At 39.0% G+C, this 244,196-nt stretch overlaps 2 protein-coding genes across 6 annotated transcripts; one reads left to right on the forward strand and one right to left on the reverse strand.

Moving 5' to 3' along the window:
- Positions 1-3,132: 3,132 nt before the first annotated feature.
- EGF (epidermal growth factor) lies at positions 3,133-93,743 on the forward strand. 2 transcript variants are annotated; one of them, XM_032461807.1, is made up of 23 exons: positions 3,133-3,719; positions 23,214-23,413; positions 25,489-25,670; positions 26,087-26,314; positions 27,700-27,902; positions 37,794-37,919; positions 39,070-39,192; positions 42,821-42,943; positions 43,872-43,997; positions 45,079-45,215; positions 47,454-47,602; positions 52,005-52,109; positions 53,887-54,110; positions 57,491-57,658; positions 58,375-58,524; positions 61,132-61,251; positions 65,048-65,164; positions 65,826-65,951; positions 73,008-73,152; positions 77,239-77,406; positions 79,864-79,981; positions 82,799-82,904; positions 84,804-93,743. In XM_032461807.1, exons 1-23 carry the CDS (start codon positions 3,593-3,595, stop codon positions 85,052-85,054), a joined length of 3,522 nt encoding a protein of 1,173 aa, XP_032317698.1. In that variant the 5' UTR covers positions 3,133-3,592; the 3' UTR covers positions 85,055-93,743. The 2 variants fall into 2 exon arrangements, with proteins under 2 accessions (XP_032317698.1, XP_032317700.1); XM_032461809.1 differs by lacking the exon at positions 77,239-77,406 and having other exon boundaries at positions 84,804-88,927.
- A 24,713-nt stretch (positions 93,744-118,456) lies between these two features.
- Positions 118,457-241,950, reverse strand: ELOVL6 (ELOVL fatty acid elongase 6). Of its 4 annotated transcripts, none has more exons than XM_014554067.2 (5): positions 241,854-241,950; positions 241,050-241,170; positions 165,296-165,427; positions 128,836-128,987; positions 118,457-122,817 (listed from the first exon to the last, which is right to left on the reverse strand). In XM_014554067.2, the coding sequence occupies exons 2-5, from the start codon at positions 241,136-241,138 to the stop codon at positions 122,393-122,395; spliced, it is 798 nt and encodes a 265-aa protein (XP_014409553.1). In that variant the 5' UTR covers positions 241,139-241,170; positions 241,854-241,950; the 3' UTR covers positions 118,457-122,392. The 4 variants fall into 4 exon arrangements, with proteins under 4 accessions (XP_014409553.1, XP_032317741.1, XP_032317733.1 ...); XM_032461850.1 differs by lacking the exon at positions 241,854-241,950 and adding an exon at positions 241,819-241,837; XM_032461842.1 differs by lacking the exon at positions 241,854-241,950 and adding an exon at positions 241,640-241,771.
- Between the last annotated feature and the right edge of the window lie 2,246 nt (positions 241,951-244,196).

A 244,196-nucleotide genomic window follows, 5' to 3' on the forward strand; every position in this document is an offset into this window, starting at 1 on the left:
TTATACCTGGTATTCATATCTTGATAAACTATAATTTGCCTTCATAGCTAATTCCTATGCCTGTGATCTTAATTTCATTTCCTTAATACTATTTCAATTTCTGCCACTTATGAATCACTAAGAATGTCAGACATATGTCAAAAACTTTCTGAAAATTAAGAAAATATTTTCAAATTTTGTAGGAACTGTCCTGATATAGTTGACATTTATTGATAGAGGTGGACCATGAAATGGCCTGTGTACTCTTTTCTGTGGGGTGGACATTTAATAATTACTCCTACCAAAATGCACTGCCTTGCCACTCCTGGTCCCCGCAATCATATCCACATGTGTAGTGTAAGTTTTGCTCTTTCTTTTGACAATGCTCTGGTCTGTTTATTCTGATCAACAACCACCATCTAATGAGGAGCAAAGAATGACTTCAGAGTTTATGTTCTCCATTAATGTGTGTGACATTGGGTAAAATTCTCAGCCTTTCTGGTTGTCAATGTCCTCATTTGTGAAATGGGGCAATAACATGCACCTTGCAAGGAGGTGTTAAGGATTGGAAGCCTTGTGAATAAAGCATCTGTACTTCCTATATGCCTGGCACACAGGAAGTAGTCTGTGGATGGTGTGGTGGTGGTGATGATTAGTAACAGTTGTGTGTTATAATATGTATTATATGTCTGCTATATATGTAATACAGCAAACCTATACGCCAGGTGAATTAAGTGCTTTGTGCTTCAGTAAGGAAATTTTATATGAAGAGTTAGAATGATGACCAGCACACATAAACATGTCTTCCAACTGCCTCCCTTCTCCTATTGCTGTCCACTCACATTCAAAAGCATTCAGAGCTGTCTCCTTGCCATGAGCATCTAACTCTCTTACGGACCTGCCAACAGGTCTCCTCCCACCCAGCTGTATTACCTCAGGACCTAAGGATCTAATAAATAAGCAATTATTTGCTTTGTCCTGTTCCACCTACGGTCAGCATGGCCTTCTTTTCCATGCCCATCTGAGGCTTCCTAACTACTCCAGGAAGCTTTGCTGTATGCTCTGGTCCACAGAGTTTGTCATAGTTCCCCTTCTTTCCTGACACCCCCAGAATACTTGGTTCCTGGCCATTCATTTGCTCGAACTCATAAACCCTTCTTTGTGGTGGTGGTCAGTCAACCTCAGCAAGCCCTTGAGCTTAGGGACCCTGCCTTCTGTTGCCTGTAATCCATGCAGGGCCCTATCACATATAACTCTCTAATTAGTCAATGAGTTCATTAATTTGACTCAATTCCAGAAGCTAAAATTTATCAGGCAGCTCAAACCTATAAAGCTACAGTAGATTTCTGGGCAACTTTCAAATAAGGAGGACGTTCATTTGTCCAGGAGAGGTTCAATTTTATTTAGAATTAAGAATATGGATTTACTAAATATCTCTGGATGTCCTTTCTAGGTGGGTAGCCCTGTCCTGTGTTTTTGCCATTTGGGCAACACTAGGCTGTCTGTGAATTAGGTGGGATTGATGTTTACCATGATTGTTCAGCATCGACCATACCTGTGTTGACTCCATCGTCTCCTAAGGGGCTTATACTCAACCTTAATGATAAATATTAGCCCAGGTGACATGTAATTCAGAAAGCAAGCCTTTTTACAACCAAAAGTGATATGAGAGATTCAAAATTCAAATAAAATATAGCTGTTGATTATTTCATATTTGTGTCCATATCATTCTCGTCTCTTTTCTCTAACACAGCTGGATGCTTGACTGTCCTCTAAGTTACTTCTACTGCTGTCACCTGGGACCCAGCTGTGTGTTTTTGCTGGAGGGGAAGCTCATTAACAAAGTTAGTAGCTCAGTGCAGGTTATTTGTAGGACATTCATTCTGAGGCTTGAGTCTGAGTGAGTCCAGAAAGCAATGGAATATTCCATGTATCCCCCCCACATGACTTCTGCTGCCCCCTAGGCTCTGTTTCTCCTATAAGGGGTCAGAGCTGTCTGGCAGAGGCCAGCTGAAATCAGAGGAATCCTGACTTTGGCTGTTTCAGTAAAGTGACCCAGTATTTGAGGAATGATGAGGACATAATTAAATATGAGCAAAAGGCTTGGAGTAATTCCTGTTCTCCATAAGGGGTGTTCATTAGTGTGACTGTTATTTTTGTGACTACTTTGCTTTATCAACATTTTGACTAGCACTTGGAATGCTACCTCTGGGCAACTTAAATGAAAACTTGTTTTCCAGGATGAAGTAAATTGGCAGAAATTTCCACTGTTCATCAAATCTGGTATAAATGGTTTGCCTGAGCTGGATATTTCTGGGTTCTGGGTCCTTGGTGCACTTCTGAAGAAATGACTGCTGTTTCTCCAAGTAAAATATGGATGAGGAGACAGCAAATCCACATTTCAAGCTTTTATTTTCTCTCACTGATACGTGAAAAGATAGCCTAAATTGTCAGAGAAGGATCAGTGTGCAGTTATGCCAGATTCCCAATGCTTCTCAGATTTTGTGCTATTAGCGTATTTTTTCCAACAGGCTCTATGATAACAATCCCTTCCTTTCCCTGCACTCCTGGCCCCTCCGATATTTAATTATGGTTCTGCTGAAAGAAAAGGTATCTGTGCATACTGCAGCTCTTCGTCTGGTGTCAGGGATTTCCCTTTGATTTGGAAAGAATAATCTTTCAAATTCCGCTATAAACTATACAGGGGGGAGAAAGATAGATTAAGCTCCAGGAATGTGTACTGGTGTTGACATTTTGTTCAAATAATGAGCTGGGGGTGAATTTTCTTTAGTTTCACTCAGGTGAATGATCAATTGCTCTAAGTCTGAATTATCAGCAGTGCTGTTCACCATTGATGTATATGACGTGGTTTAACCTTGTCTCCATCCTTCCATATATTAACACATAGCCAATATTCAACAGGTACCTCCAAGACACCAGGAGCAACTCCACAGCCCCCTCATTGCTCTCTCCCCGGTTCTGTCCGGAATGTTTATGGTGAACAGCCAGCTATCTCCTCCTTGGCAGGCATCCCTGCTTCCCTGTAACCTGGAATTGCCCACATTTGCCTTTGCAAACAGAGGCTCACTCAAGTGTCACTAAAGGAGAGGGGTGGAGCCACAAAGGCTTTAAAAAGGAAAGGCGAGTCATTCTATTTTTCAAAAAGAGAAACCGTGTTTGGGGAAGAATCGTATCTCTGTATTTCTCCTTTCCTCCTCATCGAGGGTCACAGTTGGAACTTTCCACCAATTCTTTCCTTTTTTTCCTCTCTCTAGCCTTGGCCCCACTGCTCTGCCTGTCACAGTGAAGTCAGCAGCAGGCCTCCAGGGCATGGCTGTTAACCTCTACGAAATTTGTCAGAAGGATGTTAGGTATTTCTTATCGGCTTCCCAAAAACTTAGATAAGGAAATATTTCCCTGGAGTGTCCCCTTCAGGCTGCATTTGGACGCTGTCTTGAGTTGAAAGAGGAGCTGGAGGACAACAGCAGAGAAGCAGAGAGAAAGATGCCCCAGGGCTGCAGGCCAACCCAGGCGGACAGGCTGGGCGGCAGTCATAACCACCTTGCGCGGACAACGCTTACTTTCTAGGGAGAGCTCCTGGCCCATCAACATTATGCTGCTTTTCCTTATCATTCTGTTGCCAGTAGTTTTTAAGTTTAGTTTTGTTAGCCCCTTAGCACTGCAGCGCTGGAACTGTCCTGAAGGCTTTCCCTCAGGAGATGGGAATTCTGATCGTGTGGGTAAGTAATCCCATAAAAAGGGGTTCTCCTCTTCCCCAAAACTGCCCTCAGATACCTGTTCATTCCGTCTTGTGTACTTGGGCATTTTTTTCTGATTTGTCTTTGGGCGTGTGTATTTGCTTCGTTTTTGTTTTCTAATGCATGCATATTTCCTTACCGGCTGTTAGAGCTAAACTGCTACCAACTATAAAAATTCACAGCTCTCAAACTGTTCTGTGTGTGAGTGAATAGGTCTCATTTTAAACTAGCTGAACACTTCACATAAGCCTCCGCCTTTATTCTGACATGAGAGACAAAATACTTAGCTGATTAGCTTTATGTGGGAAACTGGGGAAACAGATGGCACTTTGTTTTTTTTTTTGGTGAAACTATCCCTATTTAAACCATAAAGGAAAAAAATCATCCTTCAGATAATTTTGTATAAGAACTCAGAGGTTGCTAAAAATCAGTGAAAAATAGGAAGGGAGTTGGGAACAAATGTGATTCTATCATTGTGAAAATTAAGCCAAGTTTCAAGTTAAATGTCCTCCCCATTCTCCCCCTCCCGCTGCTTCTGAAGCTCTGAGGCAGCTCCAGTTTTTCAGTAACAGGTGCATTGTAACTTTGAGAACTGCCAAGAAATGATAATATACCACAATCCCTGCCATGTTAAATGGGTTTTTAATTGAGAGGAAGTGGGAATTCTACTGAATGCAAAATAGCAATCCTGAGTTTTTGCCTGAAAAGCACCTTTCTCTGTCTGACTATTGACTCATTTTATTTAATTCATTTTATTTAATCCTTATTTGGGTGGGTCTCCAACCTGCTGCTCAAACAAGACAGCCATTTCCATCCAACACAGGGCATGAACTGCCCTGATATTTCTTTCTTATCGTTTTGCCCTTTTGAGAAGGGATCTGGCTTCCAAAAAAGAGGCAGATTGAGTGAAACACAGTAATATTTCCAGAAGAGAAATCTCCGGAAGAGAGCACAAACTAGTGGGAATAAAGGGAACAGTTCTGAGCCAAACTGCTGATGCTGGGCTCCTGTCAGGCTCTCCCATAAAGGAAATTACCGATAAGGAAATCAGGTGCTCTTGCTCAGAATCTCGGGACTCTGTCACCAGGCAGCACTCAGAGGAACAAGTGGGCAGAACCCTAGGGTACTGGAAGGAAGGACTGAATTCTAATTACCTCTGTGTCCCCAGCACCTAGAGCATCTCTGCTTTCATAGTATATACTCAGTAAATTCTTGCTGAATGAAAAAGAAGTCTTTCCCTGATTGGCTGATCACAAAGTCCTAAAGAAGAGCAACAAAAAGGAAATAACAAAAGACAAAAATGACCCCATGAACCTGTTACTCAGCTGTTGGGAGGCAGAAGCTTCTGAACACAGTTCTGTCGAGTGCACTGGAGCCTCTCTGGGGTGGGAGCATCTTCCCCAGAGTAGTTGGCAAGTGACCAGAATCAGGCACTGCCCTCTGCCTGGCATGAGGGGAGATGGTGGGAGCCAGTGGAGAAGCAGAGCCTGAGAGAGCAAAAATAATATGGAAGTGAACTTTTACATGTGGCTTTAGAGTCCCAGGGAGCCAGGAGATTCCTGCTAGTGAGCGAGCCTGTGCCTCGTACTTCTTGCCACACTGCCTGTGGCCCAAAAGTGCCTTTACTGAGGCTGGCTGAAGAAATAAATAAATGATGGAAGAAAGAAAGAAACCTGAAGCCTAGGATAGAGACAACGAGATAGAGTCACAGAGTGGAAGGAACAGAGGTTTTAGAAGCAACACACCTCATTTCAAATCCACACGACCACTTAAATTATAGTGGAATATTGCTGAAAAATAATAATGCCCCCTCTCAGGATTGTTGTGGGGAATCACAAAGGGGTTAACATGGGCAATGCACCTACCACAGAGGCTAGTGGATTGTGCTTAATAAATGTCCTCTTGGCTCCATGTCTTGGCTAAATCTCTTTGATCAAATGGTATCACAAGATGCCTTATTTGAGCACTGCAGTGACGTGGCACAGACCTCATGGAGGGTGGAATGTCTGGATGCCACTCTGTGACTCTCTGCCTCTTGCTCCCTTGTTCCTTGCAAGTCGCAGGTTTAAACCCTCTACTTTTCACTCCATGTCTCATGTTAGCTGATAACTGCCTGGGTCACACCCTATGCTCCCTGCATTTCAGAGGATAGCATTCCTCATCTCTAAATAGATACGGTGCCATCATCTATTTTTCCCCCTAATAAAATTCTACTTGCTTTATTCCTTGCCCTTGGCATTGAGACCTGATCCAGCAGGAAGAGTGCTTTGTGGTCCGATTCAGGTAACTTTATGCAGGGTTGTCTTGCATGTGACTGCTGAGCCAGATAAACCAAGTGATAGCAACTCAGAATTGGGTTTTCTGCTCATTTTCCCCCTCTCCCACACCTCCTCCTCCTGCTGCCTCTTCTTTTTTTTAATCAACTGAGTATTCAGTTAGCTTCTGTTTGAGCTACAGGGAATGCGGAGAGCAAGGAGGAAAACTGCCAGCAAGTGGCTTCTGAACTTTCAAGTCTATTTGCCCTGGAGGAGAAATAGCAGTTGAAAAAGAACTGTTCCTGTTTGATGTCTCTACCTGCATTATTTATATGAACTTTCCTGGTAAATAGAGTGAGGAAGAAGTACAGGCCAAGCCTCAGAGAGCTGGCTGCAGGATGGCTCCTGGGGCACTAGTTAGCCAACTGGGGAGATCACTTTTAGCAGTCAACAGTGAAATCACTGATTTCAGCACCAGCCAAGGCTTGGTCAGCTTCCCAGTCATGTGCAAACCAGCGTAATTCCATGGTCAAAATCCTGTTTGTTTTTTCAGCCAGAGTTATGCAAAAGCTTTTTTTTTTTTTAATCTATCTGTAAAAAATTACAGGAATGATCTTTCATGCATACCACATGAATAAAACCATCCCCTAAGTACTCAGTGGTTGTTGGTCTTTGAGGGGTAGTAGAACTAGTGGTAAAGAACTTAAATTTTATTTTTTTTTTTGGCATTTTAATTTTTTAATTCAAGTATAGCTGATTTATAATGTTGTGTTAGCTTCTGGTGTACAGCATAGTGATCCAGTTTATATATATGTATAAATCTGAACATCATTTTCTGTTACTCTCCCTTGGTGATTCTAACAAGCATAATAGGCAGCCTGGGTTTAGCACCACTCAGCTAATACATGTAAAGTGCATAAGACAGAACTTGGTCTATAATAAGCACTCGCTAATCTCAGCTGCTACTAATCTTTTTATTGTGGTTAAATCATTTTATTGGTAGTAACAGAGGTGGTATTTTCTAAATATGGCTTGGTTTCTTCAATAATAATTGAATTTCTTTTACACATCATAACTTGTATTTTTGTGCTTAGAAGAAATGTTTATTAAACATACAAAATCATATCAAGCCGATTTGAGTGAGTGCCCTTGTGGAACTGCAGCTCCAATATTTGTCTTTCTGTGACATCAACTGATAAAAAATTCCACTGAGTGCAAAGTGAGTCTCCTTGTTAGATTTCTTACCAGTAATATTTTTAAGAACAGCAAAAATAAGCCACTTGAAAATGATTATTTAAATATCTTGTGTATTTTTCCTTATGTTTGGAAACAATTTCTTTAAGGTTTTTAAAGCTGTTGAGGCCATATAAGGGAATGATAAATCAGTTCTTTAAATAAATTTACAGTTTGGAGCTAGTTGGAGATTTGTCCATTTTATTTGACATTCAATTTAGAAGTTGGAAGGTGGGACTTATTCACTTATTTCAGAGTAGAGCAAGTAATTGATTATTTCCCATCAAAAGTAAATGGACTAATAATTTGGCTCAAATAAATTCAAAATCTTACTTTATCATCTATAAATTTGCCTTCATGAAAATCCATTTGAAATAATTCCTTGTGCAGTATGAGTAGTTGTTTTTTTTTTTTTAATATCAGTAGTCTCCCAATTCCCTTCCATCTGTAAAAAAGCTAAAATGTGGGCATATGCTCCCAGTACGCATTTATCAGTTACCTACATACTATATATAAACTAATATTGAGAACATTTACAACAGGTAACACTTCTAACATTTTCTTTTCACACAGTAATGAACCATCTTACAGTCTCTAAGTGATATACATCCTACTTGGGAGAAACTGTTTCAGAGAAGTAGTAAAATGATGGAATAAATGCTATATCCTTCTTCCTTATTAGCTCAGCTCTTTTCACTAAAGTATGAAGAGAAATGCAAAAGGATTGCTATTTTTTTTCCCCAGTAAAGCATAGTTATTTATAGTGAATGACTTTTCTCATAATGTGTAATGGTGGAAATAAAAATTGACCTCCCCAGTTGGCTAACTTAGCGCCCTAGGATCCCTCCTGAAGCTGGGTTGCGCTGAAATACTTCCATAATGGTCAGAAAAACAGACCACATCCCTAAAAATGGGTTGGGGGCTGGGCAAAAATTCTAAAGCTGTATGGCCTGCTGTGGTCACAGTAGCTTAGGGTTTTTAAATCTAAATGGGCTGTGCCTCCACCTCATGTTCCGGGGGAACCCAGTGTTTCCCTCCTACATCCTGGAGGATGGCTGGGCGTGAGGACAGAGACTGGAAGGAAAGGCTGTGTCCACTCCGGTCCTTCCACTCCTCTGTGCCTCGCGTCCCTCTCGCGTTGTCCCTTCCCCACACCCCGTCACCTCACGTCCCCGCACTCGGCCACCTCACATCCACGCCACCTTGTTTTACTTCTCAAAAGAGCCAGTGCTTGGGCTGTAACGGTACCAATTTTAACTGAAGGCTTGCGGGGGGAAAAAACCCTAGTCACATTCACATCCTGATCCCACACATCAAGCAACTAGAACAAAACATTTTTCATTCTTGTGCTTAAAGGTTAATTAACTGTTCTCGGTGGAAAAGACCCGCCGTCTCTCTTTCGAGCGCCAGCCTCCCGCCTCCTCTCGGTTACGTTGATCGACACCTGATTCTGTTTCCTTGGTCTCCTTCAGACACATCCTTACATAGAACAGTGTAGATTGCTTCCTCCTCCAGTTCTGTTTTCTTGATCATATCCTAGGCTTCTCATTGTAAATTAAAAAAAAAAAAAAAAACCTTAAAAAAATTACTAAATAGTACACTGAAGTGTCTTAGTAAACAAAACAGTTCTCAGAAAAGAAATTCTGCCAACAGGTTAAACCAATCTTTCTGCTTTGTTTTCCCCTCCACAGTGCGAGAATGTTAAGTTTGAGATCGAAAAGAAGACCTTGGGGGTAGGTCCCAGGTGGTGACTACCTGAAGAGACTTTTCTTGAACCATCAGGCTACGAAGGGGCTGCGAAATTCCAGGGCTGGGGGTGCCCTTTCGGCCTGGTGGTCACAGGTCAGAAGTGAGGCAGGGCTGCTTTTTTTAAAAATTTTTTTTAGGGGAAGAGGTGACTAGGTTTATTTGTCTACTTATTTCTTAAGTGAAGGTACTGGGGATTGAAACTACCAGCTGAGCTATCTCTTCCCCCGGCAGGGCACCGGTTTGAGAAGAGACCTTAGCAGGTCTGGTCTTCGCCAGTGATTGTAAGGTATTCTGTGGGTTGTTTTTCTCTTCTGTTACTAATAGTCTGTAAAGAAGGTCTTGTTAAAAGTTAAGAGATTGATCTCACCTGTGCTGAGGAAAATGTGAAAAAGGCCAGTCCTGCTTTTCTGGTGAAGTGGTACAGTGAGTGGCAGGTTGGAGGGACGTCTTCCACAAGCACCGTGACTTCATCGTGGTATGGCCAGGGTGGGAGGAGGAAAGATGACAGCCACCAATGCGTGAAGATGAGGGAGGCAGAATGTTCCCGAGTTGGTGGTCTAAAGTTAGGAGGGTCAAATAATTTGGATTATGAAGCAATTACTATGTCTCCTCTCTTCTTTTTGTTATTGACTGTAGATTTTCTTGTACTAATTTATTTAGATTAATTTATATGTTGTCTCTTAATCCAGACAGGGTTAAAAAATCAAACATTGACTGAAGATGAAAGGATAACAAAAATTCTTTACCTGGAAAATGTCGTCTAAAATCTGTTCAACATTCCTAACCTTCTAGTCACTTTGATTATGGTGGGGAAGAATAGGGACAGAAACTAGTAACTTACTAATATGTGTACAATGCCTGATCTGAGATATTTCAGCAGTTATTTTAAGAAGGTAGTTTTGTAAACTTGTTCCGGACAAAAAATTGAAAGGCTTAGTAATTAGCCTCAATAGCTAGAGAGCTTTTTCAGAATGTGCAGGTCAGTTTTAAACAACTGTACTTTCTTTCAACGAATTCTTAAATATTTTTCAAGAAACTCTCGAATTCCATAAAGCAGTTTAATGTTTAATTAAGCTTTAGTAGTAACTCGAAACTTGAGCAATCTTAGAGCTAGGGAACATAATGTTAGTTGCATTAAGTTATATATTTCTAATGTTAGAATTGGAATTAACTTTAAAGAACTCCTGGTTCTTTACCAGGAATAGAAACAATAGCAGCAGCAACAAAAACTTTGACCATTGGAGCCCAATTGTCCCCACTGTCTATTTACTTCTTGCCTACAGGTCAGTACTTTCATCCAGAATGCTAATACTACTCACCATGAAGGGAGTGGTAATATTAGGTGAACCAGGAATTCAGACTTGTTTAGTAGAGATTCTTCCTTAACAATAATGTTAATAAATAATGGCTTTGCATACCATCATTCCAGTTACATCCCCAGCTGTCCCATTTACTGAGACCCACAACAAGCAGATGACTGAGATCTGGGCTTGGAAGGATGAGTGATGTTTTTGTCAAGTGCCAAAGAAGAAAAAATTACATTAAACAGAAGGGACCTTTGTACTTCTTGAGAGAGTTTGATATATCTGAAAACATTTTATTTTATTTTAATTTTATTTTTACACAGCCAGTGTTACTAACCTCTGAGGACAGTTGTGGAATAATGCGTGTAAATATGTCTTTCTTGTGGAGTTCTTTTCCTTAACATTGTCGTTCAAAACTTTCCTTTGATGCTAGAATTTAGTTATGTATAGAAACTTCAGTCATTTTAGCCAAATACTAGGTGGGAACTTCTGCTCTCATAACCTCTTGACCTTCTTTCTAAGCCTGGAGTTTGAATTGGTGTGTGCATCTGTTTTCACTTATGACCTTGATTTTCGGATTCTCCCAAGCCTCGTCAACCATGCTAATGTCTCTCAGTCTGGGTTTCCCATGTATTTCCCAGGATACTTAGTACATTGGAGTTTGTGTGAGTATGACAGTGATTCATGGTGTGCACTGATTTATTTGCAACCCCCCTCCTAGTGATAGGATAGAAGAGGCCTTTCAGAGAAAAGCACTATCTTCTTCCTCCATTCAGCACCACCTCTCAGGGTGCTATGGACCAGCTTTGTGTGTAGTAAGTGGATTTCATTCAGGAGGTGGTTCTTTTTGTGGGTGGTTGGTTGCTAGGATACAGACAATCCTAACAACTTCATGGCAGCTGTCTTGTTCTTTAGCCTATGGTGTGTTGGTTGAGAAATAGTATTTTATTTTGTTCATGTCAATACTTTTCTGGTTAAAATTTCAGAAGCTTGAAGCATCTTTCTTCTTCCATAGACTATCCTTGTATAAACAGGTCAAAAGGTGAGAGATACATCCAGCTCAGCACTCATAGTACATGGCCGCTGACATGAATCCTCTGCATTTTTTTAAAATCCAAGTTTAGTTTTATAGCTGGCACTCTTTTTTTTGGTGGGGGAGGGGAGAGGTAATTAGATTTAGTATTTTTTTAGAGGAGGTACTGGGAATTGAACCCAGGACTTTGTGCATGCTAAGCATGCACTCCATCACTTGAACTATACCCTCCCCATTTTGAATTCTCTGCATTTTGAGTCCTTCCCTTATGAGGTTTAGAAACATACCCAGAGGCAGAAGCTACCAGGGATCTTCTGGTGTTTTTCTCCTTCCCTCTGAAGGACACGATTATTCTGTTTACCACTGGAGTTTCAACGCAAAGGAATTTCATCTTTCCCTGGTTTGCAGAGAAATTGTGAAGGTTATTATCATTAATGTTGATTTACCCAGTGTGTGGAAATGTGTATCTTTTAGATTGAAGCAACATTGTTGAGAATTTTAAAAACTCTAAGGGGATCAAAAATCTTACTATTTTGAAAAACATATTTGAAAGAATTTCTGAATCTTCTCTGTTTTTGGCTATTCTAATGGATCATGGCAAACATTTCACATAAAAGGGAAAAAATAAGGTATGTGAAGAAAAATTTCCGTTGTGAATCTCAACGCCTTTAAAAAGTACCCAGCAATGCCTCTGAGAGGACAGTAGGAGCTTGTCTTTCAATATTAATGTATTCTCTTCTGGAACAGAAAACTGAACTGACACACCCTCTGCATGGATATCCCTCTTTGATGTAGGCTGTGTTAACGCATAAGAAATGACCGGGTTTTATTACTTTCCATAGACAGGATAACATGCCGTTTTTCAAACAAAGAATACATTTTAGACAGAGCGAATTGTGATTGGTGCTTTACACAAGTGGACTGATCTCATCACAGGAAAAACTGGCATGGTTTGGGACAGGTGTGGTTCCAGTGTCCCGCTTGCTTGTGGCCTTGCCTTGCACAAAGGCACTCTCTCACTCCTAGTCAGTGCTCCGTACCCAGCAGGTACTGTTAAGCCTCAGCTTTTGAAATTGATAAGGTCCAATTCTGTAGCTGAAATGTGTTGCTAGTACTTACCTCACAGGATTGTTACAAAGACTAAATTCTTATAAGGTGCTTAGGATCTTGCCTGGTACATAGTGAGTTCCCTGTCAATATTAGCTGTTACTCTACCAAATACCATAACCTGAGGTGTATTAGAAACACCTTTGCTTAGTGCAATTTTTCTAATACCTATTTCTTCAAATTTTCAACAATTAGAGAAATCTGAAGTTGGTTTTTTGGCATGAGCCAAGTCCTAGCAATCATCTCACCCAGGGTATTCTCTGTGATTTGTTTCTATTTTGGGTGATAATGTATGGCACAGAATCCCCAATTAATTATCTTTTGTAAGTAATTATTCTTATGGCTTGTCACATATGCCTTTAACATTCCAAGGAAATTATATGAAGTATTTTTTTCCTCTGTATTTATATAGCAATAGACAGAGCTAAGGCCCAGAAATTAGCATTGGTCAGAGTGGGATTAATAAGAACAACAGAATTGGACTCAGGAAAAACCTGAATTCCAGTACTTCATTTACTTTTGTGTCTGTTTGTCTAAAACACTCAGAATGAGGTATCTATAGGCAAATATTTATTTGTTTAATAACAAAATTGCAATTTGAGGAACATTCTTGTAAAGGTAGTAAAAGGAGAAGATAATTGTGTTAGTTATAAATGAGACCAACACCAAATTTTGTACCATTAATACATTTTTACAGGTTTAATCAAGTGATTAATTTTGTAGACTTCTTTCAGAGAGTTGAGCTTTTGATGTCATTTGGGGGAGGTTGTTTGTTTTAGGTTACTGTTTTATTTCTGTAGCAGAGCTTATAATGACATAGTATTGATTTGGTATTTGAAGTTTAGAGAAGCAGGGAGAAAGAAACATTTCACAGAAAATCGGGGTTGAGATGAATAAGATCTGGGGGGAGGGGATAGCTCAAGTGGTAGAGTACATGCCTCGCATGCACGAGGTCCTGGGTTCAATTCCAGGTACCTCCTCTAAAAATAAATAACAAACCTAATTACCTCCCAGCCCCCCCCAAAATGAATAAGATCTGTTTATGGATTTATCACAAGCTTAGGCTTCTATACAAAAATGCTGCAAACAAGGAAACTACTGAATTGTGTAAGACAGGCAGGTTAAGAATTGAGCTGATAAATGTTAGATTAGAAAGGACCTTCAAAATCATCTAGCCAACTGCCTCATGTTACTGATGAGAGGCTGAAATCCAGAGAGATGAAGTGACTCATCAGGATCCTAACAGAACTAGAACTCGGGACCCTCAACTCCTATTCTACAAAACTTACCAAGTGTATGCTTCCTGCCACGATTGTTTGTTGAAAGCCTACCGATGTAATATTTCATTACTTCTTTCTATTGAAAAGTATTAATAATGTTAAGTTGGTTTAGGGAAAGTCTCCTACTAGCTCTCTATGTTGGAAGCACTTTGAATGTAGGACTAAGATTTTCTTTTATTAAGGCACCAATGACACCAATGAATTAATTCAGATCAATTCAACAAATATTTATTCAACATCATTTACGTGTTTAGACTGAGAGTGATGATGGGTGGGTCCAATCACCTAGGGTATCCTGAGGGGACAGGGAGGTTCCCAGCTTAGAGGGTGAGGTGTGCAGTTTACCTGATGACATATGGACCATATTAGTTGATTTTATCAAAACTAACTCCTACACAATTTAACAAGTGGCTTCAAAACCCTCTGCAAAGAAAGTAAAGATGGCAAACAATGCTAATAATGCAACCTCAAGAGGATAATGAGGGAACTGACCCTTTATTACTAGAATAAGTTCTCTGTTGGCTGAATAAAGGATAAAAACATTTAGATTTGACAAAAAAACAAGGCAAAAAAGAAATTAACAAGAAGATATCCTAAAAATGGATTTATGCTTATTATTAGTGATAAGCTTGCAACAAGTATAAGATTTGCCTCAAAACGATAGCTAATGGTAACATGAAGCCATCAGAACAAGCAATATATTTAAGAATGAATATCCAGAATGTGAAAATAACTTTTTATGATTTTCACAGTTGTGTTCAAAGTTATGATGTTTCAGACTACATTTACTAAGCTTACTGATAAAAAGTTAGAAGGCTCCCTTGAGATTTTTGACATCATAGCATCCTACTCCCCTGCCATGGTGAAACATGCTAAAATAATACACAGAAAACCACGTGACCACAGATTAATTGTGTTCTTTTTTTCAGCAAACACTACTGAAAACTTCACAGAAAGCATTACTAAAATTTTAAAGAAATAAGTATTAGAAAAATTATACAGTTTGAGTGAGAGTAGAAGGTGTTTCTGATATATCTCATCTTATGGTATTTCTGAGAAACTAATAGTGAACATTTACTGAGAACTCAGTATATGTCAGAGAAAAGTCTAGGGCCTTGGCATGAATTAATTTATTTAGTCTTCATAATAATTCTATTAAGTTAAGTCCTATTATCATCTCCATTTCCAAGATGAAGACACCTATGCACAGAGAGGTTGAGTAATGAGCTGAAGGTCAGACAGCTAATTAATGGTGGAGCCAATAAAGAGTCAACATGGATGTTCTGTCTTCAGTGCCAGTGATCCTAGCCACTCTTGTATTTGCCTCTCTATTTCAACAATGAAATGCACAAGGAACTGAGATACTTTTTCGGTAGCCAGTAAAGGAAAAATACACCAGAGAAGACATTTTCTTAATAGTTCATGGCTTCTTTCTATATTAACAAATCTATCATGAAAAAAAGTATACATGTACTCAGTGGCAGTGGAGCCACTATATTTCCTGGACCATCAACAAAAAGGATTCTTGGGTGAGATGACAGAGGGCCCTATAATACAGCTCACCACAGTCTCTCAGGGAAAAGACGCTGAAACTGATATTGCACAAAGTGCTGTGGGATGTCACTGGTGTCATCTCTCCTTGTTTTTATTACAAGACTAAACTAGATTCCTTGTAATACTTTGTATTGAATGAAGAGTAACCATGAACATATTTGTCACACCTGCTTCCTGCAGAGTATCTTATGAGAACAATCAAATGCTACATATTTTTTCTTTTTAAAAAGGGACAAGTGTTTCAGATTCTTTGATCTTTTCTGTGATGATAAATAGATGTCACTGGTATACTACTCAAAAAATAACTAAAACAACAGAATTTTATCCCTCTCAGTTAAAGGTGATATTCTAATAATGAGTGAGAAAGTGACTTGCTGGTGGTAGAAAATTTATGATGGAGAGAGCAGTTTGAAAACTGATGATGGTAATGTTTCTATTGCTATGTGATTTAGTTGTTGAGTCAATGTCAATGTATTACTTATTAAAAACTCTCATGTCTACGTTCTTAAAAAATTCCTATAAATAGAATTTTTCAAACTATTTTTTAAAAATTCTAAAGAAAGAATTTTTGTCTCTTCAGTTCCATTTGCTGAAAATATAAAATGCAACACCTTCTGGTTAGTTTGCATTTATTGATTAAAATACAAGAAGGAACATTATGCTGTGCCACAGAAATTGATGCAACATTGTAAGCTGACTATACTTGAATAAAATTTTTTTTAAATACAAGAAGGCAGAAATTTGCTAGGCTAGTTGAAAAACTAGTTGTGATTTTGCAAATATAGCCAATGAAGTATTTCTTGTATTTGATATAGATATAATTGTGAAATATCTTTTTTTTTTTTTGGTCTGTAATGGTTATCAAAGACTAAATATTAAAACATATTGAATTTTAGACCAAATTTTTAAATTCCTATATCAAATTCAATCTTCTCAATAAATGCAAATGAATCAGAAGGTGTTGTGTAAACTAATTTTTAACATGCAGAGGGACTTTTGGGGCTTGGGACATCTGCAACTGGAAATGCCCAGCAGAGAGTGGAGAATATAGGGACAAAACTCGGAGAACAGGTCAAGATAGTGATTTCTGAGTCTTGCCGTGTGTGTGAAACATCTGGAAAAACTTTTCTGATGCTTTAGTGTTGGGGAATGCATTTTAGTCTGGTAACATTAGTCTTTAAATAAAATTGAGTGTAATTTATGCTGAAAGCTGAGGGATATTTAAACATGCTTATTTAAGATGAAAGATTATCTACAGCACAGGAACCTTCCAACAGCATTCACTGTTCTGCAAAACTGCATTATTATGAGGGTTTTTTTTTTAAAGTTATACTGAGCTGTGGTATTAGCCAAGCAATAGACACATAAATTAATGAAACAGACTAGAAAGTCCAGAAATAGAGTTACATAAATGTGGTCATTTGATCTTTGACAAAGCAATTCAATAGAGAAAGGATAGTCTTTTCAACAAATGACATTGAATCAATTAGACATCTACGAATAAAATAATGAAACTCAACCTAAACCACACACCTTATACAAAAAGATTAACTCAAAATGATCATAGACTAAATTTAAGGTGTAAAAGTCTAAAACTTTCAGAAGAAAACATAGAAATCTTTGTGTCCTGGGGTTAAGAGTTCTTAAGAAATGGTACCAAAAGCAAGATAAACAAAAGAAAAAAATTGATAAATTGTACCTCATCAAAATTAAAACTTTTCTCTACCAAAGGCACTGTCAAGAGGATGAAAAGACATGCTGCTTGCTGGAAGAAAACATTTGCAAAGCACATGTCTGACAAAGGACTTGTATTGAACATATATTTTTTTCAAAACCTTTCAAATGCAACAATAAGAAGATAAATAACCTACTTTAAAAATGAGCAAAAGACTTAACAGATATAAGGTTGATAAATAAGTCCATGAAAGGTTATAAGGATGATAAATAAGTCCATGAAAAGATATTCAACATTATTAACTGTTTTAGGCTGAATATGGCCCCCCAATATATCTAAATCTTAATTCCTGGAACTTGTGACTTACTTGGCAAAAGGGAATTCACAAATGTGATCTTGAGGTGAGGTGATTAGCCTGAATTATCCAGGTGGATCCTAAATGTAATCACAAGCATCCTTATGAGAGGGAGGCCAGAATTTCTAAGGAGGAAGAAGCCTATGGAAGCAGCGAGACTTTTGAAGATGACACACTGCTGGCCTCGAAGATGGAGAAAGGGGCCATGAGTCAAGGAATGCAGGAGTACATTATATAGGATGCAATGTATTATAGAATTACATATAAATTATCCAGGTGATGGAATTATAGGAATCCATTGAAAGAGACCCACTTCCTAATTAGTTCCTGGAACATGGACAGATGCAGAGAATCCAGCCTTTTGGTGAGATGCCTAAAACAATGTTTCTTGAAGTGGGTTCCTTGACAGAGCTGAACTACAAGATGCTAAACAATAAGAGTTCCTGGTAAATTCATTTCGGAGTAAGCATGATGCTTAAAAGCTAGTATCTGTGATCAGAAAGACATAGCTTGAAATCCCCACCTGGTTAATTATTGGGCATGTGACTTGTGGCAAGTTAATAGCTCTAAACTTCAGTTTCTTCTTCTGTAAAATGAAGATGCCAGAGCACCTACCTCCTAATGTTACCCAGTTGAATGAAATAATGCATTTAATGTGCTATTCCAGAAAACACTCAAGATGTTGACTGTTACTATTCTGAAGATATTCACCACCTACCTTCTTGGAGAATCAAAATGCATAATAGCATGTCAAAGATTTTGAGCCCTTCTGATGAAAAGAACAAGTTTAATTTTGTAGAACTCGCCAGCATCAATTACTGTCCTGAGGACCTGGTAATAGATCCTCTTTAGCTTGCTAAGGAGAACGTGGTTGAGGGTCAGGAAGGGGCTATTTTCTGCTCTGGATGACACATGTCTACCACCACTCAGGGACTAGGGTGGCAACTCTCATTCACATTTTTCAGGAAGCAACACTGAGCCCCAGAGCTTTCCCTACAGATTAAGATTTTGTAACCAAGCAGGACCCCACGGGACCTCCCAGGGTTGAGGGTAGGGGGGTAGGGGGAAAAGACCCCTCCCCCATATCCTCTGCTTTAGCTCCTCTCTGAAGGAGGTAGATAGCAGTATCTGATGCACATTTCCTGAGTTGTTTCACAGTTCCTAAAACTCCCACCAAATGGAAGAAGTTAACTACTTGGTGACCATGAGCACGAAGCCCCCAGACCTACTGGCACCTAAGAATTGATCAGTGTTAACCCCTGTGACACTGCCCTGTTACCTCACCATCAACCAGAGAATTGTGCATGAGCTGATCACAGACCCGGGGACATCCTTCCCTCAACTTCCTTTAAAAAATGCTTTGCTGAAACCCATCTGGGAGTTCGGGCTTTTGAGCACTAGCTGTCCCAGAGTCCTTGTGCGGAGCCCTATGATAAATGCTGCACTTTCCTTCACCACAACCCAGTGTTAGTAGATTGGCTTTACTGCAAGTGGGTGAGTGGACCAAAGTTTGGTTCAGTAACAATTTAAGTTCCTATCTCCTGGCTCATCTTTCTGGATGTATTATTTCTGAATCACCTGGCTTCTCTCTCACCTACCCTGAATTTTACACTAGTGAGTCAACTGAGAAGAAAGCTGGAATTGCCCAGAAGGTAAATGTGTTGGCTTTTTAAGTCCTGTCATTGAAAAAAGGAGATGAGGATAGTCTTTTAGAGCAAAATAAAACTTTCTGCATGTAATAAAATCCAGATACCATTCAAGTCATCCCCCTTGGGAGGCAGGAATAGGTGGCCCCTATCAGGGGCCTGCGGTAGGAGCAGATGCGGAGGTGTCAGGCTTTCCTGTACTGGGCCCATCAGTTTGAGTCTATATTCCTTTCTCATGGTATCCTGAATTCAGAGGGTCCAGAGCTCCGTTTTCTCTCTCTTTGCCCTGTGAGCCTTCTTCAGTCTGTCTCCAGATTCAGAGCAGGGAACCCGAGGTGGTGAGGGCAGGTGGTAGTGAAGGCCTGAGAGAAGACTAAGATGTCTTGTTAATCTGGTTGCCAGTATCGTTTATGTGGTAACTAGATCCCAAGAGCTTTTGCCCCCAAGGCCCGAAGAAGACAATTTTTCTTCTCACTTACCTGTGTGGGGGTCACTCTCCCAGACTCAGAGCAGATGAGGAGATGCTGGTTGTGAAATATTCTGTTTCTGCCACCCCACCCGCCGCTTCAGTCAAAGCCTGCTTTTCATAATTGCCCTCTGTGCCACAGAGGCCTGGGTTCTTTGCAGTCACTAATAGGAACCTTCAATGTGCTCCAAACGTTCTGGGCTCCTTTCTAATTCCTCAAGATCCCCTGCGAATCCCCAGGTTGAGAAGTCAGAGGTTCCAGTTGATTTGCTTGACTTGTTTGCTGTCTTTGGGTCCGTACTCCTTAGAAGTGGTTTGATTTTCTGGGCACGTCCCTCTCACCGAACTGCACCCAAAACAAATGCTGTAGGTTTTGACATAGGAAAGTCTAGCTGTTCAAACATGCACACCCTGCTGACATTCAAATCCACTGATTGTACCACACACTGGTGTGTGTAGTCTTTGACAGGTCTGAAAAAACACTAACGTACTTACCATTTCTAGCGGTAGTACAGACTAATGACTTTCACCAGGCTTAATTCTCAGTCTTTCATTTTCTTTTATATCATATTATTGTTCATTTTCACATATACTTAGCCCAGCCCTGGTTTACACAAAGTGATGCTGACATTGTAGGAACAATGTTTTGATGGAAGTGGAGTTAAAATCAGTTATAGAAGTAAAATGAAGATTGTAAGGTCTTGACACATAACAACCCAGACCAAGGGAGAAAAGAGTAGTGAACTGGGAGGAGAGTATCTGGGTTCGAATTCCAACTCTACCACCAACTCTCGGTGGGACTTTGGAGCATCACTGAATTTCCTCATCTGAACTAGAGCTATTATTTCCAAATCCACCAAGATATAAGAATCACCTGGATTGTCTAGTCAAAAAACAGATTCATAGTCCTCAGCCCAGCCTTACTGAATTGGAATCTCCAGGGAAGGGATCTGTAAAAGATGCACAAACACACAGCACCCTGTGTGATTCTTTTGAACCAACGATTTTGGGAAAAACTGAACTAGGTAATGACTAGGGTATTCCAGTTTTAAGAGGCTATGATGAAACTCTGGATGCTACAACATGAGTGAGTGAGAAAATCTGAAGATAAAATGTATTAGTGATTCATACTTAATATTTCTATAAAGATTTGGTTTTTTTGAAAATCTATTGAAGTTAATGCTATGGTTTGTGTTTTATGGATCTAAGTATTTTTCAAATTTCTCTTCTCTTTGACTCATTGACTATAATATCTGGCCTATCTAGCCCATGGTATTATATTAAGGATAAATGAGATCAGGATGTGAAAGTTTGCTGTTATTATTATTGTTGTTGTTGTTGTTTAGTAAAATAACTGCCATAGGATAGATTCTGATTTTAGAATTTGATAGATCTGCTAGTGTCTGTGGCTTTGTTCTTATTGGTAAAGAGCCCAGGTGAATAAGCAAAATACAGTAATTTCTTCCTTCATTTATTAATTAATAAAATATTTGGGGTACTCATCATGTACAAAGCAATATGTTGTGTACTGTCTGAAATGTTTAGAGTGCCTTTCCTTTTCCCTTTTTTAACCTGGAAACTTCCCATTTAGTAATGATTTGGAATGAATCAAATATTTTATTGGTTTCATCAATGTATCAGTGCATTAGAAAATTAAATATGTGTTGAGCACATATATTCAATTTCTATAGAATGTATGATACCCATTTCAAAGAAAGGTCTCCTGGCAATAAATCCACAGGCCAGCAGCAATCTGTAGCCCACAAGTTAGTAGCTACCTGTTTAGGGTGTCTGTTCCTCTGCCTTCCTTTTCTCCCTGGTACACTGCTATAGGAGAAATGAGTTATAGCAACACTCTAGTCCATGGGTTCAAATCTGAATGTTGGCACAACCCCACACAGTGAGACCTTGGTTGTGGGAATAAGCAATGGTAAATTTTATTTGTGTTGTGCCTCACAAAGTACTTCCATACCTCTAATTTCATTTTCTTTCCCCAATAGTGCTCTGATACGGGCTGGGGAGGTCCTGTGAGATGTCCAAGAAACTAGTGGAGCCAAGACCGGAAACCAAGCCTCCTGGCTCTCTGTTTAATGCCTCTTCCATTTCTTCTATGACACCCCTGATTCTACAGTTAGAATGGCAATGGAGAATGGGCTGTCCTACATGCCTGTGCAGGGGGTCTTGGGTTGTGGAAAAGACACCGGAAGAGTGATTTGAGCTAATTCTCTTCTACATTTATGCTGGTGCCTATTTCATACTCTCACAGTCTTACATTTCCCCCTTCCTCTTCCATCTCTATTCCAGTAGATCCTCTGAAGTGGAGCTAATGTTTTCTGACTCTAGAACATAATCCCTGAGTAAGAGGATATTAGTCCATCGTCTTTTTAAATCCTTAGAAGAGTAAACACATTCAGTGTGTCACATTAAAATATTAAAGTTTAATGTTAAAACAGAATGGAGTAAGCCCAACAGGGCAGTGAGAATATGTAGGACTTCTCCGACCCCCCACTCATCCCAGTGGTTAACTGGAACAGTTATCGAAAGGCACAGTGGCAGAGGCCTCCTCACCCTCAGTCAGTAAAGACCAAGGAAACTAACCTGGCTGCAGGGATGAAACTGTCCACTGATATCGATCGTCTTAGAACATCAAAGGCAAGCTCTGTGTGGAGCTGGCCTGTGCTGAGGTTTCCAAAGAGAGATATCAGGTTCCCAAGCAGGTGTTGAGTACTTGGGAGTCAGAGTGGGTAGGTGGCCATCACCTGGAACAGGACAGGACCCCAGGTATAGGGTTAGGATACAGGGCAAGGCCCTGCAGGAATCAAGAAATTCAGTGAGGTCCGCCACTCAGATTTGGCAAATAAAAATACAGGGCACTTGACTACTTGAATTTTGAATTTCAGGTAAACAGTGAACAATATTTTAGTGTAAGGATGTCCCATGCAATACATATGCAATTCAGATTTAATCAGGAGTCCTATATTTTACGTGGCAATGCAAACAGGGACAAAATATTTCAGCGCTTTCATGGACAGCATTTCGATTTTTCCTGCTTCTACTTAAGACCTCTAGTTTTCACCATCTTCTGTCACTATGCTGGAGGCTCTGTTCATAAGGTAAGACTAGGGGAGGTGGAAATCCATTTCCAAAATGATAATATCTGTAATTTTACTTCTGATTTACATAGTTAAATTTTACATTCATACAGTCTCTCTCTGCAATAGGATACAGTAGGTGGTTTCTTTTTTTTTTTTAAATTGAATTATAGTCGGTTTACAATGTTGTGTTAATTTCTGGTGTACAGCACAGTGATTCATTTATATATACATATATACATCCCTTTCATATTCTTTTTCATTATACACCATTACAAGGTATTGAATATAGTTCTCTATGCTATACAGTAGAACCTTGCTGTTTATCTATTCTATATATAGTAGTTAGTATCTGCAAATCTCGATCTCCCAATTTATTCCTCCCTGTCCCGTTTTCCCTCGGTAACCATAAGTTTGTTTTCTTTTTGAACATGAAATAACACTTTATAGATAAGCTAGAAAGTGTCTTTCTCTTCAAATAGTTATTTTTTCATAATCTGGCATTGTTCATCTCCTACAATCAATTTGTGGAGAAAATGATTTACAAAATTAATTGTGAACCTCTACAGGAACTCTTTATTCTCTACACAATGTTATTTATTTAAAATGTAAAAGCAAGACTTAAAAATTAATTCTGCTTGTGCTGTTTGTCATAGGGAAGTGTTTTGTCTAAATCAGATAAAACATCACTGAAAATACACAGTTTGGTTTCTTTCTTCCCATGCAGGTCCTGCGCCCTTTTTAATTTTCTCTCATGGAAGCAGTGTCTTTCGGATTGACTTGGAAGGAACAAATCATAAGCAATTAGTGGCAGATGCTGGCATATCAGTGATCATGGATTTTCATTACAATGAAGAAAGAATCTATTGGGTCGATCTAGAAAGACAACTTTTGCAAAGAGTTTTGCTGAATGGGACAAGGCAAGAGGTAAAGTACCATTTCCCATGGTATTTGAGGGAGTTTTGAACAGGCTGTCAAATATGATACAGCAAATTCATGACATACAGTAAATGAAAATTACAATTCCAATGTGTGTCTGGCACATAGAAGTATTTATTTAATTTGCACCTGTGGTGTCATGTTACTGAACCAGCTCTTGAATATGGCATTGATATTCAGAAGCCTCCAAAAGGAGAAAGTCAGGATGTCAATGTAATTTTGAAAATATGCAAGTTTATTAATAAATAAGTGAGATCACCACGTTATGGTTAAAACAGATTACTTACATGATTATTTTCTACTCCTGTGGTTCTCAGCTGGGGGCAGTTTTGTCCCTCAGGGGGCACTTGGCAATGTCCAGGAACATTTTTGGTTGTCACAACTAGATTGGGGAGAACAGAGGATGTGCTACTAGCGTCTAGTGGGCAGAGGCCAGGGATGCTGTTAAACATCCTACAACTTGTAAGACAGTCCCTCACAACAAGGAATTATCTGGCCCAAAAGGTCAATCATGCAGAGATTGAGAAACCCTGTTTTATCTGTTTCAAATCTCTCATGGGTTTTCGTACCTGATATTTAGGAAGAAAAAAAAAAACTTTCCTTTTTCTTCTCAAGGTATTTGCACTCTGGAAAGGACTAGTAAAGCAGATGATAGATACAAAATACTTTGCTTCAAGCACATTCAAAAGATCTCTAATCTCTCTTTCTAATCAGTAGAACCCTTAAATGAGTCCCAGCAAAAATGTTCTCTCTATTCCAGGGAGATGGATTACAGAGAGCAGGTGACGAGAGAAACCTTAAGCATTTATTCTCAACACAGAGTGCCCACTGTTTGTTTTTTGTCTTGTTTTGTTTTTTTTAAACAAAGCCTTCTCCCTCCAGTTATTCTTAAAGCCGTCAATTAGGCGCTAATACTTGGCTAATTTCACTTTTAACAAAGATGGCTACTCATTCCTCTCCAGCCGTCTGTAGAACAGTTTTGAAATCTTGAGTTGAAGAATCTGGAGGGTTTCCTGTCAGGGAATAGGAAAAAAAACATTAAATAGCTGTGAATTTATGGCAAGTCATTAGGGAAGAATTGGCCTGAAGTCTAAAATCCACTGGTGTTAGTCCCTCCTTTGGGTTACAACATCGCTATGAAGGACAACCCTTAAAAGGCAGTTTACCTGGGTGAACTGATACATTAGCGATGGGTTAAATGGACTGGTTAGATCATGTCCTGTGCGGTGCAGGATAGCACAGAGTCCTGAGACTGTTCGAGCTCTGCCCAGCTCCACATTCGATGATGTCAGGCTGGTCGCTGAAAACCCGCTGATTGTGGGAGTACTTCCATCACGGAAATCTGCCATGATGCAGATCGGGGCTTCCCCTCATCTCACAGACCCCCCCCCCCCCCCCCGCCCACCGAGAGGACCGGTGTATCTGTACACTCCGGAGTTAGGAGATAACTAAGGTTTGGTTGCAATTGTAAACACTGCTCAGGAGGCATAAAAAACAGTCCTGCTATTGGAACCACAGGGTCATAGCCTGAGGACACTGAGGACTTGTAGAAAGTGGGGGTGGGGCTGGAGGGGGCGGAGCCAGAGAAAAGTGGGGTCCCTAGAGAGAAATCAATCTGCTTCAGGCCCCAATGCACAAACTCGAAGGGAGTCTTGCCAGAATTTGGCAAAGCTTGGAACTGGGTTCAGATAAGAATCTTGAAAATTCCTTTAGTAAATGGAATTGAAAAAACTGCCTTTAAGTTACCATTAACATTCCACTGTTACTATTATTGAAACTACTAATATATTATGGCTGATTGCTTAATTTCAATAAGTATAGAATAAATTTTCATTTCAAAGCTGTGATATAAATACATGCCCAGAAGTATTCACATGGGAGGGTGAGCACTGCTGCGTCCAAACAATAGCACTGTATCTGTGAGGAGTTTATCATTTAAATAATTTTGGGAATGCACAAAAATGACAAGTACTTAAAAGAATAGAACTTGAGACATAACAATAAAAACAATTTTGTTGTGAATAGGAAAATATTAATAATAATTTTAAAATTTGATTTTACAGAAAGTATGCCATATAGAGAAAAATGTTTCAGGACTGGCAATAAATTGGATCAATGAAGAACTTATTTGGTCAAATCAACAGGAAGGAATCATTACAGTAACAGATATGAAAGGAAACAATTCCCGTGTTCTCTTAAGCGCCTTAAAATATCCTGCAAATGTAGCAGTTGATCCAGTAGAAAGGTAAATTCTGCTGGTTTTGGACATCAACATATATTTCAAAACCTGATGAAAATTCATGGAATCGTAACATTTTGAACTCAAGAGGACCTCCTCATTGAGACCAAGGCCCTTATTTGTGGTACACAACACAGTTTTCAATAGGGTGGTTGCCTGGATTTGAACTCAGGCATGTTCCCCCTAACAATAGCACTCTTAACTACCATGGTTTCCTGCTATAAAAGCGTAATTCTCCTTCTAACTTGAAATCACATGAAATTGCCGTAACAGGGCAATAAATGTTTGTTGAATTGAATTTTCATTCAAAATAGTCAAACTCGTCCTGTACAGACATCCAGGGACTTGTTGAAACACGGAGGGTCAGCCATTTAATTGACCTCACATTCAGTTATGTGTCTAGTGTATCTGTTTGCCCTCAGGTTTATGTTTTGGTCCTCAGAGGTGGCTGGCAGCCTTCACAGAGCAGACCTCAGCGGTGTGGAAGTGAAGCTTCTGTTAGAGACGTCAGAGAAAATTGCAGCTGTGTCATTGGATGTGCTTGATAAACGGCTCTTTTGGATTCAGAACAATAGAGAAGGAAGTGATTCTCGTATTTGGTCCTGTGATTATGATGGGGGTTCTGTACATTTTAGCAAACATCTCACACAGTAAGTTTTGCTTTTGGTGTAAAATAAAACAATTGCTATCTGAAGTTTGTGGGATAAATTAATTTTACTTTTGTCGTCTAAACTGGTGTAGTGGTTTAGCACAGATTCTGGAGTCCAAAGGACTTGAGTTCAAGTCCCATATTTATTGTTTATTAGATGAGTGACTTGGGCAGGGTACCTGACTTCTCTCATCCTCAGTTTCCTTTAATGTGGATGTTGGAATGTTGGGGGAACGAAAAGTGCCCACCGATACTGAGAGGTATCTTGAGATGGAAAAACAAGGTAGGCGGCTCCACATAATCAATGGATCAGTTTATTACAGGGTAACTTATAGGGTGAGATCAGGCAGACAATGATCTGGAAGAACTCGCAGCTGCACTCGGCATAGCCGAGGGGTCACTGGGACAATTTTACCGTTAACCGAGGGTATGGGGGTAAGTGCATTCCTCAGTCTAGATTTTGTGAATGGGTAACTAGTCTTATGGGTGCTGGAAATACTTCAGTGAAGGTTTACATTATTGTTTGGGGACTACTGAGCACAGAGGTCACCATATCCTAATGATTGTTAAATAATATCTATTTACTACAAAGCCTTTGACGATTGAGAAGTGATTTACCACACAGTATAGTCCCAGGTAGGCTCAGTAGAAAGACAGCAGGAACTGAACGGGCCCAAGATGGCTTCAGTTAAGCCAACAGCCATACAATGGGGATAATAATAGTACCTACTTCTTGGGGTTATTGTGAAGATTTAGTAAAGAAATGCCAATAAAAATAATTAACAGAATATTTGGCATATAATAAAATTTTCACATGCTGGTTATAGTTATTCTTTTTGGATTTATTATATCATATGTTTTGTGAAGTGTCTGTCTTTCATTTGATTTGCTATCTTGCCAGCAACTGACTGTAGACTGGCAAGAGGCAGAAATTAGGCATATTAAATTGACAAAACCAGAAGTCTACTCTTATCCTGTTCTTATTTTCTTCCCTATTTTATTTTCATCACAAGTATGTGCTGAGTAGCAAAAGAATGAGGCAATGGATCTGGAGCTAGAAAATTATATCCTATTAATTCAGATTGTGGCTATATAAATAAAAATTTAAACTTAATATCTGTTTCTAACCCCAAATAAGAATCAGTTGAAAAGGTAGGTGATTAAGGGGAAGGTTACTAGCTCAGTAGTGGACTGCTTGCTTAGCATGCACGAGGGCCTGAGTTCACTCCCCAGTACCTCCATTGAAAAAAAAAAAAGAGAAAGAAAAAGAAAAAAAAGGCAGGTGATTAAAATTCAGACAATAAATTGATATGAAGTGAAACTTTAATAAGCCCAGGAAGACATGCTCTGCCATTCTTTATGTTTTTTTTCCCCTGTCGTTTTTAGGCACAATTTGTTTGCAATGTCCCTTTTTGGTGATCGTATCTTCTATTCATCATGGAAAAAGAAGGCAATTTGGATAGCTAACAAGCACACTGGCAAGGATATGGTTAAAATTAACCTCAATCTATCATTTGTACCACCTGGTGGAATTAAAGTAGTGCATCCACTCGTCCAGCCCCAGGCAAGAAGTGCTGCTTCGGCCTCTGGTGAGTCATCTCTGACCTCAAGTAGGGCCTGGCAGAGTCCCCTCCTGTCCACTTCCTCAAGATAGACACTTAGTGTCTTGATTCCTCCCACTGCCTCACACCTAATTTCCAACCTACCACCAAATCCTTTCCATTCTACCTCCTAAATACATCTCAGATGTCTGTTTCCCTCCTCTACTGCCACCACCATGGTCCAAACAGCCAGCATATCTTGTCTGGCTTATTGTAGCAGCCACTTAATTAATCTTTCTGTTTTCTCCTCTTGCCTTTAAATAGGAACTCCTGATCTATTAACTCCCCTGCTTAAAATCCTTCAAAAGCTTTTCTTTTGCATTTAGATTGAAATTTATCATTTTACCAGTCCTATCAATAACTGGCCAACTTGAGCTAGCATCCTTTCCTCCCCTCACTGACTCTAACCCAGGTTTTCCAAGAGTTCCTCAGACATGCCAGGCTTCTTCATGCCTTTGGGATTTTGCAGTCACTGTCTCTCTGCCAGACTTCCTCTTCAGTCCTGAGCTTAAATGTCACGTCCTTGGATAGGTCGTCTGAGTAAAGTAGGCTCCTTCACCCCGCATTTGCCTTCCAGTATACCCCTCATTGAACTCATCAAATGGATAGTTACATATTACTTTGCTTTCTTTTTGATTTTCTCTCTCACTTGATTATAAATGCCATGCAGGCAGGGATCATGTCTGATGGACTGACTGATTGAGTGAATGATGATTTAAACCACCCTCTATTCAATGGTTATGATTTATTTATAAAGAACTTTAGATAACATTAGTAAAATGAATGGATTAAATGAATCTAGTCATGGTCCTAAATTTCTACTTTCAAATGTAGTCTTCTCTGAATTCTGTTGGAGGATGGAGGAACCAAAAAGTACCCACTGAACTGAGGAGGCATTATAAGATGGAAAAATGAGGCAGGTGGCCCCACATAATCAATGGATCAGTTTATTACAGGATAACCTACTCACAGGGCGGGATCGGGCAGACAGTGATTCGGAAGCACTCACAGCTGTACTCCACACTGCCGAGGGGCCATTGGGACCACTTTGTAGTTAACCGAGGGTATAGGGGTAGGGGGTAGAAACAGGATTTATCAGTGGGTAACTGGCCTTGGGTGCTGGGAATGTTAGGGAAGATTTTCATCATTGGGAACTAACAAGCATAGAGGCTACCTGGTCCTCATGATTGTTAACTAGAAAGCCCCTGATGACAGAGAAGTGATTCACTGTACAGCACAGTACTGAGGAGGGTCAGTGGAAGGACAGGAGAAACTGTCAGGGCCCAAGATGGTGTCCGTTATGTGAACAGCCATACAAATTCCTTTGCGTGTAATTTTTTTTAGGTAGGCTGCTTCCATATGGCTTATATCCCACATAAATGATGTCACAGTAACATCTGCCTTTATATAAACATTTTATTTTAAGAAGGCTTTAAGACATATTTAATTTTATCTGCAACTAGACTTGTGAGTTTCCAAAGCAAAGATGAAATTGTTTGTTTTCTTTTCTTCCTCATTGTTAGATGCCACTAGGTTTTGGTAATAGTGTGGGACATGATGGGGACTATGAGTCCCTCCCACAATTAGTATATAAATGCGTTTGCATGTCACTCCTGACAAGAGCTGTGGAGACCAAACAGGAGAACTGGCTTGAGATTGTCAAAGCGAGGTTAGAATCTAGGGGCAATTGGTATTGTTATTTCTTATATCCTCAGGCAAGTAACTAATAGTATAAATGCTTTTTACCTGATTTCTTTAAAAACTTAGATAGAAACTATATTTTAACTTGTGTAGTGCCTACTTTCAATGCAAGAAATGAGAAACTGCCAAGAATAAAATAAATTCCAAGAGGTGAAGCATTTGTTCAGATAAGTTGTTTTTTAAAAATTAACTTATTTGAATTTATAAAGCAAGAACTGTGGGAAACAATTCAGTTGTGGCTTGCAGCACAACATTAAAGAGCAACAACTTCGTGGCAAGACTATAAAATAGATGGTGACCATATTCCACACATAAAGGCAGTGAAGCTGATATACTGCCAGATACCTTCCAGGGGAAATTTTGACTCAAGCTCAAATACAACTCATTGTGCAAGTGGTGATGACTCACAACAAAATCAGAACCAACAACTACTGTGAATAAAGATTATTGAGTCTCATTCATAATAGTTATAGATATCATCATCATCATCATCATCGTCTCTTACATTTATATCTATCCTCATAGTTTCCAAAGTATTTTCATGGGCCTTATCTTATTGTGTAGCACAGGGAACAATATTCAATTATTCAATATCTTGTAATATACCATAATGGAAAAGAAGATGGAAAGGAATATATATGTGTATATATATGTATAACTGAATCATTTTGCTGTACACCAGAAACTAACACAACAGTGTAAACCAACTATACTTCAAAAAAACAGTCCAGTCTCTTCATTTAATCAGTTCACAGGGCCCCCTTTTCATTTCTCAGCCTCCTCCCTCACCATTGTCTTTCCTCTTCTTTTTTTAAAAATGGTGGTACTGGGGATTGAACCCAGGACCTCATGCATGCTAAGTTCACACTCTACCACTGAGCTGTACCCTCACACCTCTCTCCTCACTTTCTGCTTCACAGTATGAGCTGCAGCCATCCTCAAAGCTTTGATTTCCTCCAAAGAGGCACACTTGCTCTCTCCCCCAGCCTCTTGGCATGCTCAGGAACACTCTTTCTCCTTCTCTGCACTGACTTGCTCTTTTCATCCTCTTATAAACGGCTCTGATGTCACCTCTTTCAGGAATACCTACCCTGACCTCCCTATGCTGAGCCTCAGTAGCTGTTCTCAGAGAACAGCAGACTTCCTCTGTCACAGGGCACTTACCATACCTTGCCGTAATTGTGTCTTCCTAAACTTCCGTAGTCCTATGAGGACAGAGAATATAACTCTCCATTGTAGTCCCAGTCCGGGGGAACATTTAATAAACAATAGTTGGAAAAAAAAAGAATTAAAAAACACACTTTGGCACCCTCTCCCCTAAGTAATACCATGAGGAAAAATTTCTAAGGATATTTAGTATCTGAGTACACATTGCCTGCCTTACATGTTATGAGCCCTACCCTTGTGCTTGGCCAAAATGCTCCCTTTTGTGTATTATGAGTACATCCCAATGTTTTAAATCAATTTTCTCTGCAGCAGGTCTTTGCAGCTTAACTCTCACTACGCTCCAGAGCCTTTTTCTTATTTCTTTCAATTAACTGGTCTAGGTTTCAGGAAAAAGGTCTGGGCTAGAAGTAATAGATTTGGCAGAGACATGGGCTGCTGCATGTGCTGCAGGTAAAATAGGAAAATAGCCCAGGTTGTATTGCTCTTAGAAAGAATAGTAATGCTCTGGGCTTTTCCTACATTGTCTCATTTGATCTTCATAACAACCCTACAAATTAAGTGTGGTTATTAGTACCATTTTATAGATTAAAAAGCTGAGGTTCAGAGATGTCACAATTGCTTGTTCAAGGTCACACTGGGGCAGACTTGGGATCTGAACCCAGGCAGACTGACACCTTGCTGCCTCCCAGCTACATTCTCACTATTGTCTATCATTTCATATCTTAGATTTGCCTTAATTGCTTTGGAAAAACTTGTAATTTGGCATCTTCTTGTCTATCCATGGCCTCCTGGTGATTAAAAGCTTCAGTTTGCACAGGTCATAGGCCAAAACTTTATTTCACTCTCTTCTAAAAAATGTTTTTCATTTCAGGAACTCAGAAAATCAACTTTTCCCTCTCCCCCCACCTCCGGCCCCCGCCCCGGCCACCCCCCCACGTTCCTCCCCTGGCTACCTGAAAAGAGACACAGACTTGATCTCACGTTTTTGTTGGCAGGATTAAACTTATTAGGCAGCAGTGCTCCCCTGGCTGCCCTGACGCCCATACTATTACTGTCGTCCTTCAGTATCTGTGGGGATATATTCTAGGACTCTTGCCCAGCTAAAATCTGAGGATGCTCAAGTCCCTTATATAAACTAGTATAGTATTTGAATATTACCTAACATTGTCCTTTATACTTTAAATTGTCTCTGTATTGCTTTAATACCTAACACAATGTAAATACTAAGTAAATAGTTGCTGACACAAGGTAAATTCAAATTTTGCTTCTTGGAACTTCCTGGGTATTTTTTTTAAAGCATATTTTCCATCCATGGTTGGTTGAATCTGTAGATGTGGAACTCATGGATACAAAAGGCAGACTGTATATGAATCTCACAGCCAGAGAGGGAACTTCTCTGCATACAATATTAATGACATTATTTCAAGCTCAACTTCTGGGGATTTTGCAACGAGTTTAACTGCTCACACAGATGTTCTTTTGTAAAAGGTGCAAATAATTTGCTTTCTTCTGTAATTCTTTAAAATGTAGATTCTGATTTTAAGCTTGTAAGAGACTTTCAAAAGCATATTCTTTGGAAAGTGAAGGACATTTATCATCAACACCATTTAAAATACATTGCATTCATTTCACGCACAAAAATATTGCTGAATTTCTTTAATTCTGAGAGTTCCTGAGGGAAAATTGGCTCCACCTAACAATGTACCTGCTCATGGAAGTGACTCGTGTAGTTAAAGCTGCCCATTTAAATACTTTTAAATACTTGGAATGGCTCTTTGTCATTTTTCTATCTTTCTTGCTGTCGTCTCTCGCTTCTTGCTGGTTTCCATATACCTGGCTGTAGCTTCTGTTTGTTTTCTGAGGCTTTTCCCTGCCATTTGTTTGTTGAGAAATCCAGATTGTTTGTCCCTTAGAATTTTCCACATTCTGGATTTTGCAGATTCTGTCCCTATGATTTCATTTAACATGATTCTGTGTTTCCTATAAACTAGTTGTTTCGGCCTGGAAGCCTGGTAAGATTCAGATTTTTTTGCAAGAGTGCTTTGCAGATGGTACTGCAGGTAGTACGATATGCTTCCTAGTAACCACACCAGAGGGCGTGTAGTGGCTGGTTCTCCGCTTTCTTTGTGGTGGTCAAGATTCATCAGTGGTTCAGATGTTGCCAGCCTGGTCCATCTATTGTTGAGGTTCCTATCAGCCTTTCACATAATGGCTTTATAAGCGATTAATTATCGTTGCCTAGAGCTGTTTTTTCATTAGAGGTTCAAAGTCATGACAGTCTAAGTCTATCATTGCTTATGCCTTCATTAGCTGAAGAACTTTTCCACATCAGCTATGTGATTTCCCTGAGAAGGATCTTTTATAGGAAAGATAGACTAAGTGCTTAATCTAATCTCTCCCTCAATTTATCTGTTTTCAGAATAAAGGGTTAGTGTATTCTCCAAAGGTGACTTTTAAAAGAAAATCTTTATAAATTCAAAGATGTAAAAATATTTGATATTTTTATTCATTGCAGTTACTATCATTTTCACACTCAAATTTTGCTGTCTTTCTCCAGGAGAGGCCCTGATGTAAGGCTTCTAGTCTTTGTGGGAAAGATGAACAGTAACTAGCCCTTTGGCGGTTTGGAATCCTGGGCTAAGGCTTTGTCTGGGCTCAGCAGGAAAGAACACTGGACTCATGTAGCCTCTCCTGCTATCAGGGAATGCAGTGGGGATGGGGATGCTGACAATGGGAATGGAGGCCTTGGGTTTCCATCTTTGTGCTGTGGGCACGAAGTAAGAAATGGGTGTGAAATAAGGAAAGACTGAGTGGGCCTGAGGGGCTCTTCTGAGAGTGAAAAGCATTTATTTTAACTGCTCAGAAGCTGTCAATCTGTTTCCTTTCTGATTCTTAGGGAGGTTTAGATGGATGAGGATACCAAGTAGCTGAATTCTGGCCAAGTAATTTGTTTTTACTTTAATTAGGAATTCCAATAGCACAAAATAACCATTCTTGTAGTTTCTTCCTTCTTATTTTCTATTAATGAAGAATAAGCTTCTATATTATACAGTTTGGGAATTTTTTTGAGGGAATCACCTCCCTCAAAAACTTCAGGGAACTCACTAATTGAAAAAGGCAATAAATAAAACAAAAATTAAGGGCATTTACAAAAAATATGTCATATATTTATACACAATTTTATATATAGATACAGTTATATATATATGTATCATGTATAATAAAATATATATTTTCTATAAAAACCCATAGTTATATATATGTAAGTATACATATATACACGAACACATACACACATATTTACATATATATATTAAAGAGATGGGGGTCTATCATTGAAGACTTGAGCTTGAGTCCCAGTCCTACCCCTTATTACCTAAATTTGAATCCTTAAGATACTACTTCCTAATCTGTAAAATGGAAGACAATAATTACTCTGCATAGCTCAAGGGCTTGTTATGAAAATTACATGCAATAATGTAAGTGCTTTATAAAATGTTATTCAAATTGTTTAACTATCAGGAGTGCTAAATATTTAGTTACAAGAATGATTAAAGTGAATGAGTTCAAATGGAAGAGGGTGAGAAAGGATTTGATGATGAGGTGAGTCTTACCCTGAATTTGAGGTAGGAAAAAAGGTATGATCCTTGGAAAGAAGCAGGCTAGGGAATCCCATGTGCATTGTTTCGGAACTGGGCTGGGATAAAATCTATAGTTTGCTTGGCTGTAGCAGAGCTCATGAGAGCTTGTGTATTGGGCAGTTATTGAGGGCACAGTTGGTGGTGGACATTAAACTCCATGATTAGGAGCTTTAATTTGACCTCAAAGGTAATTAAGCCCCACTGCTGGGCTCTGGGAAGGGGTGTTATCTGAGGTCAGCAGCAGCATTCTGAGTGCTGGCTTTAGCCTAATTTGAAGCTAAAGAACAGCAGAAGATTAAGGGGATTAAACGAAAATATAGCCCTCAATCCTCTATGTTTCACCACTTCCTAAAATGACCTTGTAAGTGTTTAGTGTTTGAATTCAGGTCACATTATCAGCATAACCACTCAGAGAATAGTGATTGCTTTCTTGCCTATGTTCATCATTGAACAGTAATGTATGTTGTTAATGAGTATTATTAAAACCATCAGCAGTGTGGTATAGTGGAAAGAGGACTGACCAACTGTTTGAGTCCTAACTCTGAGGTTGACTGGATTTTCAAGGAGAAACCAAATAAAGGTGTTAAATAGCAGGTTTCATGATGACAGGTCTTTGTGTGTGTATTCCAGATGTTTGTAGCACACCTGTGTTGTAAAAGGCACAATGTCTGGTGCTATTGGGACTAAAAGTGTGAATGGGATACAGGCCTTATTCTCAAAAGCTTATTGACTAGTGAGAAAGAGATACATATATATCTAATTGTGATGATGATGGTGATGGTGATGATAAGAACACACAAAAGAACAGGTACGAGGTAGTAGAAAAATACAAAAAAAAAAAAAAAAAAAAAAAGAGAGGGAGAGATAAGTAATACTGCATCTAGGTGAAGAGCAGAGCAATTCCTGTACCCTAGACACTACTTGCTGTCTTCATGAGTCAGTTTGAATCTCCATTAATTCAGGTTCAAAAATCTTTAGAGGTATGAACTTAGAGGAATTTACCAAACATCTGATTCTGTATAGAACCATCATCATCATCATCATCATCATCATCATCATCATCATCATCATCATTATTATTTTTGATGTGAGGGATCTCAGAGAATATCTACTTCGACCCTTTTATTTCATGAAAACTGAGGTCAAAGAGATAAAGTGATTTCATGTAAAAGGCAGACTCAAGACAGAACTCAGTTTCCCAATTTTCAATGCAGTGGTCAGTCATCTATCATTCTGGGTTTGGAAAGATTTTTAAAAGGGATACTTACAGCAAGCATAATCCCTCAATTTTTGGGTTACCTCAAGAAAGTGGTAGCACTTTGGTGCTATTAAAAGACCAAATCATATGGTAAAAAAGAATATGAAAATGAATATATGTATGTTCATGTGTGACTGAAGCATTATGCAGTACACTAGCAATTGACACAACATTGTAAACTGACAATACTTCAATTAAAAAAAAGACCAAATCAGATGTTTCTGAATTTTTGTTGTTCATTTGAAAACATTATAAAAATGACAGTTAAAACGATTATATGCTCTTTTGTTAGAAGTTTGCAGTAAGTGCATTTTGTCTCCAATACATTTTCAAGTTCCTACCTTTAGATACTTACTTTAAATATTTAAGGTCATCTCACTTTTAATTTTCTTAATTATAAAATTTTGATATGTGAAGCATGTAGGAACATGAGAAACAATGTAACTAAACATGTGCAATTGGCATAAAAACTGTGGACAAGAAACAAAACTTTTGGAATCAATATCCAAAAATTATCCAGTGCAAATCTTAACTGAGTTAGCAGGTAATACTGTGATGGTATTAAATAATTGGCAAGATTGACTGTGCATTAATTCTGTCAAGAGATCTGAATAAACAAGTTTAAAGTAACTAAGGAACTAATACAGACTAGCGAAAAGGAGGTATTCGTAACTGAGATGTAAGTGGGCTGTTCCTTTAGTACCTTAGGCCGATATTTCTCCAAGTGTGGTGGGAAGATTCCCAGTATCAGAATCATTCCAGATTCTGGTAAAAAATGAGCCTTTCCCTTGATTTATCAAATCAGAATCTCTAGAGGGTAAAATGCCCCCCAGGTGGTCTCGATGTATATTAGGAGGAACATTTTCAAGGGTGTAAGAATATGTTTCTACTGTGTGATGCTGTTATTGGTCAAGAAAAGAGTTTAATGACTTGAAATAGAAGGAAACGGGTAGAGTCAGAGTGGGGAGATAAACAGAGACCAGAGAAAGGAACCTACATGGAGAATGGTCTCAGCCTCTTGCACTGCTGTGCTCAGGCTCGTGCTGGCTTGTTTCTTGTGCCTTTCACAGCTCGGCCGTATTTCAGCAGTCCTTCTCCTAGGACTGTGGCTCTTCCCATGATACTCACAGGCTCTCACTGATCTCAGCTCTGCCAGGGCTCTGGGTCCTAGACCCCAGACTTCTTCCCTTGCTATCACCCATTACCGGAACTCTGGCCTGCATCTCCATGCATCTTGAGATCTGCCCTCAGACTCATGCTTATCTCTATTTCCCAGAGCATTTTACAACGTCATTGTTAAAATTGGCAAAAAATAAGAAGGAGCAAAATTTGAACAGGGATATACGTACTACTGGTTTAGCCCTTGACTCTGGCTCTGAAAATCAAAGGTACCAAGTTGGCCATTTGTTGTTCAATGTATTTGGCTAATTTAACCTCAGCACGTACCTTACCGAGCAGATCTTACTCTTCACCCTGGGCTAGTTTGTAAAACATGGAATGCTGGCAGCAATAAACTCAGAAATCTAGGGATAAGACCTATGGCAATGTTATATATTGTCTGAAGGATATTTGTTCTTTACATAAGACCCTAAAAACAGATACAGTTCTGACCTAAAATATTATACTTAATTCTGACCTAAAATATTATACTTAAAAGATGTTCCTAGTTTTGCAGCTTTTTAATTTTGCTTCTTAAATAGATATTTCATTTTCAGCATTTGTTTATGTGTCTTATCTATTCTTTAGATAAATACACACACATACATACATACATACTTTTAATAAAACTAGATCAAAAAGAAAAAGCTAGTAAGTTGTGCTTAGTATTTGTAGGATACTAATGCCATACCCAAGGAATGGTGTTTCTGGCTAATTAGGATGTCCTATCCTGAAAGATATTGTAGGAGAAATACAATTAGAGAAATAAATGGGCTTCAGAAAGCTGAGTAAGCTGGGCTAATGTTTGACCCTAGAGCAGTGCCACCACCGTGAGACAACACACCTGTGGATGTCACAGGGAGATTAGAGTTCTTAAGAATTATGAAAGAAACATGCATTGTCATTGTCAAAACACACCTCCACTCCAAATGAACAATTTTTTTTTTCTTTTAGATCAGGAACTCTGCAAACTGCAGAAAGGAAACTGTAGAGGCAGCATGTGTGGGCAAGAGCCTAAGTCCCGTTTGTGCACGTGTGCAGAGGGATACGCTTTAAGTCAAGATGGAAAGAACTGTGAAGGTAATGTGTGGTTGCTCTCTGAAGCAAGGACAGCCCACCTGAGCCCATGGTTGTTCTTCAGTGGGCCATCCAGAGCCTCAATGTAAAGCCAATGTCAAGTTTCTCCCTTTGGTTCCCCCAGAAAGGCAATTTTATTTTTCCCCAATTTTAAAGCCTTTGTAATACTTTCAGGTCTCCTTTTATTAAATTTTATGTTTTATTGAAGTATAGTCGATTTATAATGTTGTATTCAGGTCTCCTTTGTATCTTGTGTTCCTAGATCATATACTTTCTAAGGCTGCTCAGGGATTGATATAAGGAAGGAATTCCCTGAGTGGACTCCATGGACCTCTGTGGGTTTGACTGTGTGCAGAATGTCAGTATTTTCAAATTTTTTAGGGGAGTAGTTCCATAGCTCTCATAAGATCCTCAAAGAGTGTGTGACTCCTGCATCTCACTGCATAACCATCTGGTAGGAATCTTAAGAAACTGCACCAGGGCTGGTTATCTTGGGGTCCTCCTATTTGGAGACTCCAGGCCCAATGTAATGACCCAAGGAGAAATGCCATGTCCTTTCTCCTGGGAGGTCCAGTGAGTTACTCATGAACCTAATGGCTGCAGCATACATTCAGTGGAACTAGTTGGAGCAAGATTTCAGGTAAACCTGGCATCTGCCTGTTCATTGTAGTCCCTGCTTACATGGGACTAGTGGGCGAGAGCCATAGCTTAGAACAGTGACCTGGAAGGCTGGGGTTTAGTGAAAGTAAAACTACTGGGGAATGTCCCCACACTCAGGTGAAGGGCCCCTGTCAGCACTGAGAAGGCTGAAGAGCAGAGCAGGGGATGTCCCATTCCTGTCAAGAACTTCCTAGAGTCCTTGGCTTAAATGGCTGTATCTTTTCGGGGGAATTAGTACTTTTTTATCCCAAGGGTAATTCTAATATGAAAATCTGTATTTGAAAGTATAAACAGTGACAGTGTAAACCGAGGTTTTCATGATAATTGAACTGACCTCTTTCACCCATTGTTAGAGTAACAAAAACAGCCTTGCCAGTCAGTTACAGCAGATACAAGTGTGAGGTGCCCTAATTTTTGCTGATTTATTACTGATATTACAATTCATTTTCAAAAATAACATTTCAGAAAATGTTTTGCTGTTGTCATTGTGTAGATGTCAACGAGTGTGCCTTTTGGAATCACGGCTGTACTCTTGGATGTGAAAACATCCCTGGATCCTATCACTGTACATGCCCTGTAGGATTTGTTCTGCTTTCTGATGGGAAACGGTGTCACCGTAAGTCACAACAAGTATTTACTGCATGATTTCCTTCATTTTCACTGATGTTTCTAAGGTGGCCACAGTCTGGGTTGGTGGTCTTTGATCAACAGTATGCATCAAAATTACCTCAGGGTTTTATTTTATTTTGCTTTTTAAAACATGAATGACTGGGCTCTACCCTAGATCTGTTAAATCAAAACCTCCAAGGTTAGGAAATAAGCATGCATTTATATATTTTACTGTTTGTTTATCCATATTTTATTATATTTCATTATATATCTCTGAAAGATAAGCACGTAAGAAACACAACCGTGATACATTATTATATCTAAAAAACTAGCTGTAATTCCCTAGTACCATGTAATACCCAGCCAGTTTTCAGGTATAACCACAATACCATTATCAGAACTTAAAAAGTTAACAGTATTCCTAGTAACAGCAAACACTAGTCAGTATTCGAATTATTAAAAGAATATTTAACGGTTGATATGTTTGGCTAAGTATCCAAACAAGCTCCATGTGTTGTATTAGCTTGATACCTCTCTCTTTTATCCTATGGATTTACTCTCCTCTTTTTTTCCCCTTGCAACTTTTACAGAAGAAACCATATTTTTCCTGCAGTTTCTCACACTCTGGATTTAACACACCTAAATGTCCCTGTCCTTCTGCAAACTTGTAGTTAGATCTAAAGCCTTGATCAGATTCAGCTTTGAAATTTTGTCAATAATACTTAATAGGTGTGTTTATTCTTCCATCAGGAGACACATAACATCTGGTGGTTTCTCTTTCTGTCATCCGTTATAAAGTTCCCAATGGTCCTTCTTTTTCAAGACAGTTTTACTGAGGAAAAAATACGCATGATTTACTTTTCACCAGTCCTTTCTGGCATTCTTCTAACGATATTAGAATCACCTGGGTCAGTAATAGCCAGCGTGCATGTTACCGACCGTCCTGCATCCATCCCAGCAAGGGTCCTCCTGCCCGGCGTCCGTCGGGCCAATAGAAGGAGACCAAGTTCTGTGCAGAGGCAAAGGGAAGATATTTTTTGATTTAGGAATAAAGAAGCGCCAGCACATGCTCTCTCCGAAAGGCGCCAACAGGGCTGCCTTATACGGATCTCCTCAGCTCGGGAGGGTGCGGAGTTCTCGCGAGACCAGGCGCAGCTGCGCCTCTCAGCTCCAGATCACAGCGCAGGCAGAGCGTCTCCGCAAACGCCTGGTGCCGCCATCTTGGTTGGAGGTGTGCACAGCTGCTCCGCGCCCGGTACCGACGTGAGGTGTCTCTGCCGCCTCCAATCCGATGTCTTAGGCGGAAGACCTTTGCACACGGCACTCGCCACAGGCAAGTGAACCGAGACTAAGCCCAAAGAAGAGGTTGGGCCTTATCACGTAAATTCTGTCTTTTCCCGAGGACCCCAGTGGGCAGGGCCGGTGACTTGCATACCCTGTAGTATTTTCCACATGCTGTGCCAAATTCAGTATTATTGCCACTGCAAGGATGGGCGGCATGGTGTAGTACTCTGTTTCAGATTCCCTCAAGGCTGGGCATTTTTTGGCAAGGATGGACAGTTTCCCTTTGCCTTGTCTGAACATTTTCTTGTACCCACAATACTTACTTTCCACTTTTTATAAGGAGTCGGAACTTAGAGTTGATGATTCCAGGGACTTTTTTTGTTTTATGAGGGGGAGGTAATTAAGTTTATTTTTTATTTATATTTGGAGGAGGTGTTGGGGATTGAACCCAGGCCCTCGTGCATGCTAAGCATGCCCTCTACCACTTGAGCTATACCCTCCCCCTTCCAGGGGCTTTTTTTGTCTTTTTTTCTTCCGCAATTTTTCTGTCTTAGATGTGGGACCCGCCTCAACCAAGAGCAGGTGCCAAGACAGCTGGGAGCGAGAAACAGCCCAATGGTCTTTCAGGGGATGGTTGTAGCAGCCATAACACTCGTTTTCTAGATCCATTATTTAATCAAGAGTTTCGAATGGTGATATATAGTTCTAATATTTCTTTTAAATTATTAATTGTAATACCTTTATGAAGAGATCTTTTCTCATGAACTGTTTGATTACCCCAACATACAATTTTTACAGTTAAGGCAGGCTGAATGTTGAATTTTTTTTCTTTGTTTACTTATATTTAGAATAATGGGTTTGTTCCTTAACACCTTCTTATGGTGGCCAGTTTTTTTTTTTTTTAAGTATTATTATGAACGCCTAGATTTTTAAAAACATTTTTAATATGTTTCAATCCACTGCAGTTGTTATTCTTACTGATGAGCAAATTGTCTCCTCTTTGGCTGGTGGAGCCTCTTCAAATGGGTTCCTGACGCCAGTAGTCTTTGATAGTTTCCTCTTACCTGGTAGGACATATATTCCAGGCTCCTCTTGTACATTCTGTAATCTAGACCTAGAACCAACAATCTCTCAAGGCCACTGCTTCCTTTTGTTGAGAAATTGTATTTAGATAACGTAATTTGCTACAAATTTAGTCTTTGTTTCTGGGCCTTTTGGGGCATCAGAACTAGGAATACACTTTTAAAAAAGAGAAATACATTATGTGTTCATATGGACATTCTCAATTCAAATTTAGGATTACATATTCAGATACTTTCTTATAGATTTCTTATTGATTGTACCAACATAGCTAAGTAGAAATAAATGTTTAAAATCATGTATATTGTCTATCACTGATTCAGAGATGATGGGGAATGGGTTTGTCTGGGTCATTTGTGCTTGGGAAACAAGGCACAGAAAAATGTGATGGCTGGTAATGAATTTCTTGGAAATTGCCCACTACCTTTGTGACTGTCTATGGAACTTTCCCTTCATCTAATACAATGTGGTTTACCAATGGGCAGGTACACTCAAGTGCTTGATGTTAATGCGTTACAGAGTCCACCATATGCCAGGCAGGACACACATAATTTCACTTGACTGTCAAAACTTCAAGAACTTCTGTGGTATATATTTTATTTGGAATTTATTTTGATGTATGGTGTAGGGTAGGGATTTAAATTTTACCTCAAATCATTACTCAGTTATTTCTCTACCATTTACGGGATGATCTTTCACATTCACAATTATTTAAAATGCCTTTATCATATGCTGTATTCTTACATGTGCTTGAGTCTTTTCTAAAACAAGGTTTCTGTATAGTTCTATTATCCTCTTGGCCTATTCCTGCACTCATTACCCACTGTTGTAGTTCTTTGACCTTCATAATACATTTTAATATTTGTTTAGAGCCGCTCATTCTCTTTCTACACCTAACCACAGTCATACAATGTTTTTAGTTTTCTTACACATACAATTTGTTTTCCAGAGGAACTTGAGAATCATTTTCCCAAGTTCCATTTAAAATATTTTGGAATTTTGATGATAATAACTTTAAAAGTATTGTTTGACAGAAAAGAAGCTTTGAGAAAACTAGAGTAATTTGCCAGAATTAGAAATCTTTAATTTTTTTAGATTTGAAATTTTTTTCTTTATTTTTTTTATCTCCACTGCCACAGCAATTCATAAATGTTTGATCTTTATTTAACTTACTCACTTCAGGATATTATTTTTGAAATTAGCAATTGATTTTACTAAATTTCCACATATCTGATTTAACACTAATCTTGACCTTATTTTTCATTAATTAGAACTAATTTCCTGCCCAAACAATGTATCTGAATGCAGCCATGACTGTGTTCTGACATCAGATGGTCCCATATGTTTCTGTCCTGAAGGCTCAGTGCTTGAGACAGATGGAAAAACATGTACTGGTAAGTTTATTTATCTTTCACTAGTTTGAAAACACTCATTTTCTAAGTGACACCTAAAAATTGCATCTACTGATAAAGGAGAATAGATTTTCCAACATTACATGTTGAAAGATACTTGCCTAAAGTATTAACATATTGATTTAAATAGGATTTTGGGGGTTTTTTTTTTGTTTGTTTGTTAATTTTTAAGTAGTATAGTGATAATGAGCAAGAACTTCAAAGCTGGACAGCCCTGAGGTAGCATCACCAGTTACTGGCAGTGTTGTTTTGGAGTAGTTACTTGCCCTCTTTTGGTCTATTTCCTTGTCAGTAGAGATTAATGATACCTGCCTCCTGGACTTGGGGCCAGTATTAAACAAGATAGTGGATTTGGGATGCTTAGCCTGTTCCTTGCACTTGTAAATACCTCTCTACTTTTATCTTCATAGACACTTAAGCATATAGAGGGAAGGTTGTAACTCAGAATTAGTGGAAGAGTTATATGTGACTTTTTGTTTCTTTTTCATAAAAAAAGCAAAAGAAGTCAAGAGACCAAATATCTGAGAGAAAAAAAATATGCTAATCACTAGGAAAAGTTAGACCAGCTGCCAGACTCATCAAATGCATTTCTTATTCTAGCCAGGTGCCAGTATACTTGTTCACAAACTCAAAGATAGAGCAGGAAGACAAGGGCCATTGGGATATGAAGGGTTAACATTCAAGATGTCAGTTTAAATGAAGAGAAAAAAAATGTCAGGTTATAGGGAGGTTAGAGTATAGTGACATTTTCCTCCTAATCTCTGACAAATAAACTTGATTGCAGCAGTATGAATGATTGTGGAAATGGTTTTAGAAATCAACATATATTAGGTTCACTTCAGTCTTTTGATGAAAAATTGATACAGTTTTGCATGACATACCATCATTATCAAGTAATTGTTTTTGGTAGGCTGTTCATCACCTGATAATGGTGGATGTAGCCAGCTCTGCATCCCTCTCAGCCCAGTATCCTGGGAGTGTGGTTGCTTTCCTGGATATGACCTACAGCTGGACAAAAAGAGCTGTACAGCGTCAGGTTAGTGCTGTGAACGTTTGAAAGTGCATCTCTGCAAAAAGATTATGTGAAAATGTTTTATTTAGAAAGAGTATTAAATTACTTTTGGCTTCTGCATATAAAGTCTGATCTTTTACTTTTGGAAATGGAAAACAAAATACATTGTAAATATAAATAATAAATTATTATCATATAAATAATAATTGAGGAATATTTTGAAGTTAATTAGCATTGAGCAAAAATTTGGTACAACATCAAATATGACATTAATGTGTATATGAAAGTCATAACCGGAATAGTCTTAAAACATGTTATAATTGAGGCATTTGTTGATTGATTTGATTTTCATGTCCAGTGAATATAATAATAATCATAATACTTTGACAAGTTCGGTCCTTTTCATGACAAAATTCAATATGAATTGTGTGCCTCAACTATTTTTTTCATCTTGTGATACTACATCTCTTGTGTCCTTCAGTAGCCTTGGAAATCTGAGATCTATACAAAGTTAATTTAATCTCCCCTGGATTTCATTACACCTGTAATCTGGGATAACATAATGATGAGCCTGCAGAACTTGCCTTAGTCAGACCCCAGTACTCTTAACTTCTCAGGGCCTTAGTGAATGTAGCATAATTTGAGCTCTGAAAATTATCAGGGTTCTTGTTATTAACTCACATAATCATACTTCCATTTCAGAAGTGCCCAGGCCAGAGAAAGGTATTTATTTGGACATGAATTAATACTATCTGCTAATATTAATGTCTTAGTATCTCTGAATCAAAGAGATTACAGCACTAAGACTTGCATCATTTAGCTAAGATGTTTGTTATTTAATACTGGTTCTTTCTGTAAGTAGTTTGCATTTTAAAAGCGGGCACCTAGACAAGGTGGAAACCAGTGATGAAATTCTGGCCATATTTTACCTAATAGAAAAGAAGGTCTTCTTGCTTATCTTAACCTCCACCACGCTGGTGGGAAATTAAGAAAACAAGTCCACTAGAAATTAAGGAAGAGGGTGCAATGAATGAGAAGAGTCAGAAGTGCTTTTCGGATTCCAAGGCATATGTTAAATGCAGCCATATTTGAATTTGGTTACCAGGACCAGAGCCTTTTTTGCTTTTTGCCAATTCTCAAGATATTCGACACATGTGTTTCGATGGAACAGATTATGGAACCCTGCTCAGCCAGCAAATGGGAACGGTTTTTGCCCTAGATTATGACCCTGTGGAAAATAAGGTATGATTTTGCTGCTTGGATAGATGTGCTTGTGCTTTAAGGACAGAATAGAGGATTTTATCCTAACAGATGACCCGGGCTACTTGAGAAGCCTCTGCTAAGCTCAGAATGATTAGGAAAAGAAAAAATTTAATATAGATAATGAAACATCATTTCAGAAAACTTTGAGGATGTTTCTCTTACCATAACCCAGCCTTGGTCCTTGATGTGATTCAGCCATTTTATAGGGGATGACTGAGCAGGATCTGAAGTTTAGTTTCCTCTTTAGAGGTGACAGTGGAAAGCTAGCACAGTGCCATACACGTAGGAGGAGCTCCATAAATCGATTTTTATCTATTTGCTGTTAGTGGGGCAAGTGGGAGGTTGGGGTGCAGCATAGGAAGTAATTTGCATTTAGTACATGTCATCAAGGGAGGGAATTCAGTGACCTCCTAACCATGAAAATCAAGAAATGTCCCTAAGTTGTGTGGCTCATGGATGAATGGCAGTCTAACACAACGTTATTTACATAGTAATTTTACATGAATTTTTTTTTGAACATTAGAATTTCTGTTATCAACCCAGTCAGCTGACCATTTGGTCTTTAATTTCTTAGTTATATTTGCACTAGGTTAGAATGTGCTTGAAATGATATGTACTGTGTCTTCTGGAGATTAATCACCCAATAATTATAAATTTACAGTTATTAATCTCCATAATTACTTAGTTATTACTAAATACTACATTAATTCCTAGAATTTCAAACTTTGTGCTTTCGTTTCTTCTTGTCTTTGACGCATTCTGGTAAATACCTGGTAAATGGCCAAAATAGACAGAGTGAAGCAAATTGATTCTGTGTTTAATTGGTATGGATTCATAGCCAAATATAATTATTTTTGCAAATAGAAGTTTTATAATTAAACACTACTAGCAAACAGTTCTTCTTTCTTAAAGAGCTGAATCTATGTGACTCTATAGAATAATTATATTAACAGAAAAAATTAATAGAAACAATTCAAGATTCATTTATTACCACATTAGCTTTTTCGCACAGTCAATATTTTTTTTACAGCTAGGTGAATAAGGAGACCTAGAAGGAACTTCTAGTCTTGTGACTTATTCATGGTTTTGCATTTCTCTGCTCAGTGTTCTCATTTTCTTGCTGCTTAAACTGTGGTCCTGGGACCAACAGCACTAACATCATCAGCTGGAGCTTGTTAGAACTGCAGATTCTCAGGCTCCACCTCAACCACTGATTCAGAATCTGCATTTTAACAAGATTACCAGGTGTTTTGTATGCACATTTGAGTTTGAGAAACAGAGCACTAGAGGAGTGTTTTTTAATGTGAGAAGTGTCCATTTTTATATTATGAAATAGAACTTTTTCTATTTTATCCAGAAAAATAACTCATTATTTAATGAATTACTGTTTTGTAAATACTCTCATTATTGATGATAGGTTTATATACATATATGTACTCACAGTTAATATTCCACAAATGCTATCATTAAGTTGTCAGCTGACCCATAGTACTTTTTAGTCTTGTCCCTGTTTGATAGTCTGCATACTAGGCTGAAAAAGAACTTTGATCCTGCAAGGTATGTCCTATTGGATAAGATGGATTAATTAAAATAAAATTATGTATGGTTAGAGATGAAAGGAACTTTAGCAAATACCTAAGCTAATTTCATTTTTATGGCTGAGAAAATTGAGATTAAATGACTTAACCAAGGCCATCAAACAAATAAGTGCCAAAACTAGGAGAGCAAGCTGTGTCTCCTGACTTGTCGTGGAGCCCTGTGGATTGAGCAGAAGATAAAGCCCAGGTTGCAGCCCTCATTAAACTGTTCATCTTTGCTCCCTTTCAGGCTCTAGAAGCCATCAGCGTTCAAGTACAATGGCTTTGTTTTTGACCAATGATCAAAGATGGACAAATTACCTGTAGCAACAGAAATATGTGCCAGGCACAGGGCTAAGGAGTTAAACATTTAGACAGCTAATATGCTTGGTAGTATTATCCCCATTTTACCATTTTACCAGGAAACTGAGCCTCTGAAACAGTGAGTAACTTGTTTGAGTTTACACATACCTGGGAAGCAGCAGAGGTGGAGTTCAGTTCTCCACCTCTGTGTCTATCTCCAAAGCCAAGATCTTAATGATTACACTGTATGATATAAAGATTTACTAACCCTGTTTTATATATTTTATATTAATTTTTAAAACAAATCAGACAGAAATGCCTATGTTCTCTTTTGTAGGTGTACTTTGCCCATACAGCCCTGAAGTGGATAGAGAGAGCTAATATGGATGGTTCCCAGCGAGAAAGGCTTATTGAAGAAGCAATAGATACGCCAGAAGGTCTTGCTGTTGACTGGATTGGCCGTAAATTCTATTGGACAGACAGAAGGTATGTGTCCTCTTTTATTTTTAAGCCACATGGAATGGAAGTAATGGAACAGGTAATTACACTGCTGGCTTCATCCTTCACTTTGAACACAGGAAAATATTGCTGGGCACCTGACTGCGATTAAAGGAAAGATGCCCCCAGTGCTGTCCACAGTCCCTCCACCCTCTCCCCACCACCAAGCAGGGCAGCCCTCCTTTCATCAAGATTGTATCTTTCAAGGTCTGTATCCATGGGCAGATTCTGAGGAGCAAGAGAGTAGTGTGTGTTTTTGCACTTCAGGCTGTTGTAATCAGAGAAACTGTATGGATACAATCAAGAAGCATCCTCTGAGCATCTGCTGTGGATCAGGCTCTGTGCGAGGTAGCGTGGGAGATACAAAGGAGCACGAGGACTGGTCCATGTTTCCAGTCAACTCACAGTTTAGCTGCAGAAGTAAGGCAACAACATACCTAGGAGAAACTACTACAACTGCTTGATCTAAATCTCAGTACAAGGAGTGTCATAAGGCCATACATAAATAACTGCCATATGAAGGGTAGACACTCTCACAGGGAGCTCTGGGAGGGGCTTCCGTGATCAGCCTGCCCAACCTCCTCATTTTACATATGAGGAAACTAAGGCTCAGAAAGGCTAAGTGATTTATTTGAGGTTGCACAACATCCAAGTGACAAGTCTTGACTAGAACCTGCATATTGGCTCTTGGTTAAGTGAGCATGAAGGAGGGAGTGAGAGCTTCACATTGGAATTGTGAGGAAAGTCCTCATGAGGTAGGGAAGATGGTCTGCTTTCCCTTTGATGGAAAATAACAGAACCAGAGAGAAGTTGTACTGTGTCTGTCCTCTGGGCACACTGCTCTTGGGACTGCAAGAAGCACTGCTGTACCTGGGGGTGGGGGGTGTGTGTGTGTGGCCTGTGAACCCTAGGAATGCTGCAGGTGGGAGGAGGAGTGGGGAGGGAAGTGGCTGCATCCCTTCTGTGTGCTAGTGAGAGGAGAGCCCACTTCTTTGCTTCTGAGTAAGGAGGAGCTAACCACAGAGTACCTCACAGGAGAGGATTAGAGGTTCCATGCTCTGGGTTACTTTTACAGAGTAACTTAAAGCTGTGGAGTGACATGGTAGCAAACCTGAACATCTGGCACCTGTGCAACTATGTTAAAGTAAAAGAAGGGGAAGTCACTGGGGTTTTGCCTCTGAAATCAAATGTTGTCAACATAGAGGAAGAAGTCTTAGGGATTGGCTTTATATGCTTAGGGGTGGGCCTTCTATGTACCAGAAAATCTCTTTTGATCTGGATAACCCATGGGAAACAAATGGGCTTTTAAAAATGAGCCAGATGTATGCTGTGATACACAGTTATCAATACTATGGCATATCTGTATCCAGAGTGAGTACATTTTCATTCATTCATTCATTCATTCCTTTGGGTATTTATTCACTTGTTCAATAATTGAGATGTACCAGATAGTGCACTAAGAGCTTTATATCCATACTGACTCCCCAGAAGGTAAGTTTTTATATCCCCAACTAAAAGATAAAAAATTGAGAATCAAAGAGGTGAAATAACTTCCCCAAGGTAAAGCAGCCAGCAAGTACTGGATCTGGATTTCAAATGGAAGGATGACCATTTCTAAAGCTTATGTTTTTAATAATCATAGGTATGTATTGCCTCCAACAACTGGAGTTGATAAATATGCTTAACCCAGAGTCATATAACAAATGAAAATACAACTTCATATAACTTTAGTTGTAATAGTGATAAAAATCATAAAAACAGCCTTCTCTGTGTTGAACCTACTTAAAAAGACATTTAAAATGTTAGCCGTGCATAATAACAGAGTTTGTACACGACTGTTTTCAGAAACGTTGATTGGGACAGCAGATGTCAGCCGCTTTCAGCCCCTCTAAGGATGCTGGTCTCCTCATATTTCCCACGTTCGCATGGCACCTCTAATTTTAAGTGTTTAATTAATAGCACCATAGTACCTACTGCCGAAGCAATGCCTTCGGGAGATAGACCGGCATCATCGTATCCTGTAGGATCAGACCTCAGATTCTCTAGTTCATTGACTTGAGTAATAACAAGCCCTTCTCAAGTTCTCTTCCCTCCAAAGGCAGCTGCTAAGAGAAAACCTTTAATTTGTCTGGAAATGAGAGGTTTATAGTTGGAAAACCTTGATATTAGCTAGCAATTGGATTTAAATAACTGGGATTCCAAGCTTGTGATATTAGATTATATGGTAACTTTTAACCAAGTAAAAGAACCAGAATGGATGCTTACAGTTTATATTGGCTTAGGAAAAGACAGATTCAAATGAACATCTAACTGTAGGAAGGAAGCAAATTGACAATTCCACTGGCAATGCTTTTGTTTAGCATTAAGAAATCATGATTCCTAAAGTCAAATGCCTAGTGAAGAGAATCAAGAGGGAAACAATGTAAGATAGCTGTGTGCTCATCCTTTTGAGGTAACAAAAATTACCATGAGGTAAAAATCACTCTTCTATGGTTGTTGGATGGACAACTCTTGCCCTGGTACAGGATGGATTTAGAGAATCCCAGTGGCGTTGAGACCAATTAGATAATGAATAGAAAGAGCAAGACGCTCCACTAGATTAAGGACTCTGCTTCAACTCATGTGAACCCGCATGTCCGTCCTTGTCTTTGCTTTCTCATGACCAACACTGGAGTTTGAGATGTGCTTTTCGGCTGAATCAAATAGAAGTGTGTTATTGGGTGACCCCGTGGGGAGCTTTGAGAGGAAATTCCATTAGTCCTGCCTGAGAGAGCTCGAGTCAGGAGCTTGTGTCGGTCTCAGTTCTCATCACCTCACTCCTCAAAACAGTAAGAATTTGGAGATGATGTAGCAATGAGATCAGAACTGACAGTTTTATCTCCCCTGGTCACCAGCAAGTGGTCTCAGAATTCCTTCCCTCCACCAAGGGAGCAGTCACGGTGACAGTTGTGACTTAGTGAATTTGACTCATAGAGTTCAAAAGTACCTTCCACCCAGCAGTACCCTTCTGGTGACCACTCAAATTATCTTTTAAAAAGTGGCACTGGAGTATATAAATGGTTTCAAATTATCCACTGCCCTGAGCTGGTAGTTTGCAAAGCGTACTTGACCCAGCCCAGGTTCTGAGCCAGTTTTACCTTTTACCTCCCTCCTGCATATGGCCCATGAGGAAGAGGAGATCAAGCCGCTTCCCCACCACTGGCTAGAAGGGGCATTTGAATAGACACCCTGGGGATCTCCTTAGCGTTTTGCAGGACAGGGGAGAGGGAATTGTCCTGCCCTGTGTTTCGGGGCAGGCCTGTTGCTTGTACACATTGCTTACAAGAACAAGGGATAGGCCTTTCCAGATATTTGTTGAATAAATTAAAGATAGTTGTAGTTTCTAGTTTGCAAGCGGGGAACAGGGGAGCAGGCTGCATGTGGTGGAGAAGAGAGGTTCTTTTAATCCCCTCTGCTTATGGCCCTGCCTGCTTCAGAAAGCTGCTGGGGCTGGAAGCCCAGGAGAGCTCACAGTGCACTTCAGCAAGCCACCTGCCAGCCTGCTCGGAATCTGCCAGTTGCAATCTTTATCTTCTCTGTTTTGTAATTCCCTCTCCCTCTCTTCCTTCCCCTCTTGCCTTCCTCCCTCCCTCCCTCCCCTCCCCTTCCTGTCCCTACCTCTTGCTCTCCTGCTGATCTTTGTTTACTGTTGTGTCTCCAGTGCTTAGGCCAATCCCTGGCACACAATAGGTACTTAGTAAATGTTTATATGATAATACAGATTTGTTTGACAAATACATGGAAAAATTAGAAAACAAGAGTTTTCTTCCCTTCCAGATTCTAAAGGGTTATTACATTTTTTTTTTAATGTAAAGAGCAGCAAATATTTCAGTACTCCCATTTGTCTTAGAATCACATGGAAGAAAATTAAAAGTCAATATAACTGTCCCCCTACTGTCCTTGTGCTGACTGTCTTTGTGACCCTTACAGGTCTACTCTCTCTCCTCCCCATGGTCTGTGGCCAAGAGGCTGAGATTCCTCTGGCTTTTACTGGTTTCAGCAGGAGCTGGGAGGTGGTGAAGAGAAAGGAATGGTGGTATTTACACTTCTGGCTTTATCCCTGCCGGCCCACTGACACAGTCCCCTTCTTACTTTATCCTTTCACTGTGTATTTTAATTGCTGGGGATAAATATTGGGAAACTAATTAAAACACTGTGTTAAAAAAAAAACAATAGAATTTGTGGGCACGTTCTGACGTGTGTGAGAATGTGTGTGTGCACATGCACACGTGCAATTGGGGTAGTTTAGAATGTCTGTCATTGCTTTTCAGTAAGTAAGAGGGGAAAGGAGTATTTTTGTTTAAAAAGTAAAGTTGATGTAACAAGCCTTTTACAATCACATGCATTTTAGGAAATCTCTCATTCAAGGGAGTAATTTAAATGGAAAATACCGTGAAGTAATCATTAAAGAGGATATCTCTCAGCCACGAGGAATTGCTGTTCATCCAATGGCCAAGTAAGTATTTGTGAAAATAAAGACCTTTCTGCAGACGTCACGTGACAGTTCATGTTTGCTGTGCTAATGTACAAAATTTGTCGTTAAGACCTCATGTGGTCAGTGGAATCAGAAACCAAGAAAATACATGAGATTTGTTCAAATGTGCAGAAATGGTATGGCTGGCATGCCTTCCTCATCCTTTTAATGTCTTTTGATTTTCAGTTCTTTATTTTTATTTAAACTTTTTTTATTGAGTTAGTCATTTTACAATGTTGTGTCAAATTGACTTTCAATTCTTGATTTAAAATTTTATTGTTTAGCTATCCTTTCATTTTAAGTAAAATCAAGTTTTTTGAAAATCTTTTTGAAAAGAAGGAGCTGTAATTCAGTAACCAATGAGACATAAGCCCATTACCCTACCTACTTTGTTTTGAAATCTACATTGTTTCCTGAGAGAGGCTGATGTTTGGATTGCATGGCTTATGAATTTTATTTAGAAAAATCATAAGATGAGTTCAAGTGATAGGTCATTCCTAGATTTAGACAAGAGGAAAGAGAAATCTTGAAAGATTAGAAGGCTGTATGTTGTTTTTCATTGAAGTATAGTTGATTTACAATATTGTGTTAGTTTCAGCTGTACAGCAGAGTGATTCAGTTAAACATATATATGTATATATTCTTTTAAAATTCTGTTCCGTTATAGTTTATTACAAGATGTTGAATGTAGTTCCCTGTGCTATATGGTGAATCCTTGTTGTTTATTTTATATATGGTAGTGTGCATCTGCTAGTCCCCTACTCCCAATTTATCATTCCTCCCCTTTCCCCTTTGGTAACCATAAGTGTGTTTTCTATGTCTGTGAGTCTGTTTCTATTTTGTAAATAAGTTTATTTGTACTGTTTTCAAGATTCCACACATAAGGGATATCATTAATATTTGTCTTTCTCTGTCTGACTAGCTTCACTTAGTATGATAATCTGTTGGTCCATCCATGTTGCTGCAAATGGCATTATTTCATTCTTTTTTATGGCTGAGGAAAGGCTGTTGTTAATTGTGAATTAGTGACAAATGTTTGTTTAGGTTTAGAGATTAATTTAAGGAGATTCCTTCCTAGTTAAAAAATCAGGGATAAAAGCTAACAGTTTTATTTATGATGGAAATTTTATGATAGTCTATGAGAAATAATATACTGGTAGAAATAGATAATTAATTTGGAGCCAGCCACATAATTAAAACAGTGGGAATGTAACCATCTCTAAACAAGCCAGTGAAAAGATAATAAATCATAATGACTTCAAAAAATGTGCCTAAGCACCTGATTTATGGAACTGAAAACTGACCAAGTTAACTGAGTATATCATATAAAACTGGATAATAAATACACTCTTCCTTTTATATTGTAATTTTACATATATAGTGAGTTTAACATATGCATAGCAGAGGGACAGGCTAGCAAGAAGCTTCCATTGCCTTTTGCAGCATGAAACACTTAATTTAAGAATATGTACTCAAACACTTTCCATTAGTGATATACTATAGTTTTTAAACAAATGATTCCTTTTTTATCCAATGATCTGAGCTTAATTCAACATTTTCTGTCCAAATGTTCTACATAGAGAAGGTAATTTTTTGCTTTTGAAAATTATTTGTCCTACATACAGTGCTATACTTTCTATATTCGTTGGTGTACCACTTTAGTTTATCCTAAAGTGATTTACATTGATGTTTTTAATGAAAGAATAAAAGAATTTTTTTCCATGCAAATTTTGTTTGTTGTATGTTTTCTTGATTAAAGGAGATTATTCTGGACTGATATGGGGATTAATCCACGAATTGAAAGTTCTTCCCTTCAAGGCATTGGCCGACTGATTATAGTTAACTCAGATCTGATCTGGCCCAGTGGAATAACGATTGATTACCTAACTGACAAGTTGTACTGGTGTGATGCCAAGCAGTCTGTGATTGAAATGGCCAATCTAGATGGTTCAGAACGCCAAAGACTTGCCCAGAACGATGTAGGTGAGGCTTTGGAATGGATGTTTTCTTCAAGTTGGCTGAGTATTGAAGAGTATTAAATACAAAATATGTTTACACACATACACACACACACACACACTCTCTCTTTCTCTCTCTCTCTCTCTCACGCTCACTCACCGCCCCTGCCCCTCCTCCCCCAAACCCTTAAATATATGGTGAGAAAGACGTAGAGACAAATAGACTAACAGACTTCTCCGGGATTTATGAGCTATGAGAATTACTTTTAACACTGGAATATTGGATAAAAAATAGTGGTATATAATCATTTCTCTTTGCCAAGATTTCTTAAAATCAGAATGAAAATATTAAACATTAAAAAACTTATTTAGGTATAAATAAATGATTCAGCTGTTATCATTGTGTTTTATAAAATGTCTTTTTCACAAATGATAATATCACCTTTAGGCATTAATGAATATCCACATATCCACTCGTGCAAAGATTAATAAATATAGATTTCTGTCCTATTATATTTTCAGATTTTGCATAGGGTATCATGTATTTTCATAAATACCTTTGAAACCATAGTAGTCTATGCTGACTGTTAAAAGAGAAGTGCAAATGGTTGTGAGATTCTATAGCAGTGGGGGATTCATTTTGATTCAGGGAATCTGCAAAGACAATATTTGAACTGGGCCATGTGGTAAATAGAGTCGTAAAATGTTATCATTTGAAATACAGCTGCAAAAATTGGTCATTGTGTATTAGTACTGCCAGGATGTATTAACTAAACTTAATTCTGAATGTACTAGGGAGCCATTGCATGTTCTTGAGCAGGAAATGTATTTGGTAAGATTGGTACTTCAGGATAACCCCTTAGGTAACAGTATAAGGGTTGTATTGGAATTTGGAGAGAAAGAAATCAGTTTGGAGTTTATGACAACTGTTCAGTCAGCAGTTAATAAAGGCCTAAGCTAGAACATTGCCATTTAAAAGAGGAATGGAGGATTAGAGTATTACAAAAAAATCACTGTGATTGAAAACCTGAGAGAATATGGTAACAGATTGGATATCAAAATGAAGGTCGGGGGGATGTTAAAGGTGCTTTCAGAATTTAGAAACTGGTTGGTTGAGAAGATGGAAAAACATGGTCCCTCTCTTTTAGGAAGAAGCTCACAAACTAAAAATCTGTGTAAGATATTTTTTTTTTTTTGCCCACTCTCTTTGGTAATGAATTTCTAAATTTGTATTATACATTAAATTATCAAGACAAGTATAATTTAAAATTTTATGTATTTTGAAGCTTCTTTAAAAATTGACATATTTTACAGTAAATCATAAGCTTGTGTATAATCATAGATTTTATCATCCATGCACCTAACATATATTTATTGAATCATTATAAGAAGTAGAGATACGGTGGAGAGTAAAACAAATACGGTTCCTGTGAAGTCATGGGGTCTAGTAGGGGAGATGTACATTATTTAAAAATATGTCTCCCAAATAAATGTAAAATGATTGTTTTGATTTATCAAGATATAAAGGGATTTAAAAATTCCTAACTAGAATGTAAAGGATATTCTAAACCAAAAAGCATAGGAGATATTTTGTAAATAATTTTACTGCAGTAATCTATGACTAATACAACTTCCTATTAAAGGCCGTTATGAAATAATTAGGTATGAAAATATCTAAATAACCATTTCCATCATTATAGTGCCACCTACTGGCATATAGTGGTGGCAGCTCAACTGCCAGTTCAGAATTTTAATGTAAAGATTGAAGGAATTCATTTTTAATTTAAAACACAATTGTGCCTCTCCTGTAAACAAAACAATAGGGAAGATTATATCTAGTGTGGGGTTTTTGTTGAAAAACTATAGCTAATTCTGACACACACTACAACATAGATGAACCCGGAGGTCATTTTCCTAAGTGAAATAAGTGAGTCACAAAAGAGAAATATTGTATGATTCCACAGTTCTACTTAAGGTATCTAGAATAGTCACACTTAGACAAGAACAGAAAGTGGTGTAGTATTTGCTGGGGACTAGGGGAGGGGGAGACGGGAAGTTGTTTCACGGGCATAGATTTTCAGTTTTGCAAGAAAAAAAAATTTCTGGAAATTGCTTGCACAACAATGTGAAGGTATTTAACACTACTGAAACTGGGTTGTCTTAGGCTAATATGGTGAATTTTGTTTTATGCGTTTTCTGCCATAGTGAAAAAAAAAACCCACAATAGCTATATTAAAAAATTCCCTTCCTACATTTATGGCTTTAATTTGGGACAAAAGCTAGAGACCGAAATGAATCTTAATGGCAGCAGTCAATAATGATGGGTGGAGATCCATTTTCAACAGGACAGATCATTTGCATTTGCTGCCGCTAGAGGGAGACATTCACCCTAATCCACCAAATTCATTGCTTATTTGCAAAGTCTGGCCTGGGGAATGTGACGACGTGATAAAAACTTCCAAACTTGTGGCTCCTTAGGCTTAGCCACTAACCACTTGAGATAGTGTATTAAAACATTTCCCAGCTTACTAAATACTGGAATATCTTAGAGCAATTTCAGTGGCATGGAAAAGTGGGTTTAGTTGAAGAGGGATCAGAAGAGCCCACTTAGGGGTAGATTGGGGGCAGCAGATAATAAATGACTTTTGAAAAATTTGGCTGAGAAGGGAAGAGACAAAAAGAAGCTAGAGAGGTTCAAGGGGATGAGGGAATTAAGATAGGAGAGACCTGAGGCTATTAATCAACTAAGAGAAAGAAACTGGTAAAATGGAGAGAATGAATGTAAATGAAAAGAGTAACTGACAGAACAAGGTCCCAGAGAAGGCAGGAGGGATGACACCAGGAACACAATCAATGGATGAATTTTAGTTAAGAGGAGAGATAGAAAGGGATGTGGGGGTCCAATGCAGGAAAATGTGTTAGTGGAGAGGGGAATTTGAAGAGACTGTTAATTCAGTTACCTTAGATTTTTAAAAATCTTTACAACAACCTGTGAATTTAATCTACTACTTAATTACTGCCATTCAAAAGACAAGGAACCTAAGACAAAAAAGAGTAAAATAACTTACTCAGTTAAGTTGTTTATTCTATCAGTAGTGACAGAATCACTGAACATGGAGATCTTCCTGCCCTGGTCTCTCTCTTGTTGGTGTTATGTCAATTAGCCCACATTCTCCCACTCTCCATATTTTAGATGTCTTCATACCAGCAAGCTCCCATTCTGAGATGAGGTTCCCTCATCACGTTGGTTCTCCTTGACACAGATGTAGGTAGTGGCTCCTACTTTGCTTAGCAGCTGTATTAAAGCATTGATTTAGTGTAGGAGATGGGTGTATATTTCAAGCCTTGTCCTTTTAAAAATATGGCAAAGACAAGATGTATGTAATGAATTTGGGCTACTTCCAGGTCACCCATTTGCTGTGGCTGTGTTTGAGGATCATGTGTGGTTCTCCGATTGGACTATGCCATCGGTAATAAGGGTGAACAAGAGGACTGGCAAAAACAGGGTACGTCTCCGAGGCAGCATGCTGAAGCCCTCATCACTGGTTGTAGTTCATCCATTGGCAAAACCAGGTACGCTGGGCACAGTCGTTCTTTGACTGGAATCTGTGACTATTTTGATTGTTTGATGGCAGGGAGGAGGGGAAGATGTTGCAATCCTTACTAATTTGGGTATATGTTAAAATTCCCAGAGATTTGGATTTCCTTTTAACTAAGAATCTTGTTGTGAGTTTGGGCTTTATCCCTCCAACCTCATCTTTTCTTCTCCTGAGCAGCTTTTACTTATCTGCTCCTTTTCAAAGACTCGGGCTAAAGGCACTAAGGACCAGGGTGGGGATGGGTAGAGGGAGCAATTTAGAAACCTGCAGTGGAAGCTTCTCTCTACAATGGGCCTTCCCAGCCACAGCCTGAGAGTGTCACTGAGTGAGCATCAGCTAGGAGTAAGTAAGCAAATGGAAAAGTCACTAAATGTCCTACAGTCACTCTTTCTGAATTGTCCTTTGTCAGTTTGACTAGATTATGAGTCAGGAAATAGGAATCCCATCTTCCCAGATAGCTTCTTGAACAAAAGTACTGTCTAAACTCAATAAATACTCGTAAGGTAATAACATTCTGAGCTTATCTTAGAACCAGTGGCTCTTTATAGGAACTCTTCTGAAATACTCTTGATATAGGCTTCATTTAGATACAGAGTTTCTCTCCCCTAAAGCTGTGTGCTTGAGATCTGTATCAGTGGCACCCCTCTCATCTCCAAGCCCATCTGTGAATGCATCTCTTCTTCCTGATAGGAGCAGATCCCTGTTTGCATCAAAATGGAGGCTGTGAACATATTTGCAAAGAGAGGTTTGGAATTGCTCAGTGTTTGTGTCGTGAAGGTTTTGTGAAAGCCCCGGATGGAAAAGCATGTCTGGCTCTGAATGGCCATCAGATATTGGCAGGTAATATGATAAACTGGCTAAATTATCTTACCTTGGCTCAGGAATATTGTTCTACATTGATTCTATGCTTGTGCTGATTTTTAATATTTTATATTATTAAAAGCTTCCTTGCTTTTAAGGATGCCAAGCTGTCGTTTTTTTTTTTTCCCTCTGATAAGTTTGGTCTCCTTATTACAAACTAAATTTGATTGCTCTCCTCTGGCTGTAAAATTAATGAACAAAAGATAATATTCAAAGTCTGAAGTTCCATTGCTCCAGCCCCCCTATTTATGGTGGAGTAGCCTATCCTTGGAAATAAGTATCAGTATTTTACCAATTCAGGGAATATTCAAAGACATTTTGTTTAGAAGTTTTATGGCCTCAATTTTAGAGGTAGTCATATTACAACCCCCCTGCCGCATGACTGTCCCAGTAGTACTGATTTGCTTCCGTTGAATGTGCATCCAGACAGTTAAGGTGTATTTGGATTCATCTCTTGGTATCTTATACCAAAGAGAATTTAAATTTTATTTTAGATGTTTTAAAAAATTCATGTTTGTGTGATAGGCATGGTGTAAGTTAGGTGACAGATTGATAACAAATAAATGGATTAAGTTATCTATGGACCAGAATTGGGTATTTTGGATTTTCAGAACTTTCTATTAATTGTTGCCTTAGGATAACAGTTCTCAATCTTTTTGGTTTGAGAGTCTTTTTACATTCTTAAAAATGATTGAAAATCTTAAGGGTTTTTGTTTGTGTGGGTTATGTCTATCAAGATTTATATTAGAAATTAAAACTAAAAAATTAATATCTTTATTAAAATTACAGTAATAGTCTGTTATATGTGAACATATTTTTATGAAAATAAATAAAATAACTTTTTTCAAAACAAAAGTATGTAGTCAGAAGAATGGCATTATTTTACATTCATATGTTTAATGTCTGGCTTAATAGAGGGCAGCCCGATTCTGCCAGCTGTCTCTCTGTTAGGTCTGTTGCTGTGTTGTTTTGGTTGAAGTCTGTGAAGAAAATCTGGTCTCAGACAGACATAGAGTTGGAAGAGGGAGGATTGTTCAGTAGCCGTTTCAGATGCCTTTCTTGTATATCTTCTTTTGATACTATATCAGAACTAGACAGGTAATTGTTTCTTAAAGCTAGCTGCAGTGTTGAAACTGAAGCCGTATCAGTGGACTTTTTGCCGTCTGCTACATTAAAATCCAGTGGTCTATTTTGTGTCTGTTGAGTAGATTTTTTGCCATGTATGGTTTTGTAGCATCATGTTTTAGTTGTTTTAAAATGTTGATTGAATTATGCAGATCTTCCAAATGTCATATTAATATATATAAAATCATATTTGTTAATTTTTATCATCAAATTCATTAGAAAAGCCTTTGAATATCTGGATTTTGTCAAGCTCAAAGTGGTGGAAAATTTTCCAGAATTCTACTTTTCACTTGAAAGATCATATTTTATTATTGTCAACAAGCACTGTGAGTTATTTTCCTTGAAGTGAAAACATCCCTCCATTCGTTTTTTAGAAAATACTGAATCACCAAATGTTAATGACACAGTTTATCAGTCATTCTTTCAGGTAAAAATCATGTTCAATGAAAAAAAGAGTCTAGTTTTGGCTTGCAACTCTGAGAGTTCACAAGTGCTTTTCCTCCAAACAGCTATCATAACCTCAGTACATACACAGTGTTTTATGTGTGCGTCCCGTTTCATTATGCAGAATATTAAAGAGCCAAGTAGCTCATGGGTAAGATTTCTAAAAATCAATTTTACTCCCTCATCATGGGTTTTTTAAGTGAAACTGGAGCGTGTGTGTTTGCGCACGCGTGTGTGTGTATGTGGCAGTGAAGAACACGACCACTAGTAGACCGCAGCAGAGAACATGCCACTAGTAGCATGACTTGGTTTAAGCTAAGGCACCACACCTTCACCCATCACTGCTTTTGCCCCATTGGTACCAGTGTCAACACAGTGAAAATAATGATACAGTTATTTGCCTTTTATGAAAGTAGTTTTGACCTTATAGACTCTGGGCAGTGAGACCCAGGGATCCATGGACCATGCTTAGAGAATACGTGGTGTTTTAGGGGATCCATTTCTCCCATATTCTCGAAAATTGCATGGGTCCCATGGTTATGTTAAATTATGGTTGTTTAATGCCCTTCTGCATTTCTAAATACAAGTTAAATCAGGCTAAAATAAATGTTGAAAGCAGCCTAAAGGAGGAGGAGTGTATGTGAAAGGCAGCTTGGGGAGATCATCTCACTAAGTTGTCCTTAGTAATGATGGACTGTGATTATGAGTGGATTATGTTCATAAGGCTTTTGGTATTGTACCTTTATTGGTTTTTTGCCAGTACCTAAACGAGTCCTGTCTTCCTTCCCTCCTTGCTCCCCCAACCCTCAATCATCAAGTGCACAGAGTGAAGCTGAGAGGGTATAGTATAGCAGGGAAGGTTTTTCTGAGTCACCAAACCCTATCAGCTTCTTTGAGTCCTCCTACTGTAAGCATGAGTCTGAACTCACAACCAACAAACGGCCATAAATATAAATTAACTCAAACTTTTCTTGAATCACAGAAGGTAAATTAATTGTGTCTGTTGACCTTCAATAGGTAGTGGACCAGATCTGAGTAATCAAGTAACGCCATTGGACATCTTACCCAGGAGTAGGGAGTTTGAAGATAACAGTACAGGATCTCAACAGATGCTAGTGGCTGAAATCATGGTGTCAGGTATGAATAATAAGTTCTCCAATACAGCTTTGGTTCCAACAGTTTCCATCCTACTAATTAGAAATTCTGAATTATCTCTAACTTAATGTTGACTAAGTCTGCACAAACCTAGTGAGGCCAAACTTTGGACTCAAACTTTGGTCTTTCTCTTCTGAATAGTTTGCCTGAGAAAGATGGCTGCATATTAGACAGAACATGATCTTTACTCATTGAGAGTTTTTGGACTGAAACTTCCTTGAAGAAGTTGAACTTGAAAACAAAGAGGAAAAATAGGCCAGAATAGATTTGAGTGTATCCCCATCCACACCTAGTGTTTTTGGTATTTGGCCCATTTAGCTTTACTTCCATCAGTGTGACAAGCAGATGGTAATTGATAAACAAATATAGGTTGGTCACTTCAGCTGCTCCAGAAAGTCCACAAACAGCAAGTGTTAGAATTTTTTCTTCTTTATAGATCATTTATCACCAAAATGCTAAATAATTTATTCAGTATATAACAACTTTAGGGCACCTAATTCTTTTATATTCCGTATTCATTCATGAAACCAGTGGTCTTCAAACTGGGCTTAGCTCAGCCCTAGAGCGTCTGCAAACCCCACTCCTTCTTCACACTAGGTCTCTGCCTTTCAGTCAGTGCAGGTCTGCTTTTAAACACTTAATACTTATTTATATTCTGAGTAAGATTTAATTTTAACACTGTATATGGCTAAAAATAAGTTTGAGAACTCCACATCAGGACACTGTATACACTTAACAAAGTGCTCGTCCAGCTTTTGTGGTTGGCAGAGTACAAAACCCTGGGACCTCTTACCCCTCCTTACAGGAATTTATTGGTGTGATTTTTGATTAAATACAAAGAGGTGGATATTTGTAGTAATAATGATGTGTATGGAGCTTTAGAGTTTACCAGGTCCTTTAAATATATCCTCTAATTTGATCCTTATCATTTCACAGTTTTGAAAACTGAGACTAAGATATATTAAGTTAGTGACTTGACCAAAGGTTTTGAAAATTATAACCAAATAATTCAATTCAAGGAAAGAAGTACTGGAAACATTATCATGTAAAGAATGTTACTCATTTGGTGACTGTTTATCTGCCATAGTTTGTGCTAAGTTCTAGGGGGTGCCGTGATGAGCTGAATATAGCTCCAGTCTCCAAGGTCGCAGTCTGATGTGGAGACAAACAATGTGATAGAATACAATAATATACATAATAAATGTTAGCAGTATAGGGAACCTTTTCAAAGTCACTAGGCATCCTTAGAGGCTCATAGAGCATATTTTGAAAGACTAATGTTTGAGGGACTCCCAAGACCAAGATGAATGACAGATAGTAACTTAGGCCACATGGGTGGGATGGGGGAGTGATTGAATGGCCAAAGATTTGGGATACATATGTAATAGGCTGTGTTTGGCTTCGTACCTGGAGATTGTACTTTGCCTTGTGCAGAATAAATAAAACTGACTGCCTTGATGAAAATTACATCTTTCCCTCCCTGGATTGCGATCTATTTTGTCTTAGTCTGTAGAGTTTTAGTTCTGCCTGTGTTAGGCTAAGTTGGGGTCTTATTTATGTTTTGCAGTGAGATTTCATTCCAAACAAGCGTCTATGCTAATAAGTTTGAAAACTTTATATCAGATTTTAGGTCAATGTATTTTTATTCCCCAGAGATACACAGAGTGATATGTGGCAAGTAGATCTGTATACAACATAGCAAAGTGATTCAATCATAAAGTCTCATTGTCAAGTTTACTAAAATCATGAGTTTTTCTAAATTCATGAATAAAATGTAGAATTCTTAATGTAGCATGTTGAGCCCTGGAGAAACTAGCCTGACTCCAACTCACCGGCCTCCATTTGTGCCCTTCTGTCCCCAGCTTTCTGTGGCCTGATTTAACTACACTGGCCTTGCCTGTAACATGCTAGTGGTGTTTGCTCGGCCCACAGTGCCCTTTTTACCCGCTCCCCTCCAAGTCTTGTGTATCCTTCAGATCTCAGCTTAATGTGCACTTTCTCAGAAAGCTTTTCCTATCCTCCTGACCAGGTGAGGTGAGAGCTGTTTCAGTTCTCTAGGAACCCTGAACTGTTTCTTGCTTGTGCTTATTATACTTAAGTAATTAATCATGTAGAAAGCAGAGCCTTTGTATTTTCCACCACAATAATTTTGGCCCTCATTACGATCTGGCATATAATAGGTACCTCTGAATGAATTAATTTTACTAGTTTTACTAACAGACCCCAGAGTGTTCTAGTGGGATAAGGCTAATTCTGATTCAGGCTGTCACCTGAATACTCTTCTTTATCATCCTTATCTAAATATGTATAATAATTTATAATTCTCAAAAGACTTTTTTTAAGTCACTTTTTCTTCAAGTTCTTAAAGCAATCATGTGAAGTAGACTAGACAGAAACTGTCAACCTGTGTTTTAGGGAGGAGGCATGTGAAACAAGACATTCCTTCCTTCTGGAGCTGGTTTGTGGCAGAAAGAACTTTGACTATGGCCCATCCCTCCTGCAGATACACATCCATTGCTTTTCATTATGCAAAGCTGCCTTGGGGTTTGCAAGTTACCAAATAAATCCTGACTCATATTCTAATTTGAAATAATTCTGCAAGTGATTTAAAAGTCTTGGGTAACTGGATACTGTCCACCATACACTCTGAACAGCCTTGTGATTTGGGAGCTAGTCTTCCAAATAAATGCCACATCAAATGGATAACTGATTTAGTCTGAACTTATCCATCTCGAAGAGTCATGAGTGAAGGAGGTGATCAAGCAAGCATGAAGGGTATGTGTTCCCACAAGAGAAATCTTCTTGCTCTAAAAGCTAAGCAAATCAAATGCAATTACCGGATGTCTGCATTCACATGACACCTAGATACTACTTAGATCATTTAACTTTCTTTAATTTATGGGCAACTTTGGAGGGCTTCTTGACTTCTTCTGTACTCAGATGAGCAAACTTAGCAGTGGAAAGGCAGAAAATAGTTTATATCTTACTGTGGTATGTCAGATACTCCAACTCCAACAGGGAGGAGTCATTTGAAGAATGACTATATACTTAAGTAATTAAAGGAAAAAAAAAAAACTTGCTCATGTTAATGGCTCAATATGCAGCTCCATCCCCTGAGGCATATGCATTTCAGTGGGGTATGAAATGAAATGATCCATTTATAGCATTTAGTTTTTATGGTTCGTGACTCTGTAAAAGTGCCTTGAGGTTTGCAAGTCACTGCATAAGTCTTGATAATCATGAATTTTGACATACATTTTCTATTATATATGAAACATAACTTTAGTAAATTGATGATAAATCTTTTCATAATTAAATCTCTTTGCCATGTTGGTACACAGATCTACTTGCTCCATATTAGTTTGTGTGTCTTTGCGGGATAAAAATATATTGACCTCTTTCGTATGTCATGATGGTTGGGAATTTTCAAATAGGCAATAAAATTTTTGAAATTTGAGTTCATTTACTTTGAGAAATTTTGTATTTCAAATTTTCAAATTGTTTAAAAAATTATAAATAAGTTCACTTAGGGGTCTTTGAATACCACACACTTCTTTAAGACTAGATTTGTTGAGAGCATGTAAATAGAAACATATGGCTTGTGGATCCTTTAATACAGATATAGTTTACAGGTCAATAAAGTGTTTCTGTTTGGAGGTTAACCTGTTCCAGAACTTGGGAAAGGAAGTACTGGGATGTTCTGTAGAACCAAAACATTAAAATCCATGTTCCTCTCTGAGATCTGGAAATAATCTGGTGGGGTTCTCACTGTTTGCAGATGACGATGACTGTGGTGCCATGGGATGCAGTCCACAGGCTCAGTGTGTTTCAGAGGGAGAGGATGCCACGTGTCAGTGTTTGAAAGGATTTGCTGGAGATGGAAGACTATGTTCTGGTAATAACAAAGGCCAGATACACGTACTATCTGGAAACAGTGAATCAGAAACATTCTCTCAGATCTTGCTGATTCAGTATCTCCAGAAGGATTTATATAATCAGTAGGGTTGAATAAATTATTTGATATTATCTAAAAAGGTAATGGATGTATGTATAGAAAATATGAAACATATATTGTTATATTGAGTTTATATTAAAATTTCATAATATATGCAATTGACATTAAGGAGAATTTATAATTAGCTTCAGAAGCATGAATTTGAGTTCAAGTCAAATTTATAAACTCCCCAATTCCAATAAAAATACATTTTTCCCCCAAAAGCTTAGGTCGTAAGTTTTAGTTTATTAAATAGGTCTTGCTGGATGGGTTTCTATTTTGTATTGATAGCCATTACTGTAAAAATCTCAGTTCTTATGGTCTGAAACTCTGGCAACAAAGTGATTCATTTACACATACTTAACTAATCGAACACCAAGAAATCTGTAAAAATTAATTCATAAGGGAACTTTATGTCCAAGATGCAGGGTTTGCATTACATTTGCAAATTATACCTATAAATAGCTGAATGATCATATGTGAGATTACACTATTCTTTACTACAATTTCATTTATACCAGGATTCCCTGCATATTTCACTAGTTCACCATTTTGCCCACAGATATAGATGAATGTGAGATGGGTATCTCAGTTTGCCCTCCCCGCTCCTCCACGTGCATCAATACTGAAGGTGGCCACGTCTGCCGATGCTCAGAAGGCTACCAAGGAGATGGGATTCACTGTCTTGGTAAGAGAGCTGTGTGCTGAGGGAGATGGGTGAAGCAGGCCTTAGAGAATCAAAGAACATTGGGTGTGGTGGGCTGAGAAAAGACAGGATATAATTGGGGTGACACACATGTTCAGACTAAAAGAGGAGTTGTGTGATCTGTTCAAACTGATATATTGCAGTTCTTGGTAAATAGTCAAGTTCATGTCCTTTTGCTATGAGCACACTAGTCAGCTTCAGAACCCCTCAGAGGCTGTTTTCCCCTCCGCCTTTCTAATTCTTTCTCTGAGAGCTGAGTGACATCAGTGCTTCATCAGTACTCCATGCCTGGAGCCATCACGGGGGGAATTGGACAGCATTTACTTTTCACTGAATCTGGCAATTGAACTGTGGTGAACTGCAGAGCTGGTGTAGGTTTGTTGGAAGCCACTGCTGTGTGTGAAGGAAAGGAAGTATGGTTTTGTGAAAGGGCTCACCAGCTGGCTCTTGATAAGTTCAAGCCACTGGCATTTAGATATAAGCAAGGTATGATTAAGAGCTCTTTCATGATCACCATCCTCTGCCAAGGTCTGGGTGTGACTTGTTGGGTTGGGAGTTCACTGAGTGAATGTCATGTACCATTCCAGGTGTCAGTAGGACAGCGTCGCTATACAAGTGAAGACCTGCCTGAAGCCATCATGGCCCAGTGAAATAGTTATGTCAGGTTTTATAGGGCTTTAAAATGTCTCTTTCAGTATTTTCTTTTCCTTCTGAAAACAAAAATCTTTTCATGGTGAGGGGCAGGTGCCCTGATAAAAAACTAAAATGGCATTGCTTTCTACCACATGTTGAGGTTGAAGATGAAATATCAGTCATAACTAGCAATTCTCTGGATCTGATGGTTTAAATCAGGCCTTTATCAGATTAGTTTTGTGGAGTCCACAGAAATCTGTAAATGCTCCTTTAAGTACATATTTGGCTGTCAGTCAGGAAAATGTCACTGCTCTAATTAAGCAGGCTCATAGATAATTTAGACAAATAGGCTTTGTATTTCATTTACTTTGAAGAGAAAGGAAGGTGTACTTTCTTGGATGTTTAAACTGACCATACTCTGAATTCTCACTCTGTTACTAACGCACCTCCTTCCATGCAGCAAGGTATCGTGGCCCAGCCTGCCTGCCTGGCATGGAGTCCTCAGGCCACATGGAAGCACTGGACTTGTCCTTGTTCTCCATGCTGTCCCTCTGCTTCCAAGTATATATGTAGATACCGTGCTTTGACCCACGCCTGGCACATAATAAGTGCTGTTTAAAATTGTTATTGCTGTTCTTAAGAGTAGTTATATTTCTTGGCTGAGAGTACATCTTTGTTTTTGCTTCTTGGAAAAGCTCTCTCTCATTCTCAAGGTGATATTTCATAGAGATTACAATAGGATGTCGGTTAAAAAAAAAAGAATACTCCATTTGGGCTATTCCAGATAGTGATTCATTGTGACAAATATTTAACTGGCCCCTGTTAGTGCAAAGACGTAGTACTAGGATCTGTGAGGAATACCAAAATGATAAGGCTGTTCTTGCTTACAAGAATATGATGTAAAAGAAATGCAGCTGTATGATCATCTCAATAGATGCAGAAAAAGCATTTGATAAAATTCAACACCCATTTATGATAAAAACTCTCACCAAAGTGGATATAGAGGGAACATATCTCAACATAATAAAAGCTATATATGACAAACCTACAGCCAGCACAGTACTCAACGATGAAAAACTCAAAAGCTTCCCACTAAAATCTGGGCCAAGACAAGGATGCCCACTATCACCACTCCTATTCAACATAGTCTTGGGAGTCCTAGCCACAGCAATCAGGCAAGAGAGAAATAAAAGGGATCCAAATTGGAAAAGAAGAGATAACAGTGTCACTGTATGCAGATGATATGATACTATATATAGAAAACCCTAAAAGGTCCGCACAAAAACTATTAGAACTAATCGAAGAATTCATCAAGGTAGCAGGTTACAAGATTAACATTAATAAATCAGTTGCATTTCTTTACACTAACGATGAATCAACAGAAAAAGAAAGTAAATAAACAGTCCCCTTTAAAATAGCACCCAAAGTAATAAAATAGCTAGGAATAAATCTAACCAAGGAGGTGAAAGACATACACAGAAAACTATAAACCATTGATGAAGGAAATTAAAGAAGACTTAAAAAAAATGGAAAGATAACCCATGCTCCTGGATTGGAAGAATCAATATTGTTGAAATGGTCACACTGCCCAAGGCAATCTACAGATTTAATGCAATCCCTATCCAATTACCCAGGACATATTTCACAGAACTAGAACAAATCATAATAAAATTTATATGGAGCCACAAAAGACCTAGAATTGTCAAAGCATTACTGAAGAGAAAGAGGCTGGAGGAATAACTCTCCCAGACTTCAGACAATACTGTAGAGCTACAGTCATCAAGACAGCATGATATTCGTACAAAAACAGACATATAGACCAATGGAACAGAATAGAGAGCCCAGAAATGAACCCACAAACTTTTGGTCAACTAATCTTCGACAAAGGAGGCAAGAATATACAATGGAATAAAGACAGTCTCTTCAGCAAATGGTGTTGGGAAAACTGGACAGCAGCATGTAAATCAACGAAGCTAGAGCACTCCCTTACACCATACACAAAAATAAACTCAAAATGGATCAAAGACTTAAACATAAGAAAGATATAATAAACCTCCTAGAAGAAAATATAGGCAAAACATTATCTGACATACATCTCAAAAATGTTCTCCTAGGGCAGTTTACCCAAGCAATAGAAATAAAAGCAAGAATAAACAAATGGGACCTAATAATAAATAAAACTTACAAGCTTCTGCACAGCAAGGAAACCAAAAGTAAAACAAAACGACAACCTATGGAATGGGAGAAAATTTTTGCAAACGATGAAACTGACAAAGGCTTGATCTCCAGAATATATAAGCAGCTCATATGACTTAATAAGAAAAAAACAAACAGCCCAATCCAAAAATGGGCAGAATACCTAAACAGGCAATTCTCCAAGGAAGAAATACAAATGATCAACAAGCACATGAAAAAATGCTCAATATCACTAATTATCAGAGAAATGCAAATCAAAACTACAATGAGGTATCACCTCACACCAGTCAGAATGTCCGTCATTCGAAAGTCCATAAATGACAAATGCTGGAGAGGCTGTGGAGAAAAGGGAACCCTCCTATACTGCTGGTGGTAATGCAATTTGGTGCAGCAGTGTGGAAAACAGTATGGAGATTCCTCAAAAGACTAGGCATAGACTTACCATATGACCCTGTAATCCCACTCCTGGGCATATATCCAGAAGGAACCCTACTTCAAAAAGACACCTGCACCCAAATGTTCATAGCAGCACTATTTACAATAGCCAAGACATGGAAACAGCCTAACTGTCCATCAACAGATGACTGGATAAAGAAGAAGTGGTATACTTATACAATGGAATACTATTCAGCCATAAAAATGACAACATAACACCATTTGCAGCAACATGGATGTCCCTGGAGAATGTCATTGTAAGTGAAGTAAGCCAGAAAGAGAAAGAAAAATACCATATGAGATCACTCATATGTGGAATCTAAAAAAAAAAAAAAAACCATAAATACAAAACAAACAGACTCATAGACATAGAATACAAACTTGTGGTTGCCAAGGGGGCGGGGTATGGGAAAGGACAGAATGGGATTTCAAAATCTGTAGATACTGACAGGCATATGCAGAATAGATAGACAAGATTATACTGTATAGCACAGGGAAATATATACAAGATCTTGTGATAGCTCATAGCAAAAAAAATGTGACAATGAATATATGTATGTTCATGTATAACTGAAAACTTGTGCTCTACACTGGAATTTGAGACAACATTGTAAAATGACTAACTCAATACAAGAATGTTATAAAATAAAAGTAAAAATAAAAATAACTGCAGCTGTGATAATTGGTGAAGAAAAGTACGCATCATAAGAGTAGCGAAAATTAAATGGAAGTTCAGAACTGGTAGAAATGTCTGTTTGCAGTATTGGGAAAGACTTCGTGGAGGAAGTATCATTTTGCATAGACTTGGGGGCATGAGTACATTTTTATCAGGCAGAAATGTGAAGGAGTAGGGAGCATTTCAGCTATGAACACATCACAGGTGTTATTTGGGGGTAGAGAATAGCCTAATTGAGCACTGAGTGTAGATTGTGTGTGAGGGAGAACAGAAACTGAAGTTGGCAAGGCTGTGTTTAGTCTGCTCAGGCTGCCATATAAAATGCTGTGTAGAATGGGTGGTCTAAACAACTGTAATGTAACTTTTCAGAGTTCTGGAAGCTGGAAGTCCCAGGTTACTGATACTGGCAGATTTGGTTCCTGGTGAGGATCTGCCTGACTTGCAGATAGCCACCTTCTTGCTCCACAGTCATGTGGCCTTTGCTCTGTGATCCATGAGGAGAAAGAGAAAGAGATATCTCTGGTATTTCTTCCTCTTAAGGACATCAGTACTATTGGATTAGGGTCCCACTCTTCTGACTGCATCTAACCTTAATTGCTTCCTTATAGGTCCTATCTCCAAATACAGTCACATGGAGAGTCAGGGCTTTGATATATGAATTTGGGGGGAATACAATTCAATCCATAACAGATAGGTTGGGTTATGAATCTGAGGGTCAGTCATTGGGGTTTTACTTCTCTAGACCAGCACTGTCTAGTGGAAATCTAATGTCAGTCATATATGTGACTTAAAATTTTCTAGTAGCCACATTACAAAAAGTAAAAAGAGACAGGGGAAATTAATTTTAATAATATTTTATTTAACTCAGTATATCCAACATACTATTTTAATGTGCATAATAAATATAAAAATTATTGAGATATTTTACCTTCTTTCATATGTCAGTACTTCATCTTCAAAATCTGGCATGTTTTTGCACTTACAGCACATTTCAGTGTGGGCTAGCTGCAGTGCAGGTGCTCAGAACTCACATGTGGCGATGGCTGCCCTATCGGGCATTATGACTCTGGGCAACAAACACTAGCAGCATTTGAGTCAAGGGTGCAGTGATGGAAGATGTGGTTTAGGAAAATTAATCTGGCACTGGTGGTGAGGAGTAGAGTGGAGGAGAGGTAGGGTGTAGGGAATGTAGTAAGGCTGCTCTTAAAACCGTGGAAAACAGATGAGAGGGAGGATCTAAATGTTAGGGTGATGGTACCTGAGAAGAGAAAAGGTGAATAGTTGGTGAAGTAATGACTTTCTTTATATTTATTAAAAAAGGTACAAGTGCTATATTTGATATGATCTGAACTTCTAAATGTTTGCCTGGAGATAGTTTATCAATCTCCAACTTTCCCACTGAGGTACTTGTGCTGGGAAGTGTCCTTTCCTTCCAAGCAACAGGAGAACTTCCAGCCTTACGTCAGAAGTTTACTTGCATGGGTCTGAAGCTGAGGGACCCAGCTCATCTCTTTCTCCAACATTTATGATAGAATTTTTGGATTTAAAAATGTATAGAGCTCTGAGAGCATGTAGCATGAAAGAAGTTGAAAATGCTCCCCTTGCGGAATATTGGATTTTCCAGTGATGTGACCCTCTTTTCTCTTTTGCACCCCCTTTTCTCCTTCCTACTCCCTTTTCCTGGCAGATATCGATGACTGCCAACTAGGCGTGCACACCTGTGGGAAAAACACCACCTGTACAAATACGGAGGGAAACTATAGCTGCTTGTGTGCTGGCAGCCTGTCTGAACCTGGGTGGATTTGCCCTGGTGGGTTGGTGGGTGGTCTAGATCCTAGGAGAGGGAATTGATACCCAAGTGTATTTCCATTAGAACTTCTAGAAATCATTTGGTTCAGTCAGGCTGGTGGTGAGTTTACTTCCCTGATTAGATTGATACTGGGGTTGAGAATGTGAAATAATCCAAGTGTTCATAATTTAATAGCATCTGGAATAAATCCTTTTTAATTGCTCACAGTTCAATAAAGGTGGGAACACAGGTGATTCTCTTTAACTCTGCAGCTAATGTCCTGATTTGTAATGTTGATTTCTGGGGCTGCTGGAAAAACTCTGCAGGGCTAGACAGGTTGGGAGGATGTCTGGACTGTTAGCATTTTGAATCACTTTCTAGGATTTTAGAAAGTCAGTATTTCTCGATCTGAATTAGAAATTTTTCAAATGCTAATAATGGTCAATTCCTGCTTCCTGAACCCTATCCCCATAACAGCAGTGTCTGCTCACCATCAGCACCTGGGAAGGGGAGCTGGCTCTATAGACCCTGGAAGCCAGGATCAGGGGCTCTCTCCCTGTCACTGCCAGCTAGTTACCTGACTCAGCTCTGCAAGCAGAAAGCATCCTAAGGAAGGAAAGTTCTGCACTCGCTTGGGTCTCTGCTTTTTTAGCACATTATTTTCTAAAACAACTTGCTCTTCTTAAAGGCCTTGGAAGACTGCTAATACTTACATAGTCAGCTACACACCCTAATGTTTTCCTTTTAAAGAGCAGTGAACCATTCAATAAAAGGGATGTTACCATTTTGGCATTCCCCTCTGTTATTGTAACATTTCCTTTTTGTCAAAGTTGCTACTCTTGTCTTTGAGGGTTCCCCTGAAAGTTAAATCATTTTTAGAAGAAAGTATTGTGTAGGAGAAATTTTTGAGACTCCCAGGAAACTGGGGTAGTAGCCTCTGTAGTGGTGAGTGGTTTATACATAAGCCGTAAAAAGATACTGTGGTTCAGCAAGACCTTAAAGCTAACTTGTTTTACGTGGTGTGTGTTTATGGATGACAGATGTGCTTTTATAATAATACCAGTGACTTGGGATTCATACGATTTTAGGATTGACCATTCTCTCACTTGCCTCCAGTATGCTTTATGTCAGATAATACTGAACCTAAAGGAGGAATGGCTGGCTTCATGGTGATTGACATAAAGTCTGATTAGGAAAGTGAAACTATTGTTCTATCTCACAAATTGTTCACAGAAATTAGTGCCTGTTTTTGATATCTGAAAAACCCTAATCAGTTCAGAAAGTAACAGAAATGCCTTGATTCTCCTAGACTCTACTCCGGTGTCTTACCTCAGGGAGGATGGCCCCTATTCTGTGAGAAGTGTGTACCGCAAATGTCCGCCATCCTATCATGGGTACTGTCTCAACGGTGGTGTGTGTACTTATCTTGAACTAATCAACCACTCTGCCTGCACGTAAGTCAACCTGTTTTTCTGACAGCACAGAGATATATTGCAGCCATAACTTTTAGTGGATTTATAAAATTTATATTGAGATTTTTCTATAATTAGGTTTTTCCATATGCATTTACATATATAAATTGTGTGTGTGTGTACATACATGTGTTGCACCCTCCTTGCATATTACACCCACACACACACCAGGTGCCAGTGGTAAATATAAAATTTAAGGAATTGGTGATTTTCCCTGTTACTTAAATATCTTGATGTTACTACTGATACAGTCTGGGGATTAAACTGAGAAGATTTCTTAAAACTTTGATTTATTTTCTGCCAAACAGATGAAGAGCATCTATGCTGTGTTTCTGAATTTAAAAAGTGTCACACTAGACATCTTGCCTTCAATTCTCAAAACTATTTGTGTGTGTATATATATATATATTTTCCCCCCTTTTACTTCCTAATAGTTGGCATTTAGAGGTTTGTTTGTTTGGTAATAACTGCTGGATGCAGCCATGGCTGCCTTTTCCTCTGTTTTTGTCCCCGTTATGATTTCGGTGGGCAAAGTGTCGACCTGAAGAGAGGGTTCAAAGAAGCCCTGGAACTGTGAGGTGCTCCCACCACACTCACTTGGAAACCACCCCCCTCAGAGTCTTCAGTAAAACTACACTTACAAGATCTAGTTCTGGATCAAATCTTATTTTTAATTACTTTCATTTTTTGAAGGCAATATAAGGGAATCAAAAAATAAATAGGTCTCTTATGGCTAGACTCCTGACTCATGAATAATTTTCTACGTGGCTGAGGAAGGAGTGATAGAATATTCCAGTCCTCACAAATAGATGCTATAAGCTTAAAGGCTTTGATTATTTTATCAATAATACTCAGCAGAAACATAGTCTGAATTTATAGAAGAACAAGTTATATTCTGTGATAAAGTGTATGGCCTTGCATTATAAATCATGTCAGCCTGACAAAAATAGTGAAAATTGCTCATGAATATTAGCAAAAATAACACAGTTCTAGTAGAAATCTGCTTCCATATTCATATTTTATGCTGTGATTTTCTAACCTAAGGTAAAGTTTAGTACTTAACATTAATCATCCTTGATTTTGATAATAAGAATCAAATTGTTTTTACCTGTTTGTGGCTCCTTACTATTCCAAATAGTGAAATTCTGAAGACAAATGTGTTAGTCATGGTTTGCGTTTCTCTCTGATACTTGAACTCTGGGTTACAAAAGGCATTGTTATAGTATGAGGGTACTGCAGGGTTGCATATTGCAGTTAGCATATTAATTTCATTTGGACCGAATTCATTAAATGAATTGTGAACTCTTTAGCACACTGCTTTTTTGTCATTAAATCCTGATGAAAATATCATATTCCCCTGATAATGTTTTAAACACAAGCTGCACAAAATGACGATTAAACTGAAGTTAACACTTAATTTTAAGGACCTTTCATTGAAAGCAATATTTAAAATATCACCAGAGTTCCTATTAATCTGGATCATAACTTTGTTTTTGAATTCTGTATTTAATACAAACATGGTTTAATCAAACATTCAACCTTTCCCTCCTTCCCTGCCCTGATGACCTCACCTTGTATTTAATTCCATAATAAAATGTCTCTAGGGGGTGCTTCCCAGTCCAACTTTGATTTGAAACACTTCATAGGCATCATTCTGTACAGAGTGTTCTTAATGTTGTGAGAAGGTTGATAAAGGTTGCTTGGAGGCCGTGGAAGCTCCCCTCAGATACAGGGACCCCCTGGCTGCCCCAAGGACGCAGAGGATGTGAGAACTGAAAGTCTCCATGCCCAAAGTTGTCTTCACGGGTTCCCTGCTCGGGGGATTCTCAGAGGACTCCAAACCTCCTGACCACAGAAGAGGTCTTCATTTATTCTGGTTTGGATCCCTTCCAGGCAGATCTTCTTCCACCCAAGTTCCCCCAACATCAGTGCTGTGAAACATTTCATAAACAAAGAGTTGTGTGGCTAAATCAGTTAGAGAAATGCTGCATATGCTAGCCTTCAGTTCTTGATTCATTTTACACCACAACACATGAAAAAGTCTTACTGACCTTAGTTTAGTCCAGAATTTCTTGAAATTATTTGACCATGGAAACTGAAACTTACTTGGCCAGAGAATCTTGTGTTTGGTATAGGAGAAGAACTAACTGATAACCCAAAGAGGTAGTGGTGTGTGGCCCGCCTATGTGAAATTCTGGCTGGCTGCTCTGGGGCCTTACAAGGCTGAGAGGCTTTGATATTGCAGCCTGCCTTGGCTCCTCAGGTCTCTTGTCATGAGCTTGTTATATTCTTTGAGAGCCTAAAATCTCTGAGAGGATTAGAGATACGGCCTTCTAACATTCAGCAGTTTAAAAGTGGCTGCTAGGCATTGATAGTAAATGTCTACATGCAAAGACAGCTAGAATTAAAACAACATCCTGGACAGTCAGGGGGTAACTTGGTGGTCCTTTCTGCTACCTACACTCAGATCCTGCATTCTCTTACAGGGTTAGTTCTAGAAGAATAGTTTTTCAGAGGTGCATGGAGCTTAAAACCCTTTTTGAAAGTGACCCAATGTAGTAAAAAGAACACAGGCTTTGAAATCAGAGAACCATTTACACCAGACTTGCCATTCACTAGCTATGTGACCTGATACAAATGACTTAACCTCTTTGAGTCTCATCTTCCTCATCTGTAAACTGGGGATGTGCCATCAAGAATAAAATAAGTGAAAGTGCCTAGCACAGTATCAGAAACATAAGGTGCATAACAGATGTTAGTTCTTTTCCCTCCTGTCTCTGAAAGTGCCTCGCCAAAGCTCCAATGACCAACTCATGGGTTAGACTCGAGACCTTCACGGGCTTCATCCGTGCATTAGGTGCTTGCTTCATCCAGAGCTTTTCCCACACTGCCTCTTCCCACCGCAGGGACTGGTATCAACTCACTGTATATTCATTCCTTCACCTCCATTTGGAATAAAGTGGGGACATGGGCATAGAGACCGTGGATCCAGGGCCAAGGGGAAGAAATTCCTAACAAGTGAGCATCACAAAATTTTTAATAGAATTTTTCTGTGCTGCTTGTTTTATTTCTTTTTTAATCGAAGTATGGTTGTTTTACAATGTCGTGTTCGTTTCTGGTGTACAGCACAGTGATTCAGTTATACGTGTATATATCTTTTTCACAGGTTCTTTATCATAGGTTTTTGAATATAGTTCCTTGTGCTAAACAGTAGGCCCTTGTTATTTATTTTATATATAGTAGTTTGAATCTGAAAGTAATAGAATATTTTTAAAGTTTATGCTCTCGCAAAGAATAATAGAATATAGTTGTTGTATCCAAGATCCCGAGTTTCTGGAAGCATGCATTCCCAGTAGATGGCAGCATTGTTTCACCTACTTTCATCTGAAGGATCACAAACCTTCACATTTGTGTTGGTCTCTGGTAATTCCAGTCACAGCTTCACTAATGAAGCAGCAGTGAATGCTGATTTTCCTCCTTTAGGTTTTCCATCTTGAAGAAACTAGGCAAATGCTTGTGTGTCGCCACTGAGACCTCTTGGCCTGTAGTGATTAAAAAAAGAAAAAAGGGAGAGTGGTTTCCTCTGCAGTCTGTGCTTCCTCTTCAGAGACCACTCATATCCTTTTACAGCCTGGTCTCAAGTAAGACTCTGCCTTCAAATTCTTCCTTCCTTCGACCTGTACTCATTGCAGTCTGGCCAAACATTTGTTCCAAAACTTCTTTGGCTCATAAGGCAGAGTTGCTTTGTTGGTTTTCGAAAGAGTTCTTGATAGGATTTTAGCCTAACAGAGATTGGTCTTTAACCAATGTTCTGCAAAGCCTTATGGAGGTGCTATGCAAATAATCCCCTATTTATCCCAGGGCCAACAGACCAATGAGGGAAGTCCATGCTGCATTAACTTGTCAACTAGAGTGCTTTCAACACACCTTTGATGGATTTTCCATATGCTTCCAATAAAGAGCTGAGGCTGAAATGCAGAGGTTGAGAGACGGCTGGCTATTGAGTGTAAAAATATTAGCATGTATGGCCATGGCTCACTGCTGACCTCTGTTTGTGTGTTGTCACAGCTGTGTTGTTGGCTTCTTCGGGGAGCGATGTCAGTCTCAAGACTTTACATGGTGGGATCTGCGCCACGCTGACCACGGGCAGCAGCAGAGCATCACCGTGGTGGCTGTCTGTGTGGTGGCACTGGTCCTGCTGCTGCTCCTGGGGCTGTGGGGGGCTCACTACTACAGGTGACTTTTCTTCCATTGGCACTTTCAACCTCCTTCTAGCTCCCGGGAGCTCCTTGCAATGAGCTTCTTCTACACAGTTATTTCATTTAACAAGTAGAATAGCACTAAAAGAAAACAAAAAATGGTCCAGGATTTCACTGCTCTAAAATATCAGTGGTTTTATTGTTCCATTCTAGTCTTTGCGCATAGACCTGTGTAGTTTATGGGATTGTTATTTACCATAGTGCATTTTTATATTCCACTTTTTTCTTTTAGCATCACATGCTTTTCTCCCCACAGCCTGCATGTAACTATAATTTTTCATGGCTGCCTTCCACTGAGTTGATTTCCCACAAAGTATTAACTTTGGTTCAAGAAAATCAGTATCTTCCCTAACTTGGAAAGAAGCTTCTGGTTCTTGAAGCTTATGTTTTCAATAATTTCAAGTTAAAAGTTTAAAACTGTGGAATGATACTATTTACACAATTAAAAAAAAAACTACATAAGGGTGAAGAAATGGGCATTGCATTGTTTGCTCATTATTTACTATCTTAAAAAGTAGGATAGTATCTCCACTATCATCAATATTGAAAAGCATTATATGTACTATTGTAGTTTGGCATATAGGAATTAATAAATGCTTTCTGTTGTTATTGTTATGATTTTCCATGAACTGTAATCTTACCCAAGGAGTCACATATTCTGAACCCTTTTCTCTTTTGAGATGCAGGATTCTCAGGTACAAACTTGAAATTTTAATTCAGTGGTCCATCAGTAACCTTTGTACTTTTTAGGCTGGTATTCAATCAGTATCTTGGATGTTTGTAGGAAGAATATTGCATAATCTGTGGTTCATCCCATTGGACAGAACATCAAAAGACAAGTAGATGCTTGGCAAATAATGTAGAAAAAACAGAAGGAAGAAACTTAAGTACATATATACTATAATTATTAAGTATTTTTTCTTATTCTATGGGCTGTGACGTAGTAAGATTCTGCTAAGATCAAATTAAAACTGCCAGTCTAAACATTGCCATATTACTAATGAATACCACTAAATAGAGCTCTAGCATTGAGTTTTTAAGTTAGATATGTTAACGATTTTCTTTAAAGAGTTAAAATCAGTTGCTCCTCCTTTTGTATCAGATTGTGTAGATTGACTTTTCTATATCGACTGCTCAATACTGTTTGTCTTGTGTATCTCTGAAAAGATTAATGTTTGTGGAACTAAGTAATTTTAAAGTATTTAAGATATTATTACTTCATAAAACTTGATTTCTTGGAAGGACCCCTTTGTAAGGAAATCAACAGGAAAGTAATGACAGAAACTATAATTTGGAACTTTGAAACTGTTTCTATTAGCCACTTAATTTTTTTTCCTCATTGCCTTTGATTAAAAATAATAACCCACACCATTTCCTAGTACTATCTGTTACATGGAATTCATAGCTCTGGGACGGGCTTCCCCAGCAGCCCCTGCCTTCCTTATTGCCGTTCCTCAGAATGTGCAGGCAGGCCTGTCTGACCAAGCATTGTGCTCCTAGTGAAAATTAAGCTGCCATCTACCCCAAGATAGCAGTGCCATTTTGGAGTCTTGAGTCTGGCTGGTGGTCTTCCCCACCATCTTTCCTTCATTGCCTTCCCTTAAATGGGTGCTCAGTGTGTACCTGTCTCTCTCTCTCTCAAGGCTATGCTTTGAGGACAGGGATCCCACTGTAAGGCTCCATCTCCCTCCCTTCCTCCCCCCAGGGCATGACATCATGCCTTGAAAAGACTAGCACTTAATGTTTGTCAAATAAGTATTTTATAAAACTAGATTTGGAGGCAGGACACCTAGTCCATTCCCTGGCTTGGCAGCTACGAGACAGTCTTCTCTTGGGTGTTCCACTCCTTGTGTTCTTGCTCTGACGCCTTTGAAATTGCAGCAGGCCAAGGAAGGAACCTAGGCTTTGTGTCATTGTGACCCACCTCCTGGGCTGCCATTGGTAGCTGTGTGCCTTGAGTGCATCAATACTGTTGTCCAGCCCTGCTGGCTTCACTTGTAAAATGGAGCTAATAGAGGGTGTGTCACACAATTGCTGTGATAGTATTTCCATAGGCACTCCCTCCCCCACAAAATTCTAAGTCCATTTAGGTAGAGATTTTGTTGTTGTTTTTCCAGTCACTGGTACTAGGACAGAGCCTAGGATATAGTTTGTACTCAATCAATGTGTCCATGACTGCATGGCTCCCCTCTGCCTCACCCCACGCCCTCCACTCTCTTCTTACAGTACCTTGGAAAGAGTGAAGCATCATCTGGAAAGTAATGCAGGAAAGAATACCTTAAAATTCCAAAGTTATGCTTCTGGTATTCTTAATACTTCTCTCCCATGCATTTTAAGTACCTAATTTTCAGTAGCAAAAGTAGTTGTCCCTGCCCATCAGTGAGTGTGCTGTTGTTTTGTTTTGAGATTGTCTCACATTTTGGCTTTATTGCAGGACTCAGAAGCTGCTATCGAAAACTCCAAAGAATCCTTATGAAGAGTCCAGCAGAGGTGTGAGTGGTATCGGGCCTGCTGATGGCGAGACTGGGATGTCCTCTTGTCCCCAACCTTGGGTAATGTGACTAAAGTACTCAAAGCAAGAAATTGGTTTTAAATTAATCCTCGTTCATTTTTTCTCATTCTTCAATGAGTTCAAAGAGACTAGAACATGTTCTAGCTTCCACCTGGTGCTAATAATGCCCAGCACCCCAGTAACAGGGGAGGTCCTGGGTGGGCAGTGGGGGTGGGGACCTGTGTCCCAAATTAATCAGACAAGCTAAAGCAGTGCCATAACATAATGGCGCAGGACATTTATGGGTTTTTTTTCTATCATGTAGTTTTTTCCTGTAACAGCTTTTTATGTCTTTGTGAAAAGTCATTCCCAATTTTTAGGTGATCCCTTTCAGATGGATGCCTTAAAAAGCCAAGATTATCCTCCTAATTTTCTTAACATTTCTTTTCTCACACATATTTTAAGTTCCCTAAACTTCAGCAGCAAAACAGTTGCCATGTTTAGCAAACAAAAATAAAGGACACCTAGTTAAATTCATACTAATACTAAAAGCCCAAATTTAAATTCAAATTTAACTGGGTATTCTGTATTTTATCTGGCAACCCTATACATTTTCCAAACAGCATAGGGATGATTGGGAAGTTCAAAATGCTTCATAGATCATCCACTTGAGCAATTGACCCTCAACACTAGAGGGCAGACTTGGGACAGGCACTCTTGAAATTGTTGGAATTTCCATTTCCAGAATCCTGTCAGAGATAACTTGACTGGTTCAGTGTGTGTTGTTGGTATCATTTCTGGTATATATTGTGGAAGAGGCTGGACTATTGGCAGGTCCATTGGGGGAATGAAAACCTGGCAGCACCTAGGGAAAAGGTTATTAGGGAGAGGTTTTGGAGGGGCAAAGGCAACATTTGGGGTCTTTTCCATGTCATTTCTTCCACTCCCCAGCCTCTACCTCACTTGCATTTCCAGAGAATAGCTTTCCTGTGGCTGTGCTTTTGACTGACAAGTGATCATCTGTCCCTGCCTGTTATAGGCATTCAGTGCATACTTATTTTTTTGGTTGAACTTGAGTACAGAAATACAGTAAGAATTGTGAATTCTGGCTTTCCTCTCTCACCATTTGGCTAATTTTCAGCGAGTCACTTAACCACTGTTTCCTCATCAGGACTCCAAGGTATTTGGATTATATGAGCTCTAAGATCCTGTCTGTCTCTGGAGATTTTGTAGGTGTGTGAACCTCGGTGGACTTAACTATAGAATGTCCTCAGTTCTTTGAAGCTTCATGACTTTGCGGACTTCTCGATTACCCAGATTGTATGTGTCAGTCTCTATGGTACTTCCTTCAGTTTCGGATAGCAAGTTTAGTTCATCTTATTTAAATCATGGGAGAGAAGGAGAAACACAGTCTGTGTGTATCTAGCTTTTTAAAAAATCAAAAACACTTGCCACTGTCGTGAGCAGCTTGCTGGCTCAGGGCTGTGGTGGGAGGCCTGGGGATGCTGAGCTCAGTCTCCCAGCCATCAGAACTTGTCGTCGACACCAATGGTTGCTGCAGATATCTTTGCGGGTGGGAGAGAGCTGAGCACCCAAACTGAAGGAGAAGCAGCAGAAACAAATTTGTTTCCATTGGCTGCCTTCCCCAACCCAGCACAGAATTCTGGGACCTATTGACAGAGAGGCATGTGGTTGGAAAATCTGCAGTGCAGAGGGCTGGATTTTGGCTTGAGCCAGAAAATTGGGCATGTGCCCTTAAACAGTGGGTCATGTATCAGTTTTGCAGTATGTTACTGCAGAGATCACTGATGCGGAGGAGATGGTGAAGTGTGATTAGTGTTGTGGAAAACAAGAAAATGGAAACGTGTTCAGAGGACTTACCCTTCTCTTACTAACGTTTCTCTCCCTAATCAACTCCATTCATTATTCTTCCTACACTTTTCTCAAAGAGGAACATGACCAAGGAGATTCTTTTTTCTATTCCCTTTTCCTCATTGTATTTCTGCATTATGGGCTCATTATATAGAGGGCCCACTTCTGAATCCATAGGGCATAATCAACCAAAACCTTGGGGCATTCCCTCTGCTGTGTTCCTGATTGGCAAGGAAGGACTTCACCAAACTGCATCCTTCATCCTGGGTCGTGGGGTCACTTCTTTTCTTTCCTTTTATCATTAGTCTGCTTTAATCCCTGATCTATCTGGTGTGACTGTGAGCCTGTGAACTCTGCCCAGCCCGCACTGCAAGTGCCCAGTCAAATGTGGACAGTACAAACAATGATAAAAATAATCATTTTGTTGACCAAAGAGAAATGATGTTTTCTGGGCCTGACTTTTAGAATTCTGGTTCCCAAGCTGTTCAGGCATGAAAAGACATCTCATGCATCCCTGCAAAATAGCAGTTGCACTATTAGTTCTTATTCCCACTAGTGAGCCCAGATTACTCAGAACTTGGTAGCACGTTTAAGTGAATTTTATTAACTAAGCACACACACATATTTGAAAAGTTGGAGCGTGTACATGTATGAAATATTATTTGGCCAGTGGACAGTGCTCAGACCACTTGTGTATTCTTGGATTGCTTATAGTAAAAAGTAGCCCCCGGGGATCCATGACCCACAAGTTGGGATTCCAGAATTAGAAGAGTAATTCAGTAAAGGTATTGGCTGTACCTAGTGGCTTTAATAGGGAGTAACATAAGGTTTCTAACTGAAAACTGAATCTTTCATTAGCCAGAGGGATAAATTTGATCAGGGGCTTTCTTTCAGCTTCCACCCTCCGTAGGGTGAACATGACCAAGCCACAGACTTTTATTTAATGTATGTTGAGATAATTTATGAATTTTAACAATGTTCTGTCTCTCCCTTTTGTTCTCTGCAGTTTGTGGTTATAAAGGAACATCAAAACCTCAGGAATGGAAGTCAACCTCTAGCCCTCGAGGATGGCCTGGTAGCAGATGTTGGCCAGTTTTCTTCTCTGGAGCCTGGTGAATGATTATCTTTACCTGGATCTTGAGGGTTTCCGTGAACGTGAAGAGTCTCATCTATGCACAGAAACAATAGTTAAATTGTATAAGCTATAAATGACATAGAACTTCAGAGAAGTATATTTGGACTAGATTCTTATCTTCTGTGAGGTTACCATTTCACTCAAAACTCTGGTTGCACAGCAGTCTGCTAGATTCCTTTGAGCCAGCACAGAATGAGTGATTCTTTGTTTTTGAATTAGATTGGAATTTGAGGTCATTTTGGGGGCTTGGGGTCTATTTTGGCATCTGTAGGTATGGTTCCAGTGAAATTGCAAATGGCTCCAAGACCATGTGTTCCATGTCCTTGTAGGAAGGGTTTTTGTGAATTTAGGTTGATCTGAGGGGGTTCTCCTAGGGATGTGGGAGTATTTATGTTTTATCAGGGGCTAGTCCTCAGCCAGATGCCTGGCCATCTTGAAATCTAGCCAGACCACTGGGAGAGAGGCCATAAAATCCACCCACGTTCTCAGACTGTTATGGAACTCAGTCTGCTTCAGGTAGATGTGGAGTTAGATGTGATTTGATGTAATACTTTTGCCAAGAGTTGGATTATGATAAACTTGTTGGGCTTGGATGTAGTATTTCCTAACTCAGAGGACAAGGTTTGAACATGCTTTGTATCATAAGCCTTTAGAAAGTTTCAGAGAAACTTTGAGTCAACAAAAATAGTTCCTCTGCTAATGAGAGGTACTTCAGCCCCACTTATATTTTTTTGGTATTTGCCCTTCATAAATATGCTTATTACCATTCTCTCCTCCTTACATTTCCTTGTAGAGAGAACATAGACTTGTTGTTTTGAAAACTCACTCTAAATCCCCCTCTCATACCTATGTTGCCATGTAACCCAAATTCAGTATAACTTTATTTCCTAATTTGAGGAGGGTTCTGGATATTAAGGTATGCTTCCGCATTGAATATCAAAACTACAATGTAAAATGTATTTTAATATATATTGTTACTAGAGTTTCTACCTGGATAATGAAAATTTAGCATTTTACAAAAGTTCCTTGGGTTTTTGTCGTTATTAGTAGCATTTTTGAAAGTAGTGGAATATCTTGTAGTTTCATAGTACTTTTTATTGAGGGGCTAAAAGCAAATAATTCTTTTTTATGAAGGTAATCTCCTTTAGAGGTACATATAATGTAATTTTTGCAAGATAATTAGTAGTGCAATTTAAAGAGTATGGTTAAACTCAGAAAAGAACTAAGAACTGAGTACTCAGGATTAAATTAGAATCTCTTTTTCTTCATTCTGTTGCAGTTTAACCCATTCTTTATGAGCCACTTATATACTTGTCTCCCAGTATGAGTGATCATGTTCCCAGTTGTGTCCAGCCATCTCATAAATGTCTGTTTACGAAAGTGCATGTAGAGATTGGAGGTGGGGAGGTAGAGTGGAAAATGAGATAAATAAGACTGGCCCTGAGCCAGTTCTTTCTCTGTACTCCTGGAAAACCCATTAAACCACAGGCTATACCAGTGGTGGATCCATAGAACCATATTCATTGACCTTAGCTAACATCAACTAGGGCAGGTTAAGTGCAGAGTACCTTGCTAGGGGAGAGGTACTAGTACTAGGTACTTGAGAGCTCTGTTCTCAAGTCATATGGTCCAGATGGGGAGAGAGGAAGTACACAGGGAAAGCTAAAGAGCAGTGTCAGATAGCATAGTCTTTTGAATCATCTTAAGTAACCAAAAGTACTGTAATTCTTTAAAAACTGGGTCCAGAATGGTTTGAAAATGGGATCATTTTGTGCCTCATATTTCAGGCTTACTCTCCAGTCACTACTGTTTGGTTCTCTCTTGCTAGACATTGTGAGTGCTGTGAATACTGAAATGTCTTTTTTCTCTTATATAGGGCCACTGCAGTCACCACCGTGGAGGAAGGAGCCCCAGATGTATATGGGCGCAGAACAAGGATGCTGCATCCCTTCATCTGGTGACAAAGGCTCTGGTCTCCAGGGGATGAAGTGTAGCTTTCATCTACCCTCCTGTGGGGTACGACCCATTGCTGTGGGGCTTGAGAAGTCCCATTCTCTCCTGTCAGCTAACCCATTAAGGCAGCAAAGAGCCCCAGATCCACCACACCAAATGGAGGTGACTCAGTGAAAACTGGAATTGAAAGTAAGCTCAAGAAGAACAATTATTGATGGCCAGTAGTATTTCATTTCAAAAAGTAGAGGAAAAACAAATTTTTGTTCTACTGTCTCTATAGCTAATCACCTACTCAGCGTCAGAGACAAATACACATGGTGATTTTGTGTCTTCCTTCAAGTAGTCTCACTGCGGGTTTTCAAGTAAAAGTCACTGGGAGAATCACTGTATAACTCATTAGAAACCAAAAGGGGGACAGTAGTGCTTTGTAAACTGTGTTGTCTTCTATAATCAGTACACACAGATTTTTTTACCTGCAGCCCCAGAAGAAATCTGGGGTTAAAGCAATCAGTCATACAGTTACAATTTCTTTTATCTGGACAGAACATTTACCTTAATCTTATGAAATGGTTAGAATATTAAAATTATTATTACAATACATTATAGGCATTTAATTTTTCATTAGTGTGGTCCATGCTGGTAATTTTGCAGAATAAATTTTGATAAATTAATGGAAAATGTACTAACTTAGAACCTGATCTCTTAAGAATTAGATGGCTTTTTTTTTTCTGTTTTAAAATCTTTGAATGAAAACACTGAACTTTTAAAACATTACCCAAGAGACTTGTGTTTCTCAGTCATTACTGTCCTTTCTCCCACAGTTTTTTTTTTCTAATGAAAATGGTAAATTCCCCCTTTGTGTGTTTGCACAGAATTTTTACTTATTTTCAAAATATGAGATTATAAGCAAATTACCTGATTTATTTTCATTTTGGACAGCAATCAGTTTCTTCTAGTTATTTAAATAAAATCAGCATTAAACGAAAATTTTATTGTACACTTAGTTAATAAGTTATAGTTTAATTTTTATGTGTAATTTATAATTTATTTATAATTTAATTTTAATTAAGGAGATGTTAGAGTCAAGCCAAAATGATTTACAAGCTTGCTATTGTTACTTTAGAAAAAAAAGAATTTGAAATCTCTCTGATGTTATAAAGTAAAATTTCACAAGGTGTTCCAATTAAATATCATTCTTGCAGCCAAATCATTGTTACTATGAATTACACAACCTAATACAGTAACTGGATTGTTTTGGGCTTTGGATTATTCAGTTTATGCATTAACTATTCCCTTTGCTTATCTTTTCTTTCCTTTCTCTTGAACTCCTTGGACTTTGGTTATACCAGAAGTCAGCATGAAAAGGAGTTGAAGCACGTCTCAGGTAGATACTTCTAAGTTTTAGTAAAGATTTGGTGAGGGGAGGATAACTTTTATTAATCATTCAGCATGACCCTTTCCCTCAGTTAATTCAGATTTTTCTGTATTCAGTTTTGCTTTAATTGACAGTTGATAACCTGGAGGGTCAGAAGAGACCTGTCTTTTATTTCTAATGAGTGAATTGACCCCAGAAAAACAATAGTCATAATTCCCTTAATGATGGGGAAGTTACATTCCTAAGGGTAAATATTTTTCCTTCTTCCACAAGTGAGCATTTTTCTTTTAGCACGTGTTTCTTTTAGGATTCCAATGATAACCAAAGAGATAACATGAGACCACAGTGGCCCAAAACCTAGCATTAACTTTGAACCGTTATCTTCAAGTTGTTCAGTGACTTGATACCTCATAAACTGGGACCATGTGTTCTTGACCAGGCTCAACACCGTCTCCCTAGTCAGAGGAAAGAAAAACACACACTTTGTGTCCTTTAGTCAGCAAGTCACCCTGAAGTGATTTTCTTTTGTTGATGTTCCACGTCTCTACTAGAAATATCCTTCTTTAAAAACCTGTTTGTAAAAAAGGACATTTTTATCTGAGATATTTGATTTGCATTTTTTCCAGAGTGAATATTTTTGTTTCCTAAACCTCATGGTCTCATTGTGCACAATGCGTGACTGTGATTCTATTTGACTAAATGTCACCTACTACATATAGCATCAGCATTCTGCCTGCTTCTCCAGCACCTAATAGAAGGTTTAGCACACTCGATTCTTTTGAAACCATATGGTTCCAGGTCTACCTGTTAACCTTGATTTCCAACTTTTCATGTGAATAAATGATTATCGTGTGATAATTGAAAATATGTTAAAAGCACTAAATAAGAAAATATTAAAAAACATACATGCAAACCAACAAAAAGGCTGGGAGAAAGGAAATAGCTGGGTAATTCAAGCAGCTGTGACAGGCAAGATTTTGCTGTTTTGTTTTTACATTTTCTTCTTTTTTAAAGTCCTTAAATGAGAAGCTCTCTCCACATTGTTTCATGCTGAGTTCTTCAACTCCAGGTGTGCCTGAAGCAGAGTTCTTGCCCGTTTGGAACTTGTAGCCATATGCTTACTTGTAGCCATAACAACGTAGCTCAGTAGGAAAAAATGTGACGGATGCTGAATCTTAATCACTCATATATCTGAAACAGACGTTAGCAAGCACATAAATTACCTAGCTGGTGGTCATTTCCTTTTCTTGCCTCCTCTACAGTGAATAGTTGGCCTTCTGACATAGTTCAGTTTCCATTTCTGGTGGGCCAGAAGGAGCATTACGACATGCCATACTCAGCAAGTAAGCCTTTAGAGTGCATTCTAAACTTAAAGTGGTCAATCCCAGATTATTGCCTGAGTTACTTGGGTTCTTATTTTCCATTTATACCACTCATCTGCCCAAATGATAAAGTATAATAAAGTGTAGTAAAACTGTATCTTTATGGATTCCTTTTGGAGTCAGGCACTTGTGTCTTGGTTTCTTTAGCTCTAAATGAGGCCTCCTTTGTGTGAAACAACTTAAAGTAACAGCAGCACCCATACAAACTAAGGTGTTTCTACCACTGAGTTATTGAGGTACACAAAGCCTTTCTGCTATAAACACCAAATATTCTTTTTTTTTTTTTTCAAATTTAGGATAGTGCTCTTTCTCTACCACTGTATGAAGCATGTTGAGCATAATTACATGTTTTCTTGATGACCTAAGAACCTCGTTACATACCAGCCATAATAGCATGCTACAGTTTTGTGATGTCAGAGCTCCTTTACTGCATAGCAGAGGTCCTTAGAACTTGAGTCCAAATACTTTAACCTATTTATTTTTATTACTTCTATGGACTTTGAAGCTGTCAGCTCTCATGTCTCTATCAGTTACCTTCCGTAGGCAGTCCTCCTCACCTTCCTTGTTGCTTCTGTTTTGTAAACTTTGTGTTCATATAACCAAGCAAGTTGGCACTGTAAGTAAAGTAAGAATACATGTGTATTGAAGGAGAGACTAAGAACATTTCCTGTATAAAGTACTGATGTTTTAGCTCATAAACTTTTGGCAGGTTGCATCCTTTTATTTTGTCCTTAGTCTTTCTCAGCTGCATTCTTAGAATGCAGATACGTAGATTCCAGGTAGACGAGGTGGTGTCTGCGTATTTAATGGCAATACAGAATGTAGAGGTTAAGAAGATGGTCTCTGAAGTCAACAGATCTGGATTTGAATCCCGTTGTGTCACTTAGCTAGCTTTGTTACCTTGTTCAATCTACATAATCTCTCTCAACTTCAGTCTCCTCCTCTGTAGGTTGGAGAGAGTAACACTACTGCTGTCAGAGGATTGTTGTGATTTTAAATGAAATAATGCATGCCGAGTACTTAGCATAATGCTTACCACACAATCAAATGGTATTGTAATAGTTATTATTTTGCCCCTTCTTGAGGCCACTGTATTCCTAGCATTAGTTTACACTGTGGTAACCTTGTTTGTATTGTTTCTAGTCCAAGCAAATGGCACATGAAGACGGGGCAAAGAGCAGAGTCCTAAACTGCTGGGTCAAAATTTTAAGAGGCATAATGCATAAATATCAAGACAGATTAAGCATTTAATTTTATTTTTTACATTAAAATGACTACCTTAGACATACATGTTTGGGACTCAGTAATTTATTTATCAAGTTTCATGCATTAGGTAAAGAAAATTAATGACCATATTATTATGAGACAACACTGCCTTGATACAACTGGGAAAAGCATTTTTTGTTTTTATCTACTTTTTTTAAAGGCAGGAAACTTAGAAGAGGCTTCTACTGAAAATCTTAGTTCACCTTCATAATTCAGACAGTAGACAAATATGTCATGTTTTATGAGACTAACACCCCCCTTTTTCTCCCCTTTTTTTTATAGTGAGATATTTATGTAACATTTGTTGGCAGCTGTTAAGCCAGCTAGAAATACACTGTAGAATGTGGACATTAGTTTTAAATACTTATTAATTTGTTAGAGTTGGAGACAGCAGCACAAAAGACGCAGGTGGTAACTTCTAATGGTAGGTAAGAAAATACATAATTAGAGTTCTAGTACCACCTGATCTGTCAATAGCAACTTTCCAAAATTTTTCATTATCATCACCTGCTTTTATTAATATTTTCACCTGTTGCCTCAGTAATAAGGAAATACTATCTAAAAAACTGGAATGACTGGACTATGATTAAGCTTTTAAGCCATTTATACCCAAATCTCATTTAAACCTCCTTGTCCCATAGATGTGGGTATATATGATAGTTTGCAGTGAGGTCAAAAAGCCTTTGTATCTGTGGAATTAAAGTATTTTTCTCCAGAGTTCTTACATTTGCATTGTGCTTTTTAATTTACTAAAGATTTTTGTGTTTGTTATCTTATTTGACCTCATTAAGGAGAATTAATCCAAAGTATGATGTTAGTGGGGCAGATATTCTTTCCATTTTACTCACTCTTAAAGACTGTATCCAAAGCCAAAGGAAAGTGAAGATTAATAATAAAATACATTACTAGAAATAAAAATTACTTCATAATGATAAAATGTTCAGTTTGCCAGAAATATAGTCTAATTCTAAAATCATATACACTTAATACCCAGCCTCAAATATATAAAGCAAAAAATTGACAGCTTGCAAGAAGTATTGAAGAAAACACTATTATAGTAGCAGATTTTACCGTACTACTCTTGGTAATTAATAAACTTAGGAGACAAAAAAACTAGTAAGGATATAGAGACTTTAAAGTATAATGATTACAATTGGAGATATATATATATATATATATACATACATATACATACATACATACATACATACATATATATAAAAAACATATAGAAATTCATGAACATTAGTTTGTGTTAATCCATAACGTAGCTTCAAGAAGTTTCACAAGACATAAGTGCAGTAATGTAGACCATATTCTCTGAACATAATAAAATTGAGTTAGAGTTAACTCATAAGTGATAGTGAGATTGCTTGGAAATTAGAAAAACACTTCTAAATAACAAAGGTCAAAGATGAAATCATAATGGAAATTAGAACATAGAAATGAACAGTTGTGAAAATTCTATATACCACAACTCATGGAACATAACTAAAATGACAGAGGGAATTTTATAGCTTTATTTCCTTAAATTATACGGGAAAAAAGACTGAAAATTAGTTAAGAAGCACCCAACTGAAGTAGTTAAAAAAAAGTTGAATAAATCCAAAGAAAGTGTAAACAAAGATATGTATCATAAAGAGCAGAAATTACTGAAAATAGGAAAAAAATATAAGAATTTTAAAAGCCAAAAGTTAGTTGTTTGAAAAAATTTAACAACTATGCGACAAAATTAATCAGAGGGAAAAAGAATAAACAATTATATAGGGTTACAGATGAAAAGAGCATACAACTATAGGCATGGTAGCAATTAAAAAGAGAATAGTATGAATAACTATGACAATATAATTTTAAGTTTAGGCCAAATAGACAATTGCCTAGGGAAAAAATCCAGCTTACCAAACTTTCAGAGAAAGAGTAGTTTTAAACCCATTAAAGAAACTTAAAAATTTTAAATTCTTCCTTCAAGGAAAGTACTAAGCATTTCATGTTTGATAGCTTTGCATTGTGCCAACTTGGTAAACTGGAACTGTTCCCCAGAATTTCATCCTTTATTGTTTTGGTGATAACAGTTTATCATCAAGGTTAGATGCAGTGAAAGACATATATACAGGTACTGGCTAGTCCTTACTCTTCCCTATGGTGGTTGCCAGGTTACAGATTGTACTCCTTCTCCTTTACCTGGTGTTCATCTGTTTTTCCTGATTGACCAGTGATCCCAGACCCCTCATTAGACACAGATGCAGAAGTCTTCCATTGACTTCCTCACCAGCTCTGCTGCAGCTACCATGAAAGGTGAGAGTGCCTGGCTTTACAGATTTCTCTGCAAACTACCTCATTCATGAATTCCATTGCATCAAGATTGCTGATCAGTGACTTTTCTCTGATCCTCCAAATCCCCTCACTGGACCTTACTATCTTAGTTCCCCCTGAAAGTGTGTAAGATCTAATTTCTATAATAAATTATTTATTCTGTAATACTTTATTTCCATAAGAAAGTAGTTTGCTTTCTTGATTTAATCTTAACTGATTTAACAGGAAGATTCAACCAAATATTCAATATACAGCTAATTCTTGTATTACACAAATTCTTCCATAGAATAAAAAAAAAAGGAAAATGAGAAGATATACAGATGGCAAATAAGCATCTAAAAAGATGCTCCACGTCATCTTTAATTTGCATTTTAAAAAAATGAGATGCTGCTACACACCTATTAGAATGGCCAAAATCTGAAACACTGACAACACCAAATGCTAACAAGGATTTGAAACAGGAACTCTAATTCATTGCTTGTGGAAATGCAAAATGATACAGCCACTTTGGAAGACAGTTTGGTGACTTCTTATAAAACTAAACCATTTGATCCAGCAATAAACCTTACGGTATTTACTCAAAGGAGTTGAAAATTTACCTCCACACAAAAACCCACACATAGGTGTTTATAGCAGCTTTATTCAATATTGCCAAAACTTGGAAGCAACCAAGATGTCCTTCAGTGGGTGAATGGATAAATAAACTGATAATCCAGATAATGGAATACTGTTTAGCACTAAAAAGAAATGAGCTATCAAAGCTACGAAAAGATGTGGAGAGATCTTAAATTCATATTTGTAAGTGAAAGAAGCCAACCTGAAAAGGCTACATGTATGGTTCTAACTATGACATTCTGGAAAAGGCAAAGCTTCGGAGACAATAAAAAGATCAGTGGTTGCCAGCGGTTAAGGGGGAGGCATGACTAGGTGGAACACAGAGGATTTTTTAGAAAAGTTAAAATAATCTGTATGAATACTATAAATGTATATATGTCATAAATTTTTTCCAAACTCAGAGAATGTACAGCACCAAGACTTTGATAAGGAAAACTGTGGACTTTGGGTGATTATGATGTGTCATGTAACTTCATTAATTGTAACAAATGCACCATTCTGATGGGGGAATGTCAATAATGGGGGAGGCTATGCCTGTGTAGGTTCAAGAGTTATATGGGACATCCTTGTACCTTCCTTTCAACTTTGCTGTGAACCTGAAACTACTCTAAAAATACAGTCTTTTTTGTTTAAAGGAAAACGGTCCCTACCTCATCTTATGGGGTTAATATAACCTTTATTTCTAAAGTAAATAAAAGCTAGTAAAGCTTGTGCTAGTAAAATCTAGCACAATAAAGAATAATTATAGGCCAAATTCAATTATGAGTATAGATAGAAAACATCCAAACAAAATATTAACAAATGAATTTGGCAATATATTTAAAAGAACATATCATGACCAAGTGGCAATTATAACTGAAATTCTGTTATTAACAAATGAATTTGGCAATACATTTAAAAGAACATATCATGACCAAGTGGCAATTATAACTGAAATTCTGTTTAAATATTTAAACCAATTTGTATAAAAGTAACAAATCAAAAGAGAAGAACACTTTAATAAATGCAGAAATGTTTTTAATAAAATTCAAGATCCATTCATGACAAAATCTTAGCAAAATACAAAGAAAAGTTAAATTCCTTAATTTGATGAAGAAAAATCTACCAAAATCCCATAGCAAACATTATATTTAATGGTGAAATGTTGAAGATCAGAGTCAGGAAAATGATGCCTAGCATCACTTCCATTCAACATTTAGCTAGATGTTGTAGACAGTAATTTGACAGCACAGTAATATTCTCAAAACAGTAAGATTTTTTTAAAAATGTAAGGTTTGAAAATAAGGAACTTACACACTCATTATTTTGAGGTGATACACTGTTCAAAGAGGACACAAAAATATCTACATTTAAATTGCAAGAAGTGATACAAAATCATTATACCTCAGTAACACTAACTAGAAAATATAGTTAAAATATATATTACTTACGATAGTAGTATAAATATGAAGTAACCATGAATAAATCTAACAGGGTCCAGGCCTATTTTGGAGAAAATTAAAAACTTGATTAAAAGACATGAAAGATGTATGCTAAAGAAAGTAAACCATGTTCATGGATGGGAAATCTTAGTATATCTCCTCAAACAGATATTTAGATTCAAAAAATTTTAATAAAAATCTCCTGTTTTTAAAATAAAACTTGACAAACTGATTTTAAAATTTAAATGGAAAGGTCTAGTTATAAAAGTCATTGACAAATAATTCTGAAATGTAGTTTTCTTTGGCACTAGGAGAGGATGCCTGCAGTGATGGGTGTCCAGGGCTTCTGAGGTCCTGGTTATGTTCTAGCTGTAAGTCTCAGTGGTAGGTACACAGGTATTTCTATTACTATTATTCCTCTGTAAACTACCCATATGTCATACAAAAAATGTGGAAAAAATGTATATTTCACAGTTACAAAAAAAAAAAAAAAGGTGAAAAGAACAAAAAGAAATTGTCTGTAAATTCTACTGAGCACTTGATGGATTCCAAAGCAGAATTATTGACATTCCTTGCATTTGTCTGGGTTGGGTTTTCTGAACTCTGGATCCCTGAAGCCATGAAGCATGTATGCCAAATTAACATGTTTCTGAGCTGGGAATTTTCCTCCACAGTTGAAAGAGCCTGAAGAGAGGCAGAGAATGCTGTTTATCACACACTTTGAACACTTTGGGCAAGTAGAGGGATACAAAAGAGGAATGAGATAATGGAGGTTATGAGGAAGGACAGGCTGTGTTCAACCTAGGAGGCACTACATAGAAAAATTTAAAAAATTGGCATTTGGAGTCTCATAAGAAATTACCTGGTTGGGGATGGTAAAAAAAAAAATGATGTTCATAATTATAATGAGAAGGGGTATTCAAGTTCTGGTGATTTGATTTGCTTCATTCTTCTATTAACAAATCTGACTTTCAGCAATTCATTGTCTAGGTTTTCCCCTTAACTTTCAGTTTTAAATTCTGCTTTTCGTATCCTTGTAAAACTCTCTATAAAACTGCTAAATTATTCAACAGATTTATACAGCCACGCATATGCTTGCCCTGAACCGGAAATGATAATGAAACTATACTTTCTGCATTCATGAGATAATTGATAGGGATAATTTTTTAAGCAATTAAAATAGAGAGGAAATAAAGATCACAAATTCAAGAAAGCAGAAGCTTCAAAGTCCTCTGCCTCTAAAAATTTCTTAACCCTCTGCCATATTAGAACTCTTGGAACCAGTTTTTGTTCTTTTTTCATTCCAAACTCAGATTTCTTTCAGTTTGTCTCTTGGACACCAAATGACTTTTTATTCTCACAATTGTTAACATTTTCTTATTCAAAAACTGTTATAAAACTCAGCAGAGTTCTCAGATAGTAAGGCAAATAGAAAAATCTGGACTCAGTGATCACTCAGATTCCTAAGTCAGTCATCTACTCATGAATAGAAGAGGGAAAGGAGCCTTTATAATCCTAGCCCTGCAACTGGACCATTTTAGAGATACAACATATCCTAAAAGTCATCTAGTTCCATGCTCAAAGTAGAATTTTCTCTCCCAAGTCTCTGAAGAGGGCCCTTTGGCTTCAGCTTTCAACTTAAGACTTGTGTCACAGAGAGCTTGGTACTTCAAAAGACAGCTTGTTATGCCACTGGAGCTGTAAGAAAATTCTTCCTTATAGAGAGGCGTAATAGCTATCCAGCAGGCTGACTCTGACATCAAGTCAGAGAAAGACCAATTCTTCATTTAATTCTTAAAATAATTGGAAAATTTTGTCTCCTTTTTCAAGTCATGTCCCCTGAAAATCTTCTTTTCCAGAAGTCAAATAGCCCTGCTTTTGTTGCAATTATATTTTCAGACCTTTCAGATGTAGTTCAGACTATGCCTCTCTTTGGAGATCTAACTCCAGGGTGTCAGTGTCCTTTCTGAAGTGAGATGTCCAAACTGAGCACCATACTGCAGATGTAGCCCAGATCTTGTGGAGAACTAAGTTATTTATTTCCCCTTTTGCACTAAGCTTCCGAAATCTTGTTAGTTCTGATAGAAACTACATCACACAGGAAGCTCATATAGAAATAATCAGGGATTAAAATCAGACCGCCACTGGAGCTGCTTGCCCTGATAAAAGTCACCACAGGTCATAGGGCATGCATCCAAGATGTGAAGTGAAGTGAAAGATCCCTGGGTCCAAGGATTGGGCAGGAATATCAGGAGTTGGGACAATTCTCTCAATCCCTTGCGCCAGGGCCTCTTGTCACTGCTTCTCTTGGCAGGTCTGCTCTGCTCTCTTCTGACAACATGCCCTCTTCCAGTCCTTTATGTTTCCTTATAACTTTGGCTTGCCTATGCTCCAGCATGCCATGAAACCAACCTAGCCCAAATTCTACAAACCTTTTATTGAAGTTTCCCCTCCCGAGCATCCAGCTCTGTATCTCTCAAACTTTTGTGTATGTCCACAAAATCACATAGAGATGTCAAAAATGCAAAGGATGATTCAGTTAAGTCTAAGGGAAGGAGTGTATATTTTAAACAAATTCTCAGCTGATGTGGATGCTGCTAGGCCACAGATCACACTTTGAGCAGCAAATAAATCAGGATGCAGCTGATCCAGTTTCCCAATTCCCAACTCCTGGTGGAAGGAATCTGATTATCTTGGTTTAATTTTGGTTTGTTCACCCCGGGTCACGCTGCTCCAGTTAGCCACTGACAGGAGAATTAAATGGATAAAATACTAACACGGCCACCTTGGTCAGCCCTTTCAGCAGGACCAATGGGTAGACTGAGTAGTTCAAAAATGCTAAAATGCATCTAGGCAGGGGTCAATTAAAACCCCAGATAATTTTTATACAAATGGTTCACTAAGCTAAGTTTTGATTTTGTCCTTATACAATTTTTCCAATGGGAAAGACTGTCATTTTCCAATGTAACTGGCATGGTCCTGATTTTCTTTAAATCCTGTCTGCACAGTTAAGATAAATTTGTTTCTGATGTTTGAGGTTTATGCCTGTCAAAATATTCCAGAAAAGAAAGGAAATTATGAATTATCTTCTTAAAATAGGTTTTCATACTTTAGATTCTATTCTTCTATCATTATAGTGAGGTTTTTTAAGAAAAGAAAGAGTTTCTCTCAGGCAGATATCCTAAAGGAACCCTTTATATTGCATTCTTCGTCTTTGTTCCAGGCCCTGAACGCAGTGCAATTATAACAGTCAAATGTCCCTTTTCAATATCTTCTCCAGGTGGGCCCCTATGGCCCTTCCAGGGATCTGTGAGTGCAGTTCCCAAACTGTGTGAATGATGTCTAGAGGGAAACATTGTAGTTCAAAACCAGGACCTGTACCCTACACCCCCTGCTCACATGACATGCAGGAAGCTGACTTCCCCACTACATTAAGGCTACTGGGAACAATGCCAGCATTCTACTTTCACTCCTGAATGATGCTTACTCCTTGCTGGTGATCCTGCAGTGCTTCCCCATTCCGATTGGCTCCAATGTTTCTTTAGTTTCAAGTACATAGGTAGTTTTTGGAGATAGAAGTCCTTGAGTGAGTGTGCAGTGGAGAGGGGATGATGGGGATGAATGAGTCAGGATAATGAGAAGGTTCTCTGGCATGAGACTGGAGAGGGTAAGGAAGTGATTCTAGCTCAGGGAGCCTAGGAAGGAACCCTAAAGCAGTTCATTTCAAGCCTGGATTGTCAGAGTTGGTCCTATTGTTCAATTACTTTTTAAAAACTAGTCCTAGAAAACCATGTGATCTGTTCGAGGTTTTCAAGAGGTCTTCCATTATTCAGAGAATTGATACGTTAATTTAATCAGAATCTTGGCTTCCTTTCCATCTCTTCATTTTGTCAATTAAGAGGCATAGCCTCAGTAGATGGATTCATTTTGTATGCAAAGAAAATCAAAGTGCTCTGAGAGATATGTTGGGCCAAAAACACACTCACCTGGGACCATAGTAGAGATCAATTTCAAGCCCATGAAAAATATATGTCTTTGTGTGAGGCTGTTGGCATCTGTATCACTGCATTATGCGTAATCTCTACCATGTTCATGGTGCATCTGTTCATCACACTGTTTAAACAAGTTTTCCGTTTTTGCCAAATGGTAGGTATCAAGACTGAATCCATAGTTTCCTCACTCTGGTTCTCTTGGCACGAGCTTCTCTTGTCCTTTTTCTTAGCTATCTGTAGTCTATCTTTGGTTATAGTCATAGAAGTTTGACCTCTTCCCTTAGGAGGCAGTATTGAAGGCTTATAGTCTTAATATTTGCTCAATAATTTTTTTTTGCATCACTGTCATTTTTTAAAAATTTCAAATAAACTTGTTACCATTACTTAGTCTAAATGTAGACCCCATCTAGGTAGTTAATAAGTATAACTTTCATGTAGATATTTTAATAAGAAAAAACATAGATCTGATTCCTACCTTCTGTTTGCTTATACACATATACACAGATATGAAGCAAATAGCAATGTGGGTTTCTTTTTTTCTAAAAACAATTAATTTATTATTAATTTTAATGCTAGATTATACAAAATGGAAGCTTGCATTTGAATGACAATTCCAAAACTGAGTCATTATAATTGCCTAATTAGAGTAATTTTTGCATTTTACAGACATTGAATTTTTGGATACAAAAAGCAAGTAGAAAGCCCATGTGCCATTTTTTTTTCCTCCACAAATTTAATCTATGCTAATAGCTATTTAAACTCTTTCAGACTGCTGAATAGGTGTCTTTAGTGCTTTTCTTTTCTTGATCAAGATAGTAATTGTCATGTCTTAAAGCCTCATCATTTTGTTTATTCTGCCTTTGTCCCAAATCTCCTGTTCTAACTTGTTTTGTATTGCTTGCTCTGCTGTTCCAGCTTTCTCAATTTCTTTTGAGTAAGGACAATCATTTAAACCTTGTGAATGACAGTCACTAATTTGTCACACAAAAATATTTTAGTCCAAATCACTATTGATATAGGTTGTTACTGGATTCAAATATTTGATAACTGCATATTACAGCTTAAAGTTCCCTGCTGAGCTTTAACAGTAACTCAGGCAAACACTTCTGAAACTTACCAAGTTCCATTATGGTCAGCTTTGATTTTTTTCCATCATGTTCTTAAATTAGAGACATATTTGAGCAACAACCAAGACTTCCAAAAGCCAAATACCTCTCTTTTCCTAAACTATGACTTTTCTGAAGGAGAATAGAGCTCATTTACAAATTTTAGTCAGTTGTGCCTTTGTTTCAGAAAAGCTTGGAATTGAAACAAATTGGGGGAAATGTGTAATTTTTGACATGAAAAGTGGAGGGATGGATATGAACCTAAACCATAAATTTTCCCCACAGCTTTAAAGGCTTAAACAGAGCTGGAAAAATGTTCTTTTGCAAATCTAGATGTCAAGAAAAGCAAGTTTCTGCTGCAGCAGTGTTTGCAGGCTGTGAACAAGGACTACTAGAGGGAGGAGAAGTCCTTTCAAGTGGCAGCTATGTGGACAGTTTATTTGAATGGTTGGGTGTTTACTTTTCATCCAACATTTAATTATGGAAGTTTTCCCAGTGCAGTCAATTGGAAAGACTTCTACAGTGAACACCCGTAAACCTACCCCCTAAATTCTCCATTAACATTTTACTGTACTTTATCACATATCTAACCCTCTGTCCAGCCCTTGATGCAGCCATCAATTCATCTTACCTTCAATGCATTTCATCATCTTATTTTTAATGTATTGCAGATACCAGCATATTTCCCTTAAAACTCTTCTGTATGCAGGTTACTAATGAAAATTAAATATTTGTTTATAGTTATTTTTCTGTGTAAAATTGACTGAGTTTAACAAAATGAATACATACACCTGTGTAACCCAAACTCCTGTAAAAACATTGATCATTACTATTACCCCAGAAAGCTCCCATATGCCTGTTCATCCTTACTTTCTGTCCTCGTCTCATCCCCAAGACACCACTGTTCTGATTTTTTTCACCATAGATAAGTTTAATTGTTCTAGAACCTCAATTAATGGAATCACATGGTGTGCACTCTTTTGTGTAAGACTTCTTTCACTCAGCCTAATTTTTCTTCATTTCTGTTGTTCTGTATACATTGGTAGTTTATTCCTTTATGTTGCTGATTAATAGTCATTATGTGAATAGATCGCAGTTTGTTTATCCATTCTCTTCTTGTCTATTTTCAGTTTTTAGCCATTATGAATAAAGCCTCTATGAATATTCTTATGAAAGTCTTTTTTGTGTAAAAGATACTTTCATTTCTCTCAGGTAGGATTCTGTCGGGTCATAGGATAGGTGTATTTTTTAGGTTTATAAAAAAACATTTTTTTTTCTAAAGTGGTTGTACCATTTTATATTTCCACCAATAATGCAGAGAGTGGTTTGGTTGTCCTACTGTCAGTCTTTTTAATTTTACCCTTTCTGTTGATATGAGTGGTATCTCATTGTAATTTTAATTTGATTTCCCAGGTGTTTATTTTTTATGTTTTAAGGAAAGGACAGTTATGACATCAAGTCCATGATTGCAGGTATTCCAGGCTGGAGTCAGGGCCAAATAAAAAGCGAGTCAACTTAAGATCAAGTTAAATAAAAATATCAAGTAAATAATAATTGAGGTGGTATATGGATATAGAAAATCTGTGAAGTGATTCGTGAATAAGTTTGAGAAATACTGTTATAGAGGAGGTCCTTTTTTCAGATGTCCTGTATTTCCATGGGGTTTTTTTTTTTTTTTTGGATCAAGTCAAAAAATCAACATGTAAAAATCTTTAAGAAATCCTAATGACCATTACCCACTACAGAGTCACTGAGCTCTGAGATTAGAATTCTGTATAAACCTGGGGTGAAAAAGATTCCAGGCATCACCCATGCTTTTGAAACAATGCTTGAAACAGTCTAATTGTATAAAATGGCAACAAAGAAAACTGTATTACAAAGGCAAAACAGCAAGGTGAATATTAGCACCCATTGGAGCCAGCCTGCTGAATTTGCCCCTCCGTTCCCCCACTTACTAGCTGTGTAAACTTGGCAAATTATTTACTTCTCTGCATTTCAGTTTCCTCATCTATAAAATGTGGGTAAGAACAGCAACAACTTCACATGAGGCTGTCAGGAATGTATGAGTAAAACCATGTAAACAGCACACAGTATCATATAAGGGGGAGCTACTGTTACTACTGTTGAAGGAGAACCAGTCAGCCTGATAAAGGGGAAGATTCCTGTAGGCCCACAAATTCAAATGAGGAGTGAGGCAGGTGAGTAAATACCTCTAGAAAGCAGAAGGATCTGTGCCTTCTGGAATGGGCACGGCCTTGTTGTCAGCCTGGGGGTCCTTTCTCCTTCTTCTGGAAGAGCGACTTGCTCTTCCTTTGGGCAACAGCCTTTCCCAGTTCTCACCGTAGGGGAGGCTGAGCCCATTTCTTGGCCGTGTGATCCAGGCCTGGCCAAGCAGCATTTCTATCCCCATTTACAAGGGCCAGTCCAGAGATGGGCCCTTGATCTCCATCAGAATAATAATACTGAATCCTGGGCTTTCTGCTGGGACTCTGAGAAAGAGTTACTCCTATTTCTTTTTGCTAGAGATGCTAAGCTGATAAGACATAATGATGGTGCGACTGAGTGTCATTGTGCCACACTCCTTGGGGATAGCCTGCCAGAATGGAATCCCACAGAGAAATGCAGCACTTAGGGAGTAAAAGTGAGAGAGGGAGAGGGAGGAAGAGGAAGGGAGAGAGAGAGAGGAGGAGGGAGAGAAAGCGGGGGTGGGGGTGGTGTGGTGTGGATCACTGACATCATTTTAGCAACTAGCTCCAGCTATATTGATCTGACCTTGCCAGCTATGGACATGAGTACCTTTTTTAACCTAGGCCATCTTGAGTTTAGTTTCTGTTATTTGTAAATGAGAATCCTGATGAATACATCTTTTATAATCGGGGCACATTTTTGCAAGATAATTTCCTTGAGTTAAAGGGGCTTTGCCATGTTTATGTAAATATCTTTCTCTGCTGAAACTTCCGCAGGTGTTTTGCATAAATTATGAGGAGACACTGGCAGAGCCAGGTTTATGAAATCCCCCAGCAGATAAGGAGACAGGTGTGAAGAGAAATGGTGCCAATCAGTTTACTGTGGAGCAGCTGTGAGATCCCAGCGTAATTTGGATTCCACGGGCTGCGTGAGAAGGAGTGCAGCGGGATGGGGGTGGGGGAGGATAGGATTCTTGGGGAAATCTCTGCTCTGTAGATATTACCCTGACCCTGCCAATTGGATGGGGAGATAAGAGATCTTCTGTTTTACTTTCCTTCTCTTTTTCTCAGTCTGCCTCTCTCAATAGTTACTAGAGAGATACTAGACCTCCAGTCCTCATCACTTTTTGATAACATTCTGTTAACAATACTCCCTGATCTTCCTGGAGGAAGACTCATAAAAACATGATGTAATTGTCTGATGTCAATTGGCCCAGCAGTCTGGAAAAAGGTGCCATTCAGTCATCTCCTGCACTGGCGCTAAGCCTAAGATGACCACATCTATATTTAGTGACTTTCTCATCACAGTATTGACAAATATGGCTTCTCATTGCAAAGCTGGATACTTGCACTTATTCTTGTTAACATCTCATGTGCTTCAAAGAGTAATTACAGATAATGAGAAGATTTAGGTTCCAAGCATTGTGCATATTGTTGAGTGACGAATGAAGGGTGCTTGAAAGGTGTCATAGAGATTAATCACCTAGGGCTGAAACTGCCGGCTGGTGCACAGCTGAAGGAGATGTGGTGTGAGCTCTTCATGGTCCATGCTTCGCCACTCCACACAGGCCTCAATTATGGAACCCCCAATCACTCAGGAAAATGAAGAGGAGTGGTGCTTAAAGAAGTGGGTTCAGCAGAGGGGGGTGGGGGAGGGGCAAGCGCCAGTAAAAGTAACCTGGGATGATCGGCAAGAGTTTTCTGGCTTGGGCCCATTCTCTCTTCATTTATCATTTATTTTTATGTTTAATTCATTTAAAAGAATATACAGACTCTGCTTAGTTGCAGGGCTGGCACAGAGAGCTGGGTATAAAATGAGGGTGCCCTCAGAGCATACAGTCCATCTGGGGACTAGAATGGTGATGATACCCAGTTACAGTGTGAGATGCTGGAATCTAACCTCCTCTGCAAGGGTCCAGACAGATGTCCCTGAAGACCCGACACTGAAGCCGAGACAGGAAGGAGGAGAGGGAAGAGTTAATTAGGAGGAGGCAAGCAGAAGAAAGACCCCTTTGACCACAAAAGCAGGTGAACGAACTGTTGGCCCTGGGATGAGGAGCAGCTGGTTCCCTGGAAGAACTGAAAACATACCAGAAAGGTTGGAGGAGAGTGAACAAGGCAGCGTAGCCGGAGCTGTGGGCTGGAGCTGGACAGGTAAGACTTTCTCGGTCATGTGTTGGAGGCTGGACTTTAAAAGCTGGCAGTGTCACAACACTGACAGGTTTCATGGAAAATTGTAAATGTTCTTATGATTAGCATTTACCTAGTGCTAGATACACAGGAGATTCTTTTTGTTTTATGCTCTAGTTTTAATCACTGTAAGTAAAAGTGAGGCAGAGGAATTTATCAGAGGCAAAAGAATTAATAAGTAGGCTAAGGACAGAGAGCTTAAAAGAAAGGAGCTGGGAATTTCCTTTGTTCCATTATATCATTTTAGAAGTATTTTTTTCCCCTCCTATTTGCATGTTTTGGAAAATAACAAACAAAAGCTGTCAAACCATTTTGTGAATTAGTTGTCTTTCCAAACTTTGTTGAAATATTAAGGCTATAACTGATTGTGAGATTTAAGTCTATTCTAGAATATGCTGATATTTATAAGGTTAGTAACTGGAAGAACAATGTGGTGATTCAAAGCATGAGCTCTGGGCTCTGGTGAATCAAGTTCAAGTGCAGCTTTTTCAGTCGCTAGATGGGTGACATTGATTCTATTGTTTAACTTTTATTTCCTCTTACCTGTAAAACAGAGATGATAATATTCACTATTTTAAAGAGTTGTGAGGACTATGAAATAATGCATTTAAGTATCTGGTAAATAGCATATGATCAATCAGTCATTAATTAACAAAAATTTTAGTGGAAAATTATCTTTTCCCACTAAAATAGATTGTATAAAATTTCATGTTTATTGGCTATATATAACATTTTATGAATACACATGTGACAAATATTGGAAAACTAATTTCACACACAAACAAGTAGGTAATACATAGAACTTGTGGAAGGTGATCTGAAGGATTGGAAATTTGGATAAAAATAAATAAACAAAGAAGTAATTAAAATTAAACTGTGATAGAATTTAAATACAAAAAGACAGTCAAGTTTAAATGGGTACATGAACAGAAATGTGAAAAGAAAAGGCAAAGAGTCTTTTCAGAAGGTTCAAAAAGCAAAAGAGAGAATTTCAATGGATGCTTGAAAGCAAAGGGGCAGAGAGAAGAGCAGGACAGCTGACAAGACTCTTCAAGGGCCAGGGAAGTCAGGGGAATATAGAAAGCCACCACATATAATGACTGGGGAGTTGTGCATAAAAACATTGAAATTAAAAACCCTGTATATAAGAAAAATCATGCTGACCCAACAGTTTGCCACTCCAGGAATAAAGTGATAAATTCCTCAAATGAACAGAAAATAGCAGTGGAAACCCTGAGCAAGTCCTTTCTATGATGTACTTCAGGTTCCGCACCCTTCTGTCTCCTGACCCACCCCCAACATCCACCTGGCTCCTATTAAGCCTTGTTAGCCTGGTCCTCTGGTGCTTCGGAAGATCTCGCTTTACCCCGGCACAGCCAGCAGTTTCCCAGTTGGGTTATGCTGAGTTTGGACCCTAATTCTGGGTGTGATGGCCAGGAGGGAATCGTGGAGGTGGGAGGCGATGCTGAGAAAGGCAAGCGTGCCAGCGAAGCAGCTGAGAAGGTGAAATTTCTTCAAGTAAGGATGTGTGGGTTTGGGAAGGGGGCTCTACCTTGCAAAGAAATGGGGAGTGGGTCTCCACTGCAGATCCCGGGAGTTCAAGGGAAGGGAGGGAGGGTCAAGTGCATCTATCCAGATAGCCCCATCCCAATTCTCAGGGTCCCACTTCTTCCCCGTCAAGCCCCTGACTTGGGCCTTTGCTGGGAATCCAATCTTCTCTCAACTTCTGTCATTCTTACAATTAAGTCTTCCAGCTGCAGGAGATGAGGGTCGCTGTGAAAGCTGCCAGTTTTCTTTTTCACTCTCATACTTTGCTTTAACTTGTTGATGAATAGATCTGCCAGTCATTTTCTCTTCTTATTAAATTCCCCAGTCCTTAGAGTTACTACTTCCCACATACTTTAACTGCCTACCTCATTGTACCAGTTAATGAGCTCTTTCCACCTGTATCCCATCCCAGTGCTCCACAGGTTAATGTCTTAGTAATCACCGTGCCACGAGCTAGCAGCCCTCCACCCCCCTACCAGTGATGTGACCCTCCTTTCCAACCAGCCAGGTAGTAATGCAGAGTCCCATCCTCAGCTTTGCTTCCTAGGATCCAATGCAATACTGACCCTCTTAGGTTGGATTCTCTGGAAGGAGCTTGATGTGGGGTTTCTTGTTCAGGCTATTTATTAGAAGAATGCTTTCTGGAGAAGAGGAGTAAAAGAAGCAGGGCTATCTCTGAAGCAGAGAGGAAAACCTCAGCAAGGGTGTGATATAAGCTAGAGACCAGCATTCCCTTATGGGAGATCAGGGGCTGAAATTGCACTGCGGAGTTGCCCCAGTGGACACCCAGAAAGAGTGGGCAGCTCTCCATTGAGTTGTTATCAGCTGTTGAGTTGAATATCTAGGCCCAGGATAGAGCCATTCCTGCCTGGAGGGCCACATCAGCAAACAGAAACTTAGCTCATGTGTCCCTGTAAACACTCTGCTTGACCAGAGGGAATCTATCTGGTCAGCCAATCCCCAAACGCCAAGCCACCTCTGATCTCTACTTATTTCCTTCTTCTTTCTCACCCTACACAAGGTTGACTGGACAGCCCCAGCCAATCAGATGTTTTCTATTGTTCTCTCCGTTGTTCATTATTTTTTATCCTCTGAAAGTTTCCCAACTTCAGGCCCATTTTGCATTTCTTTGAATGGAGATGTCGGCTTCATGACGTGGTTGGTCTCATCTGGATGGTTTTCCCTGATCACCTTTTAACGCAGCAGCTAGGGGATGGGTGCTCCAGGTGGTGAAGAGAGTCAGGGGGCCAACATCATCATCATCATCATGATTGTGATGGATAATTCTATTGTAAAAGCAGTTTGTAGTTTTACCACTTAGAAAAAGTTTCCCTTTCACGGTTGTTGTGAAACAGGCAAGTTTTTGCCTCCTACTAAACACTATGTTTTCCTTAATGTTAAACTGTGTCTAAGTGGAAAAGCCTATTAATTTGAAGGGGGAAAACAAGTGAATTTATTTAAGTATAGTGTTAATAAAAACATGTAATAATTTTCTCTTCTCATTCTCCACAGGCCTCCTGATACCTCCCCCACATCGCTCTCCTAAGCATGTCTGCCTGCTGGTTTCTGAGGTAAGAACGCCTTTTTTTTTCCTTCTTGGTCAGCTGTAATCCAGGCAAAGTTTTCCAAGTTGGTGAATTAATCCACTGTCTCTTGCTTACAGCCAGCAGAAAAGGATACAGTATCACATTATATATTTACAAAAACACATGCTTCCATATGTGAACCAGAATAATTAACATCTTGTGCAGAAAAATCCGTTGTGTCTCAATCACTTCATGGAAGCACCTGAGACATTGATTTTCTGAAAGCTGCTGGGAAACATCCAGAGTGATCCACTGAGCTATAAATGTGGATCTGTTTATAATTTACAAGCACATGAGTCTCAGGCATGTTCTGAGAGGTTCAAGCTACTCTGGCCAGTCCTCACAGCAGAAGAGGAAAAAAAGGTACTTTTCTGAAGGTAACTCTCATTTTCCTCACACTTTCTGCATATGTGAAGGAATTGAGGGGAAATTTTGCATTTAGTGAAACCCATTTATACTTTTTTTTTATAAAAATATTGTTAACGATTGTGGTAATCCTAGGGACAGGAAGTGCTCAATCTTTGTTCACGCCATCGGTTTGAGTATTCGAAGTGAAACTTCTAAGGTCTGTGGATAGGAGTAGTGGGCTGAAGCATCTGGTTAAGAGGGAGACTTACACTGAAGTGCGTAAGTCTAAGACCACAAGTAGATATGACCTTTCAGGGAAAAAAATGCCAAAGAGGTAGATTGCTTCCCTTGCCAGGAGACAGAAGTTTTGAACAGCTCTCAGGGGAGCAATAACGGCCCAGCATGGGTCTGATTGATTTGCAAACGGATAGTCTACTAACTTGAAGAAAGTGTTCTAGAAATATTTGGAAGTTATGGTTTCTCTGTTGAACTGCCTTGAAAATTTAACAGTCCCCACAGGTGTGGTGTGATCTGTGAAAAATGTAGTGACTCGTGAGCTTTTGGAAGTAGGTGATGAAGGGTGATGGTGACATGTTGAAAGGAATCAAAATTCTCTTTTTCTCATCAGAAATGGTAGCTTGGTTTAATGCATAATAGCTAATATTTACTGAGGACTCAGGCTGTGCCAAGCACTATCTAAGAACTTAAATGTATTTACTTAAGAGGGAGGTACTATTACTAACCACATTTGATAGATAAGGAAATTGAGGCAGAGGAATGTTAAGTAGCCTGTAGTTCCAAAGTTGATTAGTGATGGAGTAAAATTTAACCCTAGATAGTCTGACTCCAGAGCGCATGCTCTTTACTGTTTGCTACACAGACTCCAAGGATATAACCATAATCAGGAGGAGGAATTTGTAAGCTCATATCACCCAAGTCACTCTGAAGCAAGACAGTATCCCAGCAAAACAGTTAAGTGAAGAATTGGAGTGTTTTCTGATGAATTCAGTCAATCCTATTGGGCAACCCATCTATTTTGAAAAACTCAGGTTGTTGATGGTGCTAAGTCCTCAGTGACTGTTTTTAAGCCTATTTTCCTAAACTCCCCACTTCATTTTATTGGTTGAGTTTGTACCAGCTATCAAGAACCAAAGCACAGTGATGTAAGTGAAGTAGCCTGGATCTGACCTCGAGCATGCTTCCCTTTGCCAGTGTGGAGTTGTAGAAGGATTTTGGAGAGATGTGTGTAACTTTAGTTGGGAAAAAGTTGGAGTCAACATGACCCTCAGAGATTGTCCAGAGATGAGGATCACTGAAGGTCGGTGACTTGTACAAGATCATACACAGTAGTTCAGAAAGAAGCTTCAAGGGAGCCTAGGATGTCTGCTTCCTAGAGCAGAGCTCTTTCCACAATGGTGCCCAGTGAATTGAAGAAGCAAACTGTCAGGCAACACTTGAGAAGTATCCTTGAAAAGGAACAGCTCTAGTGACGAGGTGTTCATTGACAGGCAGAATCCAATGGTGAAATTGTCCTGTTGGACGTCTCCTGGGTCATTTGGCCGGAGAGTCCTCTGGGGAAGAATCTGTTTGGCTCAGATTTATTCTTTGGTACAACAGATGCCAGACAATGAGGTGGCTGGGGCTGGTTGGGATGGTGATAATGAGAAGTTGGCAACCAAAATGAGAATATAGCAGATTTATTGCTTGAAAATCTAACCCAAACCACAGTGTAAAACAGGGACAATCAATTGCCGAATGCCAGGGGCCTCAAGGGATTTGATATCTCAGGAAATTAGGCCAATTTCTTCTTCACTGACTGAGTCTTTGGAGTATAGCATGATACTGTAATCCTACCTTTGACAGTTGTGGAATAGTTCAGTTGTGACTGATTGAAAGTCACAGAAAAAATATCCTGTCTCTAGAAATTAATTTAAACCATCATAGCTCCAAGGCCTGCATGTTCATGTCTCGTATTTCTAGGCACATAAATATTTATCGACTGAATAAATAAATGAGCGTCTGCTCCAGCCAGTACATTCCATCCTTGGCCAATTCTTACCTATTTTTATGCAGAATAAATTTTTAAAATTATGATCAAAACAATCCTTTTAAGTTACTTGACTAAACTTTAATTAAATAACTGCCAGTTAGTATCATTTGCATAATACTTTTTGGACTGCTTTGTATAATTTCTTTCAAGTCTTGACAAGCTTTTTGTTAACAGTGAGAGAAACACGATGGATGTCTTAAGGTTTACATGCATCTAATATCCTGTGCAATTAAATTTCTGCTTTTCTATTCTGCTCACCTTGTTAAATGGGGATAAAATTCTTGTCCCAACTTAATGGGAATATCGCAGAACCAGTGAGGAAATGCCCAGAGTGCTTCGATAATCTTACTTGTGTGTGCCTGGTGATTATATTAATTAAAATGTCTTTTGTGAGCAGCACATAAGTGGGTTTTTAGTGTTTGAAATAAGTTGATTTTCAACTTGACAGTGAAGTTAAACTCAGATTCATTTTGAAAAGTAAGTATTTTAGAGTAGAAAAAAATTGGTAATTTCCCCCACTTAAAAAAAAAAATTGTGACTCCTTGGAGAAGTGGTTGTGTCTGAGTCTGGGTCAGGAAAAGTACAGGTGAGCTTGGGGCTTCATATTGTGCCCAAAGGAGAGGAAGCTATCAAAGATTTCTGATGATGCCAAAGGGACATAGCAGCCATTCTGAAGGGTGTCTGCTGCCTAAGATGGGATGACTTGGGCAGCCAAAAAAGAATAATGACTACAATTGGTTGAAACATACAGAAAATACAAAAGTCTGTGAGTTCATAAAGATAACAAAAAAAGAAACTTGTTTTTTTATCTATTTTATATGTGGTAGTTTGTATCTGTTCATTGCAAACTCCCAATTTATTCCTCCCCACAACCTTTCTCTTTTGGTAACCATCAGCTTGTTTTCTATGTCTGCAAGTCTGTTTCTGTTTTGTAAATAAGTTCATTTGTATAATTTTTTAGATTCCACATGTAAGTGATTTCATATATTTGTCTTTCTCTGGCTGACTTACTTTAGTTATATGATAATCTCTAGGTCCATCCACGTTGCTGTAAGTGGCATTATTTCATTATTTTCTATGACTGAGTAGTATTCCATTGTGTGTATAGACCATGTCTTCTTTATCCATTCATCTGTCAATGGACATTTACGTTGCTTCCATGTCTTGACTATTGTAAATAATTCTGCTGTGAAAATTGAGGTTAATGTGTCTTTCTGAATTAGAGTTTTAATCTTTTCTGGATACATGTCCAGGAGGAGGAGTGCTGGATCATACGGTAACTCTATTTTTAGTGTTTTAAGGAGCCTCCATGCTGTTCTCTATAGTGGCTGCACCAATTTACATTCCCACCAGCAATGTGGGAGGGTTCCCTTTTCTCTGCACCCTCTCCAGCATTTATTATTTGTGGACTTTTTTATGATGGTCATTGTGACTGATGTGAGGTGATACCTCATTGTAGTTTTGATTTGCATTTCTCTAATAATTAGCGATGTTGAGCATCTTTTCATGCGTCTGTTGGCCATCTGGAGGTCTTATTTGGAGAAATGTCTGTTTAGGTCTTCTGCCCATTTTTTTTTGATTGAGTTGTTGTTGTTGTTGTTGTTGTTGTTTTAATTGAATTGTATGAACTGTTTGTATATTTTGGAAATTAAGCCCTTGTTGGTTGCATTGTTTGCAAATATTTTCTCCTAGTCAGTAGATTGTCTTTTAATTTTGTTTATGGTTTCCTTTGCTGAGCAAAATCTTATAAGTTTGATTAGGTCCCATTTGTTTATTTTTGCTTTTATTTCTATCACCTTGGGAGGCTGACCTAATGAAACATTGCTGCAGTTTATGTCAAGAATGTTTTACCTATGCTCTCTTCTGGGAGTTTTGTGTTGTCATGTCTTATATTTAAGTCTCTAAGCCATTTTGAGTTTATTTTTGTGTATTGAGTGAGGGAGTGTTCTAACTTTGATTTACATGCAGCTGTCCAGCTTTCCCAACATGACTTGCTGAAGGGACTGCCTTTTATCCATTGTATATTTTTGCCTCCTTTGTGGAAGATTAATTGACCGTAGGTCTGTGGATTTATTTTTGGGCTTTCTATTCTGTTTCATTGATCCATATGTCTGTTTTTGTACCAATACTATGCTGTTTTGGTTATTGTAGCTTTGTAGTATTGTCTGAGGTCTGTCTGGAAGGATTATGCCTCCACTTTGTTCTTTATCCTCAGAATTGCTTTGGCAATTTTAGGTCTTTTGTGGTTCCATATACATTTTTAGGATTATTTTAGTTCTGTGAAAAATATCCTGGGTAATTTGATAGAGACCACATTAAATCTCTAGATTGCTTTGGGTAGTATGGCCATTTAAACAATATTAATTCTTCCAATCCAAGAGCATGGGATAGCTTTCCATTTCTTTGAATCATCTTTAATTTCCTTTATTAATGTTTTATAGTTCTCAAGTGTAAAAGTCTTTCACTCACTTGGTCAGGTTTATTCCTAAATTTTTTTTTATTGATGCATTTTTAAAAGGGTTTTTTTTTAACTTTTTCTTTCTAATATTTCATTGCTAGTGTAAAGAAATGCAACAGATTTCTGTATGTTAATCTTGCATTGTGCTACCTTGCTGAATTCCTTTATCAGCTCTAGTAGTTTTTGTGTGGAGTCTTCAGGGTTTTCTCTATATAGTATATCAGCTGCCTATAATGACAATTTTACCTCTTCCTTTCCAATTTGGATAATTTTATTTCTTTTTCTAGTCTGATTGCTGTGACTGGGACTTTCAATACTATGCTGAATGGAAATGGTGGGCGTTCTCGCTTTATTCCTAATTTTAACAGGAAGGCTTTCAGCCTTTCAATGTTGAATATTATGTTGGCTCTATACCTGTTTTGGTAAGAATTTTTTTTTTATCATCAATGGAAGTTGAATTTTAAGGAGAGATTCTTTAAGCTAAAAAATTTTAGTTAACAAATGTGTAAACAATAACAGAATTATACAATCTCATTTTTAAAATCCCCTGATGAAATAAATGACTCAGGCAACTATTATCAGAATGGATGCCAAAAGGATTAAGTGATGGGTTTATAGGGAACTGGATATTTGAAAGATGTCAAAGCACTAGCCTACAGTATAAGGGGGAAAGTCGACATTATAATGAGCAGATTGCCATTTGAGCTACCTGGTCAATCTTCCTAAAAGTGGGACATGCAGGCAGGCACTGTGTGCTTTCTTTGAGAAGCAATATGAAATACACAGTAGCACCTAAAATGTTCTTGCCAAAAATTTTAGCTTGAATCTAATCAGGCTTTAAGATCAAACTTCTTTATAGGCAATACCAGGAGCAGAGGAATACGTTAAATGATACCACAAGTTAACAATCAGAAAAATCTAGAATGTGGGACATTTCACAGGACCATTGACTGTTTCTTTGATAAATCACTAGGCATGGGGAGAAAAAAGCAAGGAGGAGCTCTCTGTAAAAAGACATTTTGGAGATAGCCAGGGAAAGCTGAAAAAATGGTCAGGATATTAGATGGTAATAAGAAACTATTGGTAATTTTGCTACGTATCACAGTATTAATACTGTGGTTATGTAAGAAAATACCTTTTTTTTTTTTTTTAAAGCAGTGCTTCTTGAAATATTTAAGAATAAAATGTCATAATGCCTGAGATTTGCTTTAAAACAAAAAAGGTGAATATGGCAGACTGTTAATAAATATTAAAAATCTAAGTGCTGAGAATATGGGAGCTCATTATACTGTTCTCTCTACTTTTATGTATGTTTAAAAGTTCTCATAATAAAAAGTTTAATGGGCAGTTAGGTGCAATAAAATTCCTTATGAATTAAGCTCTGAGGAGCAGTCCAAAACATAGGAAAAAACCCTGCAAATTGTTTAATACACACACATATGTGTATGTCATTGTGGGACATTTTGATAATTAAGATTAATTTTGATAATTAAGATTAATTTTGATAATTAAGAACTAAAATAGCTTTTCAGATGCAATAAGGATTTTTCTTGATAAACAACCTTTATGTAACAAAAAGAAAAAAAGGAGATGTAAACAGGCTCTAGCATCCTATTTGTTAGGGACACTGACTTGATTCTAGTTTCAGAGCTGGACACTGGATAAGTATACCAACTAGAACTGCAATTTAGAAGAAAACAGGCTGCTATAATAAACTACAGTTACTGTAACATAACTGCAGAGTAATACAGAAGTGCAAAGTACACAAAATTCTAGATAAGGAGAGCCCTTCTTAGTGGCATTAAACCTAAATTAAATGAGATTTATGTAATTTCCATAGTAAAAGCAAAATCCATAGTCTAAAACCTCAAAATGCATTTACTCTAGTTCGAATAGACACACAAGCAAATGTGCTTCCTCAGCACAGGGACAGTTTTATTCACATGACCTCATGACAGACATTTTCAAATTGAAGTTTTATTTGTGAATTGAAAGGTCAAGGGACAAAACAGGTCTACATTTAATGATGCTCTAGTGATCAATATTTCATTCAGTACTTTTGAATGACAAGTGCATATTTAATTAGCTTAGAATTTTATATGTAATCTCCAGAGCACTTTTGAATATAAAAATCCTCTGGGAGCCGTCTGTTTCTGGAGTCAAGTTTCTTTTACTAGAAAGCCTCATAAAAACACACACATGTGTTTGTTCTTGACAGGCTTACCTGTCAGAACCATGGTGTAGAAAAGCTATTCTGTTTGAAAGTCAGATGCTTGTCAGTGAGGGTCCTGTCAGGGTCTTTTTTTTTTTTTTTTTTTCTTTTCAGTCCTGGCCATGGTTCCTTATCTACCAACCTTGAGTTGCATTCATGCTGCTGGGGGTTCCTACTTACTGGTCCCTGGGGTTTCTGACCCCCCAGCTTCACCTCACTGGTGCTCTAGCAACAGGCGTCCAGCCTGCCTGTCCATCCCACCTTTCCGTGCCTGCCAGTCTGGCAGCTATGGATCAGCCCTGGCCTGAAGCATCCCAGAGAACTTCTCCTCCATCTAATCACTGGAATCACTCCTTGTCCAATGAAGCCTGCAGCCCAGCCCGGAAGGGAAGCCTCCTTTCCAAGTTTGTTCCCTCCTTGGGTACATTCACTTCAGCCCTAGGGTATTCCTTAGAGTTTTCTTTACCCTTGTGTAAGTTAATCTCTCATTGCTTGGAAATAATTCTCCATGTTAAAACTGTGCCTATTCAAATTACTGTGTGGTTCCTGGATCCTGACAGGACCCTGATCGATTTTCAGATTGCATCATAATTGCGTTATGCCAAAATCCTGATACTGAACTAAGTACAAGAATTCACCTCTGTCTTCTCAAGAATTTTTTTTATTACAGTATTCATACTTGAAGTCAGCTGTGGAGAAAAAAAGATCTTTTAGGATGGGTTGTAATAATATCTGAGCCTGAATAGTGCATGCTCAGCTGAAAGATTTTTTTTCTTCCTCCCAAGGGTCTTGGCTGATCACGAATGAGTATCAAAAGCAGCAAACAAAAAACAAACCATGGAGTGCAGTGGTAGAGTGCATGCTTAGCATGCACGAAGTCCTGGGTTCAACCCCCAGCACCTCCTCCACGAAGAAATAAACCTAATTATCTCTCTCCACCCCCCAAAGAAAAAAAAAATCACAAGAAAAATGTCAGAAAGAACTTTAGATTCCCCCTAAATTTATCCAGCCTCTTGCTCTCTCTTAGCCTGGAGAAGATATTTTTGTTGTTTACAGAATGTGCCATAATTAATAAGACTGTGAAGTTCTATAGACAAACTTCTGGAGGATCACAGGGAAGCATAAACAGAGGCTCTCTCACGCAGGAAAGAGAAAATAAGAAATAACAGTAATATTAGCTAACGTTTATTACTGTGTACCAAGTACTATGCTAACAGCTTTACAGGGATTAGCTCATTAATTCCTCACAGTCACTTTATGTGGTAGGTACCATTCTTATACCCTTTGCACAGATGAGGAAACTGAGGCACAGGATAGTCAAATAACTACCCTCGAAGCAGATGGCAAAGCTGGGCAGTCTGATTCCAGAGCCTGTTTTCTGAAGTCCTAGACAAGAACTTTTGCTAATCCAACCACTATGTTGCACAGTATTTTAAAATTTCCAGTGGAATTTAAGCAATGAATCCAATGGCTCAAACACAGTTCTGCCTGTTTTGTAATTATACAATGAAAAAGGACAAGGGCCTTCCCAATGCACACAAACATTTACAACCACACACTAAACATACACAGAGGAGAAAGAAGACAGAGATCTAAAATGCTGTAGTTTACATCCACAACTACACACTAACAACTATTCATCCCTTCAACAAACAGGTAGCCCTCTCCCAGATCCTGGAATTTGCAAGGAGAACAGGCAAACGTAATTCTTCATCCTACAAAGCTTGTAGTCTACTGGAGACGATTTTTCAGCAGTCCACAAATCACTAATCGTGTATTTCCTGTGGTGAGACGCCACATAAGGTAGACACGCTCAGAGCCATGAGACTGCAGCATGGGTTCCCTGACCTCTGTTTCCCAGGCAGAGGAAGTGGGCACATGGGAAGGCTCGGAGTCAGGAATAAACAGAGCAAACCTAAGAAATTATCGTGACTTTCTGCAGTTTGCCTGTTTAATTCAAAAAGCCAGTTTTCACTGGAAAGGAAAGGACTGGGTTTCAGTATGTTTGCATTTCACTATTTATTTATGTGGCAGGATGCCTGGGTTGAATTTAAGTGTGTCTTGGAGATGTCTGGACCTGTGGTGGGGCAGGTAATGGGGAGCCTGAAGGAGACCTCGGGGGCTTCTAGAAAAGGAACTCCACCTGTGTCCTCTGCAATGATCAGACATATCAGGGCAAGTCTGGGGGGATGTGGTGGCCACAGGGGTCCGTTTACAGTGGGGCTGAGGACCTTCCAGGGACAAACTTATCCAAGTAAAAGAAGAAACTAGATCCAGTGAGCTCACCCAGTGGCAAGCTTTGCCTAGGGTTGGGGAGGAAATAAACATTCTGATGCAGGGTGATGGTTTCCCTAATCAGTCCCCTGGCCCCTGGATGCAGATCTGATTCCTAAGTAGAGAAGGGAGCCAGTTTTCTCACACAGCACATCTAACCATGGGGAAATGAGGCATCTTGCCCCACCACAGAGCAGAGGGTGCCCTGCCTCTCGGAGGGGTGGTGGTTGCCTGCTAAGAGCTGCTGGACTTGGCCAGGCATAGAGATTTCAGGGCCCAGTGGAGACATGCAATTGCAGCTGGGTCGGGTGGGGATGGGAGGGAGGTGGGGTGAGAGTGACCACATAACAGAGGTGCTTGATGGAGGCTGTGAGACTCCCTTTGGCAATTTCCGGAATTGGAGGCAAGGGACTTGGCAGGAAGTCAGAGGTCCTGCATCAGCGGGAGCTACAAACCAGCAAACAATTTGCCTCTACAGGCTGGAGGGTCCTAGGGAAATTTGAGTTTCGTGTCAATGAACAAAATGATTTGGCGTGGCCACCTAAGTCAGTTTGGAAGCTCAGTAGTTTTATTTCTGTTGTATTGATTTCATGATTCTAAAACAAAGTTGAAATCAAAACTGCTTCTAATTTGGAAATAAAGTGCTCATTTTGCAAAAATGATCTGGTATTTTACAGTAACTCACGTATGGCTGTGAGCTGTGCAGGATGCAGGAATAGCAAACACTGCTTGCCTTCTCCTTGTAGAGATATTGGCTGCCTTGAGAAACACTCTCTGGAGTTTTCATAAATAAAACATAGCAGAGAAGCACCCGGGGGCAGTTTTTCCCTCTAGTATGAAAGGAATTAGTGTAGTCGATAGAAAAGGAAACTGTGTATAAAACCCCACACTGTAGCTCAGGGTTTTAGCTCTGGGGGGGGCCAAAAACATCAAAGATGGCAGAATCCAGTAGTGAGATCGCAGGGGGTGTGTCAGGAGGGGGCTGTCCCACGTGCTTAACCCTTAGGCTGCAACATTATTTTCCGAGAGTGTATGTATATAATCTTTTCCATATAAATACGTATTCTATAATGCATGTATAAATAAGGTGGAATGCCAGTGGTTATAGCCTTCAACTAGTATTTAGATGAAGAACAAAGAAAAGTGGAAGAAAATGTAAAAGGTTACAGGGTGAAATGGAATAGTGAATTTGATCTGATCTGATCTGATCCAGAGCTTCTCCTTTTGCCCGGAGTCCTTCATGGTGATGCAAGGTTGCAGGTGTCATGGGCTGGGCGATTCTGTAGGGGTGTGTGTGTCAAGTTTGGTCGGGTTGAGGGGGTTACTCAGTGCAGCCCCTCCCCTCGCCCGACTGTGGAAATCCCTGTGGTCACCTTGCTTCTCAGTGGCCCTCCCTATTTAGTTTCAGGGCAGGTATTTGTCAGTAACTGAGAGCCTGCCCCAAACCTGCCAGGGCTGGAGATTAATCAGCTACAGACCAACCAGTGGGGAGCTCTCTGAATTACTTTAACAGTCCTGACCATTGATGTAGGGTGCTCACTGTGGCTCCAATTAATTTTATTCATTTTGAAGAAAAACAAAAACAGCCAAAAGTAGTTATGTTGCTGAAATAGTGTTATTTAGATGTCATTCTTATTTTTTCATTCCTAGGAAGCCCACTGCGGCCTATTTCTTGGTCCTGAAGTTACATCTGCATAGCATTTTTGTTATCTTGACAGTGATATAAAATGCTTGTATGTTTTAATGCATGCTGTGTTCGTTTCTGAAGCGTGCGTTGTTTGAGACTGTTTCTTGGCCTGTCTGCCCCGTGAGGACAGCTCTGGTGAGCCCTCGGGTCTGGACAACACGTACATTTCGAAGTGTTAGACCCGTGAAACACCATTGGAGGGCTAGACACGTGTGGGGTTTTGATCAGCAGTATCTGGGGCTGTATCATTCTCGGGGTCTGCTCAAGAACTGGGGAGTTTCGGTGACTCACCTACAGTCCGTGAGCACTTGGTGTCAAGTGTGGAGTGGACTTTCTGCAATTTTTAAGGAACGCCCCTTTAGAACTGCCCAGAACAAGAGGGAAAGGAAACTGGAAACATAGTCTGGTTTTAAATCAAAAGTTACGAGTTTATTTTTAATTTTACTACACCAGAAAAAAATATTTCTTTTAATGTCGTGAAGTAGCACTTGAAAGTAACAATTCTGACACTGCTGTGATTTGCTCTGCGAGGCTCATCTGGGCGGGCTTCTCTCTGAACACAGGCGCCCCGGCCCTAAGAGGCCGAATCTTCCAGTGGCTAACAAGTTGGCCTTGCCTGAACACGCCCTGACAGGCAGGCCTGTCTGAATCTGACAGGCTGGGGCTGCACTCTGAGGCTCTTGCTGGTATGTTCTAGACTTCTGTCCACTGGGAGGAAAATGTCACAAGGGCCGCCAAGCAATGGGAAAATAAGTGTTTAAATAACCAACGTGAGCCAGGACCTCTCGATCCTGCCTAAGTGTGATACAAATGTTGCTTGACCCTGATTTACAGGACCAGTTTCTTTAACTAGTTGCTTTAGGAGACATTTACTACAATGTAGGTTCGGGTTTGAATTTCCAGTGATGTATGTCTAAGAGTTGCCTACCCAGCATAAAATTACAATGCTATTAAGACCCCCCCAAACCTCCTCCCAAGGGGTGTGCTCCCGCTGTCTCTCTTTAGGGCTAGAACATCTTGTTTCCCTTTTTTAGAAAAATGTAATTCAGGAGGAAGGGAAACCTGGAGATTATTTTCCCCTCTTCTGTGAGCCCTGAATTTTCAGTTTGAGAATGAAGCTCGTAACTTTGGTGATTCAACAGGCTTGTGACTATTCTTTGATGCTCTGCACGGTGTCCCTAACTGGTCTCTCCCCTTCTGGGTTCTGCCTTGTGGCTTGAGGATGTTTATAGTTGGCAGGTCACAGCTGGCCATTGCACTGACACTTGCTTTGCTTAAGTCTTGGGTACCAGCATAGAGGCGGTCGGTTCACTGAAGATTGGGACCTAACGTGTCATATTGATGGTTGGCACAAAATTTGAGTATCATTGCTTTACTAGCTCTCACTCTAATGTGTACACACTACAGGCCAAACCCTGTGATGCATTCTTAGCAAAATGTCTTCTTGATGGCAATGGGTCTGAGGCACAAAGAATCAAGTCTTGTATGTAAATAGAAAAGGGACAGAACTTAAAGAAGCTACAAGAGACAATGACTCACAGCATGAAAACAGGCTCTCCTACCGATCCCGAATTGATAGCAAAATATTTATTATTGAAAACAAAGATTGGCGAACTGGATTTTCATCATAAAACTCTCACACAACTGTACTTCTCAGGATGGAAACTTTTTCAGGGAAAGAAGCATCTAAAAGAGACAGACGTGGACCATGCACAGACAACTCAAGGACTGAACGCTGGGAGGTCTGTTTGACTTTCCCAATTTTCCCAACAGCCCTCTTGAGTCAGCACACAGCCAACCCAATACCTGGGTTCAAGAGTCAGTAATTAACCAGCCTGGGAAGAGGCCCTCAGAATGTGCTGAGGCTGACTTAGTGTGGGACGCATAGCGTTCTCTGAGAGGCTGTTCTATCACAATGAGGAAGAGCGAGCAACCTGGGCGCGTCTCTCCCACATAACCCAGCAGCCTGGGAAGCAGGCCAGATTTCTGGAACATTCTACTCCAGTGTAGATGACGTCAGGTGCTTTGTTATTTTTATGTGACAGGTTTTATCTTTATTGTAAAGATACTACATCTGACCTTAAAAAAAAAATTCTGTGGGTCTCTTTCTTAGAAGTAAGGTTCTTCCATTCGGGTCTACAAAAACCCCACTCAGGTGAGGTTTCTGACTCAGTCAGAGCTACATTAATACCGAGGGGAAGGGAAAGGGCATAAGTCTGTCTTTCTACTTCAGCGTATTATTCAGATGTATTATTATCTCTGCCCCTTGTTTTTGTAGTGGAGTGTGATGAGAAGGATGAGCATTACCTGGAATGATCGTCTCAAGCCGTGATGCTTACTGGGTACTTTGGGCCTGACAACGAATACGAATATAGTAGTGGCTTTTCTCACGAGCAAAACTAGAATGTCCAGATAAAAGCTCCTGCCCTATAAATAGAGCATCTCTCACTAGAATGATTTCCATGGCAAACTTGTGGACTTGGGTTGATACTTGGGCCCAGTATATCAAATTACATGTATTTATGTATGAAATGAAGATTCGGTTAAAAAAAATTTTTTTTAAATCCAGGAATGTTTTTACCATCCTGGTATTGGAATGTAGTGGAATATTTTCAATAGAAAGATAATCTGTTGTAGCATAGTGGGGCAGCTATAAAAACTTGCCTGCCCAGGTTTTTCTGGAATATTACTGATAGCAGGATTATCTGTGTGGCAGTCAGTTCTCTGATAGGATTCAGATTTGCCAGGGGCTGGTGGTCCAGCCTTGTATCTTGATACAATTAAGCAGCTAAGCTGAGATATGAAGAACACCGTACTGAGCCTGTAACACCAGAATTTCAGGTTTTTTTTAAAGGTGTGTTTTCCCCCCCTCCCATGACACACATCAGAAATGCCTTTAGATATAATCAGCTAATTTAAAAACTATTTATTAGACATTCAGCCTGTAAACAAAGATTCTAAATTATCTCATAAGTGAACACAAGTACAAACCTGTATCAAGACGAAAGTGCTTTGGAAGCATCACGTAGCGTCTGCTAAGGTCTGTGTGCATTTCCTTATTCTAACCTGCATTAAAGGATCACCGATAAACCAATGGACTAAATAATTAAATCAACCAGATAAGCTCTAACTGGTCTTTCAAGTTAAACTCAAGTCAGCTGTTATTTGGCCTTTTCCGCATTTTACTTATTTTGCTCATTTTCTGTCATAAGAAAAAAAGCTTATTGCACAATATCATGTCTTTTCAAAGCTCAAAATAACATCATTTGCATTCTAAGGATCTATTAGTTGTTATAGCGGGACCTTTCTTTCCAGCGCATGTCAGTTTTTGCCCTAATGATACATTCCTCCATCAATGGTTCCCATCTGTGAACCAACGTCAAGACATCGGACTGTTCACACCGATCTAGCACAGATGTAACAGCTCCTCCCACCCCTGCTGCGTACCTTCCCCCCCGCCCCACCCATCTATTAGTCACGACTTGGTTTGCATGGATTCTTTGTTCATTGTTCAGACCATTCACACCGAATGGAATAAAACTTTATTCTTTTAAATTCCACACATAAACGAGATGCTGAGAAAGCCCTTGTCATCTCTGACAGAAGCAGAGCAGCTCTGTTTCATGAATGACAGCACAATTAAAGCTAAAATAATATAAAAATAATTTGAAAAAAATCCCTTTTCTGTACACTCTCAAGTAAAGCAAGAAAGATAAACAACAGCTTCTTTTTCTGCTAGCCAGAAAATGTTTCTATTCATTTGGGCTTTGAAGTTCAGTGTGCCCCACATGGGTGTGCATATGTGTGGTTCTGTGTATATAATCTATGCAGGGTAGCCCCTAACCTTTTCATCTAGTGTCTAATCATTAAGCTACTTAACCAATTAGAATACTATTATATCACATTGAACAATTTTACATAATTGCATCTTTGAAATACTAGGAACGTTTTACACATTTATTTGGCTTGTAAAGGACTGAAATATTACAGATATTATCTAGCTTTTTTTTTTTTTTAAGAATATGGCTCTTAATAAATTGATTTTCTGAGTTCCAGAGCTAAAGTCCCTTTTAAAAAATTTCTGAAGCTGACTTGAAGCCGGAAGAATGTCTTCTGATTTGGCCAAAAATACGAGTATTTTGTATCATTGAAAATTTGAAGCATAAGTCTATAAGGGGCCCTTTGTTGTCAACTGTTCCAGCCAAACTTGCCATGAAGTGTGTTTGTCAAAGTATCTCTACTTGGCCAGCAGAGGGCACTTTAAACACCTCTGCACTGCTCTGGGAGCAAATGCAGATGATGCCGAAACACAGTGTTCGCCCAGGATCAGGAAGAGCCCTGCAGAATTCTTTGAAATTCACAAAAATATATAAAATATGGACTATACCACAGGGTTCCATTTGGAAAGTAATGAGTACACGTGAAGTCAAATAGGGAGGGCTGGACCGACTTAGTGTCTGCCTACTACACGGCCCTGAAGCTCTTCTGCACTGCACTGCACTGCACTGCCCACTTACCTTCCCACTGTTTTTTTTCCCCCTTCCCAGCTCAAGGATGGTCCTGGGCTGCACCTTTTTACAGGTAGTACAGAGTCCACTTTTCAAAATCATTCAGCTGAGTTTTCTCTTTCCTATTCTGCATTTACTCTTCTGTTTAAAAAGCCCAAGGCGATGGAACCAAGGCTAATGCATCCTGTCTTATTTAAGAGTCGAAATTAGAGTTAAACTGTCAGAAATGCTCTGAGGTGGAGCTGCCCTTTCAGGAGTGGGGCTGCATGGTTTCCTTCTTCCCAGGAAGGACCTGGGAAAAACAGCGTGCCCGCTTGGTTTTGGCAAACTCGCTAGCCTGAGGCTGTGCTCTGAAGGGAAACAAGTCTTTCTCTCAGTGGACATCGAATTGTTCACATCCATTTTCTCAGGAGGTGATTAAGACATCTTTTCTCACGGGGGCTACAATTCCTAACCTTTCTTAAAAACGCTTTAAATTCTGCAAAAGCATTACTGTTCTAGATCTACACCCTGTGTCGCTTCCATTTTGATCTCTTCTACTGACTCCATTTTAGTGTCAAAAAAGATTTAGAAAGGATTGTGTGTGTGTGTGCTCACACGGTTTTTAAAGTAAACGCCTTTGATCCTTAGAGAAATATAACACTTAGTAAATACTTCTTCTTTTCATAGTGTTAAGAGCTTTTGTCTGTCTTCTGTTTCTCTCTGCCTCTCGCCCACTTTCTTTCTCACTTGTCCTAGAGTTGACAGATAAAGAGGGAATGCGGGTCTTCCAGCAGCAGTCCTTTGAGATGGAGGTGACTCAGTGAGTCCTCACCCGAAAAGGATCATAAACTTACTGGGCAAAGTCAACCTAATTATCCCTAAGCTGCCTTGGGTTTTGTGTTTGCTCATATGTCTTGTTTTAGCTGCACCATATGTGATTCCTTGTGCCATTTTCTTTTGTCTGTTATTTTTCTTGATGACCCTGAGCTGTGGCTTCCTCCTCAGTTCCAACACTAGTCAGCCTTCGTTGCTTTCCTCATCTTGCCGATGTAGGCCTCAAAGAAGAAGTGGCAGAAGAGCACAAGGTAGCTGAGGTACATGAGTGAGGACCAGAAGACGTTCTGAAAGTGAGAGTGACACTGGTCCGGCTGCATCCAGTGAAAGACCAGGTAGTTAACGACACAGCCCATCAGCATCTGAGTGATCTGGGACAAGGTGATGAACATGGCAAACTTCCGGGAGACCCGGAAACCCGCTGCTCGCAAGGCATAGTAGGAGTACATCACGGAGTGCACGCCGTAGTTCATCGTCATGAACCAGCCGCCCCCGGCAACCATGTCCTTGTAGGAGTACCAGGAGTACAGGAGCACAGTGATGTGGTGGTACCAGTGCAGGAAGATCAGCTTCTGCTTCCTCAGAATGATGAATATTGTATCTCCTGAAAGACGAAGGAGGGAAAGAACGTCCGTGAGCCTCTCGACCAGAACATCACCATCATCATTCATATATTTCTGCAAGAAGGTGGATTTCTTGAACTAGTACTTGAGAGTGAGAGGGACCAGGTTAGGAGCCTTGACTGTGACCCTGGGTGAGTTACTAATCCTATTTCCAGTTTCCTCATCTGTAACGTGGGGACAAGGAGAGAAGCGTGGCATTGTCTGGGGGTTAAACAGGATACTCAGCATGCCCTCCTGGCACGTGGTGCGCACTCAGTAAATGCTACTTTCAGAAAACTGTTTTGCACTCAAATCATATATTTAAGTTGGAAGGGATATTAGTAATTATGTGGCCCATTTCCACCTGAACCGTGCATTTTAGGAAATATCACTTGGAAGAGGCAAGTGTCTTGTCTCAGATCATTCAGCAATCAAGAGAAACGAACAGGAATCCAAGTGTACAGTGCAATGCTCATAGGCCTCTCTGGAGGAGTAAAACCATTTTTCTTTGGTATATGACAAAGGTACCCCCTAAAAAACATCTTTGTAAGCTCCCTGTAAAGTGTGAAGCCTTGACATATGGCCGTGAGAAAAGTAAAACTTAAAAGGCAAAGGCAGAAAAACAACAAAAAGTTACCTCCCATCATAGTTCCTGAAGACGGTAGTAGGAATATTTGAGGCCTCTGAATCAAGTGATAAAAAAATGGAGAATGACACATGCTTTTATGCAATTAACTTTGAAAAAGTTTTCCAGGATCTGTCAAAAAGTTTACCAACATTATCCCCTTGAAGAAAAAGACCACTGTTTCTAAGGCAGAGAATTTCTTTTAGTAGCAAGAATTGTGCTCATGTAAGATGCTGGGTCCTGGAAGGAACTTCAAGGTTCTGATGGATGTGGTTGGACTAGACAGGTGGTACCCTATTCCATTCAGCAGGAGCTACTCGTTTATTTCCCTACTGAATTGTTAAACATGATTACTTCTTATTTGCTTAGAGCAGAAAAGGAAAGTTGCCACTTGCTCCATTTCTGAACCTATTACAAAATTTTCCTTCAAGTCCTTTTCTCTTTTGTGAGATGCCGACATGTTAAGCCTGTAACGGTCAGACAGACTGATGATGGATGGTGATGGTAACGCTCACGTGTGTACTTAGGGACACGACTGGTGTCAGGGGCCCCGGGGTCTACTTATTAGGGTTAAACTGTGCTCTTTTTGTGGGCCTGTCAAAGATCCACTATTTCTGTGTAATTACTACTCTGTGGCTCCCTTCCCTCTGGACTACAACGTAGACACAGTTAATTCTAGGCTTCCTTTGTTCACAGTGGAATGAAGGTAGACCAAGGAATTGCACGTGAAAAACAAACTTAGTCATTTATAATCGAGATTTTCTTTATGAGTCTCTAAGTATTAACTAAAATATAAGTCCTGCACAACATTCAAACATATTGTAATAAGTTATGGGCCATCAAGTAATGAGCATTTCATCCTTTCAAATTCTTTCAATTAAATTTGAACTCTATCATCACTTTTATATTATAACTTTATTGTCTAGAGAACGATTTCAGGGTAGGAAGAGAGAGTGCGGACAAAACATGGACTGTATTCAAACTGGTGGGCTAACACTGAGTGGAAAGAGGAAGCTATAAATCTGGAATTGAACATTGCTTTGTGTGTTTCCTGTCAGAGTGGAGGCCTGATCTGAGACACACTAGGTGTTTCCATGTACCTTGGGGAGGAGGGGTTGAAGGACATGTCATGAGATCTTCAAAACAGAATTAATTTGAAAACACTTAAGAACTGTTCTGAGGATGGTAGATGGCGAGGTAAAGATGAGGGCTGTCCAGTAAGGGCCCTGAGCCTCTTGGAAGTACCACCCCAACGCCATATCGAGGTTATTATCCCCAGAGAGGCCACCGACCCAGAGAATGCGTGCTTCCCCTGGGCTGAGATGTAACAGTCACAGGATTCCAGCAGTTATGAATTATTTTTCCTCTGGGGAAACCACATAATAACCCACTTAATTTGTTATGAGCCAGTCATGCCACGACGTGGCATTTCCCGGCTAGAGTGACCTAAAATGCAAACTAAAGATAGATAGGGACTGTGAATGTGATGTTGGCCAACCAGCCTTTCTTGGCCAAAGGTCCTACTGGCATCATGGAAAGCATTTTGGCTACGTAGAAGCAGGGGGACCTGGGACTCTGGAACGTTTCCACCGTGTCACGTCTCTCGGCTCCCCCGGGGCTTGTGTTCTGTACCTTGGTCTCTCTAACCTTTGATTCAGCTATTTTCAGTCGAGAGCCAGCCTGGCCCCGGTGATCTCCTACTTAAGTGTCCCCCCTGAGCTGTATCTTCTACCTGTGTGCTGTTAAGAGCAGCTCTCCATGCAGCTCTGGAGAAGTCAGTGAGCATCCAGAAGACCCAGGGTGCGCCCGGCCGCCGAGCACCGAGTGCCCACTGTGGCCAGTTTGTCACAGATGGCCACGCCCCCTCCGCAGAGTTAGCTGGAGCGCTGCTGAGTCAGAGTTTCAAAAACAATGACAAGCTCAACTGAGCAAGGACCCAGACTCAGAGTAGATGCTTCCAAGTTTTAACAAAACAGAAATCTCAGCAGCTTTTCATATAATTCAAACGGTAGTCGCTCAACAATTTCTGGCACACCAAGCAGGCTGGTCGCTCTCTTCCCCTCAGCTTGCTCTAGCAGATTGCGGCCCTGTCATTCACCGAAATGAGCTCACTTGTTCTCTGCTGAAGCAGAGAGCCCTTCTTGCTGGTGTGAGTTGAACAAAGGGGGAGTAGGGAGGTAGCGTTGAGTGGGTAGAGTTTCAGCTAGGGAGGATGAAAAGTGCTGGAGATGGATGGTGCTGACAGTTGTGCGACAAGGCCGATGTTCGGAACGTTGCAGCCCTGTACGCTCAGAAGTGGCAAACTGGATGTTACGTATATTTTGCCGCAATAAAAACATTGTTTAGTGAGAACTGCAGGCATGCAGGTGTTGGGGAGAAAACAGGTTCAGTATTGAACACGGAAGAACCTGTTCTTTTTTCTCACGAGTCCTTTCCTTTCTGGTGCCCAGGAGGAGTCCAGAGTCTTAGAGAATTAAAAAGTAGAATTTGGGACCTGAAAACAAGAATTCTAAATAATCAAAATGCATTAAGCTTTCTTAATTAAATAGTAGAGACAAGGTTTCCTAAGAGTGAAAAATGGGGAAGGAATTTGACTTCCCAAATGAACAAAAAGGCATCCATATTCACTAAATGAGGGCCGGAGAGACACCACCACTGGCACTGATCTTTGGATCTATTTGCTTCAGCAGTTTACCTGGGGAAGGTCGCTATCAAGTAAGCTCCAGGATATTTGAAAGAAAATAAGTCATATTTTAAAACTGAAAACTCAGACTGTAATATATCTGTCTAAGGGGTCTGGCACCACATGAAATTGTGTCAGATACTAGCCTCATTAAAAGCAATGTCAGGTTTAGGATTTAGTTTGTTTTCAACTCTTCAGCCCATTGTCAACACCTCAATCTTGTGTTTTAACTGGGAAGGAATGGATCGTTTGATGTCCAACCTATAAACTATTGTGGCAAGTGAGGCCTCTCCAGGGAAAGCGATGATCAAGCCAGGGGCACAAGGGACTAAATGACAGCTCCTTCTGGGCTCAAGAGGGAAGAGAACTGAGTCCAGTTATAACGTCTGCAGGAGGGCAGTAGGGAGTGGCATGTTGGGGCCTAGATTAAAACAAGGCAGGTGATTCATTAGCATCCTCAGGACCAGCACTGTAACAGGACAGAGCATCTGAGCACAAGTACCTCTGACAGCCGCACTAACAGTTCTCATCCGGGAACCCTATGTTAAGGACGTCGGTGTCAAGCTGGAGTAGAAGCCATGGGGACAGGCAGCACAGGGCTGCAAGGGAAGATGACCAGTGTGACGGGCTGGGGTGGCTCAGCCATAAGTCATTCCTTCAAGTCCCTCAAACACAACCAGGTACAACTCAGGACACAGACAGGCAGCCCTGACAGGGAAAGGCACTTCTAGAAGCAAAGACTGAATTTGCTCCTTTGTAATTTGAGGCTTAAGGGTCAGAAGCATAGAGGCACCTTTTCTGATTAAAAAAAAAATCCTTGTTGAGGGGAGGGAGGTAAAAATTAGGAAGGTATTCAGGGGTGGTGTGCTGGGGGAGTCCCATTTCATGCATTTACTGTGTCATGTATCTGTGGTCAAGTCTTTACCGAAAAAGATAGAGGAGAGTCTTAAGGATACTTATTATACAGAATAAAGTAAAAGTCAGGGGGATAGGATATTTCTCAATTTGAATAATTCTCTAACTTAATATATGAATTTACTTTGAAGGAAAACATCACAAAACCCCAAGAGAAATATATATGCTCACTCTCAGACCACCACCAGTTTGAGGAAAAGTGATCTGACTCAGACTCTGTGACTCTAAATTAAAAAGAATCACTATGAAAAATTAATCTGGCAAGACAATCTCTCATCTATACATGAAAACACAAAATTAAAATATTCTCATAGAATTCTGAAATGCCTAAAACTCCTAGACTTCTAGACCTTGTCTGTAGCTCCAAGTCTGAAAAATGCTTCTTTGGCCCAAGAGCTTGCAGCTTAGTGGTCCCAATTCATGTATAAAAAATAGCTGTCTGTGGTTTGGTTCATGAAATTCATATTATAAACTTTTTATCTAAAGTCGCCATTCCATGCCAGCTGTTTAAATGCTTGGTCCACAGTAGGTGCTCAATATAAATTTATTAAATGAATAAATGAATGAATCCATTCTAATGTGTCTCACTCACCGTTTTCATTGTGTGTGTGTGTGTGCGCGCGCGTGCATGCACGGGTACACATGCACACACACAAGTTTTCTCCTGCTGCTCTTCCCTAGTCTTTGACCTCGGAAGACAGGGGTCAAATCAATAGTTCAAACCAAATGCCAACACCTGGAGGCAGCAGGGGTACAGCCCCCGGTGGAAAGTGCAGTTGGGATGCACACACCGGAGACACCTTACATCCTTTGTGAACAGACACGAACTAGAGGCGCACCTTTCAGAAAGACCGTTGATAGCGAATACTGCAGGTGGCTCATAATGAAATTACAACCTCTCACCTCACTTTTAGGAGAAACAGGACAGGGAACACAATCTATAAATAAAAAAAATTTGAACTAAATAAGCCAATTCTTAATTCCCAATAAAAAAAAAATTAAGAAGCCCAGAGGATGATCAGGTGCCCCTAAGGACAGAAACCAGTTTGTGAGTTGACAGCCAGCACTGCGCATGGGTGAACTCAGAGCTTGTCACCAGCAGATCCCTTTTTCTGGCAATAAAGATCTTTTCCTGGAAAACTGTGCCCATGTCAAATCCTTGCCACTTAGTTTTTCACTGTTTCTGCTAACCTGTGGCCCACTTACATTCAAGACTATTAAAAAGTTAAAGGAGAAACCTTAGGAATCTACACATAGGATTTGGGGTTAATTTCTTGAAGGTGAACTGCAGCTTGCTAAGGCCAGTTTCTTTAGGACACCAGAAACTACCCCTTCACGCTTGTTAATGAGAACACGAGGATACCCAAACAAGCGGAATTTCCTAGTCTGCATCCTCCCTCCGGAGCTGAACCTGTGCTCCGATGTGGGGCCAGGAGACAGCCGTGCTGCTCCTTTACCCCGCATTCTACGCTAGCTCAGCTGTTCACGGCCTGAGGGGCCTGAGGGGTGTCATAAGGCCCAGGAAGCGTGTTTTCAGGACAGCTTGGGCACCAGCATGCTCTGTGTATACTATTCTACTCTTTAGATACACAAAGTACTATTATTTAAAAGGAGGGAAGGAGGGAGGAGAAAAAAATCATGGAGGTTAGTCAGGAACTCTCATTCATTCATTGTAACTTTCCTGCAACCAATAAAATGGGACCTTCAAATCGTTTGCCTTTAAATAAACATTGTGGGGGTTTAGCTACATAGGGGTGAGGGGTTAGGGGAGAAAACGGAAGGGGAGAAGACACTCACCTAGTTCGGGTGCTTTGCTTAGCACAAATGCATAAGCCCAGAATTTGCTGACAGGTCCATTGTAAAAACTCTGGTCACAAACTGAATGCTTCAGGCCTTTGGTCATCAAAATGTACACCATATAAGCACCAGTTCGAAGAGCACCGAATATACTTCATAATGAAAAGAGAAAAGAAACAACATTCAGGAGAATAATTTCACTTCTGACATTAACCTTTCCTAGAAGACTGTCATGGGCAGGAGACGCGAGGAGGTGAATCACAAGCACTTGCATGTACCCAGAGCATTTAAAAATGTTTTGTAAACAAGAGGAATAAAACTTCTCAGTGCTGTATCCTGAAGGCCATACATATGCCACTCATTCTTCATCAATGTTCCAAAAAGAAGTCATGGAAAAAGGGAACAGATCCAAGGTAATATCTCAAGAGCTCTGATGACCTCTGGGTTTCGGCTTGAGAACTATTCCTTGGGGATGAAATGGAGTTGGCTGAAAACTCTTGGAATTATCTCAGTTCCTGTGTCCAATCATTCTCCAAATCCCCTGGCTCTGTTCCCTAAACCTCTCTCTAATCTGTCTTTCTCACAGAAGCCAGAGGAAGAAGGCTTAGCTCTACTGTCATCCCCCCAGAAGCCCATCCAGGTTCAGTCCTCCGAGCCCCACAGCCATGGACTAACATGACTCAAATGCTGTTCTTCAGTGCCCTGTTACGTGTTTGTCTTTACACAGGCATAGGGGCGCAGAGATTGCTGGAAAACTGAGAGATTGTTTAACAGTAAACTGACACATGGAATTTTTATCAAGGAACTGCTAAGGAAACAGGAGAGCTGTGAGATGATGTAACATGAAGTATGAGAGCACCTGGCAGCTGGAACACGCAGCTTCCCTTACGGAGTGAACCCCATGGGCGTAGGTCCCAGGGTTCGCCAACTGCACGCGTGACTGAAAGGACAGACAGCTGATCAGGCAAGAGATGTGCCTGCCCTTCCTTTTTCTTCTTTAGAAACCCTTTTAGGTTCTAAAAGTCAGTTAGGAAATAAACTATTGAACAACTACTGAAGTAAGCAGCAGCCTCAGCCAATAGGGAAATGGGAGCTTGCTTTCTTTCAGAGGCACTTTTATTTAAAATGTCCTAAGTGTTGCTCCAGATAAGTCATTCCAGTAGGCTACCCCGTCCATAAACGTACCTCCACTAGTGAGGATGAGGGCATGAGGAGGTCATTTCAGAGTACGGCAGAATAGAACGTTCAGGTATCACAGTGACCCACAATATTGCTGGTAACAAGTACAGAGCACATGTTGTTGTGCCATATCTGGACACAAGCCCCACTCCCTAAGCTCTGAACAATGAGGCTGACTCAGAACAGAGGACAGTGCAGTTTTTCAGGGAAACCCTCAGTGCCAGCCATTGGGCCGACGTGTCTGAAGGCAAAGGGGCTTTGTTAGGATGTGACAATGCTACTGCTGGGAGCCAGCGGGGAGCTGCTTGGCCAGCGGGCTGATTGTTATCTGTGGGAAGCCAGTAGCTCTGTCCCTGCCACGTCTCAGCCACTGTACACTTTGGAACCATGTGGCTTTTTAGGATGACTGGGCACAGGGCCCTCAGACTGTGGCACTTCACCAAAATACACCTGAAGGGAGGAGACTTGTTTTTTTCCTAAGTTACATCATCTTGATGTGATGCAAAAAAACAGATATGCAGCTTCCGTTCTGCTGCCCCTAGTCCTGACTGATGCTCATGGCAGACATCACTAATCAATCCTGACACACTTCTGGCTGTGCCTGTACCCTGCGCCAACCACTGTAAGACACCACCCATGGAGGAGAGTTGCAAATTCCCATCACAGCTCTCACTAGTTTCACAACAGGTTACTTAACCTAAGTCTTTATTTGTCTGAAATGGTAATAATATCTAACTTGTAAATTAGTTCTAGTTCTGTGAATTTTGTAGGACAAATTAACTAAGATATTTAGTTAGCCTGGAGTCTCTAATATACAGGTGCTGAATAAGACAGTTTTTATACTATTATTACTATTATTAAAGTGTTTTGTAGTTAAGTGTTTATTGTTAAATATTTTATTTCATGAGCCACCTTTTCACAAAATAAGTGCCTATTAGCAAGTTCACAATAGGATGTGAAATGAGCATTTTCCATAGAACAGCTTGAAGGAGAGATTGTTGGTATAGAAGTTTCTGGTTCGTGTGAAATTCATCTTTCTATCAGATGATAAAGATTATTCAATCTAGGGCCTCAAAGAGGCCAAGAGTTGGGGCCATCGTGTTTAGCGAGGGCAGGTGACTGAGGCCTCATGCACCTCTTCCCAGCTGTAAGGTCACTCTAGCATCTTGGTTTTTTAAAAAAATGTATCATTTTTCTCACCAAAGTCTAGTTTCAATGATAACAGTTAATGGAACAGGAGAGGGGCTGTGGAGAGAGCAGTGGACGTTTCTAAACTCCTTCAGCAACGGTAGGCACAACGCAGCAAGGAGCGCTGGAGGAAGCCACAGCCCTGATTAACAAGGTGTTTCTTCTCTGTCGCAGAGTCTGGAGTTCCTAGTCCAGAAGAAGCCTGCTTCTTCATCATTAGCCATTTGCCGCAGCATGTACTCAAGGAGGTGCCAAATATGAATGTATCATGTGAACAGGTTTCAAATTCTGACAGAAACAATTCATGGTAATAAGCACTGAGGTCCTTTCTAAAAAAGTTTGAGATGCATACTAAAACAATTCTTCCTTCAAACCAAGGCTCTGACCGTGAGGTCTGACCATGTATTTACTTGAGAAAGAGTTGAATAACTCTGTACTCCAGCCTTGCAATTTTAGCGCCATCTGGGTGTCAAAGCAGATACCCCAGTAATGACGATAAGCACTCCGGAATTCCGCCTGGGGAGAAGGAGCCTTGGGTGTATGTCATCAGCAATACTTCCCATTGTTTCTGCACGAACAGGAATAGTTGGTAAAACCACTCTTGCATTGCTCCCTTGTTGGCCCCCGACTTACACGTTAAGGTACTTTGGAATCAAAACAAGGTTTCTAAAGGACTTTTTATTCTGTAGTGCCAACCACCCCGACCCCTCCTCCTTCTGCCCTCACTAACTCAATAACCAAAGGTGCTATCATTTCCAGGATTGGGCAATAAAAATGCTGTATTACACTTGTATCCTATAATCAGAAAAAAAAAATGTGAGGTTTTGTCAGTGGTCAAAATATGGCAACGGCTGACCCAACAGTAGCAACCCTTTATAAACATGGGAGAGGCCGCTGGTTTGAATCCGACAGTTCCCAGAGTAGGAATACTCAGATCCCAGAACAGGTTAAAGCAAATTAACCACCACCAAAAAAAAACCCAGCGTAAGGACTCTGCACTTGGGAGGTGGTACAGAGTGACCACCGCTTACAATGGGGAATAACAGCACTTTTGGGGGGGGGGGAGGCGGGCAATGAACCAGCAGTTAAATGGGGATACATATGCATTGTAGTTGTTTAAAATTTACTTCCTCTACTCCTCAACAACTCAGAGTGTACAATTCCACTTTTTACTGAGTGATCATTTCTAGATTTGACTCATTTATCTTGATTGGAATCTTTAATAGGATCTCTCCATTAAAAAGTTTGAAAAATCCCTTGTGGATCAAGACACATGAGGCTAAAACTGCACATTATACATACCAAAGCTGAAAACACACACTTCCTTTGAAATCTCGCCGTTTGTGACAACATGGACGGACCTTGACGGTATTATGCTAAGTCAAACTGAGAAAGACAGCATATGATTTCACTCATATGTAGAATAATAATAAAAAAAACCTAATAAACTAACAGCAAAATACATGAGGAACCAAACCAAAGAAAAGCATGTGGATGCAGAGAACAGAGTAGTGGTTACCAGAGGGGGAGGGTGAAATGAGTAAACGGGAACAACTGTATGTCACGAACAGAAACTAAAATTTTTGTGGTGGGTGGGCTATAGGGTATACAGAAATGTGCACGTGAAACTTATATGTTATAACCCAATGTTACTCTGATGTAAAAAACTGATTTTAAAAGAGAAGAAAGAAAAAATACATTTCTTTGACCTAATAATTCTATTGTTGGAAATACAACATACCCTTTAGGTATACTAGCAAAAGTACAGCAAGTCTTGTGTTTCACAATATCAGTGAGATGGTTAGGACATAATGTAAATGTCCTAAAATAATTGACATGAGATTGGTTAAAAATGACCATGAACACAATACAGCAATAAAATGTACCTGGTACATTTGCCTTAGGTGCTGACACTGAAAGGCTCCTGGATACATGATGATTAAGTGAAGAAGATAAGGAGCAGAACATTCTGTATAGTATGATCCAATTTTTGTACATTTTAAAAAGGTAACACACACACATACTGATAGTTATAAAGCATTTATAAAGTAAAATCCCTCAAACTGTTAATAATCATTCCTAGTGGAATTTTTACAACATCCATGTATCACTTGTTTTCCAGACACTACTAGAAACCTAAATTTAAATCATTTTGTAATATTTGTAAGCTGATGTCAAATAATCCTTGGGATTTTTTTGTTAATAAAAATGTTACCTTAAAGGTCTGACTTACTTAGATTAGTAACTCCTTTGCTTTTCAGAGATCAGATATGTTAGACGGAGCTTTTAGTTTGCAGGGGAATCAGACAGCCAGCAACAACCATGACAAGGAACAGAAATAATCAGTTAAACCTGAGATACATGGTAAGCTAGAAAAGTGCTGAGTAGAAAAGCTGAATCTAGTTTAGAACAGGAATGGAAGGATAGATAAGGCCTCTGGAGAAATATTATTTAAACCCTGAGGCATGGAGTAGCTTCCAGTGCATTTCTTGTAATGGTCTCTACTGTTAAATATCACATACGATGATATTCACCAGCTCCTAGATAAATTAAATGCCGTATGTTGCGCGTGGAGTCTATCAGAGCTGAAGTCTTCATGGAAGGAGCTGAAGTGAGGAGGGTCCCACAGCACAGACAGAGCTGCCTTAGTGGATCATTTGGTCCCCTGACGGACAGACAGAATGCAGGCATGCGCGCTATGACTGCTCTCTCCACTTACTACAAATCCCCTGGGTAAGTCAGAAAAAACTTCAGCCTGAAACAGGTGTTCTTATGAAATGTTTGGTAAGATGGGTTCATATCAATGCACTTTCTGATGCATCTGTTTATTTCCTTTATTTGTAAGTCGAAGCATTAAAAAAGAAGTAGTTGTCTTAAGGATCTGAATGTTCCTTAGATAATAAATACTTCAGGGTGTAGTCCTTGCATCTGGGGTGTGCAATTTGGATGTAACACATTTACCCTAGGTTTCTGACAAGCACAGAAATACTAAGTTTGAAAAAATAACTTGACAAAAATCAGCCTGGCAGAGTGGGGAGTAAGGAGGAATGGCAAGATTAAAAATAACAATGATGAAGACAACTGGTACCGTAATGGATCTTAATGAGGATTTCCCAAAAGAAATATAATACCTGGCTATAGAATTGTAACATTTTTAGTTATTTGGAATTTTGATTGATTGCACACTGTTTCATAAAATAGGCAGGATATTCTTTTCTGTTACTTGAGCTACTATTACTATGTCTTAATCTGAGATACAGGAATTTCATCTTCTTGGTTAGGACAAGTATCCTCTGCCCCACTGGGGCTAGAGTGGCAGGTGGCCTCTGCTCCTTCCCCACAGCTCTCAGACTACGTGATGCCAGCTTCACTTCTGGCTGACAAGCACTTCACTAGGTGCTGGCAGGGATTTCACATTTAAAGAACTTTATCGAGATCCTACATGATGAAATCTGGTCATCACAACAGCATCATGGGGCACCATTATCCTGGTTAAACAGACAAAGAGAAACATAGACACGGGGAGGGCAGGGGACTGGCCCAAGGTCACACAGTTACTGAGTACCAGAATCTTCTGACTACAGCTCTTGCACTTTATTTCTTCACCCAGCACTGACCCTGAACTCCCACCAGGCTTCCATTTAGGACAGTGGTTCTCAACCTGATTGGACTTTACAGTCGCCAAGATGCATGCTAAAACAATTCTTATGCCAAAGACCCATCTCATATCAATTCACTCAGCATCCTGGATGTGGAAGCACCTCTGAGTCCTAGCTCCGGGTTAGGGACACCCCGGAGGTTTCACCCTCCAAGATGCCTCCCAGACTGCCTCTACTCCCCACTCCGTGAAACTTTGGATCAAGCTGCTCAGGTAGCTGATGAAGAAAGTTGCCTATCTCTGCATCACCGATATACTTGATAAGAACCCTTCCCCCTGTTTTCAGCCACTGATAGGATGCCATCTAATTCATTCCTGGACAATGGAGACTTGCCCATGACTAGGGATTATTGGCTTTCACCTACACATGGAAGAACAATGTACTGGTTTCTGGACTTACACAACGGGAACGAAGAGATAAAAGTCTTAACATTAGTGACCCCAATTAAGTATGGCAGAAAATTAAAATAAGAGACTTGTATGGACTAAAAAGAACCTGAAAATAAATGTGGATGGTAGGCGAGATTAATATTGAAGCCCAAAACTCACCAGAACCACAAAAGTTGCCAATCATCTTGTTTCTACAGAAAACTGGGTTACTTTGAGAACTCTTAATCTCTTTTGGAATACTGCCAAATTGCTAGGACAGCAGTAATTCCAGTGCCAGGATTAATAGCACTGACCTGTTAAACACCATTACACAGTCTTCACTAGGCTCCCCAACTGCAACAGGAAACCAAATTTTTTTTTCCTGAGGGATGATTAATGAAAATTTCATTGGGAGAGTACCTGGATGATGAGATATATACATTATCTGTATAAATAGTCTCTAACCCAACCCAACTCAGCCCAAAAACTGAAACAAAAGAAAATAAAAGAGGGGAGGGAGGAAGGAGAAAATGTCACCATGACCCTCAGTTTGCCATGTCCTTAACACTGCGGAACAGGGAATGTCATTTAGGATTCCAGCCCAAAACTTCTGTGAGATCACATTATAACTCTAAGAACGGGAGGAAACATAAGTCACAATTTTCTGCTATTTATGTGCCTGATTCCCTTCTTTGGGTGTGTTAATCTAAAGGTCTGTTAGATAAATTTTTAATCTCGTTAAGTAGCACACTTACTATTTTTTGGAATTTTCATAGTTGCTCAGATTAATTGAATTCCTATAATCACAAGACATACCAAAGAAAGTAAATGTAAACAATACTCATTTCACAAACATTAAGTACTGCTCTTCAACTGCAAGGTGTTTATAGATGGCACCCAGATGGGTCACTCTTCAAAAGTGTCTCACTGGCAGCAGTTGGCAGGGACTACACGGCACAGTTCACCAGGTCCTCCAAAGAAACCCCAGCAACAAACCCTAAGCAGCACTTACAGTCTCTGAACTTGTGGCCAATTCTGAATCTCTTATCTTAAAAATGCCACTATGCTGGTATGGCTACTCTGACCTCTGTGAATACCCAACTGGTCTGCTCTAGGATCCTCTCACCTCCATTTCAAGAACTTCCTGTGGCTTGAAGGAAGCCTGAGAATCTTCCTAGTCCTTCCCCTCGAGGCCCAAATCAAAGCCTCCCATAGCCCCCTGCACAATGAGGCTGCAGGAACCCGTGGCCACAATTTCATCACAAAACAATTTTGAAAACAAAAATCATAGACAAGCACATTCTGATACATTTGTATATCAGGTCTCATTAAAGAAGAAAAGTTCACTCTGCCTTAACTCTTCTATGGATGCTTGGCCTATTTCCTGTCTGTTTCGTTTTCCTATTAATCCAGATTTTTGAATAGAGGATTCAAATGAGACAAGTCTGTTATATTCTAGCAGCAAACAGTGGAGATGACCAAGATGACTGCTTTTAATTATTATGCCTATAAAAAGCTTTACATATAAAATTTTAAGAAATTTTGGTGCATATGTATACAATGGAATACTCAGCCATAAAAAGAATGAAATCATGCCACTGGCTGCAAACATGGACGGACCTAGAGATTATCACATTAAATGAAGTAAGTCAGACAGAGAAAGACAAATATATGATATTGCTTATATGTGGAATCTTAAAAATGATACAAATGAACTTATATACAAAACAGGAACAGACTTAACATAGAAAACAAACCCATGGTTACCTAAGAGGAAAGGTGGGGGGAAGGGATAAATTGGAAGTTTTGGATTAGCAGATACTAACTACTATATACAAAACAGATAAACAAAAAGGTCCTACTGTATAGCACAGAGAACAATATTCAATAGCTTGTAATATTATGAAAGAGAATATATAACTGACTCACTATGCTATACACAGAAACTAACCCAACATTGTAAATCAACTACATTTCAATAAAAAAAAAAATTATTTTCATCTCTCTTGACCCAATTAAACAAGACACGCACATCCCTCAAGAAGATTATTCATGTAGGCAGGACTTAATAGAGTAACAATCACTAATAAAAATATATCCATTGAGATAATATAGATGAAAATATTTCTAATAACTAAGGCATCCTCTAGAAGTTTAAGGTGTTATCAGAGAGGCACCCTGGTGTTAGGAGGGGAAATCAATAATCAGATTCCTCCATCTATTGACTGCATTAGGGCATGTCTCATAAATCTTTTCACTTCCTTTGTAAAATGGAAATGGCATTGTCCAATATTCTGCCTACATCACAAGGTGATCACATAAGTTGATGGATGTTCAAATTATTATCATTATTATTATTCATTATTCATCACTATTATTTAGACAACAGTAGAACGTTCTTATTGGTATTACTATAATCTCTCTCATCCACAAATCTTTTCCTGACTATATCTTTTTTTCTTCTAGTTTTAATAAGAGATAATGTATAAGTTTAAAATGTACAACATAATGATTTGACTTACCTGCATCATGAAATGATGACCACAGTAAGTTTAGTGAACATCCATCATCTCATATAGATGCAAAATTAAAGAAATAGAAAAAAATTTTCTACTTGTGATAAGAACTCTTAGAATCTACTCTCTTATTACTTTCATATCTAACACATAGCAGTGTTAGTTATCATGCTGTACATTACATCCTTATAACCGGAAGTTTGTACTTTTTGACTGCCTTCATCTAATCCTCTTCCCTCATCTCTGGTGACCACAAATCTGATCTCTTTTTCTATGAGTTTGTTGTGAAGTATAATTGACCTACTACATTGTGTTAGTTCCTGTTACACAGTACGATGATTCGTTATTTCTATACATTTCAAAATGATCACCCCAACAAGTCTGGTTACCATCTGTCACCGTACAGATATTACATAATTATTGACCATATTCCCCATACTGTTATGTTTCATACCTATGACTCATTTATTTTTGCAACTGGAAGTCTGTAGCTCTTAATCTCTCTCACCTACCTGTCTTCTCCCCCCATACATCATTTTCATTTATAATCTCTCCAATTTCTCTCAAAGCAAACACACATAGTAACAGTGTTCTGTGAATTTGTAAGAGCTCAGAACATGTTTACACTCTTCTACTGATTCTGCTTATTTTGGTGCTTTCCTTTCTTCCTCAAACACAAAAAAAATTTTAAGGTCAGTCTCTTAGAATGAAACAGTATTCTGGTTGACTTTCAAGAAAAGACATATATGTATCTTTTTGTCTCTTAGTTAAGGAATCATGTCTGACTAACAAATTAACAACTGAAAGCAACAACCATGTCAACCACAAAAATACAGAGAGCATTAAAGTTTTGATCCCTTGTTTTAATACTGGAAAAAAAATCTCAAGCCCATTCAATCAGTTGGTTGGGCCCACAAAGTCACGGAAATATCTCCATCTCTAATGCTTGCACACCTCATGGGAGCTGATAGTTGGCACACTTTGTACCTGGACGGCTTTGGCATTCCACCAGTCCTATCCTAGGTGTATTCCTCTTTCCTTCCCTCAAGGCAGAAAAAGCATAAAGTGTCATTAGTTGTACTTTCACAAATTATCCTAAAAGTCTTTAGGACATAAGGCTGGAAGTGGTTTGGGTCTGTGAATTATCCCGGGCCCTTAGGCATCTAAGAATAGGAACTCAATGGGTATTTGTGTGCTATGGTACTTATTATGACTAGGATTGGGTAATTAAAACAAAGGCTTTCAAAAGTCAGGGGACTTTGCTTTCTCTTGCTTCACAGATCACCAGGCTGCTGAACTTTCTACATGACCTTGTCAGGCATAGTTGAACTCTCCAGGCCACTGTACATTTCCTCGGGGGAGAAGGTCTTCTCACTTCATGATCAAGTGTGAGCCTGAGGAACACGGGGAAACCCTCCACCTCTGCCCCCGAATTCCCAGCCATCCCGGCAAAGAGGATGGGCCCGAGGCTTTTAGGGCTTTTCTCTCTTCTGGAGAAGCCAGTTTCCATCTGATGTTTGAGAAGAAAAATGAAAAGATACAGCCTACAACACAAGTGGGAGGTAATGCGTTTGTGTTTGGCATTTCCAAGCTGGCTATCTGGCCTTCTCCCCTGTCCTGACACCCTTCCTTTCCTATAACCCACAGCCCTTCACACTCTGAGTTTCAAAATACAGGGGCTTCTGCTCCTCCATCTCTACTGGAAATTCCCATAATTTCTCAATTCGATGTTAAAGACAAATGTGACTGGAGGAGGGAATGACTGAAACTCCCTTCCTCTTTCTGGGGTGTTAGGTGAATTTTCAGCTGATAGAATTGCAGATAGCCCAGGTCCCTAAAGAATTCTAGACAGGGGAGGAGCATGAGTTTTTAATCATTCATTCACTCAACCAGTTATTTCTTGAGTGTTTTATATGTGCCAGGCAATATTATGTGTGAAGGAGAATCCTGAAATTTTAGGGCCTGGAGAAGTCAAGAAAAGGATTAGAACATTTAGAAAGAAATTACGTATTGGGCATACAACAGTAAACTCAATAGCTAGGATTCTATCTATTGAGAGCTTAAATTTCTTGGAGCTTGACACTTTAAAGCAAGGAGAAAGATAGTACGTCAGGAAAATTTGTTATTCTGGGAGAATATTTTACCCAAATCAAAAGAGTACTGGAAGGGGCCTTATGTGCTCCCAGTCCAAACTCCTATACCTTGGGCACTCACTTCAGTAACACCAGCTAGGCAGATTTCCCAGTTAATGACTTTTAAAATACTGGAAATGAAGGCAAATCAAAAAGTCCAAATGTGAGTGACATATACCTTTGATAAAAATACTTAAAATAACTTCCTGAAATTAAACTGAAGTTTCCAATCATGAAGGGATAATAGAATGAAACCAACATGATCAAAAGTATGACAGGCATAGTAGTGCTGTGTCATGAAGAGTTAGCATAGAGGTGGTAATCTAGAGCAAGCAGAGCAGAAAACTGAGCTCCAGTCTCACACAGTCCCAGCCAGCATCAACACCAGCAGAGCTGAAGAAATCGCCTGATACTGACTCAGCGTTTGAAGCTATAAATTGAATCCACCTTTAAGTAAAGATGAAGAGTTACTGATGAGTGCTGAAGGAAAGAGAGATAAACATTAGTCCAAATGTCTTGGGACAAGAATGCTACAAAGCACAAGAGGATGAGGATGAAATCAGAGCTATTCTCTATAGATAAGCAGTATCCAAGTTTTCATTATAGAAGCATAATGAACTCGATGTTATCCACAAACCCCTCTAGCAGCTCCAAAGAAATTTCAGATTAAGGAACCCCTTCAGGCACCGTTAACATCTAAGTATCAGTATGAGTAAGCCTTACTTGAATATTGAGACAAGACTCTGGCACCCAACGTGAGCAAAATCAGAGCACAGATATCCCTTTAGATTTTAACAGATGGTTTCTGTCTGGGTTTATTCATTTAAAAATTCATTTATTCTAACTACAGCTACCATTTCATTCCTCATGGTGTGAATATCCCTGGGTTCTGTTCACAGACACACAATAGCAACAGGAAAAAGGATGGGCTCAGAGGCTTCGTCCATCCAGGCAGAAGAAAGTACTAAGTCACCCATCAGAATTGCTAAAATGAAGAAAAACTGTCAATATTGATGGTAGGTAAGAATGGGGAGTAACTGGAATTTTCACATGCTGTTCATGAGAACATAAATTGGTATAAACCCTTTGGAAAACTGTTTGGCAGAATCTGCTAAAGCTAAACCCTCTGACTGAGCAATTCCTCTCTTGGGTAAAAACTCAAAAGACCATGAAACTAGAAATCAACTACAGAGAAACAAAGGAGAAAAAAAGGATAGTGTGGAGATTAAACAACATACTATTAAAAAACCAGTGGGTCAATGATGAAATCGAAGTTGAAATTAAAAAATACCTTGAGACAAATGAAAATGAAAACAAAACCACACAAAATTTATGGGACACAGCAAAGGCAGTGCTAAGAGAGAAGTTTATAGCGATACAGGCCTTCCTCAAAAAAGAACAATCTCAAATAAATAATCTAACCCACCAGCTAAAAGAATTAGAAAAAGAAGAGCAAAAAACCCCAAAAGGCAGCAGAAGGAAGGAAATAATAAAGATCAAGGGGGAAACAAATTAAAGAGACTAAAAAAACAAAACAAAACAAAACAAAAAACAAACCAAAAGCTGGTTTTTTGAAAAAGTAAGTAAAATCGACAACCTCTGGCCAAACTCACAAAGAAGAAAAAAGAGCACAAATAAGCAAAATAAGACAGGAAAATGGAGACATTACAACAAATAACATAGAAATACAGAATATCATATGAGAATATTATGAAAAAGTATATGGAACCAAAATGGATAACCTAGAGGAGATGGACAAGTTTCTGGAAACATACAGTCCACCAAGACTGAACCAAGAAGAAACTGACCACTTGAACAAGCTGATCACTAGAAATGAAATTGAATTAGCAATAAAACAACCTCCCTGCAAATAAAAGTCCAGGACTGGACAGCTTCACTGGGGAATTCTACCAAACATACAAAGAAGAACTCATACCAGTCCTTCTCAAACTCTTCCAGAAGATGGAAAAGGAGGGAATACTCCCAAACTCATTCTATGAAGCCACCATGACCCTGATACCAAAACCAGGCAAAGACACTACCAAAAAAGAGAATTATAGGTCAGTATCACTGATGAACATAGATGCAAAAATCCTCACCAAAATATTAGCAAATAGGATCCAACAGCACATAAAAAAGATTATACATCATGACCAAGTGGGGTTCATCCCAGGGACACAAGGGTGGTTCAACATACACAAATCAATCAATGTAATACATCACATCAACAAGAGAAAGGACAAAAAACACATGATCATCTCAATAGATGCAGAAAAGGCATTTGATAAAATTAAGCACCCATTTAATGATAAAAACTCTCACCACAGTGGGTATAGAGGGAACATATCTCAACATAATAAAAGCTATATATGACAAACCTATAGCCAGCATAGTACTCAACGGTGAAAAACTCAAAACCATCCCACTAAAATCTGGGCCAAGACAAGGATGCCCACTATCACCACTCCTATTCAACATAGTCTTGGAAGTGCTAGCCACAGCAATCAGGCAAGTGAGAGAAATAAAAGGGATCCAAATTGGAAAAGAAGAGGTAAAAGTGTCACTATATGCCGACGACATGTTACTATACATAGAAAATCCTAAAAGGTCCACACAAAAACTACTAGAGCTGATCGAAGAATTCAGCAAGGTAGCAGGTTACAAGATTAACGTTCAAAAATCAGTTGCATTTCTTTATACTAACGATGAATCAACAGAAAAAGAAAGTAAAGAAACAATCCCCTTTAAAATAGCACCCAAAGTAATAAAATAGCTAGGAATAAATCTAACCAAGGAGGTGAAAGAATTATACATAGAAAACTATAAACCATTGATGAAGGAAATTAAAGAAGACTTTAGAAACTGGAAAGATATCCCATGCTCCTGGATTGGAAGAATCAATATTATTAAAATGGTCACTGTCCAAGGTAATCTACAGATTTAATGCAATCCCTATCAAATTACCCAGGACATATTTCACAGAACTAGAAAAAATCATAATAAAATTTATATGGAACCACAAAAGACCTAGAATTGCCAAAGCATTACTGACAAAAAAGAAAGAGGCCGGAGGAATAACTCTCCCAGACTTCAGACAATACTATAGAGCTACAGTCATCAAGACAGCATGGTATTGGTACAAAAACAGACATACAGACCAATGGAACAGAATAGAGCCCAGAAATGAACCCACAAACTTTTGGTCAACTAATCTTCGACAAAGGAGGCAAGAATATACAATGGAATAAAGACAGTCTCTTCAGCAAATGGTGTTGGGAAAACTGGACAGCAGCAAGTAAATCAATGAAGCTAGAACACTCCCTTACACCATACACAAAAATAAACTCCAAATGGATCAAAGACTTAAACATAAGAAAGATACAGTAAACCTTCTAGAGGAAAATATAGGCAAAACATTATCTGACATACATCTCAAAAATGTTCTCCTAGGGCAGTCTACCCAAGCAATAGAAATAAAAGCAAGAACAAACAAATGGGACCTAATAAAACTTACAAGCTTATGAACAGCAAAGGAAACCATAAGTAAAGCAAAATGACAACCTACGGAATGGGAGAAAATTTTTGTAAATGAAACCAACAAAGGCTTGATCTCCAGAATACATAAGCAGCTCATACGACTTAATATGAAAAAAGCAAACAACCCAATCCAAAAATGGGCAGAAGACCTAAACAAGCACTTCTCCAAGGAAGAAATACAAATGGCCAATAGGCACATGAAAATATGCTCAATATCACTAATTATCAGAGAAATGCAAATCAAAACTACAATGAGGTATCACCTCTCACCAGTCAGAATGGCCATCATTCAAAAATCCATAAATGACAAATGCTGGAGAGGCTGTGGAGAAAAGGGAACCCTCCTACACTCTGGTGGGAGTGCGATTTGGTGCAGCCACTGTGGAAAACAGTATGGAGATTCCTCAAAAGACTAGGCATAGACTTACCATATGACCCTGTAATCCCACTCCTGGGCATATATCCAGAAGGAACCCTACTTCAAAAAGACACCTGCACCCAAATGTTCATAGCAGCACTATTTACAATAGCCAAGACATGGAAACAGCCTAACTGTCCATCAACAGATGACTGGATAAAGAAGAAGTGGTATACTTATACAATGGAATACTATTCAGCCATAAAAATGACAACATAACACCATTTGCAGCAACATGGATGTCCCTGGAGAATGTCATTGTAAGTGAAGTAAGCCAGAAAGAGAAAGAAAAATACCGTATCAGATCGCTTATATGAGGAATCTAAAAAAACAAACAAAACATAAATACAATACAGAAGCAGACTCATAGACATAGAACCCAAACTTGTGGTTGCCAAGGGGGTGGGGGCTGGGAATGGACAGACTGGGATTTCAAAATGTAGGATAGATAAACAAGATTATACTGTATAGCACAGGGAAATATATACAAGATCTTATGGTAGCTCACAGAGAAAAAAATGTGACAATGAATATATATGTGTTCATGTATAACTGAAAAATTGTGCTCTACACTAGAATTTGACACAACATTGTAAAATGATTATAACTCAATAAAACTGTTTTAAAAAAAAACTCAACAGAAATGCCAGCATAATGCACATTAAAAGACAGGTAAACAAATGTTCCCAGCAGCATTATCATAGTTATCTCCACAGTAAAACAACCCAAATGTCTACCTACAGTAGAGTAAAATAAAATGAATAAATGAAGCACTATACAGCAATAAGAACAAAGGAACTACTGCTGCATGCAAAAACATGGATAATTCTCAGAAACAGAATGCTGAATGAAAGAACTCAGACACTCAAGAGTATATACTGTATGAGTCTGTTCATACAAAGTTCAAATATAGGCAAAATTAATCTGATGATGGATGTCAGAGTAGTAGTTACTTTTGGGGAGAGGCTACTTGGGAAGGTGTGCAGAGAGAAGCTTGGTACTGGCAATGTTCTAGGGCTTAATCTGGGCGGGGATTACACCAGGGAGTTCTCTTTGCTAAAAGGTCATTGAGTTCTATGCTTCCTATTCAGACAGTTTTCTGTATATATGATATATGGGAAATAAAAAGGCTTATGAGAAAAAAGAAACTTATTCTATGCCTACCACATACTAAGTTCTTTTTAGGTTCAAGGGATTTAAAAAAAGAGAAAAAGACAAGGAGCCAGTTGTCATGGAGTCTACATTCTAGTGGGAGGGGATAACAAATACATAAAAATAGCTTAAAGATTTCAAATAGTGGCAAGTGCCATGATGATAATTAAACTGGGTGAGGTGATAATGGTTAGGAGTTGGGGACAGGATCATCTGCTGAGATCAGAGAAGTCCTCTCAGAGGTGGTGACACGTGAGCCAGTCTGGCCAACACAGCAAGTGGAACACAGCAAGCGGAGGGACAGACAATGGCAGAGCAGGAGTGAGCTGGGTGTGCTGGTGGGGCCAGGCCAGGGAGGCCGCCAGTGACAGGGGCTGGAGGGAAACTCAGTTCAGCAGGTGGGCAGGGACTCACACTTGGAGGGCCTCTGAGGATTTTATATGGTTATAGTGATAGTAATATTAATAATAATAATAATAATATTTATTTTATTCTAACTGTACTGCATAGGCATTGGTGGGTTTTAAGCAGGGGAATGATATGTGATTTATGGGTTTTTTTTTTAATGGAGGTACTGGGGATTGAACCAGGACTTCGTGCATGTTAAGCTCGCACTCTACCAGTGAGCTCTACTCTCCCCACTGTGATTTCTGTTTGATAATGATAACTCAGGCTGCTGTGTGAAGAATGGACTGTAAGACAATGAGATACGCTACAAAAAGTAATATACCATTAATAGTTAATATATAATTAAAACTAATGTATAATTATTCATAATATTAAATGACAATAATTTATCATTATATAAGAAATCCATCTGGGAGAACATTTAAACAGGCCTTATATCTCTCATTTCTAAATGAGAGATGGTGGTGGCTGGTATGGGGTGACAGCGGATATAAACAGAAACAAGTAGACAAACCTCCATACCTGAGAAGACATCCTGAACACTGTGTGGTGGTGCCAAATAGCAAAGAAGATGACAAAGACTTCTGGCCTGCTTAACAAGGGTGGATAATGAGGCCAGGTACCCAGATAGAGAGGAATGAATTGAATTATTAAGTCTAGTGGGGAGTGGGTGGAGAGGAAATCCAGTGCTGTTGAGATATTTTAGATATGAGATGTCTGTCATAAGCACATCCACGTAAAGATGAAGTAGCTTTAATGGGGACTTTGGAGTTTAGGAAGGAGGTGCGGGCTGGAAACTTCAATTTGAGAGTCATCTGATATTTAAACATGGCTTAATGAGATGAGATCATTTAGGGAGAGAACTGAAATAAAGGAGAGATGGGAGCACCTAACTGAGCCCTAGGGCGCTTCAACTTTTGTACGTCAGAGTAGAGGAGGGGAACTGTTGCAGAAGAAGCATGAGGCAACTGTTGTCAGGCCCATTAGAGGTAACCCGAGTGGAGAGGTGGCCTGAGCAGGTGAGGGTGAAGTCAAAGCTTCCTTCCACCTGTGGGGCCTGGCACGTAGGAGGTACTCGGGCCATCCTGATTGCAGAGTCTGCTGAGCTTTATTAAAAGCATAATTTAATTACAGTATACTTCAGAAAATTCAGGAAATAGAGAGGAAGAACTAGTCATGATCCTATCAACACAACACAGTGATTATAATTTGTATTACCTTCCAGTCTTGCTCGTTTTCCATTCATGGTGGAGCTGAGCGTACTAAGCAGAGCAGCCTACTTAGCGACATCTCTTACCACGAGCAATCTTTCCATGCTGCTACCTGGTCTTCACGAACCCCCTATTTAATAAGTCTGCGTCACTGTTTCATTGGATGCTTGCACGGTAATTACCACTCCTCTCCATACTGCTTCTCATTTCTTTCAAGTATAAATAATGCTGCCATAAATATCATTATCCATGAAGCCTTTCCTTGTTTGGTGTTATTTCCTTGAGATAAATTCCCGGCGGAGGAACTGAGTTAAAGTATATGCTAAAAACATTTTTTTTTTATAAAACTAGTTCAGACAATGTTGAGAGAGAGGCAAGATGGGACATCCAAAAGAGAAAATGCCAACTGATGTGAAACAGGAGCAGATTTGGTAAATGCCATGTGCGGGGGGGTGGTGGAGGGAGGTGGGGCGCAGAGGCCAGCATCATGGAGGCATTTCCCTCCTAGGAGGTCACAAGCAGAGGGATTTCAGAGACCCTGCCCTGGGGCTGCTCTGCCTCCCTTGACTGTGCCGAGCTGGCATTAGGCCAGTCGGGAAGCGGATTCACCAGGAAGCTGAGTAAAAGCTTACCAGAACACTGATGTTATCTCAGGTGCAAGCACCCAGTTAACAGTCCATGGTGCAGGGGGGTGTGGTGTGTGTGAAATGTCTGTAGAAAGGTCAGAGGCACAATAAGAAATGCATGAGTAAGGATCAAGTATGCCACAGTTGGCCCCAGAGCCACAGTCTGATACCTCTGCAAAGCAGCTCACCACGCACTGGACTTCTCATCCACGGAACGTCTGGAAATCTTTAGTTGTTCAGTAGGAATTGCCAGTGTGGATGGGGGGATGTCCCTGGACTTGGGGGTGGGGAAGAGGGTGATGTCTAAGGGGCATATGAGCACCCTGAAATTACACAGATTTTAATGACAGTGAACCCTGGAGGTTAGTAAAAATGCAGATTTCCAAGCTGTGCTTTGGGGGAAGACCCAGATATGGGAATTTTTAAACATTCCAGATGCACATGGTCCACAAGTTACAGTTGGAGAAACTCAGCAAAGTTTCTTCTCCTTCCCTGGCTCATAAAATCATATTCCCCTCTTTTGTAAGCTACTCACAAAATCTTTCTGGAATTAGCACTTTTATTTTTGATTTTCCCGGTCATATGAGCAGCATGGCAAAGAGCGGGAGCTTCTGAAGTAGGGGAACTAAATGTGATGCTGCCACTTATAAGCTGTATGTCCATAGGTATGTCTTCATCACTCTAAGCATCAGTTCCTTCAAAATAGGGACACAGTTGCATTTTATATGGATCTGGAGCATGACATTGTGAAATATCGAGATATACACACCCATACACACACATATATATACACACATACATACATACACACACACATATATACACATACACACAAAATATTAATCAGGATGTACCTAATATGCAAAATTTGAAGGAATATGAATTCTCTACATCTAAAATATACTCAAGAATCACATAATTTCAAAGCTAATGGCCCAACTGATTTAAAATACATTTATAATGCTGCCACGTGGGAGCACCACATTAGTGGGGAACAGAAAAATACCCACATCTTTGGTCATTATCTTCTGAACCACTCTGTTGTTTAGGTGCCTCAGAAGTTTTAAAGGTCATTTTGGTGACTACTGTTACTTTAACAATCACTGTTGGTCAACAACAAAAAACAACCCAATCAAAAGTGAGCAGAAGACCTAAATGTCTACAGACGTTTAAGTAGATATTTCTAAATAGACATTTCTCCAAAGAAGACATCCGGATGGCCAATGGCACATGAAAAGATGCTCAACATCACTAATTGTTAGAGAAATGCAAATCAAAACTACAATGAGGTATCACCTCACCCAGTCAGAATGGCCATCATAAAAAAGTTCACAAATAATAAATGCTGGAGAGGATGTGGAGAAAAAGGAACCCTCCTACATTGCTGGTGGGAATGTAAATTGGTGCAGCCACAATGGAGAACAGCATGCAGATTCCTTAAAACAGGAAAAATAGTTACCATATGACCCAGCACTCCCATTCCTGGGCATATATCAAGAGAAAACTAATCTGAAAAGATACATGCACCCTAATGTTCATAGCAGCATTATTCACAATAGCCAAGACATGGAAGCAACCTAAATGTCCACCAACAGGTGAATGGATGAGGATGTTGTATGTAGGTGTGTGTGTATATATACACACACACACATACACAACAGAATACTACTCAGCCATATATATACACACACACACACATACATACATACACAACAGAATACTACTCAGCCATAAAAAAGAATGAAATAGTGCCATTTGCAGTAACACAGATGAGATTATCATATTAAGTGAGGTCAGATAAAGATAAATATCATATGATTTCACTTATATGTGGAATCTAAAATATGCTACAAATGAACTTATTTACAAAACAGACTCACAGAAAAAGAAAACAAATTTATGGTTACAAAAGGGAAGAATGGGGGGAGGGGGGAGGGAGGGATAAATTAGGAGTTTGGGATTAGCGGATACAAACTATATATAAAGCAGATAAACAATAAGTTTATACTGTATAGCACAAGGAACTATATTCAATATCTTGTAATAAACCATAATGGAAAAAATATGAAAAAGAATATATATATATATAAATAAACTGGATCACTTTGCTCTACACAAGCAAGTAACACAACATTGTATATCAACTATACTTTCATTTTTAAAAAGTTGATGTTGGTAAATTATAACAGTGCCATCCAAGTGTTCATTAAGTGGGGGTGCCAAGAGAACAGAGAAACATGTTTCAGACACCAAGAACTTTCAAATGAAGGAGCAAAAGTTAGAAATGATGAAAGTAACTATTAGGTATGTATTTATTTGTTGTGTTTAAAATTATTCCTATGAGTCAATATCTTGTAATAACCTATAATGAAAAGTACGGAAAAAGAATACATGTATGTATAACCAATCACTATGCTGTATACCAGAACCTAACACAACATTGTAAACCAACTATACTCCAATAAAAAAGTAAAAACAATTATTCCTATGAGAAAATGTTTTTGAATTATGAAGGTTCTGAAATATCTGGGCACACTGAAATATTCAAACAACTCATCCATCTTGAAAAAAAATGTGACCTCCCTCTAATGGTATTTTCTTCAGTTGTGAGGATGAGTGAGATGGTATAGATAAAGCCCTGGGCATATACTGTCTACACTGGTTATTAGGTTTGAAAATTTGGAGCAAAAGCTGTCATTTCTTTTCTGTTCTTCAAAGAGGGTACTTGTTCACTTTAAATCAGGGTAATCATAAAAATTTTTGGAAAACACAATTTTCAAACAATAAAAATTTCCCATTCAACACTGACACCTACCTCCTGTGCCCCCTCCCCTGGCAAAGGCTCTCGTGGATTCCCTAAAAGCCCCAAGGAAACCTGGTTGAAATCTTCACTTCTTGGATTCCTACAGCAGCCTAGGAGTGGATAATGAGTCTGATTTTCTTTCTTGTTTTGAGTGGATGGTTCTCCACTTTGCATTCTATTAGTCTAAGCAAAAGGACCACTTCTGAGAAAACTGTTCCCTGAGAAATATTTTTTTTTTTTATAAAATTGTCACTATTCTTGTACTTTGGCTCACATTTCTTTCCTACTACAAGACCAGGGTTATCTGAGCAGCCTGAAAACTTGGCAGTTCTACGGGGTAATTTTTCTCACTTTTGGACTTGATCCAGTACAGGAAACAATAAAAGACTTCCGTAAGGTTTGCAAGCCCAGCTGTCTCTGACACTCCTCATTCTGTAAAAATACTTGAATGCATTTCTTAGTGCACCTGTCATCAATGTCACAGCAGAGACAATCGCCCTTACCTTTGTGTAGTTACTTAAACTGCATCAAGAAACAATAATTTAAAACTTACAGTGGGATAAAGGAGTTAATTTTTTTTTAAGTAGCTCCTATTTCCTGGTTGGTTTCCAGTATAAAATACTTCTAATCAAAGTGATTTCTAGTAGCTTCTTTTAGTCAAGAGATTGCTCATTTTGTCCTAAAAAATTAGGCACTTTGGTTCTTTCCTTTAAAAAAAAAAAATTCCTGCTTTTTTGAATAAAGGTTACAGATACATGGTTTTATTAATCTTTGAAGAGTGTTTTAAATTATAAATCTATTTAGAGTTTATAGAATCTCTCTCAGGGTTTTGCCCGGAAGCTTTAAGGAAACAAGAGGAAACTGTCCAGAAGCCACCAAGCCCTCTAGTTATTCCTCCTCAAAGGGTTCAGTGGAACTAAGCTCGAAGTTTGTTTTCACCAAAGCCAACAGCAGGGTGTTACAGCTTGTGTATTTTAGGGCAGTCAAAATGAGAACAAATACTACTTTCTATCAAGATGCTGGGTGCAGCAAGAGCAAGTGAAAACATCAGGACTGACGGGTATATTGGTGTTTTAAAGTAGGGACTCTACAATTTAATTTAGCCATAACTTTTGCAACAGATTTTTTTCCTCAAAAAAAAAAGAAAGGTTCTCTTTTTATTTGGGTTATTCAATATTTTCCCCTTCTAGCAAATGGTACTTTGCTAACCATTTCAAGAGAGAACCATATATTTAATTAGGATAAAATGCTTAAAAAGGTAAAATGAATAGGGAAATAGAAGTTCAGTCTTCTCCGCATGAAGAAATGTGGACACAGTGCTGTATGAAAACATGCATTTGGTTCTCTTAGGTCAGTCTCCGAAGATAATAGAAATAAAAGCAAAAATAAACAAATGGGGCCTAATCAAACGTAAAAGCTTTTGCACAGCAGAAGAAACCATAAACAAAATGAAAAGGAAACCTACGGACTGGGAGAAAAATATCTGCAAATAATGAGACCAACAAGGGCTTAATTTCCAAAATATACAACCAGCTCATACAACTCAATAACAAACAAAAAACCCCAAATAACCCAATCAAAAAGTGGGCAGAAGACCAAAATAGCTTAAATAGGTATTTCTCCAAAGAAGACACACAGATTGCACATGGAAAGATGGTCAACATTGCTAATTATCAGAGAAATGCAAATCAAAACTACAATGAGGTATCACCTCATACCAGTCAGAATGGCCGTCATCAAAAAGTCTACAAATAATAAATGCTGGAGCGGGTGTGGAGGAAAGGGAACCCTCTTCAATGTAGGTGGGAATGGATACTGGTGCAGCCATTATGGAAAACAGTATGGAGGTTCCTTAGAAAACTTAAAAGAGTTATCATATGATCCAGCAATCCCACTCCTGAGCATACATCTGGAAAAAATGAAAGCTCTAATTTGAAAAGACACATGCACCCCAATGCTCATAGCAGCACTATTTATAATAGCCAGAAATGGAAGCAACCTAAGTGTCTATCAACAGATGACTGGATAAAGATGTGGCATGCATACACACACACACACACAATATATATATGTGTATTGGAGTATTACTCAGCCATGAAAAAGAATGAAATAATGCCATTTGCAGCAACATGGATGGACCTAGAGATTATCACACTGAGTGAAATAAGTCAGACAGAGAAAGACAAATATTATACAATATCGCTTCTATGTGGAATCTGAAAAATAGTACAAATAAACTTATTCACAAAACAGACTCATAGACAGAAAATAAACTTATGGTTACCGAAGGGGAAGGGGGAGGGATAAACTGGGACTATGGGAGTAACAGGTGTCTAATAAAAACCCAGGGAACGATGTCGATCATTGGTGTTAGCATTACAAAACCAAAATTCTCTTAAACCTTTTTTCCTTAATTTTATATAACATTGCTGAAATCTAGTGTGTCTAGGTGGAGAGGGGGTTTAGACTGTGTTTGGAACAGGGACACATTCTCTGCAGGCTTGTTTTGAGCAGTTAAGAATTATCATTGATCATTTATCTACATGGGAACCTCTGTACAGTAGGGACAGAAGCAGGGTGCCCTCTATTCATATTTCTGTGGACCAGAACTCTGAAAAAGATGCAGTTTGTGCCCATCACCAATAGCATTCTGCACAGAAGGGTGCCACATATTGCTTGTGAGATGTATCATCCATCCAGTCATCATCCACATCCACATTTATTGGTCTGAGACACAACTGTGAGTCACACTTTGTGCTAAGGCTAGTGACGCAGGAGAAGAAGAGCAGCACGGTACCCCCACAGGGCCTCAGGAGGCAGTCCTTCTGAAACGCCAAAGAAAATCTGACTTTCCTTCTTCACTACTAACTTCAGGTTCAATTCCATTTGTAGTCTTAGATTGTGTGAGTAAATGGGAAGGGAGAATTATAGAATGTATTATAAAGAAATGGCAGACAGGTTAATAAAATAGTCACAGGTCAGGCAAAGATGAAAGGAAATGGACACTATTAATTTAAGATAAGAAATACGCAAGGCAGGAAAACGTGCCTTTGCCGTCACTTTTTTTTTTTTTTAAACACCTTTATTGTGGTATGATTCCTGTACTGCCTTCACTTTTAATGACTTCAAACTTTAACCTGGTTTTCCTCTATGTATTTAGGGCTAAGTCCTTAAGGAGCACAGGAAATTTCATACACACCCTAGAGGTGTCAATCGGTGGATTAGAGAACACTCAAGTGTGATTCCTCACTCTCAGGTGGGACAAATGATGAGTTTGGTCAGAGCAAAAATCTAAGAGGTAGCAGGAACAGCTGGAGAAGTTAAGATGCAACTTCCTGCCAGGCTGTCCACTCAAGACTGGAAAAATTCTAGAGTTTTAACCATGTTCTTTTTAAAGGCAGAAATTCAAATTTTCTTTTCAGCTCTTCTCTCCTATCTCTGCGGTCTTCAGCTGGACACTATTGATTTTTTTTTTTTTTTTTTTTTTTTTTTTTTTGCATGAAGCTAGTATAAACTCCAATTTAAAGCTAAACCCTTTCAGGGAACCAAGTCCCTGCCTCCTGCATAAGAGAACACTGAGTAGATAATTATTCATAATTTCTTCAAATGATAGTCAATTCTATAAGCTGTACTCAAGATTTCTGCTCCAGCTGTGGGCTAACATAAACACCTAGAACCGATGGGCAATCTCTCCTGGCTGCTTTAATCACCATGCTCATCTACTTCTCAGAACAAAAAAATACAGGAACCACCTCTCTGTCCATCATTGTACCATTAGAAATGAAATGTAAAGGATAAAAGAAAATCATTGCTTTATTACCCTGTTAGGAAAATGCAGTGTGAGAGCAATGAAGTCTTATGCCCCAAATCAATCATTTTAAATTACACAGATTTGATTCTAAATCCCAGGGCTATGAAAAGTGTAGAACTATCGTGGGTAGCAACGAATACAGTGAGGATGGGTTGGGCACCACAGCCTCCACCACGCAGGACAGTGTAAGTGATGTCAAGAAGGAATTAAACAGCCCCCACCCATTTCCCCTCACAAATTTTCTGAAACAAATGGTAGGAGATGAGTTTCAAAAAGAACCAGCTATTGATTAATCCATGTACCGGTAGCACTGGGTAAAAGAATTGATGGTTGTAAGGGAGAAAACTGGGGCCCTCATTCACTTGCAAAAATCAAGCGGGAGCTAGGCACCCTGTCAATTTTACAGCATCATCAAAAATTGATGAGCAGTTCCTATTTGGAGTTCTTGGTTGAAATACAGAGAATAAAAATTGATAGCTTTCATGAAAGAACTGCCGATACTTTCAAGACTGAGGTCAGAAGTGGCTGGCAATAGTTGTTTCACATGGAAAAGGCATTATATTTAGAAGGATGATTTCCACTGATCTAACAGCAGTGGCTAACCCTAGGGTGAGTTACTGATGTTTCTTTATTGAACCCTGATCTCATGTCTTTTCTACAGTCTTCTACTCACGTTCCTGCCTTGAGGACACGTGGACCAGGAGGGGAAGCTTTCTCTCTCAATATGTCAGTTAATTCTGTGCTTACAAACAGTCCTCTCCAGAATAAACTTCTAGTACCCACATTATTCATTTTCATATTTTCTTCAGCCAATCGACAATTGTGGTGACTTCATCTTCATAATGGATGTCACACCATCTGATGCATTCCAGATTGTGCAATTAGGCAATTTCATAAAAAGTTAGGTCTAAAGATTTTTTTAAGGATTCAATTTTTTTTGTTCAAAATTGTGTAGTTGTTTTTTTTTTAAACACTGTTACACAAGAAGGATCTTTTAAGGATTTGTGAGGTAGCACAGAAGTTTAAAAGTACAGTAATCCTTAATTCAGCCTTAACTCAAAATAATTCTTAACAAATGCTTCAGGGGGTTTACTATACCTATCTATATCCTAAATTACCATGCAATCTCTTCAAGAATGCTCACGTTATTTCTCATCCAAGTTTCAGAAAAGCTATAGTATCCCAGCTACTGAAATACTAATTCCTTTTGGCAAAAGGATTTTAAATGTCCTATGTGTCAGCTGTTTTAAGCCGTTACAGCACCTGTAATGCAAGTGTATTACAGAACTCCTATTTTTGTTCAAACTCAAATATACTAATTGGATTACAGAGAATAAGACTACAATGAAAGAGTCTCAAGCTTAACATTAAATTATTTAAAGGGGACTCACCAAAATATTAATAGTAAATATTTGTGGGTAGTGAGGTGAAAGGTTTCATGTTTGTGCTTTTCTGTCATTTTCAGCTTTATGAACAGAGAATTCTCTCTTATGACTAGAAAAAAAAATTATCTAATAGAACGAGGACTACTGGATAGCATTTCCAGCTGTAAAGAAGCAGAAATTGTCAAGTGGACTGTAGTCAGGGGAGAAGCCGAGGCCACTGCCCACCCTGGCTTACACAGCCTGCAGCCTCCATTGTGCACTGCGCTGGGGGTGGTCTGGGCCCTCTAAAAACTTATTACATTTATAACAAACTGGATACTTTTGTCTTATTTGGACTAGATCATTACACTGTGAGTGGATTTTTTCCCCCTTAACTTGGAAGGTAATAGATAAAGCAGGCAAATCTGGAGCAGCAGAGTGACCTGCAGGTCAGTCTTGAAGTCACGTAAGGAGGGGCCGCCTGCCCATGCTGGCTAGAGCCCAGACCGCCACGTGCAAAGCAGGGTGATGTTTGTTTTCCTGGCTTCTCCTCAGTAAGCCCCTTTTAAAGTAGCTCCGAATTCTCCATCATAATGGACGTTTAAAAAATTTTTTAAAGTAAAATATCATGCATGTACTTAATCTAATTATTTTTGGAAATACTTGAAAATCCAGGTAATTCTTGGATTCAAGGGCAAAGTAGAAAAAAAAAATGTCCTATTTCCCCCTTTGGAAAGACAGACTTTCCAAAAAAGGAAAGGAGACCTAATAACTGTTTACAAGCCTCCTCTGTTCATTTCTTTTTAATTTTTAAAAGATATTTACTAAGCACCTATTTAGACACTAAAGACACAGTAAAAAAAATCAGACAAAAATCCCTGCCCTCCTGGAACTCAGAGTTGAGCAGGAGAGAGAGAATGGACAAGATTCATAATACATACAGTGGGCTCGAAGGTGATCTGTGTCAGAGAAAACTGAATCAGGTAAGGACAGTAAGGGGTGTGGGTGGGGATTACTGCGATTTTAGACTGGGAGGCAGGAAGGTGAAATGTGAGCAAAGGTCTGAAGGAGATGAGGAATAAGGTGGATTAGAACAGTGGGCAAGGACTGCTCTGTACAGAAGTTGGGCAAGTTTGAGTCCCGAAGGAGCAGCCTTGTATGTTTGAGGAATGGCAAGTCAGCCACTATGGCCTGAGAGAGGGGAGAGGGCGGAGGTGGGAGAGGGGAGAGGAGGGAGGAAAAGTGGAAGGCTCCTCCGACTCCATGACATCAACCCCAGATTTTCTGAAGCACGCCCGTACTTTCACAGGGGAAGCCTGATGATACCAAGTGAAGAATGTACCGGGGTATGTCTGTAGCACATGGTACAGGAAATATAAAGGGCAAACAAGTGAAATGAATAAAGTCAATTACATGTGATTGGAGAAGTGGCCAAGTGTGAGAATTTTATTCATAAACTCAGAAACGGTGTCTGTGCTAAGGTGTTCAAGGAACAGCCGGACACAATTCTGGCCCCAAGGGACTCATGTGGTCTCCCGGGAGGTACATGGGTAAGGCTGTATTCAGTAGTGATAAGCAGCATGTTCGGTAGAAGCCGAGATAAGAGCTGAAATGATCAGAGAAGCCTTTACAAAGAAGACATTCTAAGTTAAAATGTAAAATTTCAAGAAAAAAAGTGGAGAAAGAGGAGGGATAGTATATGCAAAGACACGAAATTAGCATGGGCAAAGTGCATTTGTTTTGTGGGCAATGAGCAGACATATGTTGGCCTGAATGGGAAGTTTGTATAGGGCAGTGGTGAAAGGTCCATCAGGGAGACTGTAATTCTTTATGGACAGGCTGAAGTTTTAACCTAAAGGCAAAGGGGTCTCAATTTAGGTTTAAACAGAGACTGATGTGATACATAAGGTAGCTTGGATGGAGAAGACACATGGGAGACAGCAGTTGGGGGCTGCAATACTCAAGACGTGAAGTGATGAAGGCCATGTCTGGAGTGTCTGGCATGGAAATAGAGAGGAGCAGACAGCTTCTCAAAATATTTAAGAAGAATTATGCAACTCTGTGACCAGGTATTTTTATATTTGGAATGCCTTAAAGGGGTTCACTAGGAAAACAGTGATAAATGTTAAAGAATTGTTGAAAAGGGACCTGGTTTAAATATTTTAAATTTGAGTGATATGTCAAATGTTTGGAAATCTTAGGAAAACGAGTTTCAGAGAAGAGATCAATACTAAAAATAAAGATTTGTTAGGGATAATTTGGCAAATGATGGTTGGAATTTTCCCTTTTGCTGTTTTATTGAGCCAACACAATTCCTCAGTGGGTTATAGACAGATGAACTATACCATTTACCATTCAAAATGAGCCATTTTCGAGAGTGAAGCGGGGAGCTATTAATAATTACACTGAGGCAATTGGTGTAAAACTGAGGCTACCCAGAGCAAACCAGGATGTATTAAGTTCTATCTTGCTTTAAATGGTGAAGTTGCCATTTCTTATTTTTATTATTGCTCTTGATTTTTTCAGAAAGAGTCAAGTGTTTCAATTAGTATCACAACAAACAGCAGGAAAAGGTCCCCAAATTATCCTTTCAGCTATGCATACACATACACACTGAATGCAGAGTCATTGTCAGAAAAGAGAAAACAAAATAGCATTTTAAATTCAAACTATAAATCTGCTATTACTGGGGAGTGTGTGAGGAGCAACAGGGCAAAAGTTTGTGTTTTGATAAAAACTTGCTTTATTTAGTGTATACTAGTCATTTTATAATGACTACAATTGCTAGCTTTTCTTTTGAAAAACTAAAAAAAGTTATTTGCTATCAACTTAAAAAATTTGCTACCCATACTTATATCAAACACAGTTATCTTTTTTGTTTGACTTTTTTGTAGTGACATGAAATCATACAAAAGGAGTGGAAGCCTCCTTTGGACCAACCTCTCTCATACCACCCTCCCTGCCTCCCCAGAAACAGAGAAAATCACTAGCCTGAACTTTTAAAACATTGCTTCTATGCTTTTACTACACACATCTAAGAAATAAAATGCAATGTTAATTTATGGGTCATTAAACTTTTCATTTGTGGTATCACATTTCCACAATTATTCATCAGCTTGTTTTTTCTATTACTCAGCAACCACTTTCTAGAGGTACTTGTTGCTTTGTTACTGTTGCCCTTTTGGTGCTACATCTTAAAATGTGAAATACATAAACTTATTGATAAAAGAGGAGCTTTTCTCCTATGATGTTTATGGTTTATACATCCATCTCCTTTATATCATTAACATCATTGGAATTACTGTGTGTCCTGCTGTTCTCTGTGGATTAACAGGGACCACTTCTGGCAACCATATAACAAAGTTCTAGATACAAGGTGCGTGGGTATAAATTAAGTTCTGAAAGTTGTCATTTTCAATGTTTGATCATCTTACAGATCAATGATGTACTTAACTCTTTCAATATGGGGTTTTAAAATGTCATATTTTGTCTCATCTGAACAGTTTTAGCTGTTTTTATTATATGTGTTTCTTTAAAAATAAGGCACTTGCCAGTAATCCTTCCAATATTAAATACTGATGCATATGTGTATAAAACCACAAGTAGATACATTAAATATCATTCATCTGTTGCTCTGCACTGTTAAACCTACTTTTTTGAATGTGTTCTGTGCTATACATATACCCTTTGTTCATAAAAATCTTACAAAAAAAAAGAAAAATTTTCAGTTAATCTTGAATCTATTTTACACTTAAGAGAACCACAAAACATTGACCAAGGAAATTAAAAGATGACTTAAAGAAATGGAAAGATGTCCTGTGTTCTTGGATTAGAAGAATTAATGTTATTAAAATGGCCATACTACCCAAAGCAATCTAGAGATTTAATGTGATCCCTATCAAATTACCCAGGACAGTTTTCACAGAACTAGAACAAATAATCCTAAAATTTATATGGAATCACAAAAGACCCAGAATTGCCAAAGCTTTACTGAAGAAAAAGAATGAAGCTGGAGGAATAACCCTCCCAGACTTCAGAGAGTACAGAGCTACAGTAATCAAAACAGCATGGTATCGGTACAAATGCAGACATATGGATCAATGAAACAGAATAGAGGCCCAGAAATAAACCCACCAACCTACAGTCAATAAATCTTTGACAAAGAAGGCAAGAAGATAAAATGGAGTAAAGACAATCTCTTCAGCAAATGGTGTTGGGAAAACTGGTCAGCTGCATGTAAATCAATGAAGTTAGAATACTCCCTCACACCATACAGAAAAATAAACTCAAAATGGCTTAAAGACTTAAACATAAGACAAGACACTATAAACCTCTTAGAAGAAAACACAGGCAAAGCATTATCTAAGATAAATCTCAGCAATATTCTCCTAGGGCAGTCTACCCAGGCAATAGAAATAAAAGCAAAAATGAACAAATGGGGCCTAATTAGACTTACAAGCTTTTGCACAGCAAAGGAAACCATAAGCAAAACAAAGACAACCTATGGAATTTGGAGAAAATATTTGCAAAAGATGAAACTGACAAGGGCTTAATTTCCAGAATTTATAAACAACCCATACAACTTAATAAGAAAAAAACAAACAACCCAATCCAAAAATGGGCAGAAGTCCTAAACAAGCAATTCTCCAATAAAGACATACAAATGGCCAATAGGCACATGAAAAAATGCTCAAATCACTAATTATCAGAGAAAAGCAAATCAAAACTACAGTGAGGTATCACCTCACACCAGTCAGAATGGCCATCATTAAAAAGTCCACAAATGATAAATGCTGGAGATGGTGTGGAGAAAAGGGAACCCTCCTACATTGTTTGTTGGAATGTAGTTTGGTGCAGTTGTGATGAAAAACAGTATGGAGATTCCTCAATAGACTAAAAATAGACTTTTCATATGATCCAGCAATCCCACTCCAGGGCATATATCCAGAGGGAACTCTAATTCTCAAAGATACCTGCACCCCAGTGTTCATAGCAGCACTATTTACAATAGCCAAGACATGGAAACAACCTAAATGTCCACTGACAGATGACTGGATAAAGAAATTGTGGTATATTTACACAATAGAATATCACTCAGCCATAAAAAATGTCATTTGCAGCAACATGGATGGACCTGGAGATTATCATTCTAAGTGAACTAACCCAGAAAGAGAAAGAAAAATATCATATGATATCACTTATATGTGGAATCTAAAAAAAAAAAAGATAAACGAACTTATTTACAAAACAGAAACAGACTCACAGACATAGAAAACAAACTTATGGTTACCAGGGGGAAAGGGAATGGAAAGGGATAAATTGGGAGTTTGAGATTTACAGATACTAATATATATAAAGTAGATGTAAAGAACAAGTTCATATTTTATAGCACAAGGAACTATATTCAATATCTTGTAGTAACTTATGGTGAAAAGTAATATGAAAATGAATATATGTATGTTCATGTATGACTGAAGCATTACGCTGTACACCAAAAATTGACACAACATTGTAAACTGACTATACTTCAATAAAAATATATATAAAAAAGAAAAAAAAATTTATAATTAAACCAAGATGAAATTCAATGACAAAATAAAAATATGGCCAGGAAATAAAAATGAGTTTCAACAGGGAAAAGTGCTGGTTAGTAACAAGGTGAAAAGTCAAACTGCAAAGTAAGGCTGTCTGGCTTTGTACAAATAAAGCATAAAACAATTGAGGCCAGAGTGAGTCACCAGGAAATATGAGTAAGCAAATTTGAAGCAGGTGTGATCCTGGCATCTATAAATATGCAGCACAAAGTAATTATCTTATTCTAATGTGCATTGACTAGATACCCTACTTTGACCTGTTCTGGGTCAGAAGGCTCCTTATGCTGCCAATGAGAAGAAAACTCTGCCAGACAGATAACTGGTAAAGGCTGCTTGAATCAGAAGCACACGCATTTGTACCCAATCTAGAGGGATTTGCAGTTATTAAATAAATACATAGAAAGTCCTTTATAAATCACCTGTACCAACCCAGGTGAGATAGCATAGCAACATGATTTAATGACTCAGCACTTTCTGAGAAGAATGGATGGTAGACACCTTGAAGGGCTTGATGTTGTTTGCCAGGAAGAACAAACTCGTCTAAAAGATTTACTAAGTCAAATTACCAGAATTTTTCTCCATGTTTATCCTAAGGAAATATTTAAACATCTAGGGCAAAACACCACCTGGAATTACCTCATCAAATAAAGAAATGCTTTTCCTTGGGTTGGGTGGGATGTAGGTTAGAAGTAAGCTGTTGTGTCCCAGTCATATCTGTACAGACCAACTGACTCTAGAAGTTGATGGCTTGAATCTAAAAGGGGAGGGCAGGGTTGCAGATAATGGGGACAAACTGTCAAGCAAACCCCAGAGAAGTCATTCTCAAATGAAATAAATTCATGGAGTATCTGAGGAACAACTGACTAGATTATATTCTATCTATTCCATCAAAACTTATGGCAGCTTTCAATAAACTACACTTTATTTGGCCTGTATGAAGACTGCTATCATATTCAGTCAACATCCAAATGTAAAGAGAAAGAAGGAAAACATTCTACAGGTAATTCTTGCCAGACTATACAACTACCCTCCCACCTCTTGCTGAAGTAGACCAGTAAGAAGAGAGGGTTTTTCGTTTTGCTTAAAGAGCCTACCTATCCAATTTAATTTCCACCCCAATTTTCTTAGTTCACGGGTAAACACAGTTTGGGGCATCCGGAAATAAGTCACAGATGGGTGGGTCTCTGGCTACTGTAAAAGGCTAACAAGCAAGCTTGAAAAGTTGGGGAAGGACATTATTTCCAAGCAGTAAAATATACAAAAAAAATCTTTTCAGCGATTTTTCAAAAGAAAAATCTTACTATTCCTCACCCCTCCTCTCCTTCATTTCAAATTCCTCTAAAGTTTGGTTTGGTTCTCCTTCTCTTTCCTTCTTTTTCCAAATATGATATCATATCCCATTAGTGATAAGGAACAAAGAGTGGAGCAGATAATTGTTCCTTAGGGTCCTACTGAATCGCAGATCAACTAATGTAAGAATGTCTCTTGAGCAAAGACTTCCCATACTTCTATATTAGATGCCATTTACTGGTGGATTTGAAAATTTGTGAATTACAGTGAGGTGAGAGCCAGTCAAAATATTCTATAAAAACATATCCTTGTAATAATGAAATTATATGACCAAAATAGGGGAATTTTTATTAATGCCCAGTAAAACATCTGTGAGAAGAGCTAATTTTTAAAAAAATTGATGTTATTTATTTTCATTGAGATACACTTGATTTGCAATGTGGTACTAGTTTCTGGTATATAGCATAGTGATACAGTTATACATATATATTCTTTTTCATATCCCTTTCCATTATATGTTATTACAAGAATTCTTTAAGTACAGAGAAATCTCAGTAAGCTCTTCCTAACGTGGAGCCATGTTCAGTTAATACAACCACAAAATTCCATTATAATGTTTTTCAAGTAATTGATTTGAACTTTATGCTCCACAGTAGCACCATGTTGTTAATCTACTTTATATATAGTAGTTTGTATCTGCTAATCCCAAACTCCTAATTTATCTCTCCCCACCCCCTCCTTTCCCCTTTGGTAACCATAAATTTGTTTTCTAACCTGTGAATCTGTTTGTTTTGTAAATAAGTTCACTTGTACTATTTTTCAGATTCCACATATAAGTGATATATGATTTGTGTTTGTGTGTCTTACTTCACTTAGTATGGTAATCTCTAGGTCCATCCACGTTGTTGCCAATGGCATTATTTCATTCTTTTTCGTGGCTAAGTAATATTCTACTGTTTGTGTGTATGAGCACTACTCAGTGTATGTGAAAAGGATTCAGGAGCCAACTTGAAGAAACTCCCACTGCCCAAACATGGGATAATTCAGTATCAAAAAGAATAATAGCAATAGACTATAACACAGTAATTCCAAATTCACCTCAAAATCACTGACACATAAAAAAGTATACATCTATGAGTTCATAATGATTTTTTTAAAAACATTATCATCGCAGGCTAAGTAATCGTTTTTTTCTGAAACTGCTAAATACTACCAAAGAACCAAGCATTTATCCTGGCTTTGCTACAATAAGTTCTTATTAAAAAGTCCTATCAAATGTTAAACTTAAATATAATAAAATTTCTAGATCTAACTACCAACTAACAAGGAATACAGAAGACAGAAGAATACAATCAGCAAAATCCACTCTGAGAGAAACTCTAAAAGGAAAATGATCTGGTTTCTTCAAAGGATGGGTTGGGAGTGGGAGGAGGGACACAGAGAGGAAGGAAGAAACTTCCAAGTTAAAAGAACTCAACCAATGAAAATGTGTAGGATCTATTTTGATCAAGATTCTTAAAAATAAATTATTAAAAAAACTATCATTTATGAGACAACTGAGGAAACTAGAACTTTTCATCATAAAGAATTAGTACTAATTTAGGTGAGATAATGACAACTTTTTAATAAGACTGTTTAACTTTTAGAAATGGTATCATTTAAGCAAAAGAAATGGTATCATTTCATTCAAAAGTATTTGAGTTTGTATTAATTCCAAGTAATCTGGGGGCAAGGGAGAAGTTGGTAGGGATGTAGATGAAACAAGATTAATAGTGTTAATGATTAAGTAGGGTAACAGGTACACGGGGGTCCTTGTACTCTCTTCTCTGTTTATAAGTGCTAAGGTTTAAAAAAAGAGGAAAAAGGCTCAGAAAATGTTGAAAATTCTGTAAAATGCTGAAAGGCATCATTAGAAGAAGGTAATTTCCCCCTCAAATATCAAAATACTTCAGGTGATGCATACTCTGTGAACCTTCAATGTAAGTAAAAATGAAAATGCTGCTTTGTGGTAGAGAATTATGACCTGATACTTAGTGACATGGAAGGAGTCTTTACAGTGACAGATCCAAATCATGAGAACCTCAAATGTAGTGCCTTACAAAATGCACCAAAATAAAGAGCATATTCAGTCGCAGCAAGCAGATGAGTGCATCAGACGCAGGAGCCAGTGTAATGGGAATGTGCAGATCATCAGAGTTTGTGAAAACCCTCATCTTTAACCCACCTTAAGTGACTAATGAGGCTTTTTATAGGACCATCTATTTCTCCTTAGTGGCAGAATTACTATGCAACATGAAAAAATAAAAAGAAATACTCCTAAACATTGAAACAAAGGGTTTTTTATTCCGTAGGATATCTACATCTGCTCCCCTACCCTCATGCCAAGCCTAGTTACCAACTTCTGGTTTTGACAAGCAAAACACAAATAGAACAGGTGCCTTTGTCAGCACTGTAGGTAAATTCTGGTACCTGTGTGGACACCAGCTGTGTGCTCATTAGTCTTCTGATTGCCAAATCCCCTAATATTACAAAACTAGAAATGCTCCTTCCAGCTTCCAGGAGTGTGCCTGGATGTTGGCTGGCAGATGTCCCCGGAGAGATCAGGCCTGGTCCTGACAGCTGCCATAATGAGTTTTACCAGGGGCAAAGTAAAAACTGGCTGCACGAGCACAGGTCTGAGAGTGAAGTCGGGCAATGCAGGAGGAGGATGCTTCAGGGGATGCAGAACAAAAGCGTTCTCTGGACTAGTGATACTGACACAGACAGGTATTCAGTGTCTGGTCATATGCCCACATGCCATTTTTGATTAGGTCCTAGTCAGTAAAAGCACACCCATCACATTTGAACCCTACTCTTCCATAGACTTCTACAGTTTACTGCTATGGCTTTCCATTAAGCCCTCCATCTATATTTATACAACAGAAATAATGGAATTGATGCACTGCTTCTAGTCCTAAGGCATAAACTGAATTACTGCATCAACAGTTCAGAGAAGAAAGGAGATGGCCTGTGAGCTCTCAAAATAAAGAGTCTGAGTGTAGTGCAGTAAGTTTGGATGCAATGAAGGTCTTCTCTGTGGGCATGACTTTATGTCCTTAATAATCAAAAATATGAGATGTAAGATAAAAAGTTCAGTGGTTGCTTCTTTCAGCTGAGTCTGATGAAATGGATGGATTTTATTTGGAAATGGAAAAACAAACCTACCTGAAGACTGCAAGGGTCAGAGACCACAGCACTAATGGCTTCCTCAGTTCAAACTTTGCCCGTTTGTTCATTAGGTGCCGACCACCAAAGATAAAGGCAGCATACAGAGCGGAAAACAGGAAAGATTTCTTCCTGTGAACAAACAGAAGACCAAAATCTTATGAGATCAAACTCTTTAAGGAATTTATTTTTATTCAGTAGAAACTTATATTTACTCATTATTCATCAACTTGTGTACCATTCTCCTCTTTGTAAGCACTGAAGACATTCTTGGGAATGTGCCTCAATCACTGAAGAGAGAATGCTCAGGCCATTTGACAATATGGCACCTGTCAAACCCTCCCTTGACAAATTAGGTCACCTAGATTTACCAACACACATCAGGATAGGCGCGTTTTACTTTTTGAACTCTGTAACTCTAAACATTTCAACAACATAGCACTGAGGTCCCAAAAGAAAACGTTTCACTTACTGGAATTCATTTCAGTTTTCTGAGTTTGTTGGACAACTTAGATGAATGTTTAAAAAGAATTATTTTTATTGGACACAAAATAGTTGGTGACAGAGTTGTGTCTTGGAGGCTTTCTTTATCCTAACAGGCTAATGATACTAAAAAATGATTTTAGAGGACTATTTGATGATTTAAAACACTAAAACCAAGCTACTTGATTTATGACTGCCCCAAGATGGATTCCTGACATCTTCTCCAAAGAAGGCAGGTATTAAATGTTAGTATTATCATTAATAACAGGCATAATTGTCAGATATCATACAATGTAACAGGAAGAACACAGAACCGCCTACAGTACATGCCAAAACCCTTGAGCTTGAATCTATTGAATATGTGATTTTACTACCTGCTTATAGGAAATACAGGGGATAAAGCCAAACTGTGGGACATTCTGTAGGGCGGCTGAATTTATTTCTTCAAAACATCAGTGGTAAGAAATAAAAATCTGTTCTAGATTAAAAGTGAGTTGAGAGATGTATCAAATATACTGTGTAGAAATTTTTTGGATCCTTATTTGAACAAATGAATTGTAAAAAAACCCAAAAAACAAACCAAACACCTTTAATGAAATCAGAAAGTTGAAACCTGATGAGCATTATTGTAAAAGGCTTCCAGTTTTTTTCCCTGACTGCTGACATGTATTGCTGACTCACGACGGATCTTATTCACACAAGCAACACTCCTTCGCTGAGTGCGAGTGACCTATTTGATAAACACTGCCAAATAAAACAGCGATTCTGAAATCAACTGGTAAGTCAGGGCCAAATAAACCACTTCTAATGAGTTTTGCAGGCTCTTTTCTTGGAAACACAAGACCTGGCTGGGACACAGTAGTAAGTGCTTAATAAATATTTGTCGAATGATCATGATCTGATATCAGATTTTCCAATGCATGTGGGGGCTCAGCAAACACTCTGAATGAACAGTTGAACCTTCCCAGTACTGTCTTAATAACTAAAGAAAAAACTTTTCAGACAAAACATACAATTCATTTTCTTCCTCCAGAAAGACTATTCCTATATTTCAAGAAGTGGCAAAGTGAGACAATTTATTATACCTATAGAACATTTCAAGAAGAAAGTACTTTTAGCCATAAATATATTTATTGCTTTACTTCTTTGAATTCTGCACGTGTATGGCACAAAATTAAGAGTCAGAATCACTATCTGTATTTACATGCATATAGCAAGGACTCACTGAAGAAAAACAAGTCTATGAAGTTAATGTGGACAACAGTAATATGAAATAGTATACGTCCTTTTCTGAATTACAAAGGTAACAATAAGTGACAATAATCATAGTGTTATGATTTAAGGAATGATTTCTATGCACAGACATAGTGCTAAAAAGCTTTATCATTTAATCCTCCTAATCAGCCTTAACGTAAATAAAACATTATCTTCATGTTCTGAGTAAGGAATCTGGCTTAGAGGTTAAGTAGCCTCAGCTCTCCCTGCTCTCCTGTGGTAAACTTTTGGAGGAAAGAAGGGTGTAGCTGGTATGTTCTCTTCTAAGCATGTAAGCATGCCTTAAGCCCTCCTACTGAATTGCAAGGCCATTGTGCAGCACATTATTTAACTCTGAGAAGATAAAAAGGAATCACTACAGCAGTCTGTCATACTTTCTGGGCATGGTACACTTAGATCCAAACCTTCTTCATCTCCTGGAGAACAAGTTCATTGTATGTACTACTGAAAACTTTCCCTTACAATTATGTATCATTCTCTTACTCATTCAATCCAGTTCTGACTTTAGTGATAGATTACGTTGCTTGTAATTATGAATGTCTATATGATCCTCTCATTCTAGCCTAAGGGAAAAATAATGTCTCCTGAAGAACCAAAAAAAAAAAAAAAAGAATAAAAATCTTCCCTCTATTTCTTTAGTTCTGGAATGAGAATTCATCCTCATGGACTGCTAGCTTCCTGGCAAGGACGATTCTCTTTTTCACATGTTTTCTAAAGATCTCATCTTCAGTTCCACAGCTAGGGCAACAAAGTCAATCAATATAAACACGCAGAATTTGAGAGTCCCGAGGGACCAATCTCCTTGTTCTACAGAGAGGAAAAGGAGTGGGGGTGTGTGTGGGTTTGTGTGAGTGTGCTGATGACAGTGGTTGCTCACGGTCACACAGATGCATACTGCATGTTGGTCAAAACCAGCAAAAATTGCAATGGCTCGAGCAGGTGGGTAAACATAAATCAATTGTCTAGGTTACATCTGACAGGCAGTCAATAAAGGGAACTGATATTTAAGTATAAATGCTATAAAATAAGTTGATTATAGACTATATAAATCTTTCACTGCAGTGAAATTTAAACAATGCTTTGGGTTAATTTAAAACCACACTTAGGCTTCTCCTAAAAGAGGGAGTCATCTAACAAGGCATTAACTCTTAACTCTTCAATTGAGCAACCAAAATTTTTCTATTATAGTTGAATGTTACAATTTTTCCATGTTGCTCAGAAGATAAATTTTTCTTTAGCAAAGTGGGCAATTTAAGTGGATTAAAACTGTCTTTCCATTCTGCTATCTCTTTGGTAAAGGTTCAGTTACAGTCAAGATGAATAATGACTTGCTGCTGGTCCACTTACTGTTTAATGTGGACAGATGACTTCCCTAAAGCTTCAACAGGAATCCAATAATACTTCACATTCTGGCAGGCCTCCATAGCTGGGTATAATGGTAACCCATTGTTTATCACCAGATAATTTTTAGATTGTATCGACTCTTCCTATTTAATTAGCCTTAAGTGCACACCTTATAGCATAACCTTTAACTGTAGGTGCTTAATAAATACTTTTCAGGATGGTGATTCCATAGCTATGTATATAAATTACCCAACCAATGATCATTCCCAACCAAATGAGATACTGATGTGCTTTGAGCTTGTCATGCTTGCATTTACCCTTTCCCCCACCTTTCATTTGTCAATGTAAAAAATGAAAATTAGTCCATAATTAATAAAAATAATGGTCTTATTCTTTATCCTTGGAAAACTGGATTTCTTTATCATGCTGCCTTATTCCACAATGTTCCTAGATTTTTTTTTCCATTCTGACCCAAACAGCTGCTTATGATTTGTATTTATTGTTCCAATAACACTTTTCAAAGAGTGTGTATATATTCAAATGGGTTTTTTTTTCCCCCTGGGATTCTACTGAAACCAATATTTAGTAGCTGGAAACTTTTTAACACATCGAATCTCTGCCAAATGACTTGTAATCCTTTGGGAGTCAAATTTATTTGTGAATGGCAGGCAAAACTTTCATGTGGGTAGCGTTTCAACATAGGATAATTGCTAATGAACACCCCGGGGAGATGGCCTGAGCTCTTTTATGTCAGTAACCTTGTTTTCATGGTGACTGTACATGTGTGAGGCATGAGGAGTTGTGAAAGGGAAATAAGCTGTGAGGGAGAAAAGGAAAGAAAAGAAAAGGAGACCTAAAAGCATCTCTCGCTTTGGCTGGTCTGCCTGGTGCATGGAAAGTTTTCACATTCTAAGTCGTAGAGTGAGAAACTGAGAAAGAATCCTAATCAGTGAGGCTGCAATTCTTAAGATTTCTCCTTTAGTTCAGTTGCTGATTCAAGTCAGCAAATAAGTCAACGGTCTGAAAGTAATTTTAGGCCACATATGAATTGGAGACTGTGAGAAATTAATACACACAAACCTCAATTAAGTGAATCTGGAGACTAGAGGCGGTGCTCTCCTGCCCTGTGACCATGGCAGAGCTTAACAGGAAGAAGAAAGTCTCCTTTCCTGACAAGAACTCGACCAATGAAAAGCCTTGGAGTCTGTTTAGCTCTCTCCCAATTTCCTTTCCCCCCTTCCCCTCTACAAGAGGGCTCTCCTTCCCTTGCCTGTGGGGTACTTGCACTTGGCTTATCATGGTTGCAGACCCTGAATTTACAATTCTCGGCTAATCCCAAAGAAACTCATTTTGCTGGAGAAAAATCTGGTCATCTATTTGTTTGAAGTCAACAAGACCCAGAGAAGGAAGGAAATACACTTCTTTTTGCAAATAAGACATTTAGTGGATGTGTATGGTGGTTATAAGAGTATAGAGGGACGTTTTACAAGAGTATAAAGGAAGGTTTTCTTGAGAGAGATTCTGAAAAGTACGCTCCTGGAGCTCTAGCCAGGGCTGGATCGTGTCACTTTGAGAATTCCCTCAGGACTTCACAGAGGCATTTTTCTATATTAAAAATTATGGAAAATTTCCAGCAGTTTTTATTCACTAGTAAATTATAACTAGGAATTAACTCTGTGCCCAGAAATTCTGACAAAGAATAATTCTGGGAATAATGGAAATATGTCCATAATTAATACAAACGGTGACTTTATAATTGCCACTCAAGCCATGAGGAAAGAAGTGTTATTCTAACCTGTTGTGTTTGACCCAGCAAACCAAATAATGTGTGATCTTTTGAGTCTGAGTTGCAAACACTTCTGCTTCTCATGCTGCTTTTCCCTCAGATGCTAATTTAAAGATCACAGGTTCTTATTTAAGTAGAGAAAGCCATTCTTTTGTAATTCAGTATTTCTACTGTCAAAGTAGGTCATGATCAAAGTAGAGTTACATGCATGCAATGGATTCAGTGACACAGCTACATACCCCTCTCCAGGAAAAGTACTCTCCTCTTAGGACAGACCTATGTAATGCTGCTTGTACATACCTACCAACCTATCCTTTCTCCCCACCTTTTAAAAAATCTTGATAAACTGTCCTCTTGTTGGTTTTCTTTTTACGATTGGAAATAAGACCTTTGAAGGGAAAACTTTCAAAATGTGTAAGAACACACAAACACATGCAGCCCCATTTAAAACATGCCATCTCGTTCATACTTAAATTGGCAAGATACCAATTAATTCCTTGTTTCCTTAGATGTTTTTAGTTGATGAAAAATGCTGACATCCATCCATCCTTCCACTCAAAATGATCTTTTTCACTTGCAGTGTGGTTAGTATGCCACTGAATGAAAAAAAAAAAAAAAAAGGCTAGCTTTGAGGTGGATCCTTAAGGCTATGGATGGATGGACAGAGGCAAGTGATTTGGGCTGGGGAGAAGCCATGGTATAAGCATGAGCTGAATTGGGAGTTTATCAGACCAGGTGCATTGGAGTAGGGGAAGCCCATTTGGAAGTGTAGGGTAAAGTCAGGGTACGTGGCATCCTGAAAGCTGCAGCAAAGTTAGGACTGCATCCTCAGCTCAAGGGTGCAGTAGGTTGTAAGGCAGGTGGCCAGTAATTTGTTACTACTAATAATTAAAATATAGTACAGACACTTGTTGCTTACTTTGTTGTCTTTCCTTCTTAAAAAAAAATAGATTCACACATGGGTACATCATTATGAGCCTTGGATGCAAGAAGGGGGAAGAATGATGGACAGTGATTCCAGAAAGATAGGTGGAGAATGCTGGTGTAAGCCATGGAGAGCACCGAAAATCCTGGAGCCGAGAAGGGGCAGAATAAAGAGATAAGCTCACAGGGAAACAGCATTAATTACTTCTATTCTCGAGGGCAGATATGGCTGAAGTTTGACTCTGCTTCTCTAAGTCAATACACTTTGGCATATTCCCCATGACCTACACTGCCAGCAGCCGTAGGGCAGGAATCACTGAAGTGCATGTGTTTACTGAAGCAAGTTCTTTTGTAAGTTGCTGTTCTTCACAGGACTGACCAGATGGCACCTCCTCTACGTTTCATTCATTTAAGAATGAATAGTTTTTGCATATGCCAGTCATTATCTACATTTGAAATCTCAGTCTGTCCCTTCCCATGCCCCGCCCCTTTGGCAACCACAAGTTTGTATTTTACGTCTATGAGTCTGTTTCTGTTTTGTATTTATGTTTTTTTTTTTTTTTTAAGATTCCACACATGAGTGATCTCATATGGTATTTTTCTTTCTCTTTCTGGCTTACTTCACTTAGAATGATGTTCTCCATGGACATCCATGTTGCTGCAAATGGCGTTATATTGTTGTTTTTTATGGCTGAATAGTATTCCATTGTATAAATATACCACATCTTCTTTATCCAGTCATCTGTTGATGGACATTATAACAGAGTATACTGTACAGCACAGGGAAATATACACAAGATCTTGTGGTAGCTCACAGTGAAAAAAAAATGTGACAATGAACATATGTATGTTCATGTATAACTGAAAAATTGTGCTGTATGCTGGAATTTGACACATTGTAAAATGACTACAACTCAATAAAAAAATGTTAAAAAAAAAAAAAGAATGAATAGTTTCCTGTTCTAAGTATTGAAAATAAGGAGGCTAATCATGGCATAATTTCAGTAAAGCTGTATCCTGAATTGTTACAACCATATGGTGCAAAGGTCAATTTTAATCCTACAGTATTGCATCTGAGAAAGAGACAAGAATATTTTTCTCCGTTTTCAAAGACGTGGTTTAAATAACACTGATCAGAAAGAATCAGTCTCAAAAGGTAGACTCAAAGATTTGAGGATGGTAAATCAAAGAAAGAATTCTCTCCTTAAGGAACGTTTCTTACCTCCTAAGAAAGAGTAAAGCTTCCACAACCGCTGAATAAAAATTTAGCCAAAAATGTATCACTGGTCTTCATTAGATAAACCTCTTCCCATCTCAAAGCAAACTCTTAATGAGCTCTGCACTGACAAAATAATTCAGTTTCTGTTTTGAGAGTATCGCTCTCAATATTCTCACCTTGATTCTTTGGTCTTGATTGTCACTTCAAGTTAGAATTTTCAGGTAACTGTCTTATATAATACATCAGCCACTGATAACTAGTCATGGTAAAACACTGAAGTCTAGTGGTCATTTAAAAGACAAAGTTCTGAATAGAAAGACAATATGCAGAAATAGAATCCAGAAAGTAGTTTCATCAGCAATTCAGTTTCATTGTGCTAATTCCCTTAAAGAAATGCCCTTTGTTCTAAGCAATAGAAAGCTTCCATCTGAATTGCCAATGAAGAAATGCTCACTTGTTAAGGTTATTTTAAAATATAATACAGAAAGCATAATATAATTCTGAAATGGCTTCTATTAAATAAGAGCAGATGAGGGATTCTCCTGTCCCCAGGGTAAACTTTGCCTCTGACAGTCTTAAAATCTACTATGTAATATAAGTGAGCTATTAGTTAATTTTTTTTTTTTTTTTACTGAATATGAAATTTTCTTGGACCAGAAGTTGTACAGCATATAATTATGGGCTTGTGTCAAGGATGCAAGTTTTTAAAAAAGATCTTATCATCCACTCAAATGGTCGGCTGACCATAGAAATATAAAATTAAAAGTTTAATAGAATATAAAATTTTAAAAATATACAAATAAAAATTAGAGTCAAAGACAAAAATCCTGTTTCCTCTTTGTCTTTATCCTGAAGAAGCTTTGAATGTTCTGTGCATAATAGATTTATCTGAGACCTGGAGACTAAAATCAGAAGTGAAAAAACACTATAAAAAGCATATGATTATTCACAATGGAATGGAAACTGGATTTCAGGTTTACAAGATTAAATCCAATTCAGACATAAAATTTTCCCAGATTTAAATCAAAATGACATCTGCACGGATAGCTATATAAATAAGCATAAACATACCCAAATCTGAGAGCACTTCCTCTATACTCAAGGGCTTTTTAAACTGAAAGATGATCCCTTTTTGTTGCAGTCAACTACCTGCTCAAATTTATAAAAAATTTTAGTTGATGCTCATTGCTTCAGACAACTATAAAGAAGTTGGAAAATACTATCAAGGGAAACATTACATGTTTTCATTTAACTACTGGGTAATTAAATGTACTGTTGTCCTCAATTTCCCCTGGATATATATTTTGAAAGGGCATTGGGGAAGCAATGTGAAAACACGCCCCAAATGCTATTTCTGGATTAGGGAGAAAAGAGCTCAGCAGTGACGAACATTATTTCCTGGTGTAACTCATGGATACTTTTTTGTCATCAGAATCAAGTTTACATAAAAAAAAAAAAATTAAGCCTGAGTAAAAACTAGCAATGACAAAAAGAAACACATTAGCAATGTAGTAAAAATGCCCAAGGAGATAGGTTTTTTCGCCTATGAGTTATCACCCCATTAGCCAAGAAAAGACTATCGATTCCATTTTGCTCTTGAAAATAACCATATGGCAAGATTCTGATTAGGGTATTCACAGTGCTCCTTCAGAATCTGACGCTCATTCAGTGACATAAGAAAAGGCCCGTAAACACTAGCTTTGAGAAGGCTGATAACGAGGAAAACTTACTGCATGAATTGTTACTTTTCTACTGCTAAAGTCACAAATTCCCACAAGTTCAGTGGCGTAAAACAACATGAATTTATTGTATTATGGTTTTGGAGGTCAGAAGTCTGAAATGAGTCTTATGGGGCTAAAATCAGGGTGTCCCCAAGGATGCATTCCTTCTGGAAGTTCTGCGGAAAATTTGTTTCCTTTCCTTTTGGGGCCCACCCAGATATTCCAGAATGATCTCCTCATCTCAAATTCCTTAACCTAATCATATCTGCAAAGTCTCTTTAGTGCTGTAAAGTAACATTCACAAATTCCAGGGATTAAGACATGGACATCTTTGTTATTCATTATTCATCTCATCGCATGGATTACCCCGAACAATAGTAAAGTCTAAAGCCGTGGGGCAAACCTTTCATCTTTATTCTCAGTTTGCTAGGTAGGTCCAAAGCCAGTCTCTTCCCTCTGACTCAAGAAAGCATTTTAGAATGCAAGGGGCTGAGAGTCACACGGTCACGGACTGTCCTGAAGCCACTCATAAATACATAAACTCACAAAGATCAGTACTTAAAACAGAAACAGACTCACAGACATGAAAAACAAGCTTACGCTTACCAGAGAGGAAAGCGGGTAGAGAGGGATAATTGGGAGTTTGGGATTTGCAGACACTAACTACTATACGTTAAATAGATAAACAAGGTCCTACTGTATAGCACAGGGAACTATATCCAGTATCTTGTAGTAACCTATAATGAAAAAGAATATGAAAAGGAATATATGTATGTATATATATGACTGAACTATTATTCTGTACACCAGAAACTGACACAACATTGTAAATTACTCTGTCAATTTAAAAAAAATAAATAACCCAAAGATCAGTACTTAAAACTCTTACTAGTAACATATGACTTATCACATCCTACCTTACAATGGACTAGGCACCAAAGCTTAGAATTTCTTCTAAAATATACTGCTTGTTAGAAATTATTAATATGTATTCAATTTATCTCAACTGTTGCAGGTTCTAAAGTGCCATCTTACACTCTTTTGCAACAAAGATTATTTGGCCTATGACCATCCTCTGAATTTCAAGTCTTAAAATGCCTGCTATGGGCTACATCAAGCACATTTTCCTATTTGCAGCAATCCCATTGTTTCAGACTTTATCACTCTTATGTTAAATCCATTAGGAATGCGTCTTCATCTCAGAGGCCTAATGAATTACAGCATTTGACACGGATGGTAACCCCCTCTTTTTTGTGACACTTTCTTCCCTCAGTTTCTGGGACACTATATTCTCTTATTTCTTCTCCAGCTTCGCCATCTGTTCTTTGTTCATTTTCCTTTGTTGGCTTCCTCTTCATCTCCCCAGTCTTTAAATTTTGGAGAGCTACAGGGTCTCAACCTGCGGACCTCTTATCTTATCTACTCTAGTGGTTCTCAAAGTGTATGATTTTGCCCCTCAGAAGCTATCTGTCAACGTCTGGAGAGGTTGTCACAACTGGAAGGTCGGCTACTGGCAGCTAGTGTAATAGAAAGCCTGAATGCTGCACAAGGCAACTCTCAACACAGAATTATCCACCCCAGATGTCAACAATGCCAAGATTGAGAAACCCCAGATGAGAGAAATATAAAGAAAAGAGATTAAGAAAAGAGAAGTCAGAAAACTCAACAGAGTGTGTGTTATGATACAGCTTCTAAAAACACGTTCACTGGTTACATCACTTACGCTTCAGATATAGTCAGGCTGAATTGCTTCAAAATCGAATTTCAAGCACATAGTAAATAGAGTAACCCCTTATTTCCAATCAGCAGTTCCATTTAAAATTGAAAACAAGACCAAACAACCAATTCAGGGCAATATTTCCCTTCACTTTTCTAGAATTAGGTTCACTTCTGCCTTCAGTGGAACCACAGTCCAGTTGCCAGTGATCAATTCTTTCTTACAAACTGTCCACAGTTCCCAATGCTTCCCCTGCCATGACAATATCCAGAAATGTACTTTCCAGTATCTCTCCAGGCAAGGGAAAGGAGTAACCTGGAATGAAGAATAGTCACTTGCCAAGACCACCCCCTCTTGAAGTCGAATTCCAATTATTTCCAGTCACCCCTTCAGTGTAAGATCATTCCATGACTGCCTACCCTAACGAAGCCCTGGATAGGGGCAACACTGCAGAAGTACCTTCGGCTATCAGGACTTACAACTCTAACACTGATCTTACACCTTCTTCCCTAATCTCTTCTAAATCACTACAGTGTGACAGTTTGATTATAAAAGTTTCTGTGACACAAACTTTCTAAACTTAACATCTAACATCTAAACTTATAAGAAAAGTAGGCGCTATCATATGCTGAAGTATGCCAACTGCAATGAACAAAATCAACTGCACTGTTTTCTAAATCTTAACACACATTATTATTAGCGATGGTCAGGACTTTGCTCCCCTGCACTTGTGCCATGTTGGGACACATTGATTCTCCTCTGATGATCGTGGACCCAGCTGAATGAGTTCAACAGGAAGCTGCTCTGTACTATATACATGTCCTCCATCAGTTTCTACAGAGGGAACCAGAATAAAACCTGCCGGAGAGACGCCAAGGCCAGTTTAGGAGCTTTTTATCTTTCTATCTGTTTACATCATTTCCCACCGAGGCTGTTTCTCCCCTGTCAATTGTAGGCTCAAAGCCAGGAAAAATGACAAAAATTCCTTTTGAGGAAAATGTTTAATAGAAATATCTCAAGGCCTATTAAAAAAAACCCACAAAAATTAAGAGCACAGCTCCCATTTCTTTAGAAAGTGAAAGGGGACTTTTGTTTTTTGCTTCTAAAGTTTCTTTTTACTATTAGGTTGTCTGACAAGAATAATTTCTTCTTCACGTGAATGTCAGGTGAATCCTGAGACATGACGAAGGTACGGCTGGGATTTATCAAGCCCGGGTGCTGAGAAAAGAGTCTCAAAATAGCAATGCCCTGAACATACTTTTCTTCAGACAGTTTCAGAAGGAAGTAAAAAAATGCTTAAGGAGAAGTGCGTGTACCTGACTCACAGTTTCTTTGAAAGCCAGGTTAATGTGTCTTCCTGTATTCCCAAGAGCACTCCCCTTGGGAACGTGTCCCTGAGACGACTCACGGTGGCACGCACATGCTATGTCAACAGACAGCCATCACTCTGCAGTAAACCTGAGCATTTATTTATTTTCTTTTTTTTTTTTTTACTATTCTTTTATTCCTTTCTTATCTGTCAAGACCAATTTACTAAGCAAAAAGATTTGACAGTAAGAATATTCCTTTCTTAGCTATGCTTACATGGAAAGGTTTCTCTCCAAAAAAAAAGTAAAAAAATAAAGGAATTGACAAATGTTTATTCAAGATGCACCCTTCCGTCTAAAGCATTTTTTAAACATTTTTTATTGAGTTATAGTCATTTTACAAGGTTGTGTCAAATTCCAGTGTAGAGCACAATTTTTCAGTTATACATGAACATACATATATTCATTGTCACATTTTCTTTCACTGTGAGTTACAAGATCTTGTATATATTTCCCTGTGCTATACAAGTATAATCTTGTTTATCTATTCTACATATGCCTGTCAGTATTTTTGAACCAATTTGAGAAACTCTAGTTGCCTATGTGCTATAACAACATTCAGAAGTGTTTACTGGACATCCACAGTAAATCTCTAGTGTAAGAATTTACTGCTCTACAAAAGACACAAAGTTGAAGGCTGGCTTGGAATGCACTACTCCCAAAATGTTTTTTAGTTTGGTTAAAGTAATAACAACTTGTTTAACTGAGCACTTACTATATTCCAGGCACTGTTCTTAGTGTTCCAAGCACTTCATACATATGCTGTCTCACGTTTCAGAGAACCCACCATCATGCCCATTTTGCAGACAAAGAAACTAAGAACAAAGTTAAATACCTCGTACAAGAACTCAAAGCTTTTAAATGACAGTGCTGGGTTTTAGCCAAGTATCAGCCCCTGTGCCCTTAACCACCACATTGTGTTCTTATGTGGAATGTTTATTACTTCCCAGCTGGGCCTTTCAATAGTGGTGTATCATCACTTTTTCTACCTCCCTCTCACACACCATCACTTTCTGACATTCATGAATGTAAATAATGATTTACACTTAAAATCCACTTATTCAAGAAAGTATTCCTTTCTTTAAATTGTATTCATAAGGCTGTTGATTTTAATAGGGAGAAATAACTTGAAGATGAACTAAAAAACAATACCCTTGCTTAAGAGGTCAAAGTCTCCAGAGAATACTTTCCAAAGAGTTGCTGACTCTTTTTCTAATTTGATGTTTGCCTACTTTTTTTTTCCCACATGCTGACTGTCATATTCCCTGGATTATTTATTGGTTGGAGGTACTCTGACATATTACATAATTTTTCCTTGTAATTTCTTTGTCATATGACACGCTTTTCTGCCTTTGTGTCTACCCACTTACACTGATCTGTTCTGAAGTTCTAGCTGTCCAAAAGGACACGCCATTTCCCTTTTGTGCTTTTGGAACCTAAAATCTAGTATTAAGAACTTATTGAGGACACATGGTCAAGACTATAAGGACATGTAAACATTAAATCATACAAAGGCAAGTCCTTCATGTTTTCCAACCACCTTCTTTAAACAGAAGTGTTATTGATGTCATAATGTGGGTTATAGGCTCTAAAGGAAATTTGACATTCTCTCTCAGACTATGTCCAAATGCTTTCACATAATTCAAATGGTTTTACCTCTGTCTTCTCTGAAATCGTCTTATAACGTCCCCTAGAACATCCTATGCTGCAGTTACACTGTGATCTTCAAATGACATCAACCCCTTTTTATGCTGCCTTGTCTTTCCTCACACACGCCATCCCCACTGCCTTGAATGCTCTTCCTACCCATCGTCGTCATTTTGTTGGTCTCTGTGAGGATATTCCCTGACTGCTTCTAGGTCAAGTGGAGCATCCCTTCCTTCATCACCTCTGTGCTTTCTAGATACCTTTCGCATACCTATTACTGAACTTAACTCCTTATATTTCACACATAAGGTTACACTCTCTAATCCTGGCAGTTCCTGGGTAGGAACTGTGTCTTATTCCACTTTGAATGCCCAAGGTCTTATACCACAGTGTGGGCGCCTTAACTGAACTCCTGACATATGAATATACTGGATATTTTTAAAAATCCTGCATTTTGGAAATACTTTAAGGGAAAAGAGAAAATACTTTCCTGGGAGACAATAGGAAAACCAATACTGAAGTCATCTATGAATCTGATGCTTCAAATCCACTTGATTCTAAGTCTAAATAACAAAAATCCTTTTATTATAGCTTTGTTTTCCTTGGGAGCTGAAAGAATCCTACAAATTAATCTAAATTCCATTCTCTTGGCTTTTTTTAAACCTCTCTTTGGAAATATGATTATGTTTCTACTGAGGCACGCTGCTCCGGGAGTAGCACAGTGTGACAAACACCTGCTCAGGAATGGTGGGAAAGCACCATCCCATTTCTTAAGTTCTTGCTGCCCAGAGACCAACGCATTGCTTTCTCAGTGTAATTGTCTGCATAAAGGAAGCAAAAGACAGCACACACAGCTCCGAAGTGAGACTGGTGCTGTGATGGGACCCCTTGCCACCTGACAACCATACCCTCACCTGCAATCAACAGAATCTATTATTCACTGATGCACTTCCAGATAGACTGTGAAAGGCCAAGCTTAATCTAAAATCAAAATAATGCCAACATTATAATATTCTGATAAGTAAATATTTATTTTGATCAAGTTTATTACATAATTACAGAAAGCTCTAAGATACTACTGAATGCTATCAATGGGCAAAGAGGAAAGTGATTAATGCCTGAATCTGGTGAGGATGCAATGACTTATAAGTTTTGCTAGTCAGAAAGCAAAATGACAAAGCTCTTGAAAAAAAACAATTTATCAAGAACCTTAAAATATGAGCAGCTTTTAATCCTGCAGTTCTACTTCAAGGAGTCTTTTTGACACAATCTTCAATACGGTCAAGGAAAGACAATCACTGCATTACTACAACAGTGAAAAGACTAAATCTCTAAGAGTCAGGGATGTATTACAGTATATCCACCCAAAAGACTATTAACAGCCGTTAGAGTTACATAAAATGTCTATGATTTTAATAACTATGGATGAAAAAAGCAGAATAATTGCTTATTATAATTGTATTGGTATAATACAATATATATATATATATAATATAATAAATATATAATTGTATATTGCTTGGTATAATTACTTATTAGAAGAAGAAATACCCCTCATTCCAAATTTACAGTGGTTATTACTGGGTGGCAAGATTACATATGGTGTTTTCCCCAATTTACTTTTATGTACTGAATGTTTTCTAAACTAGTTTAATAATGAAAATAAAAATTTTATGTAATAAACTTTTAAGAAATGTTTTTCAATTTAAAAGTACAAAATGCTAGGCAACACACCAAGCATTTTGGTAGTGGTTGCAGGAATATTATATGATACCACACACATTTTATTCCACATACTTCTGCACATGTCTTCCTGGAAGACACTAGGGCAGTCGCTTACCATCATATCTACTGGAATCACAAAGACCTGGGTTTCAATCCTGGCTGTCACATATTGGCTCTGTGATCTTGAGAAAATTACATTTTATCTGCCTCATTGTCCTATCAAAAAAAAAAAAAAAAACTAGGAAAATCATACTTCCTTCCCAAGGAAGGATTCCCCTTGTTGTAAATCATCAAAATCGTGACCCTGGCAGCATCTGACACATGGTACCTAATACAGATGCTTATTATCAGGGGGAAATAAACACTTTAAGGATAGAATCAAATGCCAAAAATCAGGCTAGCTGGGCCTCTGGAGCCGAAAGCATCTTAAGTCCTGTTCAGTCATCTTAAAGGTATACATGACACCAGAACTTCTGTGCATTTGATTCTAGCCTCTTATAAGTACTTTAAAAACAACAAACAAGCAAAGTTGCACAATCCAAGTTTGTACTAAACAAGAGCTTTTATGAAAACAAGTCATTTAGATAGCTCAGCTGGAGTATGGAGAGAGGTAACATTGTGAAACAATGATCTGAACCCTTTATTCTTATAAAAATTCCTGAACGCGGGGCATAAGTTTCTTAGATGACACACATAGGTCACTCCTAAACTGAGCTAAGTACTGGTCCCCCTAAAGGAGTATGTTTAGAAATAGTAACAATTTAAAACGATTATAAATAAGCCTTTTAAATATTTCTAAAAGAAAATAAAAACAAAAACGTTATGGGTAGATACCCTTCTTTTCTGACTTATTTATGGTTGGAGATAAAAAAAAAAAAAAAAGGTCCCTTATATAGTCTTTTAATTACTAGGCTACCAGTAAAGAAAGGAATTGAATTTGATCAGTCGGCTGATTTACGCTGCAGTTAAAAGTTAAAAGGCTCATGGAATGTTATGATGTTAACATTGACCAATGCTCATTCTTTTCACAACTTTCAATATTTTTACAATCAGAAATGCTAAATTGCAGCAAGTCTGAGCCGAGATCAGGTTGGCCATGCAGCCACATGGGTGTAGGTAACAAGACTGCTATATTGTGAAGTTGCCCTCTGCCTGGTGGCGAGGTAAAGGTCTGCTCTTACCCAGATTTGTGAAACTGGTGTCATTTCTTTGACGTGAGCAGCATTCATAGGGTATCTGCAGAATACAGATGTGGCACAATCTGATTATGTCAAACCAGTTACTGGCCTAGAATCTGCCCTCAATTCTGTCTACCTGGCATTGGGTAACCCTGACCCATCATGAGCAAATATCAGCTGTTTGATCTTTAGTGCACTTTTCACTTTGGGCTGACAACAGCTGATGATCTTAGGTAATTGTTTTTTCAACTTCTAGTCTTGCCTCTCGCCCATGACTCTCCTTTGAGCTTTACACAAAAAGGGAACGTCCAAGGGAGTCTACGCACGGGTCAAAAAGGGCTGAAATTATGAAAGGGCTTGGGAAGGCTCCTCTTCTCATTGATACCCTCCTCACTTGACTCCTACTGGCTGCTTGGGGTAGAGAAGTGGGCAGCCAGGCTACAACTCCACTCACCAAAGCAGTCAAGGGGCAGAGATCGGTGTGGCAATTCTCAGAACAAAGTAGCATCAGTAAGGAAGGTTTTCATCTCGAGTGGCATGTGAAGACAAAAATCTAATCTCAATATTCAGAGGTAAATCTTTCTCCCAAACTCTTTGACTAGGTCCATCATGAGGTCTATCAGTCTATAAAATGCTCATCAAAGATGCGGTATAGGTACGACTGCAGTTGGAGGCAGCCCAGCCTGACTGTACATGGGCCCTGAGGCCAAGAATTCTCATCCATAACTGCAGGTGATGAACCAAAAAGCAGGAGTTTTACCTAAATGACACCAAAACAATGACTCCTTTTTCTCATTAAATTGATGAATTTGGAGGTGTGGGGGGAAATGGACTGAACCCAACCATTTATGTCATATATATTTACTGAAATGTATATGACATACATTCACTGCAATCTTACGTCTAGTCTCCATCGCTTCCCCAAGGAAGAAAAGTTGTGCATTTTGACAGCACAAATAACCACATAGAAAAATAAGTTTTCCATATTCCTTTCCCACTCCAGTTGGAACTCCTGATTATTCATTCAGGAAGTACTCATCAAACACCTACTGTGTGCCTAGCACAGTTCCAGCCTCTGGGAAGACACCAGTGAACAGAACAGACAAAAAAGCCTGTGCTCATGGAGGTTGCGTGTCTAGAGACAGACAATAAATAAGAAAACAAATAATAAGATATGTTACAAGAGTATACATACGATGGAAGGAAGAAAAAGTAAAGCAGTGGAAAGGGAAAATGAGGTGGGAAGTGAGGGACAGACCACAATTAAAGACAGGATGGCCAGGGCAGACACACTGAGAAGATGAATTTGAACAAAAGTCTTCAAGTGAGGCAGTGAACTACTCTGGGAAAAGCTATGTAAGGCAGAGAAAAATAACCAGGGCAAGAACTGTCTTCAGTGTTTATATTTACCAGGTTCTGCCAATTTTGCCTTTGGAAATTTCAGTAGACTGAAATATCCTTTGAGCATGAATCTGTGTGTGTCTAGGCAGTCACTCTGCTGCTTACAGTAACTTTTCATATAAATACAGCAATATTTGCAGTCAAAATATCATTTAGGAAGAATGAGCATGAAAGTATCTAGATTATGGTTAAAGAAAGCTTATTAATTTGCATAAGTAACCAACATTTTATTTAGGGGATAATTATAAATCTGAGTTACTAAGAAACGTCATAAATATCTGAGTTTTTGACACCACCTATGGTGAATTAAGTTGGTCTACAGACAGAAAATTGAGTCACCATGTTAGAGTTTTAAATTAAGATACATCTTAAGTAGCTTGACACTAGGGATGAATTTAATCTTTCTCATAAAGATGTATGTTGTTCTTTCAGGATTTCTCCCTGCAAACCCAAACCTGAATATACAAAACCAAAGGCTGTTCCTTCAAAAAATTGCCAGGATTATTTCCCAACTAGAGACAGAATTCGATTTTCTACAAGCACATTAATTCTGCTTCACTGGCAAACTGGTTTTAGGTCCAAGTTGCAAAATAAGGGATAATAATTCCTGACAAGGACAAAGAAATAAGTTTTCAGTTTTCTTCCTGAGTCAGCAGGAGAGTGTAGGACACAAGTGACTTTTTAATGAATATTTCTCTAAATGTACATATTAAGAAGCAAAGCCCAATGGTACTGTGGAAATCAAAACTTCAGGGGAAAAGGCAAATATAATTAATAAAACCTGACTTTTAAACTGAAAAAGGAACTAAGTGAACTTCTTTTAAAATGTACTGCAATAACTGTATTTCCATTTAAAAAAAATAGACCTTTTATTCCAGAGCTTAAGTGAGTTGCAGCGAAGTTTTTAGTTTTCAACCAAGTAATAACACTATATACACTATAACCTAATCTCCATTTTAGGAAGTCATGGTAACACTTCCAATATAAGATATAGCTGTTTCTTTAAAGGCCAAAGACTTTTAATAAAAACTCTATATCCCCAGATCATCCTTTCTAATGTCACAAAAGGTATCTTTACATCCTTACAGAACTCAGATCTGTCTGTCTGTGAAGTGAAAGGCCAAAACTATGTTAATATATATAAAGGGGTGGATAAAATTAATTTTCTTAATTTACTCTTTATTAAAAAGATACATTGAGATGGTTTGGTTTATGGGTAATTTTTATTTTCTACTGGTGTTTATGCAACATTTAAAAAGATATATTTATTACTTTTGTAACAATAAAACAAAATTTGGGTGAGAGAAGAGAGCTAAAGATTGGGAGTGAGAATCAGAGACTGAGAAAAACTGGCCCAAGTGAAAGTCTGAAACAAAAAAATGTCAGGTCCTAGTCTCAGTTGGGAGGGAGGGAGGGAGGCACACTCCAAAAAGGGAGCGAGGCTTGGAATTCCCAGTAGTGGCAAACCAGTAACTTAATTTTGCCCCCTTGGTGGCTTGGGAGGCCTCTGGAAGAAGTGTTTCTATGGATGGTGGTGGTAGATTAGATGCCAATTTTCTCTGACCTTCTAACTTGATCCCTGGTAACATGGAAAGAATTGAAGAGGACTTGGAGGTGCTGGTCTTCTAACATCTGTATGCAAGCTTGCATTTTCTAACTAAAAACTTTCACCAGCAGATCTTCAGTGTTTCTCAATATGGTCCATGGACTATTTGTATTAGAACCTCCTGGTGTGCTTGTTATGGCTGCAGATTCTCCCCTCCCAAACCTTCTGAATCTAGGAGAGTGCTATGGTCTGAATGTGTGTTCTCTTTAAAATTCAGTGTTGAAACCCTAACCTCCCATGTGATATAGTGTTAGGAGGTAGGACCTTTGGGAGGTGATTAGGTCAAGAGGGCACAGCCCTCCTGAGTGGAATTAGTGCCCTTATAAAAGAAAGCTCCAGGGGGAGGGTAAAGCTCAGTGGTGGAGCACATGCCTAGCATGCACAAGGTCCTGGGTTCAATCCCCACTACCTCCACCAAAATAAATACACAAACCTAATTACCTTCCCCTAAAACAAAACAAAAAAACCAAAACCAGAAAACATCCCACAAAACTCCACTTGAGGTTAAAGAGAAAAGAGGGTCACTTAGGAAGCAGGCTCATTCCAGACACTGAATGTACCGATGTCTTGATCTTGGACTTCCCAGCCTCCAGAATTTTGAGAAAACTTTCCTTTACTTAAGTGATCAGTCTATGGTATCTTGTTCTAGCAGCCTGAACAGACTAAGAACAAAAAGTAACCCTAAAAGTGTGTACTTCAATATGACTCTTAGGAGACTTTCAGACCTGAGCTTGAGCTATGCCAAGATCATGATGATTATTGAGCTTCATGTCTACAACCACTACCATCCCTCTGGATTCTTTGATTTCCTGCCTCAAAGATAACACAATTGTAATGCACACTAAAATCAATTATATCCAATAACCAAATTTTTTAAAATGGGCAGAAGATCTGAATAGACATTTTTCCAAAGAGGAAATGCAGATGGTCAACAAGGCATATGAAAAGATGTTTGACATTGTTAATCATTGAGGAAATGAAAATCAAAACCAGAATGAGATACCACCTCACATCTATCAGAATGGCTATCATTGAAAAGACCACAAATAACAAATGTTGCTAAGGATGTGGAGAAAAGGGAACCCTTGTACACTGCTGGTGAGAATGTAAATTGGTGCAGCCACTGTGGAAAACAGTACCCAGGTTTCTCAAAAAACTAAAAATGGAACTACCATATGACCCAGCAATTCCACTCCTGGGTACACATCTGAAAGAAACAAGAACACTAATTCAAAAAGATACATGCACCCCAATGTTCATAGCAGTATTAACAACAGCCAAGATATGGAAGCAACCTAACTGTCCATCAATGGATAAAGAAATGTGGTACATACACACAATGGACTACTACTCATCCATAAAAAAAGAACAAAATTTTGCCATTTGCAACAACATGGATGGATTTGGAGAGTATTATGCTAAGTGAAGTAAGTCAGAGAAAGAAATACTGTATGATATCACTTAAATGTGGAAATCTAAAAAATACAACAAACTAGTGAATTTAATGAAAAAGCAGCAGACTCAGATAGACAGAACAAACTAGTGGATTACCAGTGAGGAGAGGGGCAAATAGGACAGTGGATTAAGAGGTATAAACTATTATGCGTAAAGTAAGCTACAAGGATATGCTATACAGCACAGGGAATATAACCAATATTCTATAACAATAAATGGAGTATAACCTCCAAAACTTGTGAACTACTATGTTGTACACCTGTAGCTTATAAAATATTGTACATCAGCATACTTCAATTTAAAAAACTTCTGGTTAATATATTTACCAAAAAAAAAAAAAAAAATTCAGTACATTACAACCAGCAAAGACTTTGACAAGAAAGAAAAACTAAAAGGAAGGAAATGTGGCAGACAGGCTCTTGTACTGTGTTAACCATGCAGAAACAAGACATTGCAATGCAGCTGCGCTAGGACTGATGATGAGAAGGCAAGTCTTTATCTCCTAAGCTTCTCATCTGTGTGAGAATTTAACAAACACGTGAATCTAAAATTCCTTGCCCTTTAAACAGAAAACCGAAACCAATCAATAACGTATTTACTTTACCTTTTTTAAAAAATTGAAGTATAGTCAGTTTACAACATTAGTGCCAATTTTTGCTCTACAGCATAGTAGTTCAGTCATACATACGTATATATTCATTTTCATGTTCTTTTTCATTATAGGTTATAAGATATTGAAAAAAGTTCCCTGTACAATAAAGAAACTCGTTTATCCATTTATATATAGTGGTTAGTATCTGCAAATCTCAAATTCCCAATTTATCCCTTTATATTTACTTTTCTTCATAAGTAATGAGCTATTTCAGTTGAAAGAGATACTTTTTCAGGAATTGCTCGAAGGAGGACAGTTAAGTCTAACAACAGAGATCAAAGATATTTACTTACACCCTAATTAATAAAAATCTTCAAAGCCTTTTGGCTTACAGTACACAGTTTTGCTGAATTTATATTGCTAAGAGTTCATCTGGGCTGCGAGTAAGGAGGGTTTTGATTCATTCATTCTTTCATATTGCTGGTCAGCAAATATTAAGCACTGACTGTGCAAGGCATGGAGGGAAGTCAACAAAGCAGACACACTCCCTGGCCCCTTGGAGACTTTAAAATCTTTTGAGGGTAATAGGGAAATGGGAAAGTGAAGGAATAGATAATAAGGAAACACTCCAATAAGGATGCACTCTAAGCCAGATTTAGACGAGTGAATGGGAATTGCACGGGCAGAGACAGAAGCAAGAGAGAGAAAGCACATTCGAACTCTCTAAGGGATTTAGTGTGCTTGACCTTCAAATCCCAAGAGTAGGTTGACGAGTTTTGAGCTGAAGGTCCAAGAAACAGGTGGAAGCATGATTATGAGGGCTCTTACAGACCATGTTAAAAGGTTTCTTTTTAATCCTAAGAGCAGTAGGAAGCCATTGAGAAATTTAAATGGATGAAATCAACATGCTTTTATTTGTGTTATATAAAGATTGCTCACTCAATTGCTCACTCAAGCGGGAGCTGAAGTCTTGAGTAAATGAGTGGCACAGGTTTTAGATAAGAGCAGGGCTGGACCTGAGGACATGGCATGCATGTGCAGTGGGGTCACAGAAGTCCCAAGGCTGAACATTCTCAGCTGGGGAGTCATTTCACAGGAACTCATCACATGGTCTAATGCTCAATGTATGGGAGTATGAGGTTAGTCAGATGCCTTCTGCAAATTATTTCCCTCTACTTAACCTGTGAGCATAGAGAACGTAACAAGTGTAATTATTTCCTCATTGGTTTTGGTGCTTATCAGTCATGTTCTTGGCTGTAAAATTACACTCCTTCCTACCATGTGTCAACCAGTAGTGTGTAGTAATGTCCTCTTTGGGACCAAGAAAACATTCATCCCTGTTCCTGACCAACAAGGCATAACTTGTAAAGGAAATTTCTAAGTTTGTGTGGAATACATTTTTGAAGATCCCAAAAGACTGCTGATGAGGATAAATAAGTATGTGACTGAATCACCAAGATTTTATATTTTATGAATTTTTTATTCATGCCTCGAAGGTGAAAAGAAACCTTTTTAAAGTACAGGTTTATCTTGCTTTATGCAACAGATTTACTCTCGGAAAATTGTGTATGAATTGTTTTAAAACTAAAGTGTATTTTGAGAACATGTGGGGAGCTTCCCTCCTTAAGAGAAATTTCTTGATTACTTATAAAAATTGAATCTTGTTATTGTGGTATATGTTTTCTCAAGTGAGGCACATCTATACTGGATTGCTCTCGCTCCTCACCAGCTGAGAGGAGAGAATGTCCCCAGGTGTCATCTCCTGGAAAGTCCTTGAGTCTCTCAAGAGATGCCATACCACTAGGCAAACATTATAGCAAGGGCTGTGCTCCACAGATGTCCTTTGATTGGAACCCAAGTTTCAATGACAGAGATCCTTAGGGAAGCTGTCTGTGGATGGTGGTGTGACTGAACTGCCAATCACAATACCCTTTTCCCCCGCTCCCTTCCAGCGAATGGTCTAGGAACAGCCACCTATGGAGTTCCGGCAGTGATGAGTAAACCCAAGTGGCCAGCTGGGACTTCTGGGAAGGCTTGATTTGGCTGACATGCCCCCTTGGAGTTTTGCTCCTTTGCACTTCTCTTTCCTGCCTTGTCACAGACCTGATGCCTGGTGGCAGCTATCTTACAGGTATGAGAAAGCCAGGGGCGCAGAAAGATGAAATGAGCTTGGTTCCTCCAGCTACTTTATCAGCTCTAGATTGTGTGCTCTGGAATTTTGTTGAATGCAACAAGGAAATCCCCATAATAATTAAGGTTCTGTTTGTTGATTTTTCTATTCATTCCAGCCCAACATACTCCTAATCAACACACTGAATTTCTACTGAAACTTCTCCGAATAGAACATATCAAGTTCTGTTGCTGCTGACAGTAATGTGGATTTCTGCAGCAATGTAACAACATGGGTGGAAACTAGCCAGCCACTACTTCCAAAATGTAAATGTTTACCCAGTGACATTCGCAGAGCCTCCTTCTGTAAAGATGCTGATCTACCTCATCTACTGTGTTGTTAAAAAAAAAAAAAAAAAAAAAAAAACAGCAGGAAAACAAAACCCAAAAAACTCTCTACACCCTGCCCAGGGATTCTGGCCACAACTACTCTCACAACTAGTTGAGTGTGATTGGTCAAGTATTAAAAATGATTGAGCCCCAGATGCTACAGCAGAAGCGACACACTGGCCCAATGGAGTAACTTCCCAGAAAATCAGAAGGACAAAATGTTTTGTGGATAATTTGGGGCAAATCAAAGTTACACAATAATAAGCACTGCACAACCCAGCCAAAAGCATCAGCCACCAGGGACTGGATAGTTCACTGTAAGCAAACACATGGGCTGAAATTTGCAACAGCCATACTTACTCAAAGGTACAACCTGTCTGGCAGGCTCCGGGATTTTCAGCTTGGTTTATATGTACAGAACGATAAACCATTCCATAAACCATATCAAAGACAGCAAATTTATGTTTATGAGTGTGTACTTGTATTAGCATTTAAATGCCTATAAACATCGGTAAATACATATTTCTGTTCAAGGAGATAGTATGCAAGTTTAAGGCAGTATAAAGATCTCTAGATACTCCCACTTGTATATGGAAGCTCTGGCTGCGCTGTTTTTTAGTTTTGTATGTAACAGAATCTTTTATAGTTAAGGAAGCCTCCTAAATCACTAATTCTTATATCATGTTTAGGGGCTGCACCTTGAATACTGAATGGATAATGAATGGAAACACATAAAATATCTGCCCCAACGGTTTTCAAATTCCTACAAGACCCCTGGAGCTATGATTTGAATTTGCACGGAGAGAAACCGAGTTCCAGAGAAGCGATGTCACGTGCTCATCAGAAGACATAGGAGAAGAGTCTGGGCTGCTTAAATCTAGTTGTGTGGATTATTTTTTAATCTGAACTGAGTTCAAATTGTATGTTTAAACTGATTAGAACTGGCTACAGGACTTCTAAATCCCCAGTTCATCTTATGACACAGACAATCTCTTCTCTAGAAAATTAAATTATATTTTATAAACAGGATAAGTTATTTATCAGCCACAAGCCCAAGTTACTACAACGTATATGAATATAAAAAATAGGATCAAAGGCTCCCGCTGATTTATTTATTCAAAACTATTTATTGAATACATATATTCATAAAAATTACCTGGAGAGTTCATTTAAAAAAAACCCAGAAATTCAGATTCTCTAGATCCCACAGGGGTGGAGAGGGCCCAGGAATATGAATGTTAATGGCTAAATGATTATGACATAGGAAGGCCTGCAGACCCCTCTGAGAAACACCAGTCTATGCTGTTTCAGATGCCGCAGAGACAAATCTCAAAGTGCTCAGTCTAGTGACATGGACAAGTCAACAATTTTACAACGTCTTCCAAATATTCAGAGGTACGGAGGGGAAAAGAAGGCATAAAAAGGAGGGCAGAAGTCAAACTTTCCTGCAGAACAAACCAGTTTTAAAAGAATACTAGAACAGCTGGAGAAGAACAGGAGAACAGTGCTTAGGCAGGGAGCACGGTGGGACAAGCATCTGGTGGGGCATGTCGGAGACTGAACAAGAGTTTGGAAGAACCAGAAACCCAAGGAGGAGGAAATGAGGTTGGAGAGTTGGGAAGAGGTATGACTTGAATGACTTTTCCGTCTACAGGGGACTAATGACTTCTGTCTACATTTGAACCTTTGACCCTGAAGGCACAGGGGGCCACTGAGGGTTGAGGCAGGAGGGGCAGAGTTAGACTCAATTTTTAGAAAGCTCACTAGGCCAGAGGAATGTGGGGGACATCTGGGGGGAATGTAACTTGATGGAAGTGGAGAGGCCGGTAACTGCAATTCTCCTCAAGAGAAGATGCCTGGCCCTCTCTTGTGAGGGGAAGATAGACAGTGAGTGCCATTTGGAAGATGGTGACCCATCAGAGTAACCATCCCCTATGTTACCTGAAATGAATTCAACAGAGGAGGTAGAACAGGCAGGTCCTAACAACTAATTTAACGTGGGGAGAAAGGCCAAAGAGGGGAGGTTTTGGGTTTGTCCGACCTGGTAGCTGGTGTTAGTTTTGTGGGTGGGGAGTAGTGGCATTCCTAGTATTTACTAATAAACACAGTTAATAGGAATACAGGACTTACTGGCAGAGACTGAAAGAAATCCATTGGGTGTGGGACTTGGAAATATCTGGGCCTGTCTGATATCTATTTGGGAGTCATCCACATCTGCGTGGAGGTGGTTTAAGCTGTGGATGTGAATGAGGTCATCCAAGGGGAATACTCTGAAGGTCAAGGTAGAGCCGAAGTGCGAGGGAGGCAACACCATTTAAGGGCGAGGTGGAAAAGAAACAAGCAGGAAAGAGTAAGAGACAGCCAAAAGGTTAGAAGAAAACCAAGGAGTGACAGGGAAAAAAGGTCAAAGAAAAGAGAGGGTCACTGAGCAATCAAGTCAGACAAGTACTGATAAAGAGCGTCCCATTGTGACCTGAAGTGGCCTAAGGGTTCCCCCTCTGTGCAGGGTTCATTCAACACTTCAAATATTTACTAAAGTCCCCTGGGCGCCTGGTGCTGTGCAGATAAAACTCAAACTTCAAGGACAGCCTCATCCTATTTTGAAAACATAGCAAAAGCATTTCCATTTCCTTAAAATGGTACACTCTAAGATATACACAGGAATTGAGTTTGTATGCAAAGCACTGAGTGATACATCACACGTGGGCACACAGTGAAAGAGGTGAAGTGAGATGCTTCGGGAGGACGGGGCTTAGAGGAGCACCAGAGCCTGAGAGAAAGGCAGGGCAGGGCCACCTCCTCAGCCTCTCGCCTGTTATTCTGTTTAACCTTTTACTTCACTCCAACATCTGCTTAGGGAGCAAAGTCCCAAAGAGTTTGGGATTAACAGATACACGCTACTATATATAAAACAGATAAACAAGGACCTACTGTATAGCACAGGGAACTATATTCAACTTCTTGTAATGAGCTGTGATGGAAAAGAATCTGGAAATATATGTGTATATGAATAACTGAATCACTTTGCTGTACACCAGAAACTAACACTGTAAACTGACTACACTTCACTAAAAAATAAGAGTTAAAAAGTAGTTGTTACTTGCCAATATACTCCTTTGGTATCGAAAGTAGGTAATTAAGATAGGAAAGAAAAAGTTAAACTCACCAAATTAAAATAAAACGTTTCTTGGCTCTAACTACACTTTTGAAACCTCATCTCACAGTTATTTGGTATAGTTAGTTTCTTTTCTTTCTTTTTAAATAGAACAAGTCTTTTGCGGGTTTTTTTTTTTTTCAGTACTCAAAGTTTTTCTTCTTAGCTTCCGGACTCTGTGCTTGTGCCTTCAACAACTTCACCAGATTTTCTGCTCCTCAGTAAGGAAAGTGAGCTCGACCCTGTAACAGGCCCATTTAGCACACGTGAACCCGCCACAAGCCCCACGGACACGTTTATTCGTTTTAGATAATAACTGCCTAAGGACTTAGCATCTCTCACAGCACATGTTACATCTCCTTGGCACATGCCACAGATGGATTTTGGTGCTTTTCTCGACCTTCTTGGTACAAAAGCAAACAATTCTATTACAAGGGGTTTGAGACAGCCTGGTTGTGTTAGAGGCTGGATTGCAGGGCAGCCTGTGAGGGTGCATCAGGCTCGGGACCATGCTGAACGCCTCTAGACCCCATTCCTGGAAGGGCTTCCATTTCTTAAAATTAGTCTAAAAATGTAACCTCTAAACCTCCAAAATAAGTGATCAGAAAACCTGTTTATATAGCTTTAGTAGAAAAGAACTGGTAATATCCATTCTTTAGCAGAGTAAATCCTATAATTACTTCAGTTATTCATTTACTTGTTCAGGAATCAGGAATGCTGACTGAATTCTTGCTAAAGGTTTTAAGCATCAAAAAGATGACGTCCTTAAGCTCATGAAACCCACGTTCCAGAGAGAGAAGGAGCTAGTCACCAGAGGCTCTCCACCACCATCCAAGCAGTAGGATGTTAACGCACAAAAGCCAAGCACAACAGGTGGTCCAGGAGTGACAGGGCTCCATCAGGTGCGGTGGGCAGGGAAGGCCTCCCCCACAGTGAGTAGGAACATAGGATGGTGAGAGAGAATAAATTTGACTTCACAACTGCTGTCTGGTTCTGGTCCTCACGGTATTTTCCTTCCTCTGGTACTCCATCGCTGAGACCTCCCATGTGCCAAGCCCCATCTGAAGCACATTTGGGGACAGAAGCATCAAATAAACCCTTTCTTGCACTCAGCTTCTACTAACTAGCAGTAACTACCACACATGAAAGAACACGATCAGTCATTAATAGTCATTTAAAAGATTGTGCTAAGTCCAGCGGAGGGAGGGATTATGAGGCCGTAAGAGAACATGGCCTCCTGTAGGATTTGGGGTCTGGTAGGATTTGCACTGTGTCAGGGTTGGGAAGGGTGGGGATCAGGCATGGGACATCCAGAATGAAGGAAGGGTGTGAAACACAGGCTAGACGGTGCTCATCCAGAAACAGAGGATTAGTCCAGTTTGGCATAAGTGTTGTGTTTAACAATAGGGCAGAAGAGGGAGTTTGGGGACAGAACAGAGCAGGGCTTTGAATGCAGGCTAAAAAAACATGAGGTCCTTCCTTTTACTTATATTCACTAATACAGCTGGAAAATAGAACCCAGGACACTCCTTCATTTTGCGGATGTATGACCAGGTGAAGGTAAGAGAATCACCTTAAGGCTATCAAGGAAGTCGCTGAAAATAATCTGCCTAACAAATGAGATGTTTTAATTCTGCAGAGTCCAGGTGACTTAGGACTCTTCAGGGGTGGTGCTAAGAATGCGACGCGGATTTCTCCGTCAGTGTTCACACCAGCTACACTAGGCGTGTGCCCCACCCTCATTTCCAGATGGGGAAACTATGCAAGGTGAAATCACTTGCCCAAGGCCGCCCGACAGGTAAGCGACCAAACTGGCCTTCAGTCCAGAGCCAAGGTCAGCATCACGCAGGACCGAAACCGTAACTGAACTGGCAAATCTGATGAGGAGGCAGAAACACAGGTAAGGAAGCTGAATATAAGTGCAGTTTGGGGTAGCAGGTAGTGGCCCAGGGAAGGAAGGAAGGCACTGAAAATTCAAAATTTTAAAATGGATAAGCTGGGCAGCAGGTCAAGGCCTGATTGGCAAAGAAGCCAAGCTATGGAGGGACCGCCCTAGAGCGATCTCTTCCCTTCCTCCTCCGCTAACAACCCACCTCCATCAAGGGTGCCAGAAAAGAACAGTAATCGTCCATCCCCCGCCGAGGGTCTGGTCCACACCAGGTACCAGAGACAACTTAAAATTTAGAGAAGAGCCACAAAGATGAACAAAGGGTCAACACATTAGATCTGTGAAGCATTATCAAAGGCAACCAGAAAGAGAGAAGGTGGACCATAATTTTATCTGAGGTTTTTTCTAAGAATTAACTGCTGCCTTCTTTAGTCTCACAAGAAGAACTTCAATTAGATGTAAAACAGTGAGTATAGATGGAAAATGAACTTTTCTTCTGAACTTGGATAGGTGGTTAGGATGTTCATTTAATCAATCTGTTGACCAACGATAATAAGAATGATTAAGTCTGGGTTAACATGAAAGATACCTACAGCACGCTCTTCAAAACAGTGACCGCAGAGACGCAAATTCACAAACCGCATGCACCCCTTCAGAAAATGTAGCTCAGCGCTTTCTTGTTTCTGTTAATGCTGTCTCATAGGATTCTAGGTATCTGAAATTCTAAGTGTTATTTTGGTCTCAGCTTTCTAGACGAGTATCTCAAATTCCCATTCCACTTTTTGGCAGGCCATGAATGACCTCAGATGTTTTCCCTGGAGCTGGGAATCCTGCATTAGGAATAGATACATAAATGTAATACTTCAAGTTTCATATTTAAGTTGAATTGATGGTAAAGTTCAAGGCTGTGCTGATAGTTCTGGGTAGAATTCCCATAACAGTAGGTTTGCCTTTAGTAAATGTTCACTTTATACTGAATGCCTATTGAAGACATTAGAAATGTGTAAGTAGGAATAAGGAAAATTTGTCCTACCATAAACCAAGCTAGGACTGATTATTTATTCCACTGACTGATAGTCACCTAAATTAGACCAATCAGCACTTCCTCATAAATTGAATTAAAGACTGGAGAGGCAGTCTTCCCACCAGTTGGTGAATATTTTTTTTCTTTACCCAGAATAATTCTGTAGGATCGGCCAGTGACCCCTAATTATACCAGCTGCACCCAATAACCACACGAACAACAATTTACTCTCTGAACAGCATTTTATCCTCTGAATAGCTGGCTGATGGTCAGCTGTAGTTTTGAGTTTTACCTCTGTGGTTTCAGATCCTCAAATGTTTATTTGCAAAGCTGCTGTTTGAGGCTAAATTGACTAACAAAATCAGCAGCTAAATGACAACCACACCATGTCCACCTCTATCCTAATAGACAGCAGAGATAAATAGGGGTAGGGGAAGATGGGAACAGTAGAAAAGGAGAAGAAACAGAGGTCTGAAAAGAAAACTTTATCGCAGAAACCTCCAGTTCTTTGGGACTGTCATTTAAAGAGCTGTGGAATTCACATAAATGCAGAATTCCTCCCTTTCTTCTTGCCTGCTTGGAAAGCCAAGGGCACCATGGTAATAAATACACACGTCAAAGCCTGGCAGGAAGAATGGTACCTTTGGAAGTTTTATGATCTGGTGTTATAGGTCAAGAAATATAGTAAAACTAATTTCTTTGGTTTTCTTAGAAGGCTTGAAATCAGCAGAACTTTAGACTAGACTTTTGGGTTAATATGAGTCAATTTTAGTTCCTTCCAGCACTAGAATTCGGTGATTCTTTGACTCTGAGCCTGGATTAAATCCATCTTGGTTGAATATAAGCCTGGATTACTGACTGGTTGCCTTTAGCGACTTTGCACTCTATGGCTTCCTGTTAAGAAGTTTACCACTGTGACTAACATTCTCTGGGGCAAAGTTGGAAAGCAGAGGTTAAAGTCAATCTGAAGGAGCAAACAAACTCACATTCTACTACCTGGTGAGAAGGACGTTTTCAGTTTCCAAACTAAACTTGGGTCCGCTGACCTGTGCGCAGTGAAGCCAACCCACTGACACTGGGTTGTGGCGAAGGAAAGGGCAGCACTTACTGAAGGATGCTGTACGAGGAAGGGCGTCCGAGGCAGCTAATGCTCGAAAAGCCTGACAGCGTGCAGCAAAGCACTTTTAAAGGCAAACTGAGGTGGGGCGTCCCAGGAGCTCGTGCACAATTCTCTGGTTAATGGTCAGGTAACAGGAGTTAACAATATTAATCATCAGACTAGGTCTGGGGTTTATGTGCTCACTGTCATCAAGCAGTTAATTTCTTCCACTTGGTAGCGGTTTTAGCATTTGTAAAACTCAGGAAATGCGCATCAGATTCTATTATGCAGGTACTTCAGAGAGGTGCTAAGGATATGGGGGAGGGGTCTGTCCCAGGAAGGCCACATAGGGTCCTGCTGAGTTACATTATGAAGCATTAGCGTTGTCCAAGGTTTTTTAGAAGTTATTTTGACTTTACTGAAGATCTTATTATATCCATGTCAGTTAGGCTTATGCTTCTAGTAAGTCTACCTAAATTAAATAGTTAAAAGCTAATAGTCATTATGAATAGATTTCTCTCATTTATCAACAGAATCTATTTTTTAACCGTACAGTAATAATAGTAATGAGACCATAAATTTGGTGCTTTGCAATTCACAGAACACTTTTACTAACATTACATAGATTCCTCGGTAACCCACTCTGAGACAATAACAAATCTGTGGAACAAACACAATTGGCAGTGGGCTCACAGATGCCTAGAATTCCCAGGCAGCCAGCTGCATGTGCTCCCTTTTCATTAATTTCAAAATAACAAGACTGCAGACTCATTTATATAACTATGGTAGGTTTTAACTGCATGCCGCGTATCACCAACATTATTCCAATGACAAGAAATTATTGCCTTTTCTAGGTAAAAAAATAAAATAAAATAAAATGGAGGCCCTTAGAGGCTCTTAAGAAAAGAAGTTACTAATAAATGACTAAAAATAGCAGATCTACAATTAGAGTGAGTACAATTCTTTCCTTCATCCCATAGCTTCTGCCAAGTCATTACAAAAATGCATGGAGTGATTCTTACCCCTTGTCGCTTGGGTTTCTCAAGAGTGGTAGCCCATTTTAGTAATACAACATGCTCTGTAATTTACTACTGAGAAAACTGCTACTAGAAATTGACTAGTAAATTTTAATTTGGTAAAACATACCCAATAATAAAAGTCAAACAGCAACCTTCTCTTTCTTCATGGCCTCATGATTGTAAAGCAAGCTATTTATATAATGCTTGTGGATTTGTGCGAATGATATAAACATCTTGCTAATTCCACAATACTCACTGGAACCTGTCACCTGCCAGACCTTATGCTAAATGATGGATACACAGTACTGAAAAAAATGGTCACTGCGGTAAGCCTCACAGAGCTTGTTCTGTTGAGTAGGGGAAGACAGACCAACAAATAGGTAAAAACAACCCACTGTAGTGTGTTTTGAAAGAAAACTAAAAAGTACTGGGAGAGATGATGTTCGACGGTGGGGAGTTCTTTTAGATGGAGAATGAGTATAATCAGGAGGGTTGGCACATAAATCGAGATCACAAAAATGAGAAAGAGCTGGCCTTGACAACAATGGAAGAACATTCCAGAGAGAAGGAATTGCATACTGAGAAGTTTGAAAAGTAGGTTTTGGTTTGTATAAGGGGTGATTAATGGTCATTGTGTAGGTAGGACCAGTCAGGTGGAGGAAGGTTCAAGATAAGAACAGAGTCTGAAACTGAGCATAGGTGCTCTTAACTGCCCCCAGGCACCTGCTTCCCCACCACCTGACTTCGATCAACTTCCACTTGAGTAACTGCATTGTAATCCAGAAACTATTACAGGTTAAGGACATTAAGCTAAAAATAATATCAATAGACTACTTAAACCAAGGACACAAGTTTCCATCTTTTTAATGAAGTTTGCATTGTTCCATCAGTATAATTATAATTATAGATATTGATACAGATACATATTTCTAAGATTCTAGAAAGTATTCTCTCAAGCAAAAAGTATTATCTTTCAAGGTGGGAGGGTAGGGAAATTCAACTTGTAAATTTTAAGAAAAAAAAAGTGAGATTATGGGGACTTTAACTGTATACTTTTTCAATTAAGAAAGTAGACAAAATGAAAAAAACCATTTTTGTTTTTATGAAAGCCTGGTTTTAAGAAGAATTTCAGCTGGTTAAATTTAGGAAGCTGAAAAAAAAAAAGTCGAATCCAAGAATGTTCTCTGGACCTGAGCCTAATGCATTTTTATTTGAATGAGAATTGGATATACATTTTTATCCCTTTGGGCTCTGGGCTGTCAATATTGTACTTTTCAGAGACAGACAGACATGTGTAGACAGTCACAGTGACCTCAGTATCACTGCTTCCCTGATTTAAATCTATCGTCTTTCCAAAGTATTTTTGCCTGTTAAAGATGACCTTTATTTTGGCTTACAGACACATTTTTTAGAGAATAACCATGCACATAAAATTTTTTCCTTTTGTTCTGCTGGATCTGGACTTTTTCTCTTATATGTCTACTCTCTGTCTCTTTTTGGAAGTGATTTGGAAGCAAAGAAGAGAATGGCTATATAGTTGATTCAACTCTTCCTACCAATAAAGTGCTTTAACTTGTAAGTTTTAAGTGGAACTGAACTTTATTTGTCTAAGTATTTTTCAGGTTCTTTAACTCTAGTCGCCTTCCCAAGTCAATGAAACCTGTCATTCAGCTGGTAACACTAACAATATGCAACAATTTCTATCCTGGCTGAATTTTCATAGCAAAGAATCTCAACATTTACCAAGTGGTTACAAACTGTTTTGTCACATCTGAGTATATGATAGGGCTTTGTCCCGTCCCTTCCCTTCTGTGGCAGAACAGTTTACTTAACCTGCCCCTTTAAGTACTTATTAAACACCTTCGGGGATGGAGGATGGTTCTGTCACCCTGTGGTGTTCCCTATACTAACGTGGGGTAATCATCTGTGACTTCCCTAGTCCCTGGCTGCCATGGATGGGGCTGACTCACTTGCCCTCTCCCTTGGGGAGTACTTCTCCTGTGTCCTTTATTCCCCATGCAACTTTGGAGATAGACAGGGCTAGCCCTTTTCTAGAAGCTCCAAACTTGATTTTGCGTTTCACAGAAAAGTGGAGAAGTTGTGTCTCCCCACCCTGCCCTGCCCCTCCTACCTTTTTCTCTCCAGCAGAAGATGAAGCCAGAGGAAGCCTGTACTTGCACTCAGTCTTTATTTCTGCAATTGATCAGCTGCTTCCCGCTCCTCACTTCTAAGCTTTTGTGCACTGAAGTATCAAATCTGGACCAATCTCTACCACTTACTCTGCTAAAGAGAACAAACGTCAAGTCTGAGGGTCTAGAGCTTTTCAACTGTCTAGATGGTTTTCTGCCTTCAGTTCTGTGCACTTTTTAATTGCAACCCAGAGACAATATTTATTATGAATTACTACAGTTATCAACAGATACTCAAAGTTTTAGCAATATCTGAATGACACTGAGCATGTCCTTGTGGCCAAGTGCCTTCCATGACTACTTCCATGCCTTCCATAATTCTACTTAATTGCAACCAAGTAGAATACTTTTTAATGAATATATTAAAGTCTTCAAGAAGTACTTACAGTTTAACAAAATATGAATAACTCTATGCATAAAGGTCACCTCTTGGACACCATAAAAATACCACAGTAAATTCTTCTATAATGACTAGTTGTTCTAATGTTTCCTAGATAACCTCTTTGATTATAATTTTAACAGTTAACATGTAAAGGGACATTCCACAACAACTTACTGAGAGTCGGTAACAGCAGTAGCCCACGCTCCAGGCCCTATGAAGAATGCAAAGCCTTAGATTCTTTTCTGCAAATGGTTTGAGACCAGTTGAAGAGCTTACAATTTTGACTGAACAAAACACTGACTTAAACTACTAAGTTCTATTATCCCCAAATTTACAGATTATTAAAATGTTTGCTTTTTTGATGGCTCATCGCCACAATGAAAATTTCTCATTCAAGTCATTTTCATACCTCTTAGTTTTGGAAAAACTCAGTCCATGGAAGCTGATTCGCCCTGCTATGAGAATGATTGACTCAGTTCTCACTTTTAATTCTCTAAAGCTGCAGGGTTCTGAGCCCTGGGGGCACATTAAAATCGCCTAGCCAGCTTTAAGAAATACAATATTTGAGAGCTGCCTCCTAGACACTCCTATTTGTCTGGGGTAAGGGAAACTGGTATTTTAAAAAAGCTGCCCAGCACATCTGACGGATATCCATGATGTATCTGAAGAATCCAATAAAAACAGTGTTTCCCTGGGACCACATACTCAGAAAAGGGTCTATCAGATGATCTGGAGGTGGGGGAGTGGAGGATCCGAAGAAGTACTATAGATGACTGGTAAGTACCCACATGGGCGGGAGTAGCCCTTATCTGGAGTCACTGTGATCCTTACAGAAGTATTTGGATTTTACTAGTACAGTATGAATTAGTGTTTTAGTAATATAAAATAACCTTGCAGTGCTTTGGAATTTCAGGCAGAAATTTAAAACTACAAGAAACTCAGCTGGCATGGGAGAATATACTTTGCAACAGAACGACTAGAATATAGGTAGCTTAGCTCTGCTGTGGGATCTTCATGTCCCAAATTATCCATAAGCTGGTCCTGTACTTCTGATCATCTTCCTTTTGTCCACTTCTGAACTAGCAACATGCCCCCAAATGACCAACATTTTTTCCAGTGGCTCACCTCCCAGCAGCTGTAGCAAGGGCTCTGGGAAAGTGCCTTGTAAGCCACGATTGTCACCTGTCCGTGTCCGATCACTTATTATTGGTGGTACGATGGTCTCTTTCCAGCTTTTATCACATGCCAACACCCTTTGTTCTTCGCAGCCCAGTAGAGTTGGCAGACAACCAAAACAGAAACTCGATAAGATTAGAGAAGCACTTTGTTCCCTATACATTTCCTTCCTTTTTCATTCAGATATCATAAACTTACCGATTCTAAAATGAGTTGTCCTGATCTCTAACAGAAATAGAAGGAAGTTTCGATACTCAAAGATACTTCCTGATTGAATTCTCAAAATGGGTATTATCATTCCCATACTAACAGCTTTTTTTTTTTAACTTTTTAATCACAAAATAAGTTATCACATTCCCAGAATTGCTACTTCTGCCATGGCAAGTGGGGAATGCATGTCTCAGTTGGCTGTGACGCAGCATCACAGAGCTGCCTATACTCACTCACCTGGGAAACGGCTTACTCAGTCTGGAGAATTTCATCCCAGAGAAACAGTCAGTTGTTGGATACAAACAGTTTAAGCTGTGAATTTACCTATTTTCTGCAAGTTTCTTGTATGGGTATTGTATCTTTTTTAAAAAATTTATCACTAAGTGAAAGGAGCTTCCACATAATCTACTGTATTGATGTTATCAAATCAGGAACATCGATGAGGATGAGGAAACGGGCTCAGTGCTTACTGGACCCATGTGGTGTATAAATTGGAGGTGATGCTGCTAGAATTCACTGTTGAGTTACTCTCTTCTTACTTTTTCCCAGGCCTGTGTTTAACAGCATGGAACTTGACTTCAAAACCAAAAGCTTTCGATTTCCATGTGTGTTTTGTTTTTTTTTTTTTTAAGTGGCAGTACTGGGGATTGAACCCAGGACCTCGTGTATGCTAAGCATGTGCTCTACCACTGAGCTATACCCTCACCCCCATCATGTGTATGTTTTAAGACTATTGACTTCATTTCTAGTTTTCACTCCAGGTTTTTTTTTTTTTTTGTTTTTTTGCTTTTTGTTTGTTTTTGCTTTTTAAATAAAGTCCTCTGTCATGCAGACTGCGTAGTAAATTCTGCGGGTGACTCTCACTGTGAAAAAACAGTAATCCTCCCTTACCTGCAGTTTTGCTTTCTAAGGTTTCAGTTAACTGTGGTCAACAAATATTTTTTACAAAACTGTTAAATAGAAAATTCCAGAAATAAACAATTCATAAGTTTTAAATTGTGTGTGCCATTCTGAGCTGGCATGATGAAATCTCAGCACCATCTCATTCCATCCTGCCCAAGACCCCCAACCATCCACATCATCTGCCCCTGACATCCAGTCATCAGCATTGTTATGGCCCCATGACCGAGGATCAACTGAAGCAGAAGACCCTCCCTCTGACTTAGCATCACTACTGTGGCAGCCCAGCGCTACCTCACGATGCCTGTGTCATTCACTTCATTGCCTCTCATCACGTGGGCATCGTGTCACATCACATCACCACAAGAAGGGTAAGTACGGTACAGTGAGATATTTGAGAGACAGAGAGAGACCACATTCACGTAACTTCTTTAAAGTACATTGTAGACTGTTCTCTTTTATTATTAGTTATTGTGCTTAATTTATCAATTGAGCTTTATCATAGGTAAGTATGTATAAGAAAAAACATAGTATATGTAGGATATGGTACTATCCGAGTTTTCAGGCACCCACCGGGAGTTTTAGGACATATCCCCTGCAGATGAGGGGAAGCCACTGTAATTTCCCTATCAATTTGGTGGCACATGATTGACATTCCATTCCTCTCATGAACTAGAACTCAACAATGCATCAGACACACGGGTGGGTGGTCTCATATCTGACTGTCAGCCCGTCTTCCAGCTGCAGAAATGTCATTCATTTCTGGGATCTTTGCAGTCCAAGAACTTCACCCTGGACATCCTGCCCTTCACTAACTGTCAGTACTGTCTTGGGTTATAGAAATTCACCTGACCTGTTTAACAGGATTTAACAGGGTTAATCTTGCTCTCATTCTAACTAGAATTTATGAACATTGCTTACATTCCCAGCTATGACTGTCTAAGCTGTGGAATGCCTGACGTTTGATGTAATCAGCCTACTCATTTAGTCTGCCTAAGACTTTTTTTGGACACACAGTTACATGAGTTAATAACCATGGAGTTCAAATCTCCAACAGTAAGAATGAACTCTTGTGCTCTTGAGAGTCCAACTAGTCCTTCCTCCTTCAGGTAGATCATGGCATTTTTCTCATACTGAATAGGTAAACGACATAATGACTGCCTTCTAGTTAATTATTTTTCATATTACTTGGCTGGGAGTGTTTTGGCTGTGTTGCCATTTTTTCCATTTTTCACCAATGCTATAGCATACCGATTCTTCAGTATAACTCATCTTTAAATTGTGATTTTTACACTTTGAAGAAGTTATTAATTATACCAATGCTCAATCTTTTAAACATATTATTATGACTTGCTGATTATCCTTCCTTGACATTCCCCTCCACCTTTCTGCCTGCACAGAATGGCCTGTCCCTTTGTCAAGTTCCTAGACCCTTAAATTAATTATAAGCTAATTAATAGCCTATCTCTGTACCATGTACCTGTCAAGTTGGTATTTACTGTAGGCTGGACCATAATATTATATCAGGACATCAAACTTCTAATTCCAGGATCTGGTGCATCATTAAAAAACAAAACAAACAACCTCTTTTGACATTGCTAGACGTGGCAAATCTCACCAATGTCAGCTCAAATAAATAGAAGTGAAATTTTCATGCAGACTAGACTCCAGTGCTGTTTTTCATTTACCTTTACAATATTTCTTTCTATGAATATAATACAATATATATGACACAAGTTTTCCAATTACTTCATTCGCTCAATTATTCTTTAATGGGACTTCTGAATCTGTGGATAAGGTCAAAAATTTCATGTTCTGATTTCATGTTATACATTTGTAGAGTAAATGCAAACCAGGTTCAGAAGAAAAGGGCAGGGTTGTATAGAAATAACCCATCCCAAGAAATCTCAGCCATTTCTTAGGAGGACAAAGAGCTTTGCTCCTCAAAGGGTAGTGACAACCAGCATCATCTAAGATTAAGAATCTGTATTTCTAAATACTGACTTCCTGAAAAAGAGTTCTCATTTATTAGGATTCCTCCGGTGATTTGGATGCACATTAAAGTTTGAGCAACAGTGTAGTAGAAAGTTTAGTTCTCTATCAAGAAAACTGGGAGTTCAAGATTTGCAGATACTAACTACTATATATAAAATAGATAAACAACACGTTTATACTAACTATATAGTACAGGGAACTATATTCAGTATCTTATAGTAACCTATAATGAAAAAGAATATGAAAGGGAATATCACGTATGTATATGTATGACTGAAACATTAAACTGTACACCAGAAATTGACTATACTTCAATTTAAAAAAGGTTAAAAGTTAAATAAAAATTAAATTAAATGAAAAGATGCAACTAAAAAAAACAAAGGTAGTTCCCTGCACTTTGATTCCACCCCAACCCACAATCCTTATGTAGATACTTTTATAAGAAATGAGGGCCATAGGGAGTAGTTATGAATATTTCAGATATTGGAAAGGCTATCTTCCACTATAAACCAATAAAATTGGCACAAAGCTTATAGTATATTCACATAGTACTATAATGGCATTAAGACTGTATTTGTTGACGTCCTTTTCCAATTTATTGATGACAAATGTGAACACTTTATATTAATATCACTTTCCCCCAAGAGAACTTGCATCATCATCAGTGGGGTGATGAGCCCGAGAGTACAGGTGACTCAAGAAGCCATTTATCAGAAGTCAGCTATGGTGCTGCTCTTTCCAAACTTACACAGGTACCTAATCTGCAGAAAGGATCTTAATGACACATAATGAGCCAGGATGGATGTAGTTACTGTCTCCCTGCTTGGGTGTTGCACAAGAGTCATGGCCAACATAAGCACCGTTTGTAGTTAAGTCCTTAAACAGATTCTCCTTGCTTTGAAGACCTGAACTAATTCCAAATGGAACAACTGCAATCACTATGAAAAGGACGTCTGCCAAGAAACACATCGGTAAAGATGGAAATTCTAGCACTTCAAAAGAGCTAATTTTAGGTGCCAGAATCCATCAATTGTTGAAACTTTTCTCTCTCATGTTGTCATGAGGCACTGCCTCATTCGTTTTGGTCTGACTTGTACTCTCACTTTCAACACAAGCTCCCCGAAGTGTATTAAAATGCTTATCTGAGAAGGCTGGTGCCCAGCAGGCCACAGTGTAAGAGAGTCCATGTCAGCTGGAGGAGGAACTTGGGGTGGTTCAAGGCAGAGGGAAAGGGGGACTGGGCAGCAGACCAGGCAGACCGAAGAACAAAGGAGAGACAGAGAAGCAGTGCGAGGTGGTTCCAACTAGGCTGCAGTGGTGTTTTCCGTTTATCTTTACAGTACATTTTTTTCTATAAATATATCATATTATATTATACTTATACACAGTATAATACAAGTTTCCCAAATCCTTCATTAGTTCAATTATTCTTTAATGGCACTCCTGAATCTGTGGATAAGGTCAAAAGTTTCACACTGATTTCATGTTTTGTATTTATAGAGTAAATGCAAATCAGGTTCAGAAGAACGATATTTAGAGCAGGGTATAAAAATAATCCATTCCATGGCAGGAAGGGTATAGCTCAGTGGTACAGCACATGCTCAGCATGCACGAGGTCCTGGGTTCAATCCCCAGTACCTCCATTAAAAAACAAACAAACAAACATGGAAAACAAACAAATAAAAAAAAAAAATCCATCCCAAGAAATAAAGAGAGATAAAGAGGGAAAACAAAACCACAGCAGCCTCTTGGGACCAAGAAAGGATTATTTCCCAGCTACCCATTTCCAGTGCCCACTGTGCAAGGTGAGAAACCCAAATAAACATACAGGATATCCAGGCAGATGGGGTCCTGGCCAGCAGCCCCCTACTCAAGATGCTGATGTGAAGAATGTCACCAAAGCCATTCCTAAACTGAGCAGTTTACCACAGTAAAGGCTGCTGATTTGGTTCTAGAAAAGAAGTGAATCAGTCTATCTACATCTAGGTGACCACAAATCAGGATAAAGATGAGACAGAAAAAGACAATTATTAGAGGCAGAAAAAGATTTTGGAATAAAACAGATAGGGTTTTGAATTGTATCTGGACCATTTTTCTGCTATTTTCCTGTTAAAGTGTCTTTCTCAGACTGATATTTACCTGCCGACATAGAAAAATCTCCACTTAGAAAAGACCTCCATAGAAAAATATGTTATAAGCACCCCAAAATTGATAAATTTTTCCCTATGGATTTTAGAGAGGTTAATAACTTTCTAATCATATTCTTAGTTGAGTCCTTATTTTTTTCTTTAAAACAAGCACATCATAAAGTGAGTGAACAATTGTGAAAAAGTAAAAATCTGAGTGGAAACTATTTCATTTCTGCATTATGCTCCATACACTTTCAAAAATAACTGGAAAATCCATGTAATCAAGTTCACGCAACATTCTCACTGCTTGAATTGCCAACCTTGATCACAGAGGCTGCAAAAATTAAACTCATAAGATTTGTGTTCTTTGCTTATGTAGATTGATCTAGATTTTTTTCCATGGTTCTCTATAAATACCCAAAGATACTGGTAATTTCCATTTTATTGCATGTCACTATATTGTCTGACAAAAGGGAATCTCACACAGGACCACTTGTCAATAGCCAATATCTAAAACTGATGATTTCTCAACAATTAAGGAAAGTTAAGCAACCATTTTCAAAAATCCTCCATTTTGCACTTTAAAAAGCTAAAAATGTGGGAAAAAATTTTTTAAAAGCAGAATACTTAAAACATCTTCCCTGACATAATTTAAATGATTTTGGATACTCTTTCACTGGGTGATCCTTTTATTTTGACACTTTAATCTTATTATTGGGTAATAATATATATTGACAATTTAAAAATAAAAACAGAACTTTAAAATGAAACTGAAATTCTTAGCCAAATTTCTATACCTCTTAATTGCAGTAAGTTGCACATGACAAGAGAGATTCTGAGGTCTTCTAATACCATTATTATAGTAATGAGTCACCATGAGGCCAGTATTTGGGTGTGAATGATAAGACAGGTGTTTGGGTATGTCAGGAGATTTATATGTAATTATTTACCAGAAGTTTTTTTACTAATTAGAGCAATATGAGATTTGATATGCTTTCCATTCATAAGAGCCAGCACTCTGGGGCCATAAAGAAGTCGAGAAGGCAATATATTGTCATCATTAAGAAGAGGGACTTTGGAATGAGAGATCCTGGACTTAATACCTGCTTCTGCCACTTACTAGTGGTACAATTTTGTGGCAAATTACTTAGCTTCTCAGTTTCCTCATCAGTAAAAAGGAAATAATGAGCCCCTGGTTGCCTAGGAATATTGTGAAGATTAACTTCATGGATTGCGCTAGATGCATATGATAATCAGCTAATGAATACTAATCTTATTAGAGAAGTTGTAGCAGTCAACAATAAGAGGTCATTACCTGAAAATATGAACATCTCTAAAGTCTAAACTGTATAGAAATCCTAGCAGTAAAAAGGAAACTTAACCTAATACAGGATAACAGCAAAATGAATATTCACATGAGATGTATTCAGTTCTAAATAGTGGACTCCTCTTGATTTGGTTCTTGGCACACCCTCACCCCCCTAAAACATTTTTACAGCTTAATACTGGTTGGATTACTATAATAAGAAACAGTTTTCCTTAGAGATTCCTGAAAGATCACATCTTACATCATACCAGTCCCTATTGTGGACCTTTCTCTTTGCTGATCTTTAACTGAAGACACCATCAAAGAGGAAACTGCTGAGCAAAAAATTCACCTGTCACAACGGATTCTCATCAGTTATTTCCCAGACATTATTTTACAGCTGCGATTGTCACATTATTACGGTTATAAAATCTTTATCTGCCTAAACTTCAGCTCTCTACCACCCAGTTCTGGATCACGCACGTCTAGAAAACAGCAGAATTCTCTCAAGCACAGAAAGACCATTTAGTCAGTGAAAATACAGATAGCGCCATGTTTGGCCTTTTTGCCAGGGAGTGCCAGCTTCTTAAGTTTGAACATATTTGAACAAATGAAACATCTGGAGATCGTGTCAAAATGCAGATTTTGATTCAGTTGGTCTTAGGTGGGACCTGAGATGCTGCATTTCTAGCAGGCTCCCCCGTGATGCTGCCAGTCCACACATAAATCAAACTCTAAGTAGTGAGGATTATGACAACTAGGTCACTATAGTGTGTGTGTGTGTGTGTGTGTGTGTGTGTGTGTGTGTGTGTGTGTTGGGTGGCTAAAAATATTTCAGACATTTTTAGATGAAGAAGGAGGAGGCACTTACTGCACTGTCCTAGAAACCTTATTTCAAAATGAGCATTTGGTTCTTCCAAATTTTGCTTTTTCAAACTGGCAAAGACAATTTTTTGTCTCTCAAAATGAGGATGTCAAACCTACGTGACCTCCTCCCTGAATAAAGACCTTAGCCTTTTAGGCAGCAGGAAGGACACAGCAGCTGATGAACTACTTCTCTGACATACTCTTCGTCACCTTCATATGTCATAATCAGTCTGTGTTAGCTTGTAAGGGCACTGACATCTCTGCAGAAAATTACAAACAGAATGCATGTACACTGGGAAAATTTCCTGGAGTTATAGATAAGACTTTTCCAATTTAATAATAATAATAGTCAGCTGTAATAGTCAGTAAATTTGTGGAAACAATACCATTTTGTAGAAAATAAGTGGCCTTTTGAAACCTTATGTAAGAACTTACTTAATTGCTCATACAACATATTTATCTTTGAAACAGAATGACAGCATTTACCACTTAGCTATCTCTCTTGAGAGATACTGGGATAATTTAATACATGATTATTAGACAGTGGGCCAAAACTTAATTGATAGTGGAACAAGATGAGAAATATCCTCTGTAAGCATGGCAATTCTTAAAGAACTTATTTGTTGATCTAAAATCCACAAGAGTGGTTGGGTGGATGGTGCCATGGAAAGAAAATAAAGTGTAAGAAATGCTCCTTTAAGATTCATAAAATGTTGACAAATTTTATTCTCCGTGTAAATCTCATTCTTAAAAAAGAAAGTTTTCTTTCTGATGTTTTGAAAATTAAACCTTTAAATCTTATGCTCCCAAGTGAAAAAAGAATTGGAAAGCATTATAATCTTAAAAATTTTCAGTATGGTTTTACAGATGTAAACAAAACTAGCAGATCTTTGTCTAAAACGGGATCCCCTGCACTTTCCAATGCCATTCCTGAAATAACTCTAGAGATGGAATAATGGGCTGTTTCTTACTTTGTAGTTTCTTAATGCAAAGTAAGCAGCTTTACAGGGCTTAGCTGTCTCCGCTGACCTAACAGCATTCTTTACTTCATTTACAGTGAAACAGAAATAGTTTTTTCTCCAACCACGATTTTACACCAAGGCCCAGACCTTATGAAAAACACCAATTCCTCTTTTATTTAGAAAAGTTAAGGGATGTAAAGAGTATCAGTGTTGTGTCATCAATAGCAATTTTTAATGTGAAGTTTAACCTCTGACTTGCCTCTCTCCAGTTATTTTTTTAGTCTATCTCTTCCACAGACCCAAACTGTCTGAATTTCTTATCAGCCGCCAGCTTCCGTCCTGTGCCGTCACTGCTGGGTGGAAGAGGTGGCCTGTGCTGCACAGAAATGCAAAGGAAGCAGCAATGGAATGACCAAGATAGGGGCCTTCATGCCATGCCGTCTCTAACAATGAAGCTCCATCTCTTACTTGTAATTACCTTGGAGGAGAAATGCTATTCTGGCTGCTGGGAGGCCAAAAATGTGGTAGAAGTAGAAAAGACAAGGGCTTTGAGAGAGGGAGAGGGGGAGAGATCTGACTCAAAATCCTACCCTTTTGACAGTTATGAATCTGGTGACTGAGCCCCAGGTTCTCACCTGTCAAATGGACAGAATATCTTCATGGCAGCATTATTCTGAGAATTAAATGAGTAATACATTTAAAGCACATGATGGGCACTTAATATCCTTTATTAACCCCAATAAATTTCTAGCAAATTTGGGGCACAACTGATAATATATTTTTAAAAGTCCATGAAAATAGAATTTTAAAGTCTATATTGACTGTTGCATGTATACACTCACCTAGACAAAAACTTTTACTTCTTCAAAGTTTTCAGATGATAAATTATTTTCATTGCTTGCTTAAAATTAAACCATGATCCGAATGTATTTTTTAATGACTTCGTGGTGTTAGAAACCCTCTTATATTTAGTCACACATATTTATTCGTGTGCTAATAGTACTGACACATCATTAAAAATGTATTTAAAAATGCAGGCACAAATAATGATTTGCCCCGAGACCTTAGTGTTTAGAAACCTTTCTTACCTATAGCCAAAACAAAAACAAAAAATGATGGCTATAAAATCTACTGAAAATATTTAAGTGTATTTTATTATAAACTGGATAATATTTTACAAAATCAAAGTTTAAAAATCTGTACAAGTATCAGGATTTGACTATGCTCTAGATGCTTGTTGGAATATACATGATTTTTATTCTAATACAATTTCATTCTTTTCAGACAGTCAGAGAGATCCATGTTGTCCTGGTCATATATTCATATCTAGACCCAGAGGTAGCTCAAAAAGCCATGGCAGAATGCCTACATTTTCCAGGTATATTTTAAATAATCAGAATCACTTGGGCAGATAAACAGACCCGAGGCTCTTTTATCTTTCTAAACCACAGGTTCTCATTACCTCATCTCCAGGGGGAGTTTTTAAACCTCCTAATCCCCACTTCCAGAGATGTTAAGGTGATTTTGCATTGGTGACAGTAAAAGCCTCCCAGGTGATTCTAATGTGGGAAATGCAAGTCAAATTAAGAACCAACTATCCTAAATAATGAGAATGGCTACAATGCAGTGCAGGAATGGTAAAGCACAAAAGCATTAAAAAAAAAAAATAGAAAGAAAGAAAGACACTGAATACACGTTCTGTTAAGAATAGTGCCTTAGTGGGCATACCTCCAAACGTGTCTGCTGTCTTTTCTTTAAATACTTATTCCACAAGAAACAACAACCAAAAAAGGACAGAACACTAAGGAGACAAAAGAAAACCAGAGCCTACTGAAAAAGGAAGATTCCATCAGAGCCACTATGAAAATGCAAGAGACAAATAGTTGTTATCACAGTGGGTACAATCTAAATATTCAGGAAGTTAAAATGCTGTTAGAGTGGGAGGTGTGTCAGGAAAGAGGATTAGGTGACAAGTGACCTGGAATTAGGATGTGATGCTCCCCGCAGGAGAGAACCATGCAGAGGGCGTAGCGAAAGTAAGGGCGTTTCAAAGACGCTTCCATGCCTGACTGTGCTCAGTCTAAAATCTTACTACTGTTCATGAACAGGAAGAAAAGGGCTCCCTTTGTGATGAAACACATGCTTTCTTTTCAGGAGGGAAAGGACAGAAGGATTGAATTAGTTCCTCTAAGCAGTTAGTTTTGTACTTCCTTGGTTAAACAAATAAACACTTGATTAATAAATATCTGTCTTGGAGGAAAATGTAGCACAAAACTAAAAACAGCATCCACACTGAAAGCATAAAATTATTCCTCAAAAAAATGTTCCTATGGTTGCCCATGGCCGGATATTTACGGCTATCGCAAGCCACGGCAAAACTGGATGCCCCTTCCCTCACTCACTTAACCAATTTGTAACAACCTGTGCAAAGGGGTTTATCCTCTTTCGGACCTGTTTTTTGCAAAGATTTGGAGAGGGGGACGGTCCAAGAGTAAAAGGCCTGGGTCTCCTTGGTTTCCTTGTAGCAAGACCAAAGCCCAGGAGGAGTTAGATGTTCATGAGGGAAAGGCTCAAACATTTTATTCACCCCTACTTTCAAATAACCACTAACCTCCCTTGTTCCCTCCACAGGTTACTGCTGACTGAAGCATAATAGGAAAATCATTTGGAAAATGCAACGTAAAGCAAAAAGAGCCAGATGCCAAATAATATTACACAGTATTGGTGGGGGTGACTGAACGAATAACCTGTAAAATATTTCATAAAGCTATTTTAACTTTAGAAAGAAAACCAACAGCAGTTCAGTAAACATTTACTGAGTACCTCAAGGAATTACCTGTCTGTATGGGGGATATAAAAATGCCCTCACTGGGGTTATACATGTTGAATTAGCCTAATGACACTTTGTTTCATTATGTTAAGTACAGTTTTTTTAAAGGAGAAGTAGGAAATATGTACCCATGAAGCGAAGAATGAACTAGAGACCAGTGCTTAATATTTTGACATCTAACCACAAATCCTTTTCTAGGAACAGTAAGGATTAAACAAATACATTTAAATAGTGATTAGATACTCAGTTACTTTGTATATGAACACAATGATAATCCAGAGTTGATGGATGTAGCACCACTGAAAACTAAGTTTACCAAGTCAGTTAATTATGCTTTCATACATAGTTTAAGCAAGCCATTACACTATCTTCTTGTACTTACTTATAAGCTGGTGCATTTATTAACATAAATTACTTAAAAATCTAATCATAGTACACCTTCCTGCTTTACTCAATGTTATATAAGGGTGCATCTCTCCATGTCAGCACATATTCATCTGTCTCCACAGAAACAGATGTAGGGCTACCTAGTGACCACTGTACAGATGGGCCATAATTCAAGTAACCTCATTTTGAATATCACAAAAATTTTAAACCAAAGATGATGTAATTTATTTCAAGCCACCTAAGGGATCAACCTACACATTTTGTCCCATCATAACCTATTTACTGAGATAAAAACTCAGCTCTGATAGAACACTTCCACTCTTATTAACATCTTTCTGTAACCCTGGAGTGCTCCTTGTCAAGAACCAGGGCAAAATATAACAACCATTCTGCAGTTAGTGACCAAGAAGTTGGATAATATACTAAGTTAAACAAATAGTCATGACTCACAAAACCTTAGCTTCAGCTCTAATACTAAACTTACTTATGTTGTTGCTTTATTTTATCTATTCTAATCACTTCCAGACTTACTTTGTTATTTGCAGTTTTTTTCTTTCCTTTATCTATAAAATGGAGGCAATCATGTACCCAATAGAATTATGGTAGTGCTGCAATACTGGATGCTTTATTAAATTTTTCCTTTATTCATTTAGTCAACAGACTTGTATGGAGTGCCTACCATGTGCCAAGATACCAGAGCATCTGGGGGCATCTTTTACCAGTTTTGCCAGGCTCCCTATAGCACCCAGGGGAACGAGACAGACAAAATCTTTTACTGTCATGGGATTTGTAATATAGGGGGACTGCTAGTCAATAATATATATGAGGGCAATAGAAAAATTTGATGACTAAAGTTATTTTGCTTAATCATATGAAGAAAAATAAATGTTTTCAATTTAAATTAGTGACATTTAGATTTTTACTATAAAAACAAGAAATGCGCATGATAAAAAAAAGTCAAATAATATAGGAAGAGTGGAAAACTCAAGCCAGGTCTCCTTCCCTCTCCCACTGACTCTCAATTCCACTCCTCAGATTTTATGCATATTTCTGTGTATTAGTATAGGCATATATATATATTTTAATCATATTTTAAATACTATTGTATGCCTTGATGTTTTTTACTCACAGTGAGTGCCTTTGAGATCTTTTCACATCAGCAAGAGACTCTACCTCAGTCTTTTTAATAGCTTATAGAGAATGCAACGTTACCTGCTAAGAAACATTTCCTCTGCTGTGAACTTTCTACTTATGCTGTTAGTATCTATCTTACCACTGAGCTATTTATCTTTCTTACTGATTTGTAAGACTTCTTTTACTGTGAGAGAAATTGGCACCCAAAGCAAACACTTAAAGAAAATTTAAGTCCTTTTCTTAAACAATACAAGTAAGTGTTTATCACCTGTTCCACTATTAGACACAAACACACACACACACACACACACACACACACACACACACACACACACACACACACACAGGCGCCCACTTGATTTTTCTTAAACAATGTATCTTGTGGATCTTCCCATCACAGCACTTGGAGCTTGACCTCATTGTTTTTGCAGTTATGTAGCGTTTCACTTTGTATTACACCAGTTCTCTCCTGGAAAGCGTTCAGATTGCCTTTAATTATTTGCTATTACAAACAATGTTCCAAAGACATGCTTGCACATGCATCTTTCTGTACATATACGTAAAGGGGGGAAGTCATGGGCAAAATGTACATACAGTTTAAAAATCTTGACAGTTATTGCAAGGTTGTAGCCACTGCTAGTCCCCCAACAGTACACATGACTGCCGGCTCTCCTGTACGCTCAAGACACTGATACTGACCAAATTTTAAAATCTAGCTCCTTCGACTCTTTACCTGGAGTCTTCTCCTTTTACTAGTCCCCCATCTCATCTGCTTCTGCCACCCTGGCTCCTTGTCGATACGCTATTTTACAGCCAAATAGGGCTTCATCTCCGGCCCTTTCCTCAGTCTGCTACTTCAAAAGCTGCATAGCTCACCCTGACTATCTTAGAGTCTTTCCTCAAATGTTGTCTTTCCCAGCATCCCTGCAAAACCAGACCTTCCAACTCCGTCCTGGCCTTCCTGCTTTGCTTTTTGCCACAGCACATATCACCATCAGACATGCTATATATATAAACCATAAATACATACCATATGGTTAACTTATTTCTTTAAGATCTATCCCTTGCTACTAAAATATAAACTTCATGAAGGCAGGGGTTAAAAATGGTATCTTATTAAATAATTTGCACAGCTGTGCCATTTTACTAGCTTTTATGCATACCAACATCATGGTAATAGAGCTTCAGATATTTTAAATTTATTCAAATTATCTACTGGAGGCTGTTGTAACAAAAATAATCATGCATATTGTGCACATGTTGCTACAGTGTGTGCAGATTTTTGAAACATGTTATTTTCGGTAGGAAGTGTAACTAGAATGGGAAATAAACTGCTTCATGGGAAACACTAAGTACAGTCATGCACCAAATAAAAAGGTTAGGAAATAGGCAAACAGAGAGGGAAGGAATGTGAGTATCTCACACACTGACTCCTTTGAGGTTTTAACTTACTTTCCTACTGAGGAGATTCTTATTGGAAAACTTAGTAAGCTGGTTGCTCCGACAGGAGACTAGTATTAAAATATATAATTCAAGTCATTATCCAGTACAGCCAGCAAAGGATGCTGCTACGTGAGAGAATGCCATCCTGGCTTGTAATAGTGATAGGAAGGAGTAGTGTACACCAACATGGAAGCAACTGGACAATATCTATCAGCACTTTCCAGTGCAGTTTGATCCACATATACCCGAGATATACAGTATTGCTGATAATAAAGGATTGGCAACAACACAAATGCTCACGCACTGGAATGATACCCAACCTCAACAACAGTATACAATGTAGAAGCTCCTTTTTTTTTTTTAACTAAAATAAAACAACAATGAACATTTAACCACTGGGATTAATTGCAATGATATAGAAACACAAGGGCAGAACCTAGATTTACATACCATATTAATAATATATTTTAAAATACCCAAAGCATAATGCATTGTATTAACAAAGTCTACCCTTTACGGAACTTCTAGTACTTGCCAGGCACTTGAGAGACATTAACTGGACCCTCACAACTCTGAAAGGCAGTCACTGTGATACTCATTCAAGACAGGATCCTGAGTCTTCAAGGGGTGAATAATTTACTTAAGGTTATTCAGGTAAAGTGGAAGAGCTAGGATTTGAACTAAATGTTACAGGTCCAAGGCTAGGAAAAAACAAGCTCCCTGTGAATGCAAATGAACCAAATCATTTAGAATCACACTGAGAATATAATGAACTCCCAACTATCAGCTAGGGCTCAAATGTTCAATCAGTATCTTCAAAAACAAAAGAGAAAGCAGAAGCCTGTTCTGGTGCAAAGTCACAGTTCATCTGATGAGGGCTTTCTATTTGTCGTGTCCTGTCGGGGACCCTCTCCTCCCAGATGCTCCCAGAACTAGCCTGCTCTCCTCATTTGGTTCATCTCAGATGATTCCTTTATAAAGTACTTCCCTCAACCTCTAGCTAAAACGGCTCCCTCTGGCCCCACTTATCAACATCCATCATTATTTTATGTATTTGCTTACATGTTTAATGCCTCTCTGTCCCAGCGGCATGTATAGTCATGAAAGCAGGGGTCTTGCCCTGAAACAGTGTTTGACAGACACCAAGCCCTTCTTGAACATTCATTGATTTGAGTAAATGAAATTGTGCAAACAGTTCTTGAACTTCCTGTATATTGTAGCGGGCTTGATTGAAAGTCGTCTTATCAATTAGTATAAAATGTTTTAAGGGTGATAACATAAGTCACAATTAACTTTATTATGAGGAAATCCACCAGAGCTAAATATGAATTTAGGGGTTTTAAAGGCAGATACCAAATGGAAGAATTAGGGGTTTTGAGGGCAAAGATCAAAACTATTTAGAAGATCTTTAAAGGTCTTATCAAGTTGGGCTTTCTGAATAAGTGTTCAAAGCAGGAAAGGGGATAGATATTCCAGGTGACAGAAACAAGAGGAAGAGGATAGGATGGAAACACATGGGAAACCAAAAAGTGTTTCAGTCTGCAATGGTCATAAGCTTTCTACAGAAAAAAGGCAGCACTAACTCAGACAGGAATGGTGAGGTGAGGTCATACTGCAAAGAATCTTTGACTCAATGGCAACGCGGGAGTGAAGAAAATGTTTTAGGCAGTGTTGCAGCATAATGTTTCTGAACGCTCACTGAGAAGCTAAAAAAGCATTGTTGGATTAGGAACTCCCTTGTGTGGAAAGCTAGGCAAAAACAAAACGGTGGCTCATAGACATGCCAGTAGAAGCTACCTTTTAAGAAGAACTTCTAAAGTGTGAGACTATTGTAAGCAATTTACACACCTTATCTAGTTTAATTCTTGCCAGAACCTCATTTGATTACTCCAATTTCACACTAAGAAATGAAGGCCCAGGGAGGTTAGTGAATGCCCAAGTTTATCAAACCCTCAGGTGGCCAAGGTGAATCTGGAGCTCAGTGTGTCTGCACCCGCAGGTGCCAGGCTCTCACCTGCTGCTTATCTAATGCCCCGTTCAGGGAAAGGGAGTTGAAGCCATGGTTTTAAAAAGGAAAAAGGAAAATTGTGTTGATAACATGGGTATTATGACCCAGGCACTAGGTAAGTGGTTCTAGATTATTCAACTATACCAAGTCTGCCAGAGAGATGCCATGAAGGTTTGCTGAAAGACTGAAAACACAATGGAAGGCAGGAAGGTAGGCTGCTCCTTTCTGAGGAAAGGAAGGATTTCTGAAAAGTAACACAACGAGCGGCCTTTCTGTACATTTAATTTTTATAATGTTTATCCAAATTATGGCACACATATAAGCTTGTGCAGCAGGTTTGACTTTTATTCTGCAAAAAGAGAACTTGGCTTCTAACTAGTCAGACAAGCAATACAGATGGTTTGCTTAATGTCTGCAAACAATAATAAATTCAAAACAGCAACCCTCTCCAATACCCTCTCAGGTGAAAGTAGATGTGAAATAAGAGTGTGATTAAAATACCAGGGAACCTGTTTTAGATGAACCATATCCTATTGTCATTTCATAGGTCAAAATATTTAAGTACTGGCCGTTTCATATAGCGCATCCTAAAGACTATCTGGGTTTGTGAAAGAAGAGGGCGCTTCCACTGCTATGTTCCCACTTGATTTACTGTGGTTTTCTCCTGCCTCCTGGAGCAACCCCAGTTCCTCAGGCTGGCTTCCAAGTTGCTGGTCCACCCTCACGTGCCCAACATCATTCCTCACAACAACCCCAGTAAGCCTCACTCAGGCAGGGTCGAGTCTCCTCTCAGCCACTATTGCTGATCAAATCCTGTGTTTTAATAGCCCTGCAAGAAACAGAGTGGGTAGGAAATGAGCTTGGCTGGCCCAGCTCACAGAGTCACAGCAGAGCCACGCTTCAGCTGTCGTCCTCCACACATGGGGCTGACGTGGGCTGGGAGGAGCCAGGGTTCTGGTCTCGGGAGCTGGGCCTGTTGAAGGTGTAATTCCACATCACATACTTGCTATGGGGCAGAGGTGAGTTAACAATCACCCCTCTGAGACTCAGTTTCCTCAGCTCTCAAACAAGCATTATTATTATGCATTCCTGTCGGGATTACCAGGAGGATTTCTGAAATAAGGTATATAGAGGTTGACAGGTAACACCTGCTTCAAAAAACCAAACATTTACCCATGCATTGCAGAGAATCCAAGATGAATTCCCAAGGACAACCACCATCCTTTGCCTGTAGCCTGTGATCTACCAGGGAAGACCACCCAAGGAAGGGTGGTCTTCTCTCAGCAAAAAGACCAGTTCCTAACAAATTACCAACCAGTGATCCTGCTTTCAACACACCTGGCCACCTGCCCTGTCCATGGCACTGAGCCCCAGCGCTCCTGGGCCAGTTCATCGACAAAGCACAACTCAGAGCGGGTCCTCACAGAAGACAGTGTCAGCGTTACCCATTCCCTTGGGTACTGTGAATTCCAGCCTGCTGTCTGGTGAGATCAGGAAGTGGCTGGGGCCACAAGAATTACAGCCCCTGGGCTATAGTGTTCTTCGACATTACATCACTGACTTTCCTCCAAAGATTGCTCTAAGTCTTTGGTCTAGGACCTTGGCTTGTCCTTAACTTCCTGCCAAAAAGATCAGCTCACTCTCTTGAGCAATAATTAGATGCTAGGATGCCCGCCTTTCTTTCCAGATAAGAACTCTCTTAAATTCTTGTGTTTCTACTTTTGCCCTGGCTAACAGAAAGCAACTGAACAACTCAATCTCAGCACTTGGTACTCAGTCATGGCTGGCATATCAGAGAACATGCACTTTTCTCTTGCTACCACCTTAAAAGCAAACTCCCAGTTCTCCTTTGTCAATCCAACCATATTAAAAGCTCTCAAGTTCGCTGCCTCCTAATGAAGTCTGTCTCTACATCCACTGCTGTGACGTTCCTTTCTCCTTTACTCTAATTCCTATATGCTGGCACTTGAATATTTGGTCTGCCATCTGGCATGTATCTGTATTTTCTATGGACATTTATTTGCCTTCCTGACTGGACTGTAATTCCAATGGATTGAGATATCTATAGAGGGTCTGTCTGCCTTCCCCCTCTGTCTTCTCACCTGTCTCCTGTATGGCAGGCACACTCTGATCTTTCAGTAATTACCAGCTAGTTTGACCCAAGAACAGACTGATCAGCTTGGATGCACACAGCTGCTGAAGACCGAGGCATCTGGAAGTCTCTCCACTAGCAAAATATTAGGTGCACTGAGACATAATTTTGGTTTCCTGGAGTAAAAACTTAATCCCATCTTCAAAAGATAATTATGATTAGAATTTGGGTACATTCCCAGTTAAAACTGTACTAACTGGACATGTTTGTACATATGGGTGTAAACAATGTGTGTTTTACAAACTGGCCAGGCTGTTTTCTAGGCAGGTATTTTTTTCCCTGTAGCAATATATGATGTACGTATTCTGTGAAGACATATGCCTCAGTAAAGCCATTTTAATGGGCATATAAGTGTCTATTAAAGATTTTCCTGGGTTTTTTGGTGGGGGAGGATCTTTCCATCTGAGCATTCTTGACTAGAGTTGATTTTTGTGAAGAACACACAGGTAGCTCACTGACATCATTATTTTTCTGAATATATACGTAGAATTCTTATTTGCTTAGAGGCAGAAGAATAGAATACCCACCTCAATGTTTAAGGCTGTTTTAATGGTTCGTGTAGAACTTTTTGAGGCCTTTAGGTGCTAACAAGTATCAGGCCAATTAAGGAAGTTCCCTCTTGTATTTTTGGTACAAAGGTTGAGATTCAGTGCTTGATTCCACCCGGCAGGTCTCGTTAGGGAGTGCTTATTAGTTAAGATTAATGTTTCAGGAGAAATTCTGCCTTCACTTCACCTTACGTCTAGAGCCCAGAATATAAGTGAACATAGAAGGGTGACTCAAAGAAAAACAAAACAAAACCTTTCAAGAGTGAATCGGCATTTTTGAGCTGCACTTTTAGCTTTGTTATGTGAGCATTACATTGCTGTAAATTATCAGTGTAAGAGTCTAATTCAAAAGTTACAATCAGAATTTTTTCAAAGACTGCTATTTCATATGGTAGATTTCCATTGGTCTGGGACCTGCCTTAACAAAATGAAGCCCACTCTCCCACCCAACCCTACCCTTTTAATACAACGTCTTTGAAAATGGTTTCTGTGATTTTCCCACTAAGGTCTGATGTCATAGGCCAAAGTGAGAGACAGAGGACAGCACGGTGGCTGGAGCCAGCCTGCCTGGGTTAGAAGCTCAGCTCTGTTGATTACCAGTCGCGTGACAGTTGGCAAGTTACTTATCCTGTCTGTGCCTGAGGTTCCTCAGCTTGCAAAACAGACCCAGTCACAAAGCATATTTTGTAAAACAGGGGCTTAAATGAGTCAATGTTCATAAAACTCTTCTTAGGCCCAGGATAGATGCTCATTAACTGTTAGTTAATATCCTTATCAAATGCCCAGTAGAAGTCTTCACATAAGGATTGCTCACTATTTCTAGCAAACATGATTCAGTCCCCTTCCACCTTCATCAATGCAACACAAGATTCACTGTGTATGTGTGTGCGCGTGCGCGCTCGTGTGTGGGCTGTTTTCAATTACCCATCCTTCTCCCTCCAGTTCTCTCTGGATTCTCCCTTAGGAAACCACAACAGGTTTTTTTCCCCCCTTATTATCTCCTTTAATAAAATTTTATATCTCTAGCTTCAAAGGCATGCTTTGTGATATAAATCTGAAAAGACAATTTCTCTGTACAAAGAGAGCCTTGCCTTCTTAGCGTTCTGTGAAGAAGTATTTTCACTGCTAAGCATAGGTGAGGGCTGCCATTATAAATTAGGGTCGTTCAGGACAGTATGAATTAGTGTTATCCAGGACTTGAACTTCGGATGCTACTTCCTACAACGGAATACAGTTGATCCTCATTATTGCAAATTCACCTACTCACTAAAATTTGTTTCTCACCCCCAAATCTAAACATACAGGGCTTTCACAGTCGTTCGTGGTCATTCACACAGCGGTGGATAATTTGAGTTGCCCAATGCCTGCGTTCCAGGCTGAGGTCAAACAAGGTAACACTTTGCCTTCTTGTTTCAACTCATCCTGTAAACGGTGTCCTTTTTCAGTCTACTTAGTGTCACATTTTTTGCACTTTTGTGCTTTTTGTAGGTGATTTCACTGTTTAAAATGCCCCTCCCCACCCCAGTGCTGAAATGCCATCGAGTGTACCTAATTACAAGAAGGCTGTGTTGTGTCTTACAGAGAAATACATGTGTTGGATAAGCTTCATCCAGGCACGGGTTATGGTCCTGTTGGTTGTGAGTTCAATGTTAATGAATCAACTATGCATTACATAAGGTGTCTTTAAACAGAAACACACATAAAGCAAGGTTATACATTGACTGGCTGATGAAAATGTTGTGACCAGAGGCTTGCAGGAACCTAACCCTATCATTTCCTCTAAGAGCAATGGTTCAGAATTTGCTAATTCGGTGTTTCCAGTGACTTTATAGAACATAACTAGTCAAGTAATGAGAATCAACTGTGCTTCCTATAAGGAGTGTGGGTTAGAGGTAGACAGTACTAATCCATCCAGGTAATCGATTAGACCCTGTGAAGGAAGACCCTGCTGAAGTATCACACATACTTCCTACTGGCTGCTTAGGTGAGTGATTACCTTTCCTCCTGAGAAATGTGATCTGACTTTGCTTAATTTAAAATACATCCTTGCAAAAATAAATAGTTGCATTATCCTGAAGTATTTAAAATTCGTGATGATTTTTTTTTTCAATTGCGGATTCTGCAAAGAGCTTTTAAGTCTTGTACAGTGAGAAAATGGACATTATGTTCCCTGGAATATGGGGATTTTTAAATCTGAACCTTCTGCTATATAGTGCAGGGGAAATGCATGAAAACTAAGAACACTCCCCGGGTCGCCCAAACCTGCTTTTTCTTCAGGTTCCACGCACAAGAGGGAAAGCAGAATCTGGAGCCACAGTGACTTTTCACAATGCATACGTCCAGCTGACACCTCCCAGCAGCCCTGAGCAGACTGAACCTATAGGTCTGTGTAAAAAAGTACAAAAAGCACACCATGCATCACCATAATAGTATGCAATTTCATCCGTTACAACACCTGCTTATCTAGATATTCAGATGGCACCTCTGACCTGCTTCTCCACCCGGACAACACAAATTGCTGGGTGTGAATTAGTCAAGCGTGAGAATGAACACAAGCAGAGAAATGTGAACTCAGGCTGTCAAGGCCCAGGAGCAGGCAGTAACAGAAGCAGGCAGAATGTGATCCCAGCAGACCAATTTGCTCTCCGAGCGCTAGTCCCAGGATGGCAATAACTGCTCTAAGTTCCGTTAGTGCCCCGAACGATACCTACAACCAGGCATTTTCTCGTGCTACAGCATCCACATTTGAAACACTTCAAAACACTCCTGACCATCATCCAAACTTCTATTAGGCAGGTGAACTTGGTTGATGGAGCAAACTACCTTTACAAAATGGGATTTTAAAAATATTTTCAGTAAGAAGGGACAATAGCTCATACTCTAATTCCACTTTTTTCTTCAATGGATGTATCTTTTGAATTTAGAAAAAAATTTCCCTTTAAGAAAGAAAGAAAGAGAGAGAAAGAGAGAGAGAGAGAAAGAAAGAAAGAGAAAAAAACTATTAGATTTGATGAGAACAGATTCATTATCTGATTTCTAGATCTGCAGGAAACCATTTGAATGTAGTTCACCCTGCTGTTATTAAATAGTCCATGGCTGCAGTCTCACAAAACAACTTGGTAAACTATAAGAAATTTCTTGATTAACTAGTTGGTCCTCCTGCAAGATGCTTTGGCAAAAAATACAGTGAAATGACATTACTTTCACTGCAAACTAAAAATTAAAAGCCATCTCAAATATCAGGATGTAGAGCCACTCAGCTTTTTAAAATATATTATCTTCTTAATGACAAATGCTGTTACCTCTGAAAGTAAATCAAAAGAAAAAAATTGAAAGTTCAGATGGTATCTCTTTTTTTGCTTGTGGTCCTACTGAATCAGATTGGACTTACTGAGAGTTTTCTACTGACACTGGGTTCTCTCCTGCACTGAGCTGGATTTTACTAGTGACAACACATCTTCACCAGATGGGATGTGCTTTCCCCTGTTAGACCTTTTAGTCGTGGATGCAACATCCATAGGTACAGAATATATTTAAAGCACAGGAAGCTGTCATATAATATACCATGAGCTTTACCTGTATTTTAATTTCACTCTAGAGTTGGTACCTCTATGCACCTAAATCAATCCCAAGAATTTAATGCAGTGAATGAACATAATTATTTCTATTGCATACAGTTAACTCCTAGGCTACTTGTTGTCTATTAACCAATCATTCCTTTCTCTTCTTCATACTTTCTAATGTGATCTTATGGCCTATACAATCTGAGAATGTGTAAGTTCCACTTATATCATAATTTCTGCTTACACTATAAATAAAATTTATAATTAAGAAACTAATAAGAGACAGAACCATGGTTGGGCTCAATACATGACTGGGACATAAAAGTATATATAATGTTCTCATCTATAAAGTGGGCATGAAAATTCCTGACTCACAGGGTTGCAGTGAGGGGACCACGAGACAGTGTTAATGTACTGCATAAAACTGTTCAATATTGACACACTGAACATCAATCATGATAGCACACCTAAAACTTACATAGCATATAGCGTTCGTGAACACTTCACGTACATTAAGTGAATTACTTAATCAAAGCAACAACTCTATCAGGTCAGTATTGTTTTCCACATTTTACAGATAGGGAAGCTAAGGTTTAAAGAAGATATGTAACCTCCCCAAGGAGCTAGTATGTGTCTGAATAAGGATTCCAACCCAGGCAGTGTCTGGCCCTAGAGTCACTGTCATCCATCCCTCTATATGGTATCACTAGCACATGTTATTCGATCCAACAGAGACAATAATGACTACTCATTCCAAAGTAATGCCATGTTTTGGAGGGGGAGGTAAGATCTGCATTGAGGTTATGAACTGAGTACCTGAGTGAGTGACCATGAATGATACATTCTGACGTCAGTGAGCCCAGTACTTTGTCAATGCTCGGTCAAATTTTAGTACTCTCGTGCCATGCAGTGTGTAGAACTATTCTTTCTGAATCATGTGTTGGGACTTTGTTTAGGAGTTATTCATCCACTTCCATTAGAAGGTTAGTATTTCAAGCTCTATCTTTAAAGATTAAGGAGTAACTCACAGAATAACTTACATTTAATATTACCATAAATAAGTCAACGTTCCACTTTTTAACAAGACCATTCTGTTTGTCTGGAGTCATGTATAAAGTATCAAAATGAATTTTATTGTCAGCTAGAACCTTACATTAAAGCAACATAATTCTCCCATTTACAGTTTGGTGAAGGAAGTATTTAAGAACATGGAAGAATGTTCCTTTCTATATAAAGAAAAAAAGGCAAGTTACAGAAAAATATGGTATGAACTCTATGAAAATATTTTTGTTAAAAACATAGAGATGGGTAGATAGAAAGAAAGGGATGTTTTAAAAGATTTGCACTAAAATGTTAGTGTTGCTCTCAAGGTAACATTTACTTTCTTATTTTGCTTATTTGTGTTTCCTAAATTTTCTACAACACGTAACTTAAAGTTCCAGGCCTATCCACTGAATGAAGAAACTACAAATGATGGGAGTTTATTCCTTTTAAAAATGTTTCTGTGATAGTACACATCTTTGCTTTATCAAGATGAATCCTAATACTTCTCTACACAAGTAAAATCTGAAGAAAAAAGTAAGGATTGTATGCATATCGCCTAATTTGAGGCCTCCAGTTGCATACAGTTTATTTGATGAGTCAAAACTATACATAAATTTCTGAAAATGGGTGGAAATATTAAATCTTTACACTCAGCTGAACTTATGAGAAAACAGGAGTATTTCTTTTCATTTTCACATGAAAAATCAATTTAAGCCAGCTACTGAAGACAACTGGCAACTACTGATGGTCTGGCCCAAGATCAATGAAAACATAATTTATAGTAATACTTCGGAAAACTGCTACATCCCAGATGTCCTAGACTCTGCATATAAACAAGACATTTGGAGCTGCTATACTTTAACTACCTAAGGAAAGCAGTTTAAATGTATTACGGCACATCTAGATATGACAGACCATAAAAGTAAAAAAGCCTACTATCCTTCCCACTAAGCAAAATGCAATCCTGAAAGGGGCATCCACCTGCACCAGTTTTGGTTATAGTCATTAAATCCACCGTGAGAGGGTAGGACAAGCAGAATTAACCAGCTTCAAGGTCCCGAGACCCTGTCTCTCTAGCATTGCTGGGAAAAAAGGAGCCCCTGGACACCAAACACTTTGTGGGGAAGAAACAATCTCCGCAAAAAGTCTAGTCCGGTGATGGAGTAGATCTGACATCAAGCTTTCAGTAACTTAGCCGTGATATAACTCTTAAAAACACGGCAGAGTCTTCCTTTGCTCCACGTAGTTTTTCATTGTGAGTGTGTTGTTTCATCTGTGTAATAATAATGCAAGTTCAAAAAGCCAGCCATCTGGTTTGCCTGCATTATTCACATAAAATATCCACAATCTGGGCCTACACACCAGTTACAGGGTGTTGACCACTTCTTACCTGCTTCAACAGAACTGAAGGAGGAATTAGCATCAACATTTGTTCAACTGAAAAAAACAAAGTAAGCCCAATAACTAATAAAGACTTATTTTTTTAATTACCACGATATTGATATTATATGGCATTGAAATTGAAGCCTATTTTCAAAATAAATGAAGTGTGAATATTTATAAAGCATTTAAGGTATGTGAAAATTTGTTTGAATGTTTAGAAATTTATCAGAAGTTTATAATGTGAAAACTCCTGTTTTAATGTTTCACAAAGTCAAGTAAAATCAGATAGCCCTGACTCTCTACTGGCCAGAATTGCATCCACATATTCAGAGATTGTGCTAGTCAGAACATTTTATACTTGGTAAGTTATAATTTTGGTATTGGACTCATAAACACGTTGCTCTAGAATATAAAATGATGTGTAATTTCTTATGCTCTATTTTAGGGTAGTTTTCAAATTAAAAAAAAAAAATTCTATAACAGGGAAAAACTTCCCTTCAAAAATTACCTGAAACGAGATAAATGAAACTTTTCTTCTGCTGTTACAGAAGAAGGTAATAAATGTTTCGCAGATTACATTTCTTAATTTACTTCAAAAAATATTATTTTTTGAGGAAATAGTACCTTAACACTCTTTTAGAAAAATCAAGTCTAACTAATGTAACTAAAACATATTAAATATGCAATATTTTCTTTTTTGCTCCTTTAGTATATTTCTAATCTATTGCTTATTTTCTTGCACCCAGAAAGAATACGTATTTAAGTTGTCTGTAGCTTAAGAGAGGATCTTTTTCCAGATTTATAGAAAGGATAAACCAAAAGATCATCATTAAATCAATTACAGAGATTTTAAAAACTATATCCCACATGATTTGGAACCATTCTCCTCCAACCTCCCTTTCCCGCTCCTGTGCCCTGTTGGTTGCTGCCTGAGACAATGCAAAGACTAGCAGAGAATGTAAGTCTTCCTAGACACAGCTAACGTAAAAACAAACACTACTTTTTACGTTCTTAATGAGGTGGGAAGCCCCATGAAAAAGATGGCAGAACCCCCCAGGCAAGGCCGCTACACTCCTGCCAGCACCATTCGGTTCCCTGGCCCAGCAGCATTATTTCGCTTTTTAAACTCTGAAACGGCTTACTTCTAGGAAAGCAGAATTTACCCCTAAGATTCTATTGGTTCCCTGAGCTAACTTCTGATTGGTCCATTTGTAGCACTTCATTTGCATGGAGCTCACTCCTGATTGGCCCATTTTCCTCACTCCTGATTGGTCCATTTCTACAAAGCTTGTTCCTAATTAGTCACCTTTGTTATACCTTATTTGCATATGATGTTACAAAATGTTGCAAAGTCTAGACTGGTGGCCTATAAAAGCCTGTGTAGAGCTTGGAACGTTAACTCCTCTGGGCCCACTGCGGTAATAAACCTGAGTTCTCCAACTCTCCGAGTGCTGCTTGGTCTCTCTCCCGGATCCAGGTTGCTGTCACAACTAAGCTGTAACACTGAGCTGTAGCACACCTTTCTGCAACATTAATGGCAATCCTCCATCTTTCTCTTCTAAGAGGAAGTTCAGAAGAAGCAAGAGTTCAAGGCAGCGCCCAGGACTGATAAGATCTCCTCCACAAAGCAGTCCTGTGAAAAAGCTCTGTGACACAGTTCTCAACCAGATCCCTGGGACTTCCTACCAGACCAGACACATCAAGATCTCTGGCTCCACACTGCCTGGCCTCCTGACTCGACTGACCTTTTATAACCTTCATTTCAGAGAGTACCAAAATCCTTCTAGCTCCTCGAAATCAGACTTGATCTCCCAGACATTCAGCAGTAATGGACTATTTGCTAATGATGTATTCCAGGTACGTGCACAGCATCTGTTTCCAGGTGCCACAGGGTCCCTGAGCTAATTATCCTATTCATTTTTTGCTCTCTAGAGACAAGTTTATGTTTAATCTTTTATTGCTATTAGATTAGAGGACTACTCTCCCTGGGGAACCTTTGCCCTCCTAGATACATTCCTGAAACCCAGACGTAGAAGTTATCACGTTCAAGTCAAACTGATGTCTGTTATCACTTTCCCTTAAAGGACCAGGACCCTTTCCTACTAAAAAATAATCTAACTGTATAATTTATATTTGGAGAAAGAGAAGGAAATGTATTGTGACATCAACAGTATGGTTCATCTCTCCCTCAATCTGAGAAAGCAGATTCATCTGAACTAAGAATGTGCAGGTTCATGTCCTCACAAACTTCCTTTGTGTTTAACTATGTTGCTGAATGTTCATTAAAATATGCATTAGTTTTTTTTTAAAGCACTTGTTAGCTGATACTAGATAATACAGTGTTGTAAAATGAAATTTATCTTTTACTATAAAAACAGTAAGTACATTACAGTTAATGCAAAAAATGAAGAAATAAGACCATACGCAAAATCACACCACCTATGCCTACCCAGAATGTAATAGGAAAAGATCATGGAAAGCTGGAAGAGCAAAAGGAGAAATAATAAGCATCATTTTTACCACTTTTATATAGCTACTTTCTGCCATTTTGGTATTATTTTCTTCCTGATTTTTTTTTCCCTTGTGCATGCAATCCCACCTTCCCCTCACTTTAGGCAAGCTTTTGACTTCTTTCTGATTGGAGTAGTTGATTTGAGTGCCTAGAAAAGGAGTAATAATTAACATATACAACAATTAACATGAGTTCACTAAAAATCAGTCATGCTAAATTAATATCTTTCCTCTTAAAAATAAAATTAGATGAAAAAAAGAAGTATTTTATTATTGTTTCAATAAGACACTAGACAGTCTCCCATAATTCACTTAAGGACAATATAAAGAGGTACTGGATAATAAATCAGATACATTTATTTGACAGCCTTCTGTATTCATGCATAACTGCATTCATCTAGTCAACACACACTGAGTGCAACTGTATGCCAAATTCTGGGATAGGCACTGATTTCAAAGACAGAAGAGAAAATACTTATCCATCTATGAGCCAAGTGCTAGCAAACCACAAAGAAAGGAGAAACAGGTTTTGGTGGGTGGAGAAGAGAAAGGATTTGGAATTTGTATTTGAATAGACAGGCCTGAGATGAGGGTTACTTCAATAGGTAATACTGGGAAGATAATCTGGAGCCAGATTTTGAATGGTCTTTCAAAGCAATCAAAAGAATGATTGGGGAGGGTACAGCTCAATGGTAGAGTATGTGCTTAGCATGCACAAGGTCCTAAATTCAATCCCCAGTACTTCTATTAAAAATAAAGAAAAAAAGAAACCTAACTCTCCTCCCCTACAAAATTTTTTTCTTAAAAAAAAAAAATTTGGATTTGTACTATAGACAATGGAAAACCATGGGAAGTTTTTACCATGGGAGTGACATAGTGGGATCTGTGACTTAGATAATGCTGACAAGTGAGTGAGGAGACAAGAGGTAGTGAGGGGGGCCTGAAGGAAGTCCAGTGGCGACCGACATGAACCAGGAGAAGCAGAATTGAAGGCTGGATCACACAAGCCTTGGTTGTGAATTAGAGGTGAGGAGGGAGAGAAGGTGCTGAGCAGAGTGATGTCCCTGTCCCATGTAGATGACAAAGGAGGTGGAGCAGGCTGGAAGAGGAAGAGGTGTTCAGTTTGTGAAATCGACGGTCTGAGAAGACGGACTCTAAGAATGTGGGATGGAATCAGCCTCAGCCAGAGCAGCGCTTCCGCTTAGGCAAGAATTACCTGGGAAAATCTTTCCCAGCCCCTGGGCCTCTCCATGGACCTGCTAATTCTGAATCTCTGCGATGAAGCCTGTGCACTTGCATTCTAAGGAAAATCAACTCTCCAGGTGTGTCTGCCCTAAATACCTGGTTAAGGATCAAGGACATAGCCTGTGCTTCTCAAAGTTCTTACCCCAAACTACCCTCTTGTCTGTAGAAAACAAACTCAGTAATTACAGAGAACTGGAGAAGAACCAAGTACCAGCCAAAGCGGTACAATCAAACAACATCAGCAATCACAAAAAATAAGTTCAAAAAAAGTATTTCTGCAGAAATGAATGCAGGAACAGTAACTGAAAATCAGCTACAACTCAAGACAACCCTGGTGGTTCAGTGTTAACAGAGTCCTTAAAATTTCCAGAATGTCATGTACAATAAAAGCTTTGTAATGTTTCAAAGCACCATGTGGCAGACTTCTTAGCAGAATATTAAATTAGAATTCCCCCCTCCCTCACCATACTTTCTAATATAGACTTGCTCATTTTAATGTGTAAGTGCCAAATTTTAGTAAGCTTTAATACATTTCTTAGTAGTTTTTTAGTAGGTAATACTTAATTGTTCAAAAGCGTAGGAGTCCTAATTTTTTTATTTTTCAGAAGTGTCCATGAGGATTACCAGTGGGCTGTAGATGCTATTCTAAAAAACAAAGCCTAGAGAGGATAGAATAGTCATTTTCAGGTGCATACAAGACAGTTGTGCAGAAGTGAGAATAAATACAGCTGGAGCCAGACCTAGGGCCAGCGCAGGACCACAGCTTTCACTTTAATATGTAGAACAGTCTTCAAATAATCAGAGCCATCCCAAGTGGAATGGACTAAAAGGAGCTTCTTAAGGAAGTTCCCAGGGTCTGACAAGGGATGACTAAGTAAAGAATAAAGAACAGCTTCACCCAGTTAGGAGACTAGTCCTAGGGACCATAACGCACACAAACCACACATACACAGTGGTAACCTTCTCCACAGTCAAGAAAACACAGTTTAAAACACTTGATAGCCCACCCAGGTCTCTCCTTCCAGCCCCTGAAACAGAGTAAAAACAATGATGTGAGGCAGAATGATAATCTTCATTTTCTTTTCCTGCTGATTAGACCCTACAATTCTGAATGTTGAGATGTTCTGAATTCAGAACAACCAGAAACAATATAGGATTAGGGCAACTGAGTCTTTTAAATGTATCTATCAGTGTGGAATGTGGACTGTTTTCTGGAGCTACCAATGAATAAAATCATGGATAAAAATGTTATGTCATTTATTACAGATTCGTTGTGCATTACTCAATTAAGCAGATAAATCTATCTTATCATGTCATGAAGTATTTATTATGACAAGCCAATCCTCATCTTATTTATTCTATATTAAAAATTAATTTATTTCAACTTATAATTGAAAAATATTAAACATGTGAGGCAGTACATAGTTTTAAAAATTTCTTTCAGGAGGATGTCAGCAAAAAAGTTTGACGAACACTCCTTTACTCTAGAAAATTCCATACAAACACCTTTTTTTTTTCTTATAACCTCACAATGTTTCTTGATCTCTTAATCTTCACTTACTCTCATAGTCAGTACTTAGTCTTGCACTCCTTTGTGGGGTCATTTTTCACAAGGGCATACCTCTTCATAGATTTCCTACCTACCAGACAATAAAAGGAAAAAAACAAAAAACAAAAAAACCCCCACTGTTCTGACAAATGAATGCTTCTCAGATTTGACTTCAGCAAAATTAAAAAAAAAAAAAAGTTGCTTCATTTTCTAGACCATTCGGGTCATTCTCCAAGTCAAAATTGCTAATGTTAAAACAACAAATTCTAAAGAACTGCAACACTAGGTCTTAAAGGGAAAACATTCTACAGTTGATTGGAGCCCAGTGGGTCAGTAGATTTATGACTTAATATTACTAGTTACAGGCTAGCTATAGAACACCTCTAATAGCACAGCATGCTTTACCTGCGTTCCCATCATGAAGAGTGTTGCAAGCCGCCCAGTGAAATGCCAACTCCAGGCCTGGGCACAGAGCTGTTGGTTCGTAACCCCAGGAGTTCCTGGGTAAAATGTGAAACTGGCCCCCTTACACGGGAACGCAGGTGGAGGCTGAAGAGGCAGCCTCTCCAGGTTGGTAGGTGGCAGGTATAATGAGCAAGGGGACTTACTTATGAGGCTTGTCTTGGCGGCTGCAAGACCAGTAGATTTCCACATCCACCCACAGGATATAGTGGCCTTAACAGGTCACGTATACCGTCCAGATGGTCTCAACAACACATCTACTCTTTCAAGGCTGTGTCCTTGAAACGGCTCTGACTGTAGGAACAGTGGGCAGAAGGTACATTTCAAGGGCAGGAAGATGGTGAGGAGACTTGATTGCCTGCATCCTACTCTCAGGTCAACTGGGTGGGGGGGGCGGTCACGACCTCTTGATGGCCTCCTCCAACAATGGTCAGAGGACTATTTCTAATGCAAATTAGAAACTTAACATGTTCAACTTAACATGTAAGGGAATAGTGACATAAAGTAAGTCTAGACAAAACAATACTAAGTAGCCACTAAAAACTATACTTAGGGAGATGTCTTAGTGACATGAAAAGCATTTATAATGCAAAGAGGGAAGAAAGCAACATAAAAAGTTGTTATGCGATAGTAGGTGAATGGAAGTGCCCAGGGCAGTCCCTGGCACAGCATACGGAACTCAATCCCTTGTTGATATGCACTGAATACTAATAAATAAATAAGTAAATAAAGTATATAAAAATCTTGGAAATAAGGCTGAAGGAAATGTGGCCTCTGAATAAGAATTAAAGGTGTTTTCTTTCCTGCATCTTTATTTTTTTTTTAATGTTTTCATTTCTTTTTTCTATAATAATAAATATTTACTTTAAAATCAGGAGAAGGATTTAAAACTAATAAACAAAACAACAAAGGTTCTCTTTAAATTCTTCACATTATAGGAGATGATCTTTATAAACAGAGACAACCCCAACCCACATATACATATATATTTGTTTGTTTGTTATTGTTGTTGTTTTTCTATCAATAGCAGGTGGCTATTTACCAGTAGCTACTGAAACCTGCCTGAAGGAAAGCTAGGTTGCAGGCAGCACTAGGTAGAAACACAAGCTCCCAGGGTCTAGACCCAAGCTCAGTGGTCAAAGGTCATGACATGGAGAAACAGACAGAAAGTATGCTTTATAAGAAATGTTCCAAATCTGTGTGTCACAGTTTGTTTAAGAAAAACTGAAATCTCTTATGATAGAAGCATTAGTAAAGATGACATGGCTTTTTATAATTATAAAAGTATTGATAGACTTTGAACAAGTAATATTCAGAAAACACTAATCCTAATGACCAGTGTGTTTATCTCTTCGTAGCACAAGGCTTAGTGTAACAGTAATAGGTGCTTTTGTCGTTATTCCTGCCGGAAGCGTTCAGGATACGCTTAATGAAAGATAAAAGACACTGTAAGATTCTAGACTAAAACCACAGGTACCTTACACATTTACAGTGCTGCCCAGTGTCCAAGTGCATTATTTTACTGACTGAATATTTATTCTTACACAAATGGGGGATGATTTGGGCCTGGGTGACTAAGCTTTAGCCTGGGGCCCATGTCTTTTTTTTTGTCCCTACATACAAATGCCAACTTGTTTAACCACACTGCGCCTCATTTCCTGTTTTGTATACATCAAAGGAAGGTTGGGAGGATTTAACCATTAACATATATAAAACATTTTAAAAGAATGCCTGCGACCAGTAAACAACTATGTATCAACAATTACTATCATTACTCCAGAATGAAGAAAATCTACCCTCCCTTCTAAGATCTTTAAATTAAATCCGTGCCAAAAAGTCATAAAACTGAGAGGAAACTACAGACACTGATGTTTAGAGTACCTTGTTATTGAGCTTCCTGCCCTCTGATTGTAATGATACCCACTGCTAGACCAGCTTTTAAATGCTTAAGGCACCCACAGACTTCAAGAGAACACTCACACATTAAAAAGTTTCAGGAGCAAACCTTTTCATCAGGCCCTTTTTCCCTACATTGAGCCTCCCAAAACAAGATCATGAAATTCTCAACTTCAAAGGACTCAATTCCACTAAACTCACTTCACCTGAAAAAGTGAATTACCCCAGTGGGAGTGGGCATAGTGTCTTAAAAACTTTTACATGGTATTAATGCTACCTTTATAAATAAAAGGAGCTGGGCAGCTGGGCAGCTGGGCAGCTTGGCCTAAAGATAGGAAAACTTGAGGGTTTCACTTATTATTACCCACATTGAAGATTTTCAAAAAATTACTAATAATTGGGGGTAAATCCAAGTACTAAATGTTCAAATTTTGCAGTTTTAAGACACTAAAATCTTATTACTGAACTAGTTTTAAAAAAATTGATGAAACAGTTCATTCAGTTAGGGCCTACTTTGCACAGAATTTTAGAAAAGTACATTTGGTACAGCAAGATGCTTCTTGAACAGCAGGAAATACACAAAAAATGATCTTTAATGTGGTATCAGTTTTCATTTATTAAAAAAGTCACTTTACCATGTTTATGTATATATATGTGTGTGTGTATATATATAAACATATACTTTTCTAAGTGAATGCCTGTACTCTCCTAACAAAGATAAACGATAAACATACATTTCATTGATTTTTTTTCCAGTCTTCAAAGAATGATCTTGTATACCGCCCATTAAGTGTTAACAAATAGTCAATTCAAAAATTCAGCCTCAGAATTCAAAGGATCATTAAAAAACAAAACAAAACAAATAAGACAAGCAAAAAAACAAGTCCAAGGATGAGTATCAATAAAATTAAGGGTTGAGCTAAAATATCTGAAATTTATCTTTAAGAAAATTAAGTTATACTTATTTCACTTAAAATATGCGATTACGAACTTGATTAAAAACAGTAGGGGTCCCCCTCTCTATAATACAGTATACTAGATGTTCTCATTATATTACAATCAGGGACACAAAAAAAGCTTTAGAAAGAAAAAACCTAAAATATGAAATCCTGAAGGAAGTAGAATAAAAGTATTAGAAAACTATATGAGTATCCAGCAAAATTACTTCTAATCAGCATGTCTATTTATCTCAGCAAAGATAAGTGTAAATCTTTTTCACCTGTACATTGCTTTGTGCAGATAGGCTTAAAGTTAAATTTTTAGAAGTTCATAGAGGGTGACTGACCAAACAAAAGGGTTCCTAAAAATACTTGTCATTCCAATATGCTAAGATAACCTTGAAACTCACAACAGTGCAAACTGATTATACTTCAATTTTTTAAAAAAAGGAAAAAAAAAAAGAATCTTTAAACTAAAAATCGTAAGTGCTCAGTACAGAAATGAATCATGATAAAATCATAAGCTTGAACTGAGATGTCTTACAAGGATCTGTACTTTAGGATGGTTTTTGCTCAATGAACTTCAAATTACAAATTCATTTTTGACTCCAGGGCAATCGTTTTTTTTTTTTTTTAAACAGGATTAATCTACCTCTAAAATGAAATTATTGTCAAGTTAAATCTAATTAAGGATGCTTTTTTTTTTTTAAAGTTCTGAGTAACTATGCCAACAGTACACATCTGTACTTGCCTGGATACACACATGATCAGAATACAGATAAAGGAATGAAGTTACAAGACTTTAACCTTTCAATAAAGCCATGTTATATTTTTATTCCAATTTCTTTGGATTATCAATAGAAATAATGTAGTATAGGTTAATTTTTCTAGGCAAACTTTCCTAGGTAAATGCCTGTGCTCTTCTAACAAACATAAATGGAAAGTAAATGGAGAAGATGGATTTGAAGCCAAGGACTAGAAAACAAAGAATAAAGGAAGAAAGCTAAGGCAAATTTTGTGGACTGTTGTCTGATTTCTATTAACAAAGGACAGCGCAGTTCACCTGTGTCCAGAAATGAAAAATTCAGTGAATCATTGCAACAATTTTTGGATAACTCATCTCAGAAAAATACTAGAACTGAAATACCCAGATCACTGGAGCAAAGATGAATTCTTGATTTGCCTGAATAGTCCTTCACTGTACTTCATTTGCTAAAGACCGACTAGATGGTTATTCTATGCCCTCCTAAGTATTTCTAAGTCTCCATCCCTCTCACAGCTTTTCTACTGTCTAAACCAAAAGATTCTTCTTTCAAGGAAGTATGCAGAGTAACTCTTAGATCTGGAGTGGGTTGACTTTGGAGTTAAATTCCAAAGTAATTCTGACAGAATTATTATCATCTAACATCAAAAGCAACAAGGAGTCTTTTCTAGACCACAAAATTCAACTTCCAATTTAACAAAAGGCCTATGTAAACATTTTACCATCATATGCATACTGTCTATTACAAATGCAAATATCGAGATGTATAATCATAAAATAATCTCGCATTCTCCCTGGAAATCCTAAAAACTAAAGGCTGCATGAATACACATCATTTTTTAAAAGCTACATAAAAGTTCAGGTTAAAGTTCCCACACATTTCATTATTTTCTACGATCATAACATAGATCAGTTTTCTTCTGTATACATTTTCTCAGTGTTCTCACTCTTAACCTAGTACGTAACAGGCCAACATCTCAGCAGTTTCTAAGGTTTATTGAATGAAACGTTAAGTTCCTCACACTCAGGATTTTCAGTCCTAAGGCTAATATGAACTGTGATTCTCTAAAATAAGTGGCAAGCAACATACTGAGCACAGTGTGGACACAGTAGTTTCCTAGACGGCTGACGAAATCTGCATTTGCTGTAGTGTCGCTGATTAAAGGAGACTTTGGCCTTTTCTGTTCCATGACCACAGACTGCACTATTTTTCTAATAAAAGTATACAACAGGTCACAGGGAGGATTTCAGAGATCAATGCAAAGCCACTGTCCCTACAAGAAAAACAACAGCCTGCATTCTGAAGTTTGATAGACATTATGATGCTATATTTTGAGTAAAAAAACTAACACAGGCTTATAATACTTTTATATTCTTTATTACTGAAATTGTACATGTTACTTTCTAAACCTCACATATAAGAAAGAACATAAAGATGTACAATCCCTTTTAAATACTGTTTCTTTTAAATTTTGTCCTTCATAAAAACAATCTGTGGATGAAACATTTCCTGAGCCAGACAGTATTTAATTCTGAAAATGCCTACACTATCTTATAGACCCAAAATACAGAACAAAAATATAAAAACAATAAAACCCTTATAACCATCACCACAGCCTGGGGGGGGGGGGGAGTCAGAAAAACATACAAAACACTCAAAGACTGGACATGGAAGAGGCCAGAGGGGAGCGGGGGAGGGTTTCCTGAGGTTCTAGGCAAGCCCTGTGATGACATCACCTCACAGGCCTCCTGTTTTCTCATTGGTGAACACCGTGTCAGCCGACATCAGAAGATAATCACCATTGGCCAGACAATTACAATTGGAGCAGCTAGCATACAGCACTGCTAGCACAGAGCCGGCAGGCTGCTGAGAGAGAACGCAGAGCCCAGCTGCCCTTCTCACTCAATGAATTTTATGTCACCTTACCAATCACTAGGCGATTTTGCTCCCTTGCTAGCAGCCCTTATAAGTCAGCTCTTAGTGAAAATAACAGGTAAAGGCCAGATGTCTATAAAAGAACAAAATGCCTCTCTTTTCAACGCTGTAAAATCACAAGGGCTTTTCAGTGTAAAATCAGAACTCAAAAATGCTATTGAGCTAAAAGCAGGCATTTTCCTCTGCCTCATGCAACACACTCTCATATACCAGACAGTATTACTCAGGATATTTTTAATTTGACATGTAGTTTCAAGATGTGGCTCAGGAGGATCCTCCAAGGCACAATATTTATTACTTGGCATTTCTGTAGCTTTGCTGATTTGTTATATATGAAACTATTTGCTAGAAAAGTAAAAAGGTCTGCGGTATTTATCTCGTGTCTGTAACAAATGAATACAGGGTTAATTACTCTTTAGACAGCAATAAACTTGATAAACTTGCCTCAAGTTTGAACCCTTTATAGAGTTTATACAAACATCACTCCAAAAAGGGGGCCCCTTTACATTAATATGTAATAAGGTAATGAACATGGATTATAGGGTAAGTTTAATAAAGGTCCTCTTAAATGATACTCAAAAAGTAGTGCAGACAGCATACTGACAAAACAGCACTCCTAGCCTTCCTTACAATTCTTCAAAAGACAGTGGGTGTAGCTCATTTTTGAGACATGAGTTATAATTCTCTAAATGGAGTTTCATTTGAGGCTATGTATATAGATTTTTAAGAACAACTGAAAATGATTTGTCAAAAAACAGAGAAGCTTCCCAACATTGTGTTTTTCCTCCAGAAGCTATTTCAAGCCATTTTAAGTTAATGAGTCTGGGAAAGGCAAGACCCTGTATTTCCTAAACTTCCCCTGACCCCAAGAGGGTATAAGCCTTGGTATGGAGCCCCTTCTCCTGTTAACAAGGGAAATGAAAAGGAAATCTTCATTTTCTTATACACCGGGCTCAAGACTTTGTATTATCAGGGGTTTTGGGGAGGAGGTTTATAAAACTGGGCCCCAAGGATATTGGGAGAAATGCATACACTCTGGAGTAAAAGAAGAAAGCAAGACAATCAGGGTCCAGAAGACCTGCAAGGAAAGGGTAACAGCAGGGTTTTGTGCTGTAGTAGGTAAGCCACGAAGAACAAACAAAAGAGAAAAGGCCGGGAAGGGGAAACTCTAGTATGTGACTATGACATAGCATTCAAAATGCAGAAGGAAGCCAAGTAAGTTAAGCTTCAGGTATTAACAGGTAGGGCTGGCAATAAAATGGGCACCCATTGTCACTGTAGCTCACTAGATAAGCATTTTCCCCAGCATCTGCCATGTACAAAGCATCCTTCAAGATGCTCTACATAATCAATAGTGGAATGAGACAAGAACCATACCCTGAGAGATGGTGGTCTGGTAAGAGGTACAGACATATAGGTAAATATTCATGTATATGAATAAAAGCCAGGAAAGATATTGCCAGACATAAGGTTCAGATAAAGAGCCAGGAGGAAACAGTGGTAGAGCCCAATAGGCAAAGATAAATTGGCGCATTTTCCCCATTTTCAGTCCCCAGAGGGCTAGGCCCTGTCTGATTCAGTGTGTACTTGCTGAGTGAATGGGGAAAAGAGGCGGGAAAACGGTACCTGGAAGTGGAGGAGGCACAGAAAGCAGCCTCAGAGAAAAGGCAACAAGTGATTAAGAGGCAGTACCAAACGCAATGGTGCAAGAGAGGGCTGGCAGACAGTGAACGCGGGCAGCCCGCGGGAGGGGAAGCCGGCTCTAGAGAGGCAGGTTCGACAAGGATGCAGCAAGTTGGAGACACGGTAGACGTCAGAGAACACAGAGCACACTAGGCCACCGGGGTTAGGAAGATGGGCCCGAGCTGCGCGGCAAGGAAATAGGACAAACAGCTGCAGAGAAGACCCGGGCCCTCGGCTGGCCACCGCCCCCACCCCGCCTTCAGCGCCACCCCCTAAGCGGGAGGAGGAAGTGCATCTGGAGAAGGTCCCCAAGCGGCGGAGCCCGAGGGGGCTAGGCTTCCCCGGAACGCCAAGGCCTTTCAATGTCTAAACTCCTACGGGATCGAGCTTCCCAGTGCACAATCATCTTCCGAACCCACCCTTGGCCCTTTCGGCCTCGGCGGCCCGGGAGGGACCCCAGCCCTGTCTCCGTCTGCTGCCGCACTTCCTAGTCTTCCGAGCGGATCGCGTTCCCCTCCTGGCTTCCGGCTCCGACCCTCCGCCACACTCCGGCCCCCGCGCCCTCAGAAGCCCCCAGCCAAGCCGCAGCGAGTGTGACCGAGCGGGGCCGGCTGCGCTCCCCCACCAACAGGCCGGGCCCAGCCGGCGCGCACGGCGCAGGGGGCGGGCTCCGCCCGGCTGCGGCCGCAAATGACCAGCTGGTCCAGGGCGGACCGGCCGGGAGGGAGGAGGGGGGAGAGGTAGCCGAACCTCCCGAGACCAGTCGCGACTCCTGGGGGCCGGAGAAAAAGAAGTTGAACCCCTATTCCCCCACTCCTGCCCGCAGCAACCCCCTCCTATTGCACCCACCCGCCCCAGCCCCCGGCGTGCCGGCGTCTCGGGTTTCCCATTGATGAGGTGGGAGGAGGAAGGCAGGTCGTGAGGGCGCCAGAGCACGCGCTCGTGCACGCGGCGGGCAGGATCCCCCAGCGCCCCGGAGCCCTCTCGGCTCGACCCTCCCATCCAGCTCGGGGGGTGCGTGGGGTTTGCTCTTTACCAATCGCCAGACCCAGGGTTAAGGGGAGGAGGAGAATGTCTGCCACAGCAGCTCTGTCTACAAGAAACAAGCGAGATGACCACACACACCCTCCCCTGTTAAATATTGCAAGGTGACACAGGATCGCTTCCCACATTGGGATTTTCAAAAGGACTGGCGGAGGGAACACGGTAAACAAGAAAGATGCGTTCCTGGATTAGAAGTTTGGGGAGGAGCCCCCAAGGACTCTGCGAACCGAGGGGTTTTTAATCAGTGTATCAACTCCAGTCAGCAGCTTCCCACTAAATTAGAAAGGAGTGTGGCCAAAAGGCGTTTCCGTGAAACAAACTTAATAATGGCGTGGCTCCACTCGCTCGGGTTCATTCATTTTTATTACTGTTTTCGTTGTCCCCTCCTCCCCCACCCCCCGCCCCTGTCTCTTTATGAAACCGGAAAGAGATCCGCGTGGGGAAAGAGGTCCAGGAAAGGAGGAATCCGGCTGGGGAGCAGAAAAGAGGAGGGCAGTGAAGTAGGAGAGCTGCAAGGAGAAAGGAAGGACACGAGGGATGGGAAGAGGGCGAGGACCAGAGAGCCGAGGACGGCGGACGGGAGAGGGTTAAAGGGAGAAGGAGGCCGGGTCCTCCCTCCACTGCCTTCCTCACTCTGCTTGCAGGAGGCCAAGCAAGAAAAGCCAAATCTAGAGGGAAACCAGGAGTAGCACAGGTAGGGGCTGTGACATCTCTCCCGCCTTCCCTGCCGCGCGACATCTACTCTATGTACACATATATGTTCTATGTTATATAATCTATATTAAAGATGCATGTGTAGCCACGGTTCACACAGGGGCACCCACAGACCCACGCGCTTCATGCAGCCTCAGTGTCTCCTGAACCCGGGAGACCCGCTCGCTGCTGCCCGCGATTCCTCGCTCCATTCACTCCCCAGAAAGGGAGTACCGACATTAAGGCACACTAGGAAGACGCTCAGGGATCCCAGGAATAGTATCACGCGAAAGCATCACCTACCAGTTTTCCTGCATCCATTGGATGGCTTCACTCTCGTTGAACTGCTTTTCGAATTCATATTCTTGTAAAGTCAACACTGACATGTTCATTGGGGCTGATCTTCGGAATCGCTACGTGTACTCTACACAAAATAAAATTATCTGTAAAGCGCTTGATTTCAAGTGCTCTCCTGTATGATTCCCCCACCCACCCCCCTAGGTCTTCCCCTCGCTGCTTGGTCTCCGGCAATCGGTCTCTCCCAGCCTCTCTTAGCTACATTGAGGGTTGAGCATTGCCTGTGCCTCCGCGCCCGGCTCCTCGCTCTGGGACTCTCCTCCTCCCGGCGTCCGCATCCACCGTAGGAGGAAATGAATGCCTTGCGGTCTTAGTGCCCGCACGTTTGTCCATCACCCTTTTACTTGTCTACAGGGAAATCTCCTCCCCCTCGTGCGATCTGACAAATTAACCCTTTGCGAGGAAGAGCAAGAGAAACCGAGACCTCCCTAGCCCTGGGGGCCGTTTTGTTTACGCGAAGGTGACTGGGGGAGTGGAGGAAGGGCGCGGAAAGGGAGGAAGTGGCCTCGAGATCATCTGCACCCCTCAATCCCGACCTCATGGGCCGTCCAGCCTGGCCTTTGAATGAAGTTTCGGCGTACAGAGTGCAGCCCCAAAGCGCGTGGACCTGAGAGCTTGGCAAGTAGACGATAAATAGTAAAACCTGACAGCGCTCTCGCAGGAAGTCCAGGCAAATTTGCATTGAAATCCCACGTGAAAGGAACGCACTTCCTACCTCCTCGCCCCAGCCGTACCCTCCGGGTCACTTACCTCAGGGATTCGGCTTTGACTTAAGTCAACCTGGGGCCTGCCAGCCCGCAGAGCTCCCCAGTCACGTGCCAGCTGGAGCTGCGGAGGCGGAGACGGAGGCGGAGGCGGGTGGACAGTCCAGATTGACTAGTAGCCACAAGAGCGGTGGAGGTTAGGTGGAGGGTTTGGGTACGGGAAGGTGTGGAGTTAATGAACTGAGACAAAGAGGGAATGGAAGTTAGCAAATAGGAGAACAGGACCAACTGCTCCAATGCAGAAACTATTTGTTTGCACGAGAAATTTCGCTTTATTATAAGGGTGGTAGATGCAACAGAATCGTGTTTGAGGAGAGGGGTCAATGTAATGTTGACCCCTGCTGAGCCCCCAGTCTCACAGTGACGTTTTAACCTCAGCTTCCATATACATCCCTCTTTCTTTTTTCCAAGGGAAAAGTATTTTCTTATTCTGAACGTCCCTCCACTCCACAAGTTACGAAAAATGAAATATGAGACATGGCGACATCTGACCATCTAATCTGTCCATGTAATTGTAAAGTTGAAGTGTAATAATAGTAAGGGACTTATGCTTTAAAAATTAGGTGGCCATTAGGAGTAGGAAGAACATTCTCTTTCTCTCTTCCCAGCTCCCCACCTCCCTGGGCGTCCAAAGAGAGGATATTTTCATTTAAAATCAGGTGCCCAGAACCAGAGAAAAGGGGGACTGGGAGAAACATCTCTGTAAATGAGGGTGGTATAATAAGTTAAATAAAGAGCTTTAAAAATCAATACAATTATACATATATGTACAAATATTTATATATTTAGCAAATTAATTTATAAGTTAATTTATAAATTGATGCTCCCAAACATTCCATGTATGGCCTTTTCTCATCTCTTCAATTCTAGAGATTTCTGCAGTACAAGTCTGAATTTGAAGGTAAAACCTCAGTCAAAAGACTTGGCAGGGTTGGGCGGGCTGGAAGGTGGGTGTGGCCTGATGAGCGGTAGGGATGTTAGCAGATTACCTGGGCTTGTGAGTCATCAATAAATATTTGTAAAGTGAAGAGATTAAATAAGTGAAAGAAGGGAGGGAAGTGGGAGAGGAATCAAGTGTGAGAGAATCCAGCAAACATTTTGCTATAACTTGCAAGGTAAGTCCAACATTTGCTTTAAAAGGATTCCATTTTTAAATTGAGTACTGTTCTCACTAGTCATCATGCCAATCTTAAACTAGTATGAGAAATTATCATCTGCTTACTATGTTTCTTATCCAAATAATGTCTGTTTTTACCTGTTTATTTTGGGAGGTTATGGGTTAAGATGGATTTGGGGTTACGTTAAAAACAAATATCTGATTTTTTTCTGAACAGTGTTTAAAATGGGAGATAAGCTCCAATTTCTTGAACTTTAAAGTAGACAATTAGCAAAAATGGTAAGTTCTTGATATTTCTAAGTGTTGTTGAGGAACAGATACTGTTAGTGATAGTGAAAACCAGTGACTTTATCTGGAAAGCAATTTGGCAGCTTATTTACTCATTTTAAATCCACTTATCCTTTGACCATTCGTTCACCAGATACTCCTTGAGCCTGTGCTCATCTGAGATCTCAGGACTCAGTGGGGAAGAGGAGAGACAAGACTCCTGCTCTTTTGGAGCTCACATTCCAGAGAGGAAGACAAAATAATTTCACATAAAGTGAAGTCCTAAAATTAAAATTAAACAGCATCATGTGAAGAGATGGGAGCACTCATTTAAACCCTGAAGGCTTCACTGAGAAGGTGACTGTGAACTATGGAAAAAATTCATACCCAGAAACCTCAATTAATTAGTGTCTGGATATCAGAAGGGGGCGCTCTCCTGCCCTGCAACCACAGCGGAGCCCAACATGAAGAAGAAAGACTCCTCTCCTGGCAACAACTCAACCAATGAAATGTCATGGACTCTGTTTACTCTAGCCCTCCCAACTTCCTTTTCCCCTCTATAAAAGTGGTCTCCTTCCATTACTCTGTAGTGACTTGCACGTGGCCCACCACGGTTTCCTTCCCTGAACTGCAACTCTGCTAATCCCAGATAAACCCATCTTTAGTAAGAGGGAGTAATAACCACCAGTCTATCTGTTTTTAGATCAATAGTTGAAACCACAATGACAAAGAGACAGCCACTTCTTGCAGAAGCAAGAGCAAGTATGAATGTCCTGAAATAAGGATCGAGTTTGTAGGACTGAGGATGAAAGGCTAGTGTGTCTCCAGGTCACAATGAAGGAGTAACTGATAGGTTGGAGAGGCAGGCAGGCCAGGTCTTGGACCATTGGTAAATCAAGATAAGAGAATTGGATTTGATTCTAACTGCAGTGAGGTGGGGAAATA

This window comes from Camelus ferus, chromosome 2 (assembly GCF_009834535.1).
Source record: "Camelus ferus isolate YT-003-E chromosome 2, BCGSAC_Cfer_1.0, whole genome shotgun sequence".
Classification (NCBI taxonomy): Eukaryota; Metazoa; Chordata; class Mammalia; order Artiodactyla; family Camelidae; genus Camelus; species Camelus ferus.

Coding starts and splice junctions, on each gene's coding strand:
- EGF (XM_032461807.1), top strand. CDS start 3,593: ATGCTGCTTTTCCTTATCATTCTGTTGCCAGTAGTTTTTAAGTTTAGT. Junction 39,193..42,820: donor TGATGGGAAACGGTGTCACC/GTAAGTCACAAC, acceptor TTCATTAATTAG/AACTAATTTCCTGCCCAAAC. Junction 42,944..43,871: donor AGATGGAAAAACATGTACTG/GTAAGTTTATTT, acceptor TGTTTTTGGTAG/GCTGTTCATCACCTGATAAT.
- ELOVL6 (XM_014554067.2), bottom strand. CDS start 241,138: ATGAACATGTCAGTGTTGACTTTACAAGAATATGAATTCGAAAAGCAG. Junction 165,428..241,049: donor CAATGGATGCAGGAAAACTG/GTAGGTGATGCT, acceptor GTTTGTTCACAG/GAAGAAATCTTTCCTGTTTT. Junction 128,988..165,295: donor CTGACCCTTGCAGTCTTCAG/GTAGGTTTGTTT, acceptor TTCATTATGAAG/TATATTCGGTGCTCTTCGAA.